The sequence below is a fragment of the Lissotriton helveticus genome, chromosome 3_2, assembly GCF_964261635.1.
Source record: "Lissotriton helveticus chromosome 3_2, aLisHel1.1, whole genome shotgun sequence".
NCBI classification, from domain to species: Eukaryota; Metazoa; Chordata; class Amphibia; order Caudata; family Salamandridae; genus Lissotriton; species Lissotriton helveticus.
In genome coordinates, this window is record NC_136062.1 from 274,913,607 (window position 1) to 275,201,964 (window position 288,358).

Consider the following 288,358-nt stretch of genomic DNA (forward strand, 5'->3'; position numbering starts at 1 on the left):
TTGGCCATTTTATTCAATTGTTTTTCCTGCTGTTCTGCGAGCTTTACTTGAGCCCACATAACCTTCTCCTTGAGAGCCTTTTTCTTTTCTGCCATCTCGTCCTCACAGTACTTTGCGTACCGTAGGACCTCATCCATCTTTTTAGTATGCCAACAGATTTTGTTATCTTTTATCCACTGACAAATTTCGGGTCTTAAACCATTTACAAACCTGTAAATAAAATGTGTCATATCCTTCATCTCGATGTTATCTATACCACTGTATGTTTTGAACACCTGCAACAGCCTTTCATAAAAGGAGTGCACTGTCTCGTCTCTTTCCTGCGTGGTTCTGTCTATCTTGGTCCAATCAGTTTCCTTTGCTGGCACCTTTAGTTTCAGATGCTGAATTACCTGTTCATATTTTCTTATTACTTCCTTCGATGGTTCCCCTGTTCTTTCATCTCTCGGGTATTCCTCACTAGGCCAAGCTATGGCTATTTTACACTCGGTCCATAGATCTACCGGGACCACAATGTCGAAAAACCCATCCAGGTCTTTCCACAGGCATTTTTGCACCTTTACGAACCTTTCCACCTGCCTGTACCAGTCAACTGGCTTTTCTCGTAATTTCGGGAAATCGTTAGTAAAGGACACAATATCCTGTCTGGACCATGGAACGTGCACATACTTTCCACCTGGTACTTCGCGCATAGGGCATAACTGTTCTGGTTTTTCAGCTTCTTTTAGCAAGAATTCGGGAGTTGCCTGCCTAGACCTGGCCTCATCCTTTTTCTTGACCCATCTGGCTTTCCACCTTTCCACATCTCCCCATTTTTGCAATACTGTCAATAGTTCCTTGACCTGTGCTTTCTTCCCTGAAACATTCAAGTTTTCCAAATCCTTGTCTGAGAAATCTGCCCTATATGGTTTCTGCAGTGGTTTCGATCTTGAAATATCTATTCCCATGCTAGCAGCAGTGTCTGTCAGTTTCTCATGAAGTACTCGGGTATTTCGGGTGAGACTCTTGCAGATAAACAGCATTTCGTCTTCAGAGTAGGTATTTAATCTATCTAATCCTACGTTTCCTGCCATCAATTCCTCTATTTCTATTCTCAGCTTGTAGAGATCTAAAGGTTTCGTTGGGGACGCTTGTTTTTCCAATTCTTGACTCCATCTTTCGATTTCTTCAGGAGTCACCAATGTGACACTCTTCGTACCTGAGGTCGATTCCATCTGAATTTCCCTCGCGTTAAAAGGATTATGTCTTTTCTGTATCCTTTTTCCTGTATTTCTAACTGGCAGATCTAGCAGCGAGACCTCTGACTCGCACTCACTTGTCTGGTCATCTATAATTAAGGGTTCTGGTCTGGTCGGTGCAATGACAGGAGTAATTACTGGAGTTTTCGGACTCCCTTGACGGTCCCCGTACAACGGAACCACCGGTCCGATAGTTACTGGGATCGTCAAGGCTTCAGGACTTGCATTTAGCTGTGACATTTTCTGTATTATCTCAGCTCTCTGATTTTCTAGCGCTTCCCGCTCTTTCTCTTCTAATAACCTGTCCAAAGTGTTTCCATGTAATACCAGCGGGGTTAGAATGGGAGCATAACTCGGGGCAGTGGGATGTGTCTCACTTGGTCCTCCGCCATAATTAGGTTTCTGAAACAGACTTCCTGTGCCTAGAGTTCTCTGATCTTCCTCATCCCTGGACTGTAATCGTGGCATTCCTGAACTCAAGGACCTCACCTCATCTCCGTAGGGGGGACGAAAGCAAAAATCTCCTTCACGTGAATATCCCGTCTCCCCACCCACGGGTCTCCTGGGGTAAATACTTCTGGTTTCTACGGGTCCTAGATTGTCAGTATAAGGAGTAATTAGATAATCCCCTCCTACACTTGCGGACCTGACCTCCTCCCTTTGTAGGAGTCTCCGGGGAATATCTCCTGCACTCGAAGGTCGGTGTCCCTCATTATAAGGAGGCGGACTTCTCATGCATATGTCATCTAACAATTCGTCATCTGATTCTCCCAGGGGCCCCCAGTGCTTGGACTTCTCTGTTCTTTCCCCCCCCCCAGGAGGATCTTCTGCTGGCATCATGGGAAACAGTCCCTCAACAATCATACTCTGTCTCCATTGTTTCATCTTTTTGTCCCTGGTTTCTTGTTTCAGTTTTGGGTAATACTTTGTCAGCCCTTTATCCATTCGGGGCTTTTCTCTTTGGAAAGCCTCAATCTCCCATTCCTCTAATGCCTCATACTGCGTTAGTCTCGGTCTGGGATGTAATTCATTCATTCGGGTTCTTAAGTTGAATAAGATCCTACCATTAAAGGTACCTTCTAACGGAAAGGCCATTATTCCGTCGTCTTTTGTGTATTTCACCCAATTTTCTAACCACACACATGTATTGTACCCTCTGTCAAACATCATGAAAGAGGCGGGAGTATTTGGTGGTGGAATAACAATGCACTCTCTAGTTTTAATCGGCTTGTCCTTTTTGAAGTAATTCTTTACCTTATTCACAAGGGACAATTTTCGCTTATTTCCGTACATAATGCCGTATCTATTAGCCTTCCACTGATCCCTTTCAAACCCTAGGTTTCTTGGATCGGGTCTAGTCTCTGGAGTATACGAGTGCCACATACGATTTCTACGCTTAACCTTGTTTACAAAATTACCTCCAATCAGAATGCGTCTTGCAATTCCGTGCGACCAATGGGGTGCACGAGTTCAAATAATTTCGGCCAATGGGTGCGCGGCCTTTTCGCGAGATCGTTCTCACGCTTCGGCGCTCACCCCTCCTTCACAATTCCAGCCCCGCTACCCGCCCGCTGTTTCTACCAATCCCAGCGCGGCTCGGAGTGACGTCAGAGACGCTTCGCGACTGACTCCCTCCCTTCACAAGGTAACGGAAACTTTCTTTCTTTCTAAAGCGCTTAGTACTTGGTTATTTTACAACGAATACACATTCGCCACAGTGCTCAAGTGTCTAGACAGGAAAGAGTTGTTTTACTGCAAGTAAACTACTTCCATTTACTTTTCACACGCTGCGGGTAGATCTCTTCCACCTACCCTTCACTCTAGCATCAGTGAACCTGTTACTTCCCTAGACCCATCCACTCTTTCCGGGATATATCCGAGTCTAAGGTTTCCCAGCGGACCCCTTTGCTTTCACCCAAGCTCCGATGAACCTGCTACTCTTCCGATGTGACCCTTACTAGGTTACGCCACTATTGGAATTTTGCCAATGAACCTCGTTACTAACATTTATTCACACATGTATTCAGAAAAAGCCCTAGTTAGTGCTTCCGGTTCTGCCTAACCTGCACCTAACTTTCCTTGAGCCTGCGACCTCAAGGCAAATGGATTCTATTCACCACTTGCCATTCAATTCCCCGGGGAGTTCCGACAACACTTAACAAAACGTTTTACATACGCATGGATTAATACATATAACAATATAAGAACAAAAAAAACAATTTTCAAACAATTCATAAATTTCAAAAGCAACACATTTCAAGAGAGTGATCAAGTCCCCCGAAATGGCCGCTCTTGTAGCAGCATCAATATACTAGCAGCTACCTACTTGACTTAGCTTAACTAGTCCTACCTAACCTTTAACTATTCCCTAACCATAACTCTGCTACCAGAAAATTACTGATAGAGCGCGCGGGTCACCCGACCAATAATTTCGCCACTTCCGGCTTCGGGCCCATATATTTCAAATCACCATATACATTGATCGGATGACCTCCCGGTCTGCTATCAATAATTTGGGAGTTCCTTTCGTTATTCTTCAGCGTACCCGACTTACCATCCACCGATGCGGGTACCTATGACCACAATGGATCAGGGAGCTAGCTGTAAAAGGAAAGGCAGCAAAATACAAACCCAACAAATAACATTCAAAACTCTTTGTAAAATGACCACGGACAGGACCCTCAGGACAGGACCGGCACCCGCAGTTCGGAAGCAAAGCCTGCGCTCCACCCTCTCTGCAGCTATCGATCAAGACCCCGATTGGGTCAACGAACTCCCAGCAAAGTGCTCCGCCAGCACTTTAAGGTTTAGTAAAACCTTAGTCTATGGTCAATTTCGGACAGAGTGCTCCGCAGTACTCTGTATCTTCAGTCACCTATTGAGTGCGTTGGGTCAGTGACAGGTCAGCTAAACCAGACAAGTCGGACAATTTCCCTAGGTGAACCCAGGGTAGATATACTGTTTTGGGACGGTGTACCACCCCCCCAATGTTGCAAAGTGTCAGAATCCCTCAATTTGGATTGGTCCTAAGGTAGGGTCTGGGTAACACACCAATCAGAGTAGACTTTTTGGAGGCCTACTTTTCATCCCTGGGTACCGCCTAGCGAGATTGGGGTTCCCATGGGAAGCTGCACAGCAAACAATAGCGCAACACACAATGTATCATATAAGGAGCAACTTTCTCCGTTCTCGTAGGGCAGAGGTGGCTTTCCCATGAGCATCTTGACTGTGGCTGCCAGCTGGCTGAGTTCCACTGTCCAATGTTGCCACCTTTCAGTGCTCCACGAGTATGCGCAGAAGGGACCTTCAATATGGCTCCCAACCGGTTCGGGCCCCCATTCCCCGCAGTACATGAAAAGTAAGCGAGAACAAATTAATACATAGAAATAAATGTATGTAAACACATCATTGGTTTTGTACTTTAAACTTATCATTATAAAAATATACTATGCAGTTTAAATGTTAGCAACATATACACTGTCACAAGAGCAACTGCACGAACAGCACCACGTTATTACCAAAGCTGCGTATTACGCATGCGCACCCTTTCCCACCAAACTTATAACTACGTCAGGTCACGTGAGTGTGACTGACGCATGCGCAGAAGCCATTTACCAAGCGGTGGCCATGTTTAGGAACACGGATTAGTTGTGTTAGAAATACACGTACGCAAGCTTCCTCTACTTCGTTCGAATATAAAAATAAAAGATTAGTAAGACGTACAAATTTTATTAATTGATTACACACGGGCGAGGTTCATGACTTGAGCAAGTCGCGATGCGAAGTTTGCTCTATCAATGGTTTCGGATAATAAAATCCAAAAAGCTCTTCCCTTCTCAGTGTGGGCTTGGCACACTGGAGAGAATTTATCCAAAGCAGAACACAATTCTATATCTGTTCATTTCATACCCTATCGCCATTCAAGAAACTGATCAATGTCATTTGTGCTTATTGCCTTCCACCTGCAACCTTTGAAGACTCACTCCTTGAGCTTCATGTTCTCAACTTTCCCCTTTCCATGCATTTCCACTTAAACACTTCATCCACCGTCTGTATAAACAAGTATTGTAAACTTTTCCCAGCTTTTACTGGACTTTGTGGACACTGCTAATTGCACCAAATAATTCCATAACTAGATAATTCTTTGAATGATCGTACAGTGGTCCAATTACTATCAGCTAGAGCAATTTCTTGTGGGCGGGTTAACATCACCCCATTTCTCGAAATCTTCTTGTGTCTGCCACCCATGGCTCCTCTCCCAATGTCAACGTGATCAAGGACCATAGAAACTTAGGAATCACATAAATTAGAGCGTTATGGATTAGTGAAAATGAATTTTAAAATGGTATGCCTGAATGGCCTACTTTAAAAAACCAAGAGAGTGTCATTGTCATCTAAGCATGCAACAATTCAGGTGATTAGCTGAATGGCCTACTTGCTGCAATACCCTGCTGTCAGGACAAAAGCCCAGGACACTTAGTGGCCTTTGATGTAGAGACTGAGACATGTCGGTAGAACATGAGGGTGTGGGGAAGATAATTTACCCAGGTGCACCCCATTATTGCACATTTTTAACCATACAAAGGACATCAACAATAGAGGGGAAACTGGATGTTCCTATCGTTTATCTTCCACTAATGCTGTTTACAGTGGCGGCTCGCCATGGGAGTGCTGCGGGGTGGTGAGGCGGGTGAGGGAAGGGCTGGTTGGGGGGTAGTGCAGTCCGACATATGACGGACAGGGGTAAGGTAAGTAATTAAATAAATAAAACAATTTACCTTGCGCGTGCGCGATGCAGCGTGCGTAAGGTAAATTCTTTTATTTATTTAATTACTTACCTTACTTCTGTCCGTCGTATGTCGGACTGCACTAACACCCACCCAGCCCCTCCCCCACCCTCCCCACTGCCGAACAGCACTGCCACGGCGAGCCACTGCTGCTTTTGAAGTGTTTCATTCTACACTATACCTGTGTATGTTGTTTTTTAATTAGAGACTGTATCCTTTACTCCTTTTGAGAAAATGTTGTCTTTTACGTGGATCTGGCCTTATCTAAATAAAGGTGTCACTGCCGTCATGTGTTTTATGGAGACTATAATTGCACTTGTGAGAACTCTACATTTATTTTCATAGTTTGTCATTCATAACAATTCTTTCTGACATTTTCTTTTGCCTTTAGAGTCTGCCTCCAAGTGCAGTGGATGGTGAAGAAGTCACAAAGGTTGCAGTAAGTAGTTTTATCCTCGAATATATACTTCTCTTATGATAACAGTATCAAAGGTTTCCCAGTTTTTTAAAACTAAATTCCGTCAGCTTAGACTTCCCAAAAGTAGAATTATTTTATAGAATTGTTTATATTGTAAAGTATCTCCAGTTAAAAAGCGACTCAATGTAATTTGTGCTCATTTTCTTCCTCTTCTCATCCTAAAAGACGCTGACTGCTTTAGCTCTTGATCTAAATCTCTCAATCTCTGCCTCTTCACTTGTATATTTTATCACCGCACCTTTTCTAGAAATCTGTTATTTTCAGTAACGATTTATATACTGTAGTGTACAAAATTATGATGGATAGAACGCTTGAATTAATTTCAGCTATTGTTAATTACTCGGGGCTGAGTATTAGCCAATCGTTATTTAGCATATCACTGGGTTTAATCTGAATTAGCATGGTGGTACAAAAGAATGATGGGTTGGAATGCTACACCAAGCGACTGCCAGTGGTTAGACTAATTGCAATAATTCCTTCCATCATCTTTTATGCTATGTATATACTGTTACAATTTTTAGACTACTCATACACCTGTCCATTTTCCATCACCCAAATGTACTTCTTGTGGAGGTATTCCATAGCTCGATTTCTTAAAATTATTTTCTGACTTGCACTTATGACTCCATCCCCAATGTAAGGAGGTACGGGGCATTAGAAACACAGTGACCACATCAGATAAACTTCAATGATTTGTGAAATCCAAATGTCAAATTACCCCACATATAATTTTATTTTGTTGTAAATGTTAGTTCTTTTTTTGTTTCTTCCAGTTACCTACAACAAATATTGCTGACCAGAAGATGGATCAGACAATTGGGGAAAAATCATTTGAAGAGGTTAGTATAATCAGTCTGTTGATATGTGTTTGTGAAAAGCTGAAGAATATCCTGTTTGGCACTGATTTGCTCATGCTTACCATGCTAAGAGGGAACTAGAGATACCCTTTGCCCATTATCAATGAGAGACGAGGGCCTGGTTCCAAGGTTAGATTTTCCACACTCACGACAGTCATTGTTTTGCTGAGGCACACATTTCAGAGTCATTTAAGACTAAAATATTGTGCACAGACTTTGGTACTTAGTATGATCTGTTCCCGGCTATTCCCTTAACACGTTCATCCCTCTGTTCTCTGATATAGGCAGCCATTATTAATTCTTTATGACTCTTGCTCCTTTAGTCAAGTCCACTCCTCAGACATGAAGTACCAACTCTCCAAGGTCCTTTTTCGTCTTTTCCATTATGCAGCCTTTTGAACACATTCCCTTCCACATATTTATATATAAATCATCCCTGCCATTGAACCTTGATTCTTGAATATGTATTTGCTGTTGCGTAAACCCAGTTTAAAATATTTTGCCATAGTATATTTACGATTGCACATTATGGGTAATGACTTAATAGTGGTGTTCAGTTTGTTTACTGTGCCTCCTAAAATTCATTTAGGGATTCATGAAAAATGACCTCCAAAACCACACATCAGTAACAGAATGCCCACCCAAGGTATCCTAGGTATGAACATATTCATAGCTTAGAATGGGGAGTTCCATGGAGAGGTTGTGCTTTTCTGACATTTAAAAGTGTTTAATTTCGGGCTCACCCTGAAAAGCACATCCACTTCAGAGCACTCACTCTTTTTATTCCTGCGTCCAGTGTGGTACCACAGAATCCATTTTGGAGATGATACTTCCTCCTAGCAGAACCCTGTCATAGTACTGCCAAACTGCAGCCTAGTCAGGTGTGTTACACTGGGGAGGTCGTCCATTGACCTGCCTCAATCACCCACCTGACGCTAGGCGATGGGGAGTGACTACCACCCTCTGCAGGGTGCTGGAAGGTGACTTCCTGCGGGCCTCAAGCCTACTTCCTGGGAACTGAGTAGGCCTTGCAGCAGTGAGAACTTGGCGTCTGTCATGGGGGGTGGAGTGGTACAGCAAGGTGAGAGGCTGACCATCTGGGTTTGGGTGCTGCCGAGGCTACCGTAGTCTTGTGGCCGCAGCTGGGGTGCACAGGGGCTGCTGTGGCATGCTGACTCGTTGCAAGGTGTGTGGAACACTGTGTGATCACCTGCCTCAACACAGGGGACTTGGATCGAGTCAACTGTCCTGTGGCACTGCCGTCTGTACCCGCGCTTATAGGTGAGCCATCCCAGTGCCAGTACAGTAACACTAGCACTGTGGAACGTTCTGTCTCCTAGAGTTTATACCCTAATATCACTCTATAGATTGTTTGGATTATTCATCATCATGTTCAACTGTGATTTAACACAGTAGGCCCCTTGAGATCTGGGTTTGTTCCCCTCATTATTCTCCTGACAAATCTTGGACTGCAGGACTTGCTCCGGCACTCCGACTACTGGCACAGGCACTGAATGCTCCATTTTATTACCAGCCCGCAGCATACCAAATGGATAAAACGGATCATCAGCAGTCCATGACCAGTTTTTAAAGAGAAAAAAAACCAGCAGCAAAAAGTGATGATGAGGATGGAGCCTCTCTCTCTAAGGTCGAGGGGGGCACAAATAAAAGTTCCCCAGATATCTGTACCTAACGCCTAAATATGCAAAGTAGTCTGCAGGAAACAAATAAAAAAATGTATACACTTATATCGTGAGCTTTCTTCTTGCAGCACCACATGGACAGAGCTGGTGAACATATAAATGGCGCAGAATTTGACATATCTGAATTGGGGGATGGCCCCTGCTGTATACTTCAAAATGCATCAATACCTTGAAAATCATCTTGATGGGAGTACTAGTCATTAAAGATAACACTCACCAAACATAAAGATCTCGAGCCAAGGTCACTCCACAATGATTTGCACATTCTGCAGGTCCCGGATTCCATGACTGTTGGACTGATGGAACTGTTTGTAGGAAAGATGCTCCTCATTTAGGGTGCTTCAATCCCTGGGTGTTTGCCCTCTTCCAGCATCACCATCTAAACCTATCATAGCGCGTGTGCTAAATTCTAGGGTCCGGCACGCTACTTTTCAGCTGTCAATTGCTGTTCAAAATTCACAGCAGGCCTTCCTTACATCCTTATATGCCAGAGACATATTACTGTAAAAGGTGTATCCTGTGGTTAACCAAAACCCTGTTCTAAGAGAGATAATTAAATCTGGACAATTCTTTGGACTTCAAATTAACTGGGATAAGTCTATGATGGTCCACTGTATCCCAACAAATTATAAACTTCCCCATTTTTTGGTGTCATAATCCAACACTTAATCTCGGTAAACATATATACCAAGACTCTGCACTAGTTTTACATGCTAATTATGGCCGAACCCTCCACAAACTCAAGCACCAGATACAACACTAGGCTCCTCTCATTCTTTCTCTGTCATAGCAGGCGTTTCCTCCCCAGACTGATTTACCTACTTGTAATTGCCCCACTGCCCCTTACAAACACCTTTTTCAGCTCAATCTGCTCCATTCCTATTACTTTTGCATGGGCCAACAAACAGGCTATAATACATTGAGCCATGCTGATACAACCTTACTCCAGGGATGGAATGGCCACACACAATTTAGAGTATTATTACTTCATCTCCCAATCCAAATATTTCTTTCACTGGATTCACCCAGCATTTTATCTTCCCTCACATACTCACTAGAAAGATATAGCAGGCGCCACTCCTTTGATCTAATGTATGAGGGCCCTACAGTACCATTACACTATTGTATAGTAGTTGGTAAGTGATTCCCATTTGGGAGGTGAGTAAGCCACCGCCTCATGATAAAATAAATACTTTTTGATTACAAATGCTAAACATCCTATATTACAGGTCTTGAAATGTGTCAATTCATTAGGTAAGCACTCTACATTTTTCAATTAAGTAGATTAATCATCTATTTGTATATAAAATCATCTTGAAGATCTGCACAGCCAACACACGTTTCGCTGCTTTCTATGCGCAGGTCTGAGGTCTGTTCGAGGCTTTCTTGTGTCATTGATTCGTGCTGTCTTCCGTAAGAAAAGGTCTCACTTCCGAACAGCTTCTCACTGTTAACAAGGGGGTCGGAGGGGTGGAATGGGGGAATAGAGGTACACCACTCATTATCAGTCAGAACAAGTCTCCGATTGGTCTAACATTATTTATGCTCCAATTGGTTCCCAGAGACGGGCACCAGCCGCGGCCGCTGCAGTTAAAAGCTGTGAGGCGGTGGGGCCAGGTGAGGGGGGATTCCGAGAGATGACCACGAGGCAAAATTAAATAAATAAATAAATAATTTCCACTTGTGGTCATCTCTCAAAGCCACACCCCCCTCACCTAGTCCCACCTCTCCGACGTGTAGCAGCCGCGGCGGTAGACGACCCTTTGAATGCACACACAGTTGACCATTTCAGTCAAATATTTTTTTTTACTATTTACATCCTTCTATTCCTCGAAATTCTCTTTTGGCTACTTGACTCGAGACTGCACCATCAAGGGCGAGAAGGTCAAAGTCATTGGGAACCAGAAGTCACAACAGCTAAAATTCAATGGATTTGAGAATACGAATTCTAAAATGAGGAACACGTGTAGTTTTACCTCCTTATAAATGTTATTGTTTTGCTTCTTCCAGAAACTGACTTTTGATGAGGCCTACCAGAAGCTGGATCAGACAGCTAAGGAAACGTCACACGATGAGGTAAGTATATTCACTCTGTTAATATATACCCGTGACTAACAGGACTTTCTTGGATTTGCTGATGCACACTTTTCAAAGCACAAACAGGCTTCTTTCTTATGTAACGATCCAGCTTCTTAGTAAAAAGTGTTCCAGGCTTTCCACTTCAGTTATCTATTCATCCTTCAAACAGTTCTCAATTTTCAGCATTTGTCATTTTGGTAAGACTCTTGCCCCTTGAGTACCATTCACCAAGTTAATGTGGAGGTATAACTGCTAGGGGTCATTTTTAATGTGTTCCAGCATATAGGATTTCAAAGTTCCACACATTTACACATTTATTTTGTTTCATATATGACCTAGCAACGGTTGAACCATAATTTCTTTAAATATATTTTCTTTTCTCTGTACTCAATTTCTGGCTTATACTAATATGGAGTTGGCACCAACCGTTTGTTGGTGCTGACAGAATTAGTTTCCCTGGTTATAGTGTTGTATTAGAACTTCACAAATGCAATATATCCCTGTATGAGAAAATATTAGAAATAATCGTGAGTTGTTAGCGTCTACGACCCACACAACTGTGTCGTCTTTCTCATAAAGATAATATCCGATATATCCAAGAACAATAATGAACGAGTGTAAGGTCTTTACCACATACTTTACAGGATTTTAAGACTCACCCATAGATATAGTTTCCTCATGTGCAATCTAAACATCTGCGACTCACCCGACTTTCTCCTCAAACTCATTTAGATAAAGTCCGATCTATCCTAGACTAGTGCTGAACTTGATGTGAGGGGATTAGTGCATACGTGCCATGTTTTTCCTCTGTAACTGATGTGGCATTTGTACAACAAAAAATAGATTCTTTCTGACTTTCTCTTTTACCATTAGAACCCCCATCCTAGTGCTGTGGAAAGCGATGACGCAATCCAGGACATCGTAAGTAGTCATGGTTTCGGATAATAAAATCCAAAAAGCTCTTCCCTTCTCAGTGTGGGCTTGGCACACTGGAGAGAATTTACCCAAAGCAGAACACAATTCTATATCTGTTCATTTTGTACCCTATCTCCATTCAAGAAACTGATCAATGTCATTTGTGCTTATTGCCTTCCACCTGCGACCTTTGAAGACTCACTCCTTGAGCTTCATGTTCTCAACTTTCCCCTTTCCATTCATTTCCACCTAAACACTTCATCCACCGTCTGTATAAATAAGTATTGTAAACTTTTCCCAGCTTTTACTGGACGTTGTGGACACTGCTAATTGCACCAAATAATTCCATAACTAGATAATTCTTTGAATGATCGTACAGCGGTCCAATTACTATCAGCTAGAGCAATTTCTTGTGGGCGGGTTAACATCATCCCATTTCTCGAAATTTTCTTGTGTCTGCCACCCATGGCTCCTCTCCCAATGTCAACGTGATCAAGGACCATAGAAACTTAGGAATCACGTAAATTAGAGCGTTATGGATTTGTGAAAATGAATTTTAAAATGGTATACCTGAATGGCCTACTTTAAAAAACCAAGAGAGTGTCACTGTCATCTAAGCATGCAACAATTCAGGTGATTAGCTGAATGGCCTACTTGCTGCAATACCCTGCTGTCAGGACAAAAGCCCAGGACACTTAGTGGCCTTTGATGTAGAGACTGAGACATGTCGGTAGAACATGAGGTTGTGGGGAAGACAATTTACCCAGGTGCACCCCATTATTGCACATTTTTAACCATACAAAGGACATCAACAATAGAGGGGAAACTGGATGTTCCTATCGTTTATCTTCCACTCATGCTCTTTACAGTGCCGGCTCGCCATGGGAGTGCTGCGGGGTGGTGAGGCGGGTGAGGGAAGGGCTGGTTGGGGGGGTAGTGCAGTCCGACATATGACGGACAGGGGTAAGGTAAGTAATTAAATAAATAAAACAATTTACCTTGCGCGTGCTGCATCGCCAACTTAGCGATGCAGCGTGCGTAAGGTTAATTCTTTTATTTATTTAATTACTTACCTTACTACTGTCCGTCGTATGTCGGACTGCACTAACACCCACTCAGCCCCTCCCCCACCATCCCCACTGCTGAACAGCACTGTCACGGCGAGCCGCTGCTGCTTTTGAAGTGTTTCATTCTACACTATACCTGTGTATGTTGTTTTTTAATTAGAGACTGTATCCTTTACTCCTTTTGAGAAAATGTTGTCTTTTACGTGGATCTGGCCTTATCTAAATAAAGGTGTCACTGCCGTCATGTGTTTTATGGAGACTATAATTGCACTTGTGAGAACTCTACATTAATTTTATAGTTTGTCATTCATAACAATTCTTTCTGACATTTTCTTTTGCCTTTAGAGTCTGCCTTCAAGTGCAGTGGATGGTGAAGAAGTCACGAAGGTCGCAGTAAGTAGTTTTATCCTCGACTATATACTTCTCTTATGATAACAGTATAAAACGTTTCCCAGTTCTTTGAAACTAAATTCCGTCAGCTTAGACTTCCCAAAAGTAGAATTATTTTATAGAATTGTTTATATTGTAAAGTATCTCCAGTTAAAAAGCGACTCAATGTAATTTGTGCTCATTTTCTTCCTCTTCTCATCCTATAAGACGCTGACTGCTTTAGCTCTTGATCTAAATCTCTCAATCACTTGTATATTTTATCACCGCACCTTTTCTAGAAATCTGTTATTTTCAGCAACGATTTATATACTGTAGTATACAAAATTATGATGGATAGAACGCTTGTATTAATTCAGCTATTGTTAATTACTCGGGGCTGGGTATTAGCCAATCGTTATTTAGCATATCACTGGGTTTAATCTGAATTAGCATTGTGGTACAAAAGAATGATGGGTTGGAATGCTACACCAAGCGACTGCCAGTGGTTAGACTAATTGCAATAATTCCTTCCATCATCTTTTATGTTATGTATATACTGTTACAATTTTTAGACTACTCATACACCTGTCCATTTCCCATCACCCAAATGTACTTCTTGTGGAGGTATTCCATAGCTCGATTTCTTAAAATTATTTTCTGACTTGCACTTATGGCTCCATCCCCAATGTAAGGAGGTACCGGGCATTAGAAACACAGTGACCACATCAGATAAACTTCAATGATTTGTGAAATCCAAATGCCAAATTACCCCACATATAATTTTATTTTGTTGTAAATGTTAGTTCTTTTTTGTTTCTTCCAGTTACCTACAACAAATATTGCTGACCAGAAGATGGATCAGCCAATTGAGGAAAAATCATTTGAAGAGGTTAGTATAATCAGTCTGTTGATATGTGTTTGTGAAAAGCTGAAGAATATCCTGTTTTGCACTGATTTGCTCATGCTTACCATGCTAAGAGGGAACTAGAGATACCCTTTGCCCATTATCAATGAGAGACGAGGGCCTGGTTCCAAGGTTAGATTTTCCACACTCACGACAGTCATTGTTTTGCTGAAGCACACATTTCAGAGTCATTTAAGACTAAAATATTGTGCACAGACTTTGGTACTTAGTATGATCTGTTCCCGGCTATTCCCTTCACACGTTCATCCCTCTGTTCTCTGATATAGGCAGCCATTATTAATTCTTTATGACTCTGGCTCCTTTAGTCAAGTCCACTCCTCAGACATGAAGTACCAACTCTCCAAGGTCCTTTTTCGTCTTTTCCATTATGCAGCCTTTTGAACACATTCCCTTCCACATATTTATGTATAAATCATCCCTGCCATTGAACTTTGATTCTTTGATATGTATTTGCTGTTGCATAAACCCAGTTTAAAATATTTTTCCATAGTATATTTACGATTGCACATTATGGGTAATGAGTTAATCGTGGTGTTCAGTTTGTTTACTGTGCCTCCTAAAATTCATTTAGGGATTCATGAAAAATGACCTCCAAAACCACACATTAGTAACAGAATGCCCACCCAAGGTATCCAAGGTATGAACATATTCACAGCTTAGAATGGGGAGTTCCATGGAGAGGTTGTGCTTTTCTGACATTTAAAAGTGTTTAATTTCGGGCTCACCCTGAAAAGCACATCCACTTAAGAGCACTCACTCTTTTTATTCCTGCGTCCAGTGTGGTACCACAGAATCCATTTTGGAGATGATACTTCCTCCTAGCAGAACCCTGTCATAGTACTGCCAAACTGCAGCCTAGTCAGGTGTGTAACACTGGGGAGGTCGTCCACTGACCTGCCTCAATCACCCACCTGACGCTAGGCGACGGGGAGTGACTACCACCCTCTGCAGGGTGCTGGAAGGTGACTTCCTGAGGGCCTCAAGCCTACTTCCTGGGACCTGAGTAGGCCTTGCAGCAGTGAGATCTTGGCGTCTGTCATGGGGGGTGAAGTGGTACAGCAAAGTGAGAGGCTGACCATCTGGGTTTGGGTGCTGCCGGGGCTACTGTAGACTTGTGGCCGCAGCTGGGGTGCACAGGGGCTGCTGTGGCATGATGACTCGTTGCAAGGTGTGCGGAACACTGTGTGATCACCAGCCTCAACACAGGGGACTTGGATCGAGTCAACTGTCCTGTGGCACTGTGGGCTGTACCCGCGCTTATAGGTGAGCCATCCCAGTGCCACTACAGTAACACTAGAACTGTGGAACGTTCTGTCTCCTAGAGTTTATACCCTAATATCACTCTATAGATTGTTTGGATTATTCATCATCATGTTCAACTGTGATTTAACACAGTAGGCCACTTGAGATCTGGGTTTGTTCCCCTCATTATTCTCCAGGACTTGCTCCGGCACTGGGACTTCTGGCACAGGCGCTGAATGCTCCATTTTCTTACCAGCCCGCTGCATACCAAATGGATAAAACTGATCATCAGCAGTCCATGACCAGTTTTTAAAGAGAAAAAAAACCAGCAGCAAAAAGTGATGATGAGGATGGCGCCTCTCTCTCTAAGGTCGAGGGGGGAACAAAAAAAAGCTCCCCAGATATCTGTACCTTGCGCCTAACTATGCAAAGTAGTCTGCAGGAAACAAATAAAAAAATGTATAGACTTATATCGTGAGCTTTCTTCTTGCAGCACCACATGGACAGAGCTGGTGAACATATAAATGGCGCAGAACTTGACATATCTGAATTGGGGGATGGCCCCTGCTGTATACTTCAAAATGCATCAATACCTTGAAAATCATCTTGATGGGAGTACTGATAGAGATCGCAGGTCACCCGCCCAATAATTTCGCCACTCTGGCTTCGGGCCCATATACTCCAATTCAATATATATACATTGATCAGATGACCTTACAATCTACTACCAATAATCATTGAGTCCCTTTCGATTATTTCCAGTGTACCCCACTTACCATCCACCGTTATGGGTACCTATGACCACGATGGGTCAGGGAGCTAGCTGTAAAAGGAAAGGCAGCAAAATACAAAACCTCGCTTATTATACTTTTAATTTTCATGAAATGACCACGAACAATTGGGAAGTTTTAAAACCTTTATCTAAAGTTCAAATTCAGTGAGCATACAATTTATTGCGAGCAGACAATCAATAACTAAGATGACAAAAATAACATATCCATATAGGACAAATGCTAAAATAAACATTTATGAATGCAAATATGGGAAGTGGAAAACAGGGATATACTAGGTAGATTCAGAAGTGAGATCTATTAATGGACATTCCTAAACTTATGCACGTATTAGGGTTATACTATTGGAGAAGTGTTTAAACTAAGGGAAAATTCAGAGATCCTATACATCTATGGGCAGAGCGAGCAAAGAGAAAACACTATGCATCTAGGAACTACTTTAGTCAGATTTATATGAGAAAAATTATGAACCACATCAGCGATTTGGAAATACAATGGAGAAAATGATTTCTAAAAAGGTAGGGTAACATAGGAACATGCTATGAAATGCAAAATGTAAATGACTTTAATGAGATGCAATGATTGCGGAGAAAAGCATGGAAAATTAACATATGCAAAGGGTATGTCTTTATTGAAGCAAAGACAGAAAATAGAAAGGTGCAGTTTCAGAGTTTTCAGCAAGATATTTACCTAGACTGGTGTGAAAACCAACCCTGGCCACGGGTCAGTTAAGGACAGGAAATACCCCCAGGAAGGATAGACATCAACGGGACAGCAGGTGCAGATTGGACACCCCAGGACAGGACAGGAAACCCAGATTAGGATCAGGACAGGACCACCAGGACACGACCAGCACCCGCAGTTCGGAAGCAACGCCTGCGCTCCACCCTCTCTGCAGCTATCAGTCAGGACCCCGATTGGGTCAGCGAACTCCCAGCAAAAGTGCTCCGCCAGCACTTAAGGTTTAGTAAAACCTTAGTCTATGGTCAAATTCGGACAGAGTGCTCCGCAGCGCTCTGTATCTTCAGTCACCTATTGAGTGCGTTGGGTCAGTGACAGGTCAGCTATTCAGACAAGTCGGACAAATTCCCTAGATGAACCTAGGCTAGATATACTGTTTTGGGACAGGGTACCACCCCCCAAATGTTGCAAAGTGTCAAAATCCCCAATTTCGATTGGTCCTAAGGTAGGATTTGGTTAACACACCAATCAGAACAGACTATTCTAAGGCCTATTTTGCATTCTAAGGTGCCGCCTAGCAAGATTGGGGTTCTCACGGAAGAGTGTCACAGAAAACAATGAATATATACATTTGTTTCAATAAGGGAACACACTTTCCCATTCTCCTGGGTCAGAGGTAGCTTTCTCATGAGCATCTTGACTGTGGCTGCCAGCTGGCTGAGTTCTACTGTCCAAGGTTGTTTCTTGCCTCGCATCATGAGCATGCGCGGAAGGGACCTTCAAGATAGCTCACGTCCCATTCGGACCCCCATTTCCCGCGATACATGAAAAGTAAGCGAAAACAAATTAAAACATAGAATATAAACGAAGGTATTACATGTCATGATTTCGTACTTTGGTTTTATCATTATAAAAATATACCATGCAATTAGATATTAGTGCAATACTTAACGACACGAGAGCAAAGGCACGAGCTTCACCACATGGTTATGTTTGAGCGGCCTTTCTAGGCTATTACGCATGCGCACCCTTTCCCTCTCAAACTACATCTACGTAAAGTCACGTGAGTGTGACTAACGCATGCGCAGAAGCAAACTTAAAAGCGGCGGCCACATTATGGACACGGGTTATTCGTATTAGTAAAACACATAGGCAAGCTTCGCTACTACACACGTATACCCAAAATAAAAGGGATTAGTAAAACGTACAATTGTTATAAGGTTACAATTGATTCGAGGTTCATGAATCGAGCAAGTCGCGATGCGAAATCTTGCTCTATCAATCCTCTCTTTGATGATATTTACTATCATCACAAAATAATGGAACCAGATGCCAACTTTTCCTTTCACACTTTGTACATCTCTATTTCTTCCAACAGCCTATTCAGTTTCTCTTTTTCGTTGTTGGTAGGGTGAGAATGTTTCACCCTTTTGTAAATCTGATTATTCATCTCTTCTAATTCAAGTTCATCCGCACTTCGTTTCACTCCTCTTGCATTCACTTGATACCCTTTTGTGTGTTTGCGACATTTGCAACAGACGAATATGAGAAATAGGATAAACCCTATCACTCCAATTGGCATCAGTACCTTAAACAGTAAGCTTCTACCTAAGCTAGCAAACCAATGACCTACATTGGAGAGACCATCAACTAGTCTCTTCCAGGCACTGTCAACCTCGAGTGGTTTAAGTTCCTTTTCCAAATTAGTAATATTTTTCACATATCTTTTGAGCTGTACACTTTTGTCCGGAATGTAAGTGCAACAATGTTGTGCCTTCAACATCCGGCAGACTCCGCCCTCTTTTGCTAATAAAGTGTCAAGAGCAAGTCTGTTCTGCAAAACCATTGATCTGATCTCAACCATTTCGGTATTGACCAACAGAAATCCATGAGCCGTGTCCGTAGACAACACATCCACTATTGTGGATAATTTGCAAATTCTGTGAGTGTTCAGAACCACTCCCACTCCAGGTATCAGTGCACTAAAAATACTACCCATTATTTCACCCACGCTTTCTCTTTTGCTACGCACTAAGCCATTAGTGTTTTCACTGCTTCCAGCAATTTTATTCACATGGTATATTTTTGGGAAAACAATGCCAAAGTAGCAGCTTCCATACCAGTGATCCGGCAATTTGAAATAAGCCTTGTTTCCACATATATAATAAATTCCTGGAAACACAGGTTCTGACCCATTTTTGAAACCCCAACCTCCAATTACCTTGTAATTGTGCTCACATTGACTGGAACCAATGAAAATGTTATTATAATAACTAGTCTTCTCGCGGTGAAAACAGAGTTTCCCTTTCCTCTCGAAATCCAGCAACAAAGCAGGCCCTGCTTCGCCATTTGAGGTGCTTTCCATGTTTTCAGCCCATTTAGGAGTTTTCTGTCTTTTGTCATTTGCCTTTCTTTGGAAACTCTCCCTTCTTTTCTCTGCCATGTTTAAAAATATTTTCTCTTGTTCATGTAATGAACAGGTCAAGTTGTCCCTGTGTGCGTCGTTTAGGTCTATGGTACCTATAGTCAGAAAGTATTCTCCCATATAACGTGTAACGTCACTTTTAGTATGTACAGGGTTCAGATTTCCACGTATAGGAAGTTCAGAAAAGATCACGTCAGTGTTAGAGTAATAGTACTGTAATGGTCCTCTTTTGTAAAACAAGCTTGCTAAAACACTACAGGAAATTCCATATGTCAGGGGCAAGTGATGGTAAGTCATGCCTTCAGCTACAGAAGTAGGTAGCTTCATGCAGACATAGCAATCCTCTATCTCCATAGTCTCTACATAGTGTACTAACAGGTTTGCGAAAACATTTAACTGAGTCTGATTTTTAACTCCATGGTAATGTAGTCCTTCCTCATCTGATGCTTCTAAGTCTCGTTTTGTTTGTCTGAGAGCCTTCTCACGTCTTTCTACACTTCGTGTTATCAGTTCGTCAGTGTCAGTAGTCTGTGTAGGGTCGATATTGGTATTTTTGACTAGGCCTTCCATTCATTCTTGAATCAGACATTTTGGCTGAGAAGAAGTTTTTCAACCCCTCTTTGTAACTTTACACAGGTAGCTTACTCTGTGCAATTTCAGGTGAGCTCTTCTTCTTCGGCAGACAAATCAGTAACCTGATCTTCGTCGCTCTCGTCAGTTATATCAAGTTCCTCAAAATTTTCCAAAATCAGGTACGTCCATTCAGGATCCTGATATTTTTCATTCAGTCTTTTTATTCGATCACTTCTTCTTTTGGAGCTATCCCCAGGCTGTTCTGCAATCCGTGGACTTCTCCTTTTGTCTGCAAGTTTCTCTTGTACTGTTTTTATTCTTAGTCTCAGTCTCTTAATATATCTTGGCTCAATGTGTTTCTTTTTCTTTAGTCTTTTAGCTGGCACTGTGATCTGGCTTTCTTCTAATGCTCTTTTGTTTTCACTTGTTTGTGGCACTTCGGTTTCTGCTTCTTCCCTTCCTGTCTGACTGGTCCCAGGTCTTGTATCTATTTCTTCTGCCTGGTTACTAAGCTGGCCTGGTTCAGGTGAAATTTGGTTTTTACTTTTGAATGTCTCTGCTTCTGCGTCCTGAACACGTTCTTCTAATTCTAACTGATCCTGTTCAAGCACTTCGATCCCTTGATTTTCTTCTGCTCGAACTTTTACACTAGTTCTAGTCTCTCCCTTTTCGACTTCAGGAGTTAGTGGAGGTGTGTCAATCACCTGATCTGTCCCTGTCTGACCTTCCTCTTCGTCCTCAGACTTGATGTGAATCTCGATGATCTGAGGGTCTTCGCCTGTGCCTAGCTCGACCTCTCTATTCCACTCTCTGTCTTCGCTTATTCGCTCTCTTGTTCTGATTGGGTCTTCAATGAGATCAATTAGGGGTATCCAATCATCTTGGCTGGTGCTCGGCTTCTCGTCATCAGCTACTTCCGGACCAACGTCTACAGGACCCTCAACTGGACTGGTGCTCGGCTGTTCGTCATCAGCTATTTCAGGACCAACGTCTGCAGACCCCTCAGCTGGACAACCTTCAGCTCCAGGCTCCTCGTCGGGTATCACCTTCTGGGTATGGCTGGTATGGATCCACTTGGGAACGCCTGCACACTTCACCGCTGTCATGGTTACCAGGATTACTTGGCGCTTTTTCCCCCACCTTGGTTCAAGGCAACTCGAACGAGTGTTTCTTTATTTTAACCCAGTCACCCGGAACCAATTTGTGAACTGGGGTTGTCGGGTTGGCGACGGCGTCTGCCCCAATCTGGCGAGAGATTGAACGCACTTGGTCACCCAGTTGCTTGCAGTATTCAAGTACCAAATCATCAGAAATGCTTAACAGTTTGTATCCTGGTACCCATGCTTGTCTCATCACTCTTCCCATTAATATCTCATTGGGGCTCAGGCCTGTTTTTCGATCTGGAATGCTCCTGAGTCCCATCAGAACAAGAGGTAGGGCATTTACCCAGTTTATGCCAGTAGAGTCACACATCTTTGCCAATCTATTTTTTATAGTGCCATTGATTTGCTCTACCACTCCAGAAGCCTCTGGACGATGTGCACAGTGCAGTTTTTGTGTGAACCCAAATGCTTTGCAGAGTTGAGCCAATATTTCATTCTGAAAATGTCCGCCTCTATCTGATTCAATAAAGACTGGAATCCCGAACCTAGGTATCAACTCTTTTAGTAACAGTTTGGCTACTGTTATGGCATCATTCTGTGTGGCAGGGTAAGCTTCCACCCATTGTGAAAATAGGCAGACAACTACAAGGACATATCTTTTCCCCTCACAGCGAGGCATGGTGATGAAGTCAATCTGTATTCTCACAAATGGACCCCCTGACTTCCCAATTTTCCCTAGTTCGACTACTGTCTTCTTGCCAGCGTTGAACTGCTGACATGTCAAGCACCTCTGACAAAGGGACTCTGCTACCTTCCTGAATTTCTTGTTGTACCAAGTCTGTTGAAACACCAGAACCATGGCATCCCTACCAATGTGTGACCCTTCATGTATCAATCGGGCCATAGGGGCAAGCAGGTGTCTGGGTAACACAGGCATACCATTTGAGCCCACAATGACACCATCCTCACGTCTCGGTCGACAACCTTGCTCCTTCCATTTCTCCTTCTCTTCCCATGGCGCAGCATGCTGCCACTCTCTCACTTCATCCCATGTAGGCACTTCTTCAAACATCATAAGTTGGCAGCTGTTTCCAGTCCCACCCAGTCTGATATTCATGGACATGCGATCCTTAGCACATTGTTTTGCTACCCGATCAGCAAAATCATTTCCCAATGACACAGGGTCAATGCCCTTTTTATGAGCAACACATTTGACCACTGCCAATTCCTTTGGTAATTGAATTGCCTCTAGAAGGTCTTGGATAATTTTCCCATTTCGAATGGGAGCACCTGATGAAGTCAGGAATTCCCTTTGTAGCCATAATTGGCCAAAGTCATGCACAACCCCATAACAGTACTGGCTGTCAGTATACACTGTTATTCTTTTGTCCTTTCCCAATTTACAAGCTCTTGTCAGGGCGATCAATTCGGCTACTTGTGCAGACTTTACTCCGAATAAACAGGATGCTTCTGTAATCCTGTCTAAAGCAACCACAGCGTAGGCAGCACTTAGACCCACCTGTTCGTGTCTCATGCATGAACCATCCACAAACCATTCCTCATCATGTACAGGCAATGGTGTTTCTTTAATGTCTGGACGGGGCTTGGTACTGAACTCTGTCAAGTCAATGCAGTCATGCTCGTGGTCTCCCCCATCTTCCAGAATCATTGAATCAGGGAGTAGAGTGGCTGGGTTCAAGATATTACACCGAGTAATGGCTATATTTGCAGCACCCACGAGAATCCTCTCGTATTTAGTCAGCCGACTAGGGGTGAGGTACTGAGTCTTGGTTCGCGTCAACAGGATCACAACTGCATGTGGAACATACACAGTTACAGGATGTCCCATGACAATGGATTCACTCTGCTCTAAACTTGTGCAAGTTGCAGCTACTGCTTTCAAACACCCAGGTAATCCAGCAGCCACTGGATCCAAAGTGGCAGAGAAATATGCCACAGGCCTTCTGGTCGTGCCATGTTCCTGAGTTAGGCCTGACAATGCACAATTGTCACGAGTGTCACAGAACAGGGCAAACTCTTTGGAATAGTCTGGCATCCCTAGAGCAGGGGCTGTACACAGACAGTCTCGCAATTGAGTGAAGGCTGTTAAGCTCTCATCATCCCATTCCACTGTGTCCTGTGCTCCTTTCTTTGTCATTTTTATCAATGGCTTTGCAAGGACTGCGAATCCCACAATCCATTGCCTGCAGTATCTTACAACTCCAAGGAACATTCTGATTTCTTTCTGAGTACGGGGTAATTGCATATTTTGAATTATTCTGACTCTCTCTGAGGTGACTTTTCTGACGCCTTTTGCTATCTGGTGTCCCAGATATTTCACTGATTTTGACCAGAACTGCAATTTCTCAGGGGCCACTTTATGTCCCTTTTCACTCAGGTGATTCAGTAGGGCAATGGTGTCAGTCACGCAGTCCTTATGACTTTTGGACGCCACCAATAGGTCGTCAATGTACTGCACCAAAACAGATTTTCCAGGTAAGACTAAAGATTCAAGGCATTTTTTCAAGATCTGATTAAAGATAGAGGGGCTTTCTGTGTACCCCTGGGGGACCCTATTCCAAACATACACGTGACTGTTGAAAGCAAATGAGAAAAGAAATTTGCTGTCTGGATGCAATGGAATCGAAAAGAATGCGTGACATAGGTCTATCACTGTGAACCACTCAGCATCCCATGGAATCTGATACAGAATCACTGCTGGGTTCGGAACAATAGGGCAACAAGGAACCACTATTTTGTTTACCTTTCTCAGGTCCTGCACTACTCTGTACTTGCCATTAGGCTTTTTGATGCCCATAATGGGTGAGTTACAGGGGCTGCTCATTACTTCCTGTATGATGTTTGCTTCTAGTAATTTCTGTATTTCGACTGCAACTCCTGCTCTTACTTCTGCACTCATTCTGTAGGGCTTGGTATTGGGGTACACTGCATTTTCTTTCATTGCTATTTGTATGGGGTCTACGTTTTTCATTAGTCCTACATCCTTTCCGGTAAAGTCCCATACTTCTGGTTTCACTGTCTTTTGGAGTTCTTCAGGTAAGTCCTGTATAGCCATTCGTTTGATTTCTGAGTCAGGTCTGATTAACATTAATTTGTAAATTCCATCCTCGTCGGGGGTTTGAATTTCGACGCCTTTTGGTGTGCAAAAGATGGTACAGTTTATTTTACACAGCAAATCACGTCCCAGTAAGTTCACTGGACTAGTATCACAGACGACAAATCTGTGCATTTCTTTAAAGTTCCCTATTGAAATCTCCATGGGTTCTGTAACGGGGGTACTAATCAATTGATTAGATACACCCACTACTTGGATTGCTTCTCCCGAGAGGGGTAGGTTTGGAACGTCCACTGTTCTCACAGTAGAACGGGTAGCACCAGTGTCCAATAGAAAGGTGACATCATTTCCGTCGACCTTTCCTTCAATTTATGGCCCTGACTGGTCTACCGGCAAGGAGGCGCCAAGTACACACTCCTCGTCCTCCCCTCTCAGGCCCCGTCAGTACTGGTCGTCACAAAAGAAAGTGTCATTCAGTAGATACTGCGAAGTTGCTGTATTTCTATTTTCATTGCCTCCCCAGATCTCTATGTCGTCACCCTGCGGTGATTTACCCTTAAAAGTAGGCTTTGGCGCTCGGGGTACTTGAATTGTTTTTACCTGCTGCTGGGTCTTTCTTGGCTTTTCATTCTGCGTCTGTGGATTTAAATCAGGGGTATGGGCATTATCAGACTGTAAATATGGACACTCGTCTCTCCAATGTCCAATTTCTCCGCACTGGTGGCAGGGAAATTTCTTTTTCGCTTCCTCTCTGCTCATTTTAGCTCGGGGTTTTCCTCCACCCCCACCCCCAGGGCTTTGGTTCTGAGTAGTTTTGTTTAACTTACTCAATTGCTTCTCCTGCTGTTCTGCGAGCTTTACTTGGGCCCACATCACCTTTTCCTTGAGAGCCTTTTTCTTCTCTGCCATCTCATCCTCAGAGTACTTTGCGTACCGTAAGACCTCATCCATCTTTTTGGTATGCCAACAGATTTTATTATCTTTTATCCACTGACAAATTTCGGGTCTTAAACCGTTTACAAACCTGTAAATGAAGTGGGTCATGTCCTTCATCTCGATGTTATCTATACCACCGTATGTCTTAAATACCTGCAACAGCCTTTCAAAAAAGGAGTGCACAGTCTCGTCCCTTTCCTGCGTTGTTCTATCTATCTTGGTCCAATCAGTTTCCTTTGCGGGCACTTTTAGCTTCAGATGCTGAATTACCTGTTCATATTTTCTCATCACTTCTTTAGAGGGTTCTCCTGTTTTAGAATCTCTCGGGTATTCCTCACTGGGCCAAGCTATGGCGATTTTACACTCGGTCCATAGATCTACAGGGACCACTATGTCAAAGAACCCATCCAGGTCCTTCCACAGGCATTTCTGTACTTTTACAAACCTTTCTACCTGTCGGTACCAATCCACGGGCTTCTCGCGTAATTTTGGGAAGTCATTAGTAAAGGACACAATATCCTGTCTGGACCATGGAACGTGTACATATTTTCCACCTGGCACTTCGCGCATAGGGCATAACTGTTCTGGTTTGTCAGCTTCCTTTAGAACGAATTCGGTTCGAGTTGCCTGCTTAGTCCTGGCCTCATCTTTTTTCCTAGCCCATCTGGCTTTCCATCTTTCTACATCTCCCCATTTCTGCAATACTGTCAATAGTTCTTTGACCTGTACTTTCTTTCCTGACACATTCAGGTTTTCTAAATCTTTGTCTGAAAAGTCTGCTCTGTAGGGTTTCTGTAAAGGTTTCGATTTTGAAATATCTATTCCCATGCTAGCAGCCGTGTCTGTCAATTTTTCATGGAGTACTCGGGCATTTCGGGTAAGACTTTTGCAAATGAACAGCAGCTCTTCTTCAGAGTAGGTATTTAATCTGTCTAATCCTACATTTCCTGCCATTAATTCTTCTATTTCTACTCTCAATTTGTAGAGATCTAAAGGTTTCGTCTGTGGAGTTTGTTTCTCTAATTCTTGACTCCATCTTTCGATTTCCTCAGGAGTCACCAACGTGACACTTTTAGTACCCGAAGTTGATTCCATTTGAATCTCCCTCGTGTTGAAAGGATTATGTCTTTTCTGCATCCTTCTCCCTGTATTTCTGATGGGCAGATCCAATAGTGAGACTTCTGATTCGCCCTCACTTGTCTGTTCATCTACAATTAAGGGCTCTGGTCTGGGCTGTGCTATGACGGGAGTAATGACTGGAGTTTTCGGACTCCCTTGACGGTCCCCATACAACGGAACCACCGGTCCGATAGTTACTGGGATTGTCAAGGCTTCAGGACTGGTATTTAACTGGGAGATTTTCTGAATGATCTCAGCTCTCTGTTTTGCTAGAACCTCCCGCTCCTTTTCTTCCAATATTCTCTCTAAGGTTTTGTCATGTAACACCTGAGTGGGAGCATAACTCGGGGCAGTGGGATGTGTTTCACTTGGTCCTTCGCCATAATTAGGTCTTGGGAACAAACTTCCTGTGCCTAGGGATCTTGGTTCCTCCCCATAATGAGGGTGTAGGAACGGCATCCCTGAACCTGATGGTCTTGCTTCACCTCCGTAGGGAGGTCGAGAGCAAAAGTCTTTTTCACGGGAGTATCTTGCCTCACCACTAACGGGTATCTTTGGATAAATATCCCTTTTCTCTACAGGTCCTAGACTTTCGGGGTAGGGCGGTATGAAGCAACCCCCTCCTGCACTGGCAGATCTGGCCTCCTCCGGGGGAGGAGGTCTTCGGAAAATTTCCCCTTCACTAGAAGGTCTACGTTCTTCATTATAAGGAGGTGGGCTTCTTGTAAATATGTCATCTAACAATTCATCATCCGACTCTCCAATGGGCACCCAATGTTTAAATTTTTCTGTCTTTTTCTCCCCTGTAGGAGGGCCACATGCTGGCATCATTGGAAACAGCCCTTCTACAATCATATTCTGTCTCCACTGTTTCATCTTTTTGGCTCGGGCTTCCTGCTTCAACTTTGGATAAAATTTAGTTAACCCTTTATCCATCCATGGCTTATCCCTTTCGAAAGCCTCGATTTCCCATTCCTCTAGTGCTTCGTACTGCGTTAATCTAGGTCTGGGATGTAAATCATTCATTCGGGTTCTCAAATTAAATAGAATTCTGCTGTTAAACGTTCCGTCTAACGGAAAAGCCAATACTCCATCATTTTTTGTGTATTCCGCCCAATTTTCCAACCATACACATGTGTTGTACCCTTTATCGAACATCATGAAAGATGCGGGAGTATTTGGTGGCGGAATTACAACACCTTCTCTAGTTTTAATCGGCTTGTCCTTTTTGAAAAAATTCTTTACTTTATTTACAAGGGACAATTTTCTCTTATTTCCGTACATAATGTCGTATCTATTAGTCTTCCACTGATCTTTTCCAAACCCTAGATATCTGGGATCGGGTCTAGTCTCCGGAGTATACATGTGCCACATACGATTTCTGCAAGCGGCTTTGTTTACAAGTCACTCCCAATCCAAATGCGTCTTTTATTTTTCGTGCGGCCAATAGAATGCACGAGTTCAAATATTTTCGACCAATGGGTGCGCGGCCCTTTCGCGAGACAGTTCTCACGCTTCGGCGCTTTCCCCTCCTTTACAATTCCAGCCCCGCTACCCGCCCGCTGCTTCTACCAATCCCAGCGCGGCACAGAGTGACGTCAGAGAAGCTTCGCGACTGACTCCCTCCTTTACAAGGTAACGGAAACTTTCTTACTTTCTAAAGTGCTTAGTGCTTGGTTATTTCACAACGAATACACATTCGCCACTGTGCTCAAGTGTCTAGACAGGAAAGAAATTTTCACTGCAAGTAAACTACTTCCATTTACTTTTCACACACTACGGGTAGATCTCTTCTGCCTACCCTTCACTCAAGCATTGGAGAACCTGCTACTTCCCTAGACTCATCCACTTTTCCGGGATATATCCGAGTCTATAGTTTCACCAGCGAACCCCTTTGCTTTCAGCCAAGCTCCGGTGAACCCGCTACTCTTCCGATGTGACCCTCACTAGGTTATGCCACAATAGGATTTTCACCAAGGAACCTCGTTGCTAACATTTATTCAAACATACATTCAGAAAAAACCCTAGTTAGTGCTTCCAGTTCTGCCTAACCTGCACCAACTTTCCTAAAAGCCAGTGACCTCAAACGAATGGATTCTATTCACCACTCGCTATTCAATTCCCCGGGGATTCCTAACAACATAAAAAACGTTTTACGTACGAATAGATTAATACATATAACAATATAATAACAAGAACAATGATTTTAAAACATTTCATAATTTTTCAAAGCAAACGATTTTCAAGTGAGTGATCAATTCCCTTGAAGCGCCTACTCTTATAGCAGCATCCGACTTAGCTAGACTAACTAGATCTACCTAACCTTTAACTATTCCCTAACCATCCTCGATGCTACCAGAAAATTACTGATAGAGATCGCAGGTCACCCGCCCAATAATTTCGCCACTCTGGCTTCGGGCCCATATACTCCAATTCAATATATATACATTGATCAGATGACCTTACAATCTACTACCAATAATCATTGAGTCCCTTTCGATTATTTCCAGTGTACCCCACTTACCATCCACCGTTATGGGTACCTATGACCACGATGGGTCAGGGAGCTAGCTGTAAAAGGAAAGGCAGCAAAATACAAAACCTCGCCTATTATACTTTTAATTTTCATGAAATGACCACGAACAATTGGGAAGTTTTAAAACCTTTATCTAAAGTTCAAATTCAGTGAGCATACAATTTATTGCGAGCAGACAATCAATAACTAAGATGACAAAAATAACATATCCATATAGGACAAATGCTAAAATAAACATTTATGAATGCAAATATGGGAAGTGGAAAACAGGGATATACTAGGTAGATTCAGAAGTGAGATCTATTAATGGACATTCCTAAACTTATGCACGTATTAGGGTTATACTATTGGAGAAGTGTTTAAACTAAGGGAAAATTCAGAGATCCTATACATCTATGGGCAGAGCGAGCAAAGAGAAAACACTATGCATCTAGGAACTACTTTAGTCAGATTTATATGAGAAAAATTATAAACCACATCAGCGATTTGGAAATACAATGGAGAAAATGATTTCTAAAAAGGTAGGGTAACATAGGAACATGCTATGAAATGCAAAATGTAAATGACTTTAATGAGATGCAATGATTGCGGAGAAAAGCATGGAAAATTAACATATGCAGAGGGTATGTCTTTATTGAAGCAAAGACAGAAAATAGAAAGGTGCAGTTTCAGAGTTTTCAGCAAGATATTTACCTAGACTGGTGTGAAAACCAACCCTGGCCACGGGTCAGTTAAGGACAGGAAATACCCCCAGGAAGGATAGACATCAACGGGACAGCAGGTGCAGATTGGACACCCCAGGACAGGACAGGAAACCCAGATTAGGATCAGGACAGGACCACCAGGACACGACCAGCACCCGCAGTTCGGAAGCAACGCCTGCGCTCCACCCTCTCTGCAGCTATCAGTCAGGACCCCGATTGGGTCAGCGAACTCCCGGCAAAAGTGCTCCGCCAGCACTTAAGGTTTAGTAAAACCTTAGTCTATGGTCAAATTCGGACAGAGTGCTCCGCAGCGCTCTGTATCTTCAGTCACCTATTGAGTGCGTTGGGTCACTGACAGGTCAGCTATTCAGACAAGTCGGACAAATTCCCTAGATGAACCTAGGCTAGATATACTGTTTTGGGACAGGGTACCACCCCCCAAATGTTGCAAAGTGTCAAAATCCCCAATTTCGATTGGTCCTAAGGTAGGATTTGGTTAACACACCAATCAGAACAGACTATTCTAAGGCCTATTTTGCATTCTAAGGTGCCGCCTAGCAAGATTGGGGTTCTCACGGAAGAGTGTCACAGAAAACAATGAATATATACATTTGTTTCAATAAGGGAACACACTTTCCCATTCTCCTGGGTCAGAGGTGGCTTTCTCATGAGCATCTTTACTGTGGCTGCCAGCTGGCTGAGTTCCACTGTCCAAGGTTGTTTCTTGCCTCGCATCATGAGCATGCGCGGAAGGGACCTTCAAGATAGCTCACGTCCCATTCGGACCCCCATTTCCCGCGATACATGAAAAGTAAGCGAAAACAAATTAAAACATAGAATATAAACGAAGGTATTACATGTCATGATTTCGTACTTTAGTTTTATCATTATAAAAATATACTATGTGTTAGACCTGTCTGGATTTTTTGCGTAGTCCCTCCTCATTATTCTTTATTTTGTCCCCTTTTTGCCCCTCATACCCTTAATATTTTTGTGTCTACTACTTTTTATAGGTGTTGGTCAAGGGGATAGGTGTTCTTTTTCCTCCCATAATCTTTTACCTCAGGCCCAGAGGCCTGTTCTGACAGGGAAAGTTGGAGCCACAAAATGGTGGCTACCAACTGCCCTAACTGCCAAGTCCAGAACTCACCCATAGACCAGCATAGGGCATTCCAGAACCTTCTGGTCCATTCTGGACCACTGAAGGGCAGCCTATAAAAGGCGGAATGCGGGGCAGCCATTTTGTCTACCTGTGAGAGTCAGCTGGAGGACAGGCTATCTTGAGAGGTGGGGAGAGACTAGTGAAGGGGTTGGTCTCCTGGACTGGGAAGCAGCCTATCAAATCCACTTCTCTACCCTTCCTTTGGGATCCTTGTCTTGTCCCCGCTGTGAAGGATTTAGGGAGACCCTGGGCGCCTGACCAACCCCTAGCTTAAGAAAAGTGGGGTGGCTAAGGAGAAGGAGACTGCAGTGCTGTGTACGCAGTCCTCTGCCCAGAGGAGAGGCTTCTCTTTGAACAGTATTTGATAGAGGAAGGGTTAATCCCTGTGGCCCCCTCGTGCAGTGGACATTTGCATTCTGCTTCTGTCTGCCGTGACTTTCTTTTGAGGCAGAACCTTTCCCCCCCCCCTCCCTCCGAGTTTATCACCTACTAACTGGGGCGGAAGCGGAGGAGGGCTGTGCAGTGAAGGCCCCGATTCGGCCCTGTGGGGAAGCGCTGGATGGGCGCTGTGGTCACTGATGCGGTGAGAGGGTGACAGCCCTGAAGTAATTCCCCAGTCCCAGGGAGAGAGGAGGAAGCGGGCAGGCGCTGACGCGAGTGCGCGATCTCTATTTGAGAGACGCTGCTTCTGCGCGCATGCCCAGACAGTAAGATATCCCTGGCGCAGGAGGGGCCTAAGATCGAGCAGGCCCGGGAGTGTAGTGTGCCTTCATCGAAGCGGGAGCAGCGGGAGGAATCACCGGCACGTGCGCTACTGCGCATGCCCGCCGGAGTAGCATCATTGCCGTCCAGCGCTGAGGAGAGGCGCCGGCGGCTTTTACAGGCTGTTGAGCAATCGGCTTGTCCCTCCTGCCCAAGCGCCACACTGAGGAGCTGGCCCGGGCAGGGAGGGAGAGAAACGAGGCCCGGTAAGGGTCTGGGGCTTCGTGGTGTCTGCCCTGATCAATTCCAGCGCGAGTGCAGCGCGGAGGAGTCGGCCTGAGGCGAGAGAGAGAGCCTCTTCAGCCTTGGTTCTCCGGGCCCTCGCGCATGATAATTCTTGACCTCTGGCACAAAAGCTATCCTAACAACAGTCACAAGTAAGGAGGTATCTACCAGGGGGATTGGCTTCCACAGAATTAACTGTACATAAGTTGAGACTCTGACTCTGGGAGTACAGCGTCTATGAGGAAATCCTGACAGGGATCTATATGAAACTGGCTTATGTGGTTCTTAACCCTTTTCTCTCCAGCAGGATAGGAAAGAGAAGTGTAAACGCTATTCATGTAAAGGAGAGTGTTACCTTGAGCTAGTTAAAAGGTTGACCTTGCCAAACTTTAGAGTAATACTGTAGTGAGAGATGATGCATAGTAAGCTGAGTACAGTAATTGCATAACTGAGCTGTGAAAGAGTAAGAGTTATCTGCCAATTGTCTAAGTGAATTGTCTATTCTACAAATGTTGGTTGTTCTTATGACCTAGAATTGAAAAGTATTCCTGCTATATTCCACATAATCTGAAGTGTAATTTAATTGTGAATTCTAAAAGCAAAAAGAGCAAAGATATATTATTTTTATAAAGCAGTGCTTATTTTCCTATACTTTGGTGTAGTGTTGTTTTTGTGTGCTATTGCGTGGTTTTATTCTTGGGTAGTCTGCAACCTTCACACTGTGCCTCTAGAAATTGCATGTCTTACCCCTAGGCCAGGCTACCCTAGGTGACCTGGCATCTCAGGTTCTAACATTTGGTGCCTAGCGGTGGGATACTGACTTGGTTGCAGCTACTCACTAGTAATTCAACGCAATGCACTGACCTACACCAGGAGTTTTCTCCTTGCGGCCCTCCTAATTTGAATTTTGTTTTTTCTAAATTTATTTCTGGTGGTGGGTGGAGGTTAACCTCAGGTCACTTCTTGGTTTTCTCCTGTGAGTTGATTCTATCCCATAGCGAAAGATGGAATTGAATTTTAAAGAGCTGGAAGCCAATACTGTGGCCCAACTCAGAGATTGGTGTCAGCATCAAGGGGTATTTATTAATAAAGGTGCCAAGAAAGGAGAGTTGCTGACAAGCATAAGGGCATGGGTGGAAGCTCACTTAAGGGAGGAACCAGAAACTGAAGAGGGTGACGGGGACACTGTCACTGAGGCTGCATTGTTGAACCAAGTGGGAAGTGGGAATCTGCTGACAGGTCCCAGGATACCTTCAAGGGCAAGCAGCAGCGTCTCAGACAGGGGTTTAACTGAAGCCGAGCTAGAAGATAGGAGGGAGGAGAGGAGAATGAAGTTGGAATTAGCTAGGATGGATATGGAAAGGGAGGAAAGGAGGTTAGTTCATGAGCGAACCATCAAGGAGATGGACCTACAAGCCGTACTAAGAAGGTCTCCCAATCCTGATAATGGTGGCAGCGAAAATAAAGTGAACACCAGGGAATCCAGACCCTATTTACCCAAAGATGTCATTGCTAGTTACACCCCAGGTGATGACATTGCCAAATGGTTGGCCGCCTACGAAGTTTCTTTAAGGGCTCACGGGATCTTAGAAACTCACTGGGGAGGTGGGCTGTATAAATACATGCCACCTGCTGGCAGAGACACCTTATTGGCTCTGGAGCAGGATGAGCAATCCCACTACCCTGCAATGAAGGTGGCACTGGTGAAAAAGTTTGGACTTACCCCTGAAAGGTACAGACAGAAATTCAGGGGAAGTCACAAAATGAGTACCCAGAATTGGGCAGACTTTTTAGACTACGCCAAGAAAGCTTTGGAGGGTTGGGTCAAGGGCAGCGAGGTGAAAGATTATGAGGGGCTGTACAATCTATTTTTAAAAGAACACCTCCTCGAGAAATGTTTTCCCGAGTTGCGCCAACACCTGGTGGACAGCAAGCTGGCCGATCCCCGGAAGCTTGCAGAGGAGGCGGACACTTGGGCAAGTACCCGGGTGTCCTCAAAGGGGACTGGAGGGGATTCTCAAAAAGCTGGGATGGGAGAAGTCTCCCAGAAAACCTCCCCAGGATGTGGTGAGCTACATGCTGGCCTTCAGAAGCCAGATGGCCAAGTTGTGGAAGCAGGCTGCTGACAACTTGGGGGCCAGTCAGGCAGTCATGAAGGAATGGTACGACCAAAATGCTCACCCGGTGGAGTTGGACTGGAGGGGATTCTCAAAAAGCCGGACAGGGCGCCCCCCAGAAGAAGGAGGGAGGAGATAAAAAGAAGGAGTTCTCCAAAGGTCCCCAAAATAATTTCCAAGGTAAGGGAGCAGGTTTCACCCCTAGGGCAAACCCGCCCAGAAACCCTAATCCCGGCCAAAGCCAGCAGCCAAGGGTTCCCCACTGTTTTGAATGTGGTGGTGTTGGACATTATAAGGGAGATGTCAGATGCCCAAAGAGACCACCCCCTCCCACCGGAGGAAAGTCACCGGGAGTAGCTAGTGTAGCGCTCGGGGAGGAGTTGCCCTTAGATAAGGGGGGTGAGTGGGCGGGTGTCACCTTAGTGTCCCTGGGAGAGCGGGAGATGGTACCAAAGATCCAGGTGCCCCCAAATACTACAAAGTATGGGCAATGGGTTACCATCAATGGCCAAAGAGGGGAGGCTCTGAGAGATACAGGAGCCAGTATGACTATGGTGAGAAGTCAACTGGTGTCTCCAGAGCAGGTTGTTCCTAATGTACTCCACCCCGCCGCGATGGCTGACAGCAGAATGGGCCACTATCCAGTGGCTGAGGTTCCCTTTGAGTGGGAAGGGGTTGCAGGTTCACTTCGAGTTGCCGTAAGCCCTGCCGTGCCAGTTGATTGTCTGTTGGGGAATGACATGGAGCACAACACTTGGAGAGAGGTGGAATACCGGACGCATTCTGCGATGCTGGGTACACCTGACTGGGCCTGTGTAAGCACACGGTCTGCGACTGCCCGGAGAGGGAGTTCGCCTGGGTTGGAGCCTGGAACAATGGCCCAACCCGCTGCCAAAAAGGGACAGAATTGGAGACAGGGACAGCCTGCTTCGGCTTCCACGCCCCATGTGACAGATCGGCCACCTGCGGTGGTAGGCCAGGAGTCCATGGAGGGGGGAGTAGACTCTCTGGAGGATTTACCCATCCCTGCTGAATGGCATGTGGAGGGAGGTCCTACCAGAGAGGAATTCTGTAAGGGGCAGAGGGAGTGCCCCACCCTTGAGGGACTGAGGCGTCAGGCTGAAGCCCAGGCAGCAGGTGATGCTACGGGACACCACCATATTTACTGGGAGGATGGCCTCCTCTACAGTGAACCTAAGGTACCTCTACCTGGCTCATCAAGGGCCTTGGTGGTCCCGCAGCAATACCGAGCCTTTCTGCTGGAATTGGCTCATGCGATACCACTGGCAGGACACTTAGGCCAGGACAAGACCTTTGCATGGCTTGTCCTCCACTTCTACTGGCCTCAGATGAAAGTGGCGTCCAACACATACTGTAGGACATGTGTATCCTGCCAGGCTAGTGGGAAAACAGGGGTGAAGCTAAAGGCTCCCCTGGAACCACTTCCTGTCGTTAGCACCCCCTTTGAAAGGGTGGGCATCGACATTGTAGGGCCATTGGATCCACCAACAACAGCTGGTCACAGGTTTATCCTGGTTCTGGTGGATCATGCCACACGGTACCCAGAGGCCATCCCTCTGAGGACTGTTACTGCACCTGTGGTGGCTAGGGCCCTGATGGGAATCTTTACCCGGGTAGGATTTCCCAAGGAGGTTGTGTCTGACAGGGGGACCAACTTCCTGTCAGCTTACATGCGGACAATGTGGAAGGAGTGTGGGGTGACCTACCGGTTCACCACTCCTTATCACCCCCAGTCCAATGGACTGGTTGAGAGGTTTAATAAGACCCTGAAGGGCATGATAAGAAGTCTGCCGGAGAGCTTACGGAGGAAGTGGGACGTCCTCCTACCTTGCTTGCTGTTCTCTTACAGAGAGGTGCCGCAGAAGGGAGTGGGCTTCAGCCCGTTTGAATTGTTGTATGGGCACCCTGTGCGTGGGCCTCTCAGCCTGGTGAAGGATGGATGGGAGAAGTCTCCCAGAAAACCTCCCCAGGATGTGGTGAGCTACATGCTGGCCTTCAGAAGCCAGATGGCCAAGTTGTGGAAGCAGGCTGCTGACAACTTGGGGGCCAGTCAGGCAGTCATGAAGGAATGGTACGACCAAAATGCTCACCCGGTGGAGTTGGAGCCTGGCCAGAAAGTATGGGTGATGGAACCTGGAGAGCTAAGTGCCCTTCAGGATCGTTGGACAGGCCCATTTGAGGTGTTGGAGAAGAAGGGTAAGGCCACTTACTTGGTGGATCTTAAGACCCCGCGGCAGCTCTTACGGGTGCTGCATGCCAATCGCCTCAAACCCCACCATGAGAGGCCAGAGGTCATCCTGATGTTGGTGACTGATGGTGCTGAGGAAGCAGAAAGCGAGCCTCTCCCAGATCTCTTTTCATGCCAAGAGAAGGATGGGTCGGTGGAGGGAGTGATTCTCTCCCCATCCCTAACTCCTGAGCAACGAGAGGATTGCCGCCAGGTATTGGGGCAGTACTCTTCGCTGTTCTCCCTTGTCCCGGGAAGAACCCACCTGTGTACCCATGATGTGGACACAGGAGACAGCCCCCCAGTGAAGTCCAAGACCTACAGGCTGTCGGACAAGGTGAAGGCTAGCATCCATGGCGAAGTTGCCAAGATGTTGGAGCTAGGAGTGATAGAACCTTCCAACAGCCCTTGGTCCAGTCCGGTGGTGCTAGTCCCAAAAGCCGCCCCACCGGGGACCACACCAGAACTGAGGTTCTGTGTGGATTACCGAGGACTGAACTCAGTTACAAAGACTGATGCTCATCCAATCCCTAGGGCGGATGAGTTAATTGACCGGCTAGGAGCTGCCCAATACCTAAGTACCTTTGACCTCACTTCAGGGTACTGGCAGATCTCCTTGACAGATGGAGCAAAGGAAAGGTCAGCCTTCTCCACGCCTGAGGGACACTTCCAGTTCTGTGTGATGCCCTTTGGGCTCAAGAACGCCCCTGCCACATTTCAGCGACTGGTGAACCAGGTCCTCTCTGGAATGGAGAGTTTCTCTGCTGCTTACCTGGATGACATTGCTGTCTTCAGTAGCAGTTGGGAGGACCATTTGCAACATTTGCAAGCAGTTCTCCAGGCCCTGAAACAAGCTGGATTGACCATCAAAGCCAGCAAATGCCAGATCGGGCAGGGGTCGGTTGTGTACCTTGGACACTTAGTGGGTAGGGGGTCAGTGCAGCCCCTGCAGGCGAAGATTGAGGCAATCATGGCCTGGGAACCCCCCAAGACATAGACTGAGGTCCGAGCTTTCCTGGGCCTCACAGGTTACTACCGTCGCTTTGTGAAGGGGTATGGCACTATTGTAGCGCCCCTCACAGAGCTCACCTCTAGGAAACAACCTCGACGGGTAGTTTGGACAAAGGCTTGTCAGCAAGCCTTTGAAAAGTTGAAGCAGGCCATGTGTGAAGCACCGGTCCTGAAGGCTCCCGATTTCTCCAAGGAGTTCATTGTCCAAACAGATGCATCCGAACATGGCATTGGGGCAGTCTTATCGCAACTAAATGAAGAGGGCCTGGATCAGCCTGTAGTCTTCTTATCCAGGAGACTGCTTCCCCGGGAACAGAAGTGGAGTGCAATTGAAAGGGAAGCTTTTGCGGTGGTGTGGGCTCTGAAGAAGCTGCGACCATACCTCTTTGGCTCGCACTTCATGGTTCAGACTGACCACCGCCCCCTTCGTTGGCTGATGCAAATGAAGGGGGAAAATCCCAAGCTGTTGAGGTGGTCTATCTCCCTACAGGGAATGGACTTCCGGGTGGAACATCGGCCTGGAGTGGACCACGCCAATGCAGACGGTCTCTCCAGGTATTTCCGCCTTAGTGAAGAGGACTCCCAAGGGGTTGGGTAGTTCTCCCCACTTTCAGCTGGGGGGGACGCGTGTTAGACCTGTCTGGATTTTTTGCGTAGTCCCTCCTCATTATTCTTTATTTTGTCCCCTTTTTGCCCCTCATACCCTTAATATTTTTGTGTCTACTACTTTTTATAGGTGTTGGTCAAGGGGATAGGTGTTCTTTTTCCCCCCATAATCTTTTACCTCAGGCCCAGAGGCCTGTTCTGACAGGGAAAGTTGGAGCCACAAAATGGTGGCTACCAACTGCCCTAACTGCCAAGTCCAGAACTCACCCATAGACCAGCATAGGGCATTCCAGAACCTTCTGGTCCATTCTGGACCACTGAAGGGCAGCCTATAAAAGGCGGAATGCGGGGCAGCCATTTTGTCTACCTGTGAGAGTCAGCTGGAGGACAGGCTATCTTGAGAGGTGGGGAGAGACTAGTGAAGGGGTTGGTCTCCTGGACTGGGAAGCAGCCTATCAAATCCACTTCTCTACCCTTCCTTTGGGATCCTTGTCTTGTCCCCGCTGTGAAGGATTTAGGGAGACCCTGGGCGCCTGACCAACCCCTAGCTTAAGAAAAGTGGGGTGGCTAAGGAGAAGGAGACTGCAGTGCTGTGTACGCAGTCGTCTGCCCAGAGGAGAGGCTTCTCTTTGAACAGTATTTGATAGAGGAAGGGTTAATCCTTGTGGCCCCCTCGTGCAGTGGACATTTGCATTCTGCTTCTGTCTGCCGTGACTTTCTTTTGAGGCAGAACCTTCCCCCCCCCTCCCTCCGAGTTTATCACCTACTAACTGGGGCGGAAGCGGAGGAGGGCTGTGCAGTGAAGGCCCCGATTCGGCCCTGTGGGGAAGCGCTGGATGGGCGCTGTGGTCACTGATGCGGTGAGAGGGTGACAGCCCTGAAGTAATTCCCCAGTCCCAGGGAGAGAGGAGGAAGCGGGCAGGCGCTGACGCGAGTGCGCGATCTCTATTTGAGAGACGCTGCTTCTGCGCGCATGCCCAGACAGTAAGATATCCCTGGCGCAGGAGGGGCCTAAGATCGAGCAGGCCCGGGAGTGTAGTGTGCCTTCATCGGAGCGGGAGCAGCGGGAGGAATCACCGGCACGCGCGCTACTGCGCATGCCCGCCGGAGTAGCATCATTGCCGTCCAGCGCTGAGGAGAGGCGCCGGCGGCTTTTACAGGCTGTTGAGCAATCGGCTTGTCCCTCCTGCCCAAGCGCCACACTGAGGAGCTGGCCCGGGCAGGGAGGGAGAGAAACGAGGCCCGGTAAGGGTCTGGGGCTTCGTGGTGTCTGCCCTGATCAATTCCAGCGCGAGTGCAGCGCGGAGGAGTCGGCCTGAGGCGAGAGAGAGAGCCTCTTCAGCCTTGGTTCTCCGGGCCCTCGCGCATGATAATTCTTGACCTCTGGCACAAAAGCTATCCTAACAACAGTCACAAGTAAGGAGGTATCTACCAGGGGGATTGGCTTCCACAGAATTAACTGTACATAAGTTGAGACTCTGACTCTGGGAGTACAGCGTCTATGAGGAAATCCTGACAGGGATCTATATGAAACTGGCTTATGTGGTTCTTAACCCTTTTCTCTCCAGCAGGATAAGAAAGAGAAGTGTAAACGCTATTCATGTAAAGGAGAGTGTTACCTTGAGCTAGTTAAAAGGTTGACCTTGCCAAACTTTAGAGTAATACTGTAGTGAGAGATGATGCATAGTAAGCTGAGTACAGTAATTGCATAACTGAGCTGTGAGAGAGTAAGAGTTATCTGCCAATTGTCTAAGTGAATTGTCTATTCTACAAATGTTGGTTGTTCTTATGACCTAGAATTGAAAAGTATTCCTGCTATATTCCACATAATCTGAAGTGTAATTTAATTGTGAATTCTAAAAGCAAAAAGAGCAAAGATATATTATTTTTATAAAGCAGTGCTTATTTTCCTATACTTTGGTGTAGTGTTGTTTTTGTGTGCTATTGCGTGGTTTTATTCTTGGGTAGTCTGCAACCTTCACACTGTGCCTCTAGAAATTGCATGTCTTACCCCTAAGCCAGGCTACCCTAGGTGACCTGGCATCTCAGGTTCTAACACTATGCAATTAGATATTAGTGCAATACTTAAAGACACGAGAGCAAAGGCACGAGCTTCACCACATGGTTATGTTTGAGCGGCCTTTCTAGGCTATTACGCATGCGCACCCTTTCCCTCTCAAACTACATCTACGTAAAGTCACGTGAGTGTGACTAACGCATGCGCAGAAGCAAACTTAAAAGCGGCGGCCATATTATGGACACGGGTTATTCGTATTAGTAAAACACATAGGCAAGCCTCGCTACTACACACGTATACCCAAAATAAAAGGGATTAGTAAAACGTACAATTGTTATAAGGTTACAATTGATTCGAGGTTCATGAATCGAGCAAGTCGCAATGCGAAATCTTGCTCTATCAGTACTAGTCATTAAAGATAACACTCACCAAACATAAAGATCTCGAGCCAAGGTCACTCCACAATGATTTGCACATTCTGTAGGTCCCGGATTCCATGACTGTTGGACTGATGGAACTGTTTGTAGGAAAGATGCTCCTCATTTAGGGTGCTTTAATCCCTGGGTGTTTGCCCTCTTCCAGCATCACCATCTAAACCTATCATAGCGCGTGTGCTAAATTCTAGGGTCCGGCACGGTACTTTTCAGCTGTTAATTGCTGTTCAAAATTCACAGCAGGCCTTCCTTACATCCTTATATGCCAGAGACATATTACTGTAAAAGGTGTATCCTGTGGTTAACCAAAACCCTGTTCTAAGAGAGATAATTAAATCTGGACAATTCTTTGGACTTCAAATTAACTGGGATAAGTCTATGATGGTCCACTGACGTGCACTGTATCCCAACAAATTATAAACTTCCCCATTTTTTGGTGTCATAATCCAACACTTAATCTCGGTAAACATATATACCAAGACTCTGCACTAGTTTTACATGCTAATTATGGCCGAACCCTCCACAAACTCAAGCAGCAGATACAACACTAGGCTCCTCTCATTCTTTCTCTGTCATAGCAGGCGTTTCCTCCCCAGACTGCTTTACCTACTTGTAATTGCCCCACTGCCCCTTACAAACACCTTTTTCAGCTCAATCTGCTCCATTCCTATTACTTTTGCATGGGCCAACAAACAGGCTATAATACGTTGAGCCATGCTGATACAACCTTACTCCAGGGATGGAATGGCCACACACAATTTAGGGTATTATTACTTCATCTCCCAATCTAAATATTTCTTTCACTGGATTCACCCAGCATTTTATCTTCCCTCACATACTCACTAGAAAGATATAGCAGGCGCCACTCCTTTGATCTAATGTATGAGGGCCCTACAGTACCATTACACTATTGTATAGTAGTTGGTAAGTGATTCCCATTTGGGAGGTGAGTAAGCCACCGCCTCATGATAAAATAAATACTTTTTGATTACAAATGCTAAACATCCTATATTACAGGTCTTGAAATTTGTCAATTCATTAGGTAAGCACTCTACATTTTTCAATGAAGTAGATTAATCATCTATTTGTATATAAAATCATCTTGAAGATCTGCACAGCCAACACACGTTTCGCTGCTTTCTATGCGCAGGTCTGAGGTCTGTTCGAGGCTTTCTTCTGTCATTGATTCGTGCTGTCTTCCGTAAGAAAAGGTCTCACTTCCGAAAAGCTTCTCACTGTCAACAAGGGGGTCGGAGGGGTGGAATGGGGGAATAGAGGTACACCACTCATTATCAGTCAGAACAAGTCTCCGATTGGTCTAACATTATTTATGCTCCAATTGGTTCCCAGAGACGGGCACCAGCCGCGGCCGCTGCAGTTAAAAGCTGTGAGGCGGTGGGGCCAGGTGAGGGGGGATTCCGAGAGATGACCACGAGGCAAAATTAAATAAATAAATAAATAATTTCCACTTGTGGTCATCTCTCAAAGCCACACCCCCCTCACCTAGTCCCACCTCTCCGACGTGTAGCAGCCGCGGCGGTAGACGACCCTTTGAATGCACACACAGTTGACCATTTCAGTCAAATATTTTTTTTTACTATTTACATCCTTCTATTCCTCGAAATTCTCTTTTGGCTACTTGACTCGAGACTGCACCATCAAGGGCGAGAAGGTCAAAGTCATTGGGAACCAGAAGTCACAACAGATAAAATTCAATGGATTTGAGAATACGAATTCTAAAATGAGGAACACGTGTAGTTTTACCTCCTTATAAATGTTATTGTTTTGCTTCTTCCAGAAACTGACTTTTGATGAGGCCTACCAGAAGCTGGTTCAGACAGCTAAGGAAACGTCACACGATGAGGTAAGTATATTCACTCTGTTAATATATACCCGTGACTAACAGGACTTTCTTGGATTTGCTGATGCACACTTTTCAAAGCACAAACAGGCTTATTTCTTATGTAACGATCCAGCTTCTTAGTAAAAAGTGTTCCAGGCTTTCCACTTCAGTTATCTATTCATCCTTCAAACAGTTCTGAATTTTCAGCATTTGTCATTTTGGTAAGACTCTTGCCCCTTGAGTACCATTCACCAAGTTAATGTGGAGGTATAACTGCTAGGGGTCATTTTTAATGTGTTCCAGCATATAGGATTTCAAAGTTCCACACATTTATTTTGTTGCATATATGACCTAGCAACCGTTGAACCATGATTTCTTTAAATATATTTTCTTTTCTCTGTACTCAATTTCTGGCTTATACTAATATGGAGTTGGCACCAACCGTTTGTCGGTGCTGACAGAATTAGTTTCCCTGGTTATAGTGTTGTATTAGAACTTCACAAATGCAATATATCCCTGTATGAGAAAATATTAGAAATAATCGTGAGTTGTTAGCGTCTACGACCCACACAACTGTGTCGTCTTTCTCATAAAGATAATATCCGATATATCCAAGAACAATAATGAACGAGTGTAAGGTCTTTACCACATACTTTACAGGATTTTAAGTCTCACCCATAGATATAGTTTCCTCATGTGCAATCTAAACATCTGCAACTCACCCGAATTTCTCCTCAAACTCATTTAGATAAAGTCCGATCTATCCTAGACTAGTGCTGAACTTGATGTGAGGGGATCAGTGCATATGTGCCATGTTTTTCCTCTGTAACTGATGTGGCATTTGTACAACAAAAATTTGATTCTTTCTGACTTTCTCTTTTACCATTAGAACCCCCATCCTAGTGCTGTGGAAAGCGATGACGCAATCCAGGACATCGTAAGTAGTCATGGTTTCGGATAATAAAATCCAAAAAGCTCTTCCCTTCTCAGTGTGGGCTTGGCACACTGGAGAGAATTTACCCAAAGCAGAACACAATTCTATATCTGTTCATTTTGTACCCTATCTCCATTCAAGAAACTGATCAATGTCATTTGTGCTTATTGCCTTCCACCTGCAACCTTTGAAGACTCACTCCTTGAGCTTCATGTTCTCAACTTTCCCCTTTCCATTCATTTCCACCTAAACACTTCATCCACCGTCTGTATAAACAAGTATTGTAAACTTTTCCCAGCTTTTACTGGACGTTGTGGACACTTCTAATTGCACCAAATAATTCCATAACTAGATAATTCTTTGAATGATCGTACAGCGGTCCAATTACTATCAGCTAGAGCAATTTCTTGTGGGCGGGTTAACATCACCCCATTTCTCGAAATTTTCTTGTGAATGCCACCCATGGCTCCTCTCCCAATGTCAACGTGATCAAGGACCATAGAAACGTAGGAATCACATAAATTAGAGCGTTATGGATTTGTGAAAATGAATTTTAAAATGGTATACCTGAATGGCCTACTTTAAAAAGCAAGAGAGTGTCACTGTCATCTAATCATGCAACAATTCAGGTGATTAGCTGAATGGCCTACTTGCTGCAATACCCTGCTGTCAGGACAAAAGCCCAGGACACTTAGTGGCCTTTGATGTAGAGACTGAGACATGTCGGTAGAACATGAGGGTGTGGGGAAGACAATTTACCCAGGTGCACCCCATTATTGCACATTTTTAACCATACAAAGGACATCAACAATAGAGGGGAAACTGGATGTTCCTATCGTTTATCTTCCACTCATGCTCTTTACAGTGGCGGCTCGCCATGGGAGTGCTGCGGGGTGGTGAGGCGGGTGAGGGAAGGGCTGGTTGGGGGGGTAGTGCAGTCCGACATATGACGGACAGGGGTAAGGTAAGTAATTAAATAAATAAAACAATTTACCTTGCGCGTGCTGCATCGCCAACTTAGCGATGCAGCGTGCGTAAGGTAAATTCTTTTATTTATTTAATTACTTACCTTACTACTGTCCGTCGTATGTCGGACTGCACTAACACCCACTCAGCCCCTCCCCCACCCTCCCCACTGCTGAACAGCACTGTCACGGCGAGCCGCTGCTGCTTTTGAAGTGTTTCATTCTACACTATACCTGTGTATGGTGGTTTTTAATTAGAGACTGTATCCTTTACTCCTTTTGAGAAAATGTTGTCTTTTACGTGGATCTGGCCTTATCTAAATAAAGGTGTCACTGCCGTCATGTGTTTTATGGAGACTATAATTGCACTTGTGAGAACTCTACATTCATTTTATAGTTTGTCATTCATAACAATTCTTTCTGACATTTTCTTTTGCCTTTAGAGTCTGCCTCCAAGTGCAGTGGATGGTGAAGAAGTCACAAAGGTCGCAGTAAGTAGTTTTATCCTCGACTATATACTTCTCTTATGATAACAGTATAAAACGTTTCCCAGTTCTTTGAAACTAAATTCCGTCAGCTTAGACTTCCCAAAAGTAGAATTATTTTATAGAATTGTTTATATTGTAAAGTATCTCCAGTTAAAAAGCGACTCAATGTAATTTGTGCTCATTTTCTTCCTCTTCTCATTCTATAAGACGCTGACTGCTTTAGCTATTGATCTAAATCTCTCAATCTCTGCCTCTTCACTTGTATATTTTATCACCGCACCTTTTCTAGAAATCTGTTACTTTCAGCAACGATTTATATACTGTAGTATACAAAATTATGATGGATAGAACGCTTGTATTAATTTCAGCTATTGTTAATTACTCGGGGCTGGGTATTAGCCAATCGTTATTTAGCATATCACTGGGTTTAATCTGAATTAGCATTGTGGTACAAAAGAATGATGGGTTGGAATGCTACACCAAGCGACTGCCAGTGGTTAGACTAATTGCAATAATTCCTTCCATCATCTTTTATGTTATGTATATACTGTTACAATTTTTAGACTACTCATACACCTGTCCATTTCCCATCACCCAAATATACTTCTTGTGGAGGTATTCCATAGCTCGATTTCTTAAAATTATTTTCTGACTTGCACTTATGGCTCCATCCCCAATGTAAGGAGGTATGGGGCATTAGAAACACAGTGACCACATCAGATAAACTTCAATGATTTGTGAAATCCAAATGCCAAATTACCCCACATATAATTTTATTTTGTTGTTAATGTTAGCTCTTTTTTTGTTTCTTCCTGTTACCTACAACAAATATTGCTGACCAGAAGATGGATCAGCCAATTGAGGAAAAATCATTTGAAGAGGTTAGTATAATCAGTCTGTTGATATGTGTTTGTGAAAAGCTGAAGAATATCCTGTTTGGCACTGATTTGCTCATGCTTACCATGCTAAGAGGGAACTAGAGATACCCTTTGCCCATTATCAATGAGAGACGAGGGCCTGGTTCCAAGGTTAGATTTTCCACACTCACGACAGTCATTGTTTTGTTGAGGCACACATTTCAGAGTCATTTAAGACTAAAATATTGTGCACAGACTTTGGTACTTAGTATGATCTGTTGCCGGCTATTCCCTTCACACGTCCATCCCTCTGTTCTCTGATATAGGCAGCCATTATTAATTCTTTATGACTCTTGCTCCTTTAATCAAGTCCACTCCTCAGACATGAAGTCTCTCCAAGGTCCCTTTTCATCTTTTCCATTATGCAGCCTTTTGAACACATTCCCTTCCACATATTTATATATAAATCATCCCTGCCATTGAACTTTGATTCTTGAATATGTATTTGCTGCTGCGTAAACCCAGTTTAAAATATTTTGCCATAGTATATTTACGATTGCACATTATGGGTAATGAGTTAATAGTGGTGTTCAGTTTGTTTACTGTGCCTCCTAAAATTCATTTAGGGATTCATGAAAAATGACCTCCAAAACCACACATTAGTAACAGAATGCCCACAAAAGGTATCCAAGGTATGAACATATTCATAGCTTAGAATGGGGAGTTCCATGGAGAGGTTGTGCTTTTCTGACATTTAAAAGTGTTAAATTTCGGTCTCACCCTAAAAAGCACATCCACTTAAGAGCACTCACTCTTTTTATTCCTGCGTCCAGTGTGGTACCACAGAATCCATTTTGGAGATGATACTTCCTCCTAGCAGAACCCTGTCATAGTACTGCCAAACGGCAGCCTAGTCAGGCGTGTTACACTGGGGAGGTCGTCCATTGACCTGCCTCAATCACCCACCTGACGTTAGGCGACGGGGAGTGACTACCACCCTCTGCAGGGTGCTGGAAGGTGACTTCCTGTGGGCCTCAAGCCTACTTCCTGGGACCTGAGTAGGCCTTGCAGCAGTGAGATCTTGGCGTCTGTCATGGGGGGTGGAGTGGTACAGCAAGGTGAGAGGCTGACCATCTGGGTTTGGGTGCTGCCGAGGCTACCGTAGTCTTGTGGCCGCAGCTGGGGTGCACAGGGGCTGCTGTGGCATGATGACTCGTTGCAAGGTGTGCGGAACACTGTGTGATCACCAGCCTCAACACAGGGGACTTGGATCGAATCAACTGTCCCGTGGCACTGCGGGCTGTACCTGCACTTATAGGTGAGCCATCCCAGTGCCACTACAGTAACACTAGAACTGTGGAACGTTCTGTCTCCTAGAGTTTATACCCTAATATCACTCTATAGATTGTTTGGATTATCCATCATCATGTTCAACTGTGATTTAACACAGTAGGCCACTTGAGATCTGGGTTTGCTCCCCTCATTATTCTCCAGGACTTGCTCCGGCACTCCGACTTATAGCACAGGCGCTGAATGCTCCATTTTCTTACCAGCCCGCAGCATACCAAATGGATAAAACTGATCATCAGCAGTCCATGACCAGTTTTTGAAGAGAAAATAAACCAGCAGCAAAAAGTGATGATGAGGATGGCGCCTCTCTCTCTAAGGTCGAGGGGGGCACAAAAAAAAGCTCCCCAGATATCTGTACCTTGCGCCTAACTATGCAAAGTAGTCTGCAGGAAACAAATAAAAAAATGTATACACTTATATCGTGAGCTTTCTTCTTGCAGCACCACATGGACAGAGCTGGTGAACATATAAATGGCGCAGAACTTGACATATCTGAATTGGGGGATGGCCCTGCTGTATACTTCAAAATGCATCAATACCTTGAAAATCATCTTGATGGGAGTACTAGTCATTAAAGATAACACTCACCAAACATAAAGATCTCGAGCCAAGGTCACTCCACAATGATTTGCACATTCTGTAGGTCCCGGATTCCATGACTGTTGGACTGAAGAAACTGTTTGTAGGAAAGATGCTCCTCATTTAGGGTGCTTCAATCCCTGGGTGTTTGCCCTCTTCCAGCAGCACCATCTAAACCTATCATAGCGCGTGTGCTAAATTCTAGGGTCCGGCACGCTACTTTTCAGCTGTCAATTGCTGTTCAAAATTCACAGCAGGCCTTCCTTACATCCTTATATGCCAGAGACATAATACTGTAAAAGGTGTATCCTGTGGTTAACCAAAACCCTGTTCTAAGAGAGATAATTAAATCTGGACAATTCTTTGGACTTCAAATTAACTGGGATAAGTCTATGATGGTCCACTGACGTGCACTGTATCCCAACAAATTATAAACTTCCCCATTTTTTGGTGTCATAATCCAACACTTAATCTCGGTAAATATATATACCAAGACTCTGCACTAGTTTTACATGCTAATTATGGCCGAACCCTCCACAAACTCAAGCAGCAGATACAACACTAGGCTCCTCTCATTCTTTCTCTGTCATAGCAGGCGTTTCCTCCCCAGACTGCTTTACCTACTTGTAATTGCCCCACTGCTCCTTACAAACACCTTTTTCAGCTCAATCTGCTCCATTCCTATTACTTTTGCATGGGCCAACAAACAGGCTAGAATACGTTGAGCCATGCTGATACAACCTTACTCCAGGGATGGAATGGCCACCCACAATGAGTATTATTACTTCATCTCCCAATCCAAATATTTCTTTCACTGGATTCACCCAGCATTTTATCTTCCCTCACATACTCACTAGAAAGATATAGCAGGCGCCACTCCTTTGATCTAATGTATGAGCGCCCTACAGTACCATTACACTATTGTATAGTAGTTGGTAAGTGATTCCCATTTGGGAGGTGAGTAAGCCACCGCCTCATGATAAAATAAATACTTTTTGATTACAAATGCTAAACATCCTATATTACAGGTCTTGAAATTCGTCAATTCATTAGGTAAGCACTCTACATTTTTCAATGAAGTAGATTAATCATCTATTTGTATATAAAATCATCTTGAAGATCTGCACAGCCAACACACGTTTCGCCGCTTTCTATGCGCAGGCCTGAGGTCTGTTCGAGGCTTTCTTGTGTCATTGATTCGTCCTGTCTTCCGTAAGAAAAAGTCTCACTTCCGAACAGCTTCTCACTGTCAACAAGGGGGTCGGAGGGGTGGAATGGGGGAATAGAGGTACACCACTCATTATCAGTCAGAACAAGTCTCCGATTGGTCTAACATTATTTATGCTCCAATTGGTTCCCAGAGACGGGCACCAGCCGCGGCCACTGCAGGTAAAAGCTGTGAGACGGTGGGGCCAGGTGAGGGGGGATTCCGAGAGATGACCATGAGGTCAAATTAAATAAATAAATAAATAATTTCCCCTTGTGGTCATCTCTCAAAGCCACACCCCCCTCACCTAGTCCCACCTCTCCTACGTGTAGCAGCTGCGGCTGGAGACGACCCTTTGAATGCACACACAGTTGACCATTTCAGTCAAATATTTTTTTTTTACTATTTACATCCTTCTATTCCTCGAAATTCTCTTTTGGCTTCTTGACTCGAGACTGCACCATCAAGGGCGAGAAGGTCAAAGTCATTGGGAACCAGAAGTCACAACAGATAAAATTCAATGGATTTGAGAATGTCGAATTTTAAAATAAGGAACACGTGTAGTTTTACCTCCTTATAAATGTTATTGTTTTGCTTCTTCCAGAAACTGACTTTTGATGAGGCCTACCAGAAGCTGGTTCAGACAGCTAAGGAAACGTCACACGATGAGGTAAGTATATTCACTCTGTTAATATATACCCGTGACTAACAGGACTTTCTTGGATTTGCTGATGCACACTTTTCAAAGCACAAACAGGCGTATTTCTTATGTAACGATCCAGCTTCTTAGTAAAAAGTGTTCCAGGCTTTCCACTTCAGTTATCTATTCATCCTTCAAACAGTTCTGAATTTTCAGCATTTGTCATTTTGGTAAGACTCTTGCCCCTTGAGTACCATTCACCCAGTTAATTTGGAGGTATAACTGCTAGGGGTCATTTTTAATGTTTTCCAGCATATAGGATTTCAAAGTACCACACATTTATTTTGTTGCATATATGACCTAGCAACCATTGAACCATGATTTCTTTAAATATATTTTCTTTTCTCTGAACTCAATTTCTGGCTTATACTAATATGGAGTTGGCACCAACCGTTTGTCGGTGCTGACAGAATTAGTTTCCCTGGTTATAGTGTTGTATTAGAACTTCACAAATGAAATATATCCCTGTATGAGAAAATAGTAGAAATAATCGCGAGTTGTTAGTGTCTGACCCACACAACTGTGTCGTCTTTCTTATAAAGATAATATCCGATATATCCAAGAACAATAATGAACGAGTTGTAAGGTCTTTACCACATACTTTACAGGATTTTAAGGCTCACCCACAGATATAGTTTCCTCATGTGCAATCTAAACCTCTGCGACTCGCCTGACTTTCTCCTCAAACTCATTTAGATAAAGTCCGATCTATCCTAGACTAGTGCTGAACTTGATGTGAGGGGATTAGTGCATACGTGCCATGTTTTTCCTCTGTAACTGATGTGGCATTTGTACAACAAAAATTAGATTCTTTCTGACTTTCTCTTTTTCCATTAGAACCCCCATCCTAGTGCTGTGGATAGCGATGACGCAATCCAGGACATCGTAAGTAGTCATGGTTTCGGATAATACAATCCAAAAAGCTCTTCCCTTCTCAGTGTGGGCTTGGCACACTGGAGAGAATTTACCCAAAGCAGAACACAGTTCTATATCAGTTCATTTTGTACCCTATCTCCATTCAAGAAACTGATCAATGTCATTTGTGCTTATTGCCTTCCGCCTGCAACCTTTGAAGACTCACTCCTTGAGCTTCATGTTCTCAACTTTCCCCTTTCCATGCATTTCCACTTAAACACTACATCCACCATCTGTATAAACAAGTATTGTAAACTTTTCCCAGCTTTTACTGGACTTTGTGGACACTGCTAATTGCACCAAATATTCCATAACTAGATAATTCTTTGAATGATCGTACAGCGGTCCAATTAGTATCAGCTAGAGCAATTTCTTGTGGGCGGGTTAACATCACCCCATTTCTCGAAATTTTCTTGTGTCTGCCACCTATGGCTCCTCTCCCAATGTCAACGTGATCAAGGACCATAGAAACTTAGGAATCACATAAATTAGAGCGTTATGGATTTGTGAAAATGAATTTTAAAATGGTATTCCTGAATGGCCTACTTTAAAAAACCAAGAGAGTGTCATTGTCATCTAAGCATGCAACAATTCAGGTGATTAGCTGAATGGCCTACTTGCTTCAATACCCTGCTGTCAGGACAAAAGCCCAGGACACTTAGTGGCCTTTGATGTAGAAACCGAGACATGTCGGTAGAACATGAGGGTGTGGGGAAGACAATTTACCCAGGTGCATCCCATTATTGCACATTTTTAACCATACAAAGGACATCAACAATAGAGGGGAATCTGGATGTTCCTATCGTTTATCTTCCACTCATGCTCTTTACAGTGGCAGCTCACCATGGGAGTGTTGCGGGGTGGTGAGGCGGGTGAGGGAAGGGCTGGTTAAGGGGGTAGTGCAGTCCGACATATGACGGACAGGGGTAAGGTAAGTAATTAAATAAATAAAACAATTTACCTTGCGCGTGCTGCATTGCCAACTTGGCGATGCAGCGTACGTAAGGTAAATTCTTTTATTTATTTAATTACTTACCTTACTCCTGTCCATCGTATGTCGGACTGCACTAACACCCACCCAGCCCCTTCCCCACCCTCCCCACTGCCGAACAGCACTGCCACGGCGAGCCGCTGCTGCTTTTGAAGTGTATCATTCTACACTATACCTGTGTATGTTGGTTTTTAATTAGAGACTGTATCCTTTACTCCTTTTGAGAAAATGTTGTCTTTTACGTGGATCTGGCCGTATCTAAATAAAGGTGTCACTGCCGTCATGTGTTTTATGGAGACTATAATTGCACTTGTGAGAACTCTACATTAATTTTCATAGTTTGTCATTCATAACAATTCTTTCTGACATTTTCTTTTGCCTTTAGAGTCTGCATCCAAGTGCAGTGGATGGTGAAGAATTCACAATGGTCGCAGTAAGTAATTTTATCCTCGAATATATACTTCTCTTATGATAACACTATAAAACGTTTCCCAGTTCTTTGAAACTAAATTCCGTCAGCTTATACTTCCCAAAAGTAGAATTATTGTATAGAATTGTTTATATTGTAAAGTATCTCCAGTTAAAAAGCGACTCAATGTAATTTGGCTCATTTTCTTCCTCTTCTCATCCTAAAAGACGCTGACTGCTTTAGCTCTTGATCTAAATCTCTCAATCTCTGCCTCTTCACTTGTATATTTTATCACCGCATCTTTTCTAGAAATCTGTTATTTTCAGCAACGATTTATATCCTGGAGTATATAAAATTATGATGGATAGAACGCTTGAATTAATTTCAGCTATTGTTATTTACTCGGGGCTGAGTATTAGCCAATCGTTATTTAGCATATCACTGGGTTTAATCTGAATTAGCATGGTGGTACAAAAGAATGATGGGTTGGAATGCTACACCAAGCGACTGCCAGTGGTTAGACTAATTGCAATAATTCCTTCCATCATCTTTTATGTTATGTATATACTGTTACAATTTTTAGACTACTCATACACCTGTCCATTTCCCATCACCCAAATGTACTTCTTGTGGAGGTATTCCATAGCTCGATTTCTTAAAATTATTTTCTGACTTGCACTTATGGCTCCATCCCCAATGTAAGGAGGTACGGGGCATTAGAAACACAGTGACCACATCAGATAAACTTCAATGATTTGTGAAATCCAAATGCCAAATTACCCCACATATAATTTTATTTTGTTGTAAATGTTAGTTTTTTTTTGTTTCTTCCAGTTACCTACAACAAATATTGCTGACCAGAAGATGGATCAGCCAATTGAGGAAAAATCATTTGAAGAGGTTAGTATAATCAGTCTGTTGATATGTGTTTGTGAAAAGCTGAAGAATATCCTGTTTGGCACTGTTTTGCTCATGGTTACCATGCTAAGAGGGAACTAGAGATATCCTTTGCCCATTATCAATGAGAGACGAGGGCCTGGTTCCAAGGTTAGATTTTCCACACTCACGACAGTCATTGTTTTGCTGAAGCACACATTTCAGAGTCATTTAAGACTAAAATATTGTGCACAGACTTTGGTACTTAGTATGATCTGTTCCCGGCTATTCCCTTCACATGTTCATCCATCTGTTCTCTGATATAGGCAGCCATTATTAATTCTTTATGACTCTGGCTCCTTTAGTCAAGTCCACTCCTCAGACATGAGTACCAACTCTCCCAGGTCCTTTTTCGTCTGTTCCATTATGCAGCCTTTTGAACACATTCCCTTCCACATATTTATATATAAATCATCCCTGCCATTGAACTTTTATTCTTGAATATGTATTTGCTGTTGCGTAAACCCAGTTTAAAATATTTTTCCATAGTATATTTACGATTGCACATTATGGGTAATGAGTTAATAGTGGTGTTCAGTTTGTTTACTGTGCCTCCTAAAATTCATTTAGGGATTCATGAAAAATGACCTCCAAAACCACACATTAGTAACAGAATGCCCACCCAAGGTATCCAAGGTATGAACATATTCACAGCTTAGAATGGGGAGTTCCATGGAGAGGTTGTGCTTTTCTGACATTTAAAAGTGTTTAATTTCGGGCTCACCCTGAAAAGCACATCCACTTAAGAGCACTCACTCTTTTTATTCCTGCGTCCAGTGTGGTACCACAGAATCCATTTTGGAGATGATACTTCCTCCTAGCAGAACCCTGTCATAGTACTGCCAAACTGCAGCCTAGTCAGGTGTGTTACACTGGAGAGGTCGTCCATTGACCTGCCTCAATCACCCACCTGACGCTAGGCGACGGGGAGTGACTACCACCCTCTGCAGGGTGCTGGAAGGTGACTTCCTGTGGGCCTCAAGCCTACTTCCTGGGACCTGAGTAGGCCTTGCAGCAGTGAGATCTTGGCGTCTGTCATGGGGGGTGGAGTGGTACAGCAAGGTGAGAGGCTGACCATCTGGGTTTGGGTGCTGCCGAGGCTACCGTAGTCTTGTGGCCGCAGCTGGGGTACACAGGGGCTGCTGTGGCATGATGACACGTTGCAAGGTGTGCGGAACACTGTGTGATCACCAGCCTCAACACAGGGGACTTGGATCGAGTCAACTGTCCCGTGGCACTGCGGGCTGTACCCGCGCTTATAGGTGAGTCATCCCAGTGCCACTACAGTAACACTAGAACTGTGGAACGTTCTGTCTCCTAGAGTTTATACCCTAATATCACTCTATAGATTGTTTGGATTATTCATCATCATGTTCAACTGTGATTTAACACAGTAGGCCACTTGAGATCAGGGTTTGTTCCCCTCATTATTCTCCAGGACTTGCTCCGGCACTCCGACTTCTGGCACAGGCGCTGAATGCTCCATTTTCTTACGAGCCCGCAGCATACCAAATGGATAAAACGGATCATCAGCAGTCCATGACCAGTTTTTGAAGAGAAAAAAAACCAGCAGCAAAAAGTGATGATGAGGATGGCGCCTCTCTCTCTAAGGTCGAGGAGGCACAAGAAAAAGCTCCCCAGATATCTGTACCTTGCGCCTAACTATGAAAAGTAGTCTGCAGGAAACAAATAAAAAAAATTATACACTTATATCGCGAGCTTTCTTCTTGCAGCACCACATGGACAGAGCTGGTGAACATATAAATGGCGCAGAACTTGACATATCTGAATTGGGGGACGGCCCTGCTGTATACTTCAAAATGCATCAATACCTTGAAAATCATCTTGATGGGAGTACTAGTCATTAAAGATAACACTCACCAAACATAAAGATCTCGAGCCAAGGTCACTCCACAATGATTTGCACATTCTGTAGGTCCCGGATTCCATGACTGTTGGACTGATGGAACTGTTTGTAGGAAAGATGCTCCTCATTTAGGGTGCTTCAATCCCTGGGTGTTTGCCCTCTTCCAGCAGCACCATCTAAACCTATCATAGCGTGTGTGCCAAATTCTAGGGTCCGGCAAGCTACTTTTCAGCTGTCAATTGCTGTTCAAAATTCACAGCAGGCCTTCCTTACATCCTTATATGCCAGAGACATATTACTGTAAAAGGTGTATCCTGTGGTTAACCAAAACCCTGTTCTAATAGAGATAATTAAATCTGGACAATTCTTTGGACTTCAAATTAACTGGGATAAGTCTATGATGGTCCACTGACGTGCACTGTATCCCAACAAATTATAAACTTCCCCATTTTTTGGTGTCATAATCCAACACTTAATCTCGGTAAACATATATACCAAGACTCTGCACTAGTTTTACATGCTAATTATGGCCGAACCCTCCACAAACTCAAGCAGCAGATACAACACTAGGCTCCTCTCATTCTTTCTCTGTCATAGCAGGCGTTTCCTCCCCAGACTGCTTTACCTACTTGTAATTGCCCCACTGCCCCTTACAAACACCTTTTTCAGCTCAATCTGCTCCATTCCTATTACTTTTGCATGGGCCAACAAACAGGCTATAATACGTTGAGCCATGCTGATACAACCTTACTCCAGGGATGGAATGGCCACACACAATTTAGAGTATTATTACTTCATCTCCCAATCCAAATATTTCTTTCACTGGATTCACCCAGCATTTTATCTTCCCTCACATACTCACTAGAAAGATATAGCAGGCGCCACTCCTTTGATCTAATGTATGAGGGCCCTACAGTACCATTACACTATTGTATAGTAGTTGGTAAGTGATTCCCATTTGGGAGGTGAGTAAGCCACCGCCTCATGATAAAATAAATACTTTTTGATTACAAATGCTAAACATCCTATATTACAGGTCTTGAAATTTGTCAATTCATTAGGTAAGCACTCTACATTTTTCAATGAAGTAGATTAATCATTTATTTGTATATAAAATCATCTTGAAGATCTGCACAGCCAACACACGTTTCGCTGCTTTCTATGCACAGGTCTGAGGTCTGTTCGAGGCTTTCTTGTGTCATTGATTCGTGCTGTCTTCCGTAAGAAAAGGTCTCACTTCCGAACAGCTTCTCACTGTCAACAAGGGGGTCAGAGGGGTGGAATGGGGGATTAGAGGTACACCACTCATTATCAGTCAGAACAAGTCTCCGATTGGTCTAACATTATTTATGCTCCAATTGGTTCCCAGAGACGGGCACCAGCCGCGGCCGCTGCAGTTAAAAGCTGTGAGGCGGTGTGGCCAGGTGAGGGGGGATTCCGAGAGATGACCACGAGGCAAAATTAAATAAATAAATAAATAATTTCCACTTGTGGTCATCTCTCAAAGCCACACCCCCCTCACCTAGTCCCACCTCTCCGACGTGTAGCAGCCGCGGCGGTAGACGACCCTTTGAATGCACACACAGTTGACCATTTCAGTCAAATATTTTTTTTAATATTTACATCCTTCTATTCCTCGAAATTCTCTTTTGGCTACTTGACTCGAGACTGCACCATCAAGGGCGAGAAGGTCAAAGTCATTGGGAACCAGAAGTCACAACAGATAAAATTCAATGGATTTGAGAATACGAATTCTAAAATGAGGAACACGTGTAGTTTTACCTCCTTATAAATGTTATTGTTTTGCTTCTTCCAGAAACTGACTTTTGATGAGGCCTACCAGAAGCTGGTTCAGACAGATAAGGAAACGTCACACGATGAGGTAAGTATATTCACTCTGTTAATATATACCCGTGACTAACAGGACTTTCTTGGATTTGCTGATGCACACTTTTCAAAGCACAAACAGGCTTATTTCTTATGTAACGATCCAGCTTCTTAGTAAAAAGTGTTCCAGGCTTTCCACTTCAGTTATCTATTCATCCTTCAAACAGTTCTGAATTTTCAGCATTTGTCATTTTGGTAAGACTCTTGCCCTTTGAGTACCATTCACCAAGTTAATGTGGAGGTATAACTGCTAGGGGTCATTTTTAATGTGTTCCAGCATATAGGATTTCAAAGTTCCACACATTTATTTTGTTGCATATGTGACCTAGCAACCATTGAACCATGATTTCTTTAAATATATTTTCTTTTCTCTGTACTCAATTTCTGGCTTATACTAATATGGAGTTGGCACCAACCGTTTGTCGGTGCTGACAGAATTAGTTTCCCTGGTTATAGTGTTGTATTAGAACTTCACAAATGCAATATATCCCTGTATGAGAAAATATTAGAAATAATCGTGAGTTGTTAGCGTCTACGACCCATACAACTGTGTCGTCTTTCTCATAAAGATAATATCCGATATATCCAAGAACAATAATGAACGAGTGTAAGGTCTTTACCACATACTTTACAGGATTTTAAGTCTCACCCATAGATATAGTTTCCTCATGTGCGATCTAAACATCTGCGACTCACCCGACTTTCTCCTCAAACTCATTTAGATAAAGTCCGATCTATCCTAGACTAGTGCTGAACTTGATGTGAGGGGATTAGTGCATACGTGCCATGTTTTTCCTCTGTAACTGATGTGGCATTTGTACAACAAAAATTAGATTCTTTCTGACTTTCTCTTTTACCATTAGAACCACCATCCTAGTGCTGTGGAAAGCGATGACGCAATCCAGGACATCGTAAGTAGTCATGGTTTCGGATAATAAAATCCAAAAAGCTCTTCCCTTCTCAGTGTGGGCTTGGCACACTGGAGAGAATTTACCCAAAGCAGAACACAATTCTATATCTGTTCATTTTGTACCCTATCTCCATTCAAGAAACTGATCAATGTCATTTGTGCTTATTGCCTTCCACCTGCAACCTTTGAAGACTCACTCCTTGAGCTTCATGTTCCCAACTTTCCCCTTTCCATTCATTTCCACCTAAACACTTCATCCACCGTCTGTATAAACAAGTATTGTAAACTTTTCCCAGCTTTTACTGGACGTTGTGGACACTGCTAATTGCACCAAATAATTCCATAACTAGATAATTCTTTGAATGATCGTACAGCGGTCCAATTACTATCAGCTAGAACAATTTCTTGTGGACGGGTTAACAACACCCCATTTCTCGAAATGTTCTTGTGTCTGCCACCCATGGCTCCTCTCCCAATGTCAACGTGATCAAGGACAATAGAAACGTAGGAATCACATAAATTAGAGCGTTATGGATTTGTGAAAATGAATTTTAAAATGGTATACCTGAATGGCCTACTTTAAAAAACCAAGAGAGTGTCACTGTCATCTAAGCATGCAGCAATTCAGGTGATTAGCTGAATGGCCTACTTGCTGCAATACCCTGCTGTCAGGACAAAAGCCCAGGACACTTAGTGGCCTTTGATGTAGAGACAGAGACATGTCGGTAGAACATGAGGGTGTGGGGAAGACAATTTAGGCTTTCGGTTGAGGGATGTGCACCGCCTTTGATTTAAATAGTTTTTGCGTGCTTCAAGAGTATCACTCCCCTCCAGGAGTGTTAGTGAATACGTCCAAATGTAGCAGACCTATTACGTCATAGGTCTCTCACCCTTGGCACTGCTTCAGTGGCTGATTAATATTCAGCAAAAATAGTTTTCATAAACAAGGTTTCCTTGGTTGACTTTTCTTTTTATTTATAGTAATGATTTCATCATTTTAATCCATGTACATTTTCATTACTCTTAATGTTTAAATCATTCCATTTTAACTGATCCAATGCATTTCGGTGCATTCAGCACCTTCATCAGGGCAATATCTAAAACACACAAATACACAAACTCAGTATAAACTGAAAAACAATCGTATTCCATAACAATGTTATCGTATGACATTCATACTACATTAATGCCCATATTCTGTGCTTTCCTGACTAACTCCTTCAATTTATCATGAACCTATATTTATTAGTTCAGCCTTACGTGTTATTTTAAACTAATATTGCATTTCAACACTCAAAAGACGAAAAACAGGTTACGTGTTTAACTACTCTCCAATCGCATTTCAATGCTAAAAAACGCGGGTTCCGTGTAGGCGTCTGCGTGAACAAACATTTGTTTAAATGGCTAAACCACCTAAACGCGCTGATATCTGTGCTTGCCGGTGTACGTTATACTTGCGCTGCTTTCTATCATGACCGCTCTTACCTTGCTTTGTTGAAATTTGATAGCCATCACCCTCAATCACTCAAAACCCATTTGCCCTACTCTCAGTTTCTCAGGGTAAGGAGATTGGTCTCGGACAAACAAGAGAGTCTTAAACAATTGGAATACATGGAACGTAGATTCTTGGATAGGGGATATCCAAGTCCCACGGTCAAAACAGCGCTTCAGAGAGCATTACAGAAACCGCAAGAGGAATTACACACACCCAAACCCAAACAAACAGAAAACAGAATAACGTGTGTAAGTACATTTTCTAATGCAAGCTCTTTTTTCAAAAAGGTTATAAAAAGACATTGGCAGATGTTAAAACTTGACACAGATTTCAAAGGAATATTTGATAAGGAACCATTGTTTGCCCATACCAGAGGCCGCAACTTAGGAGAAATGCTAAAACATACGAAGAAAGCAGAAACTTTAAGTTCTTTCAAAGGAACAATCCCGTGCATGAATTGTAGCAATTGCCACAACATAATGAAGGGGAATAGTATTCCTCACCCTATGAAAGGACATAAAATTCCATTAAAAGTCAATGCCACGTGTGACACGATGAACATAATTTACATTCTGAAGTGCCCTTGCGGGTCAGTGTATGTGGGCCAAACGGAAAGGAAGCTCAAAGTTAGACTAAACGAGCACAAGAGCAACATAAGAACTGGTTCCTTGAAATCTACAGTGGCGACACACTTTTCGAAAAAACGGCATTATATCAGTCAATTACAAGCTTGCATTTTAGAAGTAGTTCCCAAAACAGAAGGTTTATCAAATCGGAAGAACTTGCTCAAACGAGAAAATTATTGGATATATCACCTTAATAGTTATAAGCCTAATGGGCTCAATGACCGTGTTGAATTTACATGTTACCTATGATGTTGAAGTGAAATGTATCGAGGTATTTACAATGTTATTGTGTAACCGCGTCATCTTCACAACTGACTTATTTCACACGGGTTCTGGCTGTAACTTAAACTTTAAGGGTTAAGATGTTTGTCATTTACATCGCAATCGAACAATAAAGTTAGACTAGAGAAAAAAGCAGCCATTACGACACCTTAGGCGCGTAACGCACGTAACGTAAAAGCCCAACTTGAACAGGCATCGGCAAATCGCAATACGGATAGAACATCTGAACCAGATCGCAATACGGATAGAACATCTGACCAGCGAAGTAAGAGCGGTCATGATAGAAAGCAGCGCGAGTATAACGTACACCGGCAAGCACAGATAGCAGCGCGTTTAGGTGGTTTAGCCATTTAAACAAATGTTTGTTCACGCAGACGCCTACACGGAACCCGCGTTTTTTAGCATTGAAATGCGATTGGAGAGTAGTTAAACACGTAACCTGTTTTTCGTCTTTTGAGTGTTGAAATGCAATATTAGTTTAAAATAACACGTAAGGCTGAACTAATAAATATAGGTTCATGATAAATCGAAGGAGTTAGTCAGGAAAGCACAGAATATGGGCATTAATGTAGTATGAATGTCATACGATAACATTGTTATGGAATACGATTGTTTTTCAGTTTATACTGAGTTTGTGTATTTGTGTGTTTTAGATATTGCCCTGATGAAGGTGCTGAATTCACCGAAATGCATTGGATCAGTTCAAATGGAATGATTTAAACATTAAGAGTAATGAAAATGTACATGGATTAAAATGATGAAATCATTACTATAAATAAAAAGAAAAGTCAACCAAGGAAACCTTGTTTATGAAAACAATTTTTGCTGAATATTAATCAGCCACTGAAGCAGTGCCAAGGGTGAGAGACCTATGACGTAATAGGGAAGACAATTTACCCAGGTGCACCCCATTATTGCACATTTTTAACCATACAAAGGACATCAACAACAGAGGGGAAACTGGATGTTCCTATCGTTTATCTTCCACTCATGCTCTTTACAGTGGCGGCTCGCCATGGGAGTGCTGCGGGGTGGTGAGGCGGGTGAGGGAAGGGCTGGTTAGTGCAGTCCGACATTTGACGGACAGGGGTAAGGTAAGTAATTAAATAAATAAAACAATTTACCTTGCGCGTGCTGCATCGCCAACTTAGCGATGCAGCGTGCGTAAGGTAAATTCTTTTATTTATTTAATTACTTACCTTACTACTGTCCGTCGTATGTCGGACTGCACTAACACCCACTCAGCCCCTCCCCCACCCTCCCCACTGCTGAACAGCACTGTCACGGCTAGCCGCTGCTGCTTTTGAAGTGTTTCATTCTACACTATACCTGTGTATGTTGGTTTTTAATTAGAGACTGTATCCTTTACTCCTTTTGAGAAAATGTTGTCTTTTACGTGGATCTGGCCTTATCTAAATAAAGGTGTCACTGCCGTCATGTGTTTTATGGAGACTATAATTGCACTTGTGAGAACTCTACATTAATTTTATAGTTTGTCATTCATAACAATTCTTTCTGACATTTTCTTTTGCCTTTAGAGTCTGCCTCCAAGTGCAGAGGATGGTGAAGAAGTCACAAAGGTCGCAGTAAGTAGTTTGATCCTCGACTATATACTTTTCTTATGATAACAGTATAAAACGTTTCCCAGTTCTTTGAAACTAAATTCCGTCAGCTTAGACTTCCCAAAAGTAGAATTATTTTATAGAATTGTTTATATTGTAAAGTATCTCCAGTTAAAAGCGACTCAATGTAATTTGTGCTCATTTTCTTCCTCTTCTCATCCTATAAGACGCTGACTGCTTTAGCTCTTGATGTAAATCTCTCAATCTCTGCCTCTTCACTTGTATATTTTATCACCGCACCTTTTCTAGAAATCTGTTATTTTCAGCAACGATTTATATACTGTAGTATACAAAATTATGATGGATAGAACGCTTGTATTAATTTCAGCTATTGTTAATTACTCGGGGCTGGGTATTAGCCAATCGTTATTTAGCATATCACTGGGTTTAATCTGAATTAGCATTGTGGTACAAAAGAGTGATGGGTTGGAATGCTACACCAAGCGACTGCCAGTGGTTAGACTAATTGCAATAATTCCTTCCATCATCTTTTATGTTATGCATATACTGTTACAATTTTTAGACTACTCATACACCTGTCCATTTCCCATCACCCAAATGTACTTCTTGTGGAGGTATTCCATAGCTCGATTTCTTAAAATTATTTTCTGACTTGCACTTATGGCTCCATCCCCAATGTAAGGAGGTACGGGGCATTAGAAACACAGTGACCACATCAGATAAACTTCAATGATTTGTGAAATCCAAATGCCAAATTACCCCACATATAATTTTATTTTGTTGTTAATGTTAGCTCTTTTTTTGTTTCTTCCAGTTACCTACAACAAATATTGCTGACCAGAAGATGGATCAGCCAATTGAGGAAAAATCATTTGAAGAGGTTAGTATAATCAGTCTGTTGATATGTGTTTGTGAAAAGCTGAAGAATATCCTGTTTGGCACTGATTAGCTCATGCTTACCATGCTAAGAGGGAACTAGAGATACCCTTTGCCCATTATCAATGAGAGACGAGGGCCTGGTTCCAAGGTTAGATTTTCCACACTCACGACAGTCATTGTTTTGTTGAGGCACACATTTCAGAGTCATTTAAGACTAAAATATTGTGCACAGACTTTGGTACTTAGTATGATCTGTTCCCGGCTATTCCCTTCAAACGTTCATCCCTCTGTTCTCTGATATAGGCAGCCATTATTAATTCTTTATGACTCTTGCTCCTTTAGTCAAGTCCACTCCTCAGACATGAAGTACCAACTCTCCAAGGTCCTTTTTCATCTTTTCCATTATGCAGCCTTTTGAACACATTCCCTTCCACATATTTATATATAAATCATCCCTGCCATTGAACTTTGATTCTTGAATATGTATTTGCTGCTGCGTAAACCCAGTTTAAAATATTTTTCCATAGTATATTTACGATTGCACATTATGGGTAATGAGTTAATAGTGGTGTTCAGTTTGTTTACTGTGCCTCCTAAAATTCATTTAGGGATTCATGAAAAATGACCTCCAAAACCACACATTAGTAACAGAATGCCCACCCAAGGTATCCAAGGTATGAACATATTCACAGCTTAGAATGGGGAGTTCCATGGAGAGGTTGTGCTTTTCTGACATTTAAAAGTGTTTAATTTCGGGCTCACCCTGAAAAGCACATCCACTTAAGAGCACTCACTCTTTTTATTCCTGCGTCCAGTGTGGTACCACAGAATCCATTTTGGAGATGATACTTCCTCCTAGCAGAACCCTGTCATAGTACTGCCAAACTGCAGCCTAGTCAGGTGTGTTACACTGGGGAGGTCGTCCATTGACCTGCCTCAATCACCCACCTGACGCTAGGCGACGGGGAGTGACTACCACCCTCTGCAGGGTGCTGGAAGGTGACTTCCTGTGGGCCTCAAGCCTACTTCCTGGGACCTGAGTAGGCCTTGCAGCAGTGAGATCTTGGCGTCTGTCATGGGGGGTGGAGTGGTACAGCAAGGTGAGAGGCTGACCATCTGGGTTTGGGTGCTGCCGAGGCTACCGTAGTCTTGTGGCCGCAGCTGGGGTGCACAGGGGCTGCTGTGGCATGATGACACGTTGCAAGGTGTGCGGAACACTGTGTGATCACCTGCCTCAACACAGGGGACTTGGATCGAGTCAACTGTCCCGTGGCACTGCGGGCTGTACCCGCGCTTATAGGTGAGCCATCCCAGTGCCACTACAGTAACACTAGCACTGTGGAACCTTCTGTCTCCTAGAGTTTATACCCTAATATCACTCTATAGATTGTTTGGATTATTCATCATCATGTTCAACTGTGATTTAACACAGTAGGCCCCTTGAGATCTGGGTTTGTTCCCCTCATTATTCTCCTGACAAATCTTGGACTGCAGGACTTGCTCGGCACTCCGACTTCTGGCACAGGCGCTGAATGCTCCATTTTCTTACCAGCCCGCAGCATACCAAATGGATAAAACTGATCATCAGCAGTCCATGACCAGTTTTTGAAGAGAAAAAAAACCAGCAGCAAAAAGTGATGATGAGGATGGCGCCTCTCTCTCTAAGGTCGAGGGGGGCACAAAAAAAAGCTCCCCAGATATCTGTACCTTGCGCCTAACTATGCAAAGTAGTCTGCAGGAGACAAATAAAAAAAAGTATACACTTATATCGTGAGCTTTCTACTTGCAGCACCACATGGACAGAGCTGGTGAACATATAAATGGCGCAGAACTTGACATATCTGAATTGGGGGATGGCCCTGCTGTATACTTCAAAATGCATCAATACCTTGAAAATCATCTTGATGGGAGTACTAGTCATTAAAGATAACACTCACCAAACATAAAGATCTCGAGCCAAGGTCACTCCACAATGATTTGCACATTCTGTAGGTCCCGGATTACATGACTGTTGGACTGAAGAAACTGTTTGTAGGAAAGATGCTCCTCATTTAGGGTGCTTCAATCCCTGGGTGTTTGCCCTCTTCCAGCAGCACCATCTAAACCTATCATAGCGCGTGTGCTAAATTCTAGGGTCCGGCACGCTACTTTTCAGCTGTCAATTGCTGTTCAAAATTCACAGCAGGCCTTCCTTACATCCTTATATGCCAGAGACATAATACTGTAAAAGGTGTATCCTGTGGTTATCCAAAACCCTGTTCTAAGAGAGATAATTAAATCTGGACAATTCTTTGGACTTCAAATTAACTGGGATAAGTCTATGATGGTCCACTGACGTGCACTGTATCCCAACAAATTATAAACTTCCCCATTTTTTGGTGTCATAATCCAACACTTAATCTCGGTAAACATATATACCAAGACTCTGCACTAGTTTTACATGCTAATTATGGCCGAACCCTCCACAAACTCAAGCAGCAGATACAACACTAGGCTCCTCTCATTCTTTCTCTGTCATAGCAGGCGTTTCCTCCCCAGACTGCTTTACCTACTTGTAATTGCCCAACTGCCCCTTACAAACACCTTTTTCAGCTCAATCTGCTCCATTCCTATTACTTTTGCATGGGCCAACAAACATGCTAGAATACGTTGAGCCATGCTGATACAACCTTACTCCAGGGATGGAATGGCCACCCACAATGAGTATTATTACTTCATCTCCCAATCCAAATATTTCTTTCACTGGATTCACCCAGCATTTTATCTTCCCTCACATACTCACTAGAAAGATATAGCAGGCGCCACTCCTTTGATCTAATGTATGAGCGCCCTACAGTACCATTACACTATTGTATAGTAGTTGGTAAGTGATTCCCATTTGGGAGGTGAGTAAGCCACCGCCTCATGATAAAATAAATACTTTTTGATTACAAATGCTAAACATCCTATATTACAGGTCTTGAAATTCGTCAATTCATTAGGTAAGCACTCTACATTTTTCAATGAAGTAGATTAATCATCTATTTGTATATAAAGTCATCTTGAAGATCTGCACAGCCAACACACGTTTCGCCGCTTTCTATGCGCAGGCCTGAGGTCTGTTCGAGGCTTTCTTGTGTCATTGATTCATGCTGTCTTCCGTAAGAAAAGGTCTCACTTCCGAACAGCTTCTCACTGTCAACAAGGGGGTCAGAGGGGTGGAATGGGGGAATAGAGGTACACCACTCATTATCAGTCAGAACAAGTCTCCGATTGGTCTAACATTATTTATGCTCCAATTGGTTCCCAGAGACGGGCACCAGCCGCGGCCACTGCAGGTAAAAGCTGTGAGACGGTGGGGCCAGGTGAGGGGGGATTTCGAGAGATGACCACGAGGTCAAATTAAATAAATAAATAAATAATTTCCCCTTGTGGTCATCTCTCAAAGCCACACCCCCCTCACCTAGTCCCACCTCTCCTACGTGTAGCAGCCGCGGCTGGAGACGACCCTTTGAATGCACACACAGTTGACCATTTCAGTCAAATTTTTTTTTTTACTATTTACATCCTTCTATTCCTCGAAATTCTCTTTTGGCTACTTGACTCGAGACTGCACCATCAAGGGAGAGAAGGTCAAAGTCATTGGGAACCAGAAGTCACAACAGATAAAATTCAATGGATTTGAGAATGTCGAATTCTAAAATAAGGAACACGTGTAGTTTTACCTCCTTATAAATGTTATTGTTTTGTTTCTTCCAGAAACTGACTTTTGATGAGGCCTACCAGAAGCTGGTTCAGACAGCTAAGGAAACGTCACACGATGAGGTAAGTATATTCACTCTGTTAATATATACCCGTGACTAACAGGACTTTCTCGGATTTGCTGATGCACACTTTTCAAAGCACAAACAGGCTTATTTCTTATGTAACGATCCAGCTTCTTAGTAAAAAGTGTTCCAGGCTTTCCACTTCAGTTATCTATTCATCCTTCAAACAGTTCTGAATTTTCAGCATTTGTCATTTTGGTAAGACTCTTGCCCCTTGAGTACCATTCACCCAGTTAATTTGGAGGTATAACTGCTAGGGGTCATTTTTAATGTTTTCCTGCATATAGGATTTCAAAGTACCACACATTTATTTTGTTGCATATATGACCAAGCAACCATTGAACCATGATTTCTTTAAATATATTTTCTTTTCTCTGAACTCAATTTCTGGCTTATACTAATATGGAGTTGGCACCAACCGTTTGTCGGTGCTGACAGAATTAGTTTCCCTGGTTATAGTGTTGTATTAGAACTTCACAAATGAAATATATCCCTGTATGAGAAAATATTAGAAATAATCGCGAGTTGTTAGCGTCTGACCCACACAACTGTGTCGTCTTTCTTATAAAGATAATATCCGATATATCCAAGAACAATAATGAACGAGTTGTAAGGTCTTTACCACATACTTTACAGGATTTTAAGGCTCACCCACAGATATAGTTTCCTCATGTGCAATCTAAACCTCTGCGACTCGCCCGACTTTCTCCTCAAACTCATTTAGATAAAGTCCGATCTATCCTAGACTAGTGCTGAACTTGATGTGAGGGGATTAGTGCATACGTGCGATGTTTTTCCTCTGTAACTGATGTGGCATTTGTACAACAAAAATTAGATTCTTTCTGACTTTCTCTTTTTCCATTAGAACCCCCATCCTAGTGCTGTGGATAGCGATGACGCAATCCAGGACATCGTAAGTAGTCATGGTTTCGGATAATACAATCCAAAAAGCTCTTCCCTTCTCAGTGTGGGCTTGGCACACTGGAGAGAATTTACCCAAAGCAGAACACAGTTCTATATCAGTTCATTTTGTACCCTATCTCCATTCAAGAAACTGATCAATGCCATTTGTGCTTATTGCCTTCCACCTGCAACCTTTGAAGACTCACTCCTTGAGCTTCATGTTCTCAACTTTCCCCTTTCCATGCATTTCCACTTAAACACTTCATCCACCATCTGTATAAACAAGTATTGTAAACTTTTCCCAGCTTTTACTGGACTTTGTGGACACTGCTAATTGCACCAAATAATTCCATAACTAGATAATTCTTTGAATGATCGTACAGCGGTCCAATTACTATCAGCTAGAGCAATTTCTTGTGGGCGGGTTAACATCACCCCATTTCTCGAAATTTTCTTGTGTCTGCCACCTATGGCTCCTCTCCCAATGTCAACGTGATCAAGGACCATAGAAACTTAGGAATCACATAAATTAGAGTGTTATGGATTTGTGAAAATGAATTTTAAAATGGTATACCTGAATGGCCTACTTTAAAAAACCAAGAGAGTGTCATTGTCATCTAAGCATGCAACAATTCAGGTGATTAGCTGAATGGCCTACTTGCTTCAATACCCTGCTGTCAGGACAAAAGCACAGGACACTTAGTGGCCTTTGATGTAGAAACCGAGACATGTCGGTAGAACATGAGGGTGTGGGGAAGACAATTTACCCAGGTGCATCCCATTATTGCACATTTTTAACCATACAAAGGACATCAACAATAGAGGGGAATCTGGATGTTCCTATCGTTTATCTTCCACTCATGCTCTTTCCAGTGGCAGCTCACCATGGGAGTGTTGCGGGGTGGTGAGGCGGGTGAGGGAAGGGCTGGTTAAGGGGGTAGTGCAGTCCGACATATGACGGACAGGGGTAAGGTAAGTAATTAAATAAATAAAACAATTTACCTTGCACGTGCTGCATTGCCAACTTGGCGATGCAGCGTACGTAAGGTAAATTCTTTTATTTATTTAATTACTTACCTTACTCCTGTCCGTCGTATGTCGGACTGCACTAACACCCACCCAGCCCCTTCCCCACCCTCCCCACTGCCGAACAGCACTGCCACGGCGAGTCACTGCTGCTTTTCAAGTGTTTCATTCTACACTATACCTGTGTATGTTGGTTTTTAATTAGAGACTGTATCCTTTACTCCTTTTGAGAAAATGTTGTCTTTTACGTGGATCTGGCCTTATCTAAATAAAGGTGTCACTGCCGTCATGTGTTTTATGGAGACTATAATTGCACTTGTGAGAACTCTACAATAATTTTCATAGTTTGTCATTCATAACAATTCTTTCTGACATTTTCTTTTGCCTTTAGAGTCTGCATCCAAGTGCAGTGGATGGTGAAGAATTCACAAAGGTCGCAGTAAGTAATTTTATCCTCGAATATATACTTCTCTTATGATAACACTATAAAACGTTTCCCAGTTCTTTGAAACTAAATTCCGTCAGCTTATACTTCCCAAAAGTAGAATTATTGTATAGAATTGTTTATATTGTAAAGTATCTCCAGTTAAAAAGCGACTCAATGTAATTTGGCTCATTTTCTTCCTCTTCTCATCCTAAAAGACGCTGACTGCTTTAGCTCTTGATCTAAATCTCTCAATCTCTGCCTCTTCACTTGTATATTTTATCACCGCATCTTTTCTAGAAATCTGTTATTTTCAGCAACGATTTATATACTGGAGTATATAAAATTATGATGGATAGAACGCTTGAATTAATTTCAGCTATTGTTATTTACTCTGGGCTGAGTATTAGCCAATCGTTATTTTGCATATACTGGGTTTAATCTGAATTAGCATGGTGGTACAAAAGAATGATGGGTTGGAATGCTACACCAAGCGACTGCCAGTGGTTAGACTAATTGCAATAATTCCTTCCATCATCTTTTATGTTATGTATATACTGTTACAATTTTTAGACTACTCATACACCTGTCCATTTCCCATCACCCAAATGTACTTCTTGTGGAGGTATTCCATAGCTCGATTTCTTAAAATTATTTTCTGACTTGCACTTATGGCTCCATCCCCAATGTAAGGAGGTACGGGGCATTAGAAACACAGTGACCACATCAGATAAACTTCAATGATTTGTGAAATCCAAATGCCAAATTACCCCACATATAATTTTATTTTGTTGTAAATGTTAGTTCTTTTTTGTTTCTTCCAGTTACCTACAACAAATATTGCTGACCAGAAGATGGATCAGCCAATTGAGGAAAAATCATTTGAAGAGGTTAGTATAATCAGTCTGTTGATATGTGTTTGTGAAAAGCTGAAGAATATCCTGTTTGGCACTGATTTGCTCATGGTTACCCTGCCATTGAACTTTTATTCTTGAATATGTATTTGCTGTTGCGTAAACCCAGTTTAAAATATTTTTCCATAGTATATTTACGATTGCACATTATGGGTAATGAGTTAATAGTGGTGTTCAGTTTGTTTACTGTGCCTCCTAAAATTCATTTAGGGATTCATGAAAAATGACCTCCAAAACCACACATTAGTAACAGAATGCCCACCCAAGGTATCCAAGGTATGAACATATTCACAGCTTAGAATGGGGAGTTCCATGGAGAGGTTGTGCTTTTCTGACATTTAAAAGTGTTTAATTTCGGGCTCACCCTGAAAAGCACATCCACTTAAGAGCACTCACTCTTTTTATTCCTGCGTCCAGTGTGGTACCACAGAATCCATTTTGGAGATGATACTTCCTCCTAGCAGAACCCTGTCATAGTACTGCCAAACTGCAGCCTAGTCAGGTGTGTTACACTGGGGAGGTCGTCCATTGACCTGCCTCAATCACCCACCTGACGCTAGGCGACGGGGAGTGACTACCACCCTCTGCAGGGTGCTGGAAGGTGACTTCCTGTGGGCCTCAAGCCTACTTCCTGGGACCTGAGTAGGCCTTGCAGCAGTGAGCTCTTGGCGTCTGTCATGGGGGGTGGAGTGGTACAGCAAGGTGAGAGGCTGACCATCTGGGTTTGGGTGCTGCCGAGGCTACCGTAGTCTTGTGGCCGCAGCTGGGGTGCACAGGGGCTGCTGTGGCATGATGACACGTTGCAAGGTGTGCGGAACACTGTGTGATCACCAGCCTCAACACAGGGGACTTGGATCGAGTCAACTGTCCCGTGGCACTGCGGGCTGTACCCGCGCTTATAGGTGAGCCATCCCAGAGCCACTACAGTAACACTAGAACTGTGGAACGTTCTGTCTCCTAGAGTTTATACCCTAATATCACTCTATAGATTGTTTGGATTATTCATCATCATGTTCAACTGTGATTTAACACAGTAGGCCACTTGAGATCTGGGTTTGTTCCCCTCATTATTCTCCAGGACTTGCTCCGGCACTCCGACTTCTGGCACAGGCGCTGAATGCTCCATTTTCTTACCAGCCCGCAGCATACCAAATGGATAAAACTGATCATCAGCAGTCCATGACCAGTTTTTGAAGAGAAAAAAAACCAGCAGCAAAAAGTGGAGGCACAAAAAAAAGCTCCCCAGATATCTGTACCTTGCGCCTAACTATGCAAAGTAGTCTGCAGGAAACAAATAAAAAAATGTATACACTTATATCGCGAGCTTTCTTCTTGCAGCACCACATGGACAGAGCTGGTGAACATATAAATGGCGCAGAACTTGACATATCTGAATTGGGGGATGACCCTGCTGTATACTTCAAAATGCATCAATACCTTGAAAATCATCTTGATGGGAGTACTAGTCATTAAAGATAACACTCACCAAACATAAAGATCTCGAGCCAAGGTCACTCCACAATGATTTGCACATTCTGTAGGTCCCGGATTCCATGACTGTTGGGCTGATGGAACTGTTTGTAGGAAAGATGCTCCTCATTTAGGGTGCTTCAATCCCTGGGTGTTTGCCCTCTTCCAGCAGCACCATCTAAACCTATCATAGCGCATGTGCTAAATTCTAGGGTCCAGCACGCTACATTTCAGCTGTCAATTGCTGTTCAAAATTCACAGCAGGCCTTCCTTACATCCTTATATGACAGAGACATAATACTGTAAAAGGTGTATCCTGTGGTTAACCAAAACCCTGTTCTAAGAGAGATAATTAAATCTGGACAATTCTTTGGACTTAAAATTAACTGGGATAAGTCTATGATGGTCCACTGACGTGCACTGTATCCCAACAAATTATAAACTTCCCCATTTTTTGGTGTCATAATCCAACACTTAATCTCGGTAAACATATATACCAAGACTCTGCACTAGTTTTACATGCTAATTATGGCCGAACCCTCCACAAACTCAAGCAGGAGATACAACACTAGGCTCCTCTCATTCTTTCTCTGTCATAGCAGGCGTTTCCTCCCCAAACTGCTTTACCTACTTGTAATTGCCCCTCTGCCCCTTACAAACACCTTTTTCAGCTCAATCTGCTCCATTACTATTACTTTTGCATGGGCCAACAAACAGGCTAGAATACGTTGAGCCATGCTGATACAACCTTACTCCAGGGATGGAATGGCCACCCACAATTTTGAGTATTATTACTTCATCTCCCAATCCAAATATTTCTTTCACTGGATTCACCCAGCATTTTATCTTCCCTCACATACTCACTAGAAAGATATAGCAGGTGCCACTCCTTTGATCTAATGTATGAGGGCCCTACAGTACCATTACACGATTGTATAGTAGTTGGTAAGTGATTCCCATTTGGGAGGTGAGTAAGCCACCGCCTCATGATAAAATAAATACTTTTTGATTACAAATGCTAAACATCCTATATTACAGGTCTTGAAATTAGTCAATTCATTAGGTAAGCATTCTACATTTTTCAATGAAGAATGGGGTAAAATGGGGGAATAGGGGTACACCACTCATTATCAGTCAGATCAAGTCTCCGATTGGTCTAACATTATTTATGCTCCAATTGGTTCCCAGAGACGGGCACCAGCCGCGGCCGCTGCAGGTAAAAGCTGTGAGGCGGTGGGGCCAGGTGAGGGGGGATTCAGAGAGATGACCACGAGGCAAAATTAATAAATAAATAATTTCCCCTTGTGGTCGTCTATCAAAGCCACACCCCCCTCACCTAGTCCCACCTCTCCTACCTGTAGCAGCCGCGGCTGGAGACGACCCTTTGAATGCACACACAGTTGACCATTTCAGTCAAATATTTTTTTTTACTATTTACATTCTTCTATTCCTCGAAATTCTCTTTTGGCTACTTGACTCGAGACTGCACCATCAAGGGCGAGAAGGTCAAAGTCATTGCGAACCACAAGTCACAACAGACAAAATTCAATGGATTTGAGAATACGAATTCTAAAATGAGGAACACGTGTAGTTTTACCTCCTTATAAATGTTATTGTTTTGCTTCTTCCAGAAACTGACTTTTGATGAGGCCTACCAGAAGCTGGTTCAGACAGCTAAGGAAACGTCACACGATGAGGTAAGTATATTCACTCTGTTAATATATACCCGTGACTAACAGGACTTTCTTGGATTTGCTGATGCACACTTTTCAAAGCACAAACAGGCTTATTTCTTATGTAACGATCCAGCTTCTTAGTAAAAAGTGTTCCGGGCTTTCCACTTCAGTTATCTATTCATCCTTCAAACAGTTCTGATTTTTCAGCATTTGTCATTTTGGTAAGACTCTTGCCCCTTGAGTACCATTCACCCAGTTAATTTGGAGGTATATCTGCTAGGGGTCATTTTTAATGTTTTCCAGCATATAGGATTTCAAAGTTCCACACATTTATTTTGTTGCATATATGACCTAGCAACCGTTGAACCATGATTTCTTTAAATATATTTTCTTTTCTCTGAACTTAATTTCTGGCTTATACTAATATGGAGTTGGGACCAACCGTTTGTCGGTGCTGACAGAATTAGTTTCCCTGGTTATAGTGTTGTATTAGAACTTCACAAATGCAATATATCCCTGTATGAGAAAATATTAGAAATAATCGTGAGTTGTTAGCGTCTACGACCCACACAACTGTGTCGTCTTTCTTATAAAGATAATATCCGATATATCCAAGAACAATAATGAACGAGTTGTAAGGTCTTTACCACATACTTTACAGGATTTTAAGTCTCACCCACCGATATAGTTTCCTCATGTGCAATCTAAACATCTGCGACTCGCCCGACTTTCTCCTCAAACTCATTTAGATAAAGTCCGATCTAACCCAGACTAGTGCTGAACTTGTTATGAGGGGATTAGTGTATACGTGCCATGTTTTTCCTGGATGTATGACGTTACAACGCATGCTTTTACAACGCATGCCTTTACAACGCAGTTTTTACAACGCATACTTTTACAACGCATAATGCTTTTAGGCGCTGGATAGTGAATAGTTTAATTTACTATTCCAACTCCAGTCCCCGTGGATAGTAGGGAAGGTTATTGGATAGTAAATTAACCTATTCCCTATCCTAGAGCGCCCCCCCAGAGCAATGCGTTGTAATAGTTTGCGTTGTAAAAGTTGCGTTGTAATGGTATGTCGTTGTAAAAGTTTCGTTGTAAAGGCTGTATACCGTTTTTCCTCTGTAACTGATGTGGCATTTGTACAACAAAAATTAGATACTTTCTGACTTTCTCTTTTACCATTAGAACCCCCATCCTAGTGCTGTGGAAAACGATGACGCAATCCAGGACATCGTAAGTAGTCATGGTTTCGGATAATAAAATCCAAAAGCTCTTCCCTTCTCAGTGTGGGCTTGGCACACTGGAGAGAATTTACCCAAAGCAGAACACAATTCTATATCTGTTCATTTTGTACCCTATCTCCATACAAGAAACTGCTTGTTGCCTTCCACCTGCAACCTTTGAAGACTTACTCCTTGAGCTTCATGTTCTCAACTTTCCCCTTTCCATGCATTTCCACTTAAACACTTCATCCACCATCTGTATAAACAAGTATTGTAAACTTTTCCCAGATTTTACTGGACTTTGTGAACGCTGCTAAGCGCACCAAATAATTCCATAACTAGATAATTCTGTGAATGATCGTACAGCGGTCCAATTACTATCAGCTAGAGCAATTTCTTGTGGGCGGATTAACATCACCCTATTTCTCGAAATTTTCTTGTGTCTGCCACCGATGGCTCCTCTCCCAATGTCAACGTGATCAAGGACCATAGAAACTTAGGAATCACATAAATTCGAGCGTTATGGATTTGTGAAAATGAATTTTAAAATAGTATACCTGAATGGCCTACTTTAAAAAACCAAGAGAGTGTCATTAACATCTAAGCATGCAAAAATTCAGGTGATTAGCTGAATGGCCTAATTGCTGCAATACCCTGCTGTCAGGACAAAAGCCCAGGACACTTAGTGGCCTTTGATGTAGAGACTGAGACATGTCGGTAGAACATGAGGGTGTGGTGAAGACAATTTACCCAGGTGCACCCCATTATTGCACATTTTTAACCATACAAAGGACATCAACAATAGAGGGGAAACTGGATGTTCCTATCGTTTATCTTCCACTCATGCTCTTTACAGTGGCGGCTCCCCATGGGAGTGCTGCGGGGTGGTGAGGCAGGTGAGGGAAGGGATGGTTGGGGGGGTAGTGCAGTCCGACATATGACGGTCAGGGGTAAGGTAAGTAATTAAATAAATAAAACAATTTACCTTGCGCCTGCTGCATCGCCAACTTGGCGATGCAGCGTGCGTAAGGTAAATTCTTTTATTTGTTTAATTACTTACCTTACTCCTGTCCGTCCTATGTCGGACTGCACTAACACACACCCAGCCCCTCCCCACCCTCCCCACTGCCAAACAGCACTGCCACGGCGAGCCGCTGCTGCTTTTGAAGTGTTTTGTTCTACACTATACCTGTGTATGTTGGTTTTTAATTAGAGACTGTATCCTTTACTCCTTTTGAGAAAATTTTGTCTTTTACGTGTGTAGGAGAGTAGGGTCTGCAATCCTATGATCACCCAGATTTTTGCTTTTTGCTGCACTGGTTTACGACTTTCCCTGGCTGTGGGCCTGCTAATCAGACCCACAGCCTAGCTGTTCTCTCTATCCAAATTGTACTCAGGTACTGAATTGGCACTGGGCCCTCTCCAAGTCCCTGTACCCAGGGCTGAGGTGCACCCAGAAGTCTCCCAGGGGCTGAAGCATGTATTGTGCCACCCCTGGATTGACTAACTAAAACTGACACAACTGGCTGCACGACAGCTGGGGCAAGGTGGTGTACTCACCCTTTGCTTTAGATATAGTATACCTATATCTAACCCTAAGATGGACACACAGATCTCCTATCAGTCACTCCTATGGCAGGCCTTAACAATCCTGAAGGCAGAGTGCTTGGAATCGTGTGAGATGGTGCTCTGGCATGAGCTGAGCCTGTCTGCGGCTTTCGGGATCCATCCCTTAGCCGTTTCCATGATATCGCATACCATATACTCTTAAGTGCATTATAATCCTCGCGGTTATGTGCCAACTCTGGTATCGCTTTATCAAAACATGTCGAGTAAGGTGTCATACGAATTGGAATACTAACCCCTCGCCAATTCTGGCGACGGGGTTAGCATTCCACCCTTCTAGAGGGACACGACATGCATGTAACCTATAACCCGGTTAAAAGTCAGACAGAGCCTTAGCATCCACAAAATGGATGCTGCCACCGAGACACAAGTCTGCCCTCCTGCTGCTGGGAGTCCTCCCAGAGCAGGAGATAAGGACAAAGGGTTTCCTGCCAGGGGCGGTGCCAGCACCGTCCCAGACAGGGTTTTGTGTATTGTAGGTAGGCAGGGCTTTAGAGGAAGGTGACTGCACGTGGCACCCCGGTGCTCACTGTGCATAGGCTGGCTGGAACCAGTTCCAGGGTCACTCCAGACCCTGTGCTGGGGAAAAGCCCGCCAAGGAAGTGGGTGTAACCACCCCCCTCCTAGTCCCACCCCTAGGGCAGGACTTAGTCGCGTGCCAGCCCCCTTTTACAGGATAAAGGTAGGAACTGGCCCCCTTCCAAATCAGATCATCTTTGAATCCTGAAACTACTTTCCACGAAAGGAACTCAAGACTTCTTCCTAAGATTTCTCCCTTGTGACTAAGGAGTAGTCACCCTGCATCCGCAGGCACCATCTACAGAACACCGCGGTCTGCTGCAAGTCCTTCCTCCGGAATCCGACTGCCCAGCTCGACGAGAACCAGCTTTCCTGGCACCTCTGACCTCTACCTACATCATCAGTCACGCTGAGATTCGTGGGTGTGACGAGACCTCGAGGGACCGGCCATCTTCAAGACTACACGACTTCTGAACAACAAGCCCGCTGAGTGAATTCCTGGTGAGTGCTTTGGGGTCCGAGAAGCCCCCACCCTGAGCAGCTCCAGCACCGAAGAGCAGCCCCCCAGCATCTCCACGATCTGCGTGGGGCCCTTCTGCCTTTTACTGCTCACCGCGTTGTTTGGCTACTAGCCCGCTGGCTTGTGGCCTTCCTGACGACGCCCGACGACATTTCTGCTGCTGGTCTGGTTGCTCCAGACTGGCCCTTGCTTCCCTCCATCGGAGAAGTACCCTGGACCCTCCTGGTCCACTCAAGACGCCATTTTAGGTCCACCGCGTGGGCCTTGCATTTGCCAAGACTTGTTGCCCAATCCTGGGTCCAGCGACGTCGACAGCAAGAACCTTCGTGGGACAGCTCGCACCTCCATCCTGGTCGCCGACAACGCCTCCTGGTCCGAGAGACTGCAGAGCCCAGCAGCGCCCACTCACCTGACTGCGGTGACTTCGCCCGGTGCCATCCTGGTGCCCACTTAATCACTGGCTAGTGATTCAAGAACTTGGTCCCCTCTGCTTTCAGGTTTTCTTCTTCCTTGATCCAGGCTTGGATCCATCGAACTTTTCTTCACTGGTCGCCTGCCAGCAACTTCTTCCTTCTAGGCTCCTGGTCCGGCAACGAGATCCCCGACGTCTTTTCAGACCTATGCAGCTGCAGCCCCTGGGCTAGGTAACTTCGGCACTTCGGTGTCCCAGCATAGCCTCACTATCCTAGGGTCAGGATCCACTGTCGTTTTCTTCCTACCAGGTCGGGTTCGCCCGTGAACACTAACTTTGCCTTTACTAGCCTCCATAGACTTTGTCCCGCATCCCGCGTGAGAGTGCACACTCTGCACCCGAGTCCCCTAGGTCTCCTAGAAGTAATCTAACGATTCCCTAGTTAAGTCCTAGCGATTCCAAAGCCTATTAGTACTGTACTTACCTGCTAGTAATTTCGCATTCCACTTTTTAAGTATATGGTTTTTCGTGCCCCTCGGGCATTTGTGTATAACGTGCTAACTTAAGTATTTTCGTAAGAGTTTTGTTGTGTGCTTAGCTCCCTGTCTCATAAAGAGCCAGGGTAGTCTTGTTATAAATAAATACACTGTTTATTTTCATAACAACTTGTGTGGTGTCCTTTCACTGGGTGTTCAAGGGGTAATGTGATGGTAAAACAGCTGGCTTAACACGCCCTCTAGAGTCTTAGCCTTAGACTGCTCGTATCCATGCTACTAGGATAGCTGGTCTATAAGGTTGACTTACAACCAATCATCAATAAGGGTTGTTTGGACTGATATATAGTGATCACTAGAATAGTGAGCACTGCACATCAGGCCAACTTCTCACAACGTGGGTCTGGCCTTATCTAAATAAAGGTGTCACTGCCGTCATGTGTTTTATGGAGACTATAATTGCACTTGTGAGAACTCTACATTAATTTTCATAGTTTGTCATTCATAACAATTCTTTCTGACATTTTCTTTTGCCTTTAGAGTCTGCCTCCAAGTGCGGTGGATGGTGAAGAAGTCACAAAGGTCGCAGTAAGTAGTTTTATCCTCGAATATATACTTCTTTTAAGATAACAGTATAAAAGTTTCCCTGGTCTTTGAAACTAAATTCCGTCAGCTTAGACTTCCCAAAAGTAGAATTATTTTATAGAATTGTTTATATTGTAAAGTATCTCCAGTTAAAAAGCGACTCAATGTAATTTGTGCTTATTTTCTTCCTCTTCTCATCCTAAAAGACGCTGACTGCTTTAGCTCTTGCTCTAAATCTCTCAATCTCTGCCTCTTCACTTGTATATTTTATCACCGCACCTTTTCTAGAAATCTTTTATTTTCAGCAACGATTTATATACTCTAGTATACAAAATTATGATGGATAGAACGCTTGAATTAATTTCAGCTATTGTTAATTACTTGGGGCTGAGTATTAGCCAATCGTTATTTAGCATATCACTGGGTTTAATCTGAATAAGCATGGTGGACAAAAGAATGATGGGATGGAATGCTACACCAAGCGACTGCCAGTGGTTAGACGAATTGCAGACTTACTTATGGCAGCAGATAAGGTAACAACTATCTACGAAGTAGCCATAAAAACTATAGGGGACCTTTTTTGGGTAAAAGGGACTATAGGGAAAACCAAATCTCCAACTAAACCCAAAGGCAGACATGACTGGTATTCTGCATCGTGCAGGAAGGCCAAGACATGTCTAATTGAGGCAGTTAAAGGGAAGTCCCCCCTATCAATCCAAATAGCTAGGAGGGAATATAAAAGGGCTTTGTGGTTAGCCAAAAGGGAGTGGGAAGATGCCTATTGGTTAACCCTTAAAGAAGCCAGCCTGAAAAAAGATTCTAAATGGTTTTGGGACACTATAAGGGCACGCAATAGACCAGACAGTGACCTGCTAACCTGCAATATCCCGAGCCAGACGTGGGAGGATCACTTTTCTAAACTCTACTCCTGCCATGACGGCTCCGACGGGAGAGGGCCTGTTACATCCCAACTAACCATAAAGTATGTATCTTGCCCCACTGATTTTGATTTTACGCTAAAGGAAGTGGAATACGCAATAAGCACTATCATTCCACACAAAGCGGCCGGACTTGATGGGATTCCCGGGGACCTGCTAAAATCCGATAGCGCCAAATGGGGCAAATTGATTCACTCCCTCCTTGTTGCCATCTGTAAGGGTGCCCCTATTCCCTCATCATGGAAAGGGGCTGAGGTGGTCCCCATCCGCAAGAAAGGTTCGAGGGATGACCCATCTAACTACAGGCCGATTAGCTTGCTAGATACCAGCCAAAAAGTTGTCGGTAAAGTCCTGTTAGTTAGAATCCTAAATTGGGTAGAAGAAAATAAAATCCTTTCTGATTTCCAGGCAGGATTTAGAGTGGGTACTGGAACGATTGAGCAAGCATTCAGGCTCATGATGGTATACTGGAAGGTTGTGGTCATAGGCAAGGGCAGTCTTTATCTCGCGTTTATCGATTTAAAGACTGCCTTTGACCTTGTACCTAGGGACCTGTTATGTTAAGTACTTGCTGACATGGGGCTGCCATATTATTTACTATCTCTATTAGCCAGATTGCACCAGGACAGCTTTGCCCAAGTCAGGTGGGGCCCTGGAGGTGAGAAAACGAGCAGTATTCCGGTAGAGAGAGGAGTCCGCCAGGGATGTGTTCTGGCTCCCACCCTTTTTTCTCTCTACATCAACGGGGTGGTCGAGCATCTCCTCAAACATCCATCTGATGAGCCATCCCTGGCTGGCGAACGCATACCGACCCTCCTCTTTGCGGATGATACGCTTTTAATCTCCAAAACCCCAATGGGACTCCAGAGACTTTTAGACAATTTCCAATCCTTTTGTACCAAACGAGGTCTGGTAATAAACACAAACAAAACAAAGTACCTTGTCCTCAATCCACCGAAACAACATGTGCGTTCCCCCACCCTTAACGATGAGCTCCTGGAAAGGGTAAAGGTCTTCGATTACCTTGGGATACGCATATCGGCCAAAATGGACTGGGCGCCACACCTAGACAAAATGCTGTTGAGCCACAAAAGGATTACACGTGCCCTTTTGAGAGAGCAACGTTCCAGCACAACAAGGCCTATAGGAACAGTCCTTGAGATTTACACAGCTAAAGGTGTTAGCTCTGCCCTCTACGGGGCGGAACTTTGGGGCTCTTCGTCCACTGATGCTCTGCAGAGATCCGAGAACAAATTCTGCAGAGAAATAATGTCCCTTCCACAAGGTACCCCGACACTTCCTTTATTTATGGACCTTGGCTGTACCCAGATTGGCGAAATTGCGAAATTTCGCCCTTTACTACTATGGGCCCGCATTTGGCGGGTAGAAGAACTAAGCGGATATGCCAGAGGCCTCAAGGAAATCATGTCATCACCAAGCTGGCAAAAAATCAAATGGCTAAAGGACATGAAAAGTTTATTAACTAACTTGGGTCAACTTGAATCATGGCTAAATAGAACTTCACCCCCAAAGCAAACACTCAAAAAGCTCTTTTGGGACTGGATTTGTTCTCAAAGAAACTCTAGCACCTCCCTGGGCAGGCTAACAGAGGACTTCCTGAGGTTCAAAGACTGTCCCAGGCGGGAACCCTACTTGGATGCAATTGGAAAACCTTTTGATAGGGCCTTGTATTTCAGATTTAGAATGGGAACTCTACCACTCAACACCTTCACTAAAAGATGGAAATCCTGTATGGAAATATCTGAGCTATGCCCATCGTGTCTTGTTAAACCGGAAACACTAGCACATTTTATGTTTGTGTGCGGCGAGTATGCTACTCCAAGGAGGGTCTGGCTCAAAAACCTATGCCGTCAGTTGGGGACTAGGAGTCATGATGTGGCAATCAGGATACTTATTTCGAACAGTAGCGTACCTTATGCGTGCGCAATAGCCAAATTTTTATCTTGGGCCTGGGCTATCCGAGCCAAAAAGCTAAAACAATCTGTTTAATTCTTTTTTTTTAGAAAAAATTTCTTAAATTGAAAATACTGCCATAATTGCTTAACCTGTTTAACCTAATCAATTAGTTGGCTAGTTTAACATTGTATAAATATCTTTTATCGAAACTATTGTCTCTTTTAAATGTTTGGTATAGAGATATAAAATCCTTTAAAATGTATTACTGTTGTTCTTAACTATAAATTTTTATACATTGAGCTGCTTTTATGATAATGACTTTTATCGAAATAAAGCTTTTTGACTTGACTTGACTTGAATTGCAATCATTCCTTCCATCATCTTTTATGTTATGTATATACTGTTACAATTTTTATACTACTCATACACCTGTCCGTTTCCCATCACCCAAATGTACTTCTTGTGGAGGTATTTCCATAGCTCGATTTCTTAAAATAATTTTTTGCACTTATGACTCCATCACCAATGTAAGGAGGTACGGGGCATTAGAAACACAGTGACCACATCAGATAAACTTCAATGATTTGTGAAATCCAAATGACAAATTACCCCACACATAATTTTATTTTGTTGTAAATGTTAGTTCTTTTTTTGTTTCTTCCAGTTACCTACAACAAATAATGCTGACCAGAAGATGGATCAGCCAATTGAGGAAAAATCATTTGAAGAGGTTAGTATAATCAGTCTGTTGATATGTGTTTGTGAAAAGCTGAAGAATATCCTGTTTGGCACTGATTTGCTCATGCTTACCATGCTAAGAAGGAACTAGAGATACCCTTTGCCCATTATCAGTGAAAGAGGAGGGCCTGGTTCCAAGGTTAGATTTTCCACACTCTTGCTCCTTTAGTCAAGTCCACTCCTCAGACATGAATTACCATCTCTCCAAGGTCCTTTTTCGTCTTTTCCATGATTTAGCCTTTTGAACACATTCCCTTCCACATATATATATAAATCATCCCTGCCATTGAACTTTGATTCTCGAATATGTATTTGCTGTTGCGTAAACCCAGTTTAAAATATTTTGCCATAGTATATTTACGATTGCACATTATGGGTAATGAGTTAATAGTGGTGTTCAGTTTGTTTACTGTGCCTCCTAAAATTCATTTAGGGATTCATGAAAAATGACCTCCAAAACCACACATTAGTAACAGAATGCCCACCCAAGGTATCCAAGGTATGAACATATTCACAGCTTAGAATGGGGAGTTCCATGGAGAGGTTGTGCTTTTCTGACATTTAAAAGTGTTTAATTTCGGGCTCACCCTTAAAAGCACATCCACTTAAGAGCACTCACTCTTTTTATTCCTGAGTCGAGTGTGGTACCACAGAATCCATTTTGGAGATGATACTTCCTCCTAGCAGAACCCTGTCATAGTACTGCCAAACTTCAGCCTAGTCAGGTGTGTTACACTGAGGAGGTCGTCCATTGACCTGCCTCAATCACCCACCTGACGCTAGGCGACGAGGAGTGACTACCACCCTCTGCAGGGTGCTGGAAGGTGACTTCCTGCGGGCCTCAAGCCTACTTCCTGGGACCTGAGTAGGCCTTACAGCAGTGAGAACTTGGCGTCTGTCATGGGGGGTGGAGTGGTACAGCAAGGTGAGAGGCTGACCATCTGGGTTTGGGTGCTGCCGAGGCTACCGTAGTCTTGTGGCCGCAGCTGGGGTGCACAGGGGCTGCTGTGGCATGATGACTCGTTGCAAGGTGTGCGGAACACTGTGTGATCGCCTACCTCAACACAGGGGACTTGGATCGAGTCAACTGTCCCTTGGCACTGTGGGCTGTACCCGCGCTTATAGGTGAGCCATTCCAGTGCCACTACAGTAAGACTAGCACTGTGGAACGTTCTGTCTCCTAGAGTTTATACCCTAATATCACTCTATAGATTGTTTGGATTATTCATCATCATGTTCAACTGTGATTTAAAACAGTAGGCCCCTTGAGATCTGGGTTTGTTCCCCTCATTATTCTCCTGACAAATCTTGGACTGCAGGACTTGCTCCGGCACTCTGACTTCTGGCACAGGCACTGAATGCTCCATTTTCTTACCAGCTCGCAGCATACCAAATGGATAAAACTGATCAACAGCAGTCCATGACCATTTTTTGAAGATAAAAAAAACCAGCAGCAAAAAGTGATGATGAGGACGGCGCCTCTCTCTCTGAGGTCGAGGGGGGCCAAATAAAAGCACCCCAGATATCTGTACCTTGCGCCTAAATATGCAAAGTAGTCTGCAGGAAAGAAATAAAAAATTGTATACACTTATATCACGAGCTTTCTTCTTGCAGCACCACATGGACAGAGCTGGTGTACATATAAATGGTGCAGAACTTGACATATCTGAATAGGGGGATGGCCCTGCTGTATACTTAAAAAACCATCAATACCTTGAAAAACGTCTTCATGGGAGTACTAGTCATTAAACATAACACTCACCAAACATAAAGATCTCGAGCCAAGGTCACTCCACAATGATTTGCACATTCTGTAGGTCCCGGATTCCATGACTGTTGGACTGATGGAACTGTTTGTAGGAAAGATGCTCCTCATTCTTGTTTGGCATAGACAACCTATCATCTATGTCCCTCGTTGAAAGGGTGCTTCAATCCCTGGGTGTTTGCCCTCTTCCAGCAGCACCATCTAAACCTATCATAGCGCGTGTGCTAAATTCTACGGCCCGGCACGCTATTTTTCAGCTGTCAATTGCTGTTCAAAATTCACAGCAGGCCTTCCTTACATCCTTATATGCTAGCGACATAATACTGTAAAAGGTGTATCCTGTGGTTAACCAAAACCCTGTTCTAAGAGAGATAATTAAATCTGGACAATTCTTTGGACTTCAAATTAACTGGGATAAGTCTATGATGGTCCACTGACGTGCACTGTATCCCAACAAATTATAAACTTCCCCATTTTTTGGTGTCATAATCCAACACTTAATCTCGGTAAACATATATACCAAGACTCTGCACTAGTTTTACATGCTAATTATGGCAGAACCCTCCACAAACTCAAGCAGCAGATACAACACTAGGCTCTTCTCATTCTTTCTCTGTCATAGCAGGCGTTTCCTCCCCAGACTGCTTTACCTACTTGTAATTGCCCCACTGCCCCTTACAAACACCATTTTCAGCTCAATCTGCTCCATTCCTATTACTTTTGCATGGGCCAACAAACAGGCTAGAATACGTTGAGTCATGCTGCTACAACCTTACTCCAGGGATGGAATGGCCACCCACAATTTTGAGTATTATTACTTCATCTCCCAATCCAAATATTTCTTTCACTGGATTCACCCAGCATTTTATCTTTCCTCACATACTCACTAGAAAGATATAGCAGGCACCACTCCTTTGATCTAATGTATGAGGGCCCTACAGTACCATTACACTATTGTATATTAGTTGGTAAGTGATTCCCATTTGGGAGGAGAGTAAGCCACCGCCTCATGATATTGGGAGGAGAGTAAGCCACCGCCTCATGATAAAATGAATACTTTTTGATTACAAATGCTAAACATCCTATATTACAGGTCTGGAAATTCGTCAATTCATTAGGTAAGCATTCTACAATTTTCAAGGAAGTAGATTAATCATCTATTTGTATATAAAATCATCTTGAAGTGCTACACAGCCAACACACGTTTCGCCGCTTTCTATGCGCAGGCCTGAGGTCTGTTCAAGGCTTTCTTGTGTCAATGATTCGTGCTGTCTTCCGTAAGAAAAGGTCTCACTTCCGAACAGCTTCTGACTGTCAACAAGGGGGTCGGAGGGGTGGAATGGGGGAATAGAGGTACACCACTCATTATCAGTCAGATCAAGTGTCCGATTGGTCTAACATTATTTATGCTCCAATTGGTTCCCAGAGACGGGCACCAGCCGCGGCCGCTGCAGGTAAAAGCTGTGAGGCGGTGGGGCCAGGTGAGGGGGGATTCTGAGAGATGACCACGAGGCAAAATTAAATAAATAAATAATTTCCCCTTGTGGTCGTCTCTCAAAGCCACACCCCCTTCACCTAGTCCCACCTCTCCTACCTGTACCAGCCGCAGCTGGAGACGACCCTTTGAATGCACACACAGTTGACCATTTCAGTCAAAAACATGTTTTTTACTATTTACATCCTTCTATTCCTCGAAATTCTCTTTTGGCTACTTGACTCGAGACTGCACCATCAAGGGCGAGAAGGTCAAAGTCATTGCGAACCAGAAGTCACAACAGATAAAATTCAATGGATTTGAGAATACGAATTCTAAAATGAGGAACACGTGTAGTTTTACCATCTTATAAATGTTATTGTTTTGCTTCTTCCAGAAACTGACTTTTCATGAGGCCTACCAGAAGCTGGTTCAGACAGCTATGGAAACATCACACGATGAGGTAAGTATATTCACTCTGTTAATATATACCCGTGACTAACAGGACTTTCTTGGATTTGCTGATGCGCACTTTTCAAAGCACAAACAGGCTTATTTCTTATGTAACGATCCAGCTTCTTAGTAAAAAGTATTCCAGGCTTTCCACTTCAGTTATCTATTCATCCTTCAAACAGTTCTGATTTTTCAGCATTTGTCATTTTGATAAGACTCTTGCCCCTTGAGTACCATTCACCCAGTTAATTTGGAGGTATATCTGCTAGGGGTAATTTTTTAATGTTTTCCAGCATATAGGATTTCAAAGTTCCACACATTTATTTTGTTGCATATATGACCTAGCAACCGTTGAACCATGATTTCTTTAAATATATTTTCTTTTCTCTGAACTCAATTTCTGGCTTATACTAATATGGAGTTGGCACCAACCGTTTGTCGGTACTGACAGAATTAGTTTCCCTGGTTATAGTGTTGTATTAGTGATGGAGCGGTAATTTCTTCTGGTAGTTTCTCAATGTAAAACCTCCATGCTACCTCTAATTTACCGCTCAAAAGGTGTTGGGCCCTTCACACCATGTATTACCTTCAGGAGACTTTAAATAAAGATGGACAGTCAAAATACAATTATTATTGTAAGCCAAAAAAGAGAGTTGTTGATTATTTTAAAGGGTTTTATTTTCTAGTCAAAAAGTTAATTTTTCTCTGACCCTTGGTTCATTAGTAAAATATCAATCAGGTTACAGAATTTGGAAAACAGGAAAAATATCAATAATGCAGAACACATTACAGTCTGCATATAAGCATTACATGTGGTTATGAAAATGTGGCGCAAAATTTCAGTCACAATTCTTAAAGAGTTTCTAAGAAAAATAGTCTAGCAAAGCTAATCAATAATTAAATAGTTGGCAAAAATCTCCCATAAAGAGAAATAAATGCATAAATCAAATAAATCTTTTTAGACCTAATTAATTAGTCAAAGCATAAACTTAATGTTTAGCATCTAATTCTATCCTGATCCACTGCACTCTCTGTCTGTCTGTGTCTAAAAGAGGAAAGCAGCCCCTCCTTCACAGGCCTCAAAGGAATGTGGCCTGAAGTGCCAAGATATGACGTGGAAGCAAGAAACCTCCCCCTGACTCTCCTCGGACGCAACTCCCCTTCAGCAATCTACCGGGACGTTTCGCGTACCTAACCCATAGAAGCCAGCTGAGCTGAAAAAAAGAGCCAGTAATTAGGGTAAAAATACTGTCCTCTCTGGATGGGGATCCAGAGAGGACAGTATTTATACCCTAATTATTGGCAGATTACACAAAGATGTAGCATCTTTCAGTAAAACCTGTACGTGATTGGTCAGTCATGATGGCATGAGGTCACACTACCCTGACTCATTCTAAAAACCTGACTTCACCAGTGTTAACAAAAGGAGCATACATGAATAACTACATTTTTAAACGTTTGCAACATTTACTAGGAAAAATGTTTCATTCTAATTCTCTTCCTTCCTTCCACAGCGTAGTCAGAACGGATACTTTTAACTAACTGGTACATTGGCACAGTCACAAGAATGTACAGTTCAGGTTGTCCTTGACTTTTTGTCATGAGGAAAGCTGCCACAGTCTGCGCATGCTCCCTTCTCATTAAATTGCAAGCCATAGCCTTGATGGATTCACAGGCAGCCATGTTTTGTGTAGGCCCCAAACAAACACAAAGATAATATTAATTTAATGTAAATCAGCCCATTATGTTTCCCACGTGCATTATTAATTCACACACATTATAAAAAGAGGTGTTATTAACTGAAAATGTTTATCAAAATATGCAACAAGTCAAAGTCTATTAAGACAGAAATAGTGAATGTAGATTATATGGGATGGGCTGGGAAGAGGAAAACACATTCTATTAATCTTCAAAGCTAAAAAGGCCACTTTCTCTCTACATTGCAAAAAAAACACACATGTTAATTCAGCAAAAGCATTTTCAGGCCTCACTTTCATGTTTTTCATGTGCCATGTTTTTAACCTGCACCAAAATGTGCGTGGCAATTTAAATGCAGCCTGTCTGTAGCACAAAAATAAAACAATGCCTGATTGCAGATGAAATCTGCTCCATCATTAGAACTTCACAAATACAATATATCCGTGTATGAGAAAATATTAGAAATAATCGTGAGTTGTTAGCGTCTACTACCCACACAACTGTGTTGTCTTTCTTATAAAGATAATATCCGATATATCCAAGAACAATAATGAACGAGTTGTAAGGTCTTTACCACATACTTTACAGGATTTTAAGTCTCACCCACAGATATAGTTTCCTCATGTGCAATCTAAACATCTGCGACTCGCCCGACTTTCTCCTCAAACTCATTTAGATAAAGTCCGATCTATCCTAGACTAGTGCTGAACTTGATGTGAGGGGATTAGTGCATACGTGCCATGTTTTTCCTCTGTAACTGATGTGGCATTTGTACAACAAAAATTAGATTCTTTCTGACTTTCTCTTTTACCGTTAGAACCCCCATCCTAGTGCTGTGGAAAGCGATGACGCCATCCAGAACATCGTAAGTAGTCATGGTTTCGGATAATAAAATCCAAAAAGCTCTTCCCTTCTCAGTGTGGACATGGCACACTGGAGAGAATTTACCCAAAGCAGAACACAATTCTATATATGTTCATTTTGTACCCTATCTCCATTCAAGAAACAGATCAATGTCATTTGTGCTTATTGCCTTCCACCTACAACCTTTGAAGACTCACTCCTTGAGCTTCATGTTCTCAACTTTCCCCTTTCCATGCATTTCCACTTAAACACTTCATCCACCGTCTGTATAAACAAGTATTGTAAACTTTTCCCAGATTTTACTGGACTTTGTGGACACTGCTAATTGCACCAAATAATTCCATAACTAGATGATTCTTTGAATGATCGTACAGCGGTCCAATAACTATCAGCTAGAGCAATTTCTTGTGGGCGGGTTAACATCACCCCATTTCTCGAAATTTTCTTGTGACTGCCACCCATGGCTCCTCTTCCAATGCCAACGTGATCAAGGACCATAGAAACTTAGGAATCACATAAATTAGAGCGTTATGGATTTGTGAAAATGAATTTGGCTCACTGGTTAGAGGAGGCAGACCTGGAAGCAGAGGTCAGCACGGGACCAGGGTTCAATTCCCGGCTCGGCGGGGTCTTGAGTCCTAAAAAAAAAAAAAAAATGTCCATGGACTCGACAATTCTTGCTCCGGTGCCTACTTGATTCACGAGTTCACACTCTGCGACTCTGGGCAATAGCTTGCTTAATCTCCACAATGGCCCCTCGCGGCGGGATGCCTGGCTTTCACCTTGCGGATACCCTGCCGGGGTTATCTCACAGGGGAATACCAGGACGGGTTCCCTAAGCAAGCGCTTAGAAACCGCTCGGTGATTTGCGCTATATAAATTCCTGTACATTTACATTTACATTTAAAATGGTATACCTGAATGGCCTACTTTAAAAAACCAAGAGAGTGTCATTGTCATCTAAGCATGCAACAATTCAGGTGATTAGCTGAATGGCCTACTTGCTGCAATACCCTGCTGTCAGGACAAAAGCCCAGGACACTTAGTGGCCTTTGATGTAGAGACTGAGACATGTCGGTAGAACATGAGGGTGTGGGGAAGACAATTTACCCAGGTGCACCCCATTATTGCACATTTTTAACCATACAAAGGACATCAACAATAGCGGTCTTTACCACATACTTTTCCGGATTTTAAGTCTCACCCACAGATATAGTTTCCTCATGTGCAATCTAAACATCTGCGACTCGCCCGACTTTCTCGCCCGACTTTCTCCTCAAACTCATTTAGATAAAGTCCGATCTATCCTAGACTAGTGCTGAACTTGATGTGAGGGGATTAGTGCATACGTGCCATGTTTTTCCTCTGTAACTGATGTGGCATTTGTACAACAAAAATTAGATTCTTACTGACTTTCTCTTTTACCGTTAGAACCCCCATCCTAGTGCTGTGGAAAGCGATGACGCAATCCAGAGCATCGTAAGTAGTCATGGTTTCGGATAATAAAATCCAAAAAGCTCTTCCCTTCTCAGTGTGGACTTGGCACACTGGAGAGAATTTACCCAAAGCAGAACACAATTCTATATATGTTCATTTTGTACCCTATCTCCATTCAAGAAACAGATCAATGTCATTTGTGCTTATTGCCTTCCACCTACAACCTTTGAAGACTCACTCCTTGAGCTTCATGTTCTCAACTTTCCCCTTTCCATGCATTTCCACTTAAACACTTCATCCACCGTCTGTATAAACAAGTATTGTAAACTTTTCCCAGATTTTACTGGACTTTGTGGACACTGCTAATTGCACCAAATAATTCCATAATTAGATGATTCTTTGAATGATCGTACAGCGGTCCAATAACTATCAGCTAGAGCAATTTCTTGTGGGCGGGTTAACATCAGCCCATTTCTCGAAATTTTCTTGTGTCTGCCACCCATGGCTCCTCTCCCAATGTCAACGTGCTCACGGACCATAGAAACTTAGGAATCACATAAATTAGAGCGTTATGGATTTGTGAAAATGAATTTTAAAATGGTATACCTGAATGGCCTACTTTAAAAAACCAAGAGAGTGTCATTGTCATCTAAGCATGCAACAATTCAGGTGATTAGCTGAATGGCCTACTTGCTGCAATACCCTGCTGTCAGGACAAAAGCCCAGGACACTTAGTGGCCTTTGATGTAGAGACTGAGACATGTCGGTAGAACATGAGGGTGTGGGGAAACAATTTACCCAGGTGCACCCCATTATTACACATTTTTAACCATACAAAGGACATCAACAATAGAGGGGACACTGGATGTTCCTATCATTTATCTTCCACTCATGCTCTTTACAGTGGCGGCTCGCCATTGGAGTGCTGCGGGGTGGTGAGGCGGGTGAGGGAAGGGCTGGTTGGGGGGGTAGTGCAGTCCGACATATGACGGACTGGGGCAAGGTAAGTAATTAAATAAATAAAACTATTTACCTTGCGCGTGCCTCATCGCCAACTTAGCGATGCAGCGTGCGTAAGGTAAATTTGTTTATTTATTTAATTACTTACCTTACTCCTGTCCGTCGTATGTCGGACTGCACTAACACCCACCCAGCCCCTCCCCCACCCCACTGCCGAACAGCACTGCCACGGTGAGCCGCTGCTGCTTTTGAAGTGTTTCATTCTACACTATACCTGTCTATGTTGGTTTTTAATTAGAGACTGTATCCTTTACTCCTTTTGAGAAAATGTTGTCTTTTACGTGGATCTGGCCTTATCTAAATAAAGGTGTCACTGCCGTCATGTGTTTTATGGAGACTATAATTGCACTTGTGAGAACTCCACATTAATTTTCATAGTTTGTCATTCATAACAATTCTTTCTGACATTTTCTTTTGCCTTTAGAGTCTGCCTCCAAGTGCAGTGGATGGTGAAGAAGTCACAAAGGTCGCAGTAAGTAGTTTTATCCTCGAATATATACTTCTCTTATGATAACAGTATAAAACGTTTCCCAGTTCTTTGAAACTAAATTCCGTCAGCTTAGACTTAACAAAAGTAGAATTATTTTATAGAAGTTTTTATATTGTAAAGTATCTCCAGTTAAAAAGCGACTCAATGTAATTTGTGCTAATTTTCTTCCTCTTCTCATCCTAAAATACACTGACTGCGTTAGCTCTTGATCTAAATCTCTCAATCTCTGCCTCTTCACTTGTATATTTTATCACCGCACCTTTTCTAGAAATCTGTTATTTTCAGCAACGATTTATATACTGTAGTATACAAAATTATGATGGATAGAACGCTTGAATTAATTTCAGCTATTGTTAATTACACGGGGCTGAGTATTAGCCAATCGTTATTTAGCATATCACTGGGTTTAATCTGAATTAGCATGGTGGTACAAAAGAATGATGGGTTGGAATGCTACACCAAGCGACTGCCAGTGGTTAGACGAATTGCAATCATTCCTTTCATCATCTTTTATGTTATGTATATACTGTTACAATTTTTAGACTACTCATACACCTGTCCATTTCCCGTCACCCAAATGTACTTCTTGTGGAGGTATTTCCATAGATCGATTTCTTAAAATTATTTTCTGCACTTATGACTCCATCCCCAATGTAAGGAGGTACAGGGCATTAGAAACACAGTGATCACATCAGATAAACTTCAATGATTTGTGAAATCCAAATGCCAAATTACCCCACACATAAGTTTATTTTGTTGTAAATGTTAGTTCTTTTTTTGTTTCTTCCAGTTACCTACAACAAATATTGCTGACCAGAAGATGGATCAGCCAATTGAGGAAAAATCATTTGAAGAAGTTAGTATAATCAGTCTGTTGATATGTGTTTGTGAAAAGCTGAAGAATATCCTGTTTGGCACTGATTTGCTCATGCTTACCATGCTAAGAGGGAACTAGAGATACCCTTTGCCCATTATCAGTGAGAGATGAGGTCCTGGTTCCAAAGTTAGATTTTCCACACTCACGACCATCATTGTTTTACTGAGGCACACATTTCAGAGTCATTTAAGACTAAAATGTTGTGCACAGACTTTGGTACTTAGTATGATCTGTTCCCGGCAATTCCCTTCACACGTTCATCCCTCTGTTCTCTGATTTAGGCAGCCATTATTAATTCTTTATGACTCTTGCTCCTTTAGTCAAGTCCACTCCACAGACATGAATTACCATCTCTCCAAGGTCCTTTTTCGTCTTTTCCATGATTTAGCCTTTTGAACACATTCCCTTCCACATATATATATAAATCATCCCTGCCATTGAACTTTGATTCTTGAATATGTATTTGCTGTTGCGTAAACCCAGTTTAAAATATTTTGCCATAGTATATTTACGATTGCACATTATGGGTAATGAGTTAATAGTGGTGTTCAGTTTGTTTACTGTGTCTCCTAAAATTCATTTAGGGATTCATGAAAAATGACCTCCAAAACCACACATTAGTAACAGAATGCCCACCCAAGGCATCCAAGGTATGAACATATTCATAGCTTAGAATGGGGAGTTCCATGGAGAGGTTGTGCTTTTCTGACATTTAAAAGTGTTTAATTTCGGGCTCACCCTTAGAAGCACATCCACTTAAGAGCACTCACTCTTTTTATTCCTGAGTCGAGTGTGGTACCACAGAATCCATTTTGGAGATGATACTTCCTCCTAGCAGAACCCTGTCATAGTACTGCCAAACTTCAGCCTAGTCAGGTGTGTTACACTGAGGAGGTCGTCCATTGACCTGCCTCAATCACCCACCTGACGCTAGGCGACGGGGAGTGACTACCACCCTCTGCAGGGTGCTGGAAGGTGACTTCCTGCAGGCCTCAAGCATACTTCCTGGGACCTGAGTAGGCCTTACAGCAGTGAGAACTTGGCGTCTGTCATGGAATGTGGAGTGGTACAGCAAGGTGAGAGGCTGACCATCCGGGTTTGGGTGCTGCCGAGGCTACCGTAGTCTTGTGGCCGCAGCTGGGGTGCACAGGGGCTGCTGTGGCATGATGACTCATTGCAAGGTGTGCGGAACACTGTGTGATCAACTGCCTCAACACAGGGGACTTGGATTGAGTCAACTGTCCCTTGGCACTGCGGGCTGTACCCGCACTTATAGTTGAGCCATTCCAGGGCCACTACAGTAACACTAGCACTGTGGAACATTCTGTCTCCTAGAGTTTATACCCTAATATCACTCTATAGATTGTTTGGATTATTCATCATCATGTTCAACTGTGATTTAACACAGTAGGCCCCTTGAGATCTGGGTTTGTTCCCCTCATTATTCTCCTGACAAATCTTGGACTGCAGGACTTGCTCCGGCACTCCAACTACTGGCACAGGCGCTGAATGCTCCATTTTCTTACCAGCCCGCAGCATACCAAATGAATAAAACTGATCAACAGCAGTCCATGACCAGTTTTTGAAGAGAAAAAAAACCAGCAGCAAAAAGTGATGATGAGGATGACGCCTCTCTCTCTAAGGTCGAGGGGGGCACAAATAAAAGCTCCCCAGATATCTGTACCTTGCGCCTAAATATGCAAAGTAGTCTGCAGGAAACAAATAAAAAAATGTATACACTTCTATCGCGAGCTTTCTTCTTGCAGCCCCACATGGACAGAGCTGGTGTACATATAAATGGTGCAGAACTTGACATATCTGAATTGGGGGATGGCCCTGCTGTATACTTCAAAATGCATCAATACCTTGAAACACGTCTTGATGGGAGTACTAGTCATTAAACATAACACTCACCAAACATAAAGATCTCGAGCCAAGGTCACTCCACAATGATTTGCACATTCTGTAGGTCCCGGATTCCATGACTGTTGGACTGATGGAACTGTTTGTAGGAAAGATGCTCCTCATTCTTGTTTGCCATAGACAACCTATCATCTATGTCCCTAGTTGAAAGGGTGCTTCAATCCCTGGGTGTTTGCCCTCTTCCAGCAGCACCATCTAAACCTATCATAGCGCGTGTGCGAAATTGTAGGGTCCGGCACGCTATTTTTCAGCTGTCAATTGCTGTTCACAGCAGGCCTTCCTTACATCCTTATATGCCAGAGACATAATACTGTACAAAGGTGTATCCTGTGGTTAACCAAAACCCTGTTCTAAGAGAGATAATTAAATCTGGACAATTCTTTGGACTTCAAATTAACTGGGATAAGTCTACGATGGTCCACTGACGTGCACTGAATCCCAACAAATTATAAACTTCCCCATTTTTTGGTGTCATAATCCAACACTTAATCTCGGTAAACATATATACCAAGACTCTGCACTAGTTTTACAAGCTAATTATGGCCGAACCCTCCACAAACTCAAGCAGCAGATACAACACTAGGCTCTTCTCATTCTTTCTCTGTCATAGCAGGCGTTTCCTCCCCAAACAGCTTTACCTACTTGTAATTGCCCCACTGCCCCTTACAAACACCTTTTTCAGCTCAATCTGCTCCAATCCTATTACTTTTGCATGGGCCAACAAACAGGCTAGAATACGTTGAGCCATGCTGCTACAACCTTACTCCAGGGATGGAATGGCCACCCACAATTTTGAGTATTATTACTTCATCTCCAAATCCAAATATTTCTTTCACTGGATACACCCAGCATTTTATCTTCCCTCACATACTCACTAGAAAGATATAGCAGGCGCCACTCCTTTGATCTAATGTATGAGGGCCCTACAGTACCATTACACTATTGTATAGTAGTTGGTAAGTGATTCCCATTTGGGAGGTGAGTAAGCCACCGCCTCATGATAAAATGAATACTTTTTGATTACAAATGCTAAACATCCTATATTACAGGTCTTGAAATTCGTCAATTCATTAGTTAAGCATTCTACATTTTTCAATGAAGTAGATTAATCATCTATTTGTATATAAAATCATCTTGAAGATCTGCACAGCCAACACACGTTTCGCCTCTTTCTATGCGCAGGCCTGAGGTCTGTTCAAGGATTTCTTGTGTCAATGATTTGATAGAGATCGTAGGTCACCTGACCAAATAATTTCATCATATAATTTTCGGGCCCATAAATTTCAGTTCAACATATACATTAATCAGGTGACCTCACAATTTCTACTACCAGTAACCCTGATTCCTTCCTATTGATTTAGTGTACCCGACTTACCATCCACTGTTACGGGTACCTATGACCACAATGGAACACGCTAAGCAGAAATGGAACTTAAGGATGAACACCTATGAACGGGCAAGCTTATGCACGTACTAGATTTACACTAATGGGACGTATTTCATGAGTGGAAAATTAGGAATCCTAAATGGCTATAGGAAGGGTGAAAAGTGGAACACGCTATAACTAACGTTGCTTCAAATCGGATTTCAGGAGAAAATTTATAAACCACATTTATAGTTCATAGACAGTGTGGAAAAATGGGCTCTAAAGGTAGGGTAACATAGGAACATACTATGGAAATAAATGCAATTACTTTCATAAGGTAGTTTTGCGAAAAGCATGGAAAATTAACGTATGCAAAGGTATGTCTTTATTGAAGCAAATACAGAAGAATAGAAAGGTGCAGTTTAGAGTTGTCAGCGATATATTTACCTAGAATGGTGTGAAAACCAACCCTGGCCACGGATCAGTCAAGGACAGGAAATACCCCAAGGAAGGATAGTCATCAATGGGACAGCAGGTGCAGAATGGACACCCCAGGACAGGACAGGAAAACCAGATTAGGATCAGGACAGGACCACCAGGACACGACCAGCACCCGCAGTTCGGAAGCAACGCCTGCACTCCACCCTCTCTGCAGCTATCAGTCAGAACCCCGATTGGGTTAGCGAACTCCCCAGCAAAGTGCTCCGCCAGCACATAAGGTTTAGTAAAACCTTAACAGTCTATGGTCAAAATTCGGACAGAGTGCTCCGCAGCACCTCTGTGTTCAGTCACCTATTGAGTGCGATGGGTCAGTGACAGGTCAGCTATTCAGACAAGTCGGACAATTTCTCTAGCTGAACCTAGGCTAGTTATACTGTTTTTGGGTCAGTGTACCACCCCCCAATGTTGCAAAGTGTCAGAATCCCTAATTTCGATTGGTCCCAAAGTAGGATAGGTTAACACACCAATCAGAACAAACTTCTACAAGTCTCAATTTACATATTTTGGAACCGCCTAGCAAGTTTGGGGTTCCCATGCGATAATTTGCAGAATACAATGAAAGAATAACATTTGTATCGATTGAGGTACAGTCTAGCTCCATCCTGCTGGGTCGCAGGTCGCGTTCACAGGAGCATCTTGACTGTAGCTGCCAGCTGGCGGGGTTCCACCACCCTAGGTTATTTTCCCGCTGCGATATGGACATGCGCAGAAGGGACCTCCAAGATGGTTCACGTCTCATTCAGTCCCCCATTTACCGCGGTACATGAAAAGTAAGCGAAAACAAATCAAAACATAGAAGTAAAGGATTTCTCTACATACCATGAGTTGCTACTTTATATTTCTTACTATAAAAATATACTATGCAATTATGAATTAGTGCAACAAACAATAACACGAGAGCATCTGCGCAAGCTTCACCACGTTAAGACACCGACAGCCATTTTAGACGCAATACGCATGCGCATATTTTCCCACCACAACTGCAATTACGTCACGTCACGTGAGTGTGACTAACGCATGCGCAGTAGAGAATTCCTAAGCGGCGGTCATTTTAAGGACAATGGTTATTTCGTATTAGTAAAACACATAGGCAAGCGTCACTACTATACACGTACATTCAAAATAAAGGAAATTAGTAAGACGTACAAATTGGATTACAGGGTTGTACACGATTCGAGGTTCATGACTCAAGCAAGTCGCGTAATATGCGAAATCTTGCTCTATCAATCCCCTCTTTGATGATATTTACTATCATCACAAAATAAATGGAACCAGATGCCAACTTTTCTCACACCTTGTACATCTCAATCTCTTCCAACAGGCGATTCCTTTTCTCTTTCGCATCTTTATTGGGGTGAAAATGTTTCACCTTTTTGTAAATCTGATTATTTAAGTCTTCCATTTCAAGTTCATCCACACTCCGTTTCACACCTCTTCTATTCACAGTGTATTTCTTTGTGTGTTTGCGACATTTGCAACAGACAAATATGAGGAAAATGATAAAGCCTATCACTCCAATTGGCATCAGTATTTTAAACAATAAACTTTTACCTAAATTAGCTAACCAATGACCTACATTGGAGAGACCATCAACTAGTCTCTTCCAGGCACTGTCAACCTCCAGTGGTTTGAGTTCCTTTTCCAAATTAGTAATGTTCTTCACATACTTTTTGATCTGTACACTTTTGTCCGGTATGCAAGTGCAACAATGTTGCGCTTTCAGCATCCGGCAGACTCCGCCCTCTTTTGCTAATAAGGTATCAAGAGCAAGTCTGTTCTGCAAAACCATTGATCTGATCGCAACCATTTCGGTATTGACCAATAGAAATCCATGAGCTGTGTCAGTAGACAGCACATCCCCTATTGTGGACAATTTGCAAATTCTGTGTGTGTTCAGAACCACTCCCACTCCAGGTATCAGTGCACTAAAAATACTACCCATTATTTCACCTACGCTTTCTCTTTTACTACGCACTAAGCCATTAGTGTTTTCATTGTTTCCAGCAATTTCATTCACATGGTATATTTTCGGGAAGACAATGCCAAAGTAGCAGCTTCCATACCAGTGATCCGGCAATTTGAAATAAGCCTTGTTTCCACATATGTAATAAATTCCAGGAAACACAGGTTCTGACCCATTTTTGAAACCCCAACCTCCAATTACCTTGTAATTGTGCTCACATTGACTGGAACCAATGAAAATGTTATTATAATAACTAGTCTTCTCGCGGTGAAGACAGAGTTTCCCTTTCCTTTCGAAGTCCAGCAACAAAGCAGGACCAGCCCCACCATTTGAGGTGCTTTCCATGGTTTCAGCCCATTTAGGAGTTTTCTGTCTTTTGTCATTTGCCTTTCTTTGGAAACTCTCCCTTCTTTTCTCTGCCATGTTTAAAAACATTTTTTCTTGCTCATGTAATGAACAGGTCAAGTTGTCCCTGTGTGCTTCATTTAAGTCTATGGTACCTATAGTCAGAAAGTATTCTCCCATATAACGTGTAACGTCACTTTTGGTATGTACAGGAGTCAGATTTCCACGTATAGGAAGTTCAGAAAATATCACGTCAGAGTTAGAGTAGTAATACTGTAACGGTCCTCTTTTGTAAAATAAGCTTGCTAAAATACTACAGGAAATTCCATATGTCAAGGGTAGGTGATGATAAGTCACGCCTTCAGCTACAGAAGTAGGTAGCTTCATGCAGACATAGCAGTCTTCTATCTCCATAGTTTCTACATAGTGTACTAACAGGTTTGCGAAAACATTTAAATGAGTCTGGTTTTTAACTCCGTGGTAATGTAGTCCTTCCTCATCTGATGCTTCTAAGTCTCGTTTTGTTTGTCTGAGTGCTTTTTCACGTCTTTCTACACTTCGTGTTGTCAGTTCTTCAGTATCAGTGGTCACAGTCTGTGTAGGGTCAATATTAGTATTTTTGCTCATCGTATAAGGAATGAAAACTGTTAGTCCTATCCAAACTATTAATACTATAGCTATACTACATATACATACTTTGCAGCATGTTTTGCAACAACTGCGTCTAGGCCTTCCATTCACCCTTGAATCAGACATTTTGCTCAGAAGAAGTTTTCAACCCCTTTTTTCAACCCCTTTTTGTAACTTTACACAGGTAGCTTACACTGGGCAACTTCAGGTGAGTTCGTCCTCTTCGGCAGACAGATCAGCAATCTGTTCTTCGTCACTTTCGTCAGAGATATCAAGGTCCTCAAATTCCTCCAAAACTAAGTATGTCCATTCAGGATCTTGGTATTTTTCGTTCAGTCTTTTTATACGAGCACTCCTTCTTTTGGAGCTTTCTCCAGCTTGCTCTGCAATACGAGGACTTTTCCTTCTTTCGGCAAGTTTCTCCTCTACTGTTTTTATTCTCAGTCTCAGTCTCTTAATATATCTTGGTTCGATGTTTTTCTTTTTCTTGAGTCTTTTAGCTGGCACTGTGATTTCTTCTAATGCTCTTTTATTTTCATTTGTCTGTGGCACTTCTGTTTCTGTCTCTTCCCTTCCTGTCTGACTAGTCCCAGGTCTTGTATCTATTTCTTCTGCCTGGTTACTAAGCTGGCCTGGTTCAGGTGAATTTTGGTCTTGGCTTTCAAGTGTCTCTGTTTCTGTGTCCTGAACACGTTCCTCTAATTCTATCTGATCCTGTTCAAGCACTTCGATCCCTTGATTTTCTTCTGCTCGAACTTTTATACTAGTTCTAGTCTGACCCTTTTCAATTTCAGGAGTTAGCGGAGGTGTGTCGATCACTTGCTCTGTCCCTGTCTGACCTTCCTCTTCGTCCTCAGATTTGACGTGAATCTCAATAATCTGAGGGTCTTCGCCTGTGCCTATCTCGTCCTCTCTATTCCCCTCTCTATCTTCATAGATTTGACCTCTTGTTCTGATTGGGTCTTCAGTCAGGTCGATTATGGGTATCCAATCCTCTTGACTGGTGCTCGGCTGTTCGTCATCAGCTACTTCCGGACCAACGTCTGCAGACCCCTCAGCTGGACAACCTTCAGCGTCAGTCTTCTCGTCTGGAATCACCTTCTGTGTATGGCTGGCATGGATCCACTTTGGAACACCAGCACACTTCACCGCTGTCGTGGTCACCAGTATTATTTTCGCTTTTCTCCCCACCTCGGTGCAAGGCAACTCGAACGAGTATGTTTCTTGATTCTAACCCAGTCACCAGGAACCAATTTGTGGACTGGGGTTGTTGGATTGGCGACGGCGTCTTCCCCAATCTGGCGAGAGATAGAACGCACTTGGTCACCCAGTTGCTTGCAGTACTCAAGTACCAAATCATCAGAAATGTTTAACAATTTGTATCCTGGTACCCATGCTTGTCTCATCACTCTTCCCATCAGGATTTCATGAGGGCTCAGGCCTGTCTTTCGGTCTGGAATACTTCTGAGTCCCATCAGAACAAGTGGTAAAGCATTTATCCAGTTCATGCCTGTAGAATTACAAATTTTTCCTAATCTCAATTTTATAGTGCCATTTATTTGCTCTACTACTCCAGAAGCCTCTGGACGATATGCACAGTGCAGCTTTTGTTTGATCTGGAATGCTTTACAGAGCTGATCGATTACCTCATTCTGAAAATGTTTGCCTCTATCTAATTCAATTGTGACTGGAACCCCGAACCTAGGTATCAATTCTCGTAGTAACAATTTGGCCACTGTTATGGCGTCACTCTGTTTGGCAGGGTAGGCTTCCACCCATTTTGAAAACAGGCAGACAATGACAAGGACATATCTTTTTCCCTCACAACGAGGCATGGTGATGAAGTCAATCTTTATTCTCACAAAGGGACCCCTTGATTTTCCAATCTTTCCTAATTCAACTACTGTTCTTTTGCCAGCGTTGAACTGCTGACATGTCAAGCACCTCTGGCAGAGTGACTCTGCTACCTTCCTGAACTTCGGATTGTACCATGTTTGTTGGAAAACCAGAACCATGGCGTCCCTACCAGTGTGTGAATCTCCATGTATCAGTCTTGCCATAGAAGCAAGCAGATGTCTAGGCAACACAGGCATACCATTTGGGCCCACAATGACACCATCCTCACTTCTCGGTCGACAACCAAGTTTCCTCCACTTTTCTTTCTCTTCCGATGGCACAGCATGCTGCCAATCTCTCAACTCTTCCCAGGTAGGCACCTCTTCAAACACCATAAGTTGGCAGCTGTTTCCAAGTCCCCCCAGTTTAACATTTACAGACATGCCATTTCTGGCACAATGTTTGGCCACTTCATCAGCAAAATTATTTCCCAAAGATACAGGGTCAAGGCCCGATTTATGAGCAGCACATTTGACCACTGCCAATTCTTTTGGTAATTGGATTGCCTCCAGTAAATCTTGTACAACCCTTCCATTTCGAATGGGAGTACCTGATGAAGTCAAAAATTCTCTTTGTAGCCACAATTGGCCGAAGTCATGCACAACCCCATAACAGTACTGACTGTCAGTATATACTGTTATTCTTTTGTTTTTCCCAATTTTGCAGGCTCTTATCAATGCAATTAATTCGGCTACTTGTGCAGACTTCACCCCAAATAAACAGGATGCTTCTTTAATGCTGTCTAAAGTGACTACAGCATAAGCAGCGCTTAGGCCTACAAGTTCGTGTCTCATACATGAGCCATCCACAAAAAACTCCTCATCTTTTACAGGCAAAGGTGTTTCCTTAATGTCTGGGCGGGGTTTAGTACTGAATTCTGTCAGGTCAATGCAGTCATGCTCGTTCTCTCCCTCGGCCTCTACAATCATTGAGTCAGGGAGTAGGGTGGCTGGATTCAGGATATTACACCGAGTAATGACTACATTTGCAGCACCCATGAGAATCCTCTCGTATTTAGTCAGCCGACTAGGGGTGAGATACTGGGTCTTAGTTCGGGTCAGTAAAATTACAACTGCATGAGGAACATACACAGTGACAGGATGTCCCATTACAATGGATTCACTCTGCTCTAGACTTGTGCAAGTTGCAGCTACTGCTTTCAGACACCAAGGTAATCCAGTAGCCACTGGACCCAAAGTGGCAGAAAAATATGCCACTGGGCGTCTAGTCAACCCATGCTCCTGAGTTAGGACTGACAATGCACAATTGTCACGTGTGTCACAGAACAGGGCAAACTCCTTGGAATAGTCAGGCATCCCTAAAGCAGGGGCTGTACACAGACAATCTCGTAATTTAGTAAATGCTGTTAAGCTTTCATCATCCCATTCCACTGGGTCCTTTGCTCCTTTCTTTGTCATTTTTATCAAAGGCTTTGCCAGGACTGCCAATCCCACAATCCATTACCTGCAGTAACCTACAACTCCAAGGAACATTCTGACTTCTTTCTGAGTACGGGGTAACTGCATCTTCTGAATTATTCTGACTCTCTCTGAGGTGACTTTTCTGATGCCTTTTTCTATCTGGTGCCCCAGATATTTCACTGATTTTGAACAGAACTGCAATTTTTCAGGGGCCACCTTATGTCCCTTTTCACCTAGGTGATTCAGTAAAGCAATGGTGTCAATCACACAATCCCTATGACTTTTGGACGCCACCAAGAGGTCGTCGATATATTGCACCAAAACAGACTTTCCAGGTAAGACTAAAGACTCAAGGCACTTTTTCAGGATTTGATTAAAAATAGAGGGGCTTTCTGTGTACCCCTGGGGGACACGATTCCAAACATACACGTGACTGTCGAAAGCAAATGAGAAAAGAAGTTTGCTGTCTGGATGCAATGGGATCGAAAAGAATGCGTGACATAGGTCTATCACGGTGAACCATTCAGCATCCCAGGGAATCTGATACAGGATCACTGCTGGGTTCGGGACAATAGCACAGCAAGGAACCACAATTTTGTTTACCTTTCTCAGGTCCTGCACTACTCTGTATTTGCCACTAGGTTTCTTGATTCCAATTATAGGTGAGTTACACGGACTACTCATCACTTCTTGTATGATGTTGGCTTCTAGCAATTTTTGTATTTCAATGGCAACACCTGCTCTCACTTCTGCACTCATTTTGTATGGCTTGGTATTTGGGTAAACTGCATTTTCTTTCATGGCTATTTGTATGGGGTCTACATTTGCCATTAGTCCTACATCCTTTCCAGTAAAGTCCCATACTTCTGGTTTCACTGTCTTTTGGAGTTCTTCGGGTAAATCTTGTATAGTCATTCGTTTAATTTCTGAGTCAGGTCTGATTAACATTAATTTGTATATGCCATCCTTGTCTGGGGTTTGAATTTCGACGCCTTTTGGTGTGCAAAAGATAGTACAGTTCATTTTGCACAGCAAATCACGTCCCAGCAAGTTTACAGGACTGGTATCACAAACGACAAATCTATTCATTTCTTTAAAGTTTCCTATTGTGATCTCCATGGGCTCGGTAACGGGGGTACTAATCAATTGATTAGATACACCCACTACTTGGATTGCTTCTCCCGAGAGGGGTAGGTTTGGAACGTCCGCTGTTCTCACAGTAGAACGGGTAGCACCAGTGTCCAATAGGAAGGTGACATCATTTCCATCAACCTTTCCTTCAATGTATGGCCCTGACTGGTCTACCGGCAAGGAGGCGCCAAGTACACACTCCTCGTCCTCCCCTCTCAGGCCCCGTCAGTACTGGTCGTCACAGAGAAAAGTGTCATTCAACAGAAACTGCGAAGTTGCTGCATTTCTATTCTCATTGCCTCCCCAGATCTCTATGTCGTCACCCTGCGGTGATTTTCCCTTATAATTCGGCTTTGGCGCTCGGGGCAATTGACTTGCTTTTACCTGTTGCTGGGTCTTTCTTGGTTTTTCATTCTGCGTCTGTGGAATTAAATCAGGGGTTTGGGTATTATCATGCTGTATATATGGACACTCGTCTCTCCAATGCCCAATTTCTCCGCACTGGTGGCAGGGAAATTTCTTTTTAGCTTCCTCTCTGCTCATTTTTACTTTGGGCTTCCCTCCACCCCCAGAGCCTTGGTTTTGGGTATTCTTATTCATTTTATTCAATTGCTTTTCCTGCTGTTCTGCTAGCTTTACTTGTGCCCACATGACTTTCTCCTTCAAGGCCTTTCGCTTTTCTGCCATTTCATCCTCACAGTACTTTGCGTACCGTAGGACCTCATCCATTTTCTTAGACTGCCAACAAATTTTATTATCTTTTATCCACTGGCAAATTTCGGGTCTTAAACCGTTTACAAACCTGTAAATGAAGTGGGTCATGTCCTTCATTCCGATATTATCTATACCACTGTATGTTTTGAACACTTGTAACAGTCTTTCATAGAAGGAGTGTACAGTCTCATCCCTTTCCTGCGTGTTTCTATCTATCTTGGTCCAATCGGTTTCCTTTGCAGGCACCTTTCCCTTTAGGTGTAATATTACCTGATCATATTTTTTCATCACATCATCAGAGGGTGCCCCTGTGTTAGGGTCCCTCAGGTATTCTTCACTAGGCCAACCTATGGCGATCTTACACTCGGTCCATAAATCTACAGGGACCACAATGTCAAAGAACCCATCCAAGTCTTTCCACAGGCATTTTTGCACCTTTACAAACCTTTCCACCTGCCTGTACCAGTCCACAGGCTTCTCTCGTAATTTTGGGAAATCATTTGTAAAGGACACAATATCCTGTCTAGACCATGGAACATGTACATATTTTCCACCTGGCACTTCGCGCATAGGGTATAACTGCTCTGGCTTGTCAGCTTCTTTTAGAACAAACTCTGGGGTCGCTTGTTTGGATCTAGCCTCATCTTTCTTTTTGGCCCATCTCGCTTTCCATTTTTCTACGTCTTTTTGCAACACTGTCAATAACTCTTTGACCTGTGCCTTTTTCCCTGACACATTCAGGTTTTCCAAGTCTTTGTCTGAGAAATCTGCTCTGTATGGTTTTTGCAAAGGTTTTGACTTTGAAATATCTATTCCCATGCTAGCTGCAGTGTCGGTCAGCTTTTCATGGAGTACTCTAGCATTTCGAGTAAGGCTCTTACAGATAAACAGCAGCTCTTCCTCAGAGTAGGTATTTAGTCTGTCTAATCCTACATTTCCTGCCATCAGTTCCTCTATTTCTACTCTCAGTTTGTAGAGATCTAAAGGTTTCGACTGAGGAACTTGTTTTTCTAATTCTCGACTCCATCTCTCGATTTCTTCAGGAGTCACTAGAGTAACGCTCTTAGTACCCGAAGTTGATTCCATTTGAATTTCCCTCGTATTGAAAGGATTATGTCTTTTCTGCATCCTTTTCCCTTTGTCCCTATTGGGTAGATCCAGTAGCGAGACCTCAGACTCGCATTCACTCGTCTGGTCATCTACGATTAAGGGTTCTAGTCTTGGCTGTGCTATGACTGGGGTAATAACTGGAGTTTTTGGACTTCCTTGTCGGTCCCCATACAACGGAACCACTGGTCCAATAGTTACCGGAATTGTCAATGCTTCAGGGCTTGTATTTAACTGGGAGATTTTCTGAATTATCTCAGCTCTCTGCTTTGCTAGAGCCTCTCGCTCCTTTTCCTCCAATAACCTGTCTAAGGATTTTTCATGTAATACCTGCGGGGTTAAAGTTGGAGCATAACTCGGGGCAGTGGGATGTGTCTCACTTGGTCCTTCACCATAATTAGGTTTTGGGAATATAGTTCCTGTGCCTAGGGATCTTGGTTCTTCCTCATACAGAGGTTGTAAGAACGGCATTCCTGAACTTGATGGTCTTGCCTCACCTTCGTAGGGAGGTCTGGGGCAAAAGTCCCTTTCGCGCGGGTATCTCGACTCTCCACTAGCGGGTATTCTTGGGTAAATATCTCTCGTATCTATGGGTCCCAAACTCTCAGTATAGGGAGGTATTTGACAACCCCCTCCCACACTTGCAGACCTGGCCTCTTCCTGGGGAGGAGGTCTTCGGGAATTATCCCCTTCACTGGAAGGTCGGTGTCCTTCATTATAAGGAGGCGGACTTCTTATAAACATATCATCTAATAATTCATCATCCGACTCCCCAATGGGCACCCAATGTCTACATTTTTCGGTCCTCTTCTCCCCTGCAGGAAGACCACCCGCTGGCATCATTGGAAACAGTCCCTCTACAATCATATTCTGTCTCCACTGTTTCATTTTTTTATCTCGGGTCTCCTGTTTCAACTTCGGATAAAATTTAGTTAACCCTTTGTCCATAAGGGGCTTATCCCTTTCAAAAGCCTCGATTTCCCATTCCTCTAGTGCTTCGTACTGTGTTAGTCTAGGTCTGGGATGTAAATCATTCATTCTGGTTCTCAAATTAAATAGAATCCTGCCGTTAAATGTACCTTCTAACGGGAAAGCCAATACTCCGGCATCTTTTGTGTATTCTGCCCAATTTTCCAACCATACACACGAGTGGTACCCTTTATCAAACATCATGAAAGATGCGGGAGTATTCGGTGGCGGAATGACAACACCTTCTCTAGTTCTAATCGGTTTGTCCTTTTTGAAATAATTCTTTACCTTATTTACAAGAGATCATTTTCTCTTATTTCCGTACATAATGCTGGTGTTATGTCCTTTCCACTGATCGTTCTCAAACCCTAAGTATCGAGGATCAGGTCTAATATGCGGTCTGTACGAGTACCACATACAATTTCTACGAGTGACTTTGTTTACAAAATCACTCCCAATCCAAGTGCGTCTCTTATTTTTCGTGCAACCAATGAAATGCACGAATTCAAATAATCTCGACCAATGGGTGCGCGGCCTTTTCGCGAGACAAGTTCTCACGCTTCGGCACTCACCCCTCCTTTACAATTCCAGCTCCGCTACACACACCCGCTGCGTCTACCAATCCCAGCGCGGCACAGAGTGACGTCAGAGCAGCTCCGCAACTGACTCCCTCCTTCACAAGGTAACGGAAACTTTCTTTCTAAAGTGCTAGAGCTTGGTTATTTAACAACAAATACACATTCGCCACTGTACTCAAGTGTCTAGACAGAAAAGGCTTGTTTCACTGCAAGTAAACTTCGATTGTCTACCTTTCACACAATACGGATAGATCTCTTCCGCCTACCCTTCACTCAAGCAATAGGGAACCTGTTACTTCCTTAGACTCATCCACTTTTCTGGGATATATTCTAAGTCCAACGTTTCACCAGCGAACCCCTTTGCTATCACTCAAGCTTCGATGAACCTGCTACTCCTTCCGGTGTGACCCTTACTAGGTTATATCACGCTAGAGGTTTTGCCAGAGAACTCGTTGCTATCATTTATTCAAACATACATTTAGAAAAACCCTAGTTAGTGCTTCCAGTTCTGCCTAACCTGCACCAACTTTCCTAAAGCCAGTGACCTCAAAGCAAGTGGATTCTCTTCACCACTCGCTATTCAATTCCCCGGGGATTCCTAACAAACATTAAACAGTAACTAACGAGTGTGTTAATACATATATCAGTACAATAATAAGAAAAACAATTTAAAACATTTCATAATTTTCCAAAGCAAACATTTCACGTGAGTGATCAGGTCACATAAAATACTTACCCCCTTTTAGCGGCCTTAAAATTTTCTTAGCAGCATCCAACTTATCTAACTTAACTAGTCCTACCTAACTTTAACTAGTCCCTAACCATTACCTCTGCTACCATAAAATTACTGATAGAGATCGTAGGTCACCCGACCAAATAATTTCATCATATAATTTTCGGGCCCATAAATTTCAGTTCAACATATACATTAATCAGGTGACCTCACAATTTCTACTACTAGTAACCCTGATTCCTTCCTATTGATTTAGTGTACCCGACTTACCATCCACTGTTACGGGTACCTATGACCACAATGGATCAGGGAGCTAGCTGTGAAAGAAAGGCAGGCAACACAAATACCAACTTTTGTATTTATAAAATGACCACGGACAACTGAGAAGTTTTAAAAGTTTATCTTAGTAATCAGTTTCTGAGAGCATTAGGCTTACAGTTAAAAGGCAATCGATAATCAAGATAACGAAAAGCACATAACCATACAGGAAAAATATAAGGGTAATCATTTAAGGCTTGTAACCTGGAAAAATAGCGAACACGCTAAGCAGAAATGGAACTTAAGGATGAACACCTATGAACGGGCAAGCTTATGCATGTACTAGATTTACACTAAGGCGACGTATTTCATTAGTGGAAAATTAGGAATCCTAAATGGCTATAGGAAGGGTGAAAAGTGGAACACGCTATAACTCTAACAACGTTAACGTTACTTCAAATCAGATTTCAGGAGAAAATTTATAAACCACATTTATAGTTCATAGACAGTGTGGAAAAATGGGCTCTAAAGGTAGGGTAACATAGGAACATACTATGGAAATAAATGCAATTACTTTCATAAGGTAGTTTTTGCGAAAAGCATGGAAAATTAACGTATGCAAAGGTATGTCTTTATTGAAGCAAAGACAGAAGAATAGAAAGGTGCAGTTTAGAGTTGTCAGCGATATATTTACCTAGAATGGTGTGAAAACCAACCCTGGCCACGGATCAGTCAAGGACAGGAAATACCCCAAGGAAGGATAGTCATCAATGGGACAGCAGGTGCAGAATGGGCACCACAGGACAGGACAGGAAAACCAGATTAGGATCAGGACAGGACCACCAGGACACGACCAGCACCCGCAGTTCGGAAGCAACGCCTGCGCTCCACCATCTCTGCAGCTATCAGTCAGAACCCCGATTGGGTTAGCGAACTCCCCAGCAAAGTGCTCCGCCAGCACATAAGGTTTAGTAAAACCTTAACAGTCTATGGTCAAAATTCGGACAGAGTGCTCCGCAGCACCTCTGTATTTAGTCACCTATTGAGTGCGATGGGTCAGTGACAGGTCAGCTATTCAGACAAGTCGGACAATTTCTCTAGCTCAACCTAGGCTAGTTATACTGTTTTTGGGTCAGTGTACCACCCCCCAATGTTGCAAAGTGTCAGAATCCCTAATTTCGATTGGTCCCAAAGTAGGATAGGTTAACACACCAATCAGAACAAACTCCTACAAGTCTCAATTTACATATTTTGGAACCGCCTAGCAAGTTTGGGGTTCCCATGCGATAATTTGCAGAATACAATGAAAGAATAACATTTGTATCGATTGAGGTACAGTCTAGCTCCATCCTGCTGGGTCGCAGGTCGCATTCACAGGAGCATCTTGACTGTAGCTGCCAGCTGGCGGGGTTCCACCACCCTAGGTTATTTTCCCGCTGCGATATGGACATGCGCAGAAGGGACCTCCAAGATGGTTCACGTCTCATTCAGACCCCCATTTACCGCGGTACATGAAAAGTAAGCGAAAACAAATCAAAACATAGAAGTAAATGATTTCTCTACATACCATGAGTTGCTACTTTATATTTCTTACTATAAAAATATACTATGCAATTATGAATTAGTGCAACAAACAATAACACGAGAGCATCTGCGCAAGCTTCACCACGTTAAGACACCGACAGCCATTTTAGACGCAATACGCATGCGCATATTTTCCCACCACAACTGCAATTACGTCACGTGAGTGTGACTAACGCATGCGCAGTAGAGAATTCCCAAGCGGCGGTCATTTTAAGGACAAGGGTTATTTCGTATTAGTAAAACACATAGGCAAGCGTCACTACTATACACGTACATTCAAAATAAAGGAAATTAGTAAGACGTACAAATTGGATTACAGGGTTATACACGATTCGAGGTTCATGACTCAAGCAAGTCGCGTAATATGCAAAATCTTGCTCTATCAGATTGTTGCTGTCCTCTGTAAGAAAAGGTCTCACTTCCGAACAGCTTCTCACTGTCAACAAGGGGGTCGGAGGGGTGGAATGGGGGAATAGAGGTGCACCACTCATTATCAGTCAGATCAAGTCTCCGATTGGTGTAACATTATTTATGCTCCAATTGGTTCCCAGAGACGGGCACCAGCCGCGGCCGCTGCAGGTAAAAGCTGTGAGGCGGTGGGGCCAGGTGAGGGGGGATTCCGAGAGATGACCACGAGGCAAAATTAAATAAATAAATAATTTCCCCTTGTGGTCGTCTCTCAAAGCCACACCCCCCTGACCTAGTCCCACCTCTCCTACCTGTAGCAGCCGCGGCTGGAGACGACCCTTTGAATGCACACACAGTTGACCATTTCAGTCAAATATTTTTTTTTACTATTTACATCCTTCTATTCCTCGAAATTCTCTTTTGGCTACTTGACTCGAGACAGCACCATCAAGGGCGAGAAGGTCAAAGTCATTGCGAACCAGAAGTCACAACAGATAAAATTCAATGGATTTGAGAATACGAATTCTAAAATGAGGAATACGTGTAGTTTTACCTCCTTATAAATGTTATTGTTTTGCTTCTTCCAGAAACTGACTTTTGATGAGGCCTACCAGAAGCTGGTTCAGACAGCTAAGGAAACATCACACGATGAGGTAGGTATATTCACTCTGTTAATTTATATCCGTGACTAACAGGACTTTCTTGGATTTGCTGATGCACACTTTTCAAAGCACAAACAGGCTTATTTCTTATGTAACGATCCAGCTTCTTAGTAAAAAGTGTTCCTAGCTTCATCCTTCAAACAGTTCTGATTTTTCAGCATTTGTCATTTTGGTAAGACTCTTGCCCCTTGAGTACCATTCACCCAGTTAATTTGGAGGTATATCTGCTAGGGGTAATTTTTTAATGTTTTCCAGCATATAGAATTTCAAAGTTCCACACATTTATTTTGTTGCATATATGACCTAGCAACCGTTGAACCATGATTTCTTTAAATATATTTTCTTTTCTCTGAACTCAATTTCTGGCTTATACTAATATGGAGTTGGCACCAACCGTTTGTCGGTACTGACAGAATTAGTTTCCCTGGTTATAGTGTTGTATTAGAACTTCACAAATGCAATATATCCCTGTATGAGGAAATATTAGAAATAATCGTGAGTTGTTAGCGTCTACGACCCACACAACTGTGTCGTCTTTCTTATAAAGATAATATCCGATATATCCAAGAACAATAATGAACGAGTTGTAAGGTCTTTACCACATACTTTACAGGATTTTAAGTCTCACCCACAGATATAGTTTCCTCATGTGCAATCTAAACATCTGCGACTCGCCCGACTTTCTCCACAAACTCATTTAGATAAAGTCTGATCTATCCTAGACTAGTGATGAACTTGATGTGAGGGGATTAGTGCATACGTGCCATATTTTTCCTCTGTAGCTGATGTGGCATTTGTACAACAAAAATTTGAATCTTTCTGACTTTCTCTTTTACCATTAGAACCCCCATCCTAGTGCTGTGGAAAGCGATGACGCAATCCAGGACATCGTAAGTGGTCATGGTTTCGGATAATAAAATCCAAAAAGCACTTCCCTTCTCAGTGTGGGCTTGGCACACTGGAGAGAATTTACTCAAAGCAGAACACAATTCTATATCTGTTCATTTTGTACCCTATCTCCATTCAAGAAACTGATCAATGCCATTTGTGCTTATTGCCTTCCACCTGCAACCTTTGAAGACTCACTCCTTGAGCTTGATGTTCTCAACTTTCCCCTTTCCATGCATTTCCACTTAAACACTTCATCCACCGTCTGGATAAACAAGTATTGTAAACTTTTCCCAGCTTTTACTGGACTTTGTGGACACTGCTAATTGCACCAAATAATTCCATAACTAGATAATTCTTTGAATGATCGTACAGCGGTCCAATTACTATCAGCTAGAGCAATTACTTGTGGGCGGGTTAACATCACCCCATTTCTCGAAATGTTCTTGTGTCTGCCACCCATGGCTCCTCTCCCAATGTCAACGTGATCAAGGACCATAGAAACTTAGGAATCACATAAATTAGAGCGTTATGGATTTGTGAAAATGAATTTTAAAATGGTATAACTGAATGGCCTACTTTAAAAAACCAAGAGAGTGTCATTGTCATCTAAGCATGCAACAATTCAGTTGATTAGCTGAATGGCCTACTTGCTGCAATACCCTGCTGTCAGGACAAAAGCCCAGGACACTTAGTGGCCTTTGATGTAGAGACTGAGACATGTCGGTAGAACATGAGGGTGTGGGGAAGACAATTTACCCAGGTGCACCCCATTATTGCACATTTTTAACCATACAAAGGACATCAACAATAGAGGGGAAACTGGATGTTCCTATCATTTATCTTCCACTCATGCTCTTTACAGTGGCGGCTCGCTATGGGAGTGCTGCGGGGTGGTGAGGCGGGTGAGGGAAGGGCTGGTTGGGGGGGTAGTGCAGTCCGACATATGACGGACTGGGGTAAGGTAAGTAATTAAATAAATGAAACAATTTACCTTGCGCGTGCTGCATCGCCAACTTAGCGATGCAGCGTGCGTAAGGTAAATTCGTTTATTTATTTAATTACTTACCTTACTCCTGTCCGTCGTATGTCAGACTGCACTAACACCCACCCAGCCCCTCCCCCACCCCACTGCCGAACAGCACTGCCATGGCGAGCCGCTGCTGCTTTTGAAGTGTTTCATTCCACACTATACCTGTGTATGTTGGTTTTTAATTAGAGACTGTATCCTTTACTCCTTTTGAGAAAATGTTGTCTTTTACGTGGATCTGGCCTTATCTAAATAAAGGTGTCACTGCCGTCATGTGTTTTATGGAGACTATAATTGCACTTGTGAGAACTCTACATTAATTTTCATAGTTTGTCATTCATAACAATTCTTTCTGACATTTTCTTTTGCCTTTAGAGTCTGCCTCCAAGTGCAGTGGATGGTGAAGAAGTCACAAAGGTCGCAGTAAGTAGTTTTATCCTCGAATATATACTTCTCTTATGATAACAGTATAATACGTTTCCCAGTTCTTTGAAACTAAATTCCGTCAGCTTAGACTTAACAAAAGTAGAATTATTTTATAGAATTGTTTATATTGTAAAGTATCTCCAGTTAAAAAGTGAATCAATGTAATTTGTGTTCATTTTCTTCCTCTTCTCATCCTAAAAGACGCTGACTGCTTTAGCTCTTGATCTAAATCTCTCAATCTCTGCCTTTTCACTTGTATATTTTATCACCGCACCTTTTCTAGAAATCTGTTATTTTCAGCAACGACTTATATACTGTAGTATACCAAATTATGATGGATAGAACGCTTGAATTAATTTCAGCTATTGTTAATTACACGGGGCTGAGTATTAGCCAATCGTTATTTAGCATATCACTGGGTTTAATCTGAATTAGCATGGTGGTACAAAAGAATGATGGGTTGGAATGCCACACCAAGCGACTGCCAGTGGTTAGACTAATTGCAATAATTCCTTCCGTCATCTTTTATGTTATGTATATACTGTTACAATTTTTAGACTACTCATACACCTGTCCATTTCCCATCACCCAAATGTACTTCTTGTGGAGGTATTCCCATAGCTCGATTTCTTAAAACTATTTTCTGACTTGCTCTTATGACTCCATCCCCAATGTAAGGAGGTACGGGGCATTAGAAACACAGTGACCACATCAGATAAACTTCAATGATTTGTGAAATCCAAATGCCAAATTACCCCACATATAATTTTATTTTGTTGTAAAGTTAGTTCTTTTTTTGTTTCTTCCAGTTACCTACAACAAATATTGCTGACCAGAAGATGGATCAGCCAATTGAGGAAAAATCATTTGAAGAGGTTAGTATAATCAGTCTGTTGATATGTGTTTGTGAAAAGCTGAAGAAAATCCTGTTTGGCACTGATTTGCTCATGCTTACCATGCTAAGAGGGAACTAGAGATACCCCTTGCCCATTCTCAATGAGAGACAAGGGCCTGGTTCCAAGGTTAGATTTTCCACACTCACGACAGTCATTGTTTTGCTGAGGCACACATTTCAGAGTCATTTAAGACTAAAATATTGTGCACAGACTTTGGTACTTAGTATGATCTGTTCCCGACTATTCCCTTCACACGTTCATCCCTCTGTTCTCTGATATAGGCAGCCATTATTAATTCTTTATGACTCTTGCTCCTTTAGTCAAGTCCACTCCTCAGACATGAAGTACCAACTCTCCAAGGTCCTTTTTCGTCTTTTCCATTATGCAGCCTTTTGAACACATTCCCTTCCACATATTTATATATAAATCATCCCTGCCATTGAACTTTGATTCTTGAATATGTATTTGCTGTTGCGTAAACCCAGTTTAAAATATTTTGCCATAGTATATTTACGATTGCACATTATGGGTAATGAGTTAATAGTGGTGTTCAGTTTGTTTACTGTGCCTCCTAAAATTCATTTAGGGATTCATGAAAAATGACCTCCAAAACCACACATTAGTAACAAAATGCCCACCCAAGGTATCCAAGGTATGAACATATTCATAGCTTAGAATGGGGAGTTCCATGGAGAGGTTGTGCTTTTCTGACATTTAAAAGTGTTTAATTTCGGGCTCACCCTGAAAAGCACATCCACTTAAGAGCACTCACTCTTTTTATTCCTGCGTCCAGTGTACTACCACAGAATCCATTTTGGAGATGATACTTCCTCCCAGCAGAACCCTATCATAGTACTGCCAAACTGCAGCCTAGTCAGGTGTGTTACACTGGGGAGGTCGTCCACTGACCTGCCTAAATTACCCACCTGACGCTAGGCGACGGGGAGTGACTACCACCCTCTGCAGGGTGCTGGAAGGTGACTTCCTTCGGGCCTCAAGCCTACTTCCTGTGACCTGAGTAGGCCTTGAAGCAGTGAGATCTTGGCGTTTGTCAAGGGGGGTGGAGTGGTACAGTAAGGTGAGAGGCTAACCATCTGGGTTTGGGAGCTGCCGAGGCTACCGTAGTCTTGTGGCCGCAGCTGGGGTGCACAGGGGCTGCTGTGGCATGATGACTCGTTGCAAGGTGTGCGGAACACTGTGTGATCACCTGCCTCAACACAGGGGACTTGGATCGAGTCAACTGTCCCGTGGCACTGCGGGCTGTACCCGCGCTTATAGGTGAGCCATCCCAATGCCACTACAGTAACACTAATTAACAACAAGGGGTGGTGATGGACAGAGTCTCTGAATTAAGCAGAAAACTCACCCAGTCAAGAGATCAGGGCTAGATCCAACACCGTTTTTTAGCTTACTGCATCATCCCAGTTTCAGAACCTGGCTGTATGCAAATTAGTCTGTTCCTGTCCCAGTGCATGATGGGAACAGGGCAAACCAAACTACAAAGCCAATTCTTACACTGGAAAGGATACAAGCTACCGGGGACCGGTTTCTGGCATTTCAGCCTCTTCGGCCCGGCTTGCTTGAATCCTGATGGTGCAGTGAGCAAGGGACTCATGTCTGAGCATACCCTTCCACGCTTAGGGTGGACAAAATAATTAACAACAAGGGGTGGTGATGGACAGAGTCTCTGAATTAAGCAGAAAACTCTCACCCAGTCAAGAGATCAGGGCTAGATCCAACACCGTTTTTTAGCTCACTGCATCATCCCAGTTTCAGAACCTGGCTGTATGCAAATTAGTCTGTTCCTGTCCCAGTGCATGATGGGAACAGGGCAAACCAAACTACAAAGCCAATTCTTACACTGGAAAGGATACAAGCTACCGGGGACCGGTTTCTGGCATTTCAGCCTCTTCGGCCCGGCTTGCTTGAATCCTGATGGTGCAGTGAGCAAGGGACTCATGTCTGAGCATACCCTTCCACGCTTAGGGTGGACAAAATAATTAACAACAAGGGGTGGTGCAATGAGCTAAAAAACGGTGTTGGATCTAGCCCTGATCTCTTGACTGGGTGAGAGTACTCTGCTTAATTCAGAGACTCTGTCCATCACCACCCCTTGTTGTAAATTATTTTGTCCACCCTAAGCGTGGAAGGGTATACTCAGATGTGAGTCCCTTGCTCATTGCACCATTAGGATTCAAGCAAGCCGGGCCGAAGACGCCTGAAATGGCAGAAACCGGTCCCCGGAAGCTTGTTTCCTTCCCAGTGTAAGAATTGGCTTTTGTAGTCTGGTCTGCCCTGTTCCCATGATGCACTGGGCCAGGGACAGACTAATTTGCATACAGCCAGGTTCTGAAACTGGGATGGTGCAATGAGCTAAAAAACGGTGTTGGATCTAGCCCTGATCTCTTGACTGGGTGAGAGTACTCTGCTTAATTCAGAGACTCTGTCCATCACCACCCCTTGTTGTAAATTATTTTGTCCACCCTAAGCGTGGAAGGGTATACTCAGATGTGAGTCCCTTGCTCATTGCACCATCAGGATTCAAGCAAGCCGGGCCGAAGACGCCTGAAATGGCAGAAACCGGTCCCCGGAAGCTTGTTTCCTTCCCAGTGTAAGAATTGGCTTTTGTAGTCTGGTCTGCCCTGTTCCCATGATGCACTGGGCCAGGGACAGACTAATTTGCATACAGCCAGGTTCTGAAACTGGGATGGTGCAATGAGCTAAAAAACGGTGTTGGATCTAGCCCTGATCTCTTGACTGGGTGAGAGTACTCTGCTTAATTCAGAGACTCTGTCCATCACCACCCCTTGTTGTAAATTATTTTGTCCACCCTAAGCGTGGAAGGGTATACTCAGATGTGAGTCCCTTGCTCATTGCACCATCAGGATTCAAGCAAGCCGGGCCGAAGACGCCTGAAATGGCAGAAACCGGTCCCCGGAAGCTTGTTTCCTTCCCAGTGTAAGAATTGGCTTTTGTAGTCTGGTCTGCCCTGTTCCCATGATGCACTGGGCCAGGGACAGACTAATTTGCATACAGCCAGGTTCTGAAACTGGGATGGTGCAATGAGCTAAAAAACGGTGTTGGATCTAGCCCTGATCTCTTGACTGGGTGAGAGTACTCTGCTTAATTCAGAGACTCTGTCCATCACCACCCCTTGTTGTAAATTATTTTGTCCACCCTAAGCGTGGAAGGGTATACTCAGATGTGAGTCCCTTGCTCATTGCACCATCAGGATTCAAGCAAGCCTGGCCGAAGACGCCTGAAATGGCAGAAACCGGTCCCCGGAAGCTTGTTTCCTTCCCAGTGTAAGAATTGGCTTTTGTAGTCTGGTCTGCCCTGTTCCCATGATGCACTGGGCCAGGGACAGACTAATTTGCATACAGCCAGGTTCTGAAACTGGGATGGTGCAATGAGCTAAAAAACGGTGTTGGATCTAGCCCTGATCTCTTGACTGGGTGAGAGTACTCTGCTTAATTCAGAGACTCTGTCCATCACCACCCCTTGTTGTAAACTACAGTAACACTAGCACTGTGGAACGTGCTGTCTCCTAGAGTTTATACCCTAATATCACTCTATAGATTGTTTGGATTATTCATCATCATGTTCAACTGTGATTTAACACAGTAGACCCCTTGAGATCTGGGTTTGTCCCCCTCAATATTCTCCTGACAAATCTTGGACTGCAGGACTTGCTCCGGCACTCCGACTTCTGGCACAGGCGCTGAATGCTCCATTTTCTTACCAGCCCGCAGCATACCAAATGGATAAAACTGATCATCAGCAGTCCATGACCAGTTTTTGAAGGGAAATAAAACCAGCAGCAAAAAGTGATGATGAGGATGGCGCCTCTCTCTCTAAGGTCGAAGGGAGCACAAATAAAAGCTCCCCAGATATCTGTACCTTGCGCCTAAATATGCAAAGTAGTCTGCAGGAAACAAATAAAAAAAAGTATACACTTATATCGCAAGCTTTCTTCTTGCAGCACCACATGGACAGAGCTGGTGAACATAAATATGGCGCAGAACTTGACATATCTGAATTGGGGGACGGCCCTGCTGTATACTTCAAAATGCATCAGTACCTTGAAAAACGTCTTGATGGGAGTACTAGTCATTAAACATAACACTCACCAAACAAAAAGATCTCGATCCAAGGTCACTCCACAATGATATGCACATTCTGTAAGTCCAGGATTCCATGACTGTTGGACTGATGGAACTGTTTGTAGGAGAGATGCTCCACATTCTTGTTTGGCATAGACAACCTATCATCTGTGTCCCTAGTTGAAAGGGTGCTTCGATCCCTGGTGTTTTCCCTCTTCCACCAGCACCATCTAAACCTATCATAGCGCGTGTGCTAAATTCTAGGGTCCGGCACGCTATTTTTCAGCTGTCAATTGCTGTTCAAAATTCACAGCAGGCCTTCCTTACATCCTTATATGCCAGAGACATAATACTGTAAAAGGTGTATCTTGTGGTTAACCAAAACCCTGTTCTAAGAGAGATAATTAAATCTGGACAATTCTTTGGACTTCAAATTAACTGGGATAAGTCTATGGTGGTCCACTGACGTGCACTGTATCCCAACAAATTATAAACCTCCCCATTTTTTGGTGTCATAATCCAACACTTAATCTCGGTAAACATATATACCAAGACTCTGCACTAGTTTTACATGCTAACTATGGCCCAACACTCCACAAACTCCAGCAGCAGACACAACACTAGGCTACTCTCATTCTTTCTCTGTCATAGCAGGTGTTTCCTGCCCAGACTGCTTTACCTACTTGTAATTGCCCCACTGCCCCTTACAAACACCTTTTTCAGCTCAATCTGATTCATTCCTATTACTTTTGCATGGGCCAACAAACAGGCTAGAATACGTTGAGCCATGCTGATACAACCTTACTCCAGGGATGGAATGGCCACCCACAATTTAGAGTATTATTACTTCATCTCCCAATGCAAATATTTCTTTCACTGGATTCACCCAGCATTTTATCTTTCCTAACATACTCACTAGAAAGATATAGCAGGAGCCACTCCTTTGATCTAATGTATGAGGGCCCTACAGTACCATTACTCTATTGTATAGTAGTTGGTAAGTGATTCCCATTTGGGAGGTGAGTAAGCCACAGCCACATGATAAAATAAATACTTTTTGATTACAAATGCTAAACATCCTATATTACAGGTCTTGAAATTCGTCAATTCATTAGGTAAGCATTCTACATTTTTCAATGAAGTAGATTAATCATCTATTTGTATATAAAATCATCTTGAAGATCTGCACAGCCAACACACGTTTCGCCGCTTCCTATGCGCAGGCCTGAGGTCTGTTCAAGGCTTTCCTGTGTCAATGATTCGTGCTGTCTTCCGTAAGAAAAAGTCTCCCTTCCGAACAGCTTCTCACTGTCAACAAGGGGGTCGGAGGGGTTGAATGGGGGAATAGAGGTACACCACTCATTATCAGTCAGATCAAGTCTCCGATTGGTCTAACATTATTTATGCTCCAATTGGTTCCCAGAGACGGGCACCAGCCGCGGCCACTGCAGGTAAAAGCTGTGAGGCGTTGGGGCAAGGTGAGGGGGGATTCCGAGAGATGAACACAAGGCAAAATTAAATAAATAAATAATTTCCCCTTGTGGTCATCTCTCAAAGCCACACCCCCCTCACCTAGTCCCACCTCTCCTACCTGTAGCAGCCGCGGCTGGAGACGACCCTTTGAATGCACACACAGTTGACCATTTCAGTCAAATATTTTTTTTTACTATTTACATCCTTCTATTCCTCGAAATTCTCTTTTGGCTACTTGACTCGAGACTGCACCATCAAGGGCGAGAAGGTCAAAGTCATTGGGAACCAGAAGTCACAACAGATAGAATTCAATGGATTCTATAATGAGGAACACGTGTAGTTTTACCTCCTTATAAATGTTATTGTTTTGCTTCTTCCAGAAACTGACTTTTGATGAGGCCTACCAGAAGCTGGTTCAGACAGCTAAGGAAACGTCACACGATGAGGTAAGTATATTCACTCTGTTAATATATACCCGTGACTAACAGGACTTTCTTGGATTTGCTGATGCACACTTTTCAAAGCACAAACAGGCGTATTTCTCATGTAACGATCCAGCTTCTTAGTAAAAAGTGTTCCAGGCTTTCCACTTCAGTTATCTATTCATCCTTCAAACAGTTCTGATTTTTCAGCATTTGTCATTTTGGTAAGACTCTTGCCCCTCGAGTACCATTCACCCAGTTAATTTGGAGGTATATCTGCTAGGGGTCATTTGTAATGTTTTCCAGCATATAGGATTTCAAAGTTCCACACATTTATTTTGTTGCATATATGACCTAGCAACCGTTGAACCATGATTTCTTTAAATATATTTTCTTTTCTCTGAACTCAATTTCTGGCTCATACTAATATGGAGTCGGCACCAACCGTTTGTCGGTGCTGACAGAATTCGTTTCCCTGGTTATAGTGTTGTAGTAGAACTTCACAAATGCAATATATCCCTGTATGAGAAAATATAAGAAATAATCGTGAGTTGTTAGCGTCTACGACCCATACAACTGTGTCGTCTTTCTTATAAAGATAATATCCGATATATCCAAGAACAATAATGAACGAGTTGTAAGGTCTTTACCACATACTTTACAGGATTTTAAGTCTCACCCACAGATATAGTTTCCTCATGTGCAATCTAAACATCTGCGACTCGCCCGACTTTCTCCTCAAACTCATTTAGATAAAGTCCGATCTCTCCTAGACTAGTGCTGAACTTCATGGGAGGGGATTAGTGCATACGTGCCATGTTTTTCCTCTGTAACTGATGTGGCATTTGTACAACAAAAATTAGATTCTTTCTGACTTTCTCTTTTACCATTAGAACCCCCATCCTAGTGCTGTGGAAAGCGATGACGCAATCCAGGACATCGTAAGTAGTCATGGTTTCGGATAATAAAATCCAAAAAGCTCTTCCCTTCTCAGTGTGGGCTTGGCACACTGGAGAGAATTTACCCAAAGCAGAACGCAATTCAATATCTGTTCATTTTGTACCCTATCTCCATTCAAGAAACTGATCAATGTCATTTGTGCTTATTGCCTTCCACATGCAACCTTTGAAGACTCACTCCTTGAGCTTCATGTTCTCAACTTTCCCCCTTTCCATGCATTTCCACTTAAACACTTCATCCACCGTCTGTATAAACAAGTATTGTAAACTTTTCCCAGCTTTTACTCGTCTTTGTGGACACTGCTAATTTCACCCAAAAATTCCATAACTAGATAATTCTTTGAATGATCGTACAGCGGTCCATTTACTATCAGCTAGAGCAATTTCTTGTGGGAGGGTTAACATCAACCCATTTCTCGAAATTTACTTGTGTCTGCCACCCATGGCTCCTCTCCTAATGTCAACGTGATCAAGGACCATAGAAACTTAGGAATCACATAATTTAGAGCGTTATGGATTTGTGAAAATGAATTTTAAAATGGTATACCTCAATGGCCTACTTTAAAAAACCAAGAGAGTGTCACTGTCATCTAAGCATGCAACAATTGAGGTGATTAACTGAATGGCCTACTTGCTGCAATACCCTGCTGTCAGGACAAAATCCCAGGACACTTAGTGGCCTTTGATGTAGAGACTGAGACATGTCGGTAGAACATGAGGGTGTGGGGAAGACAATTTACCCAGGTGCACCCCATTATTGCACATTTTTAACCATACAAAGGACATCAACAATAGAGGGGAAACTGGATGTTCCTATCGTTTATCTTCCACTCATGCTCTTTACAGTGGCGGCTCGCCATGGGAGTGCTGCGGGGTGGTGAGGCGGGTGAGGGAAGGGCTGGTTGGGGGGTTAGTGCAGTCCGACATATGACGGACAGGGGTAAGGTAAGTAATTAAATAAATAAAACAATTTACCTTGCGCGTGCTGCATCGCCAACTTGGCGATGCAGCGTGCGTAAGGTAAATTCTTTTATTTATTTAATTACTTACCTTACTCCTGTCCGTCGTATGTCGGACTGCACTAACACCCACCCAGCCTCTCCCCCACCCTCCCCACTGCCGAACAGCACTGCCACAGCGAGCCGCTGCTGCTTTTGAAGTGTTTCATTCTACACTATACCTGTGTATGTTGGTTTTTAATTAGAGACTGTATCCTTTACTCCTTTTGAGAAAATGTTGTCTTTTACGTGGATCTGGCCTTATCTAAATAAAGGTGTCACTGCCGTCATGTGTTTTATGGAGACTATAATTGCACTTGTGAGAACTCTACATTAATTTTCATAGTTTGTCATTCATAACAATTCTTTCTGACATTTTCTTTTGCCTTTAGAGTCTGCCTCCAAGTGCAGTGGATGGTGAAGAAGTCACAAAGGTCGCAGTAAGTAGTTTTATCCTCGAATATATACTTCTCTTATGATAACAGTATAAAACGTTTCCCAGGTCTTTGAAACTAAATTCCGTCAGCTTAGACTTCCCAAAAGTAGAATTATTTTCTAGAATTGTTTATATTGTAAAGTATCTCCAGTTAAAAAGCGACTCAATGTAATTTGTGCTTATTTTCTTCCTTTTCTCATCCTAAAAGACGCTGACTGCTTTAGCTCTTGATCTAAATCTCTCAATCTCTGCCTCTTCACTTGTATATTTTATCACCGCACCTTTTCTAGAAATCTGTTATTTTCAGCAACGATTTATATACTGTAGTATACAAAATTATGATGGATAGAACGCTTGAATTAATTTCAGCTATTGTTAATTACTCGGGGCTGAGTATTAGCCAAACGTTATTTAGCATATCACTGGGTTTAATCTGAATAAGCATGGTGGACAAAAGAATGATGGGATGGAATGCTAAACCAAGCGACTGCCAGTGGTTAGACGAATTGCAATCATTCCTTCCATCATCTTTTATGTTATGTACATACTGTTACACTTTTTATACTACTCATACACCTGTCCATTTCCCATCACCCAAATGTACTTCTTGTGGAGGTATTTCCATAGCTCGATTTCTTAAAATTATTTTTTGCACTTATGACTCCATCCCCAATGTAAGGAGGTACGGGGCATTAGAAACACAGTGACCACATCAGATAAACTTCAATGATTTGTGAAATCCAAATGCCAAATTACCCCACGCATAAGTTTATTTTGTTGTAAATGTTAGTTCTTTTTATGTTTCTTCCAGTTACCTACAACAAATATTGCTGACCAGAAGATGGATCAGCCAATTGAGGAAAAATCATTTGAAGAGGTTAGTATATTCAGTCTGTTGATATGTGTTTGTGAAAAGCTGAAGAATATCCTGTTTGGCACTGATTTGCTCATGCTTACCATGCTAAGAGGGAACTAGAGATACCCTTTGCCCATTATCAGTGAGAGATGAGGGCCTGGTTCCAAAGTTAGATTTTCCACACTCACGACCATCATTGTTTTGCTGAGGCACACATTTCAGAGTCATTTACGACTAAAATGTTGTGCACAGACTTTGGTACTTAGTATGATCTGTTCCCGGCAATTCCCTTCACACGTTCATCCCTCTGTTCTCTGATTTATGCAGCCATTATTAATTCTTTATGACTCTTGCTCTTTTAGTCAAGTCCACTCCACAGACATGAATTACCATCTCTCCAAGGTCCTTTTTCGTCTTTTCCATGATTTAGCCTTTTGAACACATTCCCTTCCACATATATATATATAAATCATCCCTGCCATTGAACTTTGATTCTTGAATATGTATTTGCTGTTGCGTAAACCCAGTTTAAAATATTTTGCCATAGTATATTTACGATTGCACATTATGGGTAATGAGTTAATAGTGATGTTCAGTTTGTTTACTGTGCCTCCTAAAATTCATTTAGGGATTCATGAAAAAACCTCCAAAACCACACATTAGTAACAGAATGCCCACCCAAGGTATCCAAGGTATGAACATATTCATAGCTTAGAATGGGGAGTTCCATGGAGAGGTTGTGCTTTTCTGACATTTCAAAGTGTTTAATTTCGGGCTCACCCTTAAAAGCACATCCACTTAAGAGCACTCACTCTTTTTATTCCTGAGTCCAGTGTGGTACCACAGAATCCATTTTGGAGATGATACTTCCTCCTAGCAGAACCCTGTCATAGTACTGCCAAACTTCAGCCTAGTCAGGTGTGTTACACTGGGGAGGTCGTCCATTGACCTGCCTCAATCACCCACCTGATGCTAGGCGACGGGGAGTGACTACCACCCTCTGCAGAGTGCTGGAAGATGACTTCCTGCAGGCCTCAAGCCTACTTTCTGGGACCTGAGTAGGCCTAGCAGCAGTGAGATATTGGCGTCTGTCATGGGGGGTGGAGTGGTACAGCAAGGTGAGAGGCTGACCCTCCGGGTTTGGGTGCTGCTGTAGCTACCGTAGTTTTGTGGCCGTAGCTGGGGTGCACAGAGGCTGCTGTGGCATGATGACTCGCTGCAAGGTGGGCGGACCACTGTGTGATCACCTGCCTTAACACAGGGGACTTGGATCGAGCCAACTGTCCCGTGGCACTGCAGGCTGTACCCGCGCTTATAGGTGAGCCATCCCAGCACCACTACAGTAACACTAGCACTGTGGAACATTCTTTGGCATAGAGTTTATACCCTAATATCACTCTATACATTATCTGAAAGAACCAGGTTAGTATTAGATTCCTTACCTCAGAATATCCCCAGGCATCACACTGGATCCAGAAACTTTTGCATAGCAGTACCCCTGCGCGTCGGTAGGCGTCGTCTGCGGCTCCGCGTCCGTCGTCGGCATCGGTGACGCCGGGATGACGTCGCCGGAGTACTTAGACGCCGCGCTCGCACGCTGACGTCAGTACTTCTTTTTTCCGCGCCAGCAAGCACAGATCCGGAAAAAGTGGTACCACTTAGTCTATTTTTGACTACATTTTTTCGATCATTTTTGATACTTTTCGAAGTCTAACGACTCTGACGGTGCCGGTAGGGATGCCCGGGTTTAAGCCCTGCGCCGACTGCAACCTACTGATGTCGGTTACGGACCCCCATCGCCGGTGTCTTCATTGCCTGGGCCTCGACCACGACGACAAAGCCTGCTCCGACGTCTAAAGCTAAGCGGGAGTGGTCCCGCAAGCGAATCGAGCTCCGGCAGTCGGCCCCGCGCCGCTCAAGGTCCCGGTCCGCGAGGAGGTCGAGTGACCGGTTGCGGGGTCGGAGCCACCATGTCTCCGGGAGTCGTCTTCGGGCTCGAAGTCCTCAGGTAAGCACAAGAAGTCAAAGAGATATCATCACCCTTCTGACTCCCCCGGGCGCTCGTGTGATGTGGCAGGGGGTTTGGGCGACACGGCCCACGTGGCTCTGTCGGAGCCGCGGGCGTTGCGGCCTGCATCATACCCGTCGGTCCCTGGGCAGAACGCGACACCGAAGGAGAGTGAGGCCTTCCTCACGGCCATTAGGTCGCTCACTCCTCCGTCGGGCTCCGCAGCGCCTTCGGGCCAAGCGGCCCCGACTGGGGGCCCCAGCGGGTTGAGCGCTTTGGCCCCTACGCCGCCGGTTGCTTCGGTCCCGACGCCGCTGGTGACTTCGGTCCCAGCGACGCAGGCCCCCACAGGATCGGGTCCGGATCTGGGTCGTCGCCGGTCGACCTTACGACCTTTCCGGCACCGGCCCCCAGGGTGTCGCCGCCTCCAGAGCCGTCCCCGATCCCTCCCTCAATTCGGGTCTCAACGCCGATGGGAGATTTCTACTTCTATGACCCGACCCCATCCTTTGGTCCTGAGTCTCAGGTGATGGGTGGCGAGGCGGATTGTGAGGGGTCTGAGGACCCTCTAGCACAGGAGTGTCAGTCTTATCAGGACTGGGCAGGTGAGCTAGGGGAGGCCAGTGGTCTGGACACCTCGCCGAAAACTGGCTTTATCTCCCCTCCTAGCGTGGCTACGGAGGAGGGGGCTTCTTACAGTGTGGTGCTGACGCGGGCGGCCAAGGCCCTGGGCCTGGAGCTCCCCGTCGCGGCCGTGAGGACTAACCTCTTCACTGAGGTCCTTAAACCATAGGCAAGCTCGGCCGAGCCTCTGCTGCCGTTAATGAGGCCTTGTCTGACGTTCTTTTTGGCACTTGGTCCAAGCCCAGTACAGGTCAGCCTGTAGATAGGAACGTGGCCAGACGCCACCGCCCGGCTCCGGGCGACCCTTGCTTCCTGTCCACCCACCCCAACCCCAAGAGCCTGGTCATCCAGGCCTCTAACTCCCAGACCGCATTCCCGACGGCTCCCCCCGATCGGGAATCCAAGAGGTACAAGCAATACGGGAAAAATGTATTCTCCTCCCTGAGTTTAGGGCTGCGGTCAGTCAACACCGCGTGCCTCTTGGGCCGTTACACCCACTCTCAGTGGGACACGGTCGCGGACGTGCTGCCACAAGGTCCGGTGGAAGTCCAGACTAAACTCACCCAAGACCTTGCGGAGGGTCGAGATGCAGCACGGTACTCCATCCGGTGTGGGCTGGATACCACGGACTCACTGGGCAGAGTGATGGCAACGACGGTGGTGATTCGTTGCCACGCCTGGTTGGGGCCCGCCAACTTTTCGGCTGATGTCCAAAACACCCTTATGGACATGCCGTTTGATGGCCATCGCCTCTTTGGCGAAAAAGCAGACCATGCGCTTCAGCACTTTAAGTACTCCAGGGCTACGGCCAAGTCCTTGGGCCTGTCGGCCCGTGCCAGCAAACGGCTGCTTTTCGCTCCTTTCATGGCCAAGGAAGGGGCACCCCCACACTTCCTGCCAGCCACGTACTGCAGACTACGGTCCAGCGCGGTGGTGGACGTGGAAACCGCTGTGTCGGCAGTTGGGGACAACGGGGAGGCCAGTGCACACCTGCCCCTGCAGTATACGCCTCAAAACCCTTCTAGTCCGAGTTTTCAGGCCCATGTGACACCAGTGGGGGGCAGGGTTTGCCATCACCACCTCCACTGGCGCACTGTCACATCAGACAGGTGGGTGCTGCAAATCGTCCAAAGGGGCTACTCCCCTTCGATGCGACCCCTCCAGCCATGCCACCACAGTACCACCGCGTGACGGGGGATCACTTGACACTTCTACGAGAGGAAGTTATGGCCCTCTTGGCCAAGGGGGTCATCGAGCGCGTTCCTGGGCCAGAAGTAGGGTGTGGTTGTGACTCCCATTACTCTCTGTTTCCCAAGAAGAGCAAAGCTGGCCTACGCCCTATCTTGGACCTGCGGAACGTCAACAGCTTCCTACGGCAGGAGAAGTTCAAGATGCTGACACTGGCTCAGGTCCTAGCTGCCCTGGGCCCAGGAGAGTGGATGGTAGTGTTGGACTTGTAGGATGCTTATTTTTATATCCCCGTCCTGCCGGCCCACCGGCGTTACCTGCGGTTCGCGGTAGGCCACGACCACTTTCAAATTACCGTGCTCCCCTTTGGCATTACCAGCGCCCCACGGGTGTTCCGAAAGTGATGGCGGTGGTCGCATCTCATCTGCGCAGGTTAGGGGTTTCAGTCTTTCCCTGCCTCGACGACTGGTTGTTGAAGGCGGGCTCGCCCCAGACAGTCGTCAGCCACCTCCAGACTAAGTCCGACCTCCTGCACCTGCTGGGGTTCTCCATCATTGTGCCGAAGTCGCACCTGTGTCCCTCTCAGAAGCTCCTCTTCATCGGAGCGGTTTTGGACTTGGCGCAGTTTCGAGTTTATCCTCCCGAGCAGCAGGTTCGGGATATTCAGGCTCTGATTCCGATCTTTCAGCCGTTATCCCGAGTATCGGTCAGGTTGACGCTGCACCTTCTGGGGCTGATGGCTTCCTGCATCCTTCTGGTGCATCACGCCAGGTGGTGGATGCGGGCTCTGCAGTGGGACCTGCAGTTTCAGTGGGCCCAGCATCAGGGCAACTTGTCCGACCATGTCTTGATCTCGGAGGGCACTGAAAGACAGTTGCAGTGGTGGCTCACGGACCGCGATTGGGTCAGCGGCAGATCCCTTTCCCTACCACAACCGGAGCACGTAGTTGTGATGGACATGTCCCTTCAGGGCTGGGGAGGCCACATGGGAGAGGCGGAGATCAGAGGTCTCTGGTCTCCGGCGGAGTCCAGGCTCCACATCAACCTTCTGGAGCTGCGGGCGATCCGGCTTGCACTGAAGGCATTCCTCCCCTCTGTCCGGGTGAGTGTAGTGCAGGTGTTCACGGACAGCACCACCGCCATGTGGTACTGCAACAAACAGGGCGGGGTGGGGTCGTGGACCCTGTGCCAGGATGCTCTCCGCCTCTGGCAGTGGATGGAACATCAGGGCGTGACTCTGGTGGTTCAACACCTGGCAGGTTCCCTGAACACCAGGGCGGACGAACTCAGCCGTCCGTGCATGATGGATCTCGAATGGCGTCTGAACTCGGACGTGGCGCAAGGCCTCTTTCAGCAGTGGGGAGAGACTTGGTTAGATCTATTCGCCACAGAAGAGAACGCGCAATGTCATCAGTTCTGCGCGTTATAATTTCCAAGGCGGAACTCGCTCGGAGACGCTTTTCGTCGCGAGTGGAGCTGCGGTCTGTTGTACGCTTTTCCCGCCTATACCACTTCTGCTCAGAGTGCTGAAGAAGATCAGATGCGACCGGGCCAAAGTTATCCTTGTGGCTCCGGACTGGGCACGAAGATACTGGTATCCCGAGCTACTCAGCATGTCTGTCGATCCCCCGATTCGTCTGCCTCTGCAGGAGGACCTTCTGTCGCAGCAGCAGGGGACAGTCCTCCACCCGAACCTGTCCAGTCACCACCTCTTTGCTTGGAGATTGAGCGGCCATTTGACTTGCCTCCTGAAGTTTGTGATGTGATTCAGGCAGCCAGGCATCCCTCCACAAAGTCGGTATATGCCTGCAGGTGGAACAAGTTTGTGGCATGGTGCACAGCAAAGGCTGTGGTTCCCCTATCTGCCCCTCTTTCTGAGGTTCTCCTCTTCCTTCTTTCTCTTGCCCAGCAGGCTCTGCTCTGGGCACTATCAAGGGCTACATTTCTGCCCTTTCCACCTTCTTAAGGCTACCTGATCAGCCTTCCTTGTTCAAGTCCCCGGTTGTTAATAGGTTCTTGAAGGTCATCACTCATATGTTCCCCCCTGTTCCTGTCGTGATGCCTCAGTGGGACTTGAACCTTGTACTTACTTTTCTGATGTGCGCTCCCTTCGAGCCACTTCATAACTGTCCTCTCTGTCTTCTTACCCTTAAGACTGCTTTCCTGGTTGCCATCACCTCTGCCAGGAGAGTGAGTGAGCTCCAGGCTCTTTCATCCATGCCTCCATTCCTTTCTGTCCATCCGGACAAGGTTGTGTTGCGGACAAGACCCTCTTTCTTGCCCAACGTAGTCACGGCCTTCCACATCGGGCAGTCCATCTCCCTGCCCATCTTCTTTCCACCTCCGCATCCCTCTAAAGAGGAAGAGCGGCTCCACCGTCTGGACCCAAAACGTGCGCTCTCTTTCTATTTGGATCGCACACGCCAATTCCGGGTGGATGACCAACTCTTTGTTGGTTACGTGGGTGCTAAGAAGGGACGGGCGGTGCACAAGCGGACCATCTCTTGGTGGGTCATCTTGTGTATCAAGGCATGCTACTCTTTAGCTAAGAAGGAGCCTCCTGTTGGGCTGAGGGCCTATTCCACTCGTGCCACGGCGGCTGCTACTGCCCTGGGCCGGGGAGTCCCCTTGCGGGACATCTGTCAGGCAGCTACGTGGGCCTCGCTTCACAGGTTCGCAAGACACTACTGCCTGGACAGCCAAGTCCGGAGGGATGGCTTCTTTGGCCGTTCCGTCCTCCAGGACTTTCTGGTGTGATTATGGGTTCGCAGACCCACCACCGCGGTTGGTTTTGCTGGGGTATCTATTCTAAGGTAAGGAATCTTATACTAACCTGTTTCTTTCAGATGCACAAGTTACTTACCTTCAGTAACGATATATCTGTAAGAAACAGTAGTTAGAATTAGATTCCTTACCGCCCCACCCATCCTCCCCGTTCTGCGAACCGATATCTAGGGTTAAGGTCATCCCTTTTCAGGGCCCTAGTTTCATGGCACCAGTGTTGGTTTTTATCATGGCTCTGCGTTTCTGGTGCGGAAAAGCTGTGTATAAGAACTGAAGTAAGCGCGCGAGGGCAGCGTCTAAGTACTCTGGCGACGTCATCCCATTGCCAACTACGCCGACGATAGACGCGGAGCCGCAGACGACGCCTACCGACGCGCAGGGTTACTGCTATGCAAAAGTTTCCGGATCCAGTCTGACGCCTGGGGATATTCTAATGTAAGGAATCAATTACTAACTACTGTTTCTTACAGATATATCGTTACCGAAGGTAAGTAACTTGTGCGTTTGGATTATCCACCATCATGTTCAACTGTGATTTAATGCAGTAGGCCCCTTGAGATCTGGGTTTGATCCCCTCATTATTCTCCTGACAAATCTTGGACCGCAGGACTTGCTCCGGCACTCTAACTTCTGGCTTAGGCGCTGAATGTTCCATTTTCTTACCAACCCACAGCATACCAAATGGATAAAACTGATCTTCAGCAGTACATTACCAGTTTTTGAAGAGAAAAAAAAAACAGCAGCAAAAGGTGATGATGAGGATGGCGCCCCTCTCGCTAAGGGTGAGGGGGCCACCAACATAAGCTCCCCAGATATCTGTACATTGCTCCTAAATATGCAAAGTAGTCTCCATGAAACGAATAAAAAAATGTATACACTTATATTGCGAGCTGTCTTCTTGCAGCACCACATGGACAGAGCTGGTGAACATATAAATGGCGCAGAACTTGACATATCTGAATTGGGGGATGGCCCTGCTGCATACTTCAAAATGAATCAATACCTTGAAAAACGTCTTGATGGAAGTACTAATCATTAAACGTAACACGCACCAAGCATAAAGACCTCGAGCCAAGGTCACTCCACAATGATTTGTACATTCTGGGGGTCCCGGATTCCATGACTGTTGGACTGATGGAACTGTTTGTAGAAAAGATGCTCCACATTCTTGTTTGGCATAGACAACCTATCATCTGTGTCCCTAGTTGAAAGAGTGCTTCGATCCCTGTTGTTTTCCCTCTTCCACCAGCACCATTTAGGAGTTAATACACTGCAAGAAGACTGCATTCTTGTTAATGCTCGCTCACTTATTAAGAACAACATTATGTTTAAGGAGCTTGTACTCGATAGAAAGTCTTCGTTGGTCTTTGTCACGGAGACTTGGGCAAAGGACTCCTCTGGTCCTGACCTTATTGAAGCAGTCCCGGAAGGGTATTGCCTGGCACGACACGACAGAGCGGGCCGTGTGGGTGGGGGGTTAGCTATTCTTTACAAGGAGTGCTTCCATTGCCTCATTACACCGGTTAAGGTTTCCAGGGATACCTTTGAAGCACTCTATTTCTCTCTGACAGGCCCCCATAAATTCACATTTAATGTACTTCTGGTCTATCGCCCTCCAGGCCCTAGAGCCGACTTTGGACAGCAACTGCTTCACATCCTAGAACCTTATTTTGGTTGCGAAAACTTAACGGTTCTGGGAGATTTTAATTTCCATCTCGAGCTGCTAGAGACCCATGACACTCTCTCCCTGCTGGATGTTATGTTGGCTTGTGGACTTTCCCAATTGGTGAAAGCCACCACCCATCGAGCAGGACATACGCTCGATGGAATCTTTTCCAACGATCGGAGGTTGACAGTAAAAGATCCCTTTTTTCTGTCATGGTCAGATCACCTGGCCGTACCATTCATTATGTCCTGTCCAATCTTGGATGGTTTTAGAAATATTCCGAGTAAAACGGAATTACGTAGGAACCTGAATAATATTACGGAAGGTTCCTTTATACCCTGGATATCTAGCATGTCTTCTTCCCTGGGGGACAATGTCCAGTCGGCTGTCTTACAATATGATAAGACCATTACAAAGGCTCTGGAAGTATTGGCCCCAACACAGCCATGCTATTCTGCTAGGAAAAGACCCTCAGCCCCGTGGTTTACGGAGCATTTAAGACTACTCCGACAAGAAGCTAGGAGACAGGAGCGTTTATGGCATACCAGCTGGGATCTAAGGGATAAGGAAACCCATAAGATCTTGATAAGAAAGTATAAATTGGAAGTTATCAGGGTAAAACAAGAATACTTCACTGCCCTAACGTCCTCACTTTCCTCTCCTAAAGAGCTCTTTAGGATAGCGGATTCCCTTATTACCCTTCAGACCCCCGGCCCGGTGACCCTGCCCTTTCGGAGAAACCTCAGGCATGCTGCCTGGAATCCTTCCCTTCTCTCTCCCTACAGGATGCAGAGACACTTCTTAATAAAATTAAATCTGGCTCTCCTCTAGATGTTTGCCCGCTTAAGATCTTAAAGCAGTGTAGAAACTCTCTTTTACCCCCTCTTGTAGACATCATGAACAGGGCCATGAGGGAGGGTATTTTTCCTCAGCAGTGGAAAAATGCAGTAGTAAAACCTTTACTCAAGAAACCCTCTCTCGACCCTGGGGTACTAAAGAATTTCCGTCCCATCTCACTGCTCCCAGCCCCTGCGAAGATGTTAGAAATCCATCTGAATAAACATCTTGCTGCCTTTGTGGAAAATTCTGGCTGTTTAGATCCCTCCCAGCATGGATTCAGGAGGGAACATAGCACCGAGTCTGCCCTCACCATAGTACTGGATAACATTCGCATGTGTGTGGATGGGGGGCAGACCTCCCTCCTGATCCTTTTAGATCTTACAGCCGCCTTCGATACCCTTTCTCCCTCAGTCTTAACATCTCGCCTGAGGGAGATTGGGGTTCAGGGGGAGGCACTAGCTCTTCTTACCTCTTTCCTCGATCAACGAGAGCAAAGAGTGAAGCTGGGTAAATTTCTATCTCCATCCCTGTCTGTGCAATATGGGGTCCCTCAAGGGTCGGCGTTAAGCCCGACCCTTTTTAACATCTATGTTTCCCCCCTTGCCAGACTAATTGGATCTTTTGGGATGGAGGTAGTTTCCTATGCGGATGACACCCAGATCCTCGTCTCTCTCTCCCAGCCAGTTATTCCGACAGCCTCCAATTTTAGATCTTGTATGGAGGCTGTCGGACAGTGGATGATTCACAATTCGCTGAAACTGAATGGGGGGAAGACTGAGGTGATGGTGTTCGGAGGTAAGGAGGAGGTATGGTCAGCCGATTGGTGGCCAGACTCACTGGGAGCTTGTCCTGTCCCTGCTGCATCTGCCAAAAATGTCGGGGTAGTGATCGATCCTACCCTCAGGATGTGCCAACAGGTAAACAGGACCATCTCTACCTGTTGGGGCATCCTTCGCATACTGAGGAAGATCAGGCACTATCTTTCGCAGCAAGCTAGGAAACAACTGGCAGTTGCTCTAGTGGGCTCTCGTCTGGACTACTGCAATGCGCTGTATGCGGGACTGAATAAAAGTCTGCTGCAGCGCTTGCAGGTAGTCCAGAACGCAGCGGCTAGGTTTGCTTTGGACCTACCTCGAGGCACCTCGGCCACCCTGGCCAGAAAACGGCTTCATTGGCTCCCCATGGAGGACCGTATCCTGTTTAAAACCTTGTGCCTGATCTATAAGGCTTTAGCAAAAAACAGCCTTATAGGAATTGGATCTATCTTGTCCTGTTATAGTCCTTGCAGGACCTTACGTTCCTCAAGCAAGGCTTTCCTATCAGTCCCGCGTATCCGAAAAGCTTGATGGGGTGGTAAAGCCTTTTCCGCCTTGGCACCCAAGTGGTGGAATGTTCTCCCGGTGGAATTGAGGTCTCTCTCCCCACCCCGCAGTTATTCAGAAAGGCCCTGAAGACCCGTCTCTTTGCGCACGCATACTTGTAGTTTGATTTGCCATTTTTTTGATTCATTTTGTTAGGCGCCTTGATACCTCAGGGTTTTAGTTGCGCGATATAAATTATTTTCAATCAATCAATCACCATCTAAACCTATCATAGCGCGGGTGCTAAATTCTAGGGTCCGACACGCTATTTTTCAGCTGTCAATTTCTGTTCAAAATTCACAGCAGGCCTTCCTTACATCCTTATATGCCAGTGACATAATACTGTAAAAGGTGTATCCTGTGGTTAACCAAAACCCTGTTCTGAGAGAGATAATTAAATCTGGACAATTCTTTGGACTTCAAATTAACTGAGATAAGTCCATGATGGTCCACTGACATGCACTGTATCCCAACAAACTATAAACTTCCCCATTTTTTGGTGTCATAATCCAACACTTTATCTTGGTAAACATATATACAGAGACTCTGCACTAATTGTACATGCTAACTATGGCCCAACACTCCACAAACTCAAGCAGCAGACACAACACTAGGCTCCTCTCATTCTTTCTCTGTCATAGCAGGCGTTTCCTCCCCGACTGCTTTACCTACTTGTAATTGCTCCACTGCCCCTTACAAACACCTTTTCAGCACAATCTTCTCCATTCGTATTACTTTTGCATGGGCCAACAAACAGGCTAGAATACGTTAAGCCATGCTGATACAACCTTACTCCAGGGATGGAATGGTCACCCACAATTTAGAGTAATATTACTTCATCTCCCAATCCAAATATTTCTTTCACTGGATTCACCCAACATTTCATCTTCTCTCAGATACTCACGAGAAAGATATAGCAGGCGCCACTCCTTTGATCAAATGTATGAGGGCCCTACAGTACCATTACACCATTGTTTAGTAGTTGGTAAGTGATTCCCATTTGGGAGGTGAGTAAGCCACCGCCTCATGATAAAATAAATACTTTTTGATTACAAGTGCTAAACATCCTATATTACATGTCTTGAAATTCGTCAATTCATTAGGTAAGCATTCTAAATATTTCAATGAAGTAGATTAATCATCTATTTGTATATAAAATCATCTTGAAGATCTGCACAGCCAACACGCGCTTCGCCGCTTTTGATGCGCAGGCCTGAGGTCTGTTCAAGGTTTTCTTGTTTCACTGATTCGTCCTGTCTTTCGTAAGAAAAGGTTCCACTTCCGAACAGCTTCTTACTGTCAACCAGGGTGTCGGAGAGGTGGAATTGGGGAATAGAGGCACACCACTCATTATCAGTCTGATCAAGTCTCCGATTGGTCCAACATTATTTATGCTCCAATTGGTTCCCAAAGACGGGCACCAGCCGCGGCCGCTGCAGGTAAGAGTGGTGGGGAGGTGGGGGCCAGGTCAGGGGGGATTTCGAGAGATGACCATGAGGGAAAATTAAATAAAAATATAATTTCCCCTTGTGGTCATCTCTCGAAACCCCCACCTCACCTAACCCCACCTCTCCTACCTGTAGCAGCCGTGGCTGGAGACGACCCTTTGAATGCATATACAGTTGACCATTTCAGTCAAATAACTTTTTTACTATTTACATCCTTCTATTTCTCGAAATTCTCTTTTGGCTACTTGACTCGAGACTGCACCATCAAGGGCGAGGAGGTTAAAGACATTGTGAACCAGTAATCACATCAGATAAAATTCAATGGATTTGAGAATACGAATTCTAAAATGAGGAACACGTGTAGTTTTACCTCCTTCTAAATGTTATTGTTTTGCTTCTTCCAGAAACTTACTTTTGATGAGGGATACCAGAAGTTGGTTCAGACAGCTAAGGAAACGTCACCCGATGAGGTAAATATATTCACTCTGTTAATATATACCCGTGACTAACAGGACTTTCTTGGATTTGCTGATGCACACTTTTCAAAGCATATGCAGGCTTATTTCTTATGTAACAATTCACCTTTTTAGTAAAAAGTGTTCCAGGCTTTCCACTTCAGTTATCTATTCATCCTTCAAACAGTTCTGATTTTTCAGCATTTGTCATTTTGGCAAGACTCTTGCCCCTCGAGTACCATTCACCCAGTTAATTTGGAGGTACATCTTTCAGGGGTCATTTTTTATGTTTTCCAGCATATGGGATTTCAAAGTCACACACATTTATTTTGTTGCATATATGACCTAGGAACCGTTGAACCATGATCTCTTTAAATATGTTTTCTTTTCTATGAACTCAATTTCAGGCTTATACTAATATGGAGTTGGCACCAACCGTTTGCCGGTGCTGACAGAATTAGTTTCCCTGGTTATAGTGTTGTATTAGAACTTCACAAATGCAATACATGCCTGTATGAGAAAATATTATAAATAATTGTGAGTTCTTAGCCTCCACGACCCACACAACTGTGTCGTCTTTCTTATTAAGATAATATCCGATATATCCAAGAACAATAATGAACGTGTTGTAAGGTGTTTACCACATACTTTCCAGGATTTTAAGTCTCACCCACAGATATAGTTTCCTCATGTGCAATCTAAACATCTGGGACTCGCCCGACTTTCTCCTCAACCTCATTTAGATAAGGTCCAATCTATCCTTGACTAGTGCTGAACTTGATGTGAGGTGATTAGTGCATACGTGCCATGTTTTTCCTCTGTAACTGATGTGGCATTTGTACAACAAAAATTAGATTCTTTCTGACTTTCTCTTTTACCATTAGTACCCCCATCCTAGTGCTGTGGAAAGCGATGACGCCATCCAGGACATAGTAAGTAGTTATAGTGTCAGATAATAAAATCCAAAAAGCTCTTCCCTTCTCAGTGTGGTCTTGGTACACTGGAGAGAATTTACCCAAAGCAGAACACAATTATATAAATGTTAATCTGAAAGAAACAGGTTAGTATTAGATTCCTTTACCTTAGAATATCCCCAGGCGTCAGACTGGATCCGGAAACTTTTGTGTAGCAGTACCCTTGCGCGTCGGTAGGCGTCGTCTGCAGCTCCGCGTCCGTCGTCGGCGTCGTGGGCGCCGTGATGACGTCGTCAGAATACTTAGACGCCGCCTCCGCGCGCTGACGTCAGTTCTTCTTTTTTCCGAGCCAGCATCGCAGATCCGGAAAAAGTGGTACCGTAGTCATAGGAGGGTTCATGACATCGAAGCACCAGTGGAATAAAAGCACCAGTGGAATAAAAGTATTTTCATATTCATCCTTAAATAAATGTCAATAAATAAAAAAATATTGCATTTCTAAACTTTTTTTAGATCTTTTTGATCATTCTTTTGAGTCTTCGACTCTGATCGGTGCCGGTAGGGATGCCCGGTTTTAAACCCTGTGAGGACTGCGACCGACTGATGTCGGTCACCGACCCTCACCGCCGGTGCCTCCACTGTCTCGGCGTCGATCACGACGACAAGGCCTGCTCCGACTGCCGGGCTTTAACATCGAAAGCTAGGCGGAAGTGGTCCTGCAAGCGGCTCGAGCTCCGGCAGTTGGCCCCACGCCGTTAGAGGTCCCGGTCCGGACGGAGGTCAAGGGACCGGTCGCGGGTCAGAGCCATCAAAGCTCCGGGAGTCGACATCACTCCTCAGGCTCGAAGTCGTCAGGTAAGCACAAGATGTCGAAGAGACGTCATCGTTCTTCCGACTCCCCCCGGCGCTCGCGAGACGTGGCCGGGGGTTCGGGTGACACCACCCACGCGGCTCCATCGGAGTCGCGGGCATCGCGACCTGCCCCATACCCTCCAGTCCCTGGGCAGCAAGCGACGCCGGAGGAGATCGAGTGCTTCCTCATGGCCATGAGGTTCCTCACTCCTCCGGCGGGCTCCGCTGCGCCTTCAGGCCAAGCAGACCTGTCTGGGGGCCCTAGCAGGTCCGGTGCTTTGGCCCGACACCGCCGGGTGCTTCGGCCCCGACGCCGCCGCCGCCTTCGAGCACAGCGCCGCAGGGTCCCACTGGATCCGCTTCTGGATCCGGGTCGTCGCCGGTTGACCTAAAGACCTCACCGGCGCCGGTCCCTCGGGTGTCACCTCCGGCGCCGTCTTCGGGCGGCGCCGTCCCCGATGTCTCCCTTGATCCGGTTCGACGCCGCTTGGGGAGTTTTACTTCAATGAACCGGCCCCATCATTTGACAACCCTGATTATCAGGAGATGGGTGATGAGGAGCATTGGGAGGAGTCTGAGGACCCTCCGACACGTGAGTGTCAGTCCCAGGAGGACTGGACAGGTGGACTTGGGGATGTTATGTTATGTTATGTTATGTTATATTTATTTATTTATATCGCGCATGGCTACCCCAGCAACAGGGCGTCCCAGCGCTTGCGGACATACCTAATTATAGTGCGGCCGAATGGAAGTGTAAGTGCCAGGTCACCAGGAAATCCTAAGCAGAAGAAAACAACCAGGTTTTGATGTGTTTTCGGGAGAGAAGATGGTTAGAGATAGTACGCATGCTTAAGGGAATGGAATTCCAAAGTTTTGGAGCGAGATACCTGAATGACCGGCCACCTGCTCTGCACCTCTGAATCTTGATAGTACATGCTAGAGAGAGGTCCGCAGAGCGGAGAGCCCGCGATGGAATATAGAAGGAAAAGAAGCCCTGTAAGATTTGGGGGCCAAGGCGATAAAGCATTTTATGAATTAGACAGAGGGTTTTGAATTGTATGCGTTGTTTGATGGGCAGCCAATGCAGCTTACGCAAAACCTGGGAAGTATGGCAACGTTTTGGTAGTCCGAACAGAGTGCGGGCAGCGGCATTCTGAGCCCTTTGCAGTCTGTTGGTGACTGTCAAATTAGAACCAAGCATGAGAGCATTGCAATAGTCCAAGTGGGACAAAATCATAGCTTGGACAATTGTCTGACGCATGGGAGGTTCAAAAAACCCTAGGATGGGTTTGAGAGACCGGAGGCGGCCATAGCAAGTGCCAGCCACTCTTTTGGCATGGGACTCAAGGGTAAGTGAATCCTCTACAGTGACACCTAGATTTTTAACCTCTTTCTTAGGAATGTCAAATGTCAAATGTCAAATGTCATGGTACTTATAGAGCGCACTGTCACCAGACGGTCACCTTGCGGTGTCGCCTATACGCCTTCCTGGCGCTGATACTCATACCGCTGTGGAACCCCTCCTGGCTTTCCTTGTGAAGTGTCCATTCCTGGGCCCCCCCAGGGGATAGCCAGGCATCCTTAGCGCTGTTGGGGCCGGTGTGGAGGCTAAGCAAGTTATTGCCCAGAGTTGCAGCGTGGGGCCCTTGATTAGAATAGGCACCGAGGCGAGAATGAACAGGTCTGAGGAAATTGAGCCCGAGACCCCGCCGAGGCGGGAATCGAACCCTGGTCCCTGACCAGAACTCTGCATCAGGGTCTGCCGCTCTAACCATTGAGCCACACTCCTCCACAGGAGGAGTAGGAATAGGAATAGGAGGCGGGCCAAATGTAGAGGGCCACAACTGCTCATCCCACTTCTGAGTGTCACTTCCAATAAGGAGAACCTCAGTTTTAGATGAGTTCAACTGGAGGCAATTCTCTGTGAGCCAGCTAGAGATGGCCAAGATGTCTTCCTTGAATTTGGCTCGGTCACCCACGGTGTCATTAGAAAAAGTAAAGATTAGTTGCGTATTGTCCCCATAGGAAATTAGTTTGATGTTACGTTCCGTGGCCAGTATGGCCAAGGGGCTTACGTATACGTTAAACAACGTGGGGCTGAGAGCGGAGCCCTGGGGAACACCACAGCCTAATGGGAAACTGCTGGATGAGTACGGCGGGGCATGAACCTAGAAGGAGCGGTCAGATAGAAATGACACAAACCAGTCCAAGGCTCTGTCCCCGACACCGATCTCTCACAGTCTCCTAAGAAGGACCCCATGAGAGACCGTGTCAAACGCCGCACTCAAGTCCAGCAGAACCACGGCCGCGGTGTTGCCCATGTCCTGTGTCTCCCTTAGCTGTTCCGTAACGGCCAATAAGGCCGATTCGGTGCTATGTTTAGCACGGAATCCATTCTGAGATTCCTCCAAAATCCCATTAGTCTCCAAAAAACCTAGCAAGATGGAATTCACATGTCTCTCCGCCACTTTAGCCAGGTAAGGGAGCAAGGAGATAGGTCGGAAACTTTCTGGCTTAGAAGGGTTCAGATTGGATTTTTTTAACAGGGGGACAACTTTGTCATGTTTCCAGGTTTTGGGGATCATAGCTGACTGGAGAGATCTGTTAATCAGCACCCGTCCTTCAGTCATGATGGAGTCCAGGAAGAGTTTAAATAGCTCTGGTTTAACCGGGTCTTCTGGGGATCCAGACTTGATTTTTTGAGCCAGGGTGTCCATATCTGTTTGTGAAATGGATGGGAGGGTATGGAGCGAATAGGGAAGGTCCAGAGGGTCTATGTTAGATCTAGGACTCATCAAAGTGCCACCAGAGTTGAGAGAATTATAGATTCCTTGATATTTACTTAGGGATAAAATGATCTAGAGACTCATTAATCCACTCTCTATAGGCTAGATCCGCCTCCTCCATATTACCAGACCAGTCTGGGCGGGAGTTTTTTAGCCTGGCCTCAAATAGGTCACCATCAAGTTTATGCCAGGGGCGTCTCCAGGGAGGGGGCGAAGGCTTCATCCTAGGGCTACCTGGGATCTTAATGTCAATTTGTACCAAAAAATGATCTGTCCAACTAAGGGGACAGGGGGGGAAAAACTGTAATTCCCTGGATATTCGAGAACACCGGGTCTAGCAGATGGCCTTCCAGATGTGAAGGCCCTTCAACCAGCTGACATAGCTGGCAGGCTTCCAGATCACCAAGAAACTTCAGTGTAGCCGGGGACTCACGGGACTCAAGATGTAGGTTGAGGTCTCCGAGTACAGTGAAGTTAGCTGACTGCAGAATGAGTGAAGAAGCAGTTGAAACCAGTGACTCCTGGAAAGCACTCGCAGGGCCAGGAGGGCGGTATATCAACAGCCCGGTAGGGTGTAGATGTCAGAGACCCTTAGCTTAAACAGAGTACTTTCACAGTTGGTTATATTTGAGGGGGAGAGAGTGCAGGAATAAATGGTTTTAAAAATCACCGCCAATCCCCCACCCCTCCCTTTGGGGTCTGTTTTTAGTTAGAATAGAGTAACCAGGGGGGAGAGCCAAAGCCTGAATGGCCAATGAGTCACTAGTTAACCACGTCTCTGTTATAACCAGCAAATCAGGGGAGCGGTCAGTGAGGAACTCAAAAACATCCTCATGATGACAGTGGTCTGGACACCTCGCCAGACACTGGTTTTGTCTCGCCTCATAGCGTGGCTACGGAGGAAGGGGCAACCTTCAGTGTGGTATTGACGCGGGCGGCCAAGGCCTTGGGCCTTGAGCTCCCCGTCGCGGCCGTGAGGACTAACCTCCTCACTGAGGTCCTTAAACCGCAGTCGAGCTCGGCTGAGCCTCTGCTGCCGTTTAATGAGGCCTTAACTGACGTTCTTTTGGGCACTTGGTCCAGGCCCGCTACAGGTCAGCCTGTAGATAGGAATGTGGACAGACGCCACCGCCCGGCCCCGGGCGACCCTTGTTTCCTGTCCACCCACCCCACCCCTGAGAGCCTGGTCATCCAGGCCTCAAACTCCCAGACCGCATTCCCGTCGGCTCCGTCTGATCGGGAATCCAAGAGGTATGAGAATTACAGCAAGAAGATATTCTCCTCCCTTAGCCTGGTACTGAGGTCTTCCAACACTGCATGCCTCTTGGGCCGCAACACCCACTCCCTGTGGGACACGGTCGCGGACGTGCTGCCACAATGCCCGGCGGAGGTCAAGGCTAAACTCGCCCAAGCCCTTGCGGAGGGTCGAGATGCAGTGCGTTTTTCCATCCGGTGTGGGCTGGATACCACCCACTCCCTGGGCAGAGCGATGGCTACGACGGTGGCGATTCGTCGTCACGCCTGGTTGAGGTCAGCCAACTTTTCAGTGGATGTCCAGAATACCCTCATGGACATGCCGTTTGATGGCCGTCACCTTTTTGGCGACAAAGCAGACCATGCGCTTGAGCGCTTTAAGGACTCCAGGGCTACAGCCAAGTCCTTGGGCCTCTCGGCCCCGCGCCAGCAAACGGGTGCCTTACGCTCCTTTCATGGCCAAGGAAGGGGCGCCTCCACACGTGCTGCCAGCCACGCACCGCAGACTAACATCCAACGCGGTGGCGGCCGTGGAAACTGCCGTGGAGGCGGTCGGGGACAACGGCGAGGCCAGTCCACACCTTCCCCCGCAGCATCCGCCTCAAAACCCTCCTAGTCCGTGCTTTCAGGCCCATGTGACGCCAGTGGGGGGAAGGGTTCGCCATCACCTCCTCCACTGGCGCACCGTCACTTCGGACAGGTGGGTGCTGCAAATCGTCCGAAGGGGCTACTCCCTCCCCTTCGAGGCGACACCTCCAGGAATGCCACCGCAATTCTCCGCGTAACGGGGGATCATTTGCGACTTCTGCAGGAGGAAGATACGGCCCTCATGGCCAAGGGGGACATCGAGCGCGTTCCTGGGCCAGAATTAGGGTGTGGTTGCTACTCCCACTACTTTCTGGTACCCAAGAAGGGCAAAGGGGGCCTACGCCCTATCTTGGATCTATGGCACGTCAACGGCTTCCTTCGGTAGAAGTTCAAAAGGCTGACACTGGCTCAGGTCTTAGCTGCCCTGGACGCAGGAGACTGGACGGTAGCGTTGGACTTGCAGGACGCTTATTTTCACATCCCCGTCCTGCCGGCCCACCAGCGCTACCTGCGGTTCATGGTAGGCCAAGAGCACGTTCAGTTTACCGTGCTCCCCTTCGGCCTTACCAGCGCCCCACGGGTGTTCACCAAAGTGATGGCGGTGGTCGCAGCTCATCTGCGCAGGTTAGGGGTTTCAGTCTCCCCCTACCTCGACGACTGGTTGTTGAAGGCGGGCTCGCCCCAGACAGTCGTCAGCCACCTCCAGACAACGGCAGACCTCCTGCACCGGCTGGGGTTTTCCATCAATGTGCCGAAGTCACACCTGTGGCCCTCTCCGAAGCTCCTCTTCATCGTAGCGGTTCTCAATTCGGCGCAGTTTGGGGTTTACCCTCCCGAACAGCGGGTTCGGGATATTCAGGCTCTGATTCCACTTTCAGCCTTTATCCCGGATCTCGGTCAGGTTGGCGCTGCGGCTTCTGGGGCTGATGGCCTCCTGCATCCTTCTGGTGCATCACGCCAGGTGGCGGATGCGGGCTCTGCAGTGGGACCGGAGGTTTCAGTGGGCCCAGCATCAGGGCAACCTGTCCGACCATGTCCTGATCTCGGAGGGCACTGCGAGACAGCTGCAGTGGTGGCTCACGGACCGCGATTGGGTCAGCGGCAGATCCCTCTCCCTTCCCCACCCGGAGCAAGTGGTTGTGACGGACGAGGCCCTCCAGGGCTGGGGGGGCCACATGGGAGAGGCGGAGATCAGAGGCCTCTGGTCTCCGGCGGAGTCCCGGCCCCATATCAACCTTCTGGAGCTGCGGGCGATTCATCTAGCACTGAAGGCATTCCTCCCCTCTGTTCGGGGGAGTATAGTGCAGGTGTTCACGGACATCACCACTGCCATGTGGTACTGTAACAAACAGGGTGGGTAGGGTCGTGGACCATCTGCCAAGAGGCTCTGCGCCTTTGGCAGTGGCTGGGACATCAGGGTGTGACCCTGGTGGTTCAACACCTGGCAGGTTCTCTGAACACCAGGGCGGACAAGCTCAGGCGAAGGAGGATCACGAATGGCGTCTGAACTCGGACGTGGTGCAAGGCCTCTTTCAGCAGTGGGGAGAGCCTTGTTAGATCTATTCGTCACAGAAGAGAACGCGCAATGTCATCAGTTCTGCGCGTTGGAATTTACAAGGCGGCACTTGCTCGGAGACGCTTTTCATCGCGAGTGGAGTTGCAGTCTGTTGTATGCCTTTCCGCCTATACCACTTCTGCCCAGAGTGCTGAAGAATATCAAACGCGACCGGGCCCAAGTCATCCTTGTGGCTCCGGACTGGGCACGAAGGTACTGGTATCCCGAGGTACTCAGTATGTCAGTTGATCCCCCGGTTCGTCTGCCTCCTCAGGAGGACCTTCTGTCGCAGCATCAGGGGACGGTCCTCCACCCGAACATGTCCTGTCTCCATCTCCATACTTGGAGATTGAGTGGCGACAGTTGAGGCCATTTGACTTGTCTCCTGAAGTCTGTAATGTCATTCTGGCAGCCAGGCGTCCCTCCACGAAGTCGGTATATGCCTGCAGGTGGAACAGATTTGTGGCATGGTGCACAGCAAAGGCTGTGGATCCTCTCTCTGCCCCTCTTTCTGAGGTTCTCCTCTTCCTTCTTTCTCTTGCCCAGCAGGGCTCTGCTCTGGGCACTATCAAGGGCTACCTTTCTGCCCTTTTGGCCTTTCTAAGGCTGCCTGATCAACTATCTTTGTTCAAGTCCCCTATTGTAACTCGTTTTCTGAAGGGCATCACACACATGTTCCCCCCTGTTCCGTTTGTGATGCCTCAGTGGGACTTGAACCTTGTTCCTACTTACCTGATGTACGCTCCCTTTGAGCCACTTCATAATTGTTCTCTCCGCCTTCTTACTTTGAAGACTGCTTTCCTGGTTGCCATCACCTCTGCCAGGAGAGTGAGTGAGCTCCAGGCTCTTTTCTCCCCCCCTTCCTTTCTGTCCATCCGGACAAGGTTGTGTTGCGGACTAGACCCTCTTTTCTGCCCAAGGTTGTCACGGCCTTCCACATCGGGCAGTCTATCACCTTGCCCACCTTCTTTCCGCCATCACATTCCTCAAAAGAGGAAGAGCGGCTCCACCGTCTGGACCCAAAACGTGCGATTTCGTTTTATCTGGATCGCACACGCCCGTTCCGGGTGGATGACCAACTCTTTGTTGGTTACGTGGGTGCTAAGAAGGGACGGGCGGTGCACAAGCGGACCATCTCTTGGTGGGTCGTCTTATGTGTATCAAGGCTTGTTACTCCTTGGCAAAGAAGGAGCCTCCTGTTGGGCTGAGGGCCCATTCCACTCAGGCCACGGCGGCTACCACTGCGGGAGTCCCCTTGTAGGACATCTGTCAGGCAGCTACGTGGGCATCGCTGCACACGTTTGCAAGACACTACTGCCTGGACAGCCAAGTCCAGAGGGATGGCTTCTTTGGCCGTTCCGTCCTCCAGGACTTTCTGGTGTGATCATTGGTTTGCAGACCCACCACCGGGGTTGGTATTGCTGGGGTATCTATTCTAAGGTAAGGAATCTAATACTAACCTGTTTCTTTCAGATGAACAAGTTACTTACCTTCGGTAACGATATATCTGTAAGAAACAGTAGTTAGTATTAGATTCCTTACCGCCCCACCCATCCTCCCCGTTCTGCGAACCGATATCTACGGTTAAGGTCATCCCCTTTCAGGGCCCTAGTTTCAATGGCACCAGTGTTGGTTTTTAACATGGCTCTGCGTTTCTGGCGCGGAAAAGCTGTGTCTAAGAACTGACGTCAGCACGCGGAGGCGGCGTCTAAGTACTCCGACGATGTCATCACGGCGCCCACGACGCCGACGACGGACGCGGAGCCACAGACGACGTCTACCGACGCGCAAGGGTACTGCTACGCAAAACTTTCCGGATCCAGTCTGACGCCTGGGGATATTCTAAGGTAAGGAATCTAATACTAACTACTGTTTCTTGCAGATATATCGTTACCGAAGGTAAGTAACTAGTTCGTTTTGTACCCTATCTCCATTCAAGAAACTGATCAATGCCATTTGTGCTTATTGCCTTCTACCTGCAACCCTTTAAGACTCACTCCTTGAGCTTTATGTTCTCAACTTTCCCCTTTCCATGCATTTCCACTTAAACACTGTATCCACAGTCTGTATCAACAAGTATTGTAAACTTTTCCCAGCTTTTACATGACTTTGTTGGCACTGCTAATTTCACCAAATAATTCCATAACTAGATAATTCTTTAAATGATCGTACAGCGGTCCATTTACTATCAGCTAGAGCAATTTCTTGTGGGAGGGTTAACATCACTGCATTTCTCGAAATTTTCTGGTGTTTGCCAGCCATGGCTCCTCTCCCAATGTCAACGTGATCAAGGACCATAGAAACTTAGGAATCACATCAATTAGAGCGTTATGGATTTGTGAAAATGAATTTTAAAATGGTTTAGCTGAATGGCCTACTTTAAAAAAACAAGAGAGTGTCATTGTCATTTAAGCATGCAACAATACAGGCGGTTAGCTGAACGGCCTACTTGCTGCAATACCCTGCTGTCAGGACAAAAGCCCAGGACACTTAGTGGCCTTTGATGTAGAGACTGAGACATGTCGGAAGAATATGAGGGTGTGGGGAAGACAATTTACCCAGGTGCACCCCATTATTGCACATTTTTAACCATACCAAGGACATCAACAATAGAGGGGAAACTGGATGTTCGTATAGTTTATATTCCACTCATGCTCTTTACAGTGGCGGCTCGCCATGGGAGTGCTGTGGGGTGGTGAGTCGGGTGAGGAAAGGGCTGGTTGGGGGGTAGTGTAGTCCGACATATGACGGACAGGGGTAAGGTAAGAAATTAAATAAATAAAACAATTTAGCTTGGGCGCTGCATCGCCAACTCGGCAAATCAGCGTGCGTAAGGTAAACTTTTTTATTTATTTAATAACTTACCTTACTCCTGTCCGTCGTATGTCGGACTGCACTAACCCCCACCCAGCCCCTCCCCCGCCCACCCCCCCGCCCCGCAGCACTGCCACGGCTAGCCGCCGCTGCTTTTGATGTGTTTCAGGCTACACTATACCTGTGTATGTTGGTATATACACCAGAGGTATAACGATGGACCCTTCTTGGTTCCAGCACCTGACTACCTTTCACCCCAAGTAATAAATAACCCTAAAGAAACTAAAGGGAATTGTGTGCACACTGACTGGCACCCATCGTAACTGTGCCTATTCCTGACGGAATCAAATACAAGTCAAACAAACGCAAAGGTGCACCACAGACAGCAATAAACAGATTCAAATGTTATTAATGAGCAAAAAAGGAATATTTTTCATTAGCAAGATGTTGTAATTCTTCAAGTAGTCTTTATTTTCAATTATTCGAAACAATGTACAGCCGACGCGTTTCGTCCCAAACTGGGACTTCTTCAGGGCTTTAGTAAATATGGTCTGTCCCCTTTAGAGTGGAAATATGCCGACAACAGAGAGTCTGGACACCGTCTTCCCAGATTCAATTTTCCATTGTGCACTTTGAAGTGTATAATTCTTGTTGTATATTTCTTCTTTTCCTTCAGTATGGAACAGACAGGGTTGTACCTGTAGTATTGACAGAATAACAGGGGACAAAAAGAGGTCCTATAGGTCCCCGGGAGGAGGATGTGGGCACTGTATTCCAGTAGGCCGTTTCTATTCAAAACAGCCGGCGCCCATCCACAAATCCTACGTCCCGCCGAAACACACACAGCGATCTTGCGTGTGTTTCGGCGGGACGTAGGATTTGTGGATGGGCGCCGGCTGTTTTGAATAGAAACGGCCTACTGGAATACAGTGCCCACATCCTCCTCCCGGGGACCTATAGGACCTCTTTTTGTCCCCTGTTATTCTGTCAATACTACAGGTACAACCCTGTCTGTTCCATACTGAAGGAAAAGAAGAAATATACAACAAGAGTTATACACTTCAAAGTGCACAATGGAAAATTGAATCTGGGAAGACGGTGTCCAGACTCTCTGTTGTCGGCATATTTCCACTCTAAAGGGGACAGACCATATTTACTAAAGCCCTGAAGAAGTCCCAGTTTGGGACGAAACGCGCCGGCTGTACATTGTTTCGAATAATTGAAAATAAAGACTACTTGAAGAATTACAACATCTTGCTAATGAAAAATATTCCTTTTTTGCTCATTAATAACATTTGAATCTGTTTATTGCTGTCTGTGGTGCACCTTTGCGTTTGTTTGACCTGTGTATGTTGGTGTTTAATTAGAGACTGTATCCTTTACTCCTTTTTTCAGAAAATGTTGTCTTTTACGTTGATCTGGCCAGAGGATGGTGAAGAAGGCACACAGGACACAGTAAGTAGTTTTATCCTTGAATATATACTGCTCTTATGATAACAGTACAAAACGTTTCCCAGTTCTTTGAAACTAAATTGCATTAGCTTAGACTTCCTAAAAGTGGAATTATTTTATAGAATTGTTTATATTGTAAAGTAACATCCTAAAAAACGCTGACTGCTTTAGCTCTTAATTCTAAATCTCTCAATCTCTGCCTCTTCACTTGTCTATTTTATCACTGCATCCTTTTCTAGAAATCTGTTATTTTCAACAACGATTTATATACTGTAGTATACAAAAAAGTGATGGATAGAACACTTGAACTAATTTCAGCTATTGTTAATCACTCTGGGCTGAGTATTAGCCAATCGTTATTTTGCATAGCACTGGGTTTAATCTGAATTAGCATGGTGGACAAAAGAATGATGGGTTGGAATGCTACACCAAGCAACTGCCAGTGGTTAGACTAATTGCAATCATTACATCCATCATATTTTGTGTTATGTATATACTGTTACAATTTTTAGACTACTCATACACCTGTCCATTTCCCATCACCCAAATGTATTTCTTGTGGAGGTATTCCATTAGCTCGATTTCTTAAAATTATTTTCTGACTTGCACTTATGACTCCATCCCTAATGTAAGGGGGTTCGGGGCATTAGAAACACAGTGACCACATCAGATAAACTTCAATGATTTGTGAAATCCAAATGCCAAATTACTTCACACATAATTTTATTTTGTTGTAAATGTTAGTTCTTTTTTTGTTTCTTAAAGTTACCTACAACAAATATTGATGACCTGAAGATGGATCAGACAATTGAGGAAAAATCATTTGAAGAGGTTAGTATAATCAGTCTGTTGATATATGTTTGTGAAAAGCTGAAGAATTTCCTGTTTGGCACTGATTTGCTCATGCTATCCATGCTAAGAGGGAACTAGAGATACCTTTTGCCCATTATCAATGAGAGACGAGGGCCTGGTTCCAAGGTTAGATTTTCCACACTCACGACCATCATTGTTTTGCTGAGGCACACATTTCAGAGTCGTTTAAGACTAACATATTGTGCACAGACTTTGGTACTCAGTATGATCTATTCCCGGCTATATTCTTCACACGTCCACCCCTCTGTTCTCTGATTTAGGTAGCCATTCTTAATTCTTTATGACTCTTGCTCCTTTAGTCAAGTCCACTCCTCAGACATGAAGTACCATCTCTCCACGGTCCTTTTTCGTCTTTTCCATGATGCAGCCTTTTGAACACATTACTTTCCACATATATATAAATCATCCCTGCCATTGAACTTTGATTCTTGAATATGTATTTGCTGTTGCGTAAACCCAGTTTAAAATATTTTGCCATAGTATATTTACGATTGCACATTATGGGTAATGAGTTAATAGTGGTGTTCTGTTTGTTTACTGTGCCTCCTCAAATTCATTTAGGGATTCATGAAAAATGACCTCCACAACCACAAATTAGTAACAGAATGCACACCCAAGGTATCCAAGGAATGAACATATTCATTGCTTAGAATGGGGAGTTCCATGGAGAGGTTGTGTTTTTCTGACATTTAAAAGTGTTTAATTTCGGGCTCAGCCTGAAAGGCACATCCACTAAAGAGCACTCACACTTTTTATTCCTGCGTCCAGTGTGGTACCACAGAACCAATTTTGGAGATGATACTTCCTCCTAGCAGAACTCTGTCATTGTACTGCCAAACTGCAGCCTAGTCAGGTGTGTTACACTGGGGAGGTCGTCCACTGACCTGCCTCAATCACCTACCTGACGCTAGGCGACGGAGACTGACTACCACCCTCTGTAGGGTGCTGGAAGGTGGTGTGTAGGCATGCCTGGAAAGCTGGAAACCAGAGCTGTGTGCTGTGGAGTGTGGCTGGGGGCAGGCCCGCAACAACCGCTCGGGCCAACGGTGCTGCCTCTTTGTGACTTCCTGCAGGCCTCAAGCCTACTTTCTGGGACTTGAGTAGGCCTAGCAGCAGTGAGATATTGGCGTCTGTCATGGGGGGTGGAGTGGTACAGCAAGGTGAGAGGCTGACCCTCCGGGTTTGGGTGCTGCTGTAGCTACCGTAGTCTTGTGGCCGCAGCTGGGGTGCACAGAGGCTGCTGTGGCATGATGACTCGCTGCAAGGTGGGCGGACCACTGTGTGATCACCTGCCTTAACACAGGGGACTTGGATCGAGCCAACTGTCCCGTGGCACTGCAGGCTGTACCCGCGCTTATAGGTGAGCCATCCCAGCACCACTACAGTAACACTAGCACTGTGGAACATTCTTTGGCATAGAGTTTATACCCTAATATCACTCTATAGATTATCTGAAAGAACCAGGTTAGTATTAGATTCCTTACCTCAGAATATCCCCAGGCGTCACACTGGATCCAGAAACTTTTGCATAGTAGTACCCCTGCGCGTCGGTAGGTGTCGTCTGCAGCTCCGGGTCCGTCGTCGGCATCGGTGGCGCCGGGATGACGTCGCCTGAGTACTTAGACGCCGCCCTCGCACACTGACGTCAGTACTTCTTTTTTCCGCGCCAGCAAGCACAGATCCGGAAAAAGTGGTACCCCTTAGTCAATTTTTGACTAAACTTTTTCGATCATTTTTAATCCTTTTTGAAGTCTAACGACTCCGACGGTGCCGGTAGGGATGCCCGGGTTTAAGCCGTGCGCCGACTGCAACCTACTGATGTCGGTTACGGACCCCCATCGCCGGTGTCTTCATTGCCTGGGCCTCGACCACGACGACAAAGCCTGCTCCGACGTCTAAAGCTAGGCGGGAGTAGTCCCGCAAGCGACTCGAGCTCCGGCAGTCGGCCCCGCGCCGCTCAAGGTCCCGGTCCGCGAGGAGGTCGAGTGACCGGTTGCGGGGTCGGAGCCACCATGTCTCCGGGAGTCATCCTCGGTCTTCGGGCTCGAAGTCCTCAGGTAAGCACAAGAAGTCGAAGAGATATCATCGCCCTTCCAACTCCCCTGGGTGCTCGTGTGATGTGGCAGGGGTTCGGGCGACACGGCCCACGTGGCACTGTCGGACCCGCGGGCGTTGCGGCCTGCATCATACCCGTCGGTCCCTGGGCAGAACGCGACACCGAAGGAGAGTGAGGCCTTGCTCACGGCCATGAGGTCGCTCACTCCTCCGTCGGGCTGCGCAGCTCCTTCGGGCCAAGCGGCCCCGACTGGGGGCCCCAGCGGGTTGAGCGCTTTGTCCCCGACGCCGCCGGTTGCTTCGGTCCCGACGCCGCTGGTGACTTCGGTCCCAGCGACGCAGGCCTCCACAGGATCCGGGTCCGGATCTGGGTCGTCGCCGGTCGACCTTACGACCTTTCCGGCACCGGCCCCCAGGGTGTCGCCGCCTACGGCGCCGTCCCCGATCCCTCCCTCGATTCGGGACTCAACGCCGATGGGAGATTTCTACTTCTATGACCCGACCCCATCCTTTGGTCCTGAGTCTCAGGTGATGGGTGGAAAGGCGGATTGGAAGGGGTCTGAGGACCCTCTAGCACACGAGTGTCAGTCTTATCAGGACTGGGCAGGTGAGCTAGGGGAGGCCAGTGGTCTGGACACCTCGCCGGACACTGGCTTTATCTCCCCTCCTAGTGTGGCTACGGAGGAGGGGGCTTCTTACAGTGTGGTGCTGACGCGGGCGGCCAAGGCCCTGGGCCTGGAGCTCCCCGTCGCGGCCATGAGGACTAACCTCCTCACTGAGGTCCTTAAACCGTAGGAAAGCTCGGCAGAGCCTCTGCTGCCGTTTAATGAGGCCTTGTCTGACGTTCTTTTTGGCACTTGGTCCAAGCCCAGTACAGGTCAGCCTGTAGATAGGAACGTGGCCAGACGCCACCGCCCAGCTCCGGGCGACCCTTGCTTCCTGTCCACCCATCCCAACCCCAAGAGCCTGGTCATCCAGGCCTCTAACTCCCAGACCGCATTCCCGACGGCTCCCTCCGATCGGGAATCCAAGAGGTACAAGCAATACAGGAAAAATGTATTCTCCTCCCTGAGTTTAGGGCTGCGGTCAGTCAACACCGCGTGCCTCTTGGGCAGTTACACCCACTCTCAGTGGGACACGGTCGCGGACGTGCTGCCACAAGGTCCGGTGGAAGTCCAGACTAAACTCACCCAAGACCTTGCGGAGGGTCGAGATGCAGCACGGTACTCCATCCGGTGTAGGCTGGATACCACGGACTCACTGGGCAGAGCGATGGCAACGACGGTGGTGATTCGTTGCCACGCCTGGTTGAGGCCCGCCAACTTTTCGGCAGATGTCCAAAACACCCTTATGGACATGCCGTTTGATGGCCATCGCCTCCTTGGCGAAAAAGCAGACCATGCGCTTGAGCGCTTTAAGTACTCCAGGGCTACGGCCAAGTCCTTGGGCCTCTCGGCCCATGCCAGCAAACGGGTGCTTTTCGCTCCTTTCATGGCCAAGGAAGGGGCACCCCCCACTTCCTGCCAGCCACGTACTGCAGACCAGCGCGGTGGTGGACGTGGAAACCGCTGTGGCGGCAGTTGGGGACAACGGGGAGGCCAGTCCACACCTGCCCCTGCAATATCCGCCTCAAAACCCTCCTAGTCCGAGTTTTCAGGCCCATGTGACACCAGTGGGGGGCAGAGTTTGCCATCACCACCTCCACTGGCGCACTGTCACATCAGACAGGTGGGTGCTGCAAATCGTCCAAAGGGGCTACTCCCCTTCGATGCGACCCCTCCAACCATGCCACCGCAGTACCACCGCGTGACGGGGGATCACTTGACACTTCTACGAGAGGAAGTTACGGCCCTCTTGGCCAATGGGGTCATCGAGCGCGTTCCTGGGCCAGAAGTAGGGTGTGGTTGTGACTCCCATTACTTTCTGTTTCCCAAGAAGGGCAAAGCTGGCCTACGCCCTATCTTGGACCTGCGGAACGTCAACGGCTTCCTACGGCAGGAGAAGTTCAAGATGCTGACACTGGCTCAGGTCCTAGCTGCCCTGGACCCAGGAGAGTGGATGGTAGCGTTGGATTTGTAGGATGCTTATTTTTATATCCCCGTCCTGCCGGCCCACCGGCGTTACCTGCGGTTCACGGTAGGCCACGACCACTTTCAAATTACCGTGCTCCCCTTTGGCATTACCAGCGCCCCAAGGGTGTTCCGAAAGTGATGGCGGTGGTCGCAGCTCATCTGCGCAGGTTAGGGGTTTCAGTCTTTCCCTGCCTCGACGACTGGTTGTTGAAGGTGGGCTCGCCCCAGACAGTCGTCAGCCACCTCCAGACTACATCCGACCTCCTGCACCTGCTGGGGTTCTCCATCATTGTGCCGAAGTCGCACCTGTGTCCCTCTCAGAAGCTCCTCTTCATCGGAGCGGTTTTGGACTTGGCGCAGTTTCGAGTTTATCCTCCTGAGCAGCAGGTTCGGGATATTCAGGCTCTGATTCCGATCTTTCAGCCGTTATCCCGAGTTTCGGTCAGGTTGACGCTGCACCTTCTGGGGCTGATGACTTCCTGCATCCTTCTGGTGCATCACGCCAGGTGGTGGATGCGGGCTCTGCAGTGGGACCTGAAGTTTCAGTGGGCCCAGCATCAGGGCAACTTTTCCGACCATGTCTTGATCTCGGAGGGCACTGAAAGACAGTTGCATTGGTGGCTCATGGACCGCGCTTGGGTCAGCGTCAGATCCCTTTCCCTACCACAACCGGAGCACGTAGTTGTGATGGACGTGTCCCTCCAGGGCTGGGGAGGCCACATGGAAGAGGCGGAGATCAGAGGTCTCTGGTCTCCGGCAGAGTCCAGGCTCCACATCAACCTTCTGGAGCTCCGGGCGATCCGGCTTGCACTGAAGGCATTCCTCCCCTCTGTCCTGATGAGTGTAGTGCAGGTGTTCACGGACAGCACCACCGCCATGTGGTACTGCAACAAACAGGGCGGGGTGGGGTCGTGGACCCTGTGCCAGGAGGCTCTGCGCCTCTGGCAGTGGCAGGAACATCAGGGCGTGACTCTGGTGGTTCAACACCTGGCAGGTTCCGTCCTCCAGGACTTTCTGGTGTGATTATTGGTTCGCAGACCCACCACCGCGGTTGGTTTTGCTGGGGTATCTATTCTAAGGTAAGGAATCTAATACTAACCTGTTTCTTTCAGATGCACAAGTTACTTACCTTCGGTAACGATATATCTGTAAGAAACAGTAGTTAGAATTAGATTCCTTACCGCCCCACCCATCCTCCCCGTTCTGCGAACCGATATCTAGGGTTAAGGTCATCCCTTTTCAGGGCCCTAGTTTCATGGCACCAGTGTTGGTTTTTATCATGGCTCTGCGTTTCTGGTGCAAAGCTGTGTATAAGAACTGACGTAAGCGCGCGAGGGCAGCGTCTAAGTACTCTGGCGACGTCATCCCATCGCCGACGACAGACGCGGAGCCGCAGATGACGCCTACCGCCGCGCGGTGGTACTGCTATGCAAAAGTTTCCGGATCCAGTCTGACGCCTTGGGATATTCTAATGTAAGGAATCAATTACTAACTACTGTTTCTTACAGATATATCGTTACCAAAGGTAATTAACTTGTGCGTTTGGATTATCCACCATCATGTTCAACTGTGATTTAATGCAGTAGGCCCCTTGAGATCTGGGTTTGATCCCCTCATTATTCTCCTGACAAATCTTGGACCGCAGGACTTGCTCCGGCACTCTAACTTCTGGCTTAGGCGCTGAATGTTCCATTTTCTTACCAACCCACAGCATACCAAATGGATAAAACTGATCTTCAGCAGTACATTACCAGTTTTTGAAGAGAAAAAACAAAACAGCAGCAAAAAGTGATGATTAGGATGGCGCCCCTCTCGCTAAGGGTGAGGGGGGCACCAACATAAGCTCCCCAGATATCTGTACATTGCTCCTAAATATGCAAAGTAGTCTCCATGAAACGAATAAAAAAATGTATACACTTATATCGCGAGCTGTCTTCTTGCAGCACCACATGGACAGAGCTGGTGAACATATAAATGGCGCAGAACTTGACATATCTGAATTGGGGGATGGCCCTGCTGCATACTTCAAAATGCATCAATACCTTGAAAAACGTCTTGATGGAAGTACTAATCATTAAACGTAACACGCACCAAGCATAAAGACCTCGAGCCAAGGTCACTCCACAATGATTTGCACATTCTGGGAGTCCCGGATTCCATGACTGTTGGACTGATGGAACTGTTTGTAGGAAAGATGCTCCACATTCTTGTTTGGCATAGACAACCTATCATCTGTGTCCCTAGTTGAAAGGGTGCTTCGATCCCTGGTGTTTTCCCTCTTCCACCAGCACCATCTAAACCTATCATAGCGCGGGTGCTAAATTCTAAGGTCCGACACGCTATTTTTCAGCTGTCAATTTCTGTTAAAAATTCACAGCAGGCCTTCCTTACATCCTTATATGCCAGCGACATAATACTGTAAAAGGTGTATCCTGTGGTTAACCAAAACCCTGTTCAGAGAGAGATAATTAAATCTGGACAATTCTTTGGACTTCAAATTAACTGAGATAAGTCCATGATGGTCCACTGACATGCACTGTATCCCAACAAACTATAAACTTCCCCATTTTTTGGTGTCATAATCCAACACTTTATCTTGGTAAACATATATACCGAGACTCTGCACTAGTTGTACATGCTAACTATGGCCCAACACTCCACAAACTCAAGCAGTAGACACAACACTAGGCTCCTCTCATTCTTTCTCTGTCATAGCAGGCGTTTCCTCCCCAGACTGCTTTACCTACTTGTAATTGCTCCACTGCCCCTTACAAACACCTTTTCAGCACAATCTGCTCCATTCCTATTACTTTTGCATGGGCCAACAAACAGGCTAGAATACGTTGAGCCATGCTGATACAACCTTACTTCAGGGATGGAATGGTCACCCACAATTTAGAGTAATATTACTTCATCTCCCAATCCAAATATTTCTTTCACTGGATTCACCCAACATTTCATCTTCTCTCACATACTCACGAGAAAGATATAGCAGGCATCACTCCTTTGATCAAATGTATGAGGGCCCTACAGTACCATTACACCATTGTATAGTAGTTGGTAAGTGATTCCCATTTGTGAGGTGAGTAAGCCACCGCCTCATGATAAAATAAATACTTTTTGATTACAAGTGCTAAACATCCTATATTACATGTCTTGAAATTCGTCAATTCATTAGGTAAGCATTCTAAATTTTTCAATGAAGTAGATTAATCATCTATTTGTAAATAAAATCATCTTGAAGATCTGCACAGCCAACACACGCTTCGCCACTTTTGATGCGCAGGCCTGAGGTCTGTTCAAGGTTTTCTTGTTTCACTGATTCGTCCTGTCTTTCATAAGAAAAGGTTCCACTTCCGAACAGCTTCTTACTGTCAACCAGGGGGTCAGAGAGGTGGAATTGGGGAATAGAGGTACACCACTCATTATTAGTCTGATCAAGTCTCCGATTGGTCCAACATTATTTATGCTCCAATTGGTTCCCAAAGACGGGCACCAGCCGATTCCGCTGCAGGTAAGAGTGGTAGGGTGGTGGGGCCAGGTGAGGGGGGATTTCGAGAGATGACCATGAGGGAAAATTAAATAAAAATATAATTTCCCCTTGTGGTCATTTCTCGAAACCCCCACCTCACCTAGCCCCACCTCTCCTACCTGTAGCAGCCGTGGCTGGAGACGACCCTTTGAATGCACATACAGTTGACCATTTCAGTCAAATAACTTTTTTACTATTTACATCCTTCTATTTCTCGAAATTCTCTTTTGGCTACTTGACTCGAGACTGCACCATCAAGGGCGAGGAGGTCAAAGACATTGGGAACCAGTAATCACATCAGATAAAATTCAATGGATTTGAGAATACGAATTCTAAAATGAGGAACACGTGTAGTTTTACCTCCTTCTAAATGTTATTGTTTTGCTTCTTCCAGAAACTTACTTTTGATGAGGGATACCAGAAGTTGGTTCAGACAGCTAAGGAAACGTCACCCGATGAGGTAAATATATTCACTCTGTTAATATATACCCGTGACTAACAGGACTTTCTTGGATTTGCTGATGCACACTTTTCAAAGAACATGCAGGCTTATTTCTTATGTAACAATTCACCTTCTTAGTAAAAAGTGTTCCAGGCTTTCCACTTCAGTTATCTATTCATCCTTCAAACAGTTCTGATTTTTCAGCATTTGTCATTTTGGTAAGACTCTTGCCCCTCGAGTACCATTCACCCAGTTAATTTGGAGGTACATCTGTCAGGGGTAATTTTTTATGTTTTCCAGCATATGGGATTTCAAAGTTACACACATTTATTTTGTTGCATATATGACCTAGCAACTGTTGAACCATGATTTCTTTAAATATGTTTTCTTTTCTATGAACTCAATTTCAGGCTTATACTAATATGGAGTTGGCACCAACCGTTTGCCGGTGCTGACAGAATTAGTTTCCCTGGTTATAGTGTTGTATTAGAACTTCACAAATGCAATATATGCCTCTATGAGAAAATATTATAAATAATTGTGAGTTCTTAGCCTCCACGACCCACACAACTGTGTCGTCTTTCTTATTAAGATAATATCCGATATATCCAAGAACAATAATGAACGTGTTGTAAGGTGTTTACCACATACTTTCCAGGATTTTAAGTCTCACCCACAGATATAGTTTCCTCATGTGCAATCTAAACATCTGGGACTCGCCCGACTTGCTCCTCAACCTCATTTAGATAAGGTCCGATCTATCCTTGACTAGTGCTGAACTTGATGTGAGGTGATTAGTGCACACGTGCCATGTTTTTCCTCTGTAACTGATGTGGCATTTGTACAACAAAAATTAGATTCTATCTGACTTTCTCTATTACCATTAGAACCCCCATCCTAGTGCTGTGGAAAGCGATGACGCCATCCAGGACATAGTAAGTAGTTATAGTTTCAGATAATAAAATCCAAAAAGCTCTTCCCTTCTCAGTGTGGTCTTGGTACACTGGAGAGAATTTACCCAAAGCAGAACACAATTATATAAGTGTTAATCTGAAATAAACAGGTTAGTATTAGGTTCCTTTACCTTAGAATATCCCCAGGCGTCAGACTGGATCCAGAAACTTTTGCGTAGGCTTCATCCTAGGGCTACCTGGGATCTTAATGTCAATTTGTACCAAAAAATGATCTGTCCAACTAAGGGGACAGGGGGGAAAAACCGTAATTCCCTGGATATTCGAGAACACCGGGTCTAGCAGATGGCCTGCCAGATGTGAAGGCCCTTCAACCAGCTGACATAGCTGGCAGGCTTCCAGATCACCAAGAAACTTTAGTGTAGCTGGGGACTCACGGGACTCAAGATGTAGGTTGAGGTCTCCGAGTACAGTGAAGTTAGCTGACTGCAGAATGAGTGAAGAAGCAGTTGAAACCAGTGACTCCTGGAAAGCACTCGCAGGGCCAGGAGGGCGGTATATCAACAGCCCGGTCAGGGTGTAGATGTCAGAGACCCTTAGCTTAAACAGAGTACTTTCACAGTTGGTTATATTTGAGGGGGAGAGAGTGCAGGAATAAATGGTTTTAAAAATCACCGCCAATCCCCCACCCCTCCCTTTGGGTCTGTTTTTAGTTAGAATAGAGTAACCAGGGGGGAGAGCCAAAGCCTGAATGGCCAATGAGTCACTAGTTAACCACGTCTCTGTTAGAACCAGCAAATCAGGGGAGCGGTCAGTGAGGAGCTCAAAAACATCCTCATGATGACAGTGGTCTGGACACCTCGCCAGACACTGGTTTTGTCTCGCCTCCTAGCATGGCTACGGAGGAAGGGGCAACCTTCAGTGTGGCATTGACGCGGGCGGCCAAGGCCTTGGGCCTTGAGCTCCCCGTCGCGGCCGTGAGGACTAACCTCCTCACCGAGGTCCTTAAACCGCAGTCGAGCTCGGCTGAGCCTCTGCTGCGGTTTAATGAGGCCTTAACTGACGTTCTTTTGGGCACTTGGTCCAGGCCCAATACAGGTCAGCCTGTAGATAGGAATGTGGACAGACGCCACCGCCCGGGCCCGGGCGACCCTTGTTTCCTGTCCTCCCACCCCACCCCGAGAGCCTGGTCATCCAGGCCTCAAACTCCCAGACCGCATTCCCGTCGGCTCCGCCTGATCGGGAATCCAAGAGGTATGAGAATTACAGCAAGAAGATATTCTCCTCCCTTAGCCTGGTACTGAGGTCTTCCAACACTGCATGCCTCTTGGGCCGCAACACCCACTCCCTGTGGGACACGGTCGCGGACGTGCTGCCACAATGCCTGGCGGAGGTCAAGGCTAAACTTGCCCAAGCCCTTGCGGTGGGTCGAGATGCAGTGCGTTTTTCCATCCGGTGTGGGCTGGATACCACCGACTCACTGGGCAGAGCGATGGCAACGACGGTGGCGATTCGTCGCCACGCCTGGTTGAGGTTCGCCAACTTTTCAGTGGATGTCCAGAATACCCTCATGGACATGCCGTTTGATGGCCGTCACCTTTTTGGCGACAAAGCAGACCATGCGCTTGAGCGCTTTAAGGACTCCAGGGCTACAGCCAAGTCCTTGGGCCTCTCGGCCCCGCGCCAGCAAACGGGTGCCTTACGCTCCTTTCGTGGCCAAGGAAGGGGCGCCCCCACACGTGCTGCCAGCCACGCACCGCAGACTAACATCCAACGCGGTGGCGGCCGTGGAAACTGCCGTGGAGGCGGTCGGGAACAACGGCAAGGCCAGTCCACACCTTCCCCCGCAGCATCCGCCTCAAAGCCCTCCTAGTCCGTGCTTTCAGGCTCATGTGATGCCAGTGGGGGGAAGGGTTCGCCATCACCTCCTCCACTGGCGCACCGTCACTTCGGACAGGTGGGTTCTGCAAATCGTCCGAAGGGGCTACTCCCTCCCCTTCGAGGCTACACCTCCAGGAATGCCACCGCAATTCTCCGCGTATCGGGGGATCATTTGCGACTTCTGCAGGAGGAAGATACGGCCCTCTTGCGCAAGGGGGACATCGAGCGCGTTCCTGGGCCAGAATTAGGGTGTGGTTGCTACTCCCACTACTTTCTGGTACCCAAGAAGGGCAAAGGGGGCCTACGCCCTATCTTGGATCTATGGCACGTCAACGGCTTCCTTCGGAAGGAGAAGTTCAAAAGGCTGACACTGGCTCAGGTCTTAGCTGCCCTGGACCCAGGAGACTGGACGGTAGCGTTGGACTTGCAGGACGCTTATTTTCACATCCCCGTCCTGCCGGCCCACCAGCGCTACCTGCGGTTCACGGTAGGCCAAGAGCACGTTCAGTTTACCGTGCTCCCCTTCGGCCTTACCAGCGCCCCACGGGTGTTCACCAAAGTGATGGCGGTGGTCGCAGCTCATCTGCGCAGGTTAGGGGTTTCAGTCTTCCACTACCTCGACGACTGGTTGTTGAAGGCGGGCTCGCCCCAGACAGTCGTCAGCCACCTCCAGACAACCAGCAGGCCTCCTGCACCGGCTGGGGTTTTCCATCAATGTGCCGAAGTCACACCTGTGGCCCTCTCAGAAGCTCCTCTTCATCGTAGCGGGTCTCGACTCGGCGCAGTTTTGGGTTTACCCTCCCGAACAGCAGGTTCGGGATATTCAGGCTCTGATTCCGATCTTTCAGCTGTTATCCCGGATCTCGGTCAGGTTGGCGCTGCGGCTCCTGCATCCTTCTGGTGCATCACGCCAGGTGGCGGAAGCGGGCTCTGCAGTGGGACCGGAAGTTTCAGTGGGCCCAGCATCAGGGCAACCTGTCCGACCATGTCCTGATCTCGGAGGGCACTGTGAGACAGCTGCAGTGGTGGCTCACGGGCCGCGATTGGGTCCGCGGCAGATCCCTCTCCCTTCCCCACCCGGAGCATGTGGTTGTGACGGACGAGTCCCTCCAGGGCTGGGGGGGCCACATGGGAGAGGCGGAGATCAGAGGCCTCTGGTCTCCGGCGGAGTCCCGGCCCCATATCAACCTTCTGGAGCTGTGGGCGATTCATCTAGCACTGAAGGCATTCCTCCCCTCTGTTCGGGGGAGTGTAGTGCAGGTGTTCACGGACATCACCACTGCCATGTGGTACTGCAACAAACAGGGCGGGGTAGGGTCGTGGACCATCTGCCAAGAGGCTCTGCGCCTTTGGCAGTGGCTGGGACATCAGGGTGTGACCCTGGTGGTTCAACACCTGGCAGGTTCTCTGAACGCCAGGGCGGACGAGCTCAGCCGAAGGAGGATCACGAATGGCGTCTGAACTCGGACGTGGTGCAAGGCCTCTTTCAGCAGTGGGGAGAGCCTTGGTTAGATCTATTCGTCACAGAAGAGAACGCACAATGTCATCAGTTCTGCACGTTGGAATTTCCAAGGCGGCACTTGCTCGGAGACGCTTTTCGTCGCGAGTGGAGTTGCAGTCTGTTGTATGCCTTTCCGCCTATACCACTTCTGCCCAGAGTGCTGAAGAACATCAAACGCGACCGGGCCCAAGTCATCCTTGTGGCTCCGGACTGGGCACGAAGGTACTGGTATCCCGAGGTACTCAGTATGTTAGTTGATCCCCCGGTTCGTCTGCCTCTTCAGGAGGACCTTCTGTCGCAGCATCAGGGGACTGTCCTCCACCCGAACATGTCCTGTCTCCACCTCCATACTTGGAGATTGAGCGGCGACAGTTGAGGCCATTTGACTTGTCTCCTGAAGTCTGTAATGTCATTCTGGCAGCCAGGCGTCACTCCACGAAGTCGGTATATGCCTGCAGGTGGAACAGATTTGTGGCATGGTGCACAGCAAAGGCTGTGGATCCTCTCTCTGCCCCTCTTTCTGAGGTTCTCCTCTTCCTTCTTTCTCTTGCCCAGCAGGGCTCTGCTCTGGGCACTATCAAGGGCTACCTTTCTGCCCTTTTGGCCTTTCTAAGGCTGCCTGATCAACTATCTTTGTTCAAGTCCCCTATTGTAACTCGTTTTCTGAAGGGCATCACACACATGTTCCCCCCTGTTCCGTTTGTGATGCCTCAGTGGGACTTGAACCTTGTTCTTACTTACCTGATGTACGCTCCCTTTGAGCCACTTCATAACTGTCCTCTCTGCCTTCTTACTTTGAAGACTGCATTCCTGGTTGCCATCACCTCTGCAAGGAGAGTGAGGGAGCTCCAGGCTCTTTTCTCTAAACCCCCCTTCCTTTCTGTCCATCCGGACAAGGTTGTGTTGCGGACTAGACCCTCTTTTCTGCCCAAGGTTGTCATGGCATTCCACATCGGGCAGTCTATCACCTTGCATACCTTCTTTCCGCCATCGCATCCCTCAAAAGAGGAAGAGCGGCTCCACCGTCTGGACCCAAAACGTGCGATTTCGTTTTATCTGGATCGCACACGCCCGTTCCGGGTAGATGACCAACTCTTTGTTGGTTACGTGGGTGCTAAGAAGGGACGGGCGGTGCACAAGCGGACCATCTCTTGGTGGGTCATCTTGTGTATCAAGGCTTGTTACTCCTTGGCAAAGAAGGAGCCTCCTGTTGGGCTGAGGGCCCATTCCACTCAGGCCACGGCGGCTACCACTGCCCTGGGCCGGGAGTCCCCTTCCAGGACATCTTGTCAGGCAGCTATGTGGGCATCGCTGCACACATTTGCAAGACACTACTGCCTGGACAGCCAAGTCCAGAGGGATGGCTTCTTTGGCCGTTCCGTCCTCCAGGACTTTCTGGTGTGATCATTGGTTTGCAGACCCACCACCGGGGTTGGTATTGCTGGGGTATCTATTCTAAGGTAAGGAATCTAATACTAACCTGTTTCTGTCAGATGAACAAGTTACTTACCTTCGGTAACGTTATATCTGTAAGAAACAGTAGTTAGTATTAGATTCCTTACCGCCCCACCCATCCTCCCCGTTCTGCGAACCGATATCTACGCTTAAGGTCATCCCCTTTCAGGGTCCTAGTTTCAATGGCACCAGTGTTGGTTTTTAACATGGCTCTGCGTTTCTGGCGCGGAAAAGTTGTGTCTAAGAACTGACGTCAGCGCGCGGAGGCGGCGTCTAAGTACTCCGACGATGTCATCACGGCGCCCACGACGCCGACGACGGACGCGGAGCCACAGACGACGTCTACCGACGCGCAAGGGTACTGCTACGCAAAAGTTTCCGGATCCAGTCTGACGCCTGGGGATATTCTAAGGTAAGGAATCTAGTACTAACTATTGTTTCTTGCAGATATATCGTTACCGAAGGTAAGTAACTTGTTCGTTTTGTACCCTATCTCCATTCAAGAAACTGATCAATGTCATTTGTGCTTATTGCCTTCCACCTGCAACCCTTGAAGACTCACTTCTTGAGCTTTATGTTCTCAACTTTCCCCTTTCCATGCATTTCCACTTAAACACTGTATCCACAGTCTGTATCAACAAGTATTGTAAACTTTCCCCAGCTTTTACATGACTTTGTTGGCACTGCTAATTTCACCAAATAATTCCATAACTAGATAATTCTTTAAATGATCGTACAGCGGTCCATTTACTATCAGCTAGAGCAATTTCTTGTGGGAGGGTTAACATCACTGCATTTCTCGAAATTTTCTTGTCTTTGCCACCCATGGCTCCTCTCCCAATGTCAACGTGATCAAGGACCATAGAAACTTAGGAATCACATCAATTAGAGCGTTGTGGATTTGTGAAAATTAATTTTAAAATGGTTTAGCTGAATGGCCTACTTTAAAAAAACAAGAGAGTGTCATTGTCATTTAAGCATGCAACAATACAGGCGGTTAGCTGAACGGCCTACTTGCTGCAATACCCTGCTGTCAGGACAAAAGCCCAGGACACTTAGTGGCCTTTGATGTAGAGACTGAGACATGTCGGAAGAATATGGGGGTGTGGGGAAGACAATTTACCCAGGTGCACCCCATTATTGCACATTTTTAACCATACCAAGGACATCAACAATAGAGTGGAAACTGGATGTTCGTATAGTTTATATTCCACTCATGCTCTTTACAGTGGCGGCTCGCCATGGGAGTGCTGTGGGGTGGTGAGTCGGGTGAGGAAAGGGCTGGTTGGGGGGTAGTGTAGTCCGACATATGACGGACAGGGGTAAGGTAAGAAATTAAATAAATAAAACAATTTAGCTTGGGCGCTGCATCGCCAACTCGGCAAAACAGCGTGCGTAAGGTAAACTTTTTTATTTATTTAATTACTTACCTTACTCCTGTCCGTCGTATGTCGGACTGCACTAACCCCCACCCAGCCCCTCCCCCGCCCACCCCACCGCCCCGCAGCACTGCCACGGCTAGCCGCCGCTGCTTTTGATGTGTTTCAGGCTACACTATACCTGTGTATGTTGGTGTTTAATTAGAGACTGTATCCTTTACTCCTTTTTTCAGAAAATGTTGTCTTTTACGTTGATCTGGCCAGAGGATGGTGAAGAAGGCACACAGGACACAGTAAGTAGTTTTATCCTTGAATATATACTGCTCTTATGATAACAGTACAAAACGTTTCCCAGTTCTTTGAAACTAAATTGCATTTGCTTAGACTTCCTAAAAGTGGAATTATTTTATAGAATTGTTTATATTGTAAAGTATCTCCAGTTAAAAAGCGACTCAATGTAATTCGTGCTCATTTTCTTCCTCTTCGGATCCTAAAAAACGCTGACTGCTTTAGCTCTTAATTCTTAATCTCTCAATCTCTGCCTCTTCACTTGTCTATTTTATCACTGCATCCTTTTCTAGAAATCTGTTATTTTCAACAACGATTTATATACTGTAGTATACAAAAAAGTGATGGATAGAACACTTGAACTAATTTCAGCTATTGTTAATCATTCTGGGCTGAGTATTAGCCAATCGTTATTTTGCATAGCACTGGGTTTAATCTGAATTAGCATGGTGGACAAAAGAATGATGGGTTGGAATGCTACACCAAGCGACTGCCAGTGGTTAGACTAATTGCAATCATTACATCCATCATATTTTGTGTTATGTATATACTGTTACAATTTTTAGACTACTCATACACCTGTCCATTTCCCATCACCCAAATGTATTTCTTGTGGAGGTATTCCATTAGCTCGATTTCTTAAAATTATTTTCTGACTTGCACTTATGAATCCATCCCCAATGTAAGGGGGTTCGGGGCATTAGAAACACAGTTACCACATCAGATAAACTTCAATGATTTGTGAAATCCAAATGCCAAATTACTCCACACATAATTTAATTTTGTTGTAAATGTTAGTTCTTTTTTTGTTTCTTAAAGTTACCTACAACAAATATTGACGACCTGAAGATGGATCAGACAATTGAGGAAAAATCATTTGAAGAGGTTAGTATAATCAGTCTGTTGATATATGTTTGTGAAAAGCTGAAGAATATCCTGTTTGGCACTGATTTGCTCATGCTAACCATGCTAAGAGGGAACTAGAGATACCTTTTGCCCATTATCAATGAGAGATGAGGGCCTGGTTCCAAGGTTAGATTTTCCACACTCACGACCATCATTGTTTTGCTGAGGCACACATTTCAGAGTCGTTTAAGACTAACGTATTGTGCACAGACTTTGGTACTCAGTATGATCTATTCCCGGCTATATTCTTCACACGTCCACCCCTCTGTTCTCTGATTTAGGTAGCCATTCTTAATTCTTTATGACTCTTGCTCCTTTAGTCAAGTCCACTCCTCAGACATGAAGTACCATCTCTCCACGGTCCTTTTTCGTCTTTTCCATGATACAGCCTTTTGAACACATTCCTTTCCACATATATATAAATCATCCCTGCCATTGAACTTTGATTCTTGAATATGTATTTGCTGTTGCGTAAACCCAGTTTAAAATATTTTGCCATAGTATATTTACGATTGCACATTATGGGTAATGAGTTAATAGTGGTGTTCAGTTTGTTTACTGTGCCTCCTCAAATTCATTTAGGGATTCATGAAAAATGACCTCCACAACCACAAATTAGTAACAGAATGCCCACCCAAGGTATCCAAGGAATGAACATATTCATTGCTTAGAATGGGGAGTTCCATGGAGAGGTTGTGTTTTTCTGACATTTAAAAGTGTTTAATTTCAGGCTCACCCTGAAAGGCACATCCACTAAAGAGCACTCACACTTTTTATTCCTGCGTCCAGTGTGGTACCACAGAACCAATTTTGGAGATGATACTTCCTCCTAGCAGAACTCTGTCATTGTACTGCCAAACTGCAGCCTAGTCAGGTGTGTTACACTGGGGAGGTCGTCCACTGACCTGCCTCAATCACCTACCTGACGCTAGGCGACGGAGACTGACTACCACCCTCTGTAGGGTGCTGGAAGGTGGTGTGTAGGCATGCCTGGAAAGCTGGAAACCAGAGCTGTGTGCTGTGGAGTGTGGCCTGGTGCAGGCCCGCAACAACCGCTCGGGCCAACGGTGCTGCCTCTTTGTGACTTCCTGCAGGCCTCAAGCCTACTTTCTGCGACCTGAGTAGGCCTAGCAGCAGTGAGATATTGGCGTCTGTCATGGGGGGTGGAATGGTACAGCAAGGTGAGAGGCTGACCCTCCGGGTTTGGGTGCTGCTGTAGCTTCCGTAGTCTTGTGGCCGCAGCTGGGGTGCACAGAGGCTGCTGTGGCATGATGACTCGCTGCAAGGTGGGCGGACCACTGTGTGATCACCTGCCTTAACACAGGGGACTTGGATCGAGCCAACTGTCCCGTGGCACTGCAGGCTGTACCCGCGCTTATAGGTGAGCCATCCCAGCACCACTACAGTAACACTAGCACTGTGGAACATTCTTTGGCATAGAGTTTATACCCTAATATCACTCTATAGATTATCTGAAAGAACCAGGTTAGTATTAGATTCCTTACCTCAGAATATCCCTAGGCATCACACTGGATCCAGAAACTTTTGCATAGCAGTACCCCGGCGCGTCGGTAGGCGTCGTCTGCGGCTGCGCGTCCGTCGTCGGCATCGGTGGCGCCGGGATGACGTCGCCGGAGTACTTAGACGCCGCCCTCGCACGCTGACGTCAGTACTTCTTTTTTCCGCGCCAGCAAGCACAGATCCGGAAAAAGTGGTACCACTTAGTCAATTTTTGACTACATTTTTTCGATCATTTTTGATCCTTTTTGAAGTCTAACGACTCTGACGGTGCCGGTAGGGATGCCCGGGTTTAAGCTGTGCGCCGACTGCAACCTACTGATGTCGGTTACGGACCCCCATCGCCGGTGTCTTCATTGCCTGGGCCTCGACCACGACGACAAAGCCTGCTCCGACGTCTAAAGCTAAGCGGGAGTGGTCCCGCAAGCGAATCGAGCTCCGGCAGTCGGCCCCGCGCCGCTCAAGGTCCCGGTCCGCGAGGAGGTCGAGTGACCGGTTGCGGGGTCGGAGCCACCATGTCTCCGGGAGTCGTCTTCGGGCTCGAAGTCCTCAGGTAAGCACAAGAAGTCGAAGAGATATCATCGCCCTTCCGACTCCCCCGGGCGCTCGTGTGATGTGGCAGGGGGTTCGGGCGACACGGCCCACGTGGCTCTGTCGGACCCGAGGGCGTTGCGGCCTGCATCATACCCGTCGGTCCCTGGGCAGAACGCGACACCGAAGGAGAGTGAGGCCATCCTCCCGGCCATGAGGTCGCTCACTTCTCCGTCGGGCTGCGCAGCGCCTTCGGGCCAAGCGGCCCCGACTGGGGGCCCCAGCGGGTTGAGCGCTTTGGCCCCGACGCCACCGGTTGCTTCGGTCCCGATGCCGCTGGTGACTTCGGTCCCAGCGACGCAGGCCCCCACAGGATCCGGGTTCGGATCTGGGTCATCGCTGGTTGACCTTACGACCTTTCCGGCACCGGCCCCCAGGGTGTCGCAGCCTCCGGCGCCGTCCCCGATCCCTCCCTCGATTCGGGTCTCAACGCCGATGGGAGATTTCTACTTCTATGACCCGACCCCATCCTTTGGTCCTGAGTCTCAGGTGATGGGTGGCGAGGCGGATTGGGAGGGGTCTGAGGACCCTCTAGCACACGAGTGTCAGTCTTATCAGGACTGGGCAGGTGAGATAGGGGAGGCCAGTGGTCTGGACACCTCGCCGGACACTGGCTTTATCTCCCCTCCTAGTGTGGCTACGGAGGAGGGGGCTTCTTACAGTGTGGTGCTGACGCGGGCGGCCAAGGCCCTGGGCCTGGAGCTCCCCGTCGCGGCCGTGAGGACTAACCTCCTCACTGAGGTCCTTGAACCGTAGGCAATCTCGGCCGAGCCTCTGCTGCCGTTTAATGAGGCTTTGTCTGACGTTCTTTTTGGCACTTGGTCCAAGCCCAGTACAGGTCAGCCTGTAGATAGGAACGTGGCCAGATGCCACCGCCCGGCTCCGGGCGACCCTTGCTTCCTGTCCACCCACCCCAACCCCAAGAGCCTGGTCATCCAGGCCTCTAACTCCCAGACCGCATTCCCGACGGCTCCCCCCGATCGGGAATCCAAGAGGTACAAGCAATACGGAAAAAATTTATTCTCCTCCCTGAGTTTAGGGCTGCGGTCAGTCAACACCGCGTGCCTCTTGGGCCGTTACACCCACTCTCAGTGGGACACGGTCGCGGACGTGCTGCCACAAGGTCCGGTGGAAGTCCAGACTAAACTCACCCAAGACCTTGCGGAGGGTCGAGATGCAGCACGGTACTCCATCCGGTGTAGGCTGGATACCGCGGACTCACTGGACAGAGCGATGGCAACGACGGTGGTGATTCGTTGCCACGCCTGGTTGAGGCCCGCCAACTTTTCGGCTGATGTCAAAAACACCCTTATGGACATGCCGTTTGATGGCCATCGCCTCTTTGGCAAAAAAGCAGACCATGCGCTTGAGCGCTTTAAGTACTCCAGGGCTACGGCCAAGTCCTTGGGCCTCTCGGCCCGTGCCAACAAACGGGTGCTTTCGCTCCTTTCATGGCCAAGGAAGGGGCACCCCCACACTTCCTGCCAGCCACGTACTGCAGACTACGGTCCAGCGCGTTGGTGGACGTGGAAACCGCTGTGGCGGCAGTTGGGGACAACGGTGAGGCCAGTCCACACCTGCCCCTGCAGTATCCGCCTTAAAACCCTCCTAGTCCGAGTTTTCAGGCCCATGTGACACCAGTGGGGGGCAGGGTTTGCCATCACCACCTCCACTGGCGCACTGTCACATCAGACAGGTGGGTGCTGCAAATCGTCCAAAGGGGCTACTCCCCTTCGATGCGACCCCTCCAACCATGCCACCGCAGTACCACCGCGTGACGGGGGATCACTTGACACTTCTACGAGAGGAAGTTACGGCCCTCTTGGCCAAGGGGGTCATCGAGCGCGTTCCTGGGCCAGAAGTAGGGTGTGGTTGTGACTCCCATTACTTTCTGTTTCCCAAGAAGGGCAAAGCTGGCCTACGCCCTATCTTGGACCTGCGGAACGTCAACGGCTTCCTACGGCAGGAGAAGTTCAAGATGCTGACACTGGCTCAGGTCCTAGCTGCCCTGGACCCAGGAGAGTGGATGGTAGCGTTGGACATGTAGGATGCTTATTTTTATATCCCCGTCCTGCCGGCCCACCGGCGTTACCTGCGGTTCACGATAGGCCACGACCACTTTCAAATTACCGTGCTCCCCTTTGGCATTACCAGCGCCCCACGGGTGTTCCGAAAGTGATGGCGGTGGTCGCAGCTCATCTGCGCAGGTTAGGGGTTTCAGTCTTTCCCTGCCTCGATGACTGGTTGTTGAAGGCTGGCTCGCCCCAGACAGTCGTCAGCCACCTGCAGACTACGTCCGACCTCCTGCACCTGCTGGGGTTCTCCATCATTGTGCCGAAGTTGCACCTGTGTCCCTCTCAGAAGCTTCTCTTCATCGGAGCGGTTTTGGACTTGGCGCAGTTTCGAGTTTATCCTCCCGAGCAGCAGGTTCGGGATATTCAGGCTCTGATTCCGATCTTTCAGCTGTTATCCCGAGTATCGGTCAGGTTGACGCTGCACCTTCTAGGGCTGATGACTTCCTGCATCCTTCTGGTGCATCACGCCAGGTGGTGGATGCGGGCTCTGCAGTGGGACCTGAACTTTCAGTGGGCCCAGCATCAGGGCAACTTGTCCGACCATGTCTTGATCTCGGAGGGCACTGAAAGACAGTTGCAGTGGTGGCTCACGGACCGCGATTGGGTCAGCGGCAGATCCCTTTCCCTACCACAACCGGAGCACGTAGTTGTGATGGACGTGTCCCTCCAGGGCTGGGGAGGCCACATGGAAGAGGCGGAGATCGGAGTTCTCTGGTCTCCGGCGGACTCCAGGCTCCACATCAACCTTCTGGAGCTGCGGGCAATCCGGCTTGCACTGAAGGCATTCCTCCCCTCTGTCCTGGTGAGTGTAGTGCAGGTGTTCACGGACAGCACCACCGCCATGTGGTACTGCAACAAACAGGGCGGGGTGTGGTCGTGGACCCTGTGCCAGGAGGCTCTGCGCCTCTGGCAGTGGCTGGAACATCAGGGCGTGACTCTGGTGGTTCACCACCTGGCAGGTTCCCTGAACACCAGGGCGGACGAACTCAGCCGTCCGTGCATGATGGATCTCGAATGGCGTCTGAACTCGGACGTGGCGCAAGGCCTCTTTCAGCAGTGGGGAGAGACTTTGTTAGATCTATTCGCCACAGAAGAGAACGCGCAATGTCATCAGTTCTGCGCGTTATAATTTCCAAGGCAGAACTCGGTCGGAGACGCTTTTCGTCGCGGGTGGAGCTGCGGTCTGTTGTACGCTTTTCCCGCCTATACCACTTCTGCTCAGAGTGCTGAAGAAGATCAGATGCGACCGGACGTGGTGCAAGGCCTCTTTCAGCAGTGGGGAGAGCCTTGTTAGATCTATTCGTCACAGAAGAGAACGCGCAATGTCATCAGTTCTGCGCGTTGGAATTTCCAAGGCGGCACTTGCTCTGAGACGCTTTTCGTCGCGAGTGGAGTTGCAGTCTGTTGTACGCCTTTCAGCCTATACCACTTCTGCCCAGAGTGCTGAAGAATATCAAACGCAACCGGGCCCAAGTTATCCTTGTGGCTCCGGACTGGGCACGAAGATACTGGTATCCCGAGCTACTCAGCATGTCTGTCGATCCCCCGATTCGTCTGCCTCTGCAGGAGGACCTTCTGTCGCAGCAGCAGGGGACGGTCCTCCACCCGAACCTGTCCATTCACCATCTCCATGCTTGGAGATTGAGCGGCCATTTGACTTGCCTCCTGAAGTTTGTGATGTGATTCAGGCAGCCAGGCGTCCCTCCACAAAGTCAGTATATGCATGCAGGTGGAACAAGTTTGTGGCATGGTGCACAGCAAAGGCTGTGGATCCCCTATCTGCCCCTCTTTCTGAGGTTCTCCTCTTCCTTCTTTCTCTTGCCCAGCAGGCTCTGCTCTGGGCACTATCAAGGGCTACATTCTTGCCCTTTCCACCTTCTTAAGGCTACCTGATCAGCCTTCCTTGTTCAAGTCCCCGGTTGTTAATAGGTTCTTGAAGGGCATCACTCATATGTTCCCCCCTGTTCCTGTCGTGATGCCTCAGTGGGACTTGAACCTTGTACTTGCTTTTCTGATGTGCGCTCCCTTCGAGCCACTTCATAACTGTCCTCTCCGTCTTCTTACCCTTAAGACTGCTTTCCTGGTTGCCATCACCTCTGCCAGGAGAGTGAGGGAGCTCCAGGCTCTTTCATCCATGCCTCCATTCCTTTCTGTCCATCCGGACAAGGTTGTGTTGCGGACAAGACCCTCTTTCCTGCCCAACGTAGTCACGACCTTCCACATCGGGCAGTCCATCACCCTGCCCATCTTCTTTCCGCCTCCGCATCCCTCTAAAGAGGAAGAGCGGCTCCACCGTCTGGACCCAAAACGTGCGCTCTCTTTCTCTTTGGATCGCACACGCCAATTCCGGGTGGATGACCAACTCTTTGTTGGTTACGTGGGTGCTAAGAAGGGACGGGCGGTGCACAAGCAGACCATCTCTTGGTGGGTCGTCTTGTGTATCAAGGCATGCTACTCTTTAGCTAAGAAGGAGCCTCCTGTTGGGCTGAGGGCCCATTCCACTCGTGCCACGGCGGCTACTACTGCCCTGGGCCGGGGAGTCCCCTTGCAGGACATCTGTCAGGCAGCTACGTGGGCCTCGCTTCACACGTTCGCAAGACACTACTGCCGGGACAGCCAAGTCCGGAGGGATGGCTTCTTTGGCCGTTCCGTCCTCCAGGACTTTCTGGTGTGATTATTGGTTCACAGACCCACCACCGCGGTTGGTTTTGCTGGGGTATCTATTCTAAGGTAAGGAATCTAATACTAACCTGTTTCTTTCAGATGCACAAGTTACTTACCTTCGGTAACGATATATCTGTAAGAAACAGTAGTTAGAATTAGATTCCTTATCACCCCACACATCCTCCCCGTTCTGCAAACCGATATCTAGGGTTAAGGTCATCCCTTTTCAGGGCCCTAGTTTCATGGCACCAGTGTCGGTTTTTATCATGGCTCTGCGTTTCTGGTGCGGAAAAGCTGTGTATAAGAACTGACGTAAGCGCGTGAGGGCAGCGTCTAAGTACTCTGGCGACGTCATCCCATCGCCAAACGACGCCGACGACAGACGCGGAGCCGCAGATGACGCCTACCGCCGCGCAGGGGTACTGCTATGCAAAAGTTTCCGGATCCAGTCTGACGCCTGGGGATATTCTAATGTAAGGAATCAATTACTAACTACTGTTTCTTACAGATATATCGTTACCAAAGGTAATTAACTTGTGCGTTTGGATTATCCACCATCATGTTCAACTGTGATTTAATGCAGTAGGCCCCTTGAGATCTGGGTTTGATCCCCTCATTATTCTCCTGACAAATCTTGGACCGCAGTACTTGCTCCGGCACTCTAACTTCTGGCTTAGGCGCTGAATGTTCCATTTACTTACCAACCCACAGCATACCAAATGGATAAAACTGATCTTCAGCAGTACATTACCAGTTTTTGAAGAGAAAAAAACAGCAACAAAAAGTGATGATGAGGATGGCGCTCCTCTCGCTAAGGGTGAGGGGGGCACCAACATAAGCTCCCCAGATATCTGTACATTGCTCCTAAATATGCAAAGTAGTCTCCATGAAACGAATAAAAAAATGTATACACTTATATCGCGAGCTGTCTTCTTGCAGCACCACATGGACAGAGCTGGTGAACATATAAATGGCGCAGAACTTGACATATCTGAATTGGGGGATGGCCCTGCTGCATACTTCAAAATGCATCGATACCTTGAAAAACGTCTTGATGGAAGTACTAATCATTAAACGTAACACGCACCAAGCATAAAGACCTCGAGCCAAGGTCACTCCACAATGATTTGCACATTCTGGGGGTCCCGGATTCCATGACTGTTGGACTGATGGAACTGTTTGTAGGAAATATGCTCCACATTCTTGTTTGGCATAGACAACCTATCATCTGTGTCCCTAGTTGAAAGGGTGCTTCGATCCCTGGTGTTTTCCCTCTTCCGCCAGCACCATCTAAACCTATCATAGCGCGGGTGCTAAATTCTAGGGTCCGACACGCTATTTTTCAGCTGTCAATTTCTGTTCAAAATTCACAGCAGGCCTTCCTTACATCCTTATATGCCAGCGACATAATACTGTAAAAGGTGTATCCTGTGGTTAACCAAAACCCTGTTCTGAGAGAGATAATTAAATCTGGACAATTCTTTGGACTTCAAATTAACTGAGATAAGTCCATGATGGTCCACTGACATGCACTGTATCCCAACAAACTATAAACTTCCCCATTTTTTGGTGTCATAATCCAACACTTTATCTTGGTAAACATATATACCGAGGCTCTGCACTAGTTGTACATGCTAACTATGGCCCAACACTCCACAAACTCAAGCAGCAGACACAACACTAGGCTCCTCTCATTCTTTCTCTGTCATAGCAGGCGTTTCCTCCCCAGACTGCTTTACCTACTTGTAATTGCTCCACTGCCCCTTACAAACACCTTTTCAGCACAATCTGCTCCATTCGTATTACTTTTGCATGGGCCAACAAACAGGCTAGAATACGTTGAGCCATGCTGATACAACCTTACTCCAGGGATGAAATGGTCACCCACAATTTAGAGTAATATTACTTCATCTCCCAATCCAAATATTTCTTTCACTGGATTCACCCAACATTTCATCTTCTCTCACATACTCACGAGAAAGATATAGCAGGCATCACTCCTTCGATCAAATGTATGAGGGCCCTACAGTACCATTACACCATTGTATAGTAGTTGGTAAGTGATTCCCATTTGGGAGGTGAGTAAGCCACCGCCTCATGTTAAAATAAATACTTTTTGATTACAAGTGCTAAACATCCAACATTACATGTCTTGAAATTCGTCAATTCATTAGGTAAGCATTCTAAATTTTTCAATGAAATAGATTAATCATCTATTTGTATATAAAATCATCTTGAAGATCTGCACAGCCAACACGCGGTTCGCCGCTTTTGATGCGCAGGCCTGAGGTCTGTTCAAGGTTTTCTTGTTTCACTGATTCGTCCTGTCTTTCGTAAGAAAAGGTTCCACTTCCGAACAGCTTCTTACTGTCAACCAGGGGGTCGGAGAGGTGGAATTGGGGAATAGAGGTACACCACTCATTATCAGTCTGATCAAGTCTCCGATTGGTCCAACATTATTTATGCTCCAATTGGTTCCCAAAGACGGGCACCAGCCGCGGCCGCTGCAGGTAAGAGTGGTGGGGAGGTGGGGCCAGGTGAGGGGGGATTTCGAGAGATGACCATGAGGGAAAATTAAATAAAAATATAATTTCCCCTTGTGGTCATCTCTCGAAACCCCCAGCTCACCTAGCCCCACCTCTCCTACCTGTAGCAGCCGTGGCTGGAGACGACCCTTTGAATGCACATACAGTTGACCATTTCAGTCAAATAACTTTTTTACTATTTACATCCTTCTATTTCTCGAAATTCTCTTTTGGCTACTTGACTCGAGACTGCACCATCAAGGGCGAGGAGGTCAAAGACATTGGGAACCAGTAATCACATCAGATAAAATTCAATGGATTTGAGAATACGAATTCTAAAATGAGGAACACGTGTAGTTTTACCTCCTTCTAAGTGTTATTATTTTGCTTCTTCCAGAAACTTACTTTTGATGAGGGATACCAGAAGTTGGTTCAGACAGCTAAGGAAACGTCACCCGATGAGGTAAATATATTCACTCTGTTAATATATACCCGCGACTGACAGGACTTTCTTGGATTTGCTGATGCACACTTTTCAAAGCACTTGCAGGCTTATTTCTTATGTAACAATTCACCTTCTTAGTAAAAAGTGTTCCAGGCTTTCCACTTCAGTTATCTATTCATCCTTCAAACAGTTCTGATTTTTCAGCATTTGTCATTTTGGTAAGACTCTTGCTCCTCGAGTACCATTCACCCAGTTAATTTGGAGGTACATCTGTCAGGGGTAATTTTTTATGTTTTCCAGCATATGGGATTTCAAAGTTACACACATTTATTTTGTTGCATATATGACCTAGCAACCGTTGAACCATGATTTCTTTAAATATGTTTTCTTTTCTATGAACTCAATTTCAGGCTTATACTAATATGGAGTTGGCACCAACCGTTTGCCGGTGCTGACAGAATTAGTTTCCCTGGTTATTGTGTTGTATTAGAACTTCACAAATGCAATATATGCCTCTATGAGAAAATATTATAAATAATTGTGAGTTCTTAGCCTCCACGACCCACACAACTGTGTCGTCTTTCTTATTAAGATAATATCCGATATATCCAAGAACAATAATGAACGTGTTGTAAGGTGTTTACCACATACTTTCCAGGATTTTAAGTCTAACCCACAGATATAGTTTCCTCATGTGCAATCTAAACATCTGGGACTCGCCCGACTTTCTCCTCAACCTCATTTAGATAAGGTCCGATCTATCCTTGACTAGTGCTGAACTTGATGTGAGGTGATTAGTGCATACGTGCCATGTTTTTCCTCTGTAACTGATGTGGCATTTGTACAACAAAAATTAGATTCTATCTGACTTTCTCTATTACCATTAGAACCCCCATCCTAGTGCTGTGGAAAGCGATGACGCCATCCAGGACATAGTAAGTAGTTATAGTTTCAGATAATAAAATCCAAAAAGCTCTTCCCTTCTCAGTGTGGTCTTGGTACACTGGAGAGAATTTACCAAAAGCAGAACACAATTATATAAGTGTTAATCTGAAAGAAACAGGTTAGTATTAGGTTCCTTTACCTTAGAATATCCCCAGGCGTCAGACTGGATCCGGAAACTTTTGCGTAGGCTTCATCCTAGGGCTACCTGGGATCTTAATGTCAATTTGTACCAAAAAATGATCTGTCCAACTAAGGGGACAGGGGGGAAAAACCGTAATTCCCTGGATATTCGAGAACACCGGGTCTAGCAGATGGCCTGCCAGATGTGAAGGCCCTTCAACCAGCTGACATAGCTGGCAGGCTTCCAGATCACCAAGAAACTTCAGTGTAGCCGGGGACTCACGGGACTCAATATGTAGGTTGAGGTCTCCGAGTACAGTGAAGTTAGCTGACTGCAGAATGAGTGAAGAAGCAGTTGAAACCAGTGACTCCTGGAAAGCACTCGCAGGGCCAGGAGGGCGGTATATCAACATCCCGGTCAGGGTGTAGATGTCAGAGACCCTTAGCTTAAACAGAGTACTTTCACAGTTAGTTATATTAGGCTGTGGGGTTTTAGGTTTAAACCTATAATAACTGATAAAACCCCACTGAAAGAAAAATAGCCCTCACTGGTAAAAATATATAAACACTGAAAAAACACCTGCACAACCACAAACTAAATGCCATTCAAAGAAAGGAAAAAGAAAGTGAAATAGTAATTTTGTTCTTACTGAAGAGGTCAATAAAATGTAACTTTGTTATACAAGCTAGCAGTAAGAAACTTTATCAGTCCCTGTACCCAGGGCATAGGTGTACCCAGGGCCTACCAGGGGCTGAAGCATGTATTATGCCACCCCTGGCTGGCCAACTAAACAGACACAACTGGCTGCACGACAGCTGGGGCAAGGTGGTGTAATCACCCTTTGCTTTAGATATAGTTCCCTATATCTAAACCTAAAATGGACACATATATTCCTATCAGTCACTCCTATGGCAGGCCTTGTCAATCCTGAAGGCAGAGTGCTTGGAATTATGTGAGATGGTGCTCTGGCATGAGCTGAGCCCGTTTGCAGCTTGCGGAACCAAGTCCTAATAGCTGTTCCATGATAACGCTATACCATATACTCTTAAGTGCATTATAATCCTCGCGGTTAAATGCTAACTTTGGCATAGCATTATCAAAACATGTCGAGTAAGGTGTCATACGAATTGGAATACTAACCCCTCGCCAATTCTGGTGACGGGGTTAGCATTCCACCCTTCTAGAGGGACACGACATGTATGTAACTGTGAACCCCGGTTAAAGTTAACTCAAGCCTCAGCATCACAAAATGGATGCTGCCACCGAGACACAAGTCTGCCCTCCTGCTGCTGGGAGTCCTTCCAGCAAGGGAGGCCTGGACAAAGGGTTTCCTGTCAGGGGCGGTGCTAGCACCATCCCAGACAGGATTTTGTGTATGCCAGGTAGGCAGGGCTGAGAGGAAGGTGACTGCAAGTGGCAGTGCAGTGGCTCACTGTGCATATGCCGGCTCAAACCAGTTCCAGGGGCACCCCAGCCCCGGTGCTGGGGAGAGACCGGACAAAGGAGAGGGGTGTAACCACCCCCCTCCTGGTCCCACCCATGGGCAGGACCTAGTCGCGTGCCAGCCCTTTTTCTTAGGATAAAGGTAGGAGCGGGCACCCTTCCCAAATTAGATCATCTTGAAACTTGAACTACTTTCCACGAAAGGAACTCTTGTCATTCTCTGAAGACTCTCCCGTGTGGCTAAGGAGTAACCACCCTGCACCAGCAGGCACCATCGAAGCGCTTGCGGTTTGCTGCACGTCCATCCTCCGGATCAAGACTGCCCAGCTCGACGAGACCCGGATTCGCTGCCATCTCTGACCTCTACCTGCATCATCAGTCCAGCTGAGATTCGTGGGTGTGACGAGACCCGAGGGACAGGCTATCTTCAAGACCTGCACGACGCTTAACCAGCACGGCCTCCGAGAGACCCTCGAGTGAGTGCACTGGGGTTTGAGAAGCCCCAACCCTAAGCAGCTCCAGCACCGAAGTCCAGCCCCCCAGCATCCACGAGGTCTAGTGACCCTCCTGACGACGTACCACGACGTTTTCACCACTGGTCTAGGTCCTCTAGACTGGCCCTTGCTCCTTGTCCAACAAGAAGTGCCCTGGACCCTCCTGGTCCACTCCAGACGCCATTTTGACTCCACCGCGTGGGCTTGCCTTTGCCAAGGTTTGTTGCTCCAATCTTGGATCCAGCATCGCCGACAGCAGACACCACCGTGGGACAGCTCGCACCTCCAGCCTGGACGCCGACAATGCCTCCTGGCCCGTGTGACTGCAGAGTCCAGCGTCGCCCACTCACCTGATCGCGGTGACTTCATCCGGTGCCATCCTGGTGCCCACACAATCACCGGCTAGTGATTGAGAACTGAGTCCCCTCTGCTTTCAGGTCGTCTCCTTCACTGATCCAGCCTTGGATCACACCGAGCATCTTCACTGGTTGCCTGCCAGCAACATCTTCTTTCAGGCTCCATAGACTACAACGAGGATTCCCGACGGCATTTGAACCCTATGCAGCCGCAGCCCCTGGGCTAGGTAACATGAGCATTTCGGTGCTCCAGCACAGGTTCACTATCCTAGTGTCCAGATCCTTTTTCGTTTTTAGTCACCTAGTCGGATTCGTCCGGAAACAGTAACTTTAAGAACTGCTAGCACCCATAGACTTTGTCCCGCATCCCGCATAAGAGTTCCCACTCTGCACCCGGGTTCCCTAGGCTTCCTGCTCCTAACCTGATGGTTCAGTAAGGTAGTCCTAGCGGTCCTAAAGCCTCTGGATCATGTTACTTACCTGCTAGTATTTCGCATTCCACTTTTAAAGTATATGGTTTTTCGTGCCCCTCGGGCATTTGTGTAAATTGTGCAACTTGTAGTATTTTCGTAAGTGTTTTGTATTGTGCCTAGCTCCCTGACTCATAAAGAGTTCAGGATAGACTTGTTATTAATAAATATCCTTTATTTTTTATAACAACTTGTGTGGTGTCCTTTCACTTGGTGTTCAAGGGGTATATGTGATGGTAAAACAGCTGGCTTAACACGCCCTCTAGAGTTTAGCCTAAAGACTGCTCTTGTCCACGCTACTAGGATAGCTGGTCTAATAAGGTTGACTTACAACCAATCATCAATAAGGGTTGTTTGGAATGATACAGAGTGATCACTAGAATAGTGAGCACTATATATCAGGCCAACTTCTCACATTGGTGAGCAGCGGTTGGGATTTGAGCTTGCTGTTGTTTTACCACACACGTATCCTAAGAATATCATTTGAAAGATCACATAAGTACCAAGGTACATATAACTTAACTTAGAATACTCTGAGTTCTACTGAACCAGCTGTTGTAGTGCAACAGGGCTTAGCACACCCTGACTACAACTCTTAGCAAGGGATCAGTAGGTAAACCCATAGTGTAGGTAGGTGCATCACTTACACCACACTAGAAGCATGTCTACCCATGGAGAGTCCTCAGAGACTCCCCTAGTGGTTGGTGACCCTCCACAGGTCCTTTCCAGATATGCAGCCCTCAGTTTCCAGGAGATGAGACAATTGTGTTCCTCCAGGAAATTGAAACAGGGTTCTAACCCTACCACTCCTTTTCTGTTAGGTCTCTTAGAGACTTATGATGCTAGGAAGGCTTCTCACACAGATGAGAGCATGCCCCCCTTAGAAGGTGCCCTTGGTGATCCAGATCTCGCTGAAACAGAAGATGTAGAAGAGGAGGAGGAAGAAGAGGAAGTCTCTGGGGATGAGGCAGACAAAGGTCCTGAGCTAGTCAGCAGACTTACTAGGGCCAACTTAGACCTACATAGGGAAGGATCTGGGGGACCCCCAGTGCTGACCCTAAGCAGGCCTAACTTTGGAGTTAGAAGAGATAGGTCTCCTTCTAGGGACTCCAATATATCTGTGCACTCTCATGCCTCTTCTCAGAGGAGAATGACTTCTCCCCAGAGGAGAATGACTTCTCCCCAGAGAAGAGAACATGAAGCAAGGATGAAACAAGCTAATCTGAGGATCCAGAGGGAAGAACTTGCCCTTGCCAAGGAGAAGCTTGCCTTTGCTAGAGAGCAGCAGTTGAGTGGGGCAGTCCACACTGGTGGCAGCAATATCCCTAAGGATAAAGACAGGAGTTTTGATACTAGACACCTGAGTAAAATAGTGCCCCCCTTTAAACAAGGGGATGACATCCACAAATGGATGACTGCTTTGGAGAGGGCCTGCACTGTCCAGTGCATCCCCCAGAGTCAGTTGGCAGCTATATTGTGGCTCTCCTTTGGAGGTAAAGGTAGAGATAAGCTCCTCACTACTAGAGCTGAGGATGCTAACAATTACCAAGTCCTGAAGAATACACTGATTGATGGGTTTGGCTTAACAACTGAACAGTACAGGTTGCTGTTCAGAGACACCCAGAAAATTCAGTCTCAGGATTGGGCTGACTTTGTTGATTGTGCCACTAAGGCTTTTGAAGGCTGGTTACTGGGAAGTAAAGTTACTGATTACACAGGATTGTATAATCTAATTATGAGAGAACAAATCTTAAGTAATTGTCAAAATCAGTTGTTGCATCAGCACCTTATTGACTCAGATCTGACCTCTCCCCAAGAATTGGGAAAGAAGGCAGACAGATGGGTCAGGACAAGGGTCAAGCAGAAGAACCAGAACCAGGGTGGTGGCCAGAAGAAAGCAGATCCCAAGGGTAATGAGAATAAGCAAAATGACCAGAAGTCTTCAACAGGGCCCCAACAATCTAAAGAGGGTGGGAATTCCCAAAAGAAGAAGAATAATGGTCAGAAGAAACCATGGTGCCAATACTGTAAAAGTAACACTCACTGGTTTAGTGAGTGCACCAAGAAAGGCCCAACTCCTACCACTACTGCCCCTAAGGCATCTGCACCCCCTAGTACAGTTAGTAGTGGTAGTAATCCTCCTAAGGCTATAGTGGCGTTAACCCTGGGAACTGAGGCGGGCTCTGACTTGGTCAGAACACCTACTCAGGCTGTTCTTGTTTGTACTGGGGACATGGATATGACCCCTACAATAAGTCCCAGTACTCTGGGCAAGTACAGGCAAACGCCTTTGATTAATTGAAAAATGGCTCAGGCCTACAAGGACACTTGTTCCAGTGTCACTATGGTGACACCAAACTTTGTGGACCCTGACAAGGTAATACTGGGTTCAGACTACCTGGTGACCAATGCTAGCAATGCCAGTACCTGGCACTTGTTAACTTCTCCTGGGGAGGGGTAAATGGCCTCACAAGGGTTGTTGTTAGTTCAGACCTCCCAGTGGACTGTCTTTTGGGCAATGATTTGGAATCCTCCTTATGGTCAGATGTGGAGTATAGGACTCATGTGGAAATGTTAGGTTTATCAGCACATGTCCTTGCTGTGACTAGGTCACAGGCCAAGAAATGCCCAGCTGAACTAGTGCTGGATCCTGGAAGAATGGACCAGACACTACCCAAGAGAAAGAGCAGTAGGGGTAAGGTTGACCCTTCCCCCCTGCCTCAGGTGATGGATCAGCTCTCTCAGGAGACTGACCCCAAGACCCCAGAGGGAACTGTCCTAGAAGAGCTTGAGCCTGAATGGGTTGAGTTTCTTGGGACAGGGGGACCTTCCAGGGCCTACTTGAGGCAGGCACAGTTAGACTGTCCCTCTCTTGAACCCCTCAGACAGCAGGCTGCTGCTGAGGCTGCAGGGAATGCTACAGGTGCCCATAAGGTATATTGGGACGATGGACTCCTATACTCTGAGGCAAGAGACCCCAAGCCTCCCTTTGGGTCTGTTTTTAGTTAGAATAGAGTAACCAGGGGGGAGTGCCAAAGCCTGAATGGCCAATGAGTCACTAGTTAACCACGTCTCTGTTAGAACCAGCAAATCAGGGGAGCGGTCAGTGAGGAGCTCAAAAACATCCTCATGATGACAGTGGTCTGGACACCTCGCCAAACACTGGTTTTGTCTCGCCTCCTAGCGTGGCTACGGAGGAAGGGGCAACCTTCAGTGTGGTATTGACGCGGGCGGCCACGGCCTTGGGCCTTGAGCTCCCCGTCGCGGCAGTGAGGACTAACCTCCTCACTGAGGTCCTTAAACCGCAGTCAAGCTCGGCTGAGTCTCTGCTGCCGTTTAATGAGGCCTTAACTGGCGTTCTTTTGGGCACTTGGTCCAGGCCCGATACAGGTCAGCCTGTAGATAGTAATGTGGACAGACGCCACCGCCCGGCCCCGGGCGACCATTGTTTCCTGTCCACCCACCCCACCCCGAGAGCCTGGTCATCCAGGCCTCAAACTCCCAGACCGCATTCCCGTCGGCTCCGCCTGATCGGGAATCCAAGAGGTATGAGAATTACAGCAAGATGATATTGTCCTCCCTTAGCCTGGTACTGAGGTCTTCCAACACTGCATGCCTCTTGGGCCGCAACACCCACTCCCTGTGGGACACGGTCGCGGACGTGCTGCCACAATGCCCGGCGGAGGTCAAGGCTAAACTCGCCCAAGCCCTTGCGGAGGGTCGAGATGCAGTGCGTTTTTCCATCCGGTGTGGGCTGGATACCACCGACTCACTGGGCAGAGCGATGGCAACGACGGTGGCGATTCGTCGCCACGCTTGGTTGAGGTCCGCCAACTTTTCAGTGGATGTCCAGAATACCCTCATGGACATGCCGTTTGATGGTCGTCACCTTTTTGGCGCTTTAAGGACTCCAGGGCTACAGCCAAGTCCTTAGGCCTCTCGGCCCCGCGCCAGCAAACGGGTGCCTTACGCTCCTTTCGTGGCCAAGGAAGGGGCACCCCCACACGTGCTTCCAGCCACGCACCGCAGACTAACATCCAACGCGGTGGCGGCCGTGGAAACTGCCGTGGAGGCGGTCGGGGACAACGGCGAGGACAGTCCACACCTTCCCCCGCAGCATCCGCCTCAAAACCCTCCTAGTCCGTGCTTTCAGGCCCATGTGACGCCAGTGGGGGGAAGGGTTCGCCATCACCTCCTTCACTGGCGCACCGTCACTTCAGACAGGTGGGTGCTGCAAATCGTCCGAAGGGGCTACTCCCTCCCCTTCGAGGCGACACCTCCAGGAATGCCACCGCAATTCTCCGCGTATCGGGGGATCATTTGCGACTTCTGCGGGAGGAAGATATAGCCCTCTTGGCCAAGGGGGACATCGAGCGCGTTCCTGGGCCAGAATTAGGGTGTGGTTGCTACTCCCACTACTTTCTGGTACCCAAGAAGGGCAAAGGGGGCCTACGCCCTATCTTGGATCTATGGCACGTCAACGGCTTCCTTCGGAAGGAGAAGTTCAAAAGGCTGACACTGGCTCAGGTCTTAGCTGCCCTGGACCCAGGAGACTGGACGGTAGCGTTGGACTTGCAGGACGCTTATTTTCACATCCCCGTCCTGCCGGCCCACCAGCGCTACCTGCGGTTCACGGTAGGCCAAGAGCATGTTCAGTTTACCGTGCTCCCCTTCGGCCTTACCAGCGCCCCACGGGTGTTCACCAAAGTGATGGCGGTGGTCGAAGCTCATCTGCGCAGGTTAGGGGTTTCAGTCTTTCCCTACCTCGACGACTGGTTGTTGAAGGCGGGCTCGCCCCAGACAGTCGTCAGCCACCTCCAGACAACCGGCAGACCTCCTGAACCGGCTGGGGTTTTCCATCAATGTGCCGAAGTCACACCTGTGGCCCTCTCAGAAGCTCCTCTTCATCGTAGCGGGTCTCGACTCGGCGAAGTTTTGGGTTTACCCTCCCGAACAGCGGGTTCGGGATATTCAGGCTCTGATTCCACTTTCAGCCTTTATCCCGGATCTCGGTCAGGTTGGCGCTGCGGCTTCTGGGGCTGATGGCATCCTGCATCCTTCTGGTCCATAACGCCAGGTGGCGGATGCGGGCTCTGCAGTGGGACCGGAAGTTTCAGTGGGCCCAGCATCAGGGCAACCTGTCCGACCATGTCCTGATCTCGGAGGGCACTGCGAGACAGCTGCAGTGGTGGCTCACGAGCCGCGATTGGGTCCGCGGCAGATCCCTCTCCCTTCCCCACCCGGAGCATGTGGTTGTGACGGACGAGTCCCTCCAGGGCTGGGGGGGCCACATGAGAGAGGCGGAGATCAGAGGCCTCTGGTCTCCGGCGGAGTCCCAGCCCCATATCAACCTTCTGGAGCTGCGGGCGATTCATCTAGCACTGAAGGCATTCCTCCCCTCTGTTTGGGGGAGTGTAGTGCAGGTGTTCACGGACATCACCACTGCCATGTGGAACTGCAACAAACAGGGCGGGGTAGGGTCGTGGACCATCTGCCAAGAGGCTCTGCGCCTTTGGCAGTGGCTGGGACATCAGGGTGTGACCATGGTGGTTCAACACCTGGCAGGTACTCTGAACGCCAGGGCGGACGAGCTCAGCCGAAGGAGGATCACGAATGGCGTCTGAACTCGGACGTGGTGCAAGGCCTCTTTCAGCAGTGGGGAGAGCCTTGGTTAGATCTATTCGTCACAGAAGAGAACGCGCAATGTCATCAGTTCTGCGCGTTGGAATTTACAAGGCGGCACTTGCTCGGAGACGCTTTTCATCGCGAGTGGAGTTGCAGTCTGTTGTATGCCTTTCCGCCTATACCACTTCTGCCCAGAGTGCTGAAGAATATCAAACGCGACCGGGCCCAAGTCATCCTTGTGGCTCCGGACTGGGCACGAAGGTACTGGTATCCCGAGGTACTCAGTATGTCAGTTGATCCCCCGGTTCGTCTGCCTCCTCAGGAGGACCTTCTGTCGCAGCATCAGGGGACGGTCCTCCACCCGAACATGTCCTGTCTCCATCTCCATACTTGGAGATTGAGTGGCGACAGTTGAGGCCATTTGACTTGTCTCCTGAAGTCTGTAATGTCATTCTGGCAGCCAGGCGTCCCTCCACGAAGTCGGTATATGCCTGCAGGTGGAACAGATTTGTGGCATGGTGCACAGCAAAGGCTGTGGATCCTCTCTCTGCCCCTCTTTCTGAGGTTCTCCTCTTCCTTCTTTCTCTTGCCCAGCAGGGCTCTGCTCTGGGCACTATCAAGGGCTACCTTTCTGCCCTTTTGGCCTTTCTAAGGCTGCCTGATCAACTATCTTTGTTCAAGTCCCCTATTGTAACTCGTTTTCTGAAGGGCATCACACACATGTTCCCCCCTGTTCCGTTGACTTGAACCTTGTTCTTACTTACCTGATGTACGCTCCCTTTGAGCCACTTCATAACTGTCCTCTCTGCCTTCTTACTTTGAAGACTGCTTTCCTGGTTGCCATCACCTCTGCCAGGAGAGTGAGTGAGCTCCAGGCTCTTTTCTCTAAACCCCCCTTCCTTTCTGTCCATCCGGACAAGGTTGTGTTGCGGACTAGACCCTCTTTTCTGCCCAAGGTTGTCACGGCATTCCACATCGGGCAGTCTATCACCTTGCCCACCTTCTTTCCGCCATCGCATCCCTCAAAAGAGGAAGAGCGGCTCCACCGTCTGGGCCCAAAAGGTGCGATTTCGTTTTATCTGGATCGCACACGCCCGTTCCGGGTGGATGACCAACTCTTTGTTGGTTACGTGGGTGCTAAGAAGGGACGGGCGGTGCACAAGCGGACCATCTCTTGGTGGGTCATCTTGTGTATCAAGGCTTGTTACTCCTTGGCAAAGAAGGAGCCTCCTGTTGGGCTGAGGGCCCATTCCACTCAGGCCACGGCGGCTACCACTGCCCTGGGCTGGGAGTCCCCTTGCAGGACATCTTGTCAGGCAGCTACGTGGGCATCGCTGCACACGTTTGCAAGACACCACTGCCTGGACAGCCAAGTCCAGAGGGATGGCTTCTTTGGCCGTTCCGTCCTCCAGGACTTTCTGGTGTGATCATTGGTTAGCAGACCCACCACCGGGGTTGGTATTGCTGGGGTATCTATTCTAAGGTAAGGAATCTAATACTAACCTGTTTCTTTCAGATGAACAAGTTACTTACCTTCGGTAACAATATATCTGTAAGAAACAGTAGTTAGTATTAGATTCCTTACCGCCCCACCCATCCTCCCCGTTCTGCGAACTGATATCTACGGTTAAGGTCATCCCCTTTCAGGGTCCTAGTTTCAATGGCACCAGTGTTTGTTTATAACATGGCTCTGTGTTTCTGGCGCGGAAAAGCTGTGTCTAAGAACTGACGTCAGCGCGCGGAGGCGGCGTCTAAGTACTTCGACGATGTCATCACGGCGCCAACGACGCCGACGATGGACGCGGAGCCACAGACGACGTCTACCAACGCGCAAGGGTACTGCTACGCAAAAGTTTCCGGATCCAGTCTGACGCCTGGGGATATTCTAAGGTAAGGAATCTAATACTAACTACTGTTTCTTGCAGATATATCGTTACCGAAGGTAAGTAACTTGTTTGTTTTGTACCCTATCTCCATTCAAGAAACTGATCAATGTCATTTGTGCTTATTGCCTTCCACCTGCAACCTTTGAAGACTCACTCCTTGAGCTTTATGTTCTCAACTTTCCCCTTTCCATGCATTTCCACTTAAACACTGTATCCACAGTCTGTATCAACAAGTATTGTAAACTTTTCCCAGCTTTTACATGACTTTGTTGGCACTGCTAATTTCACCAAATAATTCCATAACTAGATAATTCTTTAAATGATCGTACAGCGGTCCATTTACTATCAGCTAGAGCAATTTCTTGTGGGAGGGTTAACATCACTGCATTTCTCAAAATTTTCTTGTGTTTGCCACCCATGGCTCCTCTCCCAATGTCAACGTGATCAAGGACCATAGAAACTTAGGAATCACATCAATTAGAGCGTTATGGATTTGTGAAAATGAATTTTAAAATGGTTTAGCTGAATGGCCTACTTTAAAAAAACAAGAGAGTGTCATTGTCATTTAAGCATGCAACAATACAGGCGGTTAGCTGAACGGCCTACTTGCTGCAATACCCTGCTGTCAGGACAAAAGCCCAGGACACTTAGTGGCCTTTGATGTAGAGACTGAGACATGTCAGAAGAATATGAGGGTGTGGGGAAGACAATTTACCCAGGTGCACCCTATTATTGCACATTTTTAACCATACCAAGGACATCAACAATAGAGGGGAAACTGGATGTTCCTATAGTTTATATTCCACTCATGCTCTTTACAGTGGCGGCTCGCCATGGGAGTGCTGTGGGGTGGTGAGTCGGGTGAGGAAAGGGCTGGTTGGGGGGTAGTGTAGTCCGACATATGACGGACAGGGGTAAGGTAAGAAATTAAATAAATAAAACAATTTAGCTTGGGCGTTGCATCGCCAACTCGGCAAAACAGCGTGCGTAAGGTAATTTTTTAAATTTATTTAATTACTTACCTTACTCCTGTCCGTCGTATGTCGGACTGCACTAACCCCCACCCAGCATCTTCCCCGCCCACCCCACCGCCCGCAGCACTGCCACAGCTAGCCGCCGCTGCTTTTGATGTGTTTCAGGCTACACTATACCTGTGTATGTTGGTGTTTAATTAGAGACTGTATCCTTTACTCCTTTTTTCAGAAAATGTTGTCTTTTACGTTGATCTGGCCAGAGGATGGTGAAGAAGGCACACAGGACACAGTAAGTAGTTTTATCCTTGAATATATACTGCTCTTATGATAACAGTACAAAACGTTTACCAGTTCTTTGAAACTAAATTGCATTAGCTTAGACTTCCTAAAAGTGGAATTATGTTATAGAATTGTTTATATTGTAAAGTATCTCCAGTTAAAAAGCGCTCAATGTAATTCGTGCTCATTTTCTTCCTCTTCGCATCCTAAAACACGCTGACTGCTTTAGCTCTTCATTCTAAATCTCTCAATCTCTGCCTCTTCACTTGTCTATTTTATCACTGCATCCTTTTCTAGAAATCTGTTATTTTCAACAACGATTTATATACTGTAGTATACAAAAAAGTGATGGATAGAACACTTGAACTAATTTCAGCTATTGTTAATCACTCTGGGCTGAGTATTAGCCAATCGTTATTTTGCATAGCACTGGGTTTAATCTGAATTAGCATGGTGGACAAAAGAATGATGATTTGGAATGCTACACCAAGCGACTGCTAGTGGTTAGACTAATTGCAATCATTACATCCATCATATTTTGTGTTATGTATATACTGTTACAATTTTTAGACTACTCATACAGCTGTCCATTTCCCATCACCCAAATGTATTTCTTGTGGAGGTATTCCATTAGCTCGATTTCTTAAAATTATTTTCTGACTTGCACTTATGACTCCATCCCCAATGTAAGGGGGTTCGGGGCATTAGAAACACAGTGACCACATCAGATAAACTTCAATGATTTGTGAAATCCAAATGCCAAATTACTCCACACATAATTTTATTTTGTTGTAAATCTTAGTTCTTTTTTTGTTTCTGAAAGTTACCTACACCAAATATTGCTGACCTGAAGATGGATCAGACAATTGAGGAAAAATCATTTGAAGAGGTTAGTATAATCAGTCTGTTGATATATGTTTGTGAAAAGCTGAAGAATATCCTGTTTGGCACTGATTTGCTCATGCTAATCATGCTAAGAGGGAACTAGAGATACCTTTTGCCCATTATCAATGAGAGACGAGGGCCTGGTTCCAAGGTTAGATTTTCCACACTCACGACCATCATTGTTTTGCTGAGGCACTCATTTCAGAGTCGTTTAAGACTAACATATTGTGCACAGGCTTTGGTACTCAGTATGATCTATTCCCGGCTATATTCCTTCACACGTCCACCCCTCTGTTCTCTGATTTAGGTAGCCATACTTAATTCTTTATGACTCTTGCTCCTTTAGTCAAGTCCACTCCTCAGACATGAAGTACCATCTCTCCACGGTCCTTTTTCGTCTTTTCCATGATGCAGCCTTTTGAACACATTCCTTTCCACATATATATATAAATTATCCCTGTCATTGAACTTTGATTCTTGAATATGTATTTGCTGTTGCGTAAACCCAGTTTAAAATATTTTGCCATAGTATATTTACGATTGCACATTATGGGTAATGAGTTAATAGTGGTGTTCAGTTTGTTTACTGTGCCTCCTCAAATTCATTTAGGGATTCATGAAAAATGACCTCCACAACCACAAATTAGTAACAGATTGCCCACCCAAGGTATCCAAGGAATGAACATATTCATAGCTTAGAATGGGGAGTTCCATGGAGACGTTGTGTTTTTCTGACATTTAAAAGTGTATAATTTCGGGCACATCCACTAAAGAGCACTCACACTTTTTATTCCTGCATCCAGTGTGGTACCACAGAACCAATTTTGGAGATGATACTTCCTCCTAGCAGAACTCTGTCATTGTACTGCCAAACTGCAGCCTAGTCAGGTGTGTTACACTGGGGAGGTCGTCCACTGACCTGCCTCAATCACCTACCTGACGCTAGGTGACGGAGACTGACTACCAACCTCTGTAGGGTGCTGGAAGGTGGTGTGTAGGCATGCCTGGAAAGCTGGAAACCAGAGCTGTGTGCTGTGGAGTGTGGCTGGGGGCAGGCCCGAAACAACCGCTCGGGCCAACGGTGCTGCCTCTTTGTGACTTCCTGCAGGCCTCAAGCCTACTTTCCGGGACCTGAGTAGGCCTAGCAGCAGTGAGATATTGGCGTCTGTCAAGGGGGTGGAGTGGTACAGCAAGGTGAGAGGCTGACCCTCCGGGTTTGAGTGCTGCTGTAGCTACCGTAGTCTTGTGGCCGCAACTGGGGTGCACAGAGGCTGCTGTGGCATGATGACTCGCTGCAAGGTGGGCGGACCACTGTGTGATCACCTGCCTTAACACAGGGGACTTGGATCGAGCCAACTGTCCCGTGGCACTGCATGCTGTACACACGCTTATAGGTGAGCCATCCCAGCACCACCACAGTAACACTAGCACTGTGGAACATTCTTTGGCATGGAGTTTATACCCTAATATCACTCTATAGATTTTCTGAAAGAACCAGGTTAGTATTAGATTCCTTACCTCAGAATATCCCCAGGCGTCACACTGGATCCAGAAACTTTTGCATAGCAGTCCCCCTGCGCGTCGGTAGGCGTCGTCTGCGGCTCCGCGTCCGTCGTCGGCATCGGTGGCGCCGGGATGACATCGCCGGAGTATTTAGACGCCGCCCTCGCACGCTGACGTCAGTACTTCTTTTTTCCACGCCAGCAAGCACGGATCCGGAAAAAGTGGTACCCCTTAGTCAATTTTTGACTAAACTTTTTCGATCATTTTTGATCCTTTTCGAAGTCTAACGACTCCGACGGTGCCGGTAGGGTTGCCCGGGTTTAAGCCCTGCGCCGACTGCAACCTACTGATGTCGGTTACGGACCCCCATCGCCGGTGTCTTCATTGCCTGGGCCTCGACCACAACGACAAAGCCTGCTCCGACTGCCGGGCCCTGACGTCTAAAGCTAGGCGGGAGCGGTCCCGCTAGTGACTCGAGCTCCGGCAGTCGGCCCCGCGCCGCTCAAGGTCCCGGTCCGCGAGGAGGTCGAGTGACCGGTTGCGGGGTCGGAGCCACCATGTTTCCGGGAGTCGTCCTCGGTCTTCGGGCTCGAAGTCTTCAGGTAAGCACAAGAAGTCGAAGAGATATCATCGCCCTTCCGACTCCCCCGGGCCCTCGTGTGATGTGGCAGGGGGTTCGGGCGACACGGCCCATGTGGCTCTGTCGGAGCCGCGGGCGTCGCGGCCTACATCATACTCGTCCGTCCCTGGGCAGAACGCGACACCGAAGGAGAGTGAGGCCTTCCTCACGGCCATGAGGTCGCTCACTTCTCCGTCGGGATCCACAGCGCCTTCGGGCCAAGCGGCCCGACTGGGGGCCCCAGCGGGTTGAGCGCTATGGCCCCGATGCCGCCGGTTGCTTCGATCCCGACGCCGCTGGTGACTTCGGTCCCAGCGACGCAGGCCCCCACAGGATCCGGGTCCGGATCTGGGTCGTCGCCGGTCGACCTTACGACCTTTCCGGCACCGGCCCCCAGGGTGTCGCCGCCTCCGGCGCCGTCCCCGATCCCTCCCTCGATTCGGGTCTCGACGCCGATGAGAGATTTCTACTTCTATGACCCGACCCCATCCTTTGGTCCTGAGTCTCAGGTGATGGGTGGCGAGGCGTATTGGGAGGGGTCTGAGGACCCTCTAGCACAGGAGTGTCAGTCTTATCAGGACTGGGCAGGTGAGCTAGGGGAGGCCAGTGGTCTGGACACCTCGCCGGACACTGGCTTTATCGCCCCTCCTAGTGTGGCTACGGAGGAGGGGGCTTCTTACAGTGTGGTGCTGACGCGGGCGGCCAAGGCCCTGGGCCTGGAGCTCCCCGTCGCGGCCGTGAGGACTAAACTCCTCACTGAGGTCCTTAAACCGTAGGCAAGCTCGGCCGAGCCTCTGCTGCCGTTTAATGAGGCCTTGTCTGACGTTCTTTTTGGCACTTGGTCCAAGCCCAGTACAGGTCAGCCTGTAGATAGGAACGTGGCCAGACGCCACTGCCCGGCTCCGGGCGACCCTTGCTTCCTGTCCACCCACCCCAACCCCAAGAGCCTAGTCATCCAGGCCTCAAACTCCCAGACCGCATTCCCAACGGCTCCCCCCGATCGGGAATCCAAGAGGTACAAGCAATACGGGAAAAATGTATTCTCCTCCCTGAGTTTAGGGCTGCGGTCAGTCAACACCGCGTGCCTCTTGGGCCGTTACACCCACTCTCAGTGGGACACGGTCGCGGACGTGCTGCCACAAGGTCCGGTGGAAGTCCAGACTAAACTCACCCAAGACCTTGCGGAGGGTCTAGATGCAGCACGGTACTCCATCCGGTGTGGGCTGGATACCACGGACTCACTGGGCAGAGCGATGGCAACGATGGTGGTGATTCGTTGCCACGCCTGGTTGAGGCCCGCCAACTTTTCGGCTGATGTCCAAAACACCCTTATGGACATGCCGTTTGATGGCCATCGCCTCTTTGGCGAAAAAGCAGACCATGCGCTTGAGCGCTTTAAGTACTACAGGGCTACGGCCAAGTCCTTGGGCCTCTTGGCCCGTGCCAGCAAACAGCTGCTTTTTGCTCCTTTCATGGCCAAGGAAGGGGCACTCCCACACGTCCTGCCAGCCACGTACTGCAGACTACGGTCCAGCGCGGTGGTGGACGTGGAAACCGCTGTGGCGGCAGTTGGGGACAACGGCGAGGCCAGTCCACACCTGCCCCTGCAGTATCCGCCTCAAAACCTTCCTAGTCCGAGTTTTCAGGCCCATGTGACACCAGTGGGGGGCAGGGTTTGCCATCACCACCTCCACTGGCGCACTGTCACATAAGACAGGTGATTGCTGCAAATCGTCCAAAGGGGCTACTCCCCTTCGATGCGACCCCTCCAGCCATGCCACCGCAGTACCACCGCGTGACGGGGGATCACTTGACACTTCTACGAGAGGAAGTTACGGCCCTCTTGGCCAAGGGGGTCATCGAGCGCGTTCCTGGGCCAGAAGTACAGTGTGGTTGTGACTCCCATTACTTTCTGTATCCCAAGAAGGGCAAAGCTGGCCTACGCCCTATCTTGGACCTGCGGAACGTCAACGGCTTCCTACGGCAGGAGAAGTTCAAGATGCTGACACTGGCTCAGGTTCTAGCTGCCCTGGACCCAGGAGACTGGATGGTAGCGTTGGACTTGTAGGATGATTATTTTTATATCCCCGTCCTGCCGGCCCACCGGCGTTACCTGTGGTTCACGGTAGGCCACGACCACTTTCAAATTACCGTGCTCCCCTTTGGCATTACCAGCACCCCACGGGTGTTCCGAAAGTGATGGCGGTGGTCGCAGCTCATCTGCGCAGGTTAGGGGTTTCAGTCTTTCCCTGCCTCGACGACTAGTTGTTGAAGGCGGGCTCGCCCCAGACAGTCGTCAGCCACCTCCAGACTACGTCCGACCTCCTGCACCTGCTAGGGTTCTCCATCATTGTGCCGAAGTCGCACCTGTGTCCCTCTCAGAAGCTCCTCTTCATTGGAGCGGTTTTGGACTTGGCGCAGTTTCGAGTTTATCCTCCCGAGCAGCAGGTTCGGGATATTCAGGCTCTGATTCCGATCTTTCAGCAGTTATCCCGAGTATCGGTCAGGTTGACGCTGCGCCTTCTGGGGCTGATGGCTTCCTGCATCCTTCTGGTGCATCACGCCAGGTGGTGGATGCGGGCTCTGCAGTGGGACCTGAACTTTCAGTGGGCCCAGCATCAGGGCAACTTGTCCGACCATGTCTTGATCTCGGAGGGCACTGAAAGACAGTTGCAGTGGTGGCTCACGGACCGCGATTGGGTCAGCGGCAGATCCCTTTCCCTACCACAACCGGAGCACGTAGTTGTGATGGACGTGTCCCTCCAGGGCTGGGGAGGCCACATGGGAGAGGCGGAGATCAGAAGTCTCTGGTCTCCGGCGTAGTCCAGGCTTCACATCAACCTTCTGGAGTGCGCGCGATCCGGCTTGCACTGAAGGCATTCCTCCCCTCTGTCCGGGTGAGTGTAGTGCAGGTGTTCACGGACATCACCACCGCCATGTGGTACTGCAACAAACAGGGTGGGGTGGGGTCGTGGACCCTGTGCCAGGAGGCTCTGTGCCTCTGGCAGTGGCTGGAACATCAGGGCGTGACTCTGGTGGCTTAACACCTGGCAGGTTCCCTGAACACCAGGGCGGACGAACTCAGCCGTCCGTGCATGATGGATCTCGAATGGCGTCTAAACTCGGACGTGGCGCAAGGCCTCTTTCAGCAGTGGGGAGAGACTTGGTTAGATCTATTCGCCACAGAAGAGAACGCGCAATATCATCAGTTCTGCGCTGTTAGACCTGGCATCTTTGGCGTGGTTTCCCCCTATCTTTTTGCCTCTACCTCCTGTATTTTTGATGCTGTGCTGGATTTCGTTTTTGCTGGTTTAGATGCTTTGGACACTCTGCCACTGCTGATCAGTGCCAGAGTGTAAGTGCTCCCTGTGTAAATTGTTATTCTGATTGAATATACATGTTTGGCATATTTGTATCACCATGAAGTCCCTAGTAAAGTGCACTGGGTGTGCCAGGGCTGGTGATGACAAATGCTACTAGTGGGCCTGCAGCACTGATTGTGCCACCCACAGGAGTAGCTCTAAAATGGTGTCTCAGGCCTGCCACTGCAGTGCCTATGGGCAGTTTAGAACTGCCATGTCCTCCTGGTCAGTGTCCCCACTGACCAGGCCTAACCCTTCCCTTTTCGTGCACATCAGTCACCCCTATCGAAGGCCCAAGGTACCCCCCTGGGCAGGGTGCAGTGTATGTGAAAGGTAGAGCATGTACTGGTGCAGGTAACATGTTCTGGTAGTGAATTACAGCCATTTTCGTTTTTCACTATTGTCAAGTCAAGTCAAGTCAAAGAATTTATATAGCGCACTACATACCCGGAGGGTTTCAAGGCGCTTAGGAAGGGGGAGGAGGATTACTTGTCAAATATCCACGTTTTGAGTTGCTTTCTGAATGCTAGGTGGTTCTGGGTAAGGCGAAGGTTAGCGGGGAGTGAGTTCCATGTTTTAGCAGCCAGGTATGAAAAGGATCTGCCTCCCATGGTGGTCTTGTTGATGCGAGGTACAGTGGCGAGGGCTTGGCTGGAAGAACGTAGTTGGCGGGAGGGGGTGTAGAAGGACAGTCGTGAGTTGAGGCATTCTGGACCGATGTCGTAGAGTGATTTGTGTGCGTGGGTAAGCAGTCGGAAAGTGATCCTCTTATTGACGGGTAGCCAGTGGAGGTCTTTAAGGTGACCAGAGATGTGTTCGTTGCGTGGGATGTCTAATATGAGTCTTGCTGAGGCGTTTTGGATTCGTTGGAGTTTCTTCTGGAGTTTTGCGGTAGTACCCGCGTAGAGGGTGTTTCCGTAGTCGAGTCGGCTCGTGACCAGAGCGTGGGTGACTGTTTTCCTAGTTTCGGTGGGGATCCAGCGAAATGTTTTTCTGAGCATGCGAAGAATGTTGAAGCAGGAGGAGGATACGGCGCTGACTTGTCTGTTCATTGAGAGTGAAGAATCCAGGATGACGCCTAGGTTCCGTGCGTGGTCTGTCGGGATGGGTGCTTTTCCGAGGGCTTCCGGCCACCAGGAGTCGTCCCATGCAGAGGGGGATGTACCTAAGATGAGGACTTCTGTTTTGTCTGAGTTAAGTTTCAGACGGCTTTGTTTCATCCATTCGGCAACTTCTTTCATTCCTTCGTGTAGGTTAGTTTTGGCGGTGCTGGGGTCATTGGTGAGGGAAAGGATCAGTTGAGTGTCATCCGCGTACGAGATGATGTTGAGGTTGTGTTGGCGTGCTATGGCCGCGAGGGGGCTCATGTATACGTTGAAGAGGGTGGGACTGAGTGAGGATCCTTGTGGTACGCCGCAGATGACTTCAGAGGCCTCGGACTTGAATGGTGGAAGGCGGACTCTCTGGGTTCTTCCGGTGAGGAACGAGGTGATCCATTCAAGTGCTTTTCCTTGGATTCCGATGTTATTGAGGCGCTGTAAAAGGGTGCTGTGGCAGACTGTGTCGAATGCTGCAGAGAGGTCGAGGAGGATGAGGGCGACTGTGTCTCCGTTGTCTAGTAGAGTTCGAATGTCGTCTGTTGCTGCGATGAGGGCGGTCTCAGTGCTGTGTTTTGCTCGGAAGCCAGATTGTGAGGGGTCGAGGGATTTGTTGGCTTCGAGGAAGGTGGCGAGCTGGTTGTTGACAGCTTTCTCGATGAATTTGGCCGTGAATGGAAGAAGCGAGATGGGGCGGTAATTTTTGAGTTCGGTGGGGTCCGCTGTGGGTTTTTTCAGAAGGGCGGTGAGTTCAGCGTGTTTCCAGTCTTCCGGGAAGGTGGCGGAGTTGAAGGAGCAGTTGATGACGTCTCGGAGGTGCGGTGCTATGACGGAGTCTGCTTTGTTGAAGATGTGATGAGGACAAGGGTCTGTGGGGGATCCTGAGTGGATGGAATTCATCAAGCGGATGGTGTCCTCAGTGGAGATTGGGTTCCAGTCGTTAAGGGTGTTCACGGGGGGAAGATGATCAGTAAGTGGTTGGGTGGGTTGGTTTTCGGGTTGGTTGTCAAAGCTGTTGTGGATGTCTGCAATCTTGTTGTGGAAAAATGAGGCTAGGGAGTCGCAGAGGGTTTGAGAGGGGGTGATGTCGTTGGAGTTGGCCGAGGGATTGGAAAATTCCTTGACGATGTTGAAAAGTTCCTTGCTGTTGTGGGCGTTGTTGTCAAGTCGATCCTTGAATGCTGTTTTCTTGGCTTTTCGGATCAGTTGGTGGTGAGTGCGGGTGGCGCTTTTGAAGGCGTCCTTGGTGCTGGTGGTTGGGTCTTTTTTCCAGGCCTTTTCAAGGGAGCGGCAGAGTTTCTTGGACTTCTTGAGATCATCGTTGAACCATGAGGCCTTCTTGCTGCCAGGTTTGTTATGACGTTTTTTCAGTGGTGCCAAGGTGTCAGCGGTGTTGGATAGCCATAGGGTGAGGTTGGCGGCGGCTTCGTTAGCGTTAGAAGAGAGGGCTGGGGTGTTTAGAAGGAGCGATGCGGAGATTTGGTCCGTGGTGATTTTGTTCCAGTTCCTTTGCAGGGTGGGTTGGAGGTGGATGTTGGGTTTTGGTTTGTTGTAGGTGAAGTGAACGCAGCTGTGGTCAGTCCAGAGGAGGTCCGTGGTGTGGCTGAAGGAGACATGGTTGCTGGATGTGAAGATGGGGTCGAGTGTGTGACCTGCGATGTGGGTGGGGAAGTGACTAGTTGTTTAAGTCCGAGGTTGGCGAGGTTGTCCACGAGGGTGGCGGTGTTGCGGTCGTTGATCTTTTCAAGGTGAAAGTTGAGGTCTCCCAGAGGGATGTAGTCTTTGGAGGGGAGCGCGTGTGGGGTGATGAATTCCGTGATGTCTTCACTGAATTTGCGCGGGGTCCTGGTGGTCTGTAGAGGAGGGTGCCTCTGAGTGTGGTTTTGGGGTCGATGTGGATCTGGAAGTGAAGGTGTTCGGAGTTGGCGAGGTTGGCGTCAGAGCTGGTTGAGATGCGGATTGATTTCTTATGGACGATAGCGATTCCTCCTCCTGTGTGGCTGGTACGGTCTTTGCGAGTGATCTTATAGTCTTCCGGGATGGCAATGGTGATGTCTGGTGCGGAGGAAGCATTCATCCATGTTTCCGTAAGGAAGGCGATGTCCGGAGAAGTGGTGTCTAGTAGATTCCATAGGTCAATGGCGTGCCTGTGGACTGATCGGGTGTTGAGAAGGATGCATTGTAGGTGGTTGGGGTCGGGAGTCTGTGGTGTGGTCGTAGTGGCGATGTTGTCGGTGCCGCTGAATTTGCAGGTGTAGCAGGAGAAAGGTCCATGGGTTTGTCCAGGGGCGGCTTGGACGCAGTTGGGGGCGCGACCGGGGTTAAGGGCTAGGATGGTGGCGGCATCGTAGGTAATGCGGGAGGGCTGGGCAGCGCGAGGGGCAGGGGGTCTGGTGCTGGGCGCGGTCCAGGCGCGGACGGGCGTAGACGGGCTTACCTTTGGCGCGCCTTCGGCGTGGCCGAAGCGCGTGGACGCTGCGCGTGGAGGCATTGGCCATAAATGGAGGGTGGAGGGGGCGGAGCGTGGGAGGGTCAGCAGTGAGGCGGGGTCTAGGTGCAGGGAGGGTCTGGGACGGGCCAAGGGGTCAGAGCAAAATGGCTGCAGGGTAAACAAATGTGCGTAGGTCAATTATCTCGAGCGCTGCAAACCTCGGTGTGCACCGCAATGAAAGCGCTAGTGGTGAAAGTGAATGCCAAGTAGCGTTATCGAGCGCTGCCCCCAGAGTTACAGATTTCCAAAGTGAGTTGTTTTATTACACGAGCGCTGCACAGGCTTAACAGAACAACACAATGCTAATGATGTAACACAGGCGCGAGGATCACGAGCGCTACACAAGGCTGAGCATATACAGACAATGCTAATGATGCTTGTAAGGCTATCTTGCTCCATAGATTAACATGGGGGCTGCTGGCTACAGTGGTTAACAGCATTTCTTCCCATAGGAACAAGATAGGACATAAGTATCTAGTATCCCTGAACTCAGAATTTAATAACACATCTTTTAGGAAAGGTTGTTTTTAAATCCTGTGTTTGAGAACAGCACTTTTAGAAAGTTGCTGTTCTCTTGTCTGACCCTTCTGTGTGCCTGGGCCTGTTTGTGTATTGACTGTCTGGTTTGTGAGTGACAGGGGCTGGGGAATTCCCCAGCAGGATGGATGAGTCAGCACTAGGCTGAATGACTGCAGTTGCAACTGGAGTGGTGGGAGGAGTTAGCACCTGGGCTGAATAGGGCTGTGCCTGCCTTCCACAATGCTGGCTCCACCCCCCTGCTGGGCGGCTGAGGACCCTGCCCCTCACTCTGAAAGGAAGCCAGAAGCCAGCAAAACAAAGTACTCAGGATCCACCCAGAACTGGTTCAGACCGGGCACAGGGCCCACATGCACCAAGAGAACAAAGACTTTAGGGGTATAAGTACAGGACCCCTGACAACAGAAAATTAGATCATCCTGGAAATCAAGAAGGAACCTCTGCCAAGGAGAAAGCTGACTCTGAAGAAGGAAGATTGTCCTGCTGTTGCTCTGCTGGACTGACCTGCTGTTGCTTTGCTGCCAAGGAGAGGGGAAGGACTTTGCTGTGTGCTGTGTCCCCTGTCTTGAAGGAATCTCCAAGGGCCTGAGAAGAGCTGGCTCCCTGTTTTGAAGTCCCAGGAACAAAAGGACTTCACCCCCAGCTTCCCTGAACTCTGCTGAGAGAGTTCTGTCCCTCCCAGAGTGCTTGATCCAGTTGTGGGGCCTCTGGAGGTTGGACCTGTGCTGGGAAGCTTGAAACTAAGCTTGAGTGACTTTTGAATCTGAAAAGTGTCGCATCGCTCGCTTGCGGAGCGCATCCCCGACAGTGCGAGAAGTTTCCCGCCGCTACGGAGGTCGAGATCGTCGCAGCGCCTGACGCCGCTGCCAGAGACGTCGCATCCTTCGTTTGCGGGACGCACCTGACCGGTGCGGGAGAATCGAACATCGCTGCGTGTATCGTCGCAGAGCCTGTCGTCGCTGGGTGAGAACGTCGCTGCGAGAGTCGTCGCAGAATCATCGCATCGAGGAGCTGCGAGAGAGAGGATCACCGCTGGACCGCGCATCGTCGCCCCGGAGATCGTCGCAGCCCCTTCGAGATCGTCGCATCGTGCCTTTGCGAGAACAGACTTCCTACGGAACCTACGCACCGGAATCCATACAAGTGGCCTTCCTCCCCATACAGACCGGATTCGTCGCAACACGCCCGCTGCTGCAGCGGGGCTGTCGCAAACGCCTCCCCAGGGTCTCAGGAGCAACGCATCGCTTGTTTTCCACCGCACCAGCTTCTGCTTTTGGAACTTTGTTGCAACTAAAGGTACTGTGAGTAAACGTGACGCAACTGTGAACTTTTCGCGCAACTGTGGTTTATTTTACCGCAACTTGAAGAATTTTAACGCAACCTTAAGAACTCTTTTTGAAACCATATTCTTGAACTGTGTATGTTGGATTTTTGTCGTTTTGGTCTTGTGTAGTTTTAGATTAAATACCTTTATTTTTCTAAACTGTTGTGGAATCAGTTTGTGGTGTTTTCACTGTGTTACTGTGAGTGTTGGTACAAATACTTTACGCATTGCCTCTGATTAGCCTAGACTGCTCAGGCCAAGCTACCTAGAGGGCGAGCAGGGGTTATCTCAGAGAGTTATCTCCTTGTCCTGACTAGAAGCAAGGGTCCCTATTTGGACAGTGGTACCTACCTCTGCCAACTAGAGACCCCCAGATCTAACATGCGCGTTATAATTTCCAAGGCGGAACTCGCTCGGAGACGCTTTTCGTCGCGAGTGGAGTTGCGGTCTGTTGTGCGCTTTTCCCGCCTATACCACTTCTGCTCAGAGTGCTGAAGAAGATCAGATGCGACCGGGCAAAAGTTATCCTTGTGGCTCCGGACTGGGCACAAAGATACTGGTATCCCGAGCTACTCAGCATGTCTGTCGATCCCCCGATTCGTCTGCCTCTGCAGGAGGACCTTCTGGCGCAGCAGCAGGGGACGGTCCTCCACCCGAACCTGTCCAGTCACCACCTCCATGCTTGGAGATTGAGCGGCCATTTGACTTGCCTCCTGAAGTTTGTGATGTGATTCTGGCAGCCAGGCGTCCCTCCATAAAGTCGGTATATGCCTGCAGGTGGAACAAGTTTGTGGCATGGTGCACAGCAAAGGCTGTGGATCCCCTATCTGCCCTCTTTCTGAGGTTCTCCTCTTCCTTCTTTCTCTTGCCCAGCAGGCTCTGCTCTGGGCACTATCAAGGGCTACCTTTCTGCCCTTTCCACCTTCTTAAGGCTACCTGATCAGCCTTCCTTGTTCAAGTCCCCGGTTGTAAATAGGTTCTTGAAGGGCATCACTCATATGTTCTCCCCTGTTCCTGTCGTGATGTCTCAGTGGGACTTGAACCTTGTACTTACTTTTCTGATGTGCACTCCCTTCGAGCCACTTCATAACTGTCCTCTCCGTCTTCTTACCCTTAAGACTGCTTTCCTGGTTGCCATCACCTCTGCCAGGAGAGTGAGTGAGCTCCAGGCTCTTTCATCCATGCCTCCATTCCTTTCTGTCCATCCGGACAAGGTTGTGTTGCGGACAAGACCCTCTTTCCTGCCCAACGTAGTCACAGCCTTCCACATCGGGCAGTCCATCACCCTGCCCATCTTCTTTCCGCCTCCACATCCCTCTAAAGAGGAAGAGCGGCTCCACCGTCTGGATCCAAAACGTGCGCTCTCTTTCTATTTGGATCGCACGCGCCAATTCCGGGTGGATGACCAACTCTTTGTTGGTTACGTGGGTGCTAAGAAGGGACGGGCGGTGCACAAGCGGACCATCTCTTGGTGGGTTGTCTTGTGTATCAAGGCATGCTACTCTTTAGCTAAGAAGGAGCCTCCTGTTGGGCTGAGGGCCCATTCCACTCGTGCCACGGCGGCTACTACTGCCCTGGGCCGGGGAGTCCCCTTGCAGGACATCTGTCAGGCAGCTACGTGGGCCTCGCTTCACACGTTCGCAAGACACTACTGCCTGGACAGCCAAGTCCGGAGGGATGGCTTCTTTGGCCGTTCCGTCCTCCAGGACTTTCTGGTGTGATTATTGGTTTGCAGACCCACCACCGCGGTTGGTTTTGCTGGGGTATGTATTTTAAGGTAAGGAATCTAATACTAACCTGTTTCTTTCAGATGCACAAGTTACTTACCTTTGGTAACGATATATCTGTAAGAAACAGTAGTTAGAATTAGATTCTAACCCCACCCATCCTCCCCGTTCTGCGAACCGATATCTAGGGTTAAGGTCATCCCTTTTCAGGGCCCTAGTTTCATGGCACCAGTGTTGGTTTTTATCATGGCTCTGCGTTTCTGGTGCGGAAAAGCTGTGTATAAGAACTGACGTAAGCGCGCGAGGGCACCGTCTAAGTACTCCGGCGACGTCATCCCATCGCCAACGACGCCGACGACAGACGCGGAGCCGCAGACGACGCCTACCGACGCGCAGGGGTACTGCTATGCAAAAGTTTCCGGATCCAGTCTGACGCCTGGGGATATTCTAATGTAAGGAATCAATTACTAACTACTGTTTCTTACAGATATATCGTTACCGAAGGTAAGTAACTTGTGGGTTTGGATTATCCACCATCATGTTCAACTGTGATTTAATGCAGTGGGCCCCTTGAGATCTGGGTTTGATCCCCTCATTATTCTCCTGACAAATCTTGGACCATTTTCTTACCAACCCACAGCATACCAAATGGATAAAACTGATCTTCAGCAGTACATTACCAGTTTTTGAAGAGAAAAAAAAACAGCAGTAAAAAGTGATGATGAGGATTGCGCCCCTCTCGCTAAGGGTGAGGGGGGCACCAACATAAGCTCCCCAGATATCTGTACATTGCTCCTAAATATGCAAAGTAGTCTCCATGAAACGAATAAAAAAATGTATACACTTATATCGCGAGCTGTCTTCTTGCAGCACCACATGGACAGAGCTGGTGAACATATAAATGGCGCAGAACTTGACATATCTGAATTGGGTTCTGGCCCTGCTGCATACTTCAAAATGCATCAATACCTAGAAAAACGTCTTGATGGAAGTACTAATCATTAAACGTAACACGCACCAAGCATAAAGACCTCGAGCCAAGGTCACTCCACAATGATTTGCACATTCTGGGGGTCCCGGATTCCATGACTGTTGGGCTGATGGAACTGTTTGTAGGAGAGATGCTCCACATTCTTGTTTGGCATAGACAACCTATCATCTGTGTCCCTAGTTGAAAGGGTGCTTCGATCCCTGGTGTTTTCCCTCTTCCACCAGCACCATCTAAACCTATCATAGCGCGGGTGCTAAAGTCTAGGGTCCGACACGCTATTTTTCAGCTGTCAATTTCTGTTCAAAATTCACAGCAGGCCTTCCTTACATCCTTATATGCCAGCGACATAATACTGTAAAAGGTGTATCCTGTGGTTAACCAAAACCCTCTTCTGAGAGAGATAATTCAATCTGGACAATTCTTTGGACTTCAAATTAACTGAGATAAGTCCATGATGGTCCACTGACATGCACTGTATCCCAACAAACTATAAAATTCCCCATTTTTTGGTGTCATAATCCAACACTTTATCTTGGTAAACATATATACCGAGACTCTGCACTAGTTTTACATGCTAACTATGGCCCAACACTCCACAAACTCAAGCAGCAGACACAACACTAGGCTCCTCTTATTCTTTCTCTGTCATAGCAGGCGTTTCCTCCCCAGACTGCTTTACCCACTTGTAATTGCTCCACAGCCCCTTACAAACACCTTTTCAGCACAATCTGCTCCATTCGTATTACTTTTGCATGGGCCAACAAACAGGATAGAATACGTTGAGCCATGCTGATACAACCTTACTCCAGGGATGGAATGGTCACCCACAATTTAGAGTAATATTACTTCATCTCCCAATCCAAATATTTCTTTCACTGGATTCACCCAACATTTCATCTTCTCTCACATACTCACGAGAAAGATATAGCAGGCATCACTCCTTTGATCAAATGTATGAGGGCCCTACAGTACCATTACACTATTGTATAGTAGTTGGTAAGTGATTCCCATTTGGGAGGTGAGTAAGCCACCGCCTCATGATAAAATAAATACTTTTTGATTACAAATGCTAAACATCCTATATTACATGTCTTGAAATTCGTCAATTCATTAGGTAAGCATTCTAAATTTTTCAATGAATTAGATTAATCATCTATTTGTATATAAAATAATCTTGAAGATCTGCACAGCCAACAAGCGCTTCGCCGCTTTTGATGCGCAGGCCTGAGGTCTGTTCAAGGTTTTCTTGTTTCACTGATTCGTCCTGTCTTTCGTAAGAAAAGGTTCCACTTCCGAACAGCTTCTTACTGTCAACCAGGGGGTCGGAGAGGTGGAATTGGGGAATAGAGGTACACCACTCATTATCAGTCTGATCAAGTCTCCGATTGGTCCAACATTATTTATGCTCCAATTGGTTCCCAAAGACGGGCACCAGCCGCGGCCGCTGCAGGTAAGAGTGGTGGGGAGGTGGGGCCAGGTGAGGGGGGATTTCGAGAGATGACCATGAGGGAAAATTAAATAAAAATATAATTTCCCCTTGTGGTCATCTCTTGAAACCCCCACCTCACCTAGCCCCACCTCTCCTACCTGTAGCAGCCGTGGCTGGAGACGACCCTTTGAATGCACACACAGTTGACCATTTCAGTCAAATAACTTTTTTACTATTTACAACCTTCTATTTCTCGAAATTCTCTTTTGGCTACTTGACCCGAGACTGCACCATCAAGGGCGAGGAGGTCAAAGACATTGGGAACCAGTAATCACATCAGATAAAATTCAATGGATTTGAGAATACGAATTCTGAAATGAGGAACACGTGTAGTTTTACCTCCTTCTAAATGTTATTGTTTTGCTTCTTCTAGAAACTTACTTTTGATGAGGGATACCAGAAGTTGGTTCAGACAGCTAAGGAAACGTCACCCGATGAGGTAAATATATTCACTCTGTTAATATATACCCGTGACTAACAGGACTTTCTTGGATTTGCTGATGCACACTTTTCAAAGCACATGCAGGCTTATTTCTTATGTAACAATTCACCTTCTTAGTAAAAAGTGTTCCAGGCTTTCCACTTCAGTTATCTATTCATCCTTCAAACAGTTCTGATTTTTCAGCATTTGTCATTTTGGTAAGACTCTTGCCCCTCGAGTACCATTCACCCAGTTAATTTGGAGGTACATCTGTCAGGGGTCATTTTTTATGTTTTCCAGCATATGGGATTTCAAAGTTACACACATTTATTTTGTTGCATATATGACCTAGGAACCGTTGAACGATGATTTCTTTAAATATGTTTTCTTTTCTATGAACTCAATTTCAGGCTTATACTAATATGGAGTTGGCACCAACCGTTTGCCGGTGCTGACAGAATTAGTTTCCCTGGTTATAGTGTTGTATTAGAACTTCACAAATGCAATACATGCCTGTATGAGAAAATATTATAAATAATTGTGAGTTCTGAGCCTCCACGACCCACACAACTGTGTCGTCTTTCTTATTAAGATAATATCCGATATATCCAAGAACAATAATGAACGTGTTGTAAGGTGTTTACCACATACTTTCCAGGATTTTAAGTCTCACCCACAGATATAGTTTCCTCATGTGCAATCTAAACATCTGGGACTCGCCCGACTTTCTCCTCAACCTCATTTAGATAAGGTCCGATCTATCCTTGACTAGTGCTGAACTTGATGTGAGGTGATTAGTGCATACATGCCATGTTTTTCCTCTGTAACTGATGTGGCATTTGTACAACAAAAATTAGATTCTTTCTGACTTTCTCTTTTACCATTAGAACCCCCATCTTAGTGCTGTGGAAAGCGATGACGCCATCCAGGACATAGTAAGTAGTTATAGTTTCAGATAATAAAATCCAAAAAGCTCTTCCCTTCTCACTGTGGTCTTGGTACACTGGAGAGAATTTACCCAAAGCAGAACACAATTATATAAGTGTTAATCAGAAAGGAACAGGTTAGTATTAGATTCCTTTACCTTAGAATATCCCCAGGCGTCAGACTGGATCCGGAAACTCTTGCGTAGCAGTACCCTTGCGCGTCGGTAGGCGTCGTCTGCGGCTCCGCGTCCGTCGTCGGCGTCGTGGGCGCCGTGATGATGTCGTCGGAATACTTAGACGCCGCCTCCGCGCGCTGACGTCAGTTCTTCTTTTTTCCGCGCCAGCAGGGCAGATCCGGAAATAGTGGTACCGTAGTCATAGAAGGGTTCATGACGTCGAAGCACCAGTGGAATAAAAGCACCAGTGGAATAAAAGTATTTCCATATTCATCCTTAAATAAATGTCAATAAATAAAAAAATATTGCATTTCTAAACTTTTTTGAGATCTTTTTGATCATTCTTTCGAGTCTTCGACTCCGATCGGTGCCGGTAGGGATGCCCGGTTTTAAACCCTGTGAGGACTGCGACCGACTGATGTCGGTCACCGACCCTCACCGCCGGTGCCTCCACTGGCCTGCTCCGACTGCCGGGCTTTAACATCAAAAGCTAGGCGGAAGCGGTCCCGCAAGCGGCTCGAGCTCCGGCAGTTGGCCCCACGCCGCGAGAGGTCCCGGTCCGGTCGGAGGTCAAGGGACCGGTCGCGGGTCAGAGCCATCAAAGCTCTAGGAGTCGACATCACTCCTCAGGCTCGAAGTCGTCAGGTAAGCACAAGAAGTCGAAGAGACGTCATCGCTCTTCCGACTCCCCCCGGCGCTCGCGAGACGTGGCCGGGGGTTCGGGTGACACCACCCACGCGGCTCCGTCGGAGTCGCGGGCATCGCGACCTGCCCCATACCCTCCGGTCCCTGGGCAGCAAGCGACGCCGGAGGAGATCGAGCACTTCCTCATGGCCATGAGGTTCCTCACTCCTCCGGCGGGCTCTGCGGCGCCTTCAGGCCAATCAGACCTGTCTGGGGGCCCTAGCAGGTCGGGTGCTTCGGCCCCGACGCCGCCGACGCCTTCGAGCCCAGCGCCGCAGGGTCCCACTGGATCCGCTTCTGGATCCGGGTCGTCGCCGGTTGACCTAAAGACCTCACCGGCGCCGGTCCCTCGGGTGTCACCTCCGGCGCCGTCTTCGGGCGGCGGCGGCCCCGATGTCTCCCTTGATCCGGTTCGACTCCGCTTGGGGAGTTTTACTTCAATGAACCGGCCCCATCATTTGACAACCCTGATTATCAGGAGATGGGTGATGAGGAGTATTGGGAGGAGTCTGAGGACCCTCTGACACGTGAGTGTCAGTCCCAGGAGGACTGGACAGGTGGACTTGGGGATGTTATGTTATGTTATGTTATGTTATATTTATTTATATCGCGCATGGCTTCCCCCATTGTCCCAGCGCTTGCGGACATACCTAATTATAGTGCGGCCGAATGGAAGTGTAAGTGCCAGGTCACCAGGAAATCCTAAGCAGAAGAAAACAACCAGGTTTTGATGTGTTTTCGGGAGAGAAGATGGTTAGAGATAGTACGCATGCTTAAGGGAATGGAATTCCAAAGTTTTGGAGCGAGATACCTGAATGACCGGCCACCTGCTCTGCACCTCCGAATCTTGATAGTACATGCTAGAGAGAGGTCCACAGAGCGGAGAGCCCGCGATGAAATATAGAAGCCCTGTAAGATTTGGGGGCCAAGGCGATAAAGCATTGGGGTTTTGAATTGTATGCGTTGTTTGACGGCCAGCCAATGCAGCTTACGCAAAACCTGGGAAGTATGGCAACGTTTTGGTAGTCCGAACAGAGTGCGGGCAGCGGCATTCTGAGCCCTTTGCAGTCTGTTGGTGACTGTCAAATTAGAACCAAGCATGAGAGCATTGCAATAGTCCAAGTGGGACAAAACCATAGCTTGGACAATTGTCTGATGCATGGGAGGTTCAAAAGACCCTAGGATGGGTTTGAGAGACCGGAGGCGGCCATAGCAAGTGCCAGCCACTCTTTTGGCATGGGATTCAAGGGTAAGTGAATCATCTACAATGACACCTAGATTTTTAACCTCTTTCTTAGGAATGTCAAATGTCAAATGTCAAATGTCATGGTACTTATAGAGCGCACTGTCACCAGACGGTCACCTTGCGGTGTCGCCTATACGGCTTCCTGGCGCTGATACTCATACCGCTGTGGAACCTCTCCTGGCTTTCCTTGTGAAGTGTCCACTCCTGGGCCCCCCAGGGGATAGCCAGGCATCCTTAGCGCTGTTGGGGCCGGTGTGGAGGCTAAGCAAGTTATTGCCCAGAGTTGCAGCGTGGGGCCCTTGATTAGAATAGGCACCGAGGCAAGAATTAACAGGTCCGAGGAAATTGAGCCCGAGACCCCGCCGAGGCGGGAATCGAACCCTGGTCCCTTGCCAGAACTCTGCATCAGGGTCTGCCGCTCTAACCATTGAGCCACACTCCTCCACAGGAGGAGTAGGAATAGGAATAGGAGGCGGGCTCAGTGTAGAGGGCCACCACTGCTCATCCCACTTCTGAGTGTCACTTCCAATAAGGAAAACCTCAGTTTTAGATGAGTTCAACTGGAGACAATTCTCTGTGAGCCAGCTAGAGATGGCCAAGATGTCTTCCTGGAATTTGGCTCGGTCACCCACGGTGTCATTAGAAAAAGTAAAGATTAGTTGCGTATCGTCCGCATAGGAAATTAGTTTGATGTTACGTTCCCTGGCCAGTATGGCCAAGGGGCGGACGTATACGTTAAACAACGTGGGGCTGAGAGGGGAGCCCTGGGGGAACACCGCAGCCTAATGGGAAACTGCTGGATGAGTACGGCGGGGCATGAACCTGGAAGGAGCGGTCAGATAGAAATGACACGAACCAGTCCAAGGCTCTGTCCCCGACACCGATCTCCCACAGTCTCCTAAGAAGGACCCCATGAGAGACCGTGTCAAACGCCGCACTCAAATCCAGCAGAACCACAGCCGCGGTGTTGCCCATGTCCTGTGTCTCCCTTAGCTGTTCCGTAACGGCCAATAAGGCCGATTCGGTGCTATGTTTAGCACGGAATCCATTCTGAGATTTCTCCAAAATCCCATTAGTCTCCAAAAAACCTAGCAAGATGGAATTCACATGTCTCTCCGCCACTTTAGCCAGGTAAGGGAGCAAGGAGATAGGTCGGAAACTTTCTGGCTTAGAAGGGTTCAGATTGGATTTCTTTAACAGGGGGACAACTTTGGCATGTTTCCAGATTTTGGGGATCATAGCTGACTGGAGAGATCTGTTAATCAGCACCCGTCCTTCAGTCATGATGGAGTCCAGGAAGAGTTTAAATAGCTCTGGTTTAACCGGGTCTTCTGGGGATCCAGACTTGATTTTTCGAGCCAGGGTGTCCATATCTGTTTGTGAAATGGATGGGAGGGTATGGAGCCAATAGGGACGGTCCAGAGGGTCTATGTTAGATCTAGGACTCATCAAAGTGCCACCAGAGTTGAAAGAATTATAGATTCCTTGAACTTTATTAACAAAGAAACAGGCCAGTTCTTCGCACTGTAAATCAGACCCTATTGTAGAATTGTTCCCCTCAGGTGGATTAGTCATCTCCTTCACTAGCGCAAAGATGGTTTTCGCGCGATTAGTGCTGCAGTTGATCAGCTCAGCATAATATCCAGCTTTGGTCTTTTTTATCAATCTATGGTAGGCTTTAGTGGCAATTCTGAAATTAGTCTTAGCACAGGGGTCATAAGACCGCCTCCAAATGCGCTCAAGTACTTTACATTGTTTTTTTTTGGCTGAGAGTGCCTCACAGTACCAGGGATGGGATTGGTCACGTTTGGGCCTTGATATTTTCTTAGGGATAAAATGATCTAGAGACTCATTAATCCACCCTCTATAGGCTAGATCCGCCTCCTCCATATTACCAGACCAGTCTGGGCGGGAGTTTTTTAGCCTGGCCTCAAATAGGTCACCATCAAGTTTATGCCAGGGGCGCCTCCAGAGAGGGGATGAAGGCTTCATCCTAGGGCTACCTGGGATCTTAATGTCAATTTGCACCAAACAATGATCTGTTCAACTAAGGGGACAGGGGGGAAAAAACGTAATTCCCTGGATATTCGAGAACACCAGGTCTAGCAGATGGCCTGCCAGATGTGAAGGCCCTTCAACCAGCTGACATAGCTGGCAGGCTTCCAGATCACCAAGAAACTTCAGTGTAGCCGGGGACTCACGGGACTCAAGATGTAGGTTGAGGTCTCCGAGTACAGTGAAGTTAGCTGACTGCAGAATGAGTGAAGAAGCAGTGTAAACCAGTGACTCCTGGAAAGCACTCGCAGGGCCAGGAGGGCGGTATATCAACAGCCCGGTCAGGGTGTAGATGTCAGAGACCCTTAGCTTAAACAGAGTACTTTCACAGTTGGTTATATTTGAGGGGGAGAGAGTGCAGGAATAAATGGTTTTAAAAATCACTGCCAATCCCCCACCCCTCTCTTTGGGTCTGTTTTTAGTTAGAATAGAGTAACCAGGGGGGAGAGCCAAAGCCTGAATGGCCAATGAGTCACTAGTTAACCACGTCTCTGTTAGAACCAGCAAATCAGGGGAGCGATCAGTGAGGAGCTCAAAAACATCCTCATGATGAAAGTGGTCTGGACACCTCGCCAGACACTGGTTTTGTTTCGCCTCCTAGCGTGGCTACGGAGGAAGGGGCAACCTTCAGTGTGGTATTGACGCGAGCGGCCAAGGCCTTGGGCCTTGAGTTCCCTGTCGCGGCCGTGAGGACTTACCTCCTCACTGAGGTCCTTAAACCGCAGTCGAGCTCGGCCTCTGCTGCCGTTTAATGAGGCCTTAACTGACGTTCTTTTGGGCACTTGGTCCAGGCCCGCTACAGGTCAGCCTGTAGATAGGAATGTGGACAGACGCCACCGCCCGGCTCCGGGCGACCCTTGTTTCCTGTCCACCCACCCCACCCCCGAGAGCCTGATCATCCAGGCCTCAAACTCCCAGACCGCATTCCCGTCGGCTCCGCCTGATCGGCAATCCAAGAGGTATGAGAATTACAGGAAGAAGATATTCTCCTCCCTTAGCCTGGTACTGAGGTCTTCCAACACCGCATGCCTCTTGGGCCGCAACACCCACTCCCTGTGGGACACGGTCGCGGACGTGCTGCCACAATGCCCGGCGAAGGTCAAGGCTAAACTCGCCCAAGCCCTTGCGGAGGGTCAAGATTCAGTGCGTTTTTCCATCCGGTGTGGGCTGGATACCACCGACTCACTGGGCAGAGCGATGGCAACGACGGTGGCGATTCGTCGCCACGCCTGGTTGAGGTCCGCCAACTTTTCAGTGGATGTCCAGAATACCCTCATGGACATGCCGTTTGATGGCCGTCACCTTTTTGGTGACAAAGCAGACCATGCGCTTGAGCGCTTTAAGGACTCCAGGGCTACAGCCAAGTCCTTGGGCCTCTCGGCCCCGCGCCAGCAAACGGGTGCCTTAAGCTCCTTTCGTGGCCAAGGAAGGGGCGCCCCCACACGTGCTGCCAGCCACGCACCGCAGACTAACATCCAACGCGGTGGTGGCCGTGGAAACTGCCGTGGAGGCGGTCGGGGACATTGGCGAGGCCAGTCCACACCTTCCCCCGCAGCATCCGCCTCAAAACCCTCCTAGTCCGTGCTTTCAGGCCCATGTGACGCCAGTGGGGGGAAGGGTTCGCCATCACCTCCTCCACTGGCGCACCGTCACTTCGGACAGGTGGGTGCTGCAAATCGTCCGAAGGGGCTACTCCCTCCCCTTCAAGGCGACACCTCCAGGAATGCCACCGCAATTCTCCGCGTATCGGGGGATCATTTGCGACTTCTGCAGGAGGAAGATATGGCCCTCTTGGCCAAGGGGGACATCGAGCGCGTTCCTGGGCCAGAATTAGGATGTGGTTGCTACTCCCACTACTTTCTGGTACCCAAGAAGGGCAAAGGGGGCCTACGCCCTATCTTGGATCTATGGCACGTCAACGGCTTCCTTCGGAAGGAGAAGTTCAAAATGCTGACACTGGCTCAGGTCTTAGCTGCCCTGGACCCAGGAGACAGGACGGTAGCGTTGGACTTGCAGGATGCTTATTTTCATATCCCCGTCCTGCCGGCCCACCAGCGCTACCTGCGGTTCACGGTAGGCCAAGAGCACGTTCAGTTTACCGTGCTCCCCTTCGGCCTTACCAGCGCCCCACGGGTGTTCACCAAAGTGATGGCAGTGGTCGCAGCTCATCTGCGCAGGTTAGGGGTTTCAGTCTTCTCCTACCTCGACGACTGGTTGTTGAAGGCGGGCTCGCCCCAGACAGTCGTCAGCCACCTCCAGACAACGGCAGACCTCCTGCACAGGCTGGGATTTTCCATCAATGTGCCGAAGTCACACCTGTGGCCCTCTCAGAAGCTCCTCTTCATCGTAGCGGGTCTCGACTCGGCGCAGTTTTGGGTTTACCCTCCCGAACAGCGGGTTCGGGATATTCAGGCTCTGATTCCACTTTCAGCCTTTATCCCGGATCTCGGTCAGGTTGGCGCTGCGGCTTTTGAGGCTGATGGCCTCCTGCATCCTTCTGGTGCATCACGCCAGGTGGCGGATGCGGGGTCTGCAGTGGGACCTGAAGTTTCAGTGGGCCCAGCATCAGGGCAACCTGTCCGACCATGTCCTGATCTCGGAGGGCACTGCGAGACAGCTGCAGTGGTGGCTCACGGACCGCGATTGGGTCCGCGGCAGATCCCTCTCCCTTCCCCAGCCGGAGCATGTGGTTGTGACGGACGAGTCCCTCCAGGGCTGGGGGGGCCACATGGGAGAGATCAGAGGCCTCTGGTCTTCGGCGGAGTCCCGGCCCCATATCAACCTTCTGGAGCTGCGGGCGATTCATCTAGCACTGAAGGCATTCCTCCCCTCTGTTTGGGGGAGTGGAGTGCAGGTGTTCACGGACATCACCCCTGCCATGTGGTACTGCAACAAACAGGGCGGGGTAGGGACGTGGACCATCTGCCAAGAGGCTCTGCGCCTTTGGCAGTGGCTGGGACATCAGGGTGTGACCCTGGTGGTTCAACACCTGGCAGGTTCTCTGAACACCAGGGCGGACGAGCTCAGCCGAAGGAGGATCACGAATGGCGTCTGAACTCGGACGTGGTGCAAGGCCTCTTTCAGCAGTGGGGAGAGCCATGGTTAGATCTACTCGTCACAGAAGAGAACGCGCAATGTCATCAGTTCTGCGCGTTGGAATTTCCAAGGCGGCACTTGCTCGGAGACGCTTTTCGTCGCGAGTGGAGTTGCAGTCTGTTGTACGCCTTTCCGCCTATACCACTTCTGCCCAGAGTGCTGAAGAATATCAAACGCGACCGGGCCCAAGTCATCCTTGTGACTCCGGACTGGGCACGAAGGTACTGGTATCCCGAGGTACTCAGTCTGTCAGTCAATCTCCGGTTCGTCTGCCTCTTCAGGAGGACCTTCTGTCGCAGCATCTGGGGACGGTCCTCCACCCGAACATGTCCTGTCTCCACCTCCATACTTGGAGATTGAGCGGCGACAGTTGAGGCCATTTGACTTGTCTCCTGAAGTGTGTAATGTCATTCTGGCAGCCAGGCGTCCCTCCACGAAGTCGGTATATGCCTGCAGGTGGAACAGATTTGTGGCATGGTGCACAGCAAATGCTGTGGATCCTCTCTCTGCCCCTCTTTCTGAGGTTCTCCTCTTCCTTCTTTCTCTTGCCCAGCAGGGCTCTGCTCTGGGCACTTCAAGGGCTACCTTTCTGCCCTTTTGGCCTTTCTAAGGCTGCCTGATAACTATCTTTGTTCAAATTCCCTATTGTAACTCGTTTTCTGAAGGGCATCACACACATATTCCCTCCTGTTCCGTTTGTGATGCCTCATTGGGACTTGAACCTTGTTCTTACTTTCCTGATGTACGCTCCCTTTGAGTCACTTCATAACTGTCCTCTCCGCCTTCTTACTTTGAAGACTGCTTTCCTGGTTGCCATCACCTCTGCCAGGAGAGTGAGTGAGCTCCAGGCTCTTTTCTCTAAACCCCCCTTCCTTTCTGTCCATCCGGACAAGGTTGTGGTGCGGACTAGACCCTCTTTTCTGCCCATGTTGTCAGGGCCTTCCACATCGGGCAGCCTATCACCTTGCCCACCTTCTTTCCGCCATCGCATCCCTCAAAAGAGGAAGAGCGGCTCCACCGTCTGGACCCAAAACGTGCAATTTCGTTTTATCTGGATCGCACACGCCCGTTCCGGGTGGATGACCAACTCTTTGTTGGTTACGTGGGTGCTAAGAAGGGACTCGGTGCACAAGCGGACCATCTCTTGGTGGGTTGTCTTGTGTATCAAGGCTTGTTACTCCTTGGCAAAGAAGGAGCCTCCTGTTGGGCTGAGGGCCCATTCCACTCAGGCCACGGCGGCTACCACTGCCCTGGGCCGGGAGTCCCCTTGCAGGACATCTGTCAGGCAGCTACGTGGGCATCGATGCACATGTTTGCAAGACACTACTGCCTTGACAGCCAAGTCCAGAGGGATGGCTTCTTTGGCCGTTCCGTCCTCCAGGACTTTCTGGTGTGATCATTGGTTTGCAGACCCACCACCGGGGTTGGTATTGCTGGGGTATCTATTCTAAGGTAAGGAATCTAATGCTAACCTGTTTCTTTCAGATGAACAAGTTACTTACCTTCGGTAATGATATATCAGTAAGAAACAGTAGTTAGTATTAGATTCCTTACCGCCCCACCCATCCTCCCCGTTCTGCGAACCGATATCTAGGGTTAAGGTCATCCCCTTTCAGGGCCCTAGTTTCAATGGCACCAGTGTTGGTTTTTAACATGGCTCTGCGTTTCTGGCGCGGAAAAGCTGTGTCTAAGAACTGACGTCAGCGCGCGGAGGCGGCGTATAAGTACTCCGACGATGTCATCACGGCGCCCACGACGCCGACGACGGACGCGGAGCCACAGACGACGTCTACCGATGCGCAAGGGTACTGCTACGCAAAAGTTTCCGGATCCAGTCTGACGCCTGGGGATATTCTAAGGTAAGGAATCTAATACTAACTACTGTTTCTTGCAGATATATCGTTACCGAAGGTAAGTAACTTGTTCGTTTTGTACCCTATCTCCATTCAAGAAACTGATCAATGTCATTTGTGCTTATTGCCTTCCACCTGCAACCCTTGAAGACTCACTCCTTGAGCTTTATGTTCTCAACTTTCCCCTTTCCATGCATTTCCACTTAAACACTTCATCCACAGTCTGTATCAACAAATATTGTAATCTTTTCCCAGCTTTTACATGACTTTGATGGCACTGCTAATTTCACCAAATAATTCCATAACTAGATAATTCTTTAAATGATCGTACAGCGGTCCATTTACTATCAGCTAGAGCAATTTCTTGTGGGAGGGTTAACATCACTGCATTTCTCGAAATTTTCTTGTGTTTGCCACCCATGGCTCCTCTCCCAATGTCAACGTGATCAAGGGCCATAGAAACTTAGGAATCACATCAATTAGTGCGTTATGGATTTGTGAAAATGAATTTTAAAGTGGTTTAGCTGAATGGCCTACTTTAAAAAAACAAGAGAGTGTCATTGTCATTTAAGCATGCAACAATACAGGCGATTAGCTGAACGGCCTACTTGCTGCAATACCCTGCTGTCAGGACAAAAGCCCAGGACACTTAGTGGCCTTTGATGTAGAGACTGAGACATGTCGGAAGAATATGAGGGTGTGGGGAAGACAATTTACCCAGGTGCACCCCATTATTGCACATTTTTAACCATACCAAGGACATCAACAATAGAGGGGAAACTGGATGTTCCTATAGTTTATATTCCACTCATGCTCTTTACAGTGGCGGCTCGCCATGGGAGTGCTGTGGGGTGGTGAGGCGGGTGAGGAAAGGGCTGGTTGGGGGGTAGTGTAGTCCGACATATGACGGACAGGGGTAAGGTAAGAAATTAAATAAATAAAACAATTTAGCTTGGGCGCTGCATCGCCAACTCGGCAAAACAGCGTGCGTAAGGTAAAATGTTTTATTTATTTAATTACTTACCTTACTCCTGTCCGTCGTATGTCGGACTGCACTAACCCCCACCCAGCCCCTCCCCCGCCCACCCCACCGCCCCGCAGCACTGCCACGGCTAGCCGCCGCTGCTTTTGATGTGTTTCAGGCTACACTATACCTGTCTATGTTGGTGTTTAATTAGAGACTGTATCCTTTACTCCTTTTTTCAGAAAATTTTGTCTTTTACGTTGATCTGGCCAGAGGATGGTGAAGAAGGCACACAGGACACAGTAAGTAGTTTTATCCTAGAATATATACTGCTCTTATGATAACAGTACAAAACGTTTCCCAGTTCTTTGAAACTAAATTGCATTAGCTTAGACTTCCTAAAAGTGGAATTATTTTATAGAATTGTTTATATTGTAAAGTATCTCCCGTTAAAAAGCGACTCAATGTAATTCGTGCTCATTTTCTTCCTCTTCGCATCCTAAAAAACGCTGACTGCTTTAGCTCTTAATTCTAAGTCTCTCAATCTCTGCCTCTTCACTTGTCTATTTTATCACTGCATCCTTTTCTAGAAATCTGTTATTTTCAACAACGATTTATATACTGTAGTATACAAAAAAGTGATGGATAGAACACTTGAACTAATTTCAGCTATTGTTAATCACTCTGGGCTGAGTATTAGCCAATCGCTATTTTGCATAGCACTGGGTCTAATCTGAATTAGCATGGTGGACAAAAGAATGATGGGTTGGAATGCTACACCAAGCGACTGCCATTGGTTCGACTAATAGCAATCATTACATCCATCATATTTTGTGATATGTATATACTGTTACAATGTTTAGACTACTCATACACCTGTCCATTTCCCATCACCCAAATGTATTTCTTGTGGAGGAATTCCATTAGCTCGATTTCTTAAAATTATTTTCTGACTTGCACTTATGACTCCATCCCCAATGTAAGGGGGTTCGGGGCATTAGAAACACAGTGACCACATCAGGTAAACTTCAATGATTTGTGAAATCCAAATGCCAAATTACTCCACACATAATTATATTTTGTTGTAAATGTTAGTTCTTTTTTTGTTTCTTAAAGTTACCTACAACAAATATTGCTGACCTGAAGATGGATCAGACAATTGAGGAAAAATCATTTGAAGAGGTTAGTATACTCAGTCTGTTGATATATGTTTGTGAAAAGCTGAAGAATATCCTGTTTGGCACTGATTTGCTCATGCTAACCATGCTAAGAGGGAACTAGAGATACCTTTTGCCCATTATCAATGAGAGACAAGGGCCTGGTTCCAAGGTTAGATTTTCCACACTCACGACCATCATTGTTTTGCTGAGGCACACATTTCAGAGTCGTTTAAGACTAACATATTGTGCACAGGCTTTGGTACTCAGTATGATCTGTTCCCGGCTATATTCTTCACACGTCCACCCCTCTGTTCTCTGATTTAGGTAGCCATTCTTAATTCTTTATGACTATTGCTCCTTTAGTCAAGTCCACTCCTCAGACATGAAGTACCATCTCTCCACGGTCCTTTTTCGTCTTTTCCATAATGCAGCCTTTTGAACACATTTCTTTTCACATATATATAAATCATCCCTGCCATTGAACTTTGATTCTTGAATATGTATTTGCTGTTGCGTAAACCCAGTTGAAAATATTTTGCCATAGTATATTTACGATTGCACATTATGGGTAATGAGTTAATAGTGGTGTTCAGTTTGTTTACTGTGCCTCCTCAAATTCATTTAGGGATTCATGAAAAATGACCTCCACAACCACAAATTAGTAACAGAATGCCCACCCACGGTATCCAAGGAATGAACATATTCATAGCTTAGAATGGGGAGTTCCATGGAGAGGTTGTGTTTTTCTGACATTTAAAAGTGTTTAATTTCGGGCTCACCCTGAAAGGCACATCCACTAAAGAGCACTCACACTTTTTATTCCTGCGTCCAGTATGGGACCACAGAACCCATTTTGGAGATGATACTTCCTCCTAGCAGAACTCTGTCATTGTACTGCCAAACTGCAGCCTAGTCAGGTGAGTTACACTGGGGAGGTCGTCCACTGACCTGCCTCAATCACCTACCTGACGCTAGGCGACGGAGACTGACTACCACCCTCTGTAGGGTGCTGGAAGGTGGTGTGTAGGTATGCCTGGAAAGCTGGAAACCAGAGCTGTGTGCTGTGGAGTGTGGCTGAGGCAGGCCCGCAACAACCGCTCGGGCCAACGGTGCTGCCTCTTTGTGACTTCCTGCAGGCCTCAATCCTACTTTCTGGGACCTGAGTAGGCCTAGCAGCAGTGTCATTGGCATCTGTCATGGGGGGTGGAGTGGTACAGCAAGGTGAGAGGCTGACCCTCCGGGTTTGGGTGCTGCTGTAGCTACCGTAGTCTTGTGGCAGCAGCTGGGGTGCACAGGGGCTGCTGTGGCATGATGACTCGCTGCAAGGTGTGCGGACCACTGTGTGATCACCTGCCTTAACACAGGGTACTTGGATCGAGCAACTGTCCCGTGGCACTGCAGGCTGTACCCGCGCTTATAGGTGAGCCATCCCAGCACCACTACAGTAACACTAGCACTGTGGAACATTCTTTGGCCTAGAGTTTATACCCTAATATCACTCTAATGATTATCTGAAAGAACCAGGTTAATATTAGATTCCTTACCTCAGAATATCCCCAGGCGTCAGACTGGATCCAGAAACTTTTGCAGAGCAGTACCCCTGCGCGTCGGTGTAGGAGAGTGGGGTCTGCAATCCTATGGTCACCCCAGATTTTTGCTTTTTGCTTCACTGGTTTACGACTTTCCCTGGCTGTGGGCCTGCTAATCAGACCCACAGCCTAGCTGTTCTCTCTCTAAATTGACAACCATGTACCTTAGGTGCATTTACCAATTGGTACTGGGCCACCTTATCAGTCCCTGCACAGTATACCTTAGGTATCCAGGGCATAGGTGTACCCAGGGCCTACCAGGGGCTGAAGCATGTATTATGCCACCCCTGGCTGGCCACCTAAAACTGACACAACTGGCTGCACGACAGCTGGGGCAAGGTGGTGTAAACACCCTTTGCTGTAGATATAGTATACCTATATCTAACCCTAAAATGGACACATATATTCCTATCAGTCACTCCTATGGAAGGCCTTATCAATCCTGAAGGCAGAGTGCTTGGAATTATGTGAGATGGTGCTCTGGCATGAGCTGAGCCCGTTTGCAGCTTGCGGAAACAAGTCCTAATAGCTGTTCCATGATAACGCTATACCATATACTCTTAAGTGCATTATAATCCTCGCGGTTAAATGCCAACTCTGGTATAACATTATCAAAACATGTCGAGTAAGGTGTCATACGATTTGGAATACTACCCCCTCGCCAATTCTGGCGACGGGGGTAGCATTCCACCCTTCTAGAGGGACACGACATGTATGTAACTGAGAACCCCGGTTAAAGTTAACTCGAGCCTTGGCATCACAAAATGGATGCTGCCACCACAGACAGAAGTCTGACCTCCTGCTGCTGGGAGTCCTTCCAGCGAGGGAGGCTTGGACAAAGTGTTTCCTGCCTTGGGAGGTGCTAGCACCACCCCAGACAGGATTTTGTGTATTGGGTAGGGTAGGCTTGAAAGGAATGAGACATGCCTGGGGCACACAAGGTGCCCTGTGCATACACCGGTTCAAACCAGTTGCTGGGGCACTCCAGTCCCAGCTCTGGCGGGAAGCCGGACAAAGGATTGGGGGTGTAGCCACCCCCCTTCCTGGGCCCACCCAGGGGAGGGACCTAGTCAGTAGTGCAGCCCCCTTTAGGAGAATAAAGGTAGGAGCTGGTCCCATTCCAAATTAGATTATCCTGAACTATTCAAGAAGAAGAAACTCTGGCCTTCGACGTTCTGCTCCACAGAAGACTGAAGAATCTCCCTTGTGGACAAGGAGTGCCCACCCTGCACAAGCAGGCACCACCAAGCGTCCAGCGGCTTCCCTTTGTCGTCTTCCTTCGAGGATCCAGACTTCAGAGCCCGACGAGACCCAGATTCCCAGACCTCTCCGACCTCAACCCACATCTGCAGCAAAGCTGAGACCCGTGGGTGCGACGAGACACGTGGGACCGGCTATCTTGGAAGAAACTGCACTTCGCTTCCAGCACGACTCCCGAGGTAAACTCGACCAAGTGCTTTGGGGACTGAGAAGCCCCAACCCCGAGCAGCCCCTGCACTGAAGATCAGCCCTCCAGCATCCACGAGATCTGCGTGGGTTGCCTTCTGCTTGGTTCCTGCTCGACGCGTTGTCTGGTCACTTGCCGGCTGGCTAGTGGCCTCCTAGACGACGAACCTTTGAATTTTCACTGCTGGTCTGGTTACTCTAGACTGGCCCTTGCTCCCTTCCAAAAGAGGGGCACCCCGGACTCTCCTAGTCCACACCAGACACTTTTCCTCCTCACCGCGTGGGTTGCCTTTGCCAAGGCCTGTTGACGCCGATACCGGATCCAACACCGCCGACAGCGAGAGCCTGCGTGGGACAGCTCGTGCCTCCATCCTGGTCGTCGAAGACACCTCCTGGTCCACGTGGCTGCAGTGTCAAGCGTCCACTCTTCACCTGAACACGACGACGACATCTGGTTCCTCCTGGTTCCACTCCAGTCACTGGCTAGTGACTGTGAACATTGTCCCCTCTGCTTTCAGGTCTCCTTCTTCAACAATCCACCCTTGGATTGCACCGGACATCTTCCTCCTGGTCGCCTGCAGCATCTTTTTCTTTCAGGCTCCATTGACTTCAACGCGAGAACCCGACGCACTTTGAACCCTATGCACCCGCGGCCCGTGGGTGAGGTAACAAGAGCATTTCGGTGCTCAAGGGTAGTTTAACTGTCCTAGTGTCCAGTTCCACAGTCGTTTTAGTCCTACCTAGTCAGGATTGTCCGTACTCACCTTAAACTTGAACTGTACTGTCCATAGACGTTGTTACGCATCTCGCGTGTGAGTTCACACTCTGGACACGCGTCCCGTGGGCCTCCTATTACTTACCTGTTCAAGTTCAAGTTCAAGTTCGAGTATTTGTATAGCGCACTGCTCACCCAGAGGGTCTCAAGGCGCTTGGGTAAGGGGTTCATTATTTGTCGAATAGCCAGGTTTTAAGTTCTTTTCTGAAGGAGAAGTGGTTCTGAGTAAGGCGGAGGTGAGTGGGGAGTGAGTTCCAGGTCTTGGCAGCAAGGAAGGAGAAGGATCTGCCACCCATGGTGGATTTTCGGATGCGGGGGACAGCGGCGAGGGCTTGATTGGACGATCTTAGTTGGCGGGTGGGTTTGTAGAATGACAGTCGAGTGTTGAGGCATTCGGGTCCTAGATTGTAGAGGGCCTTGTGTGCGTGGGTGAGAAGGCGGAATGTAATTCTTTTGTTGACGGGAAGCCAGTGAAGGTCTTTTAGGTGTCCGGTGATGTGGTCTTGGCGAGGGATGTCTAATATAAGTCTCGCTGATGCGTTTTGGATGCGTTGGAGTTTTTTCTGTAATTTTGCTGTGATTCCGGCGTATAGTGTGTTACCATAATCGAGTCGACTCGTGACCAGTGCGTGGGTGACGGTCTTTCTTGTCTCGAGGGGGATCCAACGGAAGATCTTTTTGAGAATGCGAAGTATGTTGAAGCAGGAGGATGAGACCGCGTTGACTTGTCTGGACATCGAGAGAGAGGAGTCTAGGATGAAGACAAGGTTACGTGCATGGTCTGTGGGTGTGGGTGCTGTGCCCAGAGCGGAAGGCCACCAAGAGTCGTCCCAGGCAGAGGGGGAAGATCCTAGGATGAGCACCTCCGTTTTGTCTGAGTTGAGTTTTAGGCGGCTATGATTCATCCATTCGGCTACTTCTTTCATGCCTTCGTGAAGATTGGTTTTGGCGGTGTTAGGGTCTTTGCTGAGGGAAAGGATTAATTGGGTGTCGTCGGCATGAGAGATGATGTTAAGGTTGTGATGACGCGCGATGGAGGCGAGTGGACTCGTGTAGACGTTGAAGAGGGTGGGACTGAGTGAGGATCCTTGTGGTACACCACAGATGACTTCAGTGGCCTTAGAGTTGAATGGGGGAAGTCGGACTCTTTGAGTTCTCCCAGCGAGGAATGAGGTGATCCTGTCCTTGTATTCCGATGTTGCTGAGGCGATGTATAAGGGTGCTGTGGCAGACTGTGTCAAAAGCGGAAGTTAGTGTAGCGTGGTCCCACCAATCCTACAGCCTCTGGACAGCTCCATTCCTTCTTTTGACTTTCACATTCCACTTACTTAGTATATGGTTTGTCGTGCCTCTAGGGCACCATTGTGATTTCGTACAACTTAACGTATTTTTCAGAAGAGATTGTCATGTGCTTAGCCCTCTGACCTCATAAAGAGTTCAGAGTTGTTGTTATTAATAAATATACTGTTTATTTTCATAACAACCTGTGTGGTGGCCTTTCATTTGGTATTCAAGGGGTTATATTGTGGTAAAACAGCTGGCTTCACATGCCAAAAGAGTTTAGCCTAAGACTGCTTTGTCCATGCTACCATTAGGATAGCTGGTCTATAAGGTTGACTTACAACCAATCACCATAAGGGTTGTTTGGACTGATACAAGGTGATCACTAGAACTAGTGAGCATCATATATAAGGTCAACTTCTCACAGTCGGTAGGCGTCGTCTATGGCTCGGCGTCCGTCGTCGGCATCGTTGGCGCCGGGATGAGGTCGCCGGAGTACTTAGACGCCGCCCTCGCACGCTGACGTCAGTACTTCTTTTTTCCACGCCAGCAAGCACAGATCCGGAAAAAGTGGTACCCCTTAGTCAATTTTTGACTAAACTTTTTCCATCATTTTTTATCCTTTTCGAAGTCTAACGACTCCGACGGTGCCGGTAGGGATGCCCGGGTTTAAGCCCTGCGCCGACCGCGACCTACTGATGTCGGTTACGGACCCCCATCGCCGGTGTCTTCATTCCCTGGGCCTCGACCACGTTGACAAAGCCTGCTTCAACTGCCGGGTCCTGACGTCTAAAGCTAGGCGGGAGCGGTCCCGCAAGCGACTTGAGCTCCGGCAGTCGTCCCCGCGCCGCTCTAGGTCCCGGTCCGCGAGGAGGTCGGGTTGAGCACTTCGGCCCCGACGCCGCCGAGTGCTTCGTTCCCGACGCCGCTGGTGACTTCGGTCCCTGTGCCGCAGGCCCCCACAGGATCCAGGTCCGATCTGGGTCGTCGCCGGTCGACCTTACGACCTTGCCGGTGCCGGCCCCCAGGGTGTCGCCGCCTCCGGGCGGCGCCGTCCACGATCCCTCCCTCGATTCGGGTCTTGATGCCGATGGGAGATTTCTACTTCTCTGACCCGACCCCATCCTTTGGTCCTGAGTCTCAGGTGATGGGTGGCGAGGCGGATTGGGAGGGGTCTGAGGACCCTCTAGCACAGGAGTGCCAGTCTTATCAGGACTGGGCAGGTGAGCAAGGGGAGGCCAGTGGTCTGGACACCTCGCCGGACACTGGCTTTATCTCCCCTCCTAACGTGGCTACGGAGGAGGGGGCTGCTTACAGTGTGGTGCTGACGCGGGCGGCCAAGGCCCTGGGCCTGGAGCTCCCCGTCGCGGCCGTGAGGACTAACCTCCTCACTGAGGTCCTTAAACCGCAGGCAAGCTCGGCCGAGCCTCTGCTGCCGCCGTTTAATGAGGCCTTGTCTGACGTTCTTTTTGGCACTTGGTCCAAGCCCGGTACAGGTCAGCCTGTAGATAGGAACGTGGCCAGACGCCACCGCCCGGCTCCGGGCGACCCTTGCTTCCTGTCCACCGACCCCAACCCCGAGAGCCTGGTCATCCAGGCCTCTAACTCCCAGATCGCATTCCCGACGGCTCCCCCTGATCAGGAATCCAAGAGGTACAAGCAATACAGGAAAAATGTATTCTCCTCCCTGAGTTTAGGGCTGCGGTCAGTCAACTCCGCGTGCCTCTTGGGCCATTACACCCACTCTCTGTGGGACCCGGTCGCGGACGTGCTGCCACAAGGTCCGGTGGAGATCCAGACTAAACTCACCCAAGACCTTGCGGAGGGTCGAGATGCAGCACGGTACTCCATCCGGTGTGGGCTGGATACCACTGACTCACTGGGCAGAGCGATGGCAACGACGGTGGCGATTCGTTGCCACGCCTGGTTGATGCCCGCCAACTGTTCGGCTGATGTCCAAAACACCCTTATGGACATGCTGTTTGATGGCCATCGCATCTTTGGCGACAAAGCAGACCATGCGCTTGAGCGCTTTAAGTACTCCAGGGCTACGGCCAAGTCCTTGGGCCTCTCGGCCCGCGCCAGCAAATGGCTGCTTTTTGCTCCTTTCATGGCCAAGGAAAGGGCACCCCCACACGTCCTGCCAGCCACGTACTGCAGACTACGGTCCAGCGCGGTGGTGGACGTGGAAACCGCTGTGGTGGCAGTTGGGGACAACGGCGAGGCCAGTCCACACCTGCCCCTGCAGTATCCGCCTCAAAACCCTACTAGTCCAAGTTTTCAGGCCCATGTGACGCCAGTGGGGGGCAGGGTTTGCCATCACCACCTCCACTGGTGCACTGTCACATCGGGCAGGTGGGTGCTGCAAGTCGTCCAAAGGGGCTACTCCCCTTCGATGCGACCCCTCCAGCCATGCCACCGCAGTACCACCGCGTGTCGGGGGATCACTTGACACTTCTACGAGAGGAAGTTACGGCCCTCTTGGCCAAGGGGGTCATCGAGCACGTTCCTGGGCCAGAAGTAGGGTGTGGTTGTTACTCCCATTACTTTCTGTTTCCCAAGAAGGGCAAACCTGGCCTACGCCCTATCTTGGACCTGCGGAACGTCAACGGCTTGCTACGGCTGGAGAAGTTCAAGATGCTGACACTGGCTCAGGTCCTAGCTGCCCTGGACCCAGGAGACAGGATGGTAGCGTTGGACTTGCAGGACGCTTATTTTTATATCCCCGTCCTGCCACCCCACCGGCGTTTCCTGCGGTTCACGGTAGGCCCGGAGCACTTTCAAATTACTGTGCTCCCCTTTGGCCTTACCAGCGCCCCACGGGTGTTCCGAAAGTGATGGCGGTGGTCGCAGCTCATCTGCGCAGGTTAGGGGTTTCAGTCTTCCCCTGCCTCGACGGCTGGTTGTTGAAGGCGGGCTCGCCCCAGACAGTCGTCAGCCACCTCCAGACTACGTCCGACCTCCTGCACCTGCTGGGGTTCTCCATCAATGTGCCGAAGTCGCACCTGTGTCCCTCTCAGAAGCTCCTCTTCATCGGAGCGGTTTTGGACTTGGCGCAGTTTCGAGTTTATCCTCCAGAGCAGCAGGTTCGGGATATTCAGGCTCTGATTCCGATCTTTCAGCCGTTATCCCGAGTATCGGTCAAGTTGACGCTGCGCCTTCTGGGGCTGATGGCTTCCTGCATCCCTCTGGTGCATCACGCCAGGTGGTGGATGTGGGTTCTGCAGTGGGACCTGAAGTTTCAGTGGGCCCAGCATCAGGGCAGCATGTCCTGATCTCGGAGGGCACTGCAAGACAGTTGCAGTATTGGCTCACGGACCGCAATTGGGTCAGCGGCAGATCCCTTTCCCTACCCCAACCGAAGCACGTAGTTGTGATGGACGTGTCCCTCCAGGGCTGAGGAGGCCACATGGGAGAGGCGGAGATCAGAGGTCTCTGGTCTCCGGCGGAGTCCCGGCTCCACATCAACCTTCTGGAGCTGCGGGCGATCCCGCTTGCACTGAAGGCATTCCTCCCCTCTGTCCGGGGGAGTGTAGTGCAGGTGTTCACGGACAGCACCACCGCCATGTGGTACTGCAACAAACAGGGCGGGGTGGGGTCGTGGACCCTGTGCCAGGAGGCTCTGCGCCTCTGGCAGTGGCTGGAACAACAGGGCGTGACTCTGGTGGTTCAACACCTGGCAGGTTCCCTGAACACCAGGGCGGACAAACTCAGCCGTCGGTGCATGATGGATCTCGAATGGTGTCTGAACTCGGATGTGGCGCAAGGCCTCTTTCAGCAGTGGGGAGAGACTTGGTTAGATCTATTCGCCACAGAAGAGAACGCGCAATGTCATCAGTTCTGCGCGTTAGAAATTCCAAGGCGGCACTCGCTCGGAGACGCTTTTCGTCGCGAGTTGAGCTGTGGTCTGTCGTACGCTTTTCCCGCCTATACCACTTCTGCTCAGAGTGCTGAAGAAGATCAGACGCGACTGGGCCCAAGTTATCCTTATGGCTACGGACTGGGCACGAAGATACTGGTATCCCGAGCTACTCAGCATGTCTGTCGACCCCCCGATTAGTCTGCCTCTGCAGGAGGACCTTCTGTCGCAGCAGCAGGGGACGGTCCTCCACCCGAACCTGTCCAGTCACCACCTCCATGCTTGGAGATTGAGCAGCCATTTGACTTGCCTCCTGAAGTTTTTGATGTGATCCTGGCAGCCAGGCGTCCCTCCACAAAGTCGGTATACGCCTGCAGGTGGAACACGTTTGTGGCATGTTCCACAGCAAAGACTGTGGATCCCCTTTCTGCCCCTCTTTCTGAGGTTCTCCTCTTCCTTCTTTCTCTTGCCCAGCAGGCTCTGCTCTGGGCACTATCAAGGGCTACCTTTCTTCCCTTTCCACCTTCTTAAGGCTACCTGATCAGCCTTCCTTGTTCAAGTCCCCGGTTGTTAATAGGTTCTTGAAGGGCATCACTCATATGTTCCCCCCTGTTCCGGTCATGATGCCTCAGTGGGACTTGAACCTTGTACTTACTTTTCTGATGTGCGCTCCCTTCGAGCCACTTCATAACTGTCCTCTCCGTCTTCTTACCCTTAAGACTGCTTTCCTGGTTGCTATCACCTCTGCCAGGAGAGTGAGTGAGCTCCAGGCTCTTTCATCCAAGCCTCCCTTCCTTTCTGTCCATCCGAACAAGGTTGTGTTGCGGACAAGACCCTCTTTCCTGCCCAACGTAGTCACGGCCTTCCACATCGGTCAGTCCATCACCCTGCACATCTTCTTTCCGCCTCCGCATCCCTCTAAAGAGGAAGAGCGGCTCCACCGTCTGGACCCAAAACGTGCGCTCTCTTTCTATTTGGATCGCACACGCCAATTCCGGGTGGATGACCAACTCTTTGTTGGTTACGTGGGTGCTAAGAAGGGACGGGCGGTGCACAAGCGGACCATCTCTTGGTGGGTCGTCTTGTGTATCAAGGCATGCTACTCTTTAGCTAAGAAGGAGCCTCCTGTTGGGCTGAGGACTCATTCCACTCGTGCCATGGCAGCTACTTCTGCCCGGGGCGGGGGAGTCCCCTTGCAGGACATCTGTCAGGCAGCTACGTGGGCCTCGCTTCACACGTTCGCAAGACACTACTGCCTGGACAGCCAAGTCCGGAGGGATGGCTTCTTTGGCCGTTCCGTCCTCCAGGACTTTCTGGTGTGATTATTGGGTCGCAGACCCACCACCGCGGTTGGTTTTGCTGGGGTATCTATTCTAAGGTAAGGAATCTAATACTAACCTGTTTCTTTCAGATGCACAAGTTACTTACCTTCGGTAATGATATACCTGTAAGAAACAGTAGTTAGAATTAGATTCCTTACCGCCCCACCCATCCTCCCCGTTCTGCGAACCGATATCTAGGGTTAAGGTCATCCCTTTTCAGGGCCCTAGTTTCATGGCACCAGTGTTGGTTTTTATCATGGCTCTGCGTTTCTGGTGCGGAAAAGCTGTGTATAAGAACTGACGCGAGCGCGCGAGGGCGGCGTCTAAGTACTCCGGCGACGTCATCCCAGCGCCAACGACGCCGACGACAGACGCGGAGCCGCAGACGACGCCTACCGACGCGCAGGGGTACTGCTATGCAAAAGTTTCCGGATCCAGTCTGACGCCTGGGGATATTCTAATGTAAGGAATCAAATACTAACTACTGTTTCTTACAGATATATTGTTACCGAAGGTAAGTAACTTGTGCGTTTGGATTATCCACCATCATGTTCAACTGTGATTTAATGCAGTAGGCCCCTTGAGATCTGGGTTTGATCCCCTCATTATTCTCCTGACAAATCTTGGACCGCAGGACTTGCTCCGGCACTCTAACTTCTGGCTTAGGCGCTGAATGTTCCATTTTGTTACCAACCCACAGCATACCAAATGGTTAAAACTGATCTTCAGCAGTACATGACCAGTTTTTGAAGAGAAAAAAACAAACAGCAGCAAAAAGTGATAATGAGGATGGCGCCCCTCTCGCTAAGGGTGAGGGGGGCACCAACATAAGCTCCCCAGATATCTGTACATTGCTCCTAAATATGCAAAGTAGTCTCCATGAAACGAATAAAAAAATGTATACACTTATATCGCGAGCTGTCTTCTTGCAGCACCACATGGACAGAGCTGGTTAACATAAAAATGGCGCAGAACTTGACATATCTGAATTGGGGGATGGCCCTGCAGCATACTTCAAAATGCATCAATACCTTGAAAAATGTCTTGATGGAAGTACTAATCATTAAACATAACACGCACCAAACATATAGACCTCGAGCCAAGGTCACTCCACAATGATTTGCACATTCAGGGGGTCTCGGATTCCATGACTGTTGGACTGATGGAACTGTTTGTAGGAAAGATGCTCCACATTCTTGTTTGGCATAGACAACCTATCATCTGTGTCCCTAGTTGAAAGGGTGCTTCGATCCGTGGTGTTTGCCCTCTTCCACCAGCACCATCAAAACCTATCATGGCGCGGGTGCTAAATTCTAGGGTCCGGCACGCTATTTTTCAGCTGTAAATTTCTGTTCAAAATTCACAGCAGGCCTTCCTTACATCCTTATATGCCAGCAACATAATACTGTAAAAGGTGTATCCTGTGGTTAACCAAAACCCTGTTCTGAGAGAGATAATTAAATCTGGACAATTCTTTGGACTTCAAATTAACTGGGATAAGTCCATGATGGTCCACTGACGTGCACTGTATCGCAACAAATTATAAACTTCCCCATTTTTTGGTGTCATAATTGTAGGACAGTAGGGTCTGCAATCCTATGGTCACCCCAGATTTTTGCTTTTTGCTTCACTGGTTTACGACTTTCCCTGGCTGTGGGCCTGCTGATCAGACCCACACCCTAGCTGTTCTCTCTCTAAATTGACATACATGTACTCTAGGTGCATTTACCAATTGGTATAGGGTCACTATTATCAGTCCTTGTACAGTGTACCATAGGTACCCAGGGCATAGGTGAACCCAAGGCCTACCAGGGGCTGCAGCATGTATTATGCCACCCCTGGCTGGCCATCCAAATCTGACAAAACTGGCTGATCAATCAGCTGGGGCAAGGTTGTGTAATCGCCCTTTGCTTTAGATATAGTATGCCTATATCTAAACCTAAAATGGACACATATCCTCCTATCAGTCACTCCTATTGCAGGCCTTATCAATCCTGAAGGCAGAGTGTGTGGAATTATGTGAGATGGTGCTCTAGCCTGAGCTGAGCCTGTCTGCAGCTTTCGGAACCAAGTCCTTTAGCTGCTTCCATGATAACGCGATACCATAAACTCTTAAATGCATTATAATCCTCGCGGTTATTGCTAACTTTGGTATAGCATTATCAAAACATGTCGAGTAAGGTGTTATACGAATTGGAATACTACCCCCTCGCCAGTTCTGGCGATGGGGGTAGCATTCCACCCTTTTAGAGGGACACGACATGCATGTAACTGTGAACCCCGGTTAAAGTTAACCCGAGCCTCAGCATCACAAAATGGATGCTGCCACCACAGACACAAGTCTGACCTCCTGCTGCTGGGAGTCCTTCCAGCGAGGGAGGCTTGGACAAAGGGTTTCCTGCCTTGGGAAGTGCTAGCACTACCCCAGACAGGATTTTGTGTATTGGGTAGGACAGGGCTGAAAGGAATGAGACATGCCTGGGGCACACAAGGTGTCCCTGTGCATACACCGGTCCAAACCAGTTCCTGGGGCTCTCCAGCCCCAGCTCTGTTGCAAGACCGGACAAAGGATAGGGGGTGTAACCACCCCCCTTCCTGGTCCCACCCAGGGGAGGGACCTAGTCGTAGTGCAGCCCCCTTTAGCAGGATAAAGGTAGGAGCTGGTCCCATTCCAAGTTAGATTAATCATGAACTGAAACTCTACAAGAAGAAACTCTGGACTTCGACTTTCTACAACAGAAGACTGAAGAAATCTCCCTTGTGGGCAAGGAGTGTCCACCCTGCACAAGCAAGCACCATCAAGTGTCCAGCGGCTTCACTTTGTCGTCTTCCCTCGAGGATCCAGACTTCAGAGCCCAACGAGACCCGGACTTCCAGACCTCTCCGACCTCTACTCACATCTGCAGCACAGCTGAGATCCGTGGGTGCGACGAGACACGTGGGACCGGCCATCTTGAACGAAACTGCACTTCACTTCCAGCACAACTTCTGAGGTAACCTCGACGAAGTGCTTTGGGGACTGAGAAGCCCCAGCCCCGAGCAGCTCCTGCACCGAAGATCAGCCCTCCAGCCTCCACGAGATCTGCGTGGGGCCCTTCTGCTTGCCTGCTGCTCGACGCGTTGTCTGTCCACTTGCCGGCTCCTAGACGATGAACTTTGAAAACTACGCTGCTGGTCTGGTTGCTCCAGACTGGCCCTTGCTCCCTTCCAAAAGAGGAGCACCCCGGACCCTCCTGGTCCGCACCAGATACCGTTTTCACTCACCGCGTGGGTTGCCTTTGCCAAGGCTTGTTGACACCTAATCCGGGTCCGACACCGCCGACAGCGAGAGCCTGCGTGGGACAGCTCGTGCCTCCATCCTGGTCGTCGAAGGCACCTCCTGGTCCATGTGGCTGCAGAGACAAGCGTCCACTCTTCACCTGATCGCGACTACGACATCTGGTTCCTTCCTGGTTCCACTCCGGTCACTGGCTAGTGACTTTGAACATTGTCCCCTCTGCTTTCAGGTCCTCTTCTTCACCGATCCACCCTTGGATCGCACCGGATATCTTCCTCCTGGTCGCCTGCAGCATCTTTTCTTTCAGGCTCAATAGACTTCAACGCAGAAACCCAACACGGCTTCGCACCTATGCACCCGCAGCCCGTGGGTGAGGTAACAAGAGCAGTTCGGTGCTCAAGGGTAGCTTGACTCGCCTAGTGTCCAGATTCATAGTCAGGATTGTCCGTACTCACCTTTTTCTTGAACTGTACTGTCCATAGACGTTGTTATACATCTCACGTGTGCGTTTACACTCTGTACCCGCGTTCCGTGGACCTCCTATTACTTACCTAAAGTTAGGGTAGTGTAGTCCCAGCGATCCTACAGCCTCTGGACAGCTCCATTCCTTCTATCGATTTCCTTATACCACTTGTTTAGTATATGGTTTGACGTGCCCCTCAGGCACCATTGTAACTTGTGCAACTTAAACGTATTTTTCCTAAGGGATTGTCATGTGCTTAGCCCTCTGACCTCATAACGAGTTCAGAGGTGTTGTGTTATTAATAAATATACTGTTTTTTTTATAACATTCTGTGTGGTGTCCTTTCATCTGGTATTCAAGGGGTTATATGTGGTAAAACAGCTGGCTTCACATGCCAAAAGAGTTTAGCCTAAAGACTGCTTTGTCCATGCTACCATTGGGATAGCTGGTCTATAAGATTGACTTACAACCAATCACCATAAGGGTTGCTTGGACTGATACAAGGTGATCACTAGAACTAGTGAGCATCATATATCAGGCCAACTTCTCACATTGGTGGCAGCGGTGGGATTGGAGCTTGCTGTTGTTTTTCCCAAATATAATCTTGAGATATCATTTGAAAGATCACATAAGGTACCATAGGTACATATAACAAGCTTAGAAATACTCTGAGTTCTACTGAACCAGCTGTTGTAGTAGAAAGGGAGTAGCACACCCTGACTACAACTCTTAGCAAGGGATCAGTAGGAAAACCCATAGTGTAGGTAGGTGCCTCACTTACACCTCACTAGAAAGCATGTCTACCCATGGAGAGACTTCAGTGACTCCCCTAGAGGTTAGTGATCCTCCACAGGTCCTTTCCAGATATGCAGCACTCAGTTTCCAGGAGATGAGACAATTGTGTACCTCCAGGGTACTGAAACAGGGTTCTAACCCTACCACCTCCTTTCTGTTCGGTCTCTTAGAGACAGATGATGCTAGAAGGGCTTCTAACACAGGCCCCTCTAATCCAGATGGGAGCATGCCCCCCTTAGAGGGTGAGCCAGGTGATCTAGACGCTAACCTACCTGAAACAGAGGATGTAGATGGTGGGGAAGAGGATGAGTCATCTGGAGATGAGGCAGACAAAGGTCCAGTAGTAGTCAGCAGACTCACAAGGGCCAACTTAAGCCGACATGAAGGTGGTACGGGGGACCCCCAAAGCCGTCCTCAAGCAGGCCTAACCTTGGGAATAGATGAGTTAGATCTCACTCTAGAGGCTCTAACAGATCTATTCGCACCCATGTCTCTCAGGCATCTTCTCAGAGAGGGATGACATCCCCTCAGAGAAGAGAACATGAAGCAAAGATGAAGGAAGTGAATCTGAGGATCCAAAGGGAAGAACTTGCCCGTGCCAAAGAGAAACTTGCCTTAGCCTGAGAGCAGAAGTTGAGTGGGGTAGACCCCACTGGTGGCAGCATTATCCCTAGAGATAAAAACAGGAGTTTTGATAATAGACACCTGAGTAAAATAGTGCCCTCCTATAAGTCAGGAGATGATATCCACAAATGGATAACTGCTCTGGAGAGGGCCTGCAAAGTACAGCAGGTACCCCAGAGTCAGTGGGCAGCTATATTGTGGCTCTCCTTTGAAGGTAAAGGAAGAGACAAGCTCCTCATTGTTAGAGATGAGGATGCTAATGATTACCAAGTCCTGAAAACTGCACTGATTGATGGGTTTGGCTTAACAACTGAACAGTACAGGTTGATGTTCAGAGACACCCAGAAAACTCAGGCTCAGGATTGGACTGACTTTGTTGATTGTGCCACTAAGGCTTTGGAAGGCTGGTTACTGGGAAGTAAAGTTACTGATTACACATGATTGTACAATCTCATGATGAGAGAGCAAATCTTAAATAATTGTCAGAACCAGTTGTTGCATCAGCACCTGATTTACTCAGATCTGACCTCTCCCCAAGAATTGGGAAAGAAGGCAGACAGATGGGTCAGAACCAGGTCAAGCAGCAGAACCAGAACCAGGGTGGTGGCCAAAAGAAAGCAGACCAGAAGGGTAATAATGAGAATAAGCAAAATGATCAGAAGTCTTCAACAGGGCCCCAACAACCTAAGGAGGGTGGGTCCCAGAATTCCCAAAAGAAGAAGACTGATGTTCCAAGAAAACCATGCTGCCAATACTGTAAAAGTAAAACTCACTGGTTCAGTGAGTGCACCAAGAAAGGCCCAGCTCCTACCACTACTGCCCCTAAGGCACCTATGCCCCCTAGTACAGTTACTAGTGGTAGTGTACCCCCAAGACTATAGTAGGGTTAACCCTGGGAACTGAGGTGGATTCTGACTTAGTCAGGATACCTACTCAGGCTGTTCTTGTTTGTACTGGGGACATGGATATGACCCCTACTATCAGTCCCAGTACTCTGGGCAAATACAGACAAAACGCCTTTGATCAATGGAAAAATGTATCAGGCCTACAGGGACACTTGTGCCAGTGTCACTATGGTGACATCAAACTTTGTGGACCCTGATCAGGTAATCCTAGGTTCAGACTACCTGGTGACCAATGCTAGCAACGTCACTACCAACCATAGTATGGCAGTTGTTAACTTCTCCTGGGGAGGGGTAACTGGCCTCAAAAGGGTTGTAGTTAGTTCAGACCTCCCATTGGACTGTCTTTTGGGCAATGATTTGGAATCCTCCTTATGGTCAGAAGTGGAGTATAGGACTCATGTGGAAATGTTAGGTTTGTCAGCACATGTCCTTGCTGTGACCAGGTCACAGGCCAAGAAATGCCCAGCTGAACAAGTGCTGGATCCTGGAACAATGGACCAGACACTACCCAAGAGAAAGAGCAGTAGGGTTAAGGCAGTGCCTTCCCCCCCTACCTCGAGGTGAGGATCAGCTCTCTCAGGAGACTGACCCAAAGACCCCAGAAGGAACTGTCCTAGAGGAACTTGAGCCTGAACAGGTTGAGTTCCTTGGGGCAGGGGGACCTTCCAGGGCAGACTTGAGGCAGGCACAGTTAGACTGTTCCTCTCTTGAACCCCTCAGACAGCCACAAGGTGTACTGGGATGATGGACTCCTATACTCTGAGGCAAGAGACCCCAAGCCTGGTGCTACCAGGAGGCTGGTCATCCCCTTGTCTCTGAGAGGTTTCCTTCTTACCTTAGCCCATGAAATTCCCCTTGCAAGTCACTTAGGCCAGAACAAGACTTGGGAAAGACTTGTCCCACACTTTCACTGGCCTCACATGTCTGAAGACACAAAAGAGTTTTGTCGCTCATGTGTCACTTGTCAAGCCAGTGGCAAATCAGGTGGCACAACAAAGGCCCCCCTTATACCACTACCTGTGGTGGGGGTGCCCTTTGAAAGAGTGGGGATTGACATTGTTGGAGCAATGGACCCCCCACCAGCCTCTGGGCACAGATTTATACTGGTGATAGTGGATCATGCCACCAGGTATCCAGAAGCTATTCCCCTTAGGACCACTACAGCTCCTGTTGTGGCCAGGGCCCTACTTGCAGTTTTCACTAGAGTGGGGTTTCCTAAGGACGTTGTCTCTGACAGAGGTGCAAACTTCATGTCAGGATATTTGACTGCAATGTGGAAGGAGTGCGGTGTAAATTAAAATTTACCACACCCTATCATCCACAGTGCAATGGGCTTGTGGAGAGATTCAACAAGACCCTAAAAGGGATGATAAAAGGGTTACCAGAAAAGCTTAGGCGAAGATGGGACCTGCTTTTACCCTGCCTTCTGTTTTCTTACAGAGAGGTCCCACAGAAGGGGGTTGGCTACAGCCCTTTTTATTTTAATTTTATTTTTTAATAAAATTTTATTGAAAATAACAACAAACAACAAAACATCTTTCACAAGGCAGAAGTACAGTAATGGTGATCTTGAGTCCATGCGGGAGCAGCTCCGAATAGTACAGTACTTGCAGTATGGTTAAAAGCAGTAGCGAGGAGGGGGGGCAGCGAGGAAACAATGCAATATATACAGTCAATGCAAAACACTGGGAATGTCAGTTAGGGGGACAAGGGAACATCAAGGGTAAAATCATGTGGGGGAGTACATATATTTCCACGATAAGCATTCCACTGTGACCAATTCTGTTCCACTTTCTGGGTCTGCCCCGAGACAAATACACAGTCTTTTCCCTAAACATCCACCAGTCCATGTTCTCCTTTCACGCCAATACAGCGGGCGGCCCGTGGGAGCCCCATAGCTGTGCAATATCTCTCTTAGCAATCATGTTGCCGAGGGTCGCCCAACCGATCTGCGCAGCATTATAATCATTCGGTTCCCACACATTCAAGAGACAGCGCCGGGCCTCGGGTAGAAGCGGAACCCCCGTGACCCTCTCCATAATTGCATGCACTCGGGACCAAAAATCCGCCACCTCGGGACATTCCCACAAAATGTGAAGGAAGGTGCCAATCACGCCGCAGCCACGCTTACACAGCCCATCCAAAGAATAACCCATTCGAACCAGACTCTGACCAGTGACATACACACGATGAAGGATCTTAAGTTCGACGAACCGAAGGCGGGCAGGTATTGCAACCTCTTTAGGCGAGGACAATGTAGATTGCCAGTCCTCGTCATCCAATTCTAATCCGTCGGAAATCCATAAAGCCCTGAGGTGCACAAGCAGGTCAATTCTAGTATTGATCAGCTTCTTATAGATCAATGAAATTGTACTATCAGGTACATAACCGTCCAGGATACGGTCCTCGAGAGGCGAGGATTCGGGAATAGCAGTCCCCGCAGCAAAGACTGACAGCAGGGCATGACGTACCTGAGCGTATCTAAAGAATTCCCTGTCTCCAAGCTCGTATTCCATCTTGAGCACCTCAAAGGTCTTCACGTTTCCTTTAGACCAGAGGTCCTTGCTTAGACCAATCATATCCCATTTATCAAAGCCTTTCGTCCGCCACAAATTACCCAAACCTTTGGAATCATACAATGGAGTCGCGCGTGTCAACCTATCACACCATCAAAGGCCGCATTTGCATTGTGCCACACTCGTACAGCGATTTTAGTAGGCTCAGTCAATGTCCTATAGAGCCCCTTAGAATATAGCGCCCTATTGAAAGTCCCCCCTGGCAAGAGGTGTTTGTCCATTTCAAAGGCCGGGGTAGGACCGGGAGCGTAAGTTGCGTGGTTGACCGCACTTAATTGAGAAGCCCAATAATAGCGCCTGATGTCTGGGAGGGCAATGCCTCCATCATACCACGGAAGCGTAAGTTGAGACAGAGCAATACGCGCACGCCCGTCCCAAATCAGCCGCCTCTGCAGGCTCTCCACTTCACGAAAATAACCCGAAGGAATGGGGTCAAAAAATGTTTGGAGTGCGTATAAGAATCTGGGCAGCGACATCATTTTGAAAAGAGCCGCGCGACCCAGTGCTGACAGAGGCAACTGACGCCATCGTGCAACGTCAAGCTTGAGTCGGTGAAGAGGGGGTAGCAAATTGCGTTCGTAGCGAACTGTGGGATCCAAGGAAACATAAATCCCCAGGTATTTAAAGCCAGTGTCAGTAACTTGAATTGGGAATCTACGAGGCAGCGGAGGAAGATCTCCTGTCAAAACGTAGACGCATGACTTAGTCCAATTAATAATGAGACCCGAGTTTTTCCCGAAGGAGGTCAGAACATCAAAAAGCACATTAAGGGATTTCTGAGGGGATGTAAGGTATAAGAGGATATCGTCTGCGTATAGCGAGATTCGATCCTCAAAGTCGGGAGTCCACCGAATGCCTTTCATCGAAGGCTCCCAACGGAGCCACTCCGCCAATGGTTCTAAGGCAAGGGCAAAAAGCAACGGGGACAGCGGGCAACCCTGCCGAGTGCCCCGCTCGAGTGTAAAAATACTAGAGACCTTCCCGTTAACAACCACCTGGGCCAGGGGCTTCTTATAAAGAAGCTTCACCCAGGTGATGAATGTCGGACCAAACCCAAATTTGGAGAGAGCCCCCCAAAGATAAGGCCATTCTATAGTGTCAAAAGCCATAGTGGCGTCCAAGGAGGCCAAAATGGCCGGCTCAGTAAGAGTCCCAGCTCTCGCGAGAACTCCGTGAAGTCTTCGAAGATTAAGGGCGGTATTCCGGTGTGAAATGAAACCAGATTGATCCGGATGGATCAAGTCGCTAATCACCTTAATCAATCGATTAGCTAGCAATTTGGCCAGTATTTTGGGTTCGGCATTGAGTAATGAAATGGGCCTATACGAGGCACAACGATCGCGCGGCTTACCCTCCTTGTGGATTACAGCGATAGTAGCTAGCCGCTGATCAACGGGAAGGGAACCAGAATCGAAAGCCTCAAGGAACATACTCCTTAAGTAGGGTGCCATTTTGTCGGGTCGCAGCTTATACAGTTCAATGGGCAAACCATTGGGACCCATTGCCTTACCAGAATGAAGGGAACGTATGACAACAGCGACTTCATCTGTCGTAAGACGCGCATCCATTAGGTCTCTATCATCATCAGAAAGGCGAGGCAGTGCAATGTCTCGCAACAACAATTGGGAATCCTCCTCGTCCCTATCACCGATCGAGGCATACACAGTTCGGAAATGGTCAACAAAGCATTCAACAATACCAGCTGGGTCAGTGACACACTCACCATCTGGCCTTTCAATCACAGGGACGACACGATTCACTCTCTCTTTCTTGTCCAGCCACGAAATCAGTTTACCAGCCTTGTCGCCCACATCATATATCCTACCCTGTTGCTCTCTATTCATCGCTTTTGCCGCGTCGGTCACAAGGGCTCTATAATCAGCTTGTTTCAGACTGAGGGAATGCAATTTAGAACGAGTAACATCACCTTCAAGATCACTCTCAAGCACAGTTATGTCGGTTTCGCGGCGTACAAGATCCTCATATTTGGCCTTCTTAGAAGCAGCAATCAACGACAAAGAATGTCCACGGATGACCGTCTTGAAGGCCTCCCACAGTGAAATAGAAGAAGAAACAGACGCTACATTTTCATCAAAGTAATGGTCAATAGATTTCAGCAGTTCAGAGCGGGTTTTAGGATTGCGGAGATAGCAGGGATTTATGGGAGCTACTCTACCCTCGCCACCCACCCCAGCCTCAACACAAAGCCACAGAGGGGAGTGATCAGAAATGCCCCTTGGAAGATGACGAATCTCTCTGATGGAGGATGATTGCGCTGCTGGCATTAAAAAATAATCTAACCTAGAGAGACTACCATGGGCACCCGAGTGAAAGGTATATTGCAGCTGCGTAGGGTGCATCAGCCCAAAGGTGTCCAGCAGGTCAGTCAGCCATAATTGAGACCTAGCTAAGTCCCTAGGAGGGTAGCGATCCAAAGTGCCAGAGACCGCGGAGTTAAAGTCTCCACCCAGGATCAGAAGACCATCAGGAAGCCCCAGTAGGAGCCGCCCAATGTCAGCAAAGGTCGACGCCTGCAGGCCCGGAGGGACATACAGTGTGAGTATAGAAACTGTCTTACCCTCCCATCTACCAGTGAGCGCTGCGTAGCGCCCCCTGTCGTCGAGTATTACCTCATCAATTTCAAAGGGGAGAGAGGACCGGATTAGAATACCCACCCCTCTGGAGCCGGAAGCGTACCCAGAGTGAGCGACTAGTCGGTATCCACGTCTATTCATAGCCTGGCATGTGTTACCAATTAAATGCGTTTCTTGCAAAAGAACAATATCGGGGGAATGACGTCTAAGGAACTGCAACACAACCCCTTGTTTTATCCTGTCTCCCAAACCATTGACATTCCAGGACAGCAGTCTCAACTCACTACCCCCCATCCCCGAGAAGGAACCAGAGCACACCCCTCACAGGACCCAATGATCTACGCAGATGAGAAAACAATACGATCCCTTGTGAAAAGGAACAAACACACGAACACCCCCCCACCACCTCCCAACTTAAGCCCGTTACAACGCCCCCCACCCTGCACCCCTGCGTACGACTAAAAAGCCACCCCAACTTGCAGTGTGCCTGTCGCCCAATCATAAAACTAATCTACACAAAGAACCCAGGAGGAGGAAGAGTCCCCTTACACCCCCGCCACCCTCGGGCCAACCTAAAATAGAACGAAAGAACAAATATCCAAACTCAGCTGACAAACAGTTGGAAAGTTCAGACGTCGGGAACCACAAGGTCACTCTTGCTCCAGCGAGCCACCGTTGGCGCCACCGGGGTGCTCAGTTCGATCATCTCTTTTTGGTAGGGAATCAAGCCAGTCACTGACATTGTCCGGACGATCAAAGAAAAACGTTTGTTCCTCATATTCGATTCGAAGTCTGGCTGGAAACAACATGGCATACTTAAGGCCCAAATCACGCAGCCGTCGCTTCACTCCCTGAAACCCCATTCTCTGCCGCTGAACCAGTGGAGTAAAGTCGGGATAGAAGTTCACAGTGGCGTTTTCAAACTTCACTGGGCCGCTCTCCCGAGAAGCTTCAGCTTCCCGCCCGGAAATCGATGGGCCCGTTCAACAGCAAAGAATTTACTGAGTCCGGTGGGGGCGAGGTAATTCAGGACCAGATTTTCCACCAGGAGGTCGGTGGCGGAGTCCTCTGGATTTTCCGGAACACCTATGATGCGTACGTTATTACGCTCGGGCCCTATTTTCAGAATCCTCAAGCCGACGAGCCATCAAGTCATGTGAAGAACGCAAGTTGCCGATCTCAGTCTGTACGTCCGTGACATCAGTAGTCAGGCTGGAGGTCTTCAAATCCAACGCCTTGACCCTCTCATTAGTCTTCGCCAGGTCCGCTCTAATCAGCGTGACATCGACAGCCACCGTATCAATCTTGGAGGCGAGGGCCTCGTACTGTTGTCCCATGGAGGCCTACATATTGGTGATGGCACTCATGACGGCCTGAAGCGATACCTCCGTAGGCGCAGCTGGATCTATCATGGGGTCTTCAGGAGTACGGCCAGAGCCACTGGGGGATCCTTTAGGATGGGTGTAGCGATCTATCACGTTGGTTTGAGTCTGTCCCCCTCGGAGAGGCGTTTTTGTCTTGCGTCTCTCGGTGTCCGGTCTGGTGGCCATATTAGAAATAGTGCCCCGGAGGGGCCCTCGAGACCTGGTGAAAATGGCCGATCGCAATGAGGCCAAAAGTATACGAAAATGGGCCAAATAAACGAAAAATGCCAATAGGGCTGGAGGCCAAACGCTCACGGAAGAAGGTACTCAGCAGTAGAGCGAAGCCAAGCCGGATCGGGGGTAGATCTGAGAGAATGCCAGTCAAGCAGAACCCGGAGTAGGAAAGTGAAACTGAAAGTTGAAATGAGGCCGCCTGGGAGAAGACCCCTCTGGCTGTTGTTGTTCAACTACTCCTCGGCCTGCAGAGCAACAGAGCCCCCGGCCTCGTCCCGGGGCAGGCCGTAAAAGTTCGAGTCGATGTAAAAGCGGCTCCCGACGTCCGATTTCAATTTTGAAAAGAATAATTAGGTCAGCCAAAGGTCGCCTTCAAAAGCCCATCTTCAGAATCAGGATATAGTCAGGATATTTGCGGCGCGGGTCTCGGGAGCTCTGTGCTCACGCGACCATATTGGATGCCCGCGAAGCTCCTCCTCCCGGCTACAGCCCTTTGAGCTTCTATTTGGGCATCCTGTTAGAGGACCCCTATGTCTTGTGAAGGAAGGATGGGAGTTACCTCTCAAAAAGCCTAAGCTTGACATAGTGGACTATGTACTTGGTCTCCGCTCCTGGATGGCAGAGTACATGGAGAAGGCATCCAAAAACCTTGAGGCCAGCCAAGAACTCCAAAAAGCTTGGCATGACCAAAAGGCTGTCCTTACTGTTTACCAGCCTGGACAGAAGGTGTGGGTGTTGGAGCCAGTGGCCCCAGCAGCTCTCCAAGACAAATGGTCTGGACCCCATACCATCATTGAACAAAAGGGAGAGGTCACCTACCTGGTGGACCTTGGAACTCCCAGGAGCCCTCACAGAGTACTTCATGTGAACAGGCTCAAAGCATTTGTTGACAGGGAGGACATGGGCTTGCTCATGGCCACAGATGAGGGACAGGAGGAAGAGAGTGACCCTCTCCCAGACCTGCTCACTCAGAACCCTGATGATGGGTCAGTAGATGGTGTGGTCTTTTCTAACCGCCTCTCTGAACATCAACAAAAGGATTGCAAACAGGTTCGTCAATCCTTTAGACAAATGTTTTCTCTGACACCCAGTCAGACAAACTTGTGCACCCATGAGGTGGACACTGGTGACAGTCTGCCTATAAAGAGTAAAATCTACAGGCAACCTGACCACGTCAGGGACTGCATAAAGCAAGAAGTACAAAAGATGTTGGAGTTGGGAGTCATTGAACCCTCAGAGAGCCCTTGGGCTAGTCCTGTAGTTCTAGTGCCAAAACCTCACACACAGGATGGTAAGAGAGAGATGAGGTTTTGTGTAGACTACAGGGGTCTCAATGCTTTCACTAAGACAGATGCCCATCCAATACCAAGAGCAGATGAACTCATAGATAAATTGGCTTCTGCCAAATTCTTGAGTACATTTGACCTGACAGCTGGTTATTGGCAAATCAGGTTAGCTGAGGATGCCAAGGCCAAAACAGCATTTTCTACCCCAGGAGGTCATTACCAGTTTGTGGTGATGCCCTTTTGTGAGAAGTTGGCCTGATATATGATGCTCACTAGTTCTAGTGATCACGTTGTATCAGTCCAAACAACCCTTATGGTGATTGGTTGTAAGTCAACCTTATAGACCAGCTATCCTAGTGGTAGCATGGACAAAGTAGTCTTAGGCTAAACTCTTTTGGCATGTGAAGACAGCTGTTTTACCACAATATAACCCCTTGAATACCAGATGAAAGGACACCACACAGGTTGTTATGAAAATAAACAATGTATTTATTAATAACAAACACCTCTGAACTCTGAGGGCTAAGCACATGACAATCTCTTAGGAAAAATACGTTTAAGTTGCACAAATTACAATGGCGCCCTATATACTAAGTAAGTGGAATGTGAAAGTCGATAGAGGAAATGGAGCTGTCCAGAGGCTGGAGGTTCGCTAGGACTACGCTATCTTCACCTTAGGTAAGTAATAGGAGGCCCAAGGGACGCGTGTGCAGAGTGTGAACTCACATACGAGATGCGTAACAACGTCTATGGACAGTACAGTTCAAGAAAAAGGTGAGTACGGACAATCCTGACTAGGTAGGACTAAAACGACTGTGGAACTGGACACTAGGACAGTTCTCCTTTCTTGGCTCCACCCTTTGGAATTCCCTTCCTGTGTTCTTTCGTCACTGCCCCACTTATGATTTGTTTCGTAAAACCCTGAAAACTCACCTTTTTAAGCTGGCCTTTGAGTAATGCTCCCTGCCTCAGTTTGTTATGTCTGTTTTGAGCGCCAAGAAACTGTCTCGGTGTACGTGCGCGGTATAAATTGTTTTACATAACACATAACAACTACCCTTGAGCTCCGAAATGCTCTCGTTACCTCACCCAGGGCTGCGGCTGCATGGGTGTCAAAGTGTGTCGGGTTCTCGCGTTGAAGTCTATGGAGCCTGGAAGAAAAGATGCTGCAGGCGACCAGGAGGAATATGTCCGGTGCGATCCAAGGGTGGATCGGTGAAGAAGAGGGCCTGAAAGCAGAGGGGATAGTGTTCAATGTCACTAGCCAGTGACCGGTGTGGAACCAGGAAGGAGGCACGAGCTGTCCCACGCAGGCTCTCGCTGTCGGCGGTGTTGGACCGGGAATCGGCGTCAACAGGCCTTGGCAAAGGCAACTCACGCGGTGTGTGGAAACGGCGTCTGGAGTGGACCAGGAGGGTCTGGGGTGCTCCTCTTTTGGAAGGGAGCAAGGGCCAGCCTGGAGCATCCAGACCAGCAGTGAAGATTGCAAAGTTCGTCGTGTAGGAGGCCACTAGCCAGCCGGCAAGAGACCAGACAACGCATCAAGCAGCAAACAAGCAGAAGGGCCCCACGCAGATCTCGTGGATGCTGGAGGGCTGGTCTTCGGTGCAGGAGCTGCTCGGGGCTGGGGCTTCTCAGTCCCCAAAGCACTTGGTCGAGTTTACCTCGGGAGTCGTGCTGAAAGCGAAGTGCAGGTTCTTTCAAGATGGCCGGTCCCACGTGTCTTGTCGCACCCACGGATCTCAGCTGTGCTGCAGATGTAGGTAGAGGTCGGAGAGGTCTGGGAATCCGGGTCTCGTCGGGCTCTGAAGTCTGGATCCTCGAGGGAAGACAACAATGTGAAGCCGCTGGACGCTTGATGGTGCCTGCTTGTGCAGGGTGGACACTCCTTGCCCACAAGGGAGATTCTTCAGTCTTCTGTGGAGCAGAACGTCGAAGTCCAGAGTTTCTTCTTGTAAAGTTGTTCAGGATAATCTAATTTGGAATGGGACCAGCTCCTACCTTTATTCTCCTAAAGGGGGCTGCACTACTGACTAGGTCCCTCCCCTGGGCGGGACCAGGAAGGGTGGTGGCTACACCCCCTCTCCTTTGTCCGGTTTTCGCACCAGAGCTGGGGCAGGGATGCCCCAGCAACTGGTTGGAGCCGGTGTATGCACAGGACACCTTGTGTGCATGTCTCATTCCTTTCAGGCCTGTCCTACCCAATACACAAAATCCTGTCTGGGGTGGTGCTGGCACCTCCCAAGGCAGGAAACCCTTTGTCCAAGCCTCCCTCACTGGAAGGACTCCCAGCAGCAGGAGGTCAGACTTGTGTCTGTGGTGGCAGCATCCATTTTGTGATGCCAAGGCTCGAGTTAACTTTAACCTGGGTTCACAGTTACATACATGTCGTGTCCCTCTAGAAGGGTGGAATGCTACCCCCGTCGCCAGAATTGGCGAGGGGGTGGTATTCCAATTCGTATGACACCTTACTCGACATGTTTTGATAATGTTATACCAGAGTTAGCATTTAACCGCGAGGATTATAATGCACTTAAGAGTATATGGTATAGCGTTATCATGGAACAGCTATTAGGACTTGGTTCCGCAAGCTGCAAACGGGCTCAGCTCATGCCAGAGCACCATCTCACATAATTCCAAGCACTCTGCCTTCAGGATTGATAAGGCCTGCCATAGGAGTGACTGATAGGAATATATGTGTCCATTTTAGGGTTAGATGTAGGTATACTATATCTACAGCAAAGGGTGATTGCACCACCTTGCCCCAGCTGTCTTGCAGCCAGTTGTTTCTATTTTAGATGGCCTGCCAGGGGTGGCATAATAAATGCTTCAGCCCCTGTATGCCCTGGGTACACCTATGCCCTGGGTACCTAAGGTATACTGTACAGGGACTGATAAGGTGGCCCAGTACCAATTGGTAAATGCACCTAAGGTACATGGTTGTCAATTTAGAGAGAGAACAGCTAGGCTGTGGGTCTGATTAGCAGGCCCACAGCCAGGGAAAGTCGTAAACCAGTGAAGCAAAAAGCAAAAATCTGGGGTGACCATAGGATTGCAGACCCCACTCTCCTACATATGAGTTCAGAGGTGTTTGTTATTAATAAATAAATACATTGATTATTTTCATAACAACCTGTGTGGTGTCCTTTCATCTGGTATTCAAGGGGTTATATTGTGGTAAAACAGCTGGCTTCACATGCCAAAAGAGTTTAGCCTAAGACTGCTTTGTCCATGCTACCATTAGGATAGCTGGTCTATAAGGTTGACTTACAACCAATCACCATAAGGGTTGCTTGGATTGATACAAGGTGATCACTAGAACTAGTGAGCATCATATATCAGGCCAACTTCTCACACCTTTGGTTTGAAAAATGCACCTGCCACTTTTCAAAGGTTGGTGAACCAAGTTCTCTCTGGGTTGAATGACTTTTGGGCAGCATATCTAGATGATATTGCTGTCTTCAGCTCCACCTGGGAGGATCACCTGATCCACCTGAGGAACGTTTTGGAGGCCCTGCAAAAGGCAGGCCTCACTATCAAGGCTACTAAGTGCCAGATCGGGCAGAGTCAAGTTGTGTACCTGGGCCACCTTGTGGATGGAGGCCAGGTACAACCCAGGGGAGGGACATAGTTTAGCCCCCTTTAGCAGGATAAAGGTAGGAGCTGGTCCCATTCCAAGTTAGATTATTCTTGAACTGAAACTCTACAAGAAGAAACTCTGGACTTCGACTTTCTACAACAGAAGACTGAAGAAATCTCCCTTGTGGGCAAGGAGTGTCCACCCTGCACAAGCAGGCACCATCAAGCGTCCTGCGGCTTCACTTTGTCGTCTTCCCTCGAGGATCCAGACTTCAGAGCCCGACGAGACCCGGACTTCCAGACCTCTCTGACCTCTACTCACATCTGCAGCACAGCTGAGATCCGTGGGTGCGATGAGACACGTGGGACCGGCCATCTTGAACGAAACTGCACTTCGCTTCCAGCACGACTTCTGAGGTAACCTTTGGCGACTGAGAAGCCCCAGCCCCGAGCAGCTCCTGCACCGAAGATCAGCCCTCCAGCCTCCACGAGATCTGCGTGGGGCCCTTCTGCTTGCCTGCTGCTCGACGCGTTGTCTGTTCACTTGCTGGCTGGCTAGTGACCTCCTAGACGACGAACTTTGAAAACTACACTGCTGGTCTGGTTTCTCCAGACTGGCCCTTGCTCCCTTCCAAAAGAGGACCCTCCTGGTCCGCACCAGACCCCTTTTCCACTCACCGCGTGGGTTGCCTTTGGCAAGGCCTGTTGACTCCTAATCCGGGTCCGACACCGCCGACAGCGAGAGCCTGCGTGGGACAGCTCGTGCCTCCATCCTGGTCGTCGAAGACACCTCCTGGTCCACGTGGCTGCAGAGACAAGCGTCCACTCTTCACCTGATCGCGACGATGACATCTGGTTCCTTCCTGGTTCCACTCCCGTCACTGGCTAGTGACTTTGAACGTTGTCCCCTCTGCTTTCAGGTCCTCTTATTCACCGATCCACCCTTGGATCGCACCGGTCATCTTCCTCCTCGTCGCCTGCAGCATCTTTTCTTCCAGGCCCAATAGACTTCAACGCAGAAACCCGACACATCTTCGCACCCATGCACCCGCAGCCCGTGGGTGAGGTAACAAGAGCATTTCGGTGCTCAAGGGTAGCTTGACTCTCCTAGTGTCCAGATTCATAGTCGTTTTAGTCCTAACTAGTCAGGATTGTCCGTACTCACCTTTTTCTTGAACTGTACTGTCCATAGACGTTGTTACGCATCTCGCGTGTGAGTTCACACTCTGCACCCGCATTCCGTGGGCCTCCTATTACTTACCTAAAGTTAGGGTAGTGTAGTCCCAGCGATCCTACAGCCTCTGGACAGCTCCATTCCTTCTATCGATTTCCTTATACCACTTGTTTGGTATATGGTTTGATGTGCCCCTCAGGCACCATTGTAACTTGTGCAAGAGTTCAGAGGTGTTGTGTTATTAATAAATATACTGTTTATTTTTATAACAACCTGTGTGGTTTTCTTTCATCTGTTATTCAAGGGGTTATATGTGGTAAAACAGCTGGCTTCACATGCCAAAAGAGTTTAGCCTAAAGACTGCTTTGTCCATGCTACCATTAGGATAGCTGGTCTATAAGGTTGACTTACAACCAATCACCATAAGGGTTGCTTGGACTGATACAAGGTGATCACTAGAACTAGTCAGCATCATATATCAAGCCAAATTCTCACAATAATCCAACACTTTATCTTGGTAAACATATATACAGAGACTCTGCACTAGTTTTACATGCTAACTATGGCCCAACACTCCACAAACTCAAGCAGCAGATACAACACTAGGCTCCTCTCATTCTTTCTCTGTCATAGCAGGCGTTTCCTCCCCAGACTGCTTTACCTACTTGTAATTGCTCCACTGCCCCTTACAAACACCTGTTTCAGCACAATCTGCTCCATTCGTATTACTTTTGAATGGGCCAACAAACAGGCTAGAATACGTTGAGCCATGCTGATACAACCTTACTCCAGGGATGGAATGGCCACCCACAATTTAGAGTATTATTACTTCATCTCCCAATCCAAATATTTCTTTCACTGGATTCACCCAACATTTCATCTTCTCTCACATACTCACAAGAAAGATATAGCAGGCACCACTCCTTTGATCGAATGTATGAGTGCCCTACAGTACCATTACACTATTGTATAGTAGTTGGTAAGTGATTCTGATAAAGGCTCTTAATGCAGATTAGTAGGATGAGCAGGTTTATTGATCCGAACCATCAACAGCAATCCTCAGCAACTGACACAGTATACAGAAAGTAAACACTCCATCAATGATGTAGAACAGATAGTGTTCTATTAAAGAGACAGTAACCATAACACATCCCCTTACCAATATAAAAGAAAAGATGAATAAGATCAAGAACAAAAAACAGCTCCAAAACCAGATTGAAGGAAACCATAACAAAAAAAAGATAACTTAATACAGAAGAATAAAACCACAAACAAAGAACTGTACCAGATAGTTAATACAGAACATGATCTTTAAATTTCCTGGGAGCTTGTCTTGTTCTAGGAACCATTCTTGAATTATCAAGAGCACTATTTTGTCTTTGGCTAGGAGAAGTGCAGGAATGACTGGAATTACCAATAGGCACAGAACCACTATTGGAATGACTATTAAACTCGGAACACTTTGTTAATCTAGACATGTTCCAAGTGCACCCATTGTCTAAAGTCACAACATTTTTTCTAATAGCAGTAATGATGAAAGGACCACTGAAATTGGAAGTACCTTTGTGCCCATATTTTGGCTTCTTCACAAGAACACAATCACCAACATTCCATTTCCTATGTTTGACAGCCATCCTTTCATCATAACGTTGTTTATACTTCCATTGATACTCAGCCAACGCATCTCTCCTTCTCAATTCACTTTCAACACTATCATCACAAACCCTCTCCGGAAGCCAAGCTGGGTTGAGTTTGGAATTAGCTAATCTCCCCCTCAATGCTTCAAAAGGAGACTTTTGCATGATAGCATTGGGAACAGTGCAATGCGCCCACCAGGTCTCCCTCAATACACTACTGAAAGAAACCTTAGATTGCAAAGCCCTCTGCGCACAACTTTTGACAACCCTATCCATTCGTTCAGTAAGTCCATTCGCCTGAGGCGAATAAAGAGCTGTCTTCTGGTGAACAATACCAAGATCTTTAAGAAATCAGTCCATTTCGTTGGAGGTAAATTGTACCCCATTTTCAGTAAGCACGTATTTAGGCACACTCTCTGAGACAGACACATCCTTAAGAAACTCAATGATGGCTCTGGAATTTACCATTCCCATACACTTTAAAATCACCCACTTTGAAGTGTAATCCACAAGCAGTACCACAAACCTCTCGTGTGAAGGCATGAGCTCAAAAGGACCCGCTATGTCCAACCCCACCTTTGTCCAAACAGTGGCAGGAACTACTACCGGAGAAAGGGGAGAATGACTAGTGCTGTGTGATTTGTCATTGGCGGCACACAAATGGCAATTTTTCACAACAGCTTCCACCATCCGATCCATACCAGGCCACCAGTATCTCTCTCTGATGCGAGCCTTGGTTAGGTTCCTTCCGAGAAGGCCCTCATGAGCCAGATTGACAACTTTCTCACGCAAATCATTTGGAGGTACAACTCTGTCACCCCTTAACAAATTACCCTGATAAAATGTCAAGTCATTTCTGACAGTCCAATAAGGCTTTAATTCACTATCCAGCTGATCATACCTAGGCCACCCTACCCTGATGATATCTCTCAAAGACTGAAAAACAACATCATTATCAATACAACTCGACCATTCATCCTTGGACAAAGAAGATTCCAGTACCCAATTTATGCACTCTTGGTTATCGGAAAAACAATCTCTTTCAATTGGCAACCTTGATAAACAGTCTGTAGGCTTGTTGTTCTGACCAGCAATATACTGTACAGTAAAATTAAATTCCTGTAATCCTTCTCTCCATCTCTTCAATCTAGGTGTCATATGATCACTTTGATGACAAGAAAATACTTGAACAAGAGGGCGATGATATGATTTCACAACAAACGGAATGCCCCATAAAAAGAACTTAAAATGGTATATTGACCAATATACAGCCAACGCCTCTCTTTCAATGCAAGAGTAATCCAATTCTGCATCCTTCAAAGCTCTTGAAGCAAAAGCTACTACAACCTCCTCTCCCTTCACAATTTGATAAAAGTACCGCGCCAAGGCCTTTAAGGCTGGCATCAGTAGTGACAATAGTTTTTAATTTAGCATCAAAATGACCTAGAGTGGGCATTTTGCCAATTTCAGTTTTTATCAATTGAAACGCATCCTCACAATCACTGGACCAAGTGAATCGTACACCCTTTTTCAAAAGAGATCTTATAGGCTCAACAATGCTGGCAAAACCTTTAACAAATTTGGAATAAAATTCCGCCATCCCCAAGAAAGACTTGGCCTGGTCTTTATCCTCTGGAGCAGGTGCTTTAACAATACTCTCAGCGGGGGGGAGGAGCCAAGATGGCGATCGGAACGGTCGCATAACCGCCTCGCTCCGTGATCTCTTCCTCCCCGCCACCTATCCTGTATTTCATCCTGTTCGGGGTGTTCCGAATTTGGTCACTGAGGAAGAGCCGTCACTTACCATCCTTCTCCGGGGCTCTGGCGTGCAGTGATTTCGGCGTTCTGCCCTGGTCACCTTGTTGGCCTTCCCGGCCCTGACGCCGGGGCCTCGAGTGCTGTGCCTGCCCGGAGATGTTCGGAGTGCCGGCGGTCCGGAACCGGTGGAGAGACCCGATGGTGGGAGCCTGAGAGCCGCGGGCCGGGACCCCCGGGGCGGACCCGCCCCCGCTGGTGGGCCACCCCGCATGTCCGTTCGCCTACCGGCCCGAAGAAGAGAAGCCGCGCTGTCCGGCACCCCTCAAGTGAGAAACCCACTCCTGTTGTTAATCCCGACCGGGATCCGGTGCTGGGCTCCCCCCGAGTGCTGTGGGGAGCACGCCCGTTCTTCTGGTGACTCTCCTTTCTCCGCCGAGCGCCTTCCGCTGCGGTTTGGCGGTGAGCCCTGGGGCCGCCGGTGCTCCTGGTGGACTTGGAAGAACCTGTGGCGATGGCGGAGGGTGCTGTACTTAAGATGGCGGATGGCCCCTCGGGGTGTCTTTCTCCTGGAGACAGGGAGGCTGCCGCATTTGCTTTCTCCAGCCCTCGCGTGGTTTGGGCGGCCCCTACTCGGAGTGCTATCTTGTTTGCCCTGTCTGCTCTGCGGATCGACCTGTCCTTGAAATGTCGAGCCATGGAATTGCGGATAGCTGCCATGGTGGCTCCGCCATTTTGTGACGACGTGTCGTCTCCCCGAATTGTACTGCCTGGAATTTCGCCGGCGGCTGTACTGGGATCTCCGGCTGGGTGCTCGATTCTATGGGATCTAGCGGACCCGGTGCCGATGCTGCAGTGCTTTCTACATCCTGTTTTCTTTGCTTCGTGCTGGACGGCTCAGATACTGTGCTTGGTCACATGGATCCTTGAGGAACTTTTGCATTCTGACTGCTGCCGAGTTCTCCTGGTTGCTTCTGGTTTGCCGGGACGGTGTTTTGCGGAGATCCCACCGGCTTTTCCTGACTGGTGTGGACCCACTGTGTTCTGCTGTTTTTTGGCTGTGGCGGGGTTGGGAAGCTCGACTCTTCATAAAAGTGGACAGGGGTGATCGTGCCCGGATGCCTGTGGGACCCTTTTTACATGGCATCTCCGGGCCTCGTTATTCTGGATGGTTCCTGTTTACATCCCGGTGTAGGCTTTTCTTGACTCTCCTTTTCGACCTCGATTAGTGCATTATTGTTGCGGGGGGGTAGTGTTTTATGTCTCGGTCACTGGCTCCTCTCCTCTCTCTTTCTTCCTTATCCTCTGTTTCCTTTTCCTATTCCCCTCTCTTTCTTCGTTATAATTCCCTTTCTCTTTTTCTATATTTCGGGTGACTCTGGGCGACAGGCACGCTGTTTAGTGGGGTAGGCCGTAGCCATTACAGTGATGTAGGGTGGGGGGGGTGTTTGTTATTTTAGTTTGTTTTATTCTATGGTCCCTTTATTGCCTTTTTCTAGGGGGTGGGCTATGTCCCTTGGTGTTTACTCCTCTGTTTCGCTAGCGTCTGCACTTTCTCCTTTTTCGGGGCGGGTGGGCTGTACGTGTGGCGTCCACTTTATTTGTTTGCTGGTATTCTTCCTCTATTCTGCACCTGGTATGGGCGTGTGAGGTCTTTGGGCTTTGCCCTACTGTGGTCGTCTGCTTGCGTGGGGGGCTATTTCCCTCCCGCCCCCCCCCTTCTTTTCTGTATATGTTGCATGACACGCTGGTAGATATGGTTGCTGCCTCCTTTATATAATGCAAAATGAAACCTCTTTTATCCTGGCGCTGGCGATGTAACGACTTTATTTGCATCCATCCTGTATTCTCCCTATCGTATACATTGCTTTGTTATTTTGATTCTCCTGACTTTGCGGCCGGCCCCTGTGGTTGTAGGCCAGCGCTTGTACTTATACGTGTCTTTCAATAAAGGTTTTTAAAAAAAAAAAAAAAAAAAAAAAAAAAAAACAATACTCTCAGCCAATTCTAGTTTAGGTTGTATCCCTTTCCCAGAGATTACATGTCCAAGGTAAGTAACTGAGTCTAAAACAATTCTGCATTTCTCTTTCTTAACAGTAAGTCCCTTGTCAGAAAGTCTATTTAACACCGATTTAAGACAGTATCATGTTCCCAGGCATCCACTCCATACATCAAAATATCATCTTGAAAGAACATTACATTATGTAGATCTCCAAGAACCATTTTCACAACCCTTTGAAAACAGGCAGCAGCCGAGGCTAAGCCAAAGGGCATTCTCAAGAATCGATAAGCACCAAGGCGTGTGACAAAGGATGTTAAATGTCTAGACTCTTTATGTAGGACAATTTGGTGGTACGCAGAAGAGAGATCAAGAACACTAAACAAGTTCGCTCCCTTCAAAATACTAATAGATTCAGAAATATTTGGTAAAGGTTGTCGATCAACCCAAATGCACTCATTTAATCCACGCAAATCCACACACATTCTTACTGCTTTTCCACCACCCTTGGTTGCCAAAACTATAGGACTTAACCATTCTGAGGACTCAATTTCTTCAATCACACCTAATTTCAAAAGTTTCTCAATCTCCAATCTCAAAGGCTCAACCATCATATTAGGGACTTTCCGAACCTTATGCACACACGGTTTAGCAGATTTCTTAAGAATAATCTTGTGTTCAAATCCCTTTAAACATCCCAGTGTGTCTGAGAAAACTTTAGGAAATTCGGAATTTTTTTTGTTAGAATCAGACACGGTGTTAATTTCTTGAGAAAGAGAAGAGGGAACTAAGTCTTCCAAAAAAATGACCTGATTATGAGGATTCTTGACACAGGGATTAAGGATAATACCAAAATCATGTTGATGTTTCCACCCAAGAAGATTATCTCCTCTCACAGCCACATAAACCTTCTCAGTGATTTCTTTGCCTCTAAAAGAAATCTTTGAAACTGTGTATCCCAAGATATCAATCTTTGAACGACCATAACTCAAAGGAGCAATATCTGGAGGTAACAGTGGAATATTTTCCAAACCAACAACTTCGTCCCAAATCTTGTTACCTATTAACGTATAAGGAGATCCTGAATCAGCCATGTGTTTGAACATATACTTGTCAATACCTATATCACAAAAAGGCATAATAATGTTTTCAGAATCAACACTCTCCTCAATTACATTCGAAACAACCACAGTGCGAACAATGTCAGATACATTTTCATTAGTTTCTTTCTTTTTGTTAGACTTGCAAACACGAGCATAGTGACCTTTACCCCCACAATTGTTACAGATACTATCCCTAGCAAAACAATTTGGATAATTAGAAGTGTGAGAAAAACTACCACATCTAAAACAACGCAATCTTTGATTAGGAAATGAGCGTTGTTGTCGAAGATCACGTTCTTTGGACGAAGAAGTATCTCTATAAGCAAGGGACGAGTCTCTTGAGAACTTTTCTGAGATAAGTTCTTTTGAGGGAATTTGTTTCTCACATTAGTTGAAATTTTAGCAATGGAATCAGGAGATTCTTCTAGAAATTAATCTTCATGTAGTCTATGTACAACATCTTGACTTTTCTTTTTAAGCTCGATAGAAGTGTGATTAGTCTCTCCTTTATTTTTTCTAATTTCTTTAACCCACGTAGAAGTATTCTCCATGCCTTCTACAATAGCCATAGCTTCTTTCAGAGTAGGGTTCTTAGATAATAGTTTTTCTTGAACTCTTGTACTATTAGTACATCTTACAAGCTGATCCCTCACGAGTGATTCAGCTAAATCCCCAAAATCACACGTGTGTGCAAGAGTTTTTAAAACAGCTACGAATGTACCCACACGCTCAACGGGACCCTGTACACGAGTGAAAAATCTGTGGCGTTCTAAGGTAACATTAATTCTAGGACCAACATAATTTTCCAGCATGGACATAGACATTTCAAAAATATCAGAAGGTTCACCATCAGCACCACCTACTGGAATAGTATCCATACTATCGTACGTGTGTCTACCTTCAACCCCTAAATTATGTAATAAAATTGCCTGTTTTCTGACAGCTGAAAACCTTTCCCCACCAATTGCTACTAGATAGGAATCAAAAAGATTTCGCCATCTCTTCCAGGGAAGAATAGGTTCTCCCTCTTCTGAAAGGAAAGGGGGAGGCTGTGACATACTGGAAGTGGTAGCCATATTATGGGTTAATATCCAACACGAGAAAATAAATAAATGAATGAATAAATGTTTAAATTAGTGGCTAATAAGTCATTACACTCTACTTTTCAGTTAAAAGTCAATGTGCTGTCGTGCACATCGACGATGTTACGGTAAAATAACCAAAAATATAACTCACTACCAAAGAATCATGAAAAGTAAATGTGCTGTCGTGCACATCGACGTTGAAGAAAGAATGACAGTCGTAATAAAACACATTTAATGTGAGGAATATGGTAAAAGAAAATTGCGTTGCTGTGCGCATCAGCGTGGTTGCCAAGGTTACTAAAATGCGTTGCCGTGCATATTGGCGTGAGAAGTTGCACGAAGAAATTCAAAATGGCCGCTGCGTGATGACGCGTGATGACGCTATACGTTTTCAGCGTCAAGCGTCAAGGTCAAAGTTCTATGGTACGTCACATCAGGTTGCCAGGGAATCTTGAAGTCGATCGTGAAGCCGAAGCTGATTCCGATGGTGTGAATGTAAAGGTGATCGCGTAGGCACACGCGATATCACCCGCTGCCAAGACACACACGCGATGTTTAAGAATAAACAAGTCCAGATCGTAACGGCTAACAGGTGAATGGGCCAAAAGAAAGTTACTCATTTACCGAAGTTTGTACTGCACAATTAGTACAGAAGATAGTACAGCAGTATTAACCATAACACTGCGTTTGATGATAATAAATCCGAATTACAATCGATGGGACAATCCAAATTTTGATGAAAAGAAGTAGAAAATCCAAAAAGGGCAGAAATAAATCCAAATTTTGAGATTTGTGCAGTACAGAGTGATATCCAGTGTCCAATGTTTAATATTAGTCCAAAAGAAGTAGAAGAGCAATGTTCAAAATATAAGTTTGTTCAAACTTAGTCCAAATCCAAATCCAAATTGAAATCCAAATGTAGGGGAGTTGATGGTTGTAGGTGCTTGTCCCCAATCAAGCCATGACCCTCGTCGCTAGTGATAAAGGCTCTTAATGCAGATTAGTAGGAAGAGCAGGTTTATTGATCCAACAATCAACAGCAATCCTCAGCAACTGACACAGTATACAGAAAATAAACACCCCAATCAAGCCTTGACCCTCGTCGCCAGTGATAAAGGCTCTTAATGCAGATTAGTAGGAAGAGCAGTTTTATTGATCCAACCATCAACAGCAATCCTCAGCAACTGACACAGTATACAGAAAGTAAACACTCCATCAATGATGTAGAACAGATAGTGTTCTATTAAAGAGACAGTAACCATAACAGATTCCCATTTGGGAGGTGAGTAAGCCACCGCCTCATGATGATAAAATAAATACTTTTTGATTACAAGTGCTAAACATCCTATATTACATGTCTTGAAATGCGTCAATACATTAGGTAAGCATTCTAAATTTATCAATGAAGTAGATTAATCATCTATTTGTATATAAAATCATCTTGAAGATCTGGACAGCCAACACGCGCTTCGCCGCTTTTGATGCGCAGGCCTGAGGTCTGTTCAAGGTTTTCTTGTTTCACTGATTCGTCCTGTCTTTCGTAAGAAAAGGTTCCACTTCCGAACAGCTTCTTACTGTCAACAAGGGGGTCGGAGAGGTGGAATTGGGGAATAGAGGTACACCACTCATTATCAGTCAGATCAAGTCTCCGATTGGTCCAACATTATTTATGCTCCAATTGGTTCCCAAAGACGGGCACCAGCCGCGGCCGCTGCAGGTAAGAGTGGTGGGGAGGTGGGGCCAGGTGAGGGGGGATTTCGAGAGATGACCATGAGGGAAAGTTAAATAAATAAATAATTTCCCCTTGTGGTCATCTCTCGAAACCCCCACCTCACCTAGCCCCACCTCTCCTACCTGTAGCAGCCGTGGCTGGAGACGACCCTTTGAATGCACACACAGTTGACCATTTCAGTCAAATAACTTTTTTACTATTTACATCCTTCTATTTCTCGAAATTCTCTTTTGGCTACTTGACTCGAGACTGCACCATCAAGGGCGAGGAGGTCAAAGACATTGGGAACCAGTAATCACATCAGATAAAATTCAATGGATTTGAGAATACGAATTCTAAAATGAGGAACACGTGTAGTTTTACCTCCTTCTAAATGTTATTGTTTTGCTTCTTCCAGAGACTTACTTTTGATGAGGGATACCAGAAGTTGGTTCAGACAGCTAAGGAAACGTCACCCGATGAGGTAAATATATTCACTCTGTTAATATATACCCGTGACTAACAGGACTTTCTTAAATTTGCTGATGCACACTTTTCAAAGCACATGCAGGCTTATTTCTTATGAAACAATTCACCTTAGTAAAAAGTGTTCCAGGCTTTCCACTTCAGTTATCTATTCATCCTTCAGAGTTAAGGAAGGTCTATAGCCAAGTGACATAATCAAAATATGTTTATATGGTGATCATAATTAGGGCTCCCAGTTTTATGGTATTTATTTTTTTGCCATTTCCGTCTGTATTTATCCATATTTATTTTTTGGGCATTTTATCTGTATTTATCCATATTTATTTTTGCCACCAGTAAAAGTCGACGCTGCATGTATGTATTTTTCCATATTTTTTTTAATTGACATTGCACACATGCACTCGGTTGTTATTAGTTAACACTGTACATTCATCTGAAAACTTTGCCATTTGCAGAATGTCGCAAATACACTTAAAAGTTATGGATCTAAACAACCCTCAAGAGGTCAGAACCACCTCTGAACCTGCGAACATGCTGCAGTGAGGGAAGATCGTTATAAGCACTTATACCTTTAATAGATGTATATTTCATTTTAAATAAATAGATTGTCTGTCTTTCTTTCTTTCGTGAAGCGCACCAATCTTTAGCCCAAAATCACAGAGGAAGAGGACATGCAGTCCTCAGTTAATGCTGCTAATTTTTACTGCTTATGCTGTACAACGATCAGTTTACAAGCAGTGGGCCCGATTCACAGAACTAACTTAAGACAAATTCCTAAACTTACTACTTTTGGTATTCACAGAAGTTAGGATTTAGTCTTAAGACAGACTTAAGACAGACTTAAGACAGAATCCTAACTTAAGTCTGTCTTAAGTCCGTCTTAAGTCTGTCTTAAGACAAAATCCTAACTTCTGTGAATACCAAAAGTAGTAAGTTTAGGATTTTGTCCTAAGTTAGTTCTGTGAATCGGGCCCTTAGAGCTTAAAGACCTATCCCAATGTGACACTAGAAACTCTTATCGTGTAGCGCTTCTGTAAAGAGTCATACTTGAACAGTATAAGAGGTCACCTAGGTGTGACCTTTTATTCCATGATCGGGCCTGGTTCTTAACCAGATCAATCACCTCTGTGGCTATTCCTCCGTCAATTCAAGCAGTGGATGCTGGCACCGTGGGCGTATGTGTAGTAAGGGACACCACATCTTACAAAGGATGCTTTAGAGGCTATAAAATGCAGTGGCGTAGCTAGCTAGGGCTTTTCACGTCGGGGCAATCCCTCAGTTTGCCGCCCAGATTTGGTAAGAGCAAGGCGGAGGGGGGATGCTGGTGAAAGAACACGACGATCGTGGTAGGTGCGGGCGACAGATGACAATGAGCAGGGGACATTTACAGACGCCGACGAGGGAGAATAAAAAAAAATAACTTAATACAGTGCAACGAATCACCCCGCAGTGGTATCTCGGCGCTAAAGTGCAGACCCAGATGAGAGAGGAAGAGAAGAAATATAGTTAAAAGACAGGCCAAAGCAGAAAAGGCGCGAATATGAAACATGAGCCTGTTCCAATGAAAGGGACACAGGTATGAGAAAGATCGACCACATGCCATTTTAATAACGTTCTAGAGTCGATTCAGAGGACTCGTTGCACACGCAAGCTAAGCTCTCTTGCCCAAAATGTTGCATGTGAGACAAGCAATGGCACACTTGATGTTTAAATATGTTACATGGCTGGATTTTCTGTAATCTTAACTGCATGGTCGAGGTTAGGAAATTAATGTTTCTGTGGGAATGTCAGATGAGTAGTCATTACACCCACAAAGTTCTAAGTCTGTATTCATAAACATTTGGAATGCCTCTCCCCATGCTCACTGCACTTTTAAACTTACACCTCTCCTTCGCACAGAAGTGCCACAACTTCATTATTTTCAATGCCTGTAGATAACATTCTTTGTAATGAGGAGAAAAGTCTTGGACCCCTAATCTGATGATCACTGACAGTCATACAAATACTAAGGGGTACTTAAGAATGCATGAAAGACAATGTCGACAAACTGTTAATATTAACAATAATGTGAAGAAAAATGTGAAGAATAAAGAACTGTTGCAATGCAAATGCTTGTTTTTGTTGTGAGCCCTGCAGGATGTTCTGCTTTTCATTCATGCAGGGGCAGGGCTCACTTCACACCTCAGGAGAGTTCAAGCATCGGCCTAATCGCTGTAATCATGCAGATGCAGCGATTAGGCTCAGAGAAAGAGGTGTCAGTAAAGGAAAGATGATACTGGCCAGAAACACTGCCCTGAGAGTCTGCCGCCTCTGAAAGTGATGAGCGTCAGCCCTGCGAGGTGAGGCAACTCTCTGCTGGAGCATGGCAGCTAGTATTTTCCCGTTTTTATATATAAATACAAACAAAGGAAAACTTGTTTTCCGTCTGTATTTATATGTAAAAATCCGTTTAAACGGAAAACCGGGAGCCCTAATCATAATTGATATAACTTACATATGAGATTGAGAATGGAAAGTCCAACTATATATAAATAATCTCAAACAATGAAATATTCTTATTTGATTTCATTGGTATATATTATATATATTTATCAATTCTTTTACAATTTACATATCTTGTTTTCTTTTTGTGTTTTTCTCTTCTGTATACTTTCCTTTTTTATAGTTGTTTTGCAATATAACAAAGGTCAATTAAAAACATACTAGAAAGAATATACATAACCAAAAGACATGAGACTGAACAAAATGTTGAAGGCAAAGCGGTAGATGTCACAACGCGCGTTTCGGCTCTTGAGCCTTCTTCAGGTTACCGTCTATTACTAAAAATTTGTGCGAACTCAAACCTTTATCTTGGTTAGGGTCTGACAGGTCAGTCGATATTTAGAGTTTCTTGATATCTTCAAACGCAGATAGATGAGAGCGAGGAACATATATGTTGTAGCTGTTGACAGATGAGGATGATATCTAGCAATCACTAGATCAGTTCCTGTCCATTATCTACAGTTTATTGGCACTGGGGGTAGTATAGGAATGAACTTGCTGGACATGAAAATAACAGATGTCTATGAAGTTTTCTTCACAATTGAGTTATGAGGCAAATGGACGACGAGGATAAACGATAATAGCATCAAAGGAATAGTTAATTATCTGGGGATAGCCAGAGAATTACTTCCCGGGAGTTCTGTGTAATGATTAACGTTCATATTGCCATATCTGCTTAGAATGGCTGAAGGTTTCTAACTCCCGGTATGTAGAAGAAACGACCGCCTGTGACTGAGAACACTGGATACAGCAGATATGGCAATATGAACGTTAATCATTACACAGATCCCAACACCCGGGAAGTAATTCTCTGGCTATCCCCAGATAATTAACAATTCCTTTGATGCTATTATCGTTTATCCTCGTCGTCCATTTGCCTCATAACTCAATTGTGAAGAAAACTTAATAGACATCTGTTATTTTCATGTCCAGCAAGTTCATTCCTATACTACCCCCAGTGCCAATAAGCGGTAGATAACGGACAGGAACTGATCTAGTGATTCCTAGATATCATCCTCATCTGTCGACAGCTACAACATATATGTTCCTCGCTCTCATTTATCTGCGTTTGAAGATATCAAGAAACTCTAAATATCGACTGACCTGTCACATCCTAACCAAGATTTAGGTTTGAGTTCGCACAAATTTGTAGTAATAGAAGGCAACCTGAAGAAGGCTCAAGAGCCGAAACGCGCGTTGTGACATCTACCGCTTTGCCTTCAACATTTTGTTCAGTCTCATGTCTATTGGTTATGTATATTCTTTCTAGTATGTTTTTAATTGACCTTTGTTATATTGCAAAACAACTATAAAAAAAGAAAAGAGTACAGAAGAGAAAAACACAAAAAGAAAACAAAATATGTAAATTTTAAAAGAATTGATAAATATATATATATATACCAATAAAATCAAATAGGAATATTTCATTGTTTGAGATTATTTATATATAGTTGGACTTTCCATTCTCAATCTCATATGTAAGTTATATCAATTATGATCTCCATATAAACATATTTTGATTATGTCACTTGGCTATAGACCTTCCTTAACTCAGTTTGTTCCCTATGTATAGCAGGTGCAACAGTAATATATAGGGGTCCCCTTTTTTCAAAATATTTATTCATCCTTCAAACAGTTCTGATTTTTCAGCATTTGTAATTTTGGTAAGACTCTTGCCCCTTGAGTACCATTCACCCAGTTAATTTGGAGGTACATCTGTCAGGGGTAATTGTTTATGTTTTCCAGCATATGGGATTTCAAAGTTACACACATTTATTTTGTTGCATATATGATCTAGCAACCGTTGAACCATGATTTCTTTAAATATGTTTTCTTTTCTATGAACTCAATTTCTGGCTTATACTAATATGGAGTTGGCACCAACCGTTTGCCGGTGCTGACAGAATTAGTTTCCCTGGTTATAGTGTTGTATTAGAACTTCACAAATGCAATATATGCCTGTATGAGAAAATATTATAAATAATCGTGAGTTCTTAGCCTCCACGACCCACACAACTGTGTCGGCTTTCTTATAAAGATAATATCCGATATAACCAAGAACAATAATGAACGTGTTGTAAGGTGTTTACCACATACTTTCCAGGATTTTAAGTCTCACCCACAGATATAGTTTCCTCATGTGCAATCTAAACATCTGGGACTCACCCGACTTTCTCCTCAACCTCATTTAGTTAAGGTCCGATCTATCCTTGACTAGTGCTGAACTTGATGTGAGGTGATTAGTGCATACGTGCCATGTTTTTCCTCTGTAACTGATGTGGCATTTGTACGACAAAAATTAGATTCTTTCTGATTTTCTCTTTTACCATTAGAAGCCCCATCCTGGTGCTGTGGAAAGCGATGACGCCATCCAGGACATAGTAAGTAGTTATAGTTTCAGATAATAAAATCCAAAAAGCTCTTCCCTTTTCAGTGTGGGCTTGGTACACTGGAGAGAATTTACCCAAAGCAGAACACAATTCTATAACTATTTATCTGAAAGAAACAGGTTAGTATTAGATTCCTTACCTTAGAATATCCCCAGGCGTCAGACTGGATTCGGAAACTTTAGCGTAGCAGTACCCTTGCGCGTCGGTAGGCATCGTCTGTGGCTCCGCGTCCATCGTCGGCGTCGTGGGCGCCATGATGACGTCGTCGGAGTACTTAGCTCCGCCTCTGCGCGCTGACGTCAGTACTTCTTTTTTCCGCGCCATCGCGCAGATCCAGAAAAAGTGGTACCGTAGTCATTTTTTGACTACACCTTTTTGAGATCTTTTTGATCATTCTTTCGAGTCTTCGACTCCGATCGGTTCCGGTAGGGTGTCCAGTTTTTAAACCCTGTGAGGACTGCGACCAACAGATGTCGGTCACCGACCCTCACCGCCGGTGCCTCCACTGTCTCGGCATCGATCACGACGACAAGGCCTGCTCCGACTGCTGGGCCTTAACATCGAAAGCTAGGCGGAAGCGGTCCCGCAAGCAGCTCGAGCTCCAGCAGTTGGCCCCGCGCCACGAGAGGTCCCGGTCCGGACAGAGGACGAGGGACCGGTCGCGGGGTCAGAGCCATCATAGCTCCGGGAGTCGATATCACTCCTCAGGCTCGAAGTTGTCAGGTAAGCACAAGAAGTCGAAGAGACGTCATCGCTCTTCCGGCTCCCCCCGGCGCTCGCGAGACGCTGCAGGGGGTTCGGGTGACACCACCCACGCGGCTCCGTCGGAGTCGCGGGCATGGGGACCTGCCCCATACCCTCGGTCCCTGGGCAGCAAGCGATGCCGGAGGAGATCGAGCGCTTCCTCATGGCCATGAGGTTCCTCACTCCTCCGGCGGGCTCCGCGGCGCCTTCGGACCAAGCGGACCCTTCTCGGGGCCCTAGCGGGTCGGGTGCTTCGGCCCGACGCCGGCGGGTGCTTTGGCCCCGGCGCCGCCGATGCCTTCGGACCCGGCGCCGCAGGGTCCCACTGGATCCGCTTCTGGATCTGGGTCGTCGCCGGTTGACCTAAGGACCTCACCGGTGCCGGACCCTCGGGTGTCACCTCCGGCGCCGTCTTCAGGCGGCGCCGTCCCCGATGTCTCCCTTGATCCTGTTCGACGCCGCTTGGGGAGTTTTACTTCAATGAACCAGCCCATCATTTGACAACCCTGATTATCAGGAGATGGGTGATGAGGACTATTGGGAGGGGTCTGAGGACCCTCTGACACGTGAGTGTCAGTCCCAGGAGGACTGGACAGGTGGACTTGGGGATGCCAGTGGTCTGGACACCTCGCCAGACACTGGTTTTGTCTCGCCTCCTAGCGTGGCTACGGAGGAAGGGGCAACCTTCAGTGTAGTATTGACACGGGCGGCCAAGGCCTTGGGTCTTGAGCTCCCCGTCGTGGCCGTGAGGACTAACCTCCTCACTGAGGTCCTTAAACCGCAGTCGAGCTCGGCTGAGCCTCTGCTGCCGTTTAATGAGGCCTTAACTGACGTTCTTTTGGGCACTTGGTCCAGGCCCGCTACAGATCAGCCTGTAGATGGGAACGTGGCCAGACGCCACCGCCCGGCCCCGGGCGACCCTTGTTTCCTGTCCACCCACCCCACCCCCGAGAGCCTGGTCATCCAGGCCTCAAACACCCAGACCCAGCCTGGGACTGCGGTCTTCCAACACCGCATGCCTCTTGGGCCCCTACACCCACTCCCTGTGGGACACAGTCACGGACGTGCTGCCAGAATGCCCGGCGGAGGTCAAGGCTGAACTCGCCCAAGCCCTTGCGGAGGGTCGAGATGCAGCTCGTTTTTCTATCCGGTGTGGGCTGGATACCACCGACTCGATGGCAACTACTGTGGCGATTCATCGCCACGCCTGGTTGAGGTCCGCCAACTTTTCAGTGGATGTCCAGAATACCCTCATAGAAAAGCCGTTTGATGGCCGTCGCCTTTTTGGCGACAAAGCAGACCATCCGCTTGAGCGCTTTAAGGACGCCAGGGCTACAGCAAGTCCTTGGGCCTCTCGGCCCCTCGCCAGCAAACGGGTGCCTTACGCTCCTTTCGTGGTCAAGGTAAGGGTACCCCCACACGAGCTGCCAGCCACTAACCGCAGACTAACATCCAACGCGGTGCCGGCCGTGGAAACCGCTGTGGAAGCGGTCAGGGACAACGGCGAGGCCAGTCCACACCTTCCCCCGCAGCATCCGCCTCAAAACCCTCCTAGTCCGTGCTTTCAGGCCCATGTGATGCCAGTGGGGGGCAGGGTTCGTCATCACCTCCTCCACTGGCGCACCGTCACTTCGAACAGGTGGGTGCTGCAAATCGTCCGAAGGGGCTACTCCCTCCCCTTCGAGGCGACACCTGCAGCCATGCCACCGCAATTCTCAGCGCATCGGGGGATCATTTGCGACTTCTGCAGGAGGAAGATACGGCCCTCTTGGCCAAGGGGGACATCGAGCGCGTTCCTGGGCCAGAATTAGGGTGTGGTTGCTACTCCCACTACTTTCTGGTACCCAAAAAGGGCAAAGAGGGCCTACGCCCTATCTTGGATCTACGGCACGTCAACGGCTTCCTTCGGAAGGAGAAGTTCAAAATGCTGACTCTGGCTCAGGTCTTAGCTGCCCTGGACCCAAGAGACTGGATGGTAGCGTTGGACTTGCAGGACGCTTATTTTCACATCCCCGTCCTGCCGGCCCACCGGCGCTACCTGTGGTTCACGGTAGGCCAAGAGCACTTTCAGTTTACCGTGCTCCCCTTCGGCCTTACCAGTGCCCCACGGGTGTTCACCAAAGTGATGGCGGTGGTCGCAGCTCATCTGCGCAGGTTAGAGGTTTCAGTCTTCCCCTACCTCGACGACTGTTTGTTGAAGGTGGGCTCGCCCCAGACAGTCGTCAGCCACCTCCAGACAACGGCAGACCTCCTGCACCAGCTGGGGTTTTCCATCAATGTGCCGAAGTCACACCTCTGCCCCTCTCAGAAGCTCCTCTTTATCGGAGCGGTTCTCGACTCGGCGCAGTTTCAGGTTTACCCTCCCAAACAGCGGGTTCGGGATATTCAGGCTCTGATTCCACTTTCAGCCTTTATCCCGGATCTCGGTCAGGTTGGCGCTGCGGCTTCTGGCCTCCTGCATCCTTCTGGTGCATCACGCCAGTTGGCGGATGTGGGCTCTGCAGTGGGACCTGAAGTTTCAGTGGGCCCAGCATCAGGGCAACCTGTCTGACCATGTCGTGATCTCGGAGGGCACTGCGAGACAGCTGCAGTGGTGGTTCACGGACCGCGATTGAGTCCGCGGCAGATCCCTCTCCCTTCCCCACCCGGAGCATGTGGTTGTGACGGACGCGTCCCTCCAGGGCTGGGGGGGCCACATGGGAGAGGCGGAGATCAGAGGCCTCTGGTCTCTGGCAGAGTCCCGGCCCCATATCAACCTTCTGGAGCTGCGGGCGATTCGTCTAGCACTGAAGGCATTCCTCCACTCTGTTTGGGGGAGTGTAGTGCAGGTGTTCACAGACAACACCACTGCTATGTGGTACTGCAACAAACAGGGCGGGGTGGGGTCGTGGACCCTCTGCCAAGAGGCTCTGCGCCTTTGGCAGTGGCTGGGATATCAGGGCGTGACCCTGGTGGTTCAACACCTGGCAGGTTCTCTGAACGCCAGGGCGGACGAGCTCAGCCGAAGGTGCATGATGGATCACGAATGGCGTCTGAACTCAGACGTGGCGCAAGGCCTCTTTCACCAGTGGGGAGAGCCTTGGTTAGATCTATTCGTCACAGAAGAGAACGCGCAATGTCATCAGTTCTGCGCGTTGGAATTTCCAAGCCGGCACTCGCTCGGAGACGCTTTTCGTCGCGAGTGGAGTTGCAGTCTGTTGTACGCCTATACCACTTCTGCCCAGAGTGCTGAAGAAGATCAAACGCGACCGGGCCCAAGTCATCCTTGTGGCTCCGGACTGGGCACGAAGGTACTGGTATCCCGAGCTACTCAGTATATTAGTCGATCCCCCGTTCGTCTGCCTCTTCAGGAGGACCTTCTGTCGCAGCATATGGGGACGGTCCTCCACCCGAACCTGTCCTGTCTCCACCTCCATACTTGGAGATTGAGCGGCGACAGTTGAGGCCATTTGACTTTCCTCCTGAAGTCTTAATGTTATTCTGGCAGCCAGGTGTCCCTCCACGAAGTCGGTATATGCCTGCAGGTGGAACAGATTTGTGGCATGGTGCACAGCAAAGGCTGTGGATCCTCTCTCTGCCCCTCTTTCTGAGGTTCTCCTCTTCCTTCTTTCTCTTGCCCAGCAGGGCTCTGCTCTGGGCACTATCATGGGCTACCTTTCTGCCCTTTCAGCCTTTCTAAGGCTGCCTGATCAACCATCTTTGTTCAAGTCCCCTATTGTAACTTGTTTTCTGAAGGGCATCACACACATGTCCCCCCCTGTTCCGTTTGTGATGCCTCAGTGGGTCTTGAACCTTGTTCTTACTTACCTGATGTACGCTCCCTTTAAGCCACTTAGTAACTGTCCTCTCCGCCTTCTTACTTTGAAGACTGCTTTCCTGGTTGCTATCACCTCTGCCAGGAGAGTGAGTGAGCTCCAGGCTCTTTTCTCTAAACCCCCCTTCCATCCGGACAAGGTTGTGTTGCGGACTAGACCCTCTTTTCTGCCCAAGGTTGTCACGGCCTTCCACTTCGGGCAGTCTATCACCTTGCCCACCTTCTTTCCGCCATCGCATCCCTCAAAAGAGGAAGAGCGGCTCCACCGTCTAGACCCAAAACGTGCGATTTCGTTTTATCTAGATCGCACACGCCAGTGGATGACCAACTCTTTGTTGGTTACGTGGGTGCTAAGAAGGGACGGGTGGTGCACAAGCGGACCATCTCTTGGTGGGTCGTCTTGTGTATCAAGGTTTGTTATTCCTTGGCAAAGAAGGAGCCTCCTGTTGGGCCACGGCGGCTACCACTGCCCTGGGCCGGGGAGTCCACTTGCAGGACATCTGCTACGTGGGCATCGCTGCACACGTTTGCAAGACACTACTGCCTGGACAGCCAAGTCCGGAGGGATGGCTTCTTTGGCCTTTCCGTCCTCCAGGACTTTCTGGTGTGATCATTGGTTTGCAGACCCACCACCGCGGTTGGTATTGCTGGGGTATCTATTCTAAGATAAGGAATCTAATACTAACCTGTTTCTTTCAGATGAACAAGTTACTTACCTTTGGTAACAATATATCTGTAAGAAACACTAGTTAGTATTAGATTCCTTACCGCCCCACCCATCCTCCCCGTTCTGCGAACCGATATCTAGGGTTAAGGTCATCCCCTTTCAGGGCCCTAGTTTCAATGGCACCAGTGTTGGTTTTTAACATGGCTCTGCGTTTCTGGCGCGGAAAAGCTGTGTTTAAGAACTGACGTCAGCGCACGGAGGCGGCGTCTAAATACTCCGACGATGTCATCACGGTGCCCAAGACGCCGACGACGGACGCGGAGCCGCAGACGACGTCTACCGACGCGCAAGGGTACTGCTACACAAAAGTTTTCGGATCCAGTCTGACGCCTGGGGATATTCTAAGGTAAGGAATCTAATACTAACTACTCTTTCTTGCAGATATATCGTTACAGACGGTAAGTAACTTGTTCGTTTTGTACCCTATCTCCATTCAAGAAACTGATCAATGTCATTTGTGCTTATTGCCTTCCATCTGCAACCCTTGAAGACTCACTCCTTGAGCTTTATGTTCTCAACTTTCCCCTTTCCATGCATTTCCACTTAAACACTTCATCCACAGTCTTTATCAACAAGTATTGTAAACTTTTCCCAGCTTTTACATGACTTTGTTGGCACTGCTAATTTCACCAAATAATTCCATAACTAGATTATTCTTTAAATGATCGTACAGCGGTCCATTTACTATCAGCTAGAGCAATTTCTTGTGGGAGGGTTAACATCTCGAGATTTTCTTGTGTTTGCCACCCATGGCTCCTTTCCCAATGTCAACGTGATCAAGGACCATAGAAACTTAGGAATCACATCAATTAGAGCGTTATGAATTTGTGAAAATGAATTTTAAAATGGTTTAGCTGAATGGCCTACTTTAAAAAAACAAGAGAGTGTCATTGTCATTTAAGCAGGCAACAATACAGGCGATTAGCTAAATGGCCTACTTGCTGCAATACCCTGTTGTCAGGACAAAAGCCCAGGACACTTAGTGGCCTTTGATGTAGAGACTGAGACATGTCGGAAGAATATGAGGGTGTGGGGAAGACAATTTACCCAGGTGCACCCCATTATTGCACATTTTTAACCATACCAAGGACATCAACAATAGAGGGGAAACTGGATGTTCCTATAGTTTATATTCCACTCATGCTCTTTACAGTGGCGGCTCGCCATGGGAGTGCTGTGGGGTGGTGAGGCGGGTGAGGAAAGGGCTGGTTGGGGGGTAGTGTAGTCCGACATATGACGGACAGGGGTAAGGTAAGTAATTAAATAAATAAAACAATTTAGCTTGGGCGCTGCATCGCCAACTCGGCAAAACAGCGTATTCAAGGTAAATTATTTTATTTATTTAATTACTTACCTTACTCCTGTCCGTCGTATGTCGGACTACACTAACCCCCACCCAGCCCCTCCCCCGCCCACCCCACCGCCCGCAGCACTGCCACGGCTATCCGCCGCTGTTTTTTATGTGCTTCAGGCTACACTATACCTGTGTATATTGGTGTTTAATTAGAGCCTGTATCCTTTATTCCTTTTGAGAAAATGTTGTCTTTTACGTGGATCTGGCCAGTGGATGGTGAAGAAGGCACACATGACACAGTAAGTAGTTTTATCCTTGAATATATACTGCTCTTATGATAACAGTACAAAACGTTTCCCAGTTCTTTGAAACTAAATTGCATCAGCTTAGACTTCCTAAAAGTGGAATTATTTTATAGAATTGTTTATATTGTAAAGTATCTCCAGTTAAAAAGCGACTCAATGTAATTCATGCTCATTTTCTTCCTCTTCGCATCCTAAAAAACGCTGACTGCTTTAGCTCTTAATTCCAAATCTCTCAATCTCTGCTTCTACACTTGTTTATTTTATCACTGCATCCTTTTCTAGAAATCTGTTATTTTCAACAACGATTTATATACTGTAGTATACAAAAAAGTGATGGATAGAACGCTTGAACTAATTTCAGCTATTGTTAATCACTCTGGGCTGAGTATTAGCCAATCGTTATTTTGCATAGCACTGGGTTTAATCTGAATTAGCATAGTGGACAAAAGAATGATGGGTTGGAATGCTACACCAAGCGACTGCCAGTGGTTAGACTAATTGCAATCATTACTTCCATCATATTTTGTGTTATGTATATACTGTTACAATTTTTAGACTACTCATACACCTGTCCATTTCCCATCACCCAAATGTATTTCTTGTGGAGGTATTCCATTGGCTCGATTTCTTAAAATTATTTTCTGACTTGCACTTATGACTCCATCCTCAATGTAAGGGGGTTCGGGGCATTAGAAACACAGTGACCACATCAGATAAACTTCAATGATTTGTGAAATCCAAATGCCAAATTACTCCACACATAATTTTATTTTGTTGTAAATGTTAGTTCTTTTTTTGTTTCTTCCAGTTACCTACAACAAATATTGCTGACCAGAAGATGGATCAGGCAATTGAGGAAAAATCATTTGAAGAGGTTAGTATAATCAGTCTGTTGATATATGTTTGTGAAAAGCTGTAGAATATCCTTTTTGGCACTGATTTGCTCATGCTTACCAGAACTAGCGATACCCTTTGCCCATTATCAATGAGAGACGAGGGCCTGGTTCCAAGGTTAGATTTTCCACACTCACGACCATCATTGTTTTGCTGAGGCACACATTTCAGAGTCGTTTAAGAATAAAATATTGTGCACAGACTTTGGTACTCAGTATGATCTGTTCTGATAGATACATCTGCCAGTAATAATAATAATACAGAGTTTTATAAAGCGCGTACAGTTACCTCAGTAGAGGTGTCCCGGCGCTAAGTGTGCAGTGCAAGCAAACGCCTGATGAGGCAGAGGGAAGGACGCTCATTACTCAAAGAGCCACGTTTTCAGTAGCTTCCTGAAAGTGGCTTCAGATGGTGCCGACTGTATAACCAGCGGTAGAGTGTTCCAGAGCTTCGTCACGCTGGCTGAGAAGGTCCTGCCCCCCATCCGGGCACGTCTAACTCGAGGGACACAGAGTTGGGGCAAGGAGTTGGAGCGGAGATGTCTCGACTTTGCATATCTGGGGAGACGAGCCTTAAGGTAGTAGGGACAGGTTCCATGTGAGGCTCTAAATGCCAGGGTTAGGGCCTTAAATTTAATTCTGCTAGCTACCGGAAGCCAGTGTAGTCTATACAAATGCGGAGAGACACGTTGCTTGAATGGAATACGCTTTACCAGTCTCACAGCCGCATTTTGAACGGTTTGTAGCCGTTGGATCAGATATTTCGGAAGGCCCAAGTATATACCGTTAGCATAATCCAGCCTTGAGGTGACCATAGCATGGATTACTGTTTTACGGCATCCCTCTGGCAAAAGCCGGAGAAATTTCCGTACGTTTCTCAATTTACTTAAACATCCTCCGACCACCTGTTGAATATGGGGCAGAAAGGATAAGCTATCATCCCACTGCACTCCCAGGTTTTTAGCCTTAGTACTGGGGATGGGCGCCGTGCCCATCTCTGTAGGCCACCAGAGTTCAGCAGAGGGGTGAGGGCCTTTCCCAAAGAAAAGCACCTCGGTTTTGGGGCGGAGCTTGCCGGCGTCGATGCCAGACGTGTAAGAGCGGAGCTCCGCGCCATTACCCGAACAATATACTTCATTATCCTTCCTAAACGGACCCCCGCAGCGAATTGAGTGAGGGGCGGTGTGCTGACCCCTGCTGACACCCCCGGTGAGCCTTCCGGAGCAAATCGGCGGTGGTACGGGGAAGATACGAGCCCCGCAGACGTTCGCGCCACTAGGCCCAAAAGCAGCGGCCTCGCCTGGAGAACTGGCCGGTGTGCATGCTCCGACGTGCGGCTGACGGCGGCGTAAGGCCCGACGGACCTGCTTTCCCCCTGACTGCTGGGAAACCACTGGAGTGCCGGCGGTCTCAGACAGCCCCGGCGGACAGAGTGCAGGTGCGGGACCACGAGGGGGACTGTTGCTGAGCCCCGGAGGTCGTTTTACTCGGGGTGCCTGTTACCAGACGATCGGTCGGCGGCTGCACACGGGCATAGCGGCCCTGGCCACTGGAGCCCGCTCTCACCCCCCCAGGACCTGAGGTATGCCGCGGGGTCCCCACCGCATGTGACACGAGCGGCCAGCGCACCAGAGCAAACAAACTTGGGGGATTGAATACTGGAAAACAATTGTATTGCGCTGAGGGAGGTAGAGAGGGGCAGCTACTGGACACTGGGAGCTGCGCGCCGCCGGAGCATTCGACCTTAGGACATCGGGGGCCTACAGACCTGTGAGCACGTGTGTCCATCCACTGGGGGAAACTTGACTGTGCCATTGCTACGCAGGCAGAGACTGGGGTGTACAGCTGAACTGAACTTGGAAGTTTGTTAACTACAGTGGCTCCCAGTTGCTCCTGCTCCCCGGATACAAAAGAACACTGCGGATATTGGGGGTGCGACTCTGCTGGTGGGGAACCCCTCTCCGGTTGGACCGAGCGATTGAAAGCAGAGCGTTGCCCACGCCCGGTGTCGCACTATGGGCAAGAACGACAGGACCCAAACGAAATTGGCGTTCGAACAGCGTAAGACCAGGACCCCTGAGGAATCGCAGCCTGACCCATCCCAGCAGGGCGCTGGCTCAGAGAACACTATGTACACTGACATTAAAGACATGCTAGTCTCCATGGAAAAGGGGTTACAGGACAGCATGGCCTCCATAGGTACGAAAATCGACGCACTCACCTACCGCATGGACCGCATGTCGGAGCGTGTAGACAAACAATCGGAGAGGCTGGACATGTCGGAGCGACGGTTGACTGAGGTAGAGGAGGCCCAGACTGAATGGGACAAGGATCGCAAGCAGTTCTCCAAGCTACTGCAGGTCATTCAAGACAAGTCCGAGGATTTGGAGGCACGCTCCAGAAGATCGAATATCCGCATCACTGGGATTTCGGAGACGACCCAGACTGGGAAGATGGAACTATTCGTGGAGAAGCTCCTGGTCACCCTGCTGGGCGATGATGTTTTCTCCCCGATGTTCATAGTGGAGAGGGCGCACCGCACGCTAGGCCCGCGCCCGCGCACGGGAGCCGCGCCGCGTCCGATAATAGCTAAACTACTGAATTACAGGGATCGAGACGCGGCGTTGAGGGTGGCCAGGGACAAGGGGAAGCTGCAATTCGAGGGCATGGACGTCTCCTTATACCCAGACTTCACGGCTAAAGTGCAGGAGGAGAGACGACACTTTGCCCCCTACAAGAAGCAATTGCGAGACCTAGGCCTGGACTACGCGATGCTGTATCCGGCGAAGCTACGGGTCAATCGGCAGGGACATTCTCATTTTTTCACGGACCCTAAGTCTCTTCAGAAGTCATTGAAGGAGTGGGCCAAGGAACAACGGAGAAGCCCGCGCGGACAAGCTGAGGACCTCACCGATGATAGCCGCCTTGACGAACAGGAATGACCACCTGCCTTATCTAAGGCTTGAACTACTGTCGGATGTATATAATTTTTTGGCATTGCGGGATTGGACACCAATCGTTTAGAGCGATCGCCGGTGGAGACCTATGGCTGGGAAGCGGAGAAGCCTGCACTCTGTGACTTGCTGCCTGGTGGCGGCTGGGTGAGATAGTTTCATTTCATTTACACCGGCATCACACCCTGTGAACTATAACGATGTTGGGAGCCACATTGGCTTGTTCTTGTGTAGTGATATGTCTAGCGCTCACTGCTACTCCCAACTGCACATGGTCCTACATAGCGGTAGGGTGTGGGACACTGATCGGAGGGATGCCTGAGGTGTGTCAAGTAGCACCCTGGATTGGGTGTCCGTTGTGGGAAACTTGTTTGGGGTAATGGCGCTGAGGGCTAGTCTGCAGCGATAGCTCACCGACACACGAGTGTGTGACTTAATTGGTGACCTCCGCCCTAGAGCCTTTGGCCCAGCATTTCCCCGAGCTACCTTCATTAGGGAGTACTCAGGGAATGGTTTCAAGTTTGCATGTGGGGAATGGGGAGGGGTTCTGTCTGGCCAGGTTGGGGGTGGCCTGCAGTGGGTGGGGGGGTGGTTGGGTGGGGGGATGTTATTGCAGCACGGTTATGGTTGTGTGTCTTGAATTCCGCATAATCTCGAATGCTTATGTTGGGCATGGAATGTTCACACAGGGTGTGTACCTGCAGAGACAATTTACCGGCCGGGTGAGGCTATTGTGCACAAACACTGTACTTTTAATCTATCATGGCTGACCTGAACGGTGTATCTGAAGATGGTGATCATACCACACTGAAAGTGTTGACCTGGAATGTCAGGGGGCTGAATGACCACCGTAAACTCAGGAAAGTGCTGCACTACCTACACAGGCACCATATTGACCTGGCCCTCATACAGGAATCCCATCTCCCCCCTCAGAGTAAGATGCACACCACTAGAGGTATGGGGGGTAATAGCCTGGCAGCGGGTTTCACTACGCACTCCAGAGGGGTGGTAACATGGGTGAATCCTCGTTCACACTTGAAGCAGACACTATTGGCGGCAGACACTGAAGGTCGCTATTTGATAACCAGGTGTGTGGGAAAAGGTCATGACTTTATAGTGATAAATGTGTATGGGCCGAACTTTGATAATCCAGAGTTCTATGCGACACTGGCCAGGCTCTGCAGATCTTACGCTTCCTCTAATATGCTTTGGGGTGGGGATTTCAATTTTGTATTTGACCCTACCAGGGATAGATCCAGGGGGCCATCCCGTCCACCTTCCGCCGCGGCACTACTGATGCAGGTAGAACTTCTCAAACTTGACATCGTGGATGTGTGGCGCTACAAACATCCCATGCAGGGGGGATTTACACACTACTCAGCCTTCCACGACATCCACACGAGAATTGATTACTTCCTGGCGTCCCAAACACTTCTCCCTTGGACCCGGGGATGCACGGTGCTCCCAAGGACCCTGTCGGACCATTCTCCGCTGCTTTTGACCCTAGAGACCCCTACAAAGCGGATTCCCCCATTCACGTGGCGATTCCCTCCCTACTTGTTGCTGGATGAGGTATTTAGAGGGGAGCTGGCGAATGACATAGACACTTTTTTTGAGACTAACCTGGGGTCAGTTGATAGTTTCCAAACGCTGTGGGACTCATTCAAGGCTTACATTCGAGGGATGGCTATGGCTAAACACTCTAGTGTGCTGAAGGCCATTCGACAGCGGTTGAAACACCTTGAATCGCTATTGCAGAATGCCGAGAATAGACAGCGCACTGACCCGGACGCTGCCGTTGCAGAACAGCTCAAAACACTACTAGCTGAATATAATGAAGAGGCAGACAGGGAGGTACACTACATGGGCAAATACGCCACGGCACGGATTTATGGGGAGGGTGACAGACCTGGCTCTGTCCTCGCCAGAATACTGAGACAGGAAAGGAAACCGTTGGTAATAGAGGAACTCCGAACTGCCACAGGAGAGGTTCTGACAGATGAGTCTGAGATTATAGGAGAATTGAAAGACTACTATGCTGACCTCTATAAGTCTAAGGCTTCCTATATGGAAGAAGAGATTGAGGACTACCTAAGCTATATAAAAATGCCTTTCCTGATGAACGCACAGAGGGAATTCTTGTCGACACCGATACAAGAGGACAAAATTAGGGACGCTTTGGGAGGGATGCGTGACGGAAGCGCTCCTGGGGTGGATGGCCTCACAGTGGGCTTTTATAAGGTATACTTAGACAAACTGATCCCACACCTGTTGGCCCTCTTTGACGACATATGCGAGGAGGGGAGTGTATCCCTAACCATGAGCGAAGCGCTTTTAGTCACAATTTTGAAACCTGGGAAACCCCCCGACTTGTGCGGTTCCTATCGTCCACTCTCCTTATTGAACGTAGACGCCAAGCTGTATGCAAAGATTCTGGCCACGCGTTTGGCCCTCCTAGTCCCAGACCTAGTGGCCCCGGAGCAGGCTGGGTTCGTCCCAGATCGTAACTTGACTTATAATATTCGTACTGTGTTGGGAACGATGCAGCATGTCCGACAGGACAAAAAAGCGATTGCAGTTTTCCTGGATATGGAAAAGGCCTTCGACTCCGTCGAGTGGCCATTCATGGTCAGAGTGCTGAGGAAATTGGGGTTGGGAGAACCCTTCCTGCAAATGTTAGGGGCTTTATATCATACACCCACTGCCAGACTGCGAGTGGGAGACTATGTCACAGACGACTTTGGAATAAGTAGAGGTACTAGGCAGGGGTGCCCCCTCTCCCCGCTCTTATACGCCTTGATTGCGGAGCCCTTGGCATGCGCTATTAGGGAATATCACGCGGCTGAAGGTATCAACTTCCCAGCGTACAAAATTGGTATCTCCACGTATGCTGACGATACCCTGCTGTATGTTCGGGATCCGGAATCCAACCTTAAATCAGTGATCAGAGAGGTTGTGCGGTTCGGGGTCCTCTCGGGCCTAAAGGTCAACTGGGCCAAGTCAGTTGTGTTCCCCCTAACACCAGTAACGGAACCATTCGAGATGGAATATCCGCTGCAGTGGTCCACGGACCCGGTACGATACCTGGGAATACGACTACACACGGACCCCGAAACGCTGCTCCGGGAGAACTATGGGACTGCGTTTTCCAGGTTAGTTGACGACGTAGACATATGGTGCAGGCTCTCCCTGTCGCTCATGGGTAGGATTGCTATCGTGAAAATGGTAGTTCTACCTAGGTTTCTGTTTCTGTTCAATAATTTACCTATTGTCCTCTCGAAGGCCTTCTTCAAACAATTGACACAAGCTCTAACGAGACTTGCCTGGAGGGGTGGCCAGCCTAGAATTCAATGGAGAGTACTGACACTGCCATATGAAATGGGGGGCCTAGGTACTCCGGATATGGAAAGATATTACAGGGTGGCACAGGCAGCTCACTTGCACTCGTGGATACACGGGCACCCTCGCACTCCGCATGTAACTCTAGAACGCTTGTTCGCGGAGCCCACGCCATTGCCGGCCACGGTCTGCCTTCCGGTGGACCGTAGGGTTGGCCAGCTTGACTCCATAAAAGCCACGAACCATGCCTGGCATGAGCTGGCGAAAGCGCAGGGATGTGATTTACTGTACTCCCCCATCATGCCAATCGAATGGGCTATATGGCTCCCTTTGCTGAGGGAGAGAGGAGTCACGAGATCGCTAGCAGGTCTTGGGATCACGAAATTGGAAGACTTGTTCTTGGACGGGACGGTGAAGGCATGGGAACAGCTGCCCCCAGTGCGGGCTGAAGCGTCGTTGTTAACACGCTTTCAATATCACAGACTCCGTAGCGCGATGCAGGGAATCTTGGGCCCGGAGCTGGCAGAGCCATCTGAATTGCCGGAACTCACTTACGTCATTAAGACAGTGTCCTCTCGCAAGTTGGTAACGAACCTAAATAAACTGGGAGTTCGTCATAAACAACTCCTACCCTCCAAAGCCAGAGCAGAGTGGCAGCACGACCTGCAGACGCAGATAGATGATGCAATGTGGACCTATTGCTGTGTCAGCACGAAAAAAATTTCATTGAACGGACGGCACAGACTGGTGCATTTTAAGTATTTGAACCGGGTTTACTACACGCCGGAGAGACTGCACAGATATGGTCTGAGACAGTCCCCGGAGTGCGAACGCTGCCATGCACAAGTAGCCGACTTCCTGCACATGGCGTGGAACTGCCCTGGGATCCAAAAATTTTGGGGAGAAGTGTTCTCGGAAGTAAGCCTGTTGCTGAATACGGAGATTGAGGTCTCCCCGGCGCTGGCCCTGCTTGGATACTCGAAGCCGCTTCCGGTGGCGTTGTGGCGTCTGGTGGATATGGCTTTCCTTATGGCCAGACGAGTTGTCGCCACCTGCTGGATGAGGGGCCCGTTACCTACTAAGGAGAAATGGAACAGAGATATGTTGTACTGCTGCACTCAATCGGAAGTATATAGTGAACTGCTCCCCCCTAAGAGTCGCCCCAAGAACTTCTGGAGTCTGTACAAGGCACATGCAGAGGTCAGCGGAGGTGGGGAGGGCAGTGAGCAGGATGTTGGTTCGTCTGAGCCAGAGGATACAGGGACTCAGGGACTGGGAACGGGCCGGAGGCGGGAAGATGATCTAGGATAGATACACGGACACGGTCTCTAGCGTGGATTGTGTGAGTGGGTTGGGACTGTTGGCGCACTTAATGTGTGTATTTGGGCCTGCTGGGGGGTCGGGTTGGGGGGTGGGAGGGGGGCTGGGCCGCTGGCCAGGGACGCTTGGCGTGTCTCCCGTTCCTTCCTCGTCCCCCCCCCCCCCGGCTGCTCCCTGGGGTGACACTCGGTTAATCCAACTAGAGAGGTGGTGCGGGCAGACACACAATTGACAATGATGGGTGGGGGGTTAGTTGGGGTAGGTAGTAGTTGTTTTCTTTTACGCTCAGGGGGTATGGGTTTGCAGCACTAGGGGTTGGGCTGAACGACGGCTAGTAACACACTGCAAAGGGCACTGAGTGGCTGCGGGTATGAAAGTGCTGAGTTGCTGGCCACATAATTATTGCATATTGTTGCACCATGCTCTTCTTGAACTCCGGGATGTCGGCAATCAGGCTGTGTTCATATCCGTGATTGTGATTGCATGTGCTGTTTCAATTCCGGCGTCCGGCCTTGCTGTGCTGCGAGAAGTGCGCCCTGTAACTTGTTTGACAACGAAATAAAGGTTTTTGAAACTTAAAAAAAAAAAAAGCGCTGAGGTGGCTAATTGATCTGGAACTGCTGCTAGCTAGGCGTAGGGTAGCGTTTTGTTGGTCCAGTGGCCTGATTCCCACTATGGCATGCTGGTCAAAAGACATGGTATACTGCTATACACAGACTGAGTGTTACAGCGATCTGCTCCCTCGTAATAGTCCCAAACATTTTTGGGAGCTATACCAAACATATTTGGCTACCAAAGAGAATGAGACCATGAACGCTGACACCCCTAATACACGAGTAAGTTGAGTACCGACATGTAAAGAAGCTGAGGATAAAGTGTACGTTTTTATGACCATCACTGGGTCCTAACCACCGACTGCAGGTATGAATTGTTGCTACTGGTTGCAATGCAATATATAAAGATGGGTTTGTCTATTCGTACAACACTGGAGAGAAGAATGCGCAAATGTGCTGATGTGCTGCTCTGTACCTTAGGATTTATTGTTGTAATGGCAACGTGACGATATTAGATGGTATTTCACGTGGGAATTTTCTAACATGACCGCTTGTGACATTGTATGCTTTGTACGCTGATGCATAAAATGTATGTCTGTCTTTTTTATATCCATAAAATTCAATAAAAAAATAGGAATGTTAAAAAAAAAATAAAAAAATAAAAATAAAAAAGCACCTCGGTTTTTTCGGCGTTCAGCTTCAACTTGTTAGTGTTCATCCAGCTAGCCACGTCACAAAGGCATCCCTTGAAGTTAGCAAATGCTGCCTCTGATGCCTCCGAGTAGGGAAAGACTAACTGGGTGTCATCGGCATACGAAATTGCCGTGACACCCCAGTTAGAAATTAAAGTAAAAAGTGGGGCTAAGTAAATGTTAAAAAGCAGCGGGCTGAGCGCAGAGCCTTGTGGTACTCCACAGTCCAGGGGCCTAGCTTTGGACACAAAGGTCCCCAATGCTACCTTCTGGGACCTATTGGACAAATAAGAATGAAGTCAGCCGAGCGCCTGGTCTTGTAGTCCTACCTCCGCCAATCGATGCAGAAGATTCCTCACCTTGTGAATATCCCCTGCGCAGCAGCCAATTGGAAACTTTTTTAGCTCTCCACGCCGGCGAGGTCATGGACGATGTCACAGAGGGTACGACTCCGCTTGTGAGAAGTTGGTCTGATATATGGTGCTCACTAGTTCTAGTGATCACCTTGTATCAGTCCAAACAACCCTTATGGTGATTGGTTGTAAGTCAACCTTATAAACCAGCTATCCTAATGGTAGCACGGACAAAGCAGTCTTAGGCTAAACTCTTTTTGCATGTGAAGCCATCTGTTTTACCACATATAACCCCTTGAATACCAGATGAAAGGACACCACACAGGTTGTTATGAAAATAAACAATATATTTATTACTAACAAACACCTCTGAACTCTTTATGAGATCAGAGGGCTAAGCACATAACAAAACTCTTAAGAAAAATACAATAAGTCGCACAAATTACAATGGTGCCCTAGGGGCACGACAAGCCATATACTAAGTAAATGGTATAAGTAAATCGATAGAAGAAATGAGGATGCCCAGAGGCTGTAGAATCGCTGGGGCTACACTACCCTTACCTTAGGTAAGGAGCAGGAGGCCCACGGGACGCGTGTGCAGTGTTAGAACACACACGCGGGTTTCAATGCAAAGTCAATGGGCATGAACAAATTACGAAAAAGGTAAGTAAGAGACAGTTCCGACTGGTTGAGACCGAAACTACAGGATACCTGGACACTAGGAGAGTCAATCTACCTATGAGCACCGAAATGCTCTCGTTACCTCACCCACGGGCTGCGGGTGCATAGGTGTGAAAGTGTGTCGGATTTCCGCGTTGAAGTCAATGGAGCCTTGGAGAGAGATGCTGCAGGCGACCAGGAGGAAGATGTCCAGAGTGATCCAAGGGTGGTTCAAGGAAGATGGAGACCTGAAAGCAGAGGGGACAATGTTCACAGTCACTAGCCAGTGACCGGAGTGGAACCAGGAAGGAACCAGATGCTGTCATCGCAATCAGGTGAAGAGTGGACGCTTGACTCTGCAGCCACACCTTACAGGACATGTTTTGATAATGCTATGCCAAAGTTAGCAATAACCGCGAGGATTATAATACACTTAAGAGTATATGGTATAGCGTTATCATGGAACAGCTATAAGGACATGGTTCCGAAAGCGGCAGACAGGCTCAGCTCATGCTAGAGCACCATCTCACATAATTCCAAGCACTCTGCCTTCAGGATTGATAAGGCCTGCCGTAGGAGTGACTTATAGGAGTATATGTGTCCATTTTGGGGTTAGATATAGAGATACTATATCTAAAGCAAAGGGTGATTACACCACCTTGCCCCAGCTGAGTGATCAGCCAGTTGTGTCAAATAGTAAGGCCAGGCCAGGGGTGGCACAATACGTGCTGCAGCCCCTGGTAGGCCTTGGATGCACCTATATTCTGGGTACCTAGGGTACACTGTACAGGGGCTCACAAGGTGATCCATGTTCCAATTGGTAAGGCACCTAAAGTGCCTGGAGTCCATTTTAACAGAGAGAGCAGATAGCCTGGGGTCCTGAGTAGCAGGAACCCAGGCCAACTAATTCGAAAACCAGCTAAACACTAGGCAAAAAGTTGGGGGGAACCATAGTCAGATATCCACCTTCCTACACCGCTCGCGACCCCGCTGACGTCACTGGGTCCATAATAGGGCCTCGTCGGCGTGATGACGTCAGTTCCCTTTTTTCCGCGCCGTCGACGCCAACGGTTTCTTGGGACTCTCCGTAGTAACATTGTTATTATAGTTGTTCTTGTCTGTTCTTCTTGTTTCCTTTCGAAGATGTCTGGAAGAAAATCTGGTTTCAAGCCCTGCAGGGAGTGCGGGAAGCAGATGTCCATCACTGACCCGCATGAGGATTGCTTATGGTGCTTGTCTTCCGATCACGACGTCGATGGATGTGCGTGTTGCAGGAACATGACCTCTAAGGCATTAAAGGAAAGGGAAGCGAAGGTATTTATCGCCAAAGTGAAGAAGAATAAGAAGGCGAGTAAAAGAAGATCGAAGTCGAGATCTCGTTCCGGATCCAGGTCGGGTTCGAAGTCGGCGTCGGGACATTCGAAGCCGAAGAGACATAAGAGAAAGAAGCACTCTTTGAGGTGTCATTCTGATAAGGAGCCGGCGCCGAACTCATCTTCTCCTCGACGTCGCAGTAGTGAGGTCGATTCTTCTCATTCAAATCTGGTCTCGCCAGAGAAGGAAGTGTCTCCTGAAGTCGAAGTCTCTCGATCCCCGCGCTGGCTCCATCGGATTCGGCCCATTCTTCGGATCCGGGTGAAGCCAAGCCAGAGCAAGAAGACCAGGAGCAGCCTGAAAAGGTTCCTTTGTCGTCGCCGACGGGCCCGACTCCAGGTACACCCGCTTCAGAGCCGGCGCCGGGAAATTCTCCCCCTTTCCCGGCTCCAGGCCAAGACCCATCACACTATCTAAACGCTATGTATGGTGTATTTGCAAGGGCTATGTACCCCTCTGGTGTGCCTGCGGGCCCCATGGGTCCTTTTGCCTTCAATTTGGGTGTCCCTCATGCATATGCCCAGGCTCCATTTATGCCCTTTCTTCCAGCGACGCCGTCCTGGAATTTTCCGGCGCCGAGGGCTCTGGCGCCGTACCGAGAACCTCCGACGCCGTATCGAGAATCTCCGGCGCCGTATCGGAAATCTCCGGCCCCGCCTGTTCATCCTCGTTCGGCGCAAGCGGGGCCGTCGGATCCGCGTTCGACGCCGGTTCCGAATCTGATGGAGTCGGTTGTGAATCCATCAACTCCAGTCCCGAGGATCCGATCCAGGAGGAAGGTCCAGAGAGTTGTGGAAGAGGCACGCTATCAGAAGGACTTGGAGGAAGGTGAACTTCCTGATTCTGAGGACTATTTTGTGGAATTAAGAGATGGAAGTGGTCTTGATGTCTCTCCTGAGTGGGGATTTTCTCCTGATTCAGATGCTCCTTCAAAGGAGGTAGTCCCATATCACACAGTTGTGAAAACAGCTGCTGAATTATTGGACATTAATCTGCCTACCACTGAATTTAAGTCCAATATATTGACTGAAGTGTTGCATTCTCCATCTTCTGTGACTGAGCCTTTGTTACCGTTTAATGAGGCAATTCTGGAACCAGTGTTGGAGGTTTGGAAGAAGCCTTTGTCTGCACCTGCAGTCTCTAGGACTGTGGCACGGAGATATAGAGTGGCACCGGAGGATCCAGAATTTTTGTCAGCTCACCCTTCACCTGAGAGCCTAGTGGTACAGGTGGCTTGCTCAAAGAAGTTTTCAGGAGGTTTCCCGCAGGTTCCAGCTGACAAGGAGTCAAAAAAGATTGACCAGTCTGCTAAGAAGGTGTTCTCTTCCGCGAGTATGGCACTGAAGTCATCAAATGCAACTTGCTTGATGGGAAGGTATATCCATGCCTTGATGGATTCCTCTAAACAGTTGCTGCCAAAACTGTCTGATGAAGACAGGAAGAACTTTCAGGTGGTTTTGGATGATACACAGGCTGCTGCGTGCCAGGTCACTCAAAGTGGCCTGGATACAGCTGACTCGGTGGCAAGAATTAGGGGCTCTGCAGTGACAACGAGAAGGGGAGCTTGGTTGAAGTCTTCAGACTTTTCTCAAGATGTGCAGGCTACTTTGTTGTGCTTACCATTTGATGGTACGGGTCTGTTTGGTAAGAAGGCTGATGCCGCACTTGAAAGATTCAAAGATAGTAAGGCCACGGCAAGATCACTTGGCTTGCAGTCTTAGTCCAGAGGATCCTTTCGTAGGTACAGAGGATTCGGAAAGTCATTCTTTCGTTCACAAGGGCAGCCTCGTCAGCAGCAACAGCAGCAGCAGCAGCAACAAAATACACTGTATAAATCTTATAGAGGAAGAAACAGAGGTCGTCCACGGGGTCGTCAACCCTCCTCCTCCTCTTCCTCTTCCTCTCCTCCTATCGCCGCAGCAAAGTAGCCCTAGATTCCCCATTCCCAGTCATGTTGGTCCTGTGGGGGGTCGGCTTACCCATTTTCTGCGGGATTTGGAATCAGTCAGTACAGACCAATGGGTTCTCAATCTTGTGGCAAATGGGTATGCTCTTCCCTTCAGGGAATTCCCTCCAACTTACCCTCCTTGTCAAGGGGCTTGCTCAGAGGAACATCTCCGTCTCCTTCAGGAGGAGGTTCTGACTTTGTTAAAGAAAGGCGCGATAGAGGTGGTTCCAGAGCAGGAAAGGGGTCAGGGATGCTACTCCCGGTATTTCCTGATTCCCAAGAAGGATGGCAGGCTTCGCCCAATCCTGGATCTCAGGATCTTGAAACTTTATCTGAAACAAGAGAAGTTCAAGATGCTTACCCTTGCGCAGGTTCTTCAGACTTTGCTGGAAGAAGACTGGATGGTGTCGCTCGACTTACAGGACGCGTATTTTGATATCCCGATCCTGGAGTCGCACAGGAAGTATCTCCGTTTCACGGTGGGGTCGCAACATTATCAGTTTGCGGTCCTTCCGTTTGGAATTACTACTGAACCTCGAGTCTTCACCAAGGTGATGGCAGTGGGGGCAGCCCATCTCAGGAGATCGGGGATTCCTGTATTCCCCTATCTAGACGACTGGCTGATCAAAGCAGAGTCTCCAGAGAAGGTGCTCCATCATTTGCAGGAGACAACTCAGTTGTTGTACAGACTTTTTTTTTTTATAAATGTACCTAAGTCTCACCTGGTGCCCTCACAGCGCAACCTGTTTATAGGGGCAGTACTGGTCACTACTGTTTGTCGAGCATTCCCTCCACCTCAATGGATTCTCGACATTCAGGAAATGTAAATGTAAATGTAAATGTATTTCGATTTATATAGCGCACGAATCACCCAGGGGTCTCAAGGCGCTTGCTTAGGGAACCCGTCCTGGTATTCCCCTGTGAGATACCCCAGCAGGGTATCCACAAGGTGAAAGCCAGGCATCCCGCCGCGAGGGGCCGTAGTGGAGATTAAGCAAGCTATTGCCCAGAGTCGCAGAGTGTGACCCCGTGAGTCGAGTAGGCACCGGAGCGAGAATTGTCGAGTCCGTGGAATTTTTAAGCCCGAGACCCGCCGAGGCAGGGAATCGAACCCTGGTCCACGGCCGATCTCAGCTTCCGGGTCTGCCGCCTCTAACCACTGAGCCACGCTTCTCCACAATGATTCCTTTGTTTTACAATAGAGCGGTCGTTCCAGTCCTGAAGGTCCTTCTCCTGCTCGGTCTATTTGCTTCCTGTATTCTGCTGGTCAACCATTTACCCTGGCACATGAGGGCGCTACAGTGGTGCCTCCGCAGGCAGTGGTATCAGCACAACGGAGATCTCAGGTAGTCTGTGAGGATCTCCAGAGAAACTGCAGCGGATCTGTCTTGGTGGAGCATGGAGGGCAATCTGTCTCAAGTAAAGCCCTTTCATCTGCCTCCATCGGTTGCCACAGTGATAACGGATGCCCCCACTCTAGGGTGGGGTGCTCATCTGGGGGATCTGGAAATCAAGGGTCTTTGGTCTCCAGAGGAAACGTTGCTTCACATCAACCGTTTGGAATTGAGGGCGATTCATTTAGCACTCATGGTCTTCCTCCCTTTCCTTCGCGGTCAGTCAGACAACACGACCGCGATGTGGTATGTCAACAGGCAGGGAGGAGTGGGCTCGCATCTTCTCTGCAGAGAAGCTCTGCGTCTCTGGTCCTGGGTTCAGGACCACCAGATTTGTCTGATGGCAAATCATCTGGCCGGAGTTCTGAACGTTCGCGCAGACAGTCTCAGTCGGCAGTTCTCAGCCGACCACGAGTGGAGGCTTCACCCAGAGGTGGTTTGTCACGTCTTCCGGACGTGGGGAACTCCTCGGGTGGACCGGTTCGCCACTCACGAGAACACTCACTGCCCCTCATTCTGCAGTCTACAGTATCCGTCGCAGGGAGCTTTGGGGGAGGCATTTCAGTTGAGTTGGGGTTCACAACTCCTTTACGCGTTTCCTCCCATACCCTTGATCCCTCGGGTTCTGAGGAAGATTCGCCAAGACCGGGCCCAAGTTATATTGGTCGCCCCGGATTGGCCAAGAAGGGTGTGGTACACTGATCTTCTCCACCTCTCCTAGTGCCCGCCGTACCGTCTCCCTCTCAGGGCAGATCTCCTCTCTCAGATGGAGGGGCAGGTTCTAAACCCACACCTTCATGCCTGGAGATTGAACGGGGCAACCTGAATTCTTTTTCTCTCCCGCCTGATGTGGTGGATGTAATTCTTTCGGCCAGGAGTCTTTCCACGAAGTCAATCTATTCCTATAGGTGGTCCAAATTTGTTTCCTGGTGTGGAGAGAAATCTATTGACCCCTTGAGAGCTCGTTTGTCAAACATACTTCAGTTTGCTCTTTCTTTGGCCCAGCAGGTTTTTGCTGTGGTGACTGTAAAAGGATATTTATCGGCTTTGTCGGCATTCCTTTGTTTGCCGTACCAGCCGTCTTTATTTAAGTCACCTATTGTTTTACGTTTTATCAAAGGTCTTACCAACAAATTCCCTCCAACTCCATTTATTGTGCCACAATGGGACTTGAATCTTGTCTTAACCTACTTGATGGGTTCACCCTTTGAACCCTTACACAAGTGTCCCATGAGACTTCTGTCTTTTAAGACTGTTTTTCTTGTAGCAATTACCTTGGCAAGGAGGGTAAGGGAGCTTCAAGCTCTAAGTTCGAAACCCCCATTCCTGACCATTCATGCTGAGAGAATGGTACTTAAGACCAGGGCTGCTTTTCTGCCTAAGGTGGTAACTCCCTTCCATCTGGGGCAGTCCATTACCCTCCCTACCTTTCTATCCTCCCCCTCACCCTTCCAAGGAGGAGGAACGGCTTCACCGTCTAGACCCTAAGAGGGAGGTGAGTTTCTACCTCTATAGGACTAAAGACTATCATGTGGACGACCAGATTTTTGTTGGATTTGCTGGTTGTAAGAAAGGAAAAGCGGTGCACAAGCACACTCTGTCAAGATGGATAATCCTGCGTATAAAGATCTACTACGCCCTTGGGGTAAGGAACCTCCAGAGGGTATAAGGGCTCATTCTACTAGAGTAAAGTCATCAACGTCTGCTTTGTCTAGGGGTGTACCTGTAGAGGATATTTGTAAAGCGGCAACTTGGGCCTCCCTCCACAATTTCGCGAAGCATTACTGCTGGGATTAAGCCCAGGTTGCGTGCATGGTCCGTTGGCTTGAGTGCGGTGCCCAGCGCAGGGGACCACCAGGAGTCCCAGGCAGAGGGGGATGGTCCCAGGATGAGGACTTCCGTCTTGTCTGAGTTCAGTTTCAGATGGCTGAGCTTCATCCATTCCGTGACGTCTTTCATTCCCTCCTGGAGGCTGGCTCTGGCGGTGGCGGGGTCATTGGTGAGGGAGAGGATCAGCTGGGTGTCGTCGGCGTAGGAGATGATGTTAAGGTTGTGTCGGCATGCGATGGCTGCGAGGGGGCTCATGTAGACGTTGAAGAGGGTGGGGCAGAGCGAGTATCCTTGCGGGACGCCACAGATGACTTCGGTGGCCGCGGATCGGAATGGTGGGAGGCAGACTCTCTGGGTTCTTCCGCCGAGGAACGAGATGATCCACTCCAAGGCCGTTCCTGGTATTCCGGTGTTGCTGAGTGTAGGAGAGTAGGGTCTGCAATCCTATGGTCACCCCAGATTTTTGCTTTTTGCTTCACTGGTTTATGACTTTCCCTGGCTGTGGGCCTGCTAATCAGACCCACAGCCTAACTGTTCTCTCTCTAAATTGACATCCATGTACTTTAGGTGCATTTACCAATTGGTACTGGGCCACCTTATCAGTCCCTGTACAGTGTACCTTAGGTACCAAGGGCATAGGTGTACCCAGGGCCTACCAGGGGCTGGCCATCTAAACAGACACAACTGGCTGGTAAGACAGCTGGGGCAAGGTGGTGTAAACACCCTTTGCTGTAGATATAGTATACCTATATCTAACCCTAAAATGGACACATATACTCCTATCAGTCACTCCTATGGCAGGCCTTATCAATCCTGAAGGCAGAGTGCTTGGAATTATGTGAGATGGTGCTCTGGCATGAGCTGAGCCAGTCTGCAGCTTGCGGAACCAAGTCCTCATAGCTGTTCCATGATAACGCTATACCATATACTCTTAAGTGCATTATAATCCTCGCGGTTGAATGCTAACTTTGGTATAGCATTATCAAAACATGTCGAGTAAGGAGTCATACGAATTGGAATACTACCCCCTCACCAGTTCTGGCGACGGGGGTAGCATTCCACCCTTCTAGAGGGACACGACATGTATGTAACTGTGAACCCCGGTTAAAGTTAACTCGAGCCTCAGCATCATAAAATGGATGCTGCCACCACAGACATAAGTCTGACCTCCTGCTGCTGGGAGTCCTTCCAGCGAGGGAGGCTTGGAAAAAGGGTTTCCTGCCTTGGGAGGTGCTAGCACCACCCCAGACAGGATTTTGTGTATTGGGTAGGACCGGCCTGAAAGGAATGAGACATGCCTGGGGCACACAAGGTGCCCTGTGCATACACCTGTTCAAACCAGTTGCTGGGGCACCCCTGCCCCAGTTCTGGCGCGAAGCAGGACAAAGGATAGGGGGTGTAACCACCCCCCTTCCTGGTCCCACCCATGGGAGGGACCTAGTCGTAGTGCAGCCCCCCTTTAGGAGGATAAAGGTAGGAGCTGGTCCCATTCCAAATTAGATTATCCTGAACAACTTTTACAAGAAGAAACTCTGGACTTCGATGTTCTGCTCCACAGAAGACTGAAGAATCTCCCTTGTGGGCAAGGAGTGTCCACCCTGAAACTGCAGGCACCATCAAGCGTCCAGCGGCTTCACTTTGTCGTCTTCCCTCGAGGATCCAGACTTCAGAGCCCGACGAGACCCGGATTCCCAGACCTCTCCGACCTCAACTCACATCTGCAGCACAGCTGAGATCCGTGGGTGCGATGAGACACGTGGGACCGGCCATCTTGAAAGAAACTACGCTTCGCTTCCAGTACGACTCCCGAGGTAAACTTAACCAAGTGCTTTGGGGATTAAGAAGCCCCAGCCCCGAGCAGCCCCTGCACTGAAGACCAGCCCTCCAGCATCCATGAGATCTACGTGGGGCACTTTTGCTTGGTTGCTGCTCGACGCTTTGTCTGGTCACTTGCCGGCTGGCTAGTGGCCTCCTAGACGACGATCCTTGAAATCTTCACTGCTGGTCTGGTTGCTCCAGACGGGCCCTTGCTCCCTTCCAAAAGAGGAGTCCCCCGGACCCTCCTGGTCCACTCCAGACGCCGTTTCCACTCACCGCGTGGGTTGCCTTTGCCAAGGCATCTTGACTCCAAATCCGGATCCGACACCGCCGACAGCGAGAGCCTGCGTGGGACAGATCGTGCCTCAATCCTGGTTGTCGAAGACACCTCCTGGTCCACGTGGCTGCAGCGTTCACTCTCACTTGATCGCGACGACAGCATCTGGTTCCCTCCTGGTTCCACTCCGGTCACTGGCTAGTGACTTTGAACACTGTCCCCTCTGCTTTCAGGTCCTCTTCTTCCCCGATCCATCCGTGGATCGCACCGGACATCTTCCACTTGGTCGCCTGCAGCATCTTTCTTCAAGGCTCCATTGACTTCGACGCGGAAACCCGACACACTTTGACACCTATGCACCCGCAGCCCGTGGGTGAGGTAACAAGAGCATTTCGGTGCTCAAGGGTAGTTTAACTCTCCTAGGGGCCAGATGTAGGTCGCCAAATACCGGTCGGTAACCGCCGTTTTCGGCCGTTACCGACCGGTATTTGGCTTTTGAGATGTAGGTGGGTCTGAATTTACAGAATCGGTATATTTACCGATTCGGTAAATTTACCACTTCGGTATTTTACCGAATCGGTAAATATACCGAATCTGTAAACCCATATGTAGGTGACACTCCTAAGAGTGCCACAGGCCCTTAAGAGTCGGTATCTTACCACCCAATCCTATTGGGTGGTAAAATACCGAATTCAGGTGTGCATGCACATCTGTGCATGCACACCTGTGCCATGTGACACACAGACATGGCCTTAGGGCATGTATGTGTGCCACATGGCACACATGTCTGTACTTGGGGTGCTAGAGGGTGTCAAAGTGACACCCCTTGCACCCTTGCAGGATTCGGTATTTACCGAATCTGTAAATACCAAATCGGTATTTCACATTGATTCCTATGGGCTTCAAGGCCCATAGGAATCAATTTGAAATACCGAATCGGTATTTACGGATTCGGTAAATACCGACTCTTACAGAATCGGTAATATTTTACCTACATCTGCCTCCTTCCTATTTACCGACTCTTAAATACCGATTCGGTATGAGTCGGTATTTAAGAGTCGGTAAATAGGAATTACCTACATCTGGCCCCTAGTGTCCAGATTTCCAGTCGTTTTAGTCCTAGATAGTAAAGACTGTCCGTACTTACCTTTTTCGTAATCTGTACTGTCCATTGACTTTGTTCCGCATCTCGTGTGTGAGTTCACACTCTGCACACGCGTCCCGTGGGCCTCCTATTACTTACCTGAGGTTAGGATAGTATAGTCCCAGCGAACCTACAGCCTCTGGACAGCTCCATTCCTTCTAACGATTTCCTTATACCATTTACTTAGTATATGGTTTGTCGTGCCCCCAGGGCACCATTGTAATTTTGTGCAACTTATCGTATTTTTTCTAAGAGATTGTCATGTGCTTAGCCCTCTGACCTCATAAAGACTTCAGAGGTGTTTTGGTATAAATAAATATACTGTTTATTTTCATAACAACCTGTGTGGTGTCCTTTCATCTGGTATTCAAAGGGTTGTATGTGGTAAAACATCTGGCTTCACATGCCAAAAGAGTTTAGCCTAAGACTGCTTTGTCCATGCTACAATTAGGATAGCTGGTCTATAAGGTTGACTTACAACCAATCACCATAAGGGTTGGGGTTTGAGCTTGCAGTTGTTTTTACCAAATATAATCTTGAAATATCATTTGAAAGATCACATAAGGTACCATAGGTAGATATAACAAGCTTAGAAATACTCTGAGTTCTACTGAACCAGCTGTTGTAGTAGAAAGGGCCTAGCACACCCTGACTACAACTCTTAGCAAGGGATCAGTAGGAAAACCCATAGTGTAGGTAAGTGCATCACGTGCACCTCACTAGAAAGCATGTCTACCCATGGAGAGACTTCAGAGACTCCCCTAGAGGTTAGTGACCCTCCACAGGTCCTTTCCAGATATGCAGCACTCATCTTCCAGGAGATGAGACAATTGTGTACCTCCAGGAAACTGAAACAGGGGTCTAACCCCACCACTCCCTTTCTGTTAGGTCTCTTAGAGACATATGATGCCAGAAGGGCTTCTAACACAGATAGGAGCATGCCCCCCTTAGAAGGTGAAGCTGGTGATCCAGACTCTAACCTCCCTGAAACAGAGAATGTAGCTGAGGAGGAAGAGGAAGAGTCATCTGGGGATGAGGCAGACAAGGGTCCAGTAGTAGTCAGCAGACTCACTAGGGCCAACTTAGACCTACATAGGGAAGGAACTGGGGGACCCCCAGTACTAACCCTAAGCAGGCCTAACTTTGGGGTTAGAAGAGATAGATCTCATTCTAGGGACTCCAATAGATCTGTGCACGCTCGTGCCTCTCATGCATCTGCTCAAAGGAGGATGACATCCCCTCAGAGGAGAGAGCCTGAGGCAAAGATGAGGGAGGTTAATCTGAGGATTCAAAGGGAAGAACTTGCCCTTGCCAAAGAGAAGCTTGCCTTTGCTAGAGATCAACAGTTGCGTGGGGTAGTCCCCACTGGTGGCAGCAATATCCCTAGGGATAGAGAAAGGGGTTTTGATAATAGAAACCTGAGTAAAATAGTGCCCTCCTATAAGACAGGAGATGATATCCACAAGTGGATAACTGCTCTGGAGAGGGCCTGCAAAGTACAGCAGGTACCCCAGGGTCAGTGGGGCACCTATATTGTGGCTCTCCTTTGAAGGCAAAGGTAGAGATAAGCTCCTCACTGTTAGAGATGAGGATGCTAATGATTACCAAGTCCTGAAAACTGCACTGATTGATGGGTTTGGCTTAACAACGGAACAGTACAGGTTAATGTTCAGAGATACCCAGAAAACTCAGGCTCAGGATTGGACTGACTTTGTTGATTGTGCCACTAAGGCTTTGGAAGGCTGGTTACTGGGAAGTAAAGTTACTGATTACACAGGATTGTATAATCTAATTATGAGAGAGCAAATCTTAAATAATTGTCAGAACCAGTTGTTGCATCAGCACCTGATTGACTCAGATCTGACCTCTCCCCAAGAATTGGGAAAGAAGGCAGACAGATGGGTCAGAACCAGGGTCAAGCAGCAGAACCAGAACCAGGGTGGTGGCCAAAAGAAAGCAGACCAGAAGGGTAATAATGAGAATAAGCAAAATGACCAGAAGTCTTCAACAGGGCCCCAACATTCTAAGGAGGGTGGGTCCCAAAATTCCCAAAAGAAGAAGAATGATGGTCCTAAGAAACCATGGTGCCAATACGGTAAAAGTAAAACTCACTGGTTTAGTGAGTGCACCAAGAAAGGCCAAGCTCCTACTACTACAGTCCCTAAGACACCTGCACCCCCATAGTACAGTTAGTAGTGGTAGTGTACCTCCCAAGGCTATAGTTGGGTTAACCATGGGAACTGAGGTGGGTTCTGACCTAGTCAGAATACCTACTCAGGTAATTCTTGTTTGTACTGGGGACATGGATATGACCCCTACTGAAAGTCCCAGTA